The 285374-nt window shown below is 41.8% G+C and overlaps 11 protein-coding genes across 21 annotated transcripts; 6 read left to right on the forward strand and 5 right to left on the reverse strand.

Moving 5' to 3' along the window:
• Positions 1–25465: 25465 nt before the first annotated feature.
• MRPS31 (mitochondrial ribosomal protein S31) lies at positions 25466–45334 on the reverse strand. Its single transcript, XM_066544937.1, has 7 exons — positions 45226–45334; positions 42745–43032; positions 41922–42071; positions 37368–37511; positions 35082–35155; positions 30699–30842; positions 25466–25790 (listed from the first exon to the last, which is right to left on the reverse strand). The coding sequence occupies exons 1-7, from the start codon at positions 45300–45302 to the stop codon at positions 25579–25581; spliced, it is 1089 nt and encodes a 362-aa protein (XP_066401034.1). The 5' UTR covers positions 45303–45334; the 3' UTR covers positions 25466–25578.
• A 3681-nt stretch (positions 45335–49015) lies between these two features.
• Positions 49016–62082, forward strand: SLC25A15 (solute carrier family 25 member 15). 2 transcript variants are annotated; one of them, XM_066544938.1, is made up of 8 exons: positions 49016–49084; positions 49632–49737; positions 51426–51553; positions 54456–54714; positions 57005–57142; positions 57470–57639; positions 58681–58839; positions 59739–62082. In XM_066544938.1, exons 3-8 carry the CDS (start codon positions 51499–51501, stop codon positions 59861–59863), a joined length of 906 nt encoding a protein of 301 aa, XP_066401035.1. In that variant the 5' UTR covers positions 49016–49084; positions 49632–49737; positions 51426–51498; the 3' UTR covers positions 59864–62082. The 2 variants fall into 2 exon arrangements, with proteins under 2 accessions (XP_066401035.1, XP_066401036.1); XM_066544939.1 differs by lacking the exon at positions 49016–49084 and having other exon boundaries at positions 49330–49737.
• Positions 62083–63639: 1557 nt separating this feature from the next.
• On the reverse strand, positions 63640–83721 carry LOC136570694 (phosphatidylinositol 3,4,5-trisphosphate 3-phosphatase TPTE2-like). 3 transcript variants are annotated; one of them, XM_066571155.1, is made up of 19 exons: positions 83630–83721; positions 82926–83005; positions 80789–80866; positions 78610–78657; positions 77738–77896; positions 77213–77332; positions 74334–74433; positions 73466–73529; positions 72873–72937; positions 72253–72313; positions 71915–71996; positions 71744–71832; positions 69171–69232; positions 68145–68225; positions 67080–67185; positions 66331–66428; positions 65858–65953; positions 65317–65387; positions 63640–64053 (listed from the first exon to the last, which is right to left on the reverse strand). In XM_066571155.1, the coding sequence occupies exons 2-19, from the start codon at positions 82973–82975 to the stop codon at positions 63951–63953; spliced, it is 1533 nt and encodes a 510-aa protein (XP_066427252.1). In that variant the 5' UTR covers positions 82976–83005; positions 83630–83721; the 3' UTR covers positions 63640–63950. The 3 variants fall into 3 exon arrangements, with proteins under 3 accessions (XP_066427252.1, XP_066427255.1, XP_066427258.1); XM_066571158.1 differs by lacking the exon at positions 83630–83721 and adding an exon at positions 83457–83549; XM_066571161.1 differs by lacking the exon at positions 83630–83721 and adding an exon at positions 83452–83547.
• An 8827-nt stretch (positions 83722–92548) lies between these two features.
• Positions 92549–100412, forward strand: LOC136570721 (fibrinogen-like protein 1). Its single transcript, XM_066571171.1, has 8 exons — positions 92549–92606; positions 93893–93974; positions 94696–94906; positions 95973–96132; positions 97274–97371; positions 97451–97539; positions 98943–99133; positions 100090–100412. The coding sequence occupies exons 2-8, from the start codon at positions 93903–93905 to the stop codon at positions 100277–100279; spliced, it is 1011 nt and encodes a 336-aa protein (XP_066427268.1). The 5' UTR covers positions 92549–92606; positions 93893–93902; the 3' UTR covers positions 100280–100412.
• Positions 100413–101201: 789 nt separating this feature from the next.
• On the reverse strand, positions 101202–131256 carry THSD1 (thrombospondin type 1 domain containing 1). Its single transcript, XM_066544941.1, has 5 exons — positions 131241–131256; positions 125406–125544; positions 119132–120097; positions 111101–111259; positions 101202–106704 (listed from the first exon to the last, which is right to left on the reverse strand). Exons 2-5 carry the CDS (start codon positions 125461–125463, stop codon positions 105329–105331), a joined length of 2559 nt encoding a protein of 852 aa, XP_066401038.1. The 5' UTR covers positions 125464–125544; positions 131241–131256; the 3' UTR covers positions 101202–105328.
• Positions 131257–140409: 9153 nt separating this feature from the next.
• Positions 140410–160437, reverse strand: VPS36 (vacuolar protein sorting 36 homolog). Its single transcript, XM_066571174.1, has 14 exons — positions 160315–160437; positions 158493–158561; positions 154952–155022; positions 153772–153886; positions 152251–152340; positions 150796–150882; positions 147998–148030; positions 147802–147879; positions 147253–147387; positions 146292–146357; positions 145671–145735; positions 145152–145236; positions 142646–142722; positions 140410–142562 (listed from the first exon to the last, which is right to left on the reverse strand). Exons 1-14 carry the CDS (start codon positions 160408–160410, stop codon positions 142469–142471), a joined length of 1161 nt encoding a protein of 386 aa, XP_066427271.1. The 5' UTR covers positions 160411–160437; the 3' UTR covers positions 140410–142468.
• A 195-nt stretch (positions 160438–160632) lies between these two features.
• CKAP2 (cytoskeleton associated protein 2) lies at positions 160633–170784 on the forward strand. 3 transcript variants are annotated; one of them, XM_066571176.1, is made up of 9 exons: positions 160633–160697; positions 162236–162323; positions 163113–163188; positions 164887–165707; positions 166697–166862; positions 167345–167512; positions 168013–168085; positions 168794–169178; positions 170033–170784. In XM_066571176.1, the coding sequence occupies exons 1-9, from the start codon at positions 160637–160639 to the stop codon at positions 170268–170270; spliced, it is 2076 nt and encodes a 691-aa protein (XP_066427273.1). In that variant the 5' UTR covers positions 160633–160636; the 3' UTR covers positions 170271–170784. The 3 variants fall into 3 exon arrangements, with proteins under 3 accessions (XP_066427273.1, XP_066427274.1, XP_066427275.1); XM_066571177.1 differs by lacking the exons at positions 160633–160697; positions 162236–162323 and adding an exon at positions 162642–162676; XM_066571178.1 differs by lacking the exons at positions 160633–160697; positions 162236–162323 and adding an exon at positions 162643–162676 and having other exon boundaries at positions 163110–163188.
• Positions 170785–172384: 1600 nt separating this feature from the next.
• Positions 172385–185368, forward strand: LOC136553426 (serine/threonine-protein kinase Nek3-like). 3 transcript variants are annotated; one of them, XM_066544942.1, is made up of 16 exons: positions 172385–172461; positions 173683–173899; positions 174697–174790; positions 175030–175127; positions 176165–176248; positions 176866–176933; positions 177052–177138; positions 178136–178190; positions 179789–179989; positions 180332–180401; positions 181015–181061; positions 181947–182046; positions 182454–182600; positions 183638–183772; positions 184428–184554; positions 185133–185368. In XM_066544942.1, exons 2-16 carry the CDS (start codon positions 173783–173785, stop codon positions 185197–185199), a joined length of 1497 nt encoding a protein of 498 aa, XP_066401039.1. In that variant the 5' UTR covers positions 172385–172461; positions 173683–173782; the 3' UTR covers positions 185200–185368. The 3 variants fall into 3 exon arrangements, with proteins under 3 accessions (XP_066401039.1, XP_066401040.1, XP_066401041.1); XM_066544943.1 differs by having other exon boundaries at positions 182478–182600; XM_066544944.1 differs by lacking the exons at positions 184428–184554; positions 185133–185368 and adding an exon at positions 183373–183510 and having other exon boundaries at positions 183638–183750.
• Positions 185369–187334: 1966 nt separating this feature from the next.
• LOC136553428 (serine/threonine-protein kinase Nek5-like) lies at positions 187335–212784 on the forward strand. 2 transcript variants are annotated; one of them, XM_066544945.1, is made up of 23 exons: positions 187335–187386; positions 188516–188656; positions 190392–190488; positions 191865–191962; positions 193894–193977; positions 194085–194155; positions 195323–195409; positions 196511–196565; positions 198586–198786; positions 198873–198954; positions 200414–200550; positions 203804–204003; positions 205276–205342; positions 205680–205799; positions 206070–206153; positions 206252–206356; positions 207247–207327; positions 208148–208216; positions 208975–209098; positions 209294–209419; positions 210746–210883; positions 211537–211651; positions 212033–212784. In XM_066544945.1, exons 2-23 carry the CDS (start codon positions 188540–188542, stop codon positions 212217–212219), a joined length of 2445 nt encoding a protein of 814 aa, XP_066401042.1. In that variant the 5' UTR covers positions 187335–187386; positions 188516–188539; the 3' UTR covers positions 212220–212784. The 2 variants fall into 2 exon arrangements, with proteins under 2 accessions (XP_066401042.1, XP_066401043.1); XM_066544946.1 differs by lacking the exons at positions 187335–187386; positions 191865–191962 and having other exon boundaries at positions 188607–188656.
• A 791-nt stretch (positions 212785–213575) lies between these two features.
• Positions 213576–218634, reverse strand: ALG11 (ALG11 alpha-1,2-mannosyltransferase). The gene is made up of 4 exons (XM_066544947.1): positions 218582–218634; positions 217422–217652; positions 215774–216705; positions 213576–213976 (listed from the first exon to the last, which is right to left on the reverse strand). The coding sequence occupies exons 1-4, from the start codon at positions 218617–218619 to the stop codon at positions 213705–213707; spliced, it is 1473 nt and encodes a 490-aa protein (XP_066401044.1). The 5' UTR covers positions 218620–218634; the 3' UTR covers positions 213576–213704.
• Positions 218635–240281: 21647 nt separating this feature from the next.
• ATP7B (ATPase copper transporting beta) lies at positions 240282–264557 on the forward strand. 3 transcript variants are annotated; one of them, XM_066544949.1, is made up of 20 exons: positions 240282–241488; positions 243028–243255; positions 244357–244520; positions 245346–245507; positions 246946–247022; positions 247383–247557; positions 248096–248329; positions 248518–248609; positions 248729–248856; positions 249936–250090; positions 250277–250411; positions 251289–251483; positions 253016–253198; positions 254734–254932; positions 256109–256255; positions 257315–257457; positions 259303–259506; positions 259617–259734; positions 260493–260595; positions 262515–264557. In XM_066544949.1, the coding sequence occupies exons 1-20, from the start codon at positions 240309–240311 to the stop codon at positions 262777–262779; spliced, it is 4287 nt and encodes a 1428-aa protein (XP_066401046.1). In that variant the 5' UTR covers positions 240282–240308; the 3' UTR covers positions 262780–264557. The 3 variants fall into 3 exon arrangements, with proteins under 3 accessions (XP_066401046.1, XP_066401045.1, XP_066401047.1); XM_066544948.1 differs by having other exon boundaries at positions 240294–241488; positions 243007–243282; positions 244321–244520; positions 259599–259734; XM_066544950.1 differs by lacking the exons at positions 243028–243255; positions 244357–244520; positions 245346–245507; ... (3 more) ...; positions 248518–248609; positions 248729–248856 and adding an exon at positions 255891–255925 and having other exon boundaries at positions 240306–241488; positions 254734–254884; positions 256126–256255.
• The last annotated feature ends 20817 nt before the right edge of the window (positions 264558–285374 follow it).

Here is a 285374-nt window from a genome sequence, read left to right on the forward strand (position 1 = left end):
CAGACATGGCTTCGCAAGTCACAAAATTCACAACCAGCCATGGCATTTGACGTTGAATGTCAATGAACCACCCGAGCTGGGTAACTGTCAAAGCTGAGCCAGAAAACCTGTTACCCTCCCCTCCTCTCTGCATCAAGGCAGAAAGTGTTAATGTTATTTAAATGCAGTTCATTGTTCCTATAAAAATATTTTCTGAAAATGAATAACAATAATGAAGGGGAGAGAATACAAGGCTGGATTTAGGCCATGGTATGGAATTTAGTGTCAGCTCATACATCTAGATACTCACACTGTCTATTATGAAAACGCTTTTTAAGATACGTGGTGACACCTCACTATACAGTTTGTGCAAAATATACATAAGTGCAGAGTAACTGATCACATTTTAAAGCACTGGTTTTGTCATGTTCATTTTATCAAATGGCAAAGGTGATTTTACCTTATTATAGGTTGGCTGCTCATCAGATTTCAGACCTGCTTTGCTTTTAAGTCATTTCTATGTTTTGTCAATCCTTTAAAGGATTCAACCCACAAATTTATATAGTTTAGCCCACGGATTTTAGAAAACACCTTTCTTTTTCAGGCTTTTTTTCTTCCAGTTTAAGAAAAAAAAAAAAAAAAGAAAATAAAAGAAACTAAAGTAGTCCCAGTTCAACCTAATAACTTGCATGCCACGTTTCAGCCTGGAACAGCTTTATGTGGCAGTGTTACACAACTCGGCTGCAGTAGTTGCCCTGCAATAAGGGAGAGCACCCTGCCTTGGAGAAGCAGAGGTTATATAATGGTGAGACGCAGCCAGGGACGCGCAGCGAATGGATGTGTTTAAATGGGAGCCAAAACAAAAGAAGTGCTTGAGAACACAGAAACATTTTCTTTTTCTTTCCTTGGTGTCTGAAAAAAAATAAAAGGGGGGTCTAAGAGCCAGATTGGCGCCCATCCTGCTAAAGGAAGTGGATTTATTACCCAGGCTTTCTTCTAAGGAGTTTTTTTAAATCTTGCAGTCCTTGCTCTTCTATTTTGTCCAAAGTAGGGATGCTATTCCCTGAACTCTATTGGTATATGCAGATGTTGAAAAAGAGAAAGCTTCCCTTTGTCAGATGCCAACTGTGAAAACTGGGAAGAAAGTTACTGTTGAGGGATTTTAGGAAGCCCTGGTGTATTTGTAGTTCAGCTCAGGCCATTCTGCAGGATAGAGGTTGTATTCCCCTTCCTTGGCCCTACATGACATTTCTGTTGCTCCCTTCACCTTCTCGGCAGGGCTCTGCCACCATTGTGCCCCATGTCACTGACGTTCTTGCAGCTCAAAAGTTAGCAGTGCATACAGAGAGTGCAGACAGCAGTTTGCAGTGAGATGTGAGGGACATGCAGGTGGAAAAGATAATACCAGAACCTTCCAAATGCTACATTTGCTCAGCAAGCGGGACCCTGTGACTCACAATGCAACAGGCAGAGCTGAGCTGCAGAGATTTTGGCTATTGCATGCCAACAGGTCTGCTGAAGGTTGGAGGAAGGATGAAGGCCAATGAGACAATGCTGTGCACTTCCTGGGATGAGTAATTGGGGTAGTCTGCTCTGACTTTGGCAGAGCCACCCAGGTGAGTGAGTTCTTCTGTAGGGCCACAGTCCACACACATGTGATCTACCACTTTTCTTTTTAGAATTTATTCTCTCCGTCAAGAACTTGGGGATTGAATCAACAGACTTTAGAGTCAAAGCAACACATGCCATGCCCAATGAAAGTGTCTAACCCTGTCTGCACTGCTCTCCTAGTGCACTCCAGCACTGCTGACCACCCTTAGGCAATGTCATGTGGACAAACCCACCCATTCAGCTGCTGAGGGGAGCTTCCTGCTCCTCAAACAGCTCAGCACAGTGATGGCTCAGTACAAGAAATTTTACTGCATCTACAAATGATAGCATTAGGTTTATCTCATCTCCCACAATGCTGAAATGCTGATGGATGCACCACAATTCATTTTCTACTCCCACCCTCCTCCTACACTCCACCTTTTCATTTCTCTACTCCTACTCCTGCTCCCATTTTCTACTCCTCTACAATACAATATCTCCTATCAACCTTAGCATCAGCTTGTATTTTTTTTCAAATTTAAGGCCTGAAGATTGCCTTTTATCATCACTGAAATAAAGCACAGCCTTCTATTCATATTCTGGGTTTGAAGCAGCCAAAATAAAGGATCTGTGCTGTCTTTTTACTACTGTCTGTATACTTCACGTTCTGAGGTTTTGATCAAATTCAGCAGGAGATTACATGAAGTTGAAAGCACTCGTACTCTATGTACAGCTCTTTTTTTTTACACGTATGTGCGTAGTGAGAGAGTACAAATGTTTCTACAGCATAAAAAGCAACAGTGAAACACCCAGTTTAACTGGGAGAAATCCTATTTTCACCCAGAGCTGGGAGAAATCCTATTTTCTGAGGAAGAATGAGGAAGTTCAGCACCCTCAGTTTCCTCCCCTGAGCCTCAGAGGGGCCATGATTTGCAGTGCATGTTTCTGAGCAGCCTAAGGTACCGGAAGGCTGGCACGGCACCTCAGCCACCTCCCCTCCCAGCCAGAGCAGCTGAGGGCTGCCCCACACAGAAGGGTTTGGACACAGCCTGGCTGAACAAGGCATTCACACTGCCCTGCCAAGGGAGTTCAAAGGGTCTGAGACTTCTTCCAGAGCCACTGGAGAAAGGCAGTCCCTCTTGCACGGCATTTTATGGCAGGAGCTTTACTGCTGTGAGTTATTTCCTGGGGCTGCGCATCTTTCCCCACCGACCGCACAAACCACAGATGGAATTTAAAGATCTGCTGATCCCTCACCACAGCTTGGTGAGCCCACTCCCTTTCCACCTGCCCTTTGCCTCCCACCTCAGACAGCAGCACCCACAGGCAAGTCATGGTCTGTCTGGCCCAGGGAGAGGTGGGTGTCACATTTAGGGTCACTCCGTGGTCAGTGGGGAGAAATGTGTTCTTCCTATGGGTGATTCACCACCCCAGATGGTGGAGCTGATCGGACATTGAGGTGCCAGGCTCTTACTTCACGTGGTTCACACTTTCAGACAGCTGACTTTAGGCCAGCAAATCCCACTCATCCCACTTTATAGTGCATGGAAATACACAATCTTTGACCCCTCTGCCATTGCATCAACAGTGAGAAAAAGGCTGTGCACACAACGGCTCACAGGCTAACAAGGTGCTGCAGAGAGATGGCAAAACAAAGGGAAAATGGCTTGTCCTTCTTTGCAGGGGGGAAAGCTGCCCACTATGAATTCACATGATGTGCAGAGGACCTCATGGGTGAGGCAGCAAGGCAGGGGCCAACTTTGGTCCAGGTCCTCAAAATAAAAAAATTCACACCACAGAGGTGTCAGGGTTCTTGCTGGTGAGGGGTTTGAAGTTATCTTGGTTTAGGTCCATCTCCTTCTACACATGGGGAAAAATCCTGAATGCTCCCATAGAGGCAGCAAGGCTCTTCTGGATTTACATCCATGTGGCTGGAACTGGGGCCACGTGCTGACTGCACTGCTTGCCCACCCTTCTGGACATACTTCAGAGTTGAGAGCCGACAGATCTTCGCACAATGTGGTGCAACTCCAGCCTCCAGAAGGCCTTCAGGCAGCCCACCCCCTCTTTTCAGAGGAGATGGGGAGCTGTGGTTGGTGATGGCAGAGCTGCCCAAACAGCCAACGCCTCACCCTTCATCTCCCCATGGACTGCTGCAGGGAGCAGGAGTGGTTCACACAGCCATGGCCGCATCCTCCTGCTCCTTCTTCTCCTCACCCTCCTTCTTCTCCTCCTCCTCCTCTTCCTCTTCTTCACCAACAGCAACTGACAGTGGCTCTTCAAACCAGACAGCCACAAGACACAGACAATTTCCTCCCCCAGTTTCTCTGTAGCAGCTTTGGTGGCAGAGAGTGGCCAGAGGGCTTGCCAGGCACTGCTGCCAGGAGGAAGGGTAAAAAGGACTTGTCAAGTGGGACAAAGGTGGGGTTGTGCTTCCCAGGCTAGGAGATGGAGCTGCTGGGTGTTGGGCTACCAAAATCTAAAGGCTGCTGATGTTGGACCACCCCGGCTTAAAAGAAGTGCTGCAATAAATATTTACTGTGTGTTTTTGAACAGTTTCCTTTGTTGTTGTTCATACCTCATTTGTTCTCAATATCTGCAAAAATGTAAACAAAAAAGATTTGAGGGCAAAGTTTCATGGAACCATTTCTAAGTGGCAACTTTATAAGGAATCATAATTTAATTTTAAATTCTCTCATGCCAGCGCTTATGCCAGAAGTACTTGCATGCTTTTCCAATCAAAGAAAAGAAATAATAAGACAACTTTACTGGTTGGTGCAATTAATGCAGCTCAAATTCCTTCTAGGCATGATTCTTAATATTTGGACAAAAGCATATTCGCGGAATGAGCTCAAATGAGGCATAAGTTACTGGGAACCAGAGTCTGCTGTCACAGTTTGTAAACAGAAGCTAAACAGAAGAAAATATTTCCCACAAGCTCTTCTCTCAACTCCCAATCCAGGCACAAGACCTCCCATTTAAACATATATCCTCTGGCACCACACACACACACACCCATAAGTGAAAGACTGAAGTGCAGCATGGCCAAGGAATGATCCTTGATTGATACAAAAAATACCAAAGGTAGTGCCTGCATAGCGGTATCTGCTCCCAATGTGTCATGTGCAATCACTGGCTGTGATGTAAAAACAGAAGGCAAGAGTTTATCAGGTTTCAGATTCAGCTGAATCACCCGGCCCACCCCTATGCAAAGGCCAATGTGCCTGGAAGTAAACACAGTTCAAGTGCTCTGTGTGTTTTCCAGGGTGTTGAGTTTCTGTTTTGTCGTAAATATGATCTATTACAATATTCTCCAACGTTCTACTGTCAATGTTTCACCATTTTCAGGTGTGTTTCTCACTCCTTGTTTTCCTCCATATATTGCTGAAGGAAAGACGGACTGGCTCTGCATGATAGCTTTTGTATATTAAATAATTTTATTGTGTTTGAGCAACAAACTAAAAACAGGACGCTTGACAGTTGCGATATAATTCAGTGGTTTCTTTTCAGCCTGTAGGAAGGAAAATTCATGGCATGGTACAATGCAAAGCTTGACAACTATTTCATCTTCTCTTCTTTTGTTTCCCTGGAAAAGTGATAGCTACCTGTTATCAACAAGAAAAATAATTCATAGGCAGAATCAGCATGAAGGCATAATAAAGGCTTACTTTTAAAAGCAAATATTTTTTCCATTGTTGAATTCGGGCTTGAAAAGTGTATTTACTTATGGATAAAACTATATTTGCATACAAAGAGGTGATTATGTATATGCTACACAAATACATATGCATGACAACATTATATGCATTTTATGCTAGATTTATATAGATGCAAACTTGCCTAGACAATGATAGGAAGACAGTATTTTGACACCTATGCATATGTTCCTACACTGCTGGTGATTAGCACACCACAGAAGGCAAATCTTGGGGAGGACACTCAGGGGTTAAGGTCGGTAGTGAGCAAATCCTGTCCATAAGGTAAATACCCACAGCCCATGGATGGCAACCCAGGCAGCTTCACTCTTCCACCTCTCCATAAAACAGGTGTAAAAAATGTCTACCCATTGCAGCCCTGATGGTTAACTGAGTGCTCTGAGATCTGCTGCTGCAAACACAACCCTTGCTTGTTCCTGGCCTGTGAGGGAGGAGAGCACACTGATGAAACCGAAACCAGCATGGTCCCAGCAGCGGCAGGTTCTGCCTAGAGGCAGAGGCACACCACGCCGGCCTGCGCACAGATAACAGCAGCAAGCAGTGGTTTCAATTTTACAGGTACATCTGCCAGGCCCCAAAGAGTGAACCTCAACCACGACCAGAGAAGTTCCTGCCACAAGATCAATAATGGGGAGGCACATGCTGGACAGCAGTTTGGTGGTTTCTCTTTTTATCCCTAGAGCAGATGGGGATCTCCAATAAGATTTAGGAGGGGGACTGAGGCAGAGAAAGGCATGGGGTGCAGAGGAGAAAATGGTGGGGCTATTCAGATCCATCCACCCACACATTACAGAAACACTGCTCCAGCTGCACAGAACTCTGCAGTGGCTCCCTGAGAGCCACCCACTTTCACTCTTCGCTCCCATTGTGGCTATGAACCTTGCTGGCTGATGAAGCATCTTGCAACAAAAAATCCATCCAAAACCTCAAAAAAACAAACAAACAAACAAACAAAAAAAGCATAAGCAAACAAAAAAATGAGTCTAAGACAGAAGCTGGACTCTCTAGCATGATTTTGCTAGGGTGAGGAGCTCTTAATTGAGGCATTCACAGGGAATACACTTTCCAATGGGTACCAGAGCTTACCAGAGCTCCTGGAGAACAGGAAATATAATGAAGGGAAAGAGTGAGAACAGAGGGAAAAGGGAAGAAGGAAAGTGTGGAGGAAGATAAGAAAATCACAAAAATAAGTCACAATGAAGGAAAAAACTATCAAAAAAGAAAAGGAAAAAATAGGATGAAAATGAGCATGGAACAAGGAGAGAAATGTCCATTGTATGAAGAAAGAGGATGTGTATCAGAGCACCACAAATTGAAACTTTTGCAAAACAAAAAGCCCACTTAAAAGACCACTTAAAAGACACTGAAGCGCTGTCATTCCAGAACTCCAAGGGACAATAGACAGCCTCCCTAGGTGTCCAGGGCAGGTCTGCATGAGTGTCCCACAGAGGGCTCTCCCAAGCCACCTTCATGTCCCCACCACGGCGTACATTATGACTTAGTGGGCAAATGGAACCAGAGCTTCTGCCCTTGGTACAGTCAGAAGTAATTTTTCTTTTTCAAAGTCTACACTGCAGTGAAGTTCACTTGGCCGAGTGTGTGCTGGGAAGCTGGCCCTGCCTCTCTTTCTGCCATGCAAGAGCCAGTCAGTATTTCCTGTCCTTTTAATCCTGAGGCATGGCTGCCATCGCCCTACAGCACTCACAAGTCTGGAGTAAGCACCCCCAGGCTACAATTCCCTGTGGTGTTCCAGCAAAGTCAGACAGTGCTGCAAGAAGAGGCAAGATCTGGAGCTGGCAAAGGAGTCCTTGCCCAGAGAGGCTCCATCTTAGGCACAGGGCACAGCTCTTCAATCAGGGGGTCTCAGGGACTGACAGCTCTTGATGAAGTGTTGTATCAGGCAGCCAGCTGCTCCCTCCTTGACCCACCTGAATAAATGCCGAGGCACCCTCAACAATTCTTGCAATCCATCCACCCACGACCCAGCAGAGATGGTCACTGTATGCGGATACACACTTGAAAAAGAACTCAAGAGTCAAAATAAAAATAGACAAGGGATGAAACTGAATTTTTAAGAATTCCTTAACATATATGCATTTGTTAAAAACTTGAGCCTTTCATAGTTCTGTTGTACAATGAATTTTTACATTACAGGAAATGAGTGCAGAAAAGCAGGACTCCTTTTTTACTTCCCAGACCTGTGAGATGTGTTTTCTTTTCAGATGATAAATTCCTATAATTTTTTTTTAAGTGAAACCTTTTCCATTTTTCCTACTTGCACTCCTCATCTTACTCTCTGTAAAATGTCTGTGACGCAGTCACTTCGCAAACAAGCGAGAAGGACACTTTTCTCACAAGCCTCAAAAAGCATTGTCCTCTCTACACATCATGTTTCCTGCAAAATCAGACCTCTATAATGAAAAACAAGAAATGCAATTCTAGATGCTGAAGGTATTTAGGCTTTAACAGAGCCAGGCAGAGCTGCCTTCTCCATTGTTCCTGAGCAAGCCTTTCCAGCCACTCGTGATGTCAGAGGCGCTATTCAGACAAATAACTGCAACCCACATCTCTGTGGATTTTCCTCAGCCTCCATAAATAGACACTTTCTTTGCTGCTCCATCATGTGAATCTAATGAGTGGGGGTTTTTGACATTGGAACTAAATCAGGAGTGCAAACACAGGCACCAGTCTGACTGTGTCTGGACCCTTCCTCCCCAAACCCCTGTTAGCAGAGGGGCACCCAGATCACGAAGCAGATGTCCAGCCTCCTCCAGAGAAACACCCAAAATCCCACCCGGCAGTGTGTAACCCACTGAAAGTCAGTTCCCCAAACCAGCAGGACTCCAAGCCTCAGCCTGCTGGAAAGCACAGAGGAAAGGAAAGGACTTATAGAGCTCCAAAGCTGTGGAGAAGGAAGCTGCAGAGGCAGAAGCCCAAGGCTGGGAGATGACTTGGATTGTCACCAACAGTTTCCAGGTTTTTCATCCTGAAGACTGACCAATGGACAATAACTGTGTCTTACACCTCTTCTGTTATGGTACATCATCTAGAACCTTCCAGGGCATCAACTTCAACCAGTGAGCTGGTGGCTTGAAGACCTGAAGAAGGTGGTTTTCTATCATCTTGTAGAAGTCTCTGTGAAGGGTGGCAAGGACAAGAAAAGGAGAAGACAAGAAAGAGAGAGGGCAATGGCAAAGAAGCTCAAAACAACATCATCATGTACCAAAATGTGGTAGCTGAGTGGGAAAAAAAAATTACAATTGTAAAACTCACAACTGAGTACACTGAATTTCTCTGCAGCTGACTGCTTATCAAGGGTTGTAGTTTGAAGACAGTCATGACCAAATATTTCTGACTCACCAGAACAGCTTAGTTTTATTTGCTTTTCTGACAGGTCTTCAGGAATGTGTCTTTGTCCTCCTGCAGTTTTGCAGCATTACAGATTTGCATTATAACCTTTCATTTCAACAATTCTTGTTTCTTCAGAGACAAGACAGTATTCTGTGGCCCAACATAGCCCAGAAAAAAGCCTCTGCAGAAAGAGTCACCCAGATCATTTTCATCCCCTCTTTGTCCTCGGCTTGATCCAGCTGCAGGTGAGAAAGAAGACTCAGTGGTTGCTGGGGGTGTGAAATCAGCAGCCAGGGTAGCTCAGTGGCCAGATGGGTGGTTTGCAAAACAGGAGCTGGGGATCACCGGCACGCTGGTTACCCAACTCCTCATCCCACACACCACTGTTACACCATGGGTAGTGCTCCTCCTCCACCATCAAGGTTTTCTTACAGTGGTCAGAAAAAAACATCTATTTGAGCAACAACTGTGAAGTCATGCAAACGGGTCTACAAAAACACCTACACCACTAGATCTTTCCTTTGATATTTTAATCCAACTCGTGTGCCAATGTCAGATGAAATCAGTGCATCTCTTCCTCAGTGGGGTTACGGCCTAGCTGACAGATTGCTGCGTGTGCAGCGGCGTCTGAGCCAGCCAAGGAGATCTGCAGCTGAGTGAGGAAGTGGGTAATGCCATGGAGGTAAACACAAGGTCAAGAAAATGGCTAGAGACAGAGTGCAAAGTGCTAAGCAGAGCAGTGACAGGCATCCAGAAGGGATTTTTCACAGGCGTGCTGGCACGCTGTGCTGCACAGCTTGCTCTGCTCCGTAGGTTTCAAGCAAAAGCAGACTGTGACAAATATTTTGAGAGTGCTTCGCGGAAATGGAAGCTGCGAGATGTTGAATCTGCACTGGCAGAGACAAGCAAAAAGTGGCGAGTGAACTTTTTCCTACACAGATTGCACCACGGAATAAGCTCCCTGATTTGCAGAGACTTTTTTACACTTCTTGTCATAGGCAGCCCTGCTGTGAGAAAGTTTCTGGAAACCTCTTCTGCAACCACCATGGTGGCATATCTTGTTTGAATCAGCTGGGGTGAAAAACAGGTCAAAAATTTTGAATATGGTTTCGTATTATGGATCCACATTAGAGAGCTGCTGAATGCTCACGTTGGGCATCTCCTTGCAGCAGACGAGGGGAGCAGCCTGGCAGCTGCCACGCTCAGCACGGCAGCAGAGCCGCATTGTTCCCTTGTGGATGATTCACAAGGGCCTGGTGGGGGAAGCAGGCAATTCGTGACAGGAATTTCTTCTAATGCAGTATGTTTAGCTAGAAACCAAAAGAGCAACCCAGGCCATTGGAAACAATTCAGATGTGAGATTTTCCTTTTGAGAAGACAGCAGCTTTTGCTAGCCGTATCACTGTGGCACAGCAAGAACGTGGGAGAAAAGCCCTGTTTCTCAGTATAGTGCATGTGGCTTACACAAAACCTTTGCTCAGCTAAGCTGGGGGGAAAATGGAGTTAATTAATTTTTATGGCATTAAAATGGGCCTCTGCTGCCTTCTAACAATATCTCCAGGCAAAGGGGAAAGTACCTGCAATCTTCCCAGTCATAAGGTGGAAGAGCATCTTTCAAGTTCTTTTTCTGCTGTCCAAGGCTTCCGGGGAGATGGGCATTTAAGAAGCTGTGTGTGGCTTTATTTAGCAGTGGGTAAGGCTCACCTGCCATGACTCAAGCATTGAAAACTTACAGTTTTAGTCCTTGCTAATCACCTTTAACTCCATTTGTAGCTGAGGAAGAAAAACACGCAGAGAAAATTCATTTATCCCAAGCCTGGCCTGGGAGACATGAGAGCTGAGTAGTCCTCTGTTTTGTTTTCACAGAATCATGGAATGGTATGGATACGTCTGGACATTAGATGTCGTCTAGTTCCAACCCCCCTGCTGTGGGCAAGGAAGGACACCTTCCACCAGACCAGGTTGCTCTAAACCCCATCCAAGCTGGTCTTGAGCACATCCAGGGACAAGGCATTCACAGCTTCTCTGGACAACCTGTTTCAGTGCCTCACCACCTTCACAGTAAAAAATTTCTTCCTAATACCCAATCCAAATCTACCCCCTTTCATTTTAAAGGCATTACCTCTTTTCCTACCATTCCATGCCCCTGTTCAGTGTCCCTTTCCAGCTCTCCTGTAGCCCCTCTCAGGTACTGGAAGGTGTTCTAGAGTCTCCCTGAAGCCTTCTCTTCTCCAGGCTGAACAGCCCCCACTCTCAGCCTGTCTGCTTAGGAGAGATGCTCCTGCTCTAATCACCTTCATGGCCCTCCTCTGGACTCACTCCAACAGATCCCCATCCTACTTGGGCTGAGGACCCCAGAGCTGGATGCAGCACTCCAGGTAGGGTCTCCTGAGAGTGAAGTAGAGGGGCAGAATCACCTCCCTTGACCTATAGTAAAAGACTGAAAATAGTATTTTAATTAATATCATCATTACTATTATTACACAGTACTATCAAACACACAAATTTACATTTAATGTGAGTTTACAGAATCTTTAAGGTCCCTTTCAATGCAAACCAATCTATGATTCTATATTTTAAAGCCATCTTTGTGTTTCACTTTGATAAAAGCTACATAAATTAGTAATCTGTTAGTGTTGTTCAACCTCTGCTACTGAATTTACTTTAAAATGCCATGCCAGTGTTGAAGTCTTAATAGCAACTTAAAAATGAGTATGTTGACCTGAAAATGGGCTGGGAAAGGGAGAGAAGACTGATAAGGACTTTAAAGTCTGCATGGATTATAGTCAGAATTACCAATGGCCTCTAGAACACCAGAATATTCTTGTTTCGAAGAGCTGCAGATGGAGTCAGCTGGTATTGGCCCTGCTGGAGGTAGGTTTCCCCCCTCTCAGATTGTTCCCTTTGCCTGATAACCTGTTATTTTAACAAAGAATTGTTTTCATCAGCCACTCTGCAGGGCTCACCTTACCTAGCAGCAGGGAATGCTGATTTCACATCGGAAGTGGAGGCAGGGCAAAGAGCAATGGTGAGGCAGGGCAAGGGATAGAGAGGGAACCCTGTGGCAGGAACCAGGGATTCCAGGGTGTTGAAGCACCTTGGGAATGTGAGAGGATTTTTGTCTTTTCTTGAAGGTAGGAAGAACTAATTTAAGGCAATGTGTGCAGAAATGGGATGCTGAGAGTCCAGGGAGAAACCAGTAAGAGGCACCAAGGATGACCTTACAGAAAACAGCATGGAAGTCTGTCAAAGGCATGGAAAGGCACACACACTATCAGTGTCTGATTCTCCAAAGATCTGTTGCATTTAGAAGAGAGAAAACCTTTTCACAAGAGTCTTCAGACCAAGGTTTCTAGTACTTACTGAGAAGCAGAGCATGTACAACCTGCACAGCAAGAAAGAGAAATATTACACAGCAGCAGCAGAGACTTTTCAGGAGACAGCTATGTCCAGTGCCACAAATATCACCTTGACTAGGAATGGGACTCTTCACCATTAGAAGTGAGACACTTACTTGGAAAGCAATGCTTGACTGAGGGGCAGCATGAAAGGACTTGAAAAACAGACTGAGTTTGCTGAACACAGCTTCTCGTGCTCAGCTGAGAGTTACAGGATCATTCCAGCAGTGAGCTACTGGTTAGAAAAGCAGAACACAGCCTTGTACATGCAAACTGTGGAAATGGTCACAGGAGCAGAGGAGCAGTGCTAAGGTCACATGCCAGGTTTCTCCCAGGGAAGGGATATGCTGGGACAAAGCTTGTGAAGGTAAGAACAAACCTGAAGCCTCTCAGGCAGCCATCCAGGTAACCTGGGATGAAAGCCAGGGATGAGTATCCTCTGCAACCTAATAAGTGCCAGCTGAGGGTAAAAATGGGGGAATACTTACAAAAACTATGAAAAAAATGAAACAGAGCAGGCTCTGTGATACCCCATGAGCTGCTGGCACATGCAGAACCTTGTACACATTTGTAGGGATGGACTGTAGGCTCCAGAAACATTGAGCTCATTAAGTGCTTGTGGAGGCAGTCCTGAGTGCTCTCAGGGAGTATCAAATCCAAGCAGACCTACTAGGGAGACATCCCAAGGACTTACAATAGGAGGAAGATGAACAGCCTCCATGGCCAGCTAACCCTTTTGCCTTGTTAAAATCTTCTGTCTTGAATCAGCTGCAGCCCATGTTGGCCTGTCAGTCCAAGTATCCTGATACCATGAGAAATCACCACAAAAAATAGGACAGAAATACAGGGGTCCTTTTCTCCTCTCACTACTTCCTTCCTTCTCAAATGTTTGCTTAGCCATTGTTCTGCAGAAGGCATAATGATCAGTCCAGGTCACCATTGCCTCCTTCACCAGCACCACCAGCAAGGAGTGGTTTCAGGTGACTTTTGGCCAGAGCCAGAGGGCTGGCATGTAATGCCTGGAGCCACTGGCTGAGTGGAGGAGCAGGGTGAACCCACCCAGAGCGCTGGCCCACAGCAGAGCAATCCTCCCACACAGGGACTCAGGATGAAGCCAAAGCCACTCTTCATTAAAGCACACCTCCCTAATTCCTGTCACGAAGCAGCAATTGCATCAAGAAGTGCTGCTTTGCTTTGCAGCAACACCCTTTGGGGAGATAGGGTGCACTGAATCTGGGTCACCTCCCCTAGCCTGTGCTGGGATACAGGAACATCCTAAGCAGGTGTTGGCACCTCTTCAGGGTCTCTTTCAGTGGCTGCAAACCCCACACGAGCTGGTGGTGCTCTCAGTGCTGCACACACAGCGTGGGTGCCATTTATTGCAGCACAGGAGCTGGAGAGGATGGTGACTCCAAAAGGGCATTTGGGGGGCAGCTCCTGTGGTGCACAGCTTTCCTTACAATGGGCACCATCCTCACCATCAGCTCTGCCACATGGGGAGAGCTGCACAAAGCTGTCATGCTGCCAGGGTGTTCATGGGCCAGGATAATCTCCCCTCCAAACAGGAAAGAGGCACAAAGTGGGTGTAGGTGGGGAGGATTCCAGAACACGACAAACAGGTATTCACCGCTCAGCAATTACACCACTGCTCTCCCAGGTGCCGCTGTCTCTGGGCACATCTTCTGCCTCCCACCCAGAGCAGGTGGGAGACATTCCCATCTGTGTCCCAGGGGGCATGGCAGCTGGGGGATGGGTCATCTGGGACTTAATTTTCTCTCTTTTGGTGGGTCCTGATGAGGGTAAAACACAGGGATATTATAAAAGTCTTCTCTTGTGCAGGCCAAGGTCACGCCAGTGCAGTGGGCGTAGAAGATGTCCTGTTCTGGCTTTGAAGTGCTCAATTTCTCTTATATCCCACCAACTACACCAGCCTTTCTGGGCTACTGAGGAGACAGATGAAGGATTATATTTTAGGGGCCTTCCTCAGATGCTGTCAGCATCATTTGTCAGCAACATGCTCGGGTACATCCATTACCCTCTGCTCCCAGACAGTGATGGTGACAGTGGGCTTCTGGCATAGCACATCTTGTCACCGCCCTCTGCAGTCCCAGGAGAGCCATCTCCACCCTGCAACCGGGAAACACCCTCTGAGGTGTAATTCCTTCTTTTCTCCCAAAAAAGAGAGCAAATGACCTCTGGAAATTATGCATTTGAGTGCCATGGAGTTATGACCCTTATAAACAGCATGAAGCTGAGGAACAAGTAAAATATTGTGGACTAGAAAAAATAATTATCCTTTGTATTTTTGGAGGAGGCTATTGAAACACTGAATACTGTCCAAGAGACTTCTTAAACTTCAAAATATTTCTGCAATGTATGTAAAAAAGCATTAAGATGGAGCTCCCTGTTCACATTTGGGGTGGAAAGTGTAGCTTCTTGACGTGTCTAGCAACCATAGCCCCAGCAGTTAAGCACAGGAAATGAAGAAGAATACCACAGACATTTTTTCTTGTGAAAAGTTAACTAGTCTGTATTTTACCTGAATAAGGGTGTGACTAATCTGTAGGGTGTAACAACCTACAGTGTTCCTTCTTTCTCTGGGATAAAGGTCTTCAGTCCTCCTGTGAAAATATCATCCAGGATGGAAAAGCCATTTATCAGGACACTGGTTCAAGGGAAAACCTTGCAACATGCTGGGTGGGAGGGGGGATGAGAGGCACAGTGCTGGGCTGGCACTGGGAACTGCAGTACCACTTGTGTGCAATTTCACATCCATCAACACAACGTCGGGAGAGATTCCAGAGCTTTAATCACTCCCATTGATTGTGATTAGCAATGATTTGTTGTGGTGGTTTGCAGTGTATTTCCTTATAATCCAGTTTAAGTATAAATCTGCCTTGCAACTTTCTGGATAATTCAGATAGCCTGTAAGAATTGTTCCTGTGGGAGTAAAAGCCTGGATATCATAACTCCAATTTCCATCATAAGATGCTTTTTAAATAAATCAAAACAATTGTTTGCACTCAGGTCTTTGCACTGAACTGGCATATATATCTTGCCCAGCTGCTGAAGACTGATTCCATTTTTTAGAAAGCCTACTGTGACAATAAAATTGATACATAAACTTTAAAGGAATGAGTGCTGACCAGCTTGTCATACCACAACATTCATAACACCTTCGGGGAGCAGAAGAAACAGTTAAAAGGAAAGTTAGCTGACTCATTTAGTGAGTAGCTGGTGTTACTCGTAGCAGCTTGGAAGTTAACAGATAAAAATGTTATCACAGCCAGCAGCAATATAGCCCTAACGACAGCAGACAGACTGATGTATGATATAAGTCCAATTAACTGTCTTAAACATGGGTGCAACTTGGATTTGGCATTAATATTCCCGTAGTATGCTGGAGACTGATTGACTGCTGTAGTATGCTTTGGAAGACAAGTCTTGCATTTCCGCGTATTCTGCTGGAGAATAATTTTATTTAAAGACATACAGAGACTTTAAAGTGCTGCTCCTTTTGGGTAACTAGGCCAAATTTTTTTATTCAGTCACACCAGCATAACTTCAGTTTACAGTAACTCCATTGACTTCATCAGCACAATTAAGCCCTGCAACAATTTACTTAGTCATGCTGTGGACTCTCCATCACTGGAAACCATTAAGTCACAAATTTTTGGCTTGTTTACTTGGGTTTTTTTCTGAAAGAAAGAAAAAGGGAAAAAATTCTCTAGTTGAAATTAATAAGCCACCCAGCTTGCACTGCATACATATCAGATTAGAGAGTTATGTTGCCTCCCTTTGATTTCGTGATGCATGAATCACGGGTCTTGTTCACCTGGGAGACTCAGGAGCTCCAGGGTGGCATGGCATGGCACAGGCAGCCTTACTGCCCTGCAAGCATCTTGGTGCAACACAGCTATCTCTGTGCTGGACCATTTTGATGGGAAGGGACACACACTCATCCCAGAGACAAATCCTTGTCAGGGACCTTTGAACTGACCTAGCCCTGGATGTCCTAGATTCAAATCTTTATCTGCACTGCTGTGAGAAGGCAGAGCATGCACCCTGACAGTCACAGCTCGTTTGTCACGACCAAAACCCAGCATGCAAGTGTCTTCCTGTAAGTGTCTCAGCAATTAATCACCCACGTCACCTGGATTATCAGGGACCACGAGTTAGTTGTTGATTTGTTGGTTTTGGCTTCTGTGCACTAAAATCATGTGTCACTGTCTGTGGAGGTGAGCAGGTCTAGAAAATGGTTCACAAAAGGGCAATGCCTTTCCATAGCCCAATTAAAAATCAGGGACTGCTGCTAAAAAGGCTGTCTGAGGGGAGCCACAGAAACTACTTAAATTAGTAGCTGCTCTGTCTGACCTAATTATAAGAGTCAAAGAGAGGAGGGGTGGGTTAACAGCTACATTTCATTTTTTTATTGCATTTACTTGACAGTCACCACAGTCATTTACTCCTGGGCAGGGTCATGCTGCCAGGGAAGAGGAGTGTGTTCATCCCACATCACAGTTATACTAGACCACAGCAAAGTAAGGAGATTACATTCTAAATAGGGCAGGTTGTGAGCCCACAGCCTGAGGTGAACACTTGTGGAAGGCCCCAAGCCCCTCAACTTCTTCTTTTTAACCATAGAGAGAGCAAAAGAAGTAGGGCAAACTTGCCACAGGATTGTAATTTCTTCCCATTTTATGCCTGATTCTGCATCCTTTCACAGTAGTAACCACTCCTCCCAGCTTGGGTACATGATGGTGACAACCTCAGGCCACAGACAGGACACAGGTGTGCTCATTCAGTGCCCCTGACCATTCCCACACACTGCAGATGCAAGTCATGGCCATTACCCTGGAGCTGCTGCCACAAGTGACCCTCTCCAGGACCAGCACATCCTGTTTGGTGCCCAGACTCATCCCATCTGTAAGCAAAGGCTGACTTTCCTTCTCCAAAAAGCTCTCATCCCACACCAGACGTCACACAAAAACAGGCAGGGGCTGTATTCCCTCTGCCAGGTTCACTCTTGCCCAGCTGCCTGCCCCCTCTGCCCACCACCCTGGCACATGCTCCTGGTGCTTTTTGCCAAGAAATTGGTTTAATGTTTGGGTTTTTATTTGCCAAGCATTAACACAGGCTCACCTCCATTTTTCTGTGCTGCTCCACCCTTTGTTTTTTTAAATACCAAGCTCAACTCTCGTTTGTGTGAGGCATGTAGGGGTGCTCACAAAAGTGAGAATGGCAAAACCATGAAAAAAAAACCAAAACAAACAAAAAATAAACCCACAAGAATTTAGCTCTTTCTTACCAGTTTAACACCATCTTCTTTCTTACCAGTTTAACGCCATCTTCTTTCCTGAGCAATGGCCGAAGTGACCTTCTCTGCCTGGGAAGAGCTGTGACAAGTAAAAAAAAAAATAAATTAAATGTTATAAATAACACCCAGCAACACCCCTGACACAACCACAGGTGGGACAGATTTTTCTCTGGGTTGCCTTCCCAGTTTCTCCTGTACTGTTACTGTGTGAGTCAGGAACAGCTGTCCCTGCAGGTGTGGGTGCCACACTGCACACTGCCCCCCCAGCGTGCCCATTTCAGGCTTCAGCAGACTCCAGAGGGGTCACTGAGGGGAATCTCCATGCCCCAAGCCTCTCCTTTCTCCCTTTCCACACTCACTTTTCTCCTCCTCCTTTCAGCTGCAAGGCAGTGGAAAGTAAAGACAGCTTCTCTTTCCCATTGTGTCCAGGAGAGGAGGAATGAAGGTTTTTCCTTCCCCATTTCCATCTGGTGAGAGGAGGGAGAAGAACTGACTTACAGGTCTCAGTGCTTTTCCCATGGCTGGGTGAGAGGGAAAACTGCAGCATTCACCCCCAGCTCTGGATGATGGCCAGAGATGATGCTGCTGGGTCTCAAGGCACTGGGTATCCTGGAGAAGAGCAGGGATGTGACCCTCAGCCTCCTGACCAGGTAATAGCTCAGTTTTGGCCTCCTCAGCCATGCCCAAGTCTGCTCCTGTTACCAACACAGTGCTTTGGCAACTGAAGGAGATGTGGGATGGCTCCAGGAGGGATAAAGAATCCACCCTTGCACTGCAGTATGATGGAAATATTTCAGTGGTGGTGATTAAAGAGGTGAAACCTGTCTGCTCCCTACCTTGGATTCTGATAAACACCCATTTGGAGGATGTGTTGCAGAAAAAGAGACAAAGAACAAGTTATTGCTAATGTCCATGGAGACTTGGGAATGAGCCTTGCATGGCCTCATTCAAACTCCAAATAATACTACTGCCAAGACAGAAATCCAAGTTTCTTTTAAAATTTTGGGACATTTGGGGCACAAGGAGCTGCAAGAACTTCAGCCCTGAGCCTGTGGGAGTGCAGCTGGGCACACCATGGCTCAGGGATCAGGGGCTGTGGGCTGAGCATCAGCCAACCAAGCCCACCTCCCGGGCTATCTGATGCCAAACTGAAATGAGCCCCCTCAAAAGCACAGGGCCTGCTCCCTCCCCTCTTATCCATCACTTTTCCATGATGAAAATGATCTGACACAGCCCAGGCCAAGGCTTTGGAAAGCCAGCCATTCCCAGCCCCTTGGTTCACAGAGGCCAAACATCCCAGCTGGCTGTTTAAGCTACAGTTTTGGTCAGTCCTATTATCACCACGTTGCAGAAAAACTGTCTGGGGTGTCGGTTAGGTTGGCACCAAAGCCACAGATTGCAGGGTACACACGTACCCAGGGACTCAGTGCAGCCTGGGAGAAGGCACAGCCCATCCAACATCTCTCCTTGGCAGATGCATGGCCACAGGGTCTCCTCCAGTAGGGATCTGCCTGCAGGGGGCCCCAGCCTGAGGTTCCAAACAAGGGTACTGGCCTTGTCTTCCATGGGAGTTGGTGCTGGAATCATTGCTGGTGCAGTAACATTAACAGCAAAGCTCCTGTGGCAGCCAGCATGCAGGGTCACTCCGTGGCTTCCATCAGGGAGGGATAACCAGCAGCACTGCGCTCTAGGCAAGCAGAAGAGGCACAGCAGGAACCTAGAGGAACAGCCAAGCTTGTTTCACCAAATTTTAAAAAATTATGAGGCAGGGGAAGCAGCCTTAGCTTCATTTTTCACGTTTGCAAACGCCCATGGGATTATGATCCTTTCTTTGTGGAGGGGGAGAACAGAAGCTGGAAAACTTAACAGCGGCTCTTGAAGCACCTGCAGAAGGCCCTTAGCGATGAGCAGGAGATGTTCCAGGTCTGGAGCAGAGGGAAGCGGACAGCTGGCCACTGCAGAGCACTGGGTAGTCCCTCTTCTCCCCACTGTATCCCAGCAGGACCCATGGCAGCCATCAGCCACAGGGGAGCCTTGAGCAGCCTTAGGAAGCCTCCATCCCTCTCTGCCACCCCGTGAGTGCCACAGCTTGCAGTGACACAGGAACCAGTTCGGCTGCAGCCCTGGATTCAGGCAGGCACCTTTCCCGTGCCTGGCAGCTGCTCCTGGTTTTGAAGCAATCGGAAACTCGGATTTACACCCCCGTGACACCGGCACAATCCGTGTCTGGATATCGCCGCTCGGTATCGCTGCCAATCTGTTAGAGCACTGCCACACTCAGGCCTGGATATCTTGTGAATACCCTAAAACAACCTTTCTCAAAAAAAAAAAAAAAAAGCAAGCAACATAAGGTTGCTTTCAAGAGAGAAAGGGGGGGAAAGTAACTTCAAGTAATTTTATTAGAACAATGTTTCCCACGGTATTAAGCTCAATATAATGGCCTTTTGAGCAGATCACACTGATAACAGCATTGGAGAAATGTTGATTTTCAACTTAAAATTAGGCTAAATTTTAAAAATGCCTTCTATTTTATTTTCCACCTTTTCCTATTATTTTCTCACTTTTCTTTTTATAACTTGTGGGATTTGAAATCCAGTTTTATAAAATAATTTTGCACCTGCTGCTACCATATGTAATATATATATAAAGGACTAAGCCCTAGTCTAAGAGTCTGGGAGGCTTTTAGGAGCAGCTGTTGGTGTGTGTCTCCAGTTCCATTCTTCCCACTGGAAGGCACTAAGAAAATATCTCCACACCACACAGGCTTATGGTGAGTTCAGAGTAAAGCCTTGTCAGGTTTAAAATGACAACTTGCTTGAGCAATCCCATTGATTTCAGGGGGTAATCACCAACCTGAGGAACAAGATCACAGCTTTGCTGTGATTTTTTTAAGATTCACTTAAATCTCAGTGGCTGTTCTGTTCGCACCTTTTTCCCGTATCCAGTGTGGCTGCTGTGGTTCTGAGCAACAGGATCCATTTTACTTTTAAAATTATCTCAAAAGATAAGATTATCCCATCTTTGAAAACTGCCCAGCTTTGCAGAGCATCCTGGGCAGCCTAAGAGCCCATGCCTGCCAGGAACAAGCAGCAGGCAGAGTCCAGCCCTTTTGCCTGAACAGGCAAAATTCCTTCCATCAAAAAGGAAAGGCCATCAAAAAAATAAGAATAATTCTCCAGTGAGGCCAAGGGTCAAGTGGAGCCCCACAGGTGCTGCAGCATTAAGGCAGGAAATCACGAGTGTCTCCTCAGGAGGCCTCTGACCCCAGAGAGTCATCTCAGTCACCCCCGGGGTGAGCTGAGAGGACACACCAAGGAAAGAGGGAGTTTGCATCCCCATCCCTACCTGATCTGCACAACACAAATGCTAGGAGTGGCTGCCATCCCACTCAAATTTAGGAGGGCGAATGCTTGCCCACACGGAAGATGAAGCGCTGCTTTCGCCACCCCCTGGTTACGAGGCACTCTGGGACAGGGGCTGAGCGCCGCAGTGGTCTCCCTCCCTGCCTCCCCACTTCCCCAATGAAATCTGAAACGTGGCTATTTCTGCCACCGCTGACAAACACCGTCACCTTTCGCTCCCTCCCTGGCGGGTGACAGGGTGCAGCGCCCGGGACCGCAATGAATCATCCATCGCCCGGCGGCTCCCGCGCCCTCCGGGGACAGCGGGGCCACCCACGCCAGCCCTGGCTCTGGGGCGGGGGACCGCAGCCCCAGCTGCAAGGAGAGGCGGGCGGGCTGCATTGCATTTAGCTTTTATCGGGAAAATGGGAACAAAACACCAGGCACTCAAAGGAGAAGAGCTGGCTGGCTCTCAAACACCCCTATGCTACACCTAGGACGGCTGTGCAGAAGAGGTAGAAGGTCAAGGGGAACTCCCTTCGGCTGGATGCTGTGTACCAGTCTCTGCAGGATCACAGCTCGTTGGACATTGCAAGTCTGCTTTTCCTATGGAAAGAAAGCAAGTAAGCTTTGGATACCCCCCACGCAGCAGTTACACTTCTCCAATATGTGACTTGATCCAACCATCCTCACATCCTTCCTGCCACCCTGGATGGCCCTTCTAGATTTTCTTCAGGCTTGCAGCTCTTCTTTGAGTACAATATAGAGCACTTTATTGCACGAGTGCATCTGCAGCTTGTCCCCAAGGGAATAAGGGCACGCCGATGTGAGCAAAGCGTTGCCAGTTTCAGCCAAGAGCTCTGCTCCCATTTCAGGGTGACACTCACCCTCCTCCCTCGACGCCAGCGCTGGCCGCTTCAATCTTCCACAGGCAACACGTTCCAGAGCACAATCAAACCTATTGTGCAGCTTTAGAACAGTTTTTGCTTTAATCTGTTAGAGGGAACAGCACAAGGATTTTTATATCTAATCCAATAAATCTACACTGACATCTTGTGGAGATCCTGAGACCAAAATGCCACAGCCACTGGGCAGGGTGGGATTTATACCCTCGCCATGTCCTGCTGGACACTAGCACAGAGGCAGCTGGACTTTTCAAAGCAGCTGCAGCTGTGCCTGTAGTGAAAACCAGATCCTGCAGCCTCAGAAGTCATTGTTCTCTGTTCACAAACATAATTTTAAGTGATCCCCACAAGCTCAACTAAACCAAGACGATTTACTCTTAAAACCCTACTAAAAGCAATACTGTGGCCATTCTTACATAACTGCTGCTTCAGGATTCTCAAAGCACAAGCTTCTGATGAAGACTTATTTTCGTGCTGAAATTTTATTAACGCTGTAAGTGCTGAAAAAAAATGGACCTAAGCAGCACTCAAGGACTCCTTTGATGCTCCTTTTCATCTAAAAATACATGCATGGGTAAAGAAAAAACTGCCTGCAGTTTGGGAACCTGTGCAAGATTTTCCCCCATATTCACCCCATTCATTTCATCCCCTCTTGCCAAGTCCAAAGGGTTTAATTAAGCCACTGCCTACTTTCTTCCAGTGCTCAGGTAAGTGTTCAAGGAGTACAAGCCTCCTGTTAGGCACAGGCCTCAGTAATGCCGCAGTGAAATCCTTAGCGGGGTTAACACCAAGAGCTAGAATCCCAGCACAGATAATCTCACAATCCAACCACACAACTGTTCCTCCAGCTTTTTCTTACTACCATCTAACAGCAAATGCTCCATCTCCTCCAAGATGGCTAGAGACCCTCTGGAATTGCTGGGGTAGCACCAGACAGGCGGAAAATGGAGACTACTTGGACATAACAGAAAGCAGGGAAAAAGACTTCTCACAGTGCAGCATGCAGGCTGGGGAAGCCATGACTGTCATTCACAGTCTGACAACAGCCACTCCAGCAATGAACCTCTTAAGCCTTTGCCTACAACTTCCCAGTAACGCAGCCATCTCCACTCAACAAAAATCCTCCTGCTATGCACCCATTGAGTCACCTCAGAGGAAGAACTGTCACCCCAAAATTGCACATGGACAATGTGCCCCACAATTATGGCTCTGGGCCAGTCTGCTCCGTCTTCTTGCTCTTCTCAGGGCAGCGTTAACCCCAGCTCCCCACCAAAGCCAGACAACTTTCCTTTCCAAGGAGGCACAGCATTAGCAGCACATTACAAGACTTCAGCTTCATGCATAAAGATGGAAATGGAAGAGTGCAGAATGTAACAAATGCTATTTTACTGGCACAGATGCTAATGCTGAACACATTAAGTTACCACCTAACCAGTTACAAGAGAGGGGAAAACCAATCACCCCAAGAAAAGCCCAAATGACTCCAGAGTGGGAATCACCAGCTGCAACACTGGCTCCACTCTGAACAGCAGACAGCTTTTATCCTTTGGGATTCAAAAGAAATGGGGCATTTTCATGCTTGAAAGTGACTAATCTGTAAGCAATGCTTGAAAAGGCAGCAAAGCCTATTACCAAGCAGTGTACACCCCAAAAATCCCCACACATAAAAGTCCTGCCACTTGGGCTCTCATAATTTGCCTTGAGCAGTCCCAGAAGCCTCGATACATATGGGGAGCTAGGTCTGATTATTCAAATCCTGTTGCCTAGTATTAACACTCAAATCTATATTTAAGCACCTAAGTAAGAATAACTACAGCTTTCTAAAGACCCTAAGCATCAATAGCTCTTGTTAAGAGCTTACCCAAGTACTGACCTCCTAATGAATCTGTCTAAACGATAACATTCACTTCATTCCCAGTGCGGTGAAATTCAGTACGTTCATGCACTCCTGAACCTCTTCCAGCAAGAGCTGAGCTTGTGAGTGTCCTGTCTTTCACATCAAAACACAGACTACAGGCAAATACACAAGAGGAGCTATTTCTAAAATCCTCCACTGACTTCAAAGTCACTACACCTTGTTTTAGAAAAGGCTTGAAAACAGGAGGACTCAGGCTGTGCGCTACAGTTTGGTAGAAATTTGGGAACAGTGTTTTTTAAGCAAAACATATCTGGGCATTGAACCAAAAATTAAAACTATTATAGTATCATAGTACCAAATGGAGATATTTTGATATAATTCTCACTCTCTCCATTCCAAAGCCAGAAACCTCTAAAAATTTCTGCAAAACTTGAATCTTGCTGTTCTTACAGTCAGAAAGTCAAAAAGTTGCTTTTCCTTTCCAGAACCTGAGCCTTTCCCTTTGCCAGAAGGGCAAACTCACATCCTGGAGATGAGCAGAACACAGCAACAATACTCCAACTCATAGAAAAAGGCCAACTCTTCATTTTTCATTCTCTTTCATGCAATTCTCATTTTAAAAATCAATTTGCATACAAAGCTGGTGTTCTACCTTCAATCTATAACAAATTTTGTATTAATCCTCCTTCCTGCTTGAGTTACAAGGAAATGTGAGAAACAGACAGGAGTGTATTTATAGGGCCAATAGTTGCTAATGTGATTGGGGAGAACAAGGAAGAACACAGTATGCAGGGCTGGAAATGCTCAGCAAATTTAAGCAGCAAGATGATCGCTCAGAATCCTGAATTATGAGTGAATAGTTCTGGATGAAAATTTAGCAAGGGATAACTGAAGTAAAATATTTTGCAATAGTTCAATCCATACACATTTAATTGGAATAAAGGATTATCTAGAAAATATGAAGCTGCTTCAGCAGCATCACAGGACTAGACAGAAAATAGCAGTGGCATCATACAATCTGTAGGCAACAACTCTCCTTGTCAGGAATGCCAAGAACTCTTTCTAGTCCTGCAGATGCAGAAGTTAAGGTCTCAGCTCCAAGCCAAGTCATCAAAAAACTGCTTGCTCTAATGAAACAGCACTTTATGGGTTACCTGACATTCAGACTCTTTTTTTAAACAATACTGATGCAAAGTTAGCCAAAAGCCTCAGAATGGATGTATGGATGGCAGAAGAATAACTTTAGAATCATAGAATGGTTTGGGTTGGAGGGGATCTGAGAAATTATCTAGTTCCAACCCCTCTTCCATGGGCAGGGACATCTTTCACCAGACCAGGCTGCTCCAAATCCCATCCTATCTAGGCCTTGAAGACTTCCAGGGACGGGGCATCCACAGCTTCTCTGGGAAACCTGTGCCAGTGCCTCACGACTCCCAAGACAAAGAATTTCTCCCTTACATCTAATGTCAACCATACCTCTCAGAGTTTAAAGCCATTGTTGGTGGCGCCAGTCCCAACAGCAAACCCTAAGGAACATCACTCCCTTCTTATTTTCTGTAACTCACCAGTGTTATGCTGTGCACGCATTTCAGGAATACAACAGCCTTTCACTGAGCACATGAACCAAAAAGCATACCATTCAAATCACTTTGTCATTACCAAAAACTTCAAAATGAACCAATAATTATAGTGAGTGAAAAGGGGAAGAAAGGATTAATACCATCCAAACACCAGGGTGGCTCATAAATAAGCAAAATGAAAACATTTCAAGCTTTTGAAAATGGGAAAGATGATCCAACCTGTCAAGATACAGTCCAACTGTGAAGGGTGGAGGAAGTGGAATTAGACCTAGGATTTTGTACTGCTGAAAGACTAGTTTCAAATTTAGAAAACAACAGTTCCAATAAACTAAATTTTAAATGCGCATTCTACAAAAGCCATACTTTTCAGCTCCTTCTTTTGCTGCCAGAAGTATCCCCACACACACACACACATACACAGACACACATGTAACAAAGACAACCTTTGAGTTTATTGTTTAAAATACAACTTTCAGGCCACATGATCACTATGCACTGACACATAACGATTCTTCATTTCAAGGGTAACCACTTTCCCAAATCTCAAATCTCTTGAAGAAGTTCCTTCTTTTCCTCAAAATACTTCTGAAACCACTCAATATGTTCAACCTTCTGCTTAACACTGAGGTATGGGTTTTTTGAAAGCCCACAGATGACTAGTTCCATGAAGTGGCGGATAGGTCCTTCCTTGGGAAAGCCTTCGAGGTGTTTGTCCAGAAAGATATGTTCATGAAATTCAGCATCATCCTCCATCCCTAGCAGAAAGAAAAAGCAAGAAAGACAAACTTGTTACTATAATATAATAGCAAGTTTAACAAAGTAAAAATAATATAGTTTGAAAATAATCTTAAATTAGTAAAATTAATGGTTCTGCTCACATTTCTAAGAATATGTAACATTTAAATCAAATTTCTGGCTTGAATTCTTGATGAAAGCCTGATGCTGGGGTGGAAGTAGGAGGAATAATTATAACCATAAATCAATCTTCCTGCTAAAATCCGGTTTGTTCAATACTTGAAAATTTTGATTCATCATTGGTACCACCTTTTAGATTGCAGGCACTTTCTTCATAAATTTTTAAAGAGAACACTGATTGCTTAAAATTCTGGGGAGGATTAAAGAATACAAACTAGTCTTGAACAAATAAGGCAACCTCATAAAGTATCTAATGAACAGCTAACAAACACATGTCCTTGTAAGCCATGCTTTTAACATCCTATTGCTATCAAATGGGCATAGAAATTTGTTTTCTGACATTTTCTGAATATGTGAGTGTATGATGATGTCAAAGTGTTGTGTATCTCACCAGCTGCTTTTAAGTCATAGCCATCACCAAAGATGATGCACTCAAAAGCCTCCACAGGACACAGTACAAGGGATTACTGGAGATAGGGCAAACGTTTGTTCTTCATCCTGTGGATTTTTTTGCTGTTGTTCATGCTATGATGGTAGAGACTCAGAACACAAATTCCTACATATAGAAAAAAGGCTGCTTTTGTTGTTGCTAATTTTAAGGGGCAAAAAACCAAAAGGCAATCTGGGATTTGCAATGAAAGATTTTTCTTCAGTTAGATATACATGACTTTTATTTGATACCAATTGGCTTGCACCCTTAAATAAAAATCTGTTATTAGAGAAAAATATTGCACTACTTCAAGATGACAAAAATGAGAAGCTTATACCACACACATGAGCATGGTGTATATGTTTTTCAAAATTATTTGATAAAATTAAATCAGGGGTATTAAAATTGAGGTAATTAAGCCACGTAAGTTCTAGGCTTCCTTCTTTGGTGGAGCTTCTACAGTTTCAGAAGAAATTATGTATATCCCTGCGATGGAGAAGTCACTAAATAGTCACTTGCATTTCTTTTTTCCTGCTTTAAACTTAAGGTATTGCAATAGCTGAAGGAGTTGAGAAATACCTGTATTTTTCCTAGAAATGTGTGAGTGTATCAATACCACAGTTGCACACCACATTTTTCTCCGTGGGAAAAAAAAAAAAGCACGTTTTCATCTTCAGAAGCTCTCTCCTTGTTCCTTTAGATTGCAAGTTAAAATAACAAAAACCAGATAATGTCAGTTTCAGAAGGTGTATTTCTGCTGTGGTTGGAAAACTATGTCCACACACAGAAGCAGTGATGATCCTTCCACTACCCACCCATGCTGGCTTTCCCCCACCAAGGGGAGGTAGAATCTTACTGTACCTAGATGCTACTGGTTGCTTTTTCAAACAAACAACCTTTCCAGACTTCCTTACTTTCACTGGTCTCAAAAATCTAAGATAACTAAACCAAACAAAATCACTACTTAAAGAATCTGAATAATGCTGACAGTAAAATTTGACCTTCTGAATGCTCTTCTTCTGGGGATAGATACAGGGTATCAGGAAAGATTTTGTCTAATAAATAATTTCACTAATTTTCATCTTTAACCCTAAATAATTTAGAATCTCACAAAAATACAGGTCATAAGTAAATATTACATTATGTATTCTGCTTTCCTGTTTTTCAAAGACTGTACACGGTTTGTGGATGAAGTGTTAAGTCCAAATATTTCAGTTAGACCACCTATTTCAGTCCTCAAAAAAGTCAAGCGTGCATCACAGAAAAGGAGACCACAACTGTCCAAAGCATCAGAGGCTGAAGCCTCTGGTGGGAACAGATTAGATGAGATAATGACTTCCCTCACCCCTAGCAAGCCCTCACTCCTGCTGCCAGCTTGTCCCTCAGCCTCTCTTGCATTGTCCTCAGAAACATAATTTGAAACAACATGCATGACAGAAGTCTAAATTAGAGAATTTTCTTTTTCAACATCAAAACAAGACACCTACTCTCAATCTCCTATTTCCAACCCCCTACATGCTACAAAACAGAAAGTCTGGGGAATTCCTCTAGCTAAAACACTAATCCTTCCAAGACATGACCAACCTTGTCTTAAAGATGTCAATCCAGACACAGATGTCCATCCCTTATAGCGAGCATTACTGACATGCTATAAAGATGACTGAGTATTCAGATATAGTGAAAAAATGTCCCTGTCCATGGCAAAGGGTTTGGACTACATAATCTTAAAGGTCCCTCTCAACACAAAGTATTCCATCCTTTTAGGATTTTTAGAATGACATCAATCATGCTCTTTAGAAGGTCCCTAGAACAGAGATAGTAAAGAAACCCCAATGCAATGATTGTGTAACTCTGCCAACTCCCTTGGCAAGATGATCCAACATTTCTCTGTTGGGAACAGCAGCTCAGCTAACCAGCAACTAGAACAGGACTTGGTGAACTTTTGCCTGCAGAAGCCAGCAGAGGCAACTGAGGAATTAATTTTCTGAGACCTTCCTATCACTTGTGCAGTAACAATTTCTGGCCCACCAAAAGCATTTGCTCCTCATAACAAGGTGCTAAGGCAAATTCTCACTTATAATCTGCTCTGTCCTTTCCAGCTTTTAGAGTCATTATGGTATAAATGCACAGAAATAATAAATGAGGCACAAATAATTGTCTTTGCCAACTTTTTGCCATGGCAATCATGGAGCAGCATTAAAGATACTTAAAAGCAGGAGAGACAAGCAGAAAGAAGGACTGGTGAGAACAATGTTACGCAAGCTATACTAATGGTTTGCTAAACTGGTAAAAATTAATCACAGGATGGAGAGATGGAGAGGGAAAAAAAAGGCAATTTTCTGCCTAACAGTGACTTCAACTGCATTGGACAAGGGCAAGGGCATGCAGGTAAAAGCAAACAACAGGGCAGTAAGGTGTGGGGGGGAAGACTGCTGCTGGCCACTGTAGCAAGCCAGTATGTCCAGCCACATCTCCAGATGTTCAGATAAAAATCATTTAAAAAACCATGACCTCGCCCTGGTGCCACACAGCACAGTACAGTGCCCAGGTGAAGCACTCTAATGAGAACACCAGAGATGCTCTGGAGCCAAGGAAAAGAGTCATAAGAGGTTGTGTCTCTTTTTTGTATTTGGTTTAAAACCTTAAAAGATTTCATAATGCTGAAAGTTGAGTATACGTGCTTCCTCAACAGAAAATTTAATTGCACTTATATTTTTAAAACCACATGTTTTTGGCATAGAAGAATAATCACACATTTCTGGATATAGAACAAGCTGAAGTAATCTCCTCCTATTGAGGGAAATGGCTGTAACAAAACTGCACAATTAATAGCAGAAAGGAGCATCTTTCTTTTGCAGAGAAACTGAAATTACAGCATGTTGATATACTCACAGCAAGGTTCTCGAGCTTTTAACTGTGCTTTGACACACCTGAGGTGGTTAACAGCCTGTGGCTGGCAGTCTGATCGGATGGATCTTACTGACTTGGTATTTCAGCCTGAGAGGTGACAGGTTTTGGAAGGCTCCACTGGAATTTTCCACATGACTAGTCTTTGTGGACAAATCAATCAAGATTCTTGTTTTAACTATATGTAAAGACTCTTTGTCCGCTGGCCACCCCATCCCAGACAGCGCGGTTCCAGCGGCACGGCTGCCACAGGGAAACCACGGCCCGCCAAAGACACACTGTCAGCTGAGGGCCCCAGACAGCAGGGTTCCAGCCACATTACAACAACACAAAAACCATTGGCCACAGTGGTTTTAAGCTTGCAAAAACATGACTAGAGTATACTCGGAATTCTACATGATGGAACAGATCAATCCTGGGAGCAGTGATTAAATTCTGTGAAGAAACTGCCAAATAGGATGAGAATAAACATTAAGAAACAATGAAGCACATTATTCAATTTGCAACTCAGTATAGGACAGATTTTCAAAGACTCCCAGCTTCAGATACTAACCTGTTTTGCTCTCAGTGACTGAATCATTACAAAGCAGTTTTGTTTGATGTCTTTAAAGTCTTTAAAAAAACCCCAAAACCCACAGCCAAGCTCTCCCTGAAGTTATGAAGTCCCCTTTCCTATACTGCACACTTTGTGTAGTTGTTCTTCACTTCCTTAACATTCACTCTCTCTGCTGGCAAAACTTCACACGGAGCTTTCTCTTTTTTTATGGTAATAAAAGAAAATACTGTGCACAAAGATGCCTAATTAACATAGGTGCCCAGGGTGAGTGAATATTGTGACTGTTTATTCTTATGAAACAGACAGAACAAAGGGAGCAAACAACTGTTTAACACTCAGCCTGCCCAGATACAGAACTGGCAGATAGCTGGTTGGGATCTGGTGAGACACTTGGTCCAAGAGCCACACCAAAGAACACAATCAGCATGATAAAACACACACAGCAGCTTTAAGATTCCCCAAGTTCTGCTAGGAGCTTAATTTAGAGAAGATGCAGAGTAAAAGGTATTATGTAAGAGACTTGAACAGCCTTTTGGTGTTAAACACATCGGGGGGGAGGAGGGGGGGAGGGAAGGAGTCGTCCCCTTTTGGCAGCAGCCAGTTCTCAGATCAGCCAAACCACCTGCAAGACTCCTCAGATCAGCCAAACCACCTGTGAGACTTCACCTGAAGAGTGCCAGAATGAGTTCATCTGAAGCATCTTTGATCTGGGACAGTCAGGGAGTTATGTTTGTTTACTATCAAAAGCATGACTCACAGCTGAAACATTATGTTAAAATAGTCAAAGGTCAAACATGCTCTAAATTTCAGAAAAGATAAATTGAGACAAATAATAAAAGCTCATGGTGCACATACCAACTTCATTGTCAATTGGGAACTCCCACAGTATTCCTTCTTTTGTCCACTGGATCATCTCCTCAAAACCATTTCGGGGAGGCTGTGCAGTTACTGCTGCAACCTCCTTTGCAAACTCCAGATCCCAAATTGTTGGTGAAGATACTAAAAAATAAATTTTGTTAAGATCTGTAAGCAACCAAAGACTTCTCACTAGCTAAGACAAAGTCCTTTAACATCAATCTTTACAGAGACCAATAACTTCAGCCATGCAAATTTTTCTACCTTAGATACCAGCATCGCCTTTCTCAAATAAGAATTCTCTGTTGACATGAAAGTTCATTAAGTTCTCAAATGTCTGATGAAAATCTATTCTGAACACCTAGGGGAATATTTATTTTTTTGTCTTTCACATAAAGCAATAATTTAATTTTTCCACAATCATTCTTTAGTTTTGTCTTTCAAAAAATGTGGACACAGCAAATTCTGAACTTGACTGGTGCTCTGTGCTAAAGAACCCTTACTTCTACAGGAGTTTTCAGGTTCTTCACAACTACATTCTCCTTTAGGGAAACAACTCAAATCTACAAGGGATAGCAATTCCTTCCCCAATGCTCCTAAGTGTGCCAGTTTTTGTTTCTCAAGCTGAGAAACCAGGATTTCTTATTCTTTTCACAAAGCTAAACAGTTCCTTTAGGGATATATCTTTTCTGATGCCTTTTTTTTTTTTTTTTTAAATCAAAGTACACTCATATTGCAGCAGTTACTCTCCATAAGGAGTTCCTGTCCCTCCACCCAGGAGAGCTGGTCATGAGCCCAGACTGAACCGCTTCGCTGAACTGAAGGGAACAAGCTGTTACCGCAGGACAGGGAGGGACCTCTGGGAGTGCCCTGGGCTGCTGTCGAGTGAGCTGGCCTAAGCTGCATTCCCCTTTGTTTTCCTGCCTCCCTCTGTTATCAATTCATCCTAAGATCCTTGGAACACAGATCTTCATGCGAATTCGAGTATTACAGTCCACTTGGAGTGGATTATAGCCAATAACCTATTATTTTACTACTTCTGAGTCTAAGTACTTGAGGCCAAGATATAATTTCATCTTCGGCTCAGTGGCTTACAAATCAACTGAACTTAAAAAAAAAATCCCCCCCTCCTTTAAGAGAAAACACAATGAAAGGGCAAACAGTATTTTTACATACAAAAAAGTGTTTTCAGAGGGTTTTTTGTGTTAAATCAGAATATAATTATTCAAATTATTCCTTAAGAGGGAAACTTCCAGAACTATATTACCAGGCTGAGTACTTTGATTTGAGGGCAGGAGACAGGAATAAAATACAGCTACAAGACAACATGAGAAATCATACCAGAATGAAATTGTTGTCCACATCATAAAGAAACTAATAAATCCTCTAACAGAGGAAAGCAGTACCTCATTTTTCAAGCTTGCAGTAGAGGTGATAAAGATTATAATTTCACCTCATGAAGCAGAAAATAATACTGGCATTTTACATTAACAGTTATGAAGAGTATTTTCAGGATGACAATTTCCAGTTAACATTCAAGTTTTCAAAGTCAATATTCAATACTTAAAACAAAACTTGCTTTTCTGTTATGTATAAAAAAAATTTAACCCATTATCTCCTGACATATGAACCAAGACAGTGAAAACAAATGAATCAAGGTATCAAGTATCACACTGGTATTTCCCAAGGTTAATGCCCAAAAAATGTTTGTCATCAGGCTTAGTCAGTAAGCCAAGTAATCAGCTTCCTGGTCTAGAATATACTGTAGAGTTCCTCAAGGCTACCTGGAACCAAACAGGAAACACCAAACAAAAAGCTGAAAGAAGCTTACTAACTAACTTCTACTTACAAATACAATAAAGTCCACTTGCTCTCTGAAACAATTTGTACACATTCCAATTTTATGCTTAAAAAAAAAAGTGCATCTCAGTTTTTACCTGGGGTGACTACGATGAGCCACTGTGTCTGCATTCTGCTCATGAGAAAAAGAAATCTTATATTCTCACTCTTTTACCTGAGCAAATTTGATTCAACTCAAAATCCATTTTTTTCAACACCACTTTTGTTAAGACACTAAAAACAAACACTACATCATTCATTGTGGCTTTTACATGTAAAATGGACCGATTTTAATCATATTGGCAGTCTCAAAACACAGCAAACTGAAACCCATTCTAATAAACAGCTTTCATAGAGGTGGCTGTATTCAGAAAGTTCACAGCTGCTTGAAAATATGCAAATGGCACTATTTGACATTTTACTAAAAAAATTAAGCAATCAAATTAATATCTCCCTGTAGTTTCAAGTGTAAAAAAAAGATAAAAAACTACTCAGCTAGAATCTGGCAAAAAACTTACAGTTCTACTCTTGAAACAGAAACAAATACTCATCATTTTGTAGGATTTTAGACAGGAGTACTATTTCTTCTGCGGCTACTAACTTTATGTAAAGGTCTAAGTCACTACAATGGAATAAAGTCTGTTTTTTAAAAGGGCCTCAGAATAGCTGAGGAAAACCAGCATTTTAAAGATCAATACTAACAATGCAGTCTCACCGTTCACAAAGAAAAGCGAGGGACAAAGTTCTTTACATGACTTGCCCATATTCACACACTCTTGGCCAAACCCAGCCTGTACTAAAGCCAAGTCCTTATGAGTGGAAGCTATCCCTGTTAAGACTGTTCCTGCACATCTGTGTCATGCAGTGAATATGAAGGTGTGTCACACCTGTTTTGAATTTAGTTTTGGTATCTTTTATCTCACATGAGTTTTTGCATGTATAGTGGATAAGGAACTGGTTGGGTGGTCACATCCAGATGGTCCAGGGCTCATGGGGTCAATCCAGGCCATGCATTCAATGGTCAAAAGCTCAACGTCTGGATGGAGATCAGTGATAAAGTGGTGTTGCTCAGGAGTCCACACTGAGACCAGTATTGTTCAGTGTCTTCATCAACACCACACACAGTGGGGTTGAGTGCACCCTCAGCATATTTGCAGGTGATGCCAAGCTGAGTGGTGCAGCTGACACACGTGAAGGACAGGATGCCATCCAGAGGGCAAACTCAAGGAAGTGACCTCATGGAAACCTCATGAGGTTCAACAAGGCCAAGTGCAAGGTGCTGCACCTGGCTTGGGGCAACCTCCAGCATCTCCACAGGCTCATGAACGGACAGAGAGCAGTCCTGCCAAGAAAAATTTAAGGATACTGGTGGATAAAAAATTGGACATGAGCCAGCAATGTGCATTCACAGCCCAGAAAGCTAACTAGAATCATAAAACAAAGCATGGCCAACAGGTTGAGAGAAGAGATTCTTCCCCTCTGCTCTCCTGAGACCCCACCTAGAATGCTGCAACCAGCTCTGGGGTCCTCATCACAGGAGGGACGTGGACCTCTTGGAGCAGGTCCACAGGAAGGCCATGAAGATGATTGGAGGGATGGAACATCGCCCCTAAGAGGAAAGGCTGAGAGAGCTGAGGTTGTTCCTCATGGAGAACAGAAGGCTCTGGGTTGACTTTATTCAATCTTCTCAATACTTAAGGGGAGCTTGAAAGAAAGATGAAAACAAAATTTTTTTGTAGGGCCCATTGCAACAGGACAAGGAGTAGTGGCTTTAAACCAGAAGAGGGAGATTCAGACTAGACAAAAGGAATAAATTGTTTCCAATGAGGTGATGAAACAGGCTATCCAGAAGGGTGGTAGATGCCCCATCTCTGGAAACATTCAAAGTCAGGTTGGGTGGGGCTCTGAGCAATCTGATCTAGTGGAAGAAGTACCTGCTCATTGCAGGGGGGTTGGAACCAGATAACCTCTAAAGATCCCTTCCAACCCAAACTTTCTATGATTCTAAACAGATATGAAGCACTTTACAAGAGGTGAAGCAAGGTGTAATTTGTCAGCTGCCAATGGGATCTTTCCAGCTCCATCTGGAACACTAAACAAAAGAAGGCCACACAGCAATCCAGTGTGTAATCTTGGGTTGCTACTACCCAGCTTATACTTAGTCACCTGCAGGGCATGCCTGTTTCCTTGGGATCACAGCCCCACATTTCCTTGCAACTTGACCAAATAAGCTGGAGCCAACGTACCCATCCTCCAGGCTGGCTTTACACTCACAGAATTAAGACTGACCTTGTGACAAAAAGCCAGTTATACCCTTCACGTTCACTAACACAGTGCCCTGATCAGCACAGAAAACATTTCATTACACTGCATGGAAGCTTCACTTGGTAAAAATCTGAGCTACATCAAAGTAGTCATTTCTTTTTATCAGGCTGAAAGCAGAAAGTGAGCAGGTCATGTCTCCTCATAAAAACAAATCTCTTGATATTCTAAAAATGCAGAATTTAGCCTCACTGCATATTTCATTACTGAATTTCCACTAACCTGTTTTCAGTGCATGCTCTGGTTCTGTAGAAGCCTTAGTGAATATATTAAGCCTCTTTCCTGCTTTGAGACTTCTATAAACAAAAAAAGAAAACCGATATTTAGTATTTCACAACACCTTACAACATTGCCAGATAAAAAATTAAAAAGCACAAAATATTTTCATGAACTAACAGATCTCTGGAGACAAAAAAAAAAAGATAGTGATTCTCACTAAATCTTCAGGCTTTTAATCAGACAGTGTTTATGGCTTTACTATTTGTAACAGAGCTTCTCAAAACATTTCCATGTGAAAGAAGGAGCATAAATCAAGCACTATATTTGCAGTCAATTTTAACTGGAATATTTAGGAATCTGAAAAAAGGTAAACAGCATCAAACCACAGTACTTAAGTGATTTTACAAAGTTGCGACTATCTGAAGACTTGGGTTTTTTCCCTGTAAAAAAAATATTGCACAATTCAGGAACAGAAAAGGCAACAGCTAAATCAAATAATTCCTGCTTTATGACATAAATAGCCCTTTTGGAAGATCACACAGCCACCTTCTCTGCCACAGGGCAAACAGTCAGAGTATAACCATATGATATGTTTTCAATAGAATCACCGTGGTGCTCACTCTTCTGAATATATAAATATTTCACTCTGACCATCTATTTTCAATCACATTTATCATTACCACAAGCTTATATTAAAAAAAAAATTACAAGAGTTCAACATGTAGTCAAATTCTTATAGATGAAAACAAAAAAACCCCAATGTCTTTAGTATCAACTATGTTTTTAATCATATTATCTTCCAGGTTTCCACTGAAATTCTAACAGTTCTTTCATTTTGTTATTACATATCCACTGTTACCCTGGCAAGATTTATCATTTCTGACCTTAAAATTCTACCCTTCTGGATTTACTGGAGATTTCTAATGGCCTCAACTACTTCTGCAAACCTGCTCTTGTCATATTACTTTTTAGTGATGAAACTACCCTGGAGCTATTTCAGCACACAACAATCTAGTTACAGGGCCTTGAAAGAATGTTGATTCAGGATTATATTTTCCAATCTGTGTGTAACTCCCAATGACATTGGCCAAAGATACATTGCATGTGTTGGAAGAAAGTTTTTTTTTAAATTACAAGTTTAAATTACTATAAAGCAACATCACTCGTTTCATTGCAACGTACTAACTTGACTTAAATTTAGGTATTCTTCCTAACCCATTATTTTCCTACTATCAGTTGATAAGCAAATACATGAGATATTCAGGTATGCAGGAGGGAACTCTGGCCTGAAACTGAAGACAGTTTACTCACTACAGGGATTTAAAAAACTATTTTAAGGTGCTGTTTCTGAAGTTATATACCAAGCACAGTTCCACCACACAGAGAATACTGTACATCTACTCACCCATGAACTCACGCTTTTCTTTTCCTTGTTACCCAAATTCTGTCATCAACATGATCTATCTAAAAACAAATTATTCCCTCCATTTTCAGGCCCTAACCCCCAAAAGCAGAGATTAATTTACAAAGTAAATTAGATACAAGAGAAGTTAATCTTACTAAAAAACTGCTATGGAAAGAATACATGGAGAAGGAATGCAATGATGAGCTGCCATGGGAAAATCCAAAGATTACAGGCAAAAAAAGCCCAGCTTACAGGAGTAAACCAAAAATATAAGAGCACTCTTTAATTCACCAGTGGCCACATAATACAGCAGCAAAATAAAGTTAAGGAGTACCCTGAAATCACATGTAAATTATAAAGTTAATTTCATAAACAATTATCACAGATAACAAAGAAATCAATTAGAGAATGAAGTGGTAAATAAATAAATAAATAAATAGACCAACTTTAATATGTCTTTAAAATCCCAACAGAATGGATGAAACTTCTCTAAACACAGAACATGGTCAAGTTTTGTAGAGGAGGAAAACAAGCTTTCAAAACCTCCATTTACCAAGAAGTTAAGAAAATGACAAAATATTGTATTATGCATAGGTGAAAATAATTTAAACTAGTTAAAACAAGAACAATTACATTTCAGCACCAAGTATGTTTAATTATAAAATTTAATATTAAGAAAATGCACATTATTTGATTAGCTGGTTGCCATTAACTATCTTGTTCTCACAATTTATTTCAATGTTAACATACTTATCTTGAAAAATATTTAAGTAATTTCTTTAAGCTCTTCAGTATTGTTACACTAATATGTACAAGTAAATTTAAAGTATTATCCATTAGTAACTGCATGCTCCTTCTATTGGAGGTGAACAGCACAAAAGTACCTTCTGGAGTCCATCTGAGCTGATGACCTTTCAGGCCTTGTTCTTTGACCATCCTCCTCCAACTGCAAGGAAATGCGACCGGTTATCCTTGCACCCCACTGCTCTGGGGACTGCCTTTTAACTGTCATTTCTGAAATAACGTTGCTGAAATGAAAAACATTAAATGTAAAAACTCAACAGATCGACAAAGCAAGGAAGTTTGTCATATGTATTAACTAGAAACTCTATTCTCAATTGGTTTCATAAGCTTCTATGAGACAGAATTTTACATTCCTCACAAAAGACACCCATCTTTAATCCATCAAACATTCAAGGCTGTTGTTTTAAACCATTTGTTTATGTATAAAAGTGCTACTTTAGCCTATTAAATCTACAGTGAACACTTTAAATTATTTCGTTTTCAACTAAAAAAATCATATATCTGTATAATAATATTCACAGAGTGTACTAGGCATGTTTTGTTTAAGCAAATGGGGATACAAAAAATAGGTTTAAATAGGCAGATAAAAATCACCATTTTTTTGGACAGGAACCAATACTGCCCAGGGACAGAGCTGTGCTGCTGCAGACCAAAAGGAAGCTTGCTTTCACACATCAGCTGACATGGGCCAATCATGCCACCCTAATAAGTAGGTCACCTTTCCTGATCCACTGCAATCTGTTGCATTGCATAATCATATTACAGCATTAACAGACCACATCTTCCTTCGTCATTCTGGAGTGAAAATCATACGTGAAGAGCAAATGCTCTGATCTCCTCCAGCAGCATACACAGCTCGCTCTGATCACAAAGGGCAAATCACAGCCTCTTCTGCCCCTGCCCATGAGCTCCCTTCATAGGCAACTCCAGCGGCTGGGAAAGGCCAAGCTCGTAGCTCTTCCTCACAGCCTCCTCTCCACCCAACCACTTCCAGTCATACACAGTCATCCCAAATTGCAGCACTTAAGTTTCAAGACATAAATATGGGCTCAAAAAATAAAAATAGGCCAAGGCAAAAATACTGCATTACCCATTTTATGAAAATCCAAATGAAATTCAAACTATGCTCTTGGCAGCTTAAGTCAAAAGAGATTTTACTGACAAGAAAGAAATACTTCTGGAAAATTGTAAAAGCTAATTGCCACAGAAACACAGCATGATTTCTCTTCAGTCTTAGATGTGGTTTCAAATGGCAGAAAAAGCATAGCTCTTCCAGTACCTACTCTGAAATAAAGGCATCTAAAAACAAGTTTGAAATAATTTCATTTTTGTTTTAAATAAAAAGCAATTTCAGATTAGTTGCATATCTCACATTAGAAATTACTCTGTGAAGTGGCTACTGGCATTAGTGAGCTGGTGTTGGGCCAGAGGCTTGACACACTTACAAGGGTCAAAGGGACATAATTCCTAAGGTCAGCCACACACAGCCCAGCCCAACAGTTTGACTCAGCTGCGACCTAAAAGACTGGTGTTTTCCCGTGCTTCAGGGAAGTCAGGATTGCTCAGAGCTGCTCTCTTTCCTGAATTACTTGCAGTTTTGCCCTGTAGATGTGGAAAGACTACACTATTGAGCTATCAGAACACACAGTCAGTGGTATCATGTTCCATGCTAGGAAATCCCAATGTCACCCCACTATCAGCATATGAACATTTCTGGCAGCAACATTCATCGCTCCATCATGAAAAGTACACTGTACTAACAAAAGTAGAACCACAAAGATTTTTTTAATGCCTTTTGAAACAAAAAATATTGGTTTAAAAAGTCACACTCCAACCCCAGTGTACCAATAGTGGTTAGATATTATGTATTCCCTCATTCCAACACATTAAAAACTGAAGTTCCTACATACACCTGCCTTCCAGAAATGGGAAGTGGTAGGACTTTTGTAATAACCACAGACTCTCTCTCTTTCCTCATTATCAGCCAATAATTATAGTACTTAAAACGGAGACCTGAGGAGCTTTGGATATATTCTAGCCAAAGCTCTGAATTACTACTCTTGCTCATCCAAAACAGGAGCTGAAATCGTAGAGCTGCAGATTTTATTTTGGTGCAGTGCTGTTGTGATTTCCATTTAGTGAAACTTCAGCTCACACTGAGGAAAATAAATTCCTCTATCGTTAATATTTTCCCCTCCTAGTGAATGCCCTGTCCCCGTGCTTTCTACAAGGCTATGACTGCATACAACAGTGACCTCTGGCGGTCTTGCCACAATCCAGGTAAAAAAAAATTTGTACAAAAGATCTGGACAACATTCAAGAAATTTCATATAATAAATCACAATAGCAGTATTCAGTTTTTTGCAGCTCAGCACTATGTAACTCTACTGCTTGTGAAAGTATCTTGCTTTTAAATATTGTAAATAACTGAGAAATATATATTGGCTTTTAAAATATGTAAGTATATTGAATGCAAAACCTTTACAGAAAAAAGGGGAAGTTAAATTGCATGTATTCTCTTACTGTCAAATAAAACTCAACACAAAATAATCATGCATGAACAAAAGTGAATGCTTTCTAATATATTAAAAACATCTTCACACATTGAGTGGGTTGAAGTAGCATGGAGCATAAATCACACCAAATCAGGTCTGAGGCTGCTGGGCTTTGTAAAATCAACATTTTTAAACACTAGTCAGAAACCCAAGAGTACTGTATCTCAAAGAACTAAGAGGTCCATAGTAACTCTAAAAGGTTACTATAACCAAGTTTTTTGTCATGAAAATCAGCACAAATTGCTGGTCTTTCTTGAAAACTCACCCACTGATAAAGAGTTTCTGCTACCTAACTCTTGAATAAGAAAACTAAAACTTTTCAGCAAATGGCGGCAGCAGGAGGAGTGTATTTGCTGGGAGAAACAAGCTAGGTCACAAAGCTGCCTCAGGGAATAGAACTTGCCAACTCACAGAACAACAAGCCAGCCATGACATTCCAAAAAGGCTGGTTCTGGCTGAGGAAAATGCATTTTTCTAATGATAGTGCTTCAAGCACTATCCACAAGCATGTCATAAAACATTGTAATACTACATCATAACCCACCAATCAAAAATATAGAGGCACTATATAGCTGCAGCTTTTAAATTTCTGAAGAATTTAAACTCTCTTTCAAGAGAAAAAAACATTTTTGCTTTGACAACGACTTCCTTAGTCACTGTCTTTCTTCCACTGCAGCCAGAGCTGGGTCAGTGCTTCAGGAAAAGTGCCGTAGGTGAGGAAAGAAAGAGAGCCTGTGGTGCCAGCAGGCAGAGAAACCACACCTAGACAAGAGCATGTGCACCCTAGGGAAGGGAGACCGGCACATTCCAGGCTGGGCACTGCATGTGTTAGCTCACCCCGTATTTCTGTGCTCCTCCAGCATCCTGGATACTCAAGAAGGTTTGAATTACATTTAAGTTGGCCACCCACAGCCCATGGCACTGTTAAAGACATTTGTGTACTCTGCCCTTCTAAAGAACTCAGTGACAGAGAGTGAACAAACTCCCTGGTAATTAACAGTTTAATGAACATATCCTCTATATAAATAGTCCTTATATCTGAAGAACAGATATTTTGCTTAATGAAGTCATTCACTGAGCATTGTACACCCCAGTCTGTGCAATCACCTAACTCAACCTGTTTGCAAGCATCTATCTCTCTCTTCCTTAATTTCCACTCAGGCAGACATCAGCCACAGACACCATTAGCTCTTTTTGCAGAACACTGACAATCATTCCAGCAGATCCTTTACTGATACCTACAAGTAGAAATACATGTAACCTACAGATGATAATAGATGGGTCAAGCTTAGACACTCGGTTGGGGCAAATTCATTTTCATGGAATAAAACTAAGATAAGCAGCTTGCAGTTTGCACTGCAAACAGACATAAAGAAAGGTTTCATGTTCAATTTTGGTAAAGATCCAATTTTCTGTTGTTCAACATTTCACCTGGATTTAATGCCTTATTTTCTGAGCAGGTATTTGAATACTAGCTGAAAAAAAAAAGAAAAAAAATTTGCCTTTAACCATCATCCAAAAGAGCTGTATGCACAAGTGTTTGAGTTTCCAAACAAATGTTTCTCATCTGTTTGAAAGCCACACTGGAAACAGAGTTAAGCCAAGAGATGAGTTTCATGCGTTGACTGGAAAGTTTTGAAAGGAAGGGTGGGGCTATAAACAGAGCTCCTCTAGTTCAGTTCTGCAGAGCTGTCATGAAAATTCACCAGTCCAGACAGAACGTCTGAAACATCTACAAATCCATCCATTGTGTGAGAATTCTGGAAGCTTGTGGCAAAAAAAAACACACCAAACTCACAAAAAGAGCTGTTATTTTGCTATCCTGTCCAAGAAAGCAATGATCCTGGGCATGAAAACAATTCTGTTTCTGCAAAACCGCTTTAGAAGGATGATGGCAAATTTAGAGAGTTTGGTATAATCAGATCAATAATGTTACCAATATTCATTAATCCTAAGGATATACTTGTCCAAAGGTATCTTTCAGGGGCACCTTCCCAACAGAGAAGGCAGTCACCTTCAGGATGACATTGCAAAATAGGAATTTCTGACATAATTGAGAAAAACAATCAATACACAGACCGTATGTTAATAGTTCCCCCCTTCTTCTGTTTATCTGTGGTTTCTTCATGTCTTCTTAGCTGTGCAAGGAGCTCTGATTCTGTCTGTTTCTTGTTGCGTGGAAGGGAAGACGCAACTGCAGAAGCAGCCTTCACCAGTTCTGGATTTAAACTGTAAACAGAGACACAACAGATACAGAAACAAAACAAAACAAAAGCCTTTAATATATTTAAATTGTCATTTCTGTGCTGCCATTTTATATCTTAATAACTCAGAAGCTCGTCAGGTATTTTCCCAAATGGGAGTGGCCACTGGGACAGGCAGGTTTGCCCTATATTGCCCTAATTATCAAATGCTGAAGGACTCTGACAAGCTCCTGCTCCCCAGCCTGGTGAAATGGCAGCCCTGTGCTACTGCACAGCCTGGAGACCACTGGCAGCACAGACCTGTGGGATGATAAATATGATGTAACACACTGTGGACAGGAGCAGCTCCAAAGACTCAACAATCATTATGCCATTCTTAATTTTTTTTCTTTTTCCTCATTTTTGCTGTATTGTATCTGAACAGTATTTCCCTTCTCCCATTAAAATAACTTTCCACAGGCAGGTGCTAGTGCTACCTTTCCACAATCTCACTGTAGAAAAAGGCAGCATAAGGTTGACAGCATACAGCACCTTTTGCTCAGATTCTCCCCTGTGATTTACTCCAGTCTACATCTCTGCACCACACTCCATTACAAGATTCTTTTCTACTGTTGGAAATGGTTTATTTGTCCTAAATAACAAAAAAAGAAAGTTGAAATAAGGATAAAACAGGCTAAGAGAAGTTTCTTATACTTTACCGTTGGGTGTCTTCTGTAATTCCCTGAGGCACAGAACCTTCATTGTCCAGGCCTTCCAGCTTGTTCACAGCTTGCTTCTTGCTCTCACTGGCTTTTAATTGTTGGAGTTTCTTCCTGTAGCTCACCTCCACCTTCATATTACCAATAATGTCTAACAGCTGCTGCTTTGGTGTTTCTGCTCCATCCTCCTGCCTCTTTGCTGCCCCTTCAGGTGTGCTGTCTTTGGAAGCAGCAGATTTATCTTTGTCTTTAGAAAGCACGCTGCTTGTGCTGAAGAGTTCCTGTTTGCTAGATGACACACAAAGTTAGGAAGCAGAAGTTAAAAATAGGGTCCAAGGCTGAATTTTGTAAACTTACCAAAAACCCCAAAACAACAGTTACAACTGTCTAGGCCCAGCTGAGTGTAACCTGAGTACGTTCAATACATGTCAAACATGTACCTTTTGACTTTCGAGAAGGGCTGAGACACCATTTCAAACTCTTGATTACTTCTGATTTCCTCATCACAAACACAAAGTAAACAACTTTACACGCCATTTATTTGTGGAGGAAATAATACAGAGTTTGCATTTACTGGTACCTGATACTTAAATTCATTGGTACTATAGAAAACTCACCAAAACTCTTAATATGGGTCCATAAAGAGATCACTCCCTGAAAAAAAGACTGTACACACACACGTTTCACAAACTTCACATGTTTTCACACTTGTGGCACTACTACAGATCATATTCCCCTACTCTACAACATGGATTCTGCTGCAAGTTAACCCAGAAACAAACAGGAAAGTTATTTGGGTTATAGCTCCTCTGCTTAGTTTAGCACATCACTGCAAGGAAGCTGAAACTGACACAGTGCAGCTGAGGATGTGAAGCCAGGGACAGCAAGGAGCTGCTCAGGAGATTCTGCAATACAGACACAGCTGCATTCTCTAGAAAAACTATCATAAAATTCAAGAGCTGTTCTCTATAACATTCTAAAGTGCAGTGCTTAAACCTTTACATTCACACCTACTAACTTTGTTTAAAAAATCACCCTCAAGTTACAGAAATGAAAAAATTAATATTTATTCTGATTCAAAATAAAAAACTTCAATATATCTTAAAACACCTCCACAAATCTGAAAGAATTGTGGCATACCTCTCCTCACACACATCTCTCTCGGCTAAAAAAGGAAAATCTGCCAGTTTCAGCAGGCACTGCATGACACTTAGGTCATTCTGCACTTCATAAATTGTCAGCATTAAAACCTAAATTTCAATGCTGAGAAGCAACAGGAAAATTTAAGGAAAGCTTCAGAACCTTATTACTGAGAAGATGGTAGGAGCCCTGCTGTTTTACACTGCACTGTTCCCCACAGGTCCTTGACAAACTCCTTTTTTGTTAATTCAGGCTGCATGCTCCTTAAAACTATGTAACCATTCAGAAATCATAGAATGTTAAAGGGTTGGAAGGGACCTTAAAGATCCCCTAGGCCTAACATTCCCTGCCATAGGCAAGGTCACCTCCCACTAGACTGGGTCACTCAAGGCCTTGAACACTGCCAGGGCTGGGGCATCCACAACCTCCCTGGGCAACCTGTTCCAGCATCTCACAACCCTCAAGCACAAGCATTTCTTTGTAATACCAAACCTAAATTTCCCCTCTTTCCATTTGTACCCTTTACTCCTGATGTAATTTGTACTCATATTCCTGAAGAAAAGTCTCTCTCCAGCTTCCCTGTAGGCCTCCTTCAGACACTGGAAGGTTGCTATGAAATCTCCATGCAACCTTCTCTCCTCCAAGCTGAACAGCTACAACCTTCTCAGCCTTACCTTTGCCTACAGCAGCAGCAAAGTACAGCAAGGCTGAAAGCCTCAGGAACTCAAAGCCAGCAGCACACTGCAGTTTGCATCCCTGTAATTCACCTACCATCCAGTTTCCCTTCTGCTGGGGAGCTTGGCCTCAGAAAGCAAACACAGCTACCAAAGAACCCGAGCTGCTTTGTACACGAGGCCACATCACAGCACCGGTGATTGTTCAAAAATATGGAGGAGTTTTGAAATCAAAAAAATAAATGAATGCACAACTGAGCTGTCATTAAAAGCAGCTTAAAATATTTTAGTAAAAAGGAAGAACTCCCAAACACAGCTCTTAGCCCGTACTTTGTGCAGAAACACCACCACCCAGCAGGCAGCGCCGCTCTGCTGATACCGGGCGCAAAGCTACGGTCAGGGCACACATGCGGATCATTCACACCGTTCCAAGATGGGAAGGACGGCAACGACAGCACCACGACAAACACGGCCCACGCCACTCCCCTCCACCCGCCTCCACTCCCCGCTGCCTTCTGCCCACTGGTGCCACGGCCACCCAGCCCCGGCAGGACAGGTGAGCCCCGTCCCTCCGAAGGTCGCGCCCCGAGGCACGGCCCGGCCTCACGGCAATGCCCGGCCGGCGCCGGCCCCGTCCGCCAGGTGAAGGTGCAGGGGAGGCCGGTACCTGCGGGCCCTGCCGTGGGCCGTGCCGAGCAGCCTTGCCGCCAGGCCGCCGCCGCCGGCCCGCACGCCGCCCCACATCCCGCACCGCCACCGCCGCCTGCGGCCCGCGCTCCCCGCCCGCCGGCCGGCCGGCAACAGCCACCGCGCACGGGCGTTCCGCGCAGCAGCGTTCCGGCCCGCCCCGCCCCGCTCCTGGCACAGCCGGCCCGGCCCGGCCGCACGTTCCCTCACGGCCTGGCCCTCGGCGCCGGGAGGTCGGGTCGTAGGCAGCACTGCCAGCAGGCCGGGGGAAGTGACCTTGCTCTGCTCAGCACTGCTGAGGCCACATCTGGAGTGCCGTGCACAGCTCTGGGCTCCTCTATGCCCAGAGAGACATTAAGGCTCACATCTCACATCTTTCTGAAACATGCTTCAAAAATGTCCCCAAGCCTTCACTTCATCTACCTTGTGTGAAAAACGCCACCTGTTTTTAAAATTTTAAAAGTTTAATAGTAATAAAATGGTAGTAAAAATAGCAATATAATTAGAGTAATAAAAATTTTGGACTATTTGGATTAGGACAATATGAGGCAATAGAAACAAAGAGTTACCGACGTCCGGGTACCTCTTTCTGGGCAAAATAAGCCCAAAAAAGGACACCCGTTAACAGAGGATTAACCCTTAAAAGCAATAGCCTGCTGCATATTCATACACCTCATACATGATGCATAAATTCCATTCAAACAAAGGATGGTCAGTGTCAACTTCTTCCTCTTAATCCTAATGGATTCTTCATGGCTGAGCAAGGTGGGAAGAAGTTCGTTTTTTCTGATAAGAGAACAATAAATTATTTTTCTCTGAAAGATTTAAGTGTCCTGTGGCTGCTATCTCACTGCAAGTCCTTTCTTTAAAAAAAGTATCTTACATAGCATAGTTTCTATTTTAACATTATGTTATAACCTAAAATTGTATTTAACACAGTACTAAAAAAATTAATACAGCATAACTTTCTAACATAACACACATAATATTCATTTTAATATTTGCGAAAAGCCAATCATAAAATACGCATTTTTCACACCTGGAAAGGTGAGCACTGTCCCATCTCCTGCAGCTGACTGCAGTACTTCAGTACACACACCAGTGTCACCTGTGGAAGGCCTGACCTGCAGAAGCCATCTCACTTTCCCTCCATGTGGAGCTGTCCTGCCTGACCCACCTCTCCAAACAGTGTGAACAGCATCCACTGCAAGGTGCTGGGGGAGTTCTGATGTTCCTGCAGCTCTGGCTGCTATTCTGGGACAACATTTGCCAACAACTGCCGTTCATGCTCCTGGACAATGAGGCTTTCCATGAGATTTAGGAAATGCCAACTGGCTTACAGGAGCAAATGGTTTGCCTGTGGTTGGCTGGAGATGCTGTAGGGCTCAGGAGATAGCTTTGGACTGCAGAATGGACAGAAACACAGCCTGCAAGGGAACCCTTTGCTCTCCCACATCAGACAAGTTTCCACGGCATCCCCCTGTCAGCTTCCCAGAGGTTACCCATCCCTCCATGCCAAAACACTCTGTTGAAGAGGAGTTGTGCCACTCTGTCACACATCACGTCTCAAAGCCAATCACACATACCCCAAGCCAGACCCCTTGAGTGCCAGAAAGCACTTCCACATTCCTGCAAAGCTCTTATGAGTTAAGGTCTCAGCACACATATCCCATTTCTGCCATACCTAAATCCTTTGAGGGGAAGCTTGAAGTTAAACTCCAAACAAATTGATACCTCATCTTAGGAGAGTGTCTCGGGAGTCATGGCAGTTCTTCCATGGTCTCCCTACACACACCAAGTGTTGTTACTTCAGGGTATGCAATTCCTACATAAATTCTTCCTTAAAACAAAACAAGTGTTGCACAGCAGCTCGGTGCATGGACAAAAAGCAGGGTTTGGCTGAGCAGCCGCGGGTGCAGGCAGCAGAAAAAGCCGCGTGGTGGCGATATGCTCGTGGAAGTGCCGCATTCCAGGGCTATAAAATCTCCCAGGAAACATTACAGGCGCTGTCGCCGTCTCCACGTTTTCTACAGATAAGAGCAGATCAGGCCTGGTGGTGTACCCGAGGAAGGTGGCTATGAGGGGACACCCTGAGATGCTCAAGGCCTGATGTTCCAGCTGGCAAACGGTCATGGCAGGCAGAAGGTGGTTTAATGGCATCTTAAATGCAAGTTTCACTGCATTAGGGGCTTAGATGGCTTTCACCAGCTGGATCTTCCAACAGTGCTGCAGTCCTGCTAAACAAAAAGCCAGCACACAGGTCAAAATTCTTTGCAATGAAACAGTAATCCCTTAGTATTGCAGATTATTTGGGATGCAAAATTAGCGCAAAATCACTAATTACAACAGCAATTTTTTTACATTATAGGAATTACAATTCAATTTCTAAAACCATTTATAACCTAGGCTGTTCTTGCTTAACAATTGCCACACCTGGAGTGCTGCATCCAGGTCTGGGGTCATGAGCACAGGAAGGACATTGACCTGTTGGAACAAGTCCAGAGGAGGAACACCAAGTTGATCAGAGGGCTGGAGCACCTCCCCGACAAGGAAAGGAGGAGAGAATTTGGATTGTTCAGCCTGGAAAAGAGAAGGCTTCAGGGTGACCAAAACGCAGCCTTCCAGCACCTGAAGGGAGCCAACAAGAGAGCTGGAGAGTGGCTTCAAAGTGAGAGTAGGTTTAGATTAGTTTTTAGAAAGAAATTTGTCACTGTGAGGGTGGTGAGGCACTGGAGCAGGTTGCCCAGAGAAACAGTGGATGCCCCATGCCAGGAAGTGTTCAAGGGTGGATTGGATGAAACTGAGCAACTCAGTCTAGTGAAAGGTGTCCCTGCCCATGGCAGGGGGCTCGGAACTAGATGGTCTTTAAGCTCCCTTCCAACCAATATGTTACATAAACATATGGGAAAATAAAATCTGCACCCTGCAATTAATTTAAAGTGATGGAAAAAAAGGATACATTTAAGTTTATAATTTTGTTTATGCTGTTTTTTCCTTGGTTTGAGCTGTGAAAATAGGAGCCATCAGTTTTATTTGGTGGAAAACACCATGGATCTAAGATGAAATATGTAGTTCTGCGTGTCTCAACCCACGCAAACACATGTGCAGCTCAACAGGGATTATCGTGCTTCCCAGAAACACTGCCTGGTCTGGCAGAGCATCTCAAATATGACTGATCACTGGCACACATAATGGCTGCTGTTCATTTACCTTGCCACACACTGTAAAGTGTCCTACTGCTTTCAACCAGATATTGTTCCTGATAAGCCTTATTGCAAGCACTTCAGGTAACTGCAAATCAAAAGGGGGAAAAATCAAAAGGAAAAAAAAGAATGTGCTGTGTAGTTTCAGCTGAGAAAAGCAGTATTAGGCCTCGCCATAGTGGCTGAGGTCATTGTATGCCACCTCAAAGTCCCGAAAAGACAGGATCATGAACGTGACATCTTAGGAGAGTGTCTTGGGACTCAGGGCAGTTCCTCTGTATACACAAACTGTTGCTGTTTCAGGATACACAATTCCTATACAAATCCTTTAAAACAAAACAAAAAAAAACCCAACAACAAAATCGCCAAACTAGAAGAAAAATAAACAGACATACATCTAAAAAAAAACCCAAGAAAATTAAAAAAAAATTGGTTTTAATTCATAAATTCGGTAGCATCCTGCTCAGTAAGCTGAAATACAGCCCAGCCCCAGCTTAAACAGAGCCCAGCCCCGCCGCCCCCCCGCCGCCTGCCCGGCCCTCGCCTTCCCTGGGGCCGCGGCGGGGCCGCGCCGCCTCCATCGCCGCCTCTTTCGGGGCACAGGCGGCGGGGCCGCTCGGGCGGGCGGCGGCTCCGGTGAGCGGGGGCAGCGGGCGGGGGCCGGCGGGGCGGGGGCGGTGGCAGCCGGCCCGGCGGTTCCCGCGCACAGGCCGGGATGCGCGGCGGGCTCGGGAAGCGCGGCCCCCGGGAAGCCGCGGCTGCGGTGCGGCTACCCGGGAGAGGCGCCGGGCCCGGGGCGGGCGGGCTCTGCCAGCGCGGGCCTCCGCCGAACGCAGGCCGGGGCTTCCCGCTCCAAACGGGCGGGTGTTGGCGGAGGGGGAGTGCCCAGCCTTCCTCCCTGAGGAGGGCTGGAGCTCTCCCGTGCGCTCCCGCCGGCAGCACGTGTGACAGCGGCGGCGAGCCCCGCTGCTGCCCTGCCGCTGCTGCCGCCCCGTGCCGGCCTGCTGTGACCTTGGGGAGCGGAGCTACGGCCTGCCCACGCGGCTAATGCAAGGAGCAGCGCTGCCTTCTGCGTGCATCTCAGTCTTTGGAGACTGCATGGGCAGAGAGAAACATCTGGGGCTGAAATAACATCCAGACTCTGCAGGACCTGTCACACTAACCAATGCTTCTGTATTTCCAGGTTTGAGGTTTGGATTTGCTTTGGAAGTCACAGAGCAGTTCTACCGACCTCGTTCTACCGACATTCAACTTTTAATATAGTAGTATTGTTACAAACAGGAAAAAGGGTATGTACTAATATAATACTAATTTAGTTTTGACTAAGACTTAAATCTTCTGAAACTGACACTGGGCTGATATGGATCAGACAACTAAACTTCCTTGTCTCTTAAAAGGTCCATATTTTTATAGGCATATACTTTTTTCCTTCTGCTGCCAAGTTTTCTGTGGGTGATCTGGCATATGCTCCCTTTGAGGACTGGCACAAATCGATAAGCACTCAGCATGATGAAAGCAGTGTACATTTTACTGAACGCAGGAAATTGTTGCTTTCTAGTAATTCCTTTCATTCAAAGTCTGTCTCAATGATTTTTTTCTCCCCTAAATGAGGAGCAAAACTCAGAGTGCAGTGTGATCACTAATGAGACATATAGGATAATGCATAGTTTGGCCTTGGAGCTTCCAGGTTGAAGTAACAAGTGGTGTGCCATGCTGTCAGTAACAAAACAGTTCAAATCTGTTGTGAAATTACTTGTGTTAGTGTCATTTATTGCAAGAGCAATGTTTTATTTTGTTTTAAACTTATTTAGATTTATGTAACAGATTGGATGGGTGAAGGCCCTGAGTGACACTATTTGGCCTACTGGTGAATTTTTCTAATGTTCAAGAATAATAAATCTGTTTAGAGACAGGCTTTCTTAAAGCCTTGGTTGTATCCAAGTGTCTATGTTTCTTGTACGAAGGATGTGGTTTATACAATGTGTCTTTCTATGATTTTTTCAAGGTAGCCTACTGGGAATTATGTTTCCCATTCAAATTATTCCAAAATACATTTTGGGAGGTAACAGGCTTCAAAAGAAGCATTACAGTAGATAGAGAAGTGAAAATTGTTCTGTTTACTGATGTACTGTGCTTGAAGACAGGCTTAAAAGCCAGTGAGGCACTAATTCACATATGTATTTGTGTGGGTTTTAAGACTCATGCAGCTTTTTGACAGCACTGCCAGACAGCAGCACAGTTCTGAAACAGTGGGAGCTCTTTGGCTGAGTTATTTTACCCCAGATAAATAAGCTTGTTTTAACTGCTTGCCCAGTGAAAGTATCTTGATGAAAACTTGAGAACTGAATTCATTTGAATGTTTTATTTCAAAGTGTCATATTTGTATTTCTGCTTTCCAGCTGCCTTCCTCAGAGATGAGGTGTAATTCTTATTTATAATATTCTGTTGTGGGGGGGACTTGCACTAGGAACATGACAGCCAGACACAATTCAAGATGTTCATATTCATTCCCTTTCTACTCCTCTTCTGAAAGCCACCCAGTGTATCATCATGGGTAGAGTTTTCTTAGCTGTTCTTCACCACGAGGAGAGCAGATTCTGTTTTGCTTTATAGGTGAGGAGCTGAGACAAGCATGAAGTATTCCAGCCTTAGACACCTGAGGGAAGACTATGCGTCTATAATCAATATAAAAGTAACCTTCAGCACTGTTCCCTGGATGTACTCTTTAGCTTTCATTTGAGAGATCCAGGGAGATAAGAAGCTGGAAAGCCCAAGTAAGCTGAAGCTAGGCAGTGATACTCCAGGAGATCTGCCCAATGCAGCAAAATCAGTCAAAATACAAGTATGCTAAGTCTTGTTAGTGAGCACAACCATTTTCTGTCTCTAAATGGAAGAGTGGATCTGAGGGCGTTCCTGTAATGCTATTGCCTGTCAAGTTATTGTAAACTGTGTATGTTTTATCTTTCTCTTCCCTCAGGAGACAAGTATCTCCATACCTAACAGGAAACAGGAGACTTTGCTCTGAAATAATTGATAAACAAGTGTGAAACATGAGGATCAACTCTGCTGTTCAGGCTGCTATTGACCTCACAGCAGGTGCTGCAGGTAATGCTTAATTGCACAAAACTTCTGAGAGACAGGTTTAATGCCTTTGACTAATATAAAAACAGTTTGCATTTGCTATAAAAAGCCTCACCCTCTGTGTTTTAAGGGTATAAGGAGAAGCAGTGACCTCAGCCAGTGTTGTAACTGTATCACTATTGCTCCTCCCTGGCAAAACCCCTGCCACACAGTGACGAAGACCTAACACTTTTCTCAGACTAATCATTTTCTATAAGGAGGTTTTAAGTTCTGCTTACATGAGTTTATGAATCAGTCAGAGTATCAGCAGAGTTTTGCAAGGAAGTCAGTGTGTAGTTGATTCAGGTGCTGCTTTTGTCACAGGAACCGTCCCTAAGTGAAAGGGACAAAAGGCTACCTGAAGGGTTTCTGGCTCTGACAACATCCTGGTGTGAATCTCTAAAACCTGTGAAGCTCAGTAGTAGAACTGATGATGAATTCGCATAACTGACTTCCACTTCAGTCTACTCTGTGCTGTAAAATTTTGCTGGACCAGTTGTGTGGAAATGGTTGCACTTTCTCACTGATATTGCCATGTTGGTAATGTCTGTGGCTCAGGGATGCAATTTTGAACTCTGCCAGGGAAAAGGGGTCTTTTTGACACTTCTAACCTAAAGTGGTTATATGGAAAAGGTGGAAGATTTGTCTAATTTACTTTTGTAACTAGTTTAGACAATGTTAGTGATCTTTTTTTCTTTCCCACATAATAAATATTGCAGTCAGTCCTTTCATGGCAATGTTAATGCTGTGAATATGGCAGTATTAATGGTGTTAAGTGCATTCCATGGTAGTTATTGCAGTCATTTGTCAGAGTGGAGGTTAACAGTGCAATGAGAAAGAGGGGGTAACAGCACAGGTCCAGTGTGGCAATCTCTGCACTCTTTAGAAAATGTAATTAAGTAAGCAAACAGCTTGTTCGTCCAGAAAATGCATAACCTGGTTTTACCTTCCTCTCCAGATACAGTCTTAACTAGCTGATAAGTAATGACATACTGAGGCAAGCAAATTCTGGACAAGAATAAATAAGTCATTTGGCTGTCTGTGGTCACAGTCCTTCGCCTAGGATCTAAGCTACCTCTAATACCTTCTTTGATTCAGTAGGACTCTTTTCCCCACCACTGCCACATTATTAGGACCACACTTGTCTGAATGTTCAAACAGATTTGAATTTCTGGGTTTCTGGTTTAATTTTGTAGTTCAGTTGGGTTTTTTGTGACTCTTTACTGCTGGCTGGAAAATTTTCTTTTTTCCTCAATATTTCAGATAATAACTAGGACTCTTGGTCTTTATCTTGAGGCTTACAAAATTCATTGTTGCCATTTACTAGGCTTTTTGAGCCAACTCCATTAACAGTCTTTTTGGAACAGTCATTCTGTCAGCTCCAAATTTTTCAGCTTTACATTTTCAAGAACATTCCTGGTTTCCCTGGACATCTTCCAACAGCCATTATTTTATTACAGGAACCTAGCATTTGTCCTGTAGATTAATATCTACCTGACTTCCTGCAAATAACACTGGCTGAGCCTTCCCAGCTCCATTTTTCATTTGAAGCTTACATGGGTGTTACTGGTCTGAGCCAGCTACTTTTCTCCTTGGTTATCCTTCCAGAGCAGGAAACTCTTCCTGCTTCCTTGCATGATTTGCTCTGAAGCTCTTAATGAATGATCCATCTGGTTGGGAAGGAGGTTTTAAGGCAGCTAGATCCTGAGTTTCTCTCAAAGGCCTCGAGTACCTCTTTGCAGAGAAGCAAGAACAATGTTATACAAATGTGTTTGCAAAGAGTAAAATGGACTGCTAATAACACTAGTTAAACAAATACTTACTCTTCTCCCCACTTAAAAGAAAAACAACTGATCTTAATTGGATGCACAAAATTGTTTCCACTTCAGTTGCTTTCCTATCTGAATTTACAGATAATTTAAGGTATGTGCATGTCAATTGTGCTTTGGTTAAAGATCAGCTTCTGTTTTAGTAAAGTTCTCTCTTGCTAAAAAACAAAACCATGAACCCTATATAAGGTACACCTTTCACGTGTTTCCTGTCAAGTATCTGCTTCTAATAGATTGCTATCACTGTACACTGTTTCTTACTGAAAAAGTGTAACATCAGCTCTTCCTGCAGACTACAGAATTGAGTTAGATCTTGCAGAAGAACACTGCACTCTGAGATAAATGGTTATTGATGACATTGATGGAAATATCACACAAGTTTTCAGGGTATTGACCTTGCAGTTCAGTTTGGAAAAGATAACATGTTGAGAAACTTTGCCCTTTTGCCCTTTTTCAGCTTACACTTGACACTTCCAGTCTCTGGAAAGAAATGTGCTTAACAGCCACCTGGAGTTTTGAAGTAAAGGGTTTGAATCTTTGGTTATCAATTTATTATGTATGATCAGTTTAGCACTCTCAGCAGTGTTCCTCTTGTCCTGGAGGAATCACTTGATTACTAATCTTTCAGAGTTGAGATTTTTTTTTGTTATTATTGGAATGTAAAATCAGAGATGCCTTCTGAACCACTGCATTAATGGGCAAAGGAAAATGTTATTTAACTCATTGACACAAGTGACTTGATTGCAGAACAATACCTCTAATTCAGTACAAGCTTCTGGAAGTGAGCTGATTCATTTAGATGCTTGCTTTTCATGAGATAAAAAATATTTAATAAGAATCGTGATGTTACTGCTCCTTTGTCAGATTTTTTTTCTTAAGGTAACTAAATTCACCAGTGACAATTGACGCCATTGTGCTAAAATCAGTGCACTTGTCGTTTCCTACAGGGAATTAATTAATCTTTGCATTCTGTGTGATTTTCCTAATACTGGTGCTCCAGCATAGGTATTGCAGTTGTGATAACCTTCAGCCATTGTTAACTTCCACTGCTTGCCTAGGTGGGACAGCCTGTGTGGTGACTGGCCAGCCCTTTGACACTGCAAAGGTGAAGATGCAGACGTTCCCCAACATGTACAAAGGACTTGTTGACTGTTTTGTCAAAACCTATAAGCAAGTGGGATTTCGAGGCTTCTACAAGGGAACCTCACCAGCACTTGTAGCCAACATTGCAGAGAACTCCGTTCTGTTCATGTGCTATGGATTTTGCCAACAAATTGTGAGAAGAATTGTTGGAGTAGACAGGAAAACAAAGCTCAGGTTAGTAATAAATATCTGGTTTGTATTTTAAAATAAGTAAGTATGTAAAATTTCATGTAATTGCTATTTACCAATACTGTACTGTCAGGTGCAAGTGAGGTCCCAGGCTCTCCTCTGACAGTGTACAGTGTAGTAAATTTTGGAATATAGGCCTTAGTGTGACAATATAGTGTCTAATATAACAGAGCTGTCTACTAATCAGTCACTGCAGCTGGCTGGTTTAGATGATCACAGCTTAACTGGAGTATTCAAGGCCTGGAACATTTTTACCAATAGGATGGAGCATTTCAACACCTGAAAGTTTGTATTGCTTTAATATCTAGGTTGTTCTGATTTTGCATGGGAGGTAGTGGCTTTTCTTACAAGGAGGCATACTAAGGGAGAAGGGCACTTTTCTAATATTGTCTTGCTTTTAAAAATGTATTTATTTAAGGTTCAAAAGCTTCCTCACCCTACAAACCCCTTACCTTTTCCTACCCATTAAAATGTAGGCGATAGGCCTACCAGCTGTATGTTTCACTTCTTCACTGTCTTTTGTGATCATGCTGAGAGGTAGACCACAGATGTGCAGATGTCCTAGGATCATCTCACATGACTGAAGCACCATGGTCATGCTGGATGTAGGGAAGGTAGCGCAGGAAACTTTGAAACAGTATATTGGTGTACTACTATGTCTTTGGAGTTGGATACAGAATGGGAATGTGCGTATGTAGCAATAGCAAGCACCTTTGGCATCTGACAATCATTTCCGTGGTCAGGTTTTGGTGCTTTTCAGATCCAAGATGGCTCTTTAATGCCTTGTTGATTCAAGGTCAAATAGTGTGACTGCAGAGCTGTTCTAGGACAAAACATTAAAGAATTTAAGTTTACTTGGAAGATTGTCCCTTGGTGTTGTTTCCTTATTCTCTTCATCTGGATCATTGTGGGGGCACCTTATGAGGCACAGAGAATTGTATTGACATGGTCTTCAGCAGGGCCCTGATGAGAACATGTGGTCTGTGCAGGACATCCCCACCCATTGTTACTGTACTGTTACACCTTCAGAAAAGGACAAACTATAAAACATTTTTCAGTTAAAGGAAAACATATCACCAATGTATAAGTCACAACGAAAAGAGATGAAGAGAGAAATGCTAAATTCTGTTTATCTTTTAACATATGCTTAGTTTAACCAACAGATTTCATCATAAAGTCTAAAGTGAGACAACAAATTGGAAAGAGAAGTGCTAAATTCCATTTGCTGCTCTGCAGGCAGTTACTGATATCTTCCACTTTGAAAATTCTCACTACTGCCATATCTGAATGTCACGAGCTTTGATTCATGTCGTAACTTGAGTTTTGTGATGCTTCAAGGTGAAAAATTGTAGCTTTAATCTCTCATACTACAGATGAATCAGACTGCTGGGCACAAGGCAAGCATCACCCTTGGATGGAAAGAATTTCTCTGCTGCAGTGAGATGAGTCTCAGCTGCGCTGACTCCCCAGTTCTGAATGAGGAGCTCCACTTCTATGCTATTATGCAGCTCCTGTCCAAAACACCAGTGTCTGTAGGAGCCTGTTTAAAATGCATCATTAAACAGTGTTGCCCTCAAGTATTAGCCTTTTGAGTCCTGGCAGTTTAGCAGCCCAGAATCTGTGGTATGTGTAAAATCACCACAAAATAAGCCCCAGTTTTGGAACACTGAGTCACTGCAGATGATAGTGCTGTCTTGTTTGGTGATGTGATTTATATTTGTGCTATCTCTCATTCACATGGTTGCATTCATCACAGCACAGCCATACAAAGATTACACTGATCCATTGTGCCTGCTTGCAGTTTTCTAGCATCCTCCACTGAAAGCCTTTATAAATACTGGTAAGGTGAATTTGAAAATACTGACATCTATCTATATGAGGTGATTATTGCTCCTATTCTCTTTGGGGAAGTAATAAGTAACCAAAAGTTTCTCAGTAAAACAAGTCTATGAAAATCTTCATAAATGCTATTAAATCTTCCCTTCCTGGCTTTTACTCTGCTCCAATTACTGAAGTATAGCAAAAAGGTTAGAGGTTGCAATATCTCTTTGGTGTCAAAAGGGTGTCTTTCAGTTGTATAAGAATATGGGATGAGCTAGGTTTTTCTTCCCTCTGGTTCGAGTAACTGCCCTTGCCCTTAAGAATCTTCCCCCAAGACTGCCAGTTTTTCTTGATGGTATTTAGGGTACAGGTGCAGGAAGCTGATTGCTGTTGCTGTGGCTCTACTGCACTGAAGGTCAGTGCCCAAATACCTTCTGCAGTTTCTTTCTTGCAGTGATCTACAGAATGCTGCTGCAGGCTCCTTTGCCTCTGCTTTTGCCACCCTTGTCCTCTGTCCCACAGAGCTGGTGAAGTGCCGGCTACAGGCCATGCATGAAATGCAGTTGTCAGGAAAGATAATCCAGGGACACAAGTAAGTATATACCCAGCTCAATATCCCTGAAATCTTTCCTTGTGTATTATTTCTTCAAATCCTGTACTGGCTCAGTGTCACATTTATAGTGCACTGCTAACCAGAGAAGAGTTGTGGCTGGGAGGGTCACAGCCTGCTGACCTTCTGGGTGATGGTAAAGCTGGATGCCAGTGAAGGGCTCCCAGCAGGATCTTGCTCTAAGTCTTACATGAATTCAATTGTTTGCACAATAGGTCTCACCATTAATTGTTGCTGCAGTTGCCTATTGGTCTGTAACTTCTCATTATCTGGCTAATAAGTATCACTAACTGGGTCAACCTCTCTCAGTACAGTTTGGTCAGTAGTGAAGGGTGTTATCCAAAAGGATGGTCCCCTTGGATTTTATCGTGGCCTGTCAAGCACTTTGCTGCGGGAAGTACCAGGCTATTTTTTCTTCTTTGGAGGGTATGAACTGAGCCGGACATTCTTTGCCTCTGGGAGATCAAAAGATGAATTAGGTATGGTGCCTTTTTACAGGTGGGTTTTAGCATGCTGTCATGGGGGACATAAAGGGGGGCATATCTTCTCTGAAGATATACTAATAATGTTGTGAAATACATGCAAATGAAGGAAATGAGGCATATTGAGGGCTAAATATGCCTCATTTCCTTCATTCCTAAATATGGGAGGCTGCATCTTATATATACACAGTAATAAATTATTGAAGTGACCATTTTCATCCTGCTTCATCCTGCAATGAAGCAGGATGTATCATAAATACAGAAATAACACAGTGAGCTAACACTACAAAACTGCTAAAATATCTGACCCCACACTGTAACACAACTCTGAACTATTTCATTTCAGCTGCCATTCAGAGTGATTTTGAAGGATTTAGCTGCATTCTCTTGAACAGTGTATTCAAGTATATGCTGAACTGCATGCTGGCCATTAGATGTAGTTACAATGATAGTAAGAGAACACTGAGATTGAAAATTAAAAGGGAAAAAAACATGGTGATGCCAGAACAAAGATTGCCTGTCTCCTGTTAAAAGACTGAACCAGTCTTGCTTGGAGTCAGGATTTCAGCTGCATGCATTTTGGACATGTAACAAAATGTTTACAAACATCTGATCAGAAATAGAAAATCAGAGTGCATCATGAAAGAAATGACTGATTACAAAATAATTCTACCAAATTCTCTATATATGATTAGTAACACTATATGATGTTTCTCTAAACCATTTCACAGTTAACCTTGGAAAGTGATTACAAGTGTTAAAAAAAGTGAATTTAGTTAATACAATCAAAATTGAATTCTGAGTTATAGTTTTTTTAACACTGCCAATAATCTAAGAGGCACTCTTTATAATCTTTGAGTTTCTAGTTGACTTGAAATTTACCAGTGTCTTGAAATTGACTTAAAGGTTAATGAGAGAACAACTGCTCTTTTGTCATAAGCAGCTTCCTCTGTTCCCTTTGAATCCTGTAGATGAAGTAATATTATATTTGTGTTAGTGAATATTGTGGTGTATAAAAATGTATTTCTTAACTTTTAGGTCCCATCCCTTTGTTACTAAGTGGAGGTTTTGGAGGCAGCTGTCTGTGGATTGCTGTGTATCCTGTGGACTGTGTCAAATCTAGAATTCAGGTTCTTTCAATGGCTGGAAAACAGGCAGGCTTTATGGGAACATTTGTAACTGTTGTGAGAACTGAAGGTGAGTATCCAAGCAGATCAACTCAATCTATAGGGCTGCAGACTGAAATCTACACCCTCCAATACCCAAAATCATTTAAGAAACCTAGTCCAGTGATAGTGTATTAGAGACATACAATAACTGTTTCTAGCAAATGAATATCTATCTCATGTAGTGTGGAAAGCTTGGATTCTAGAAACTGCGACCTAATTCATCTTCCCTGCCTTTTGGTTCAGGAGATGACACACTTAAACCTAACAGAAGCTTACTATGGCTTAAAAGCAGATAAAGAAATGGGCTCTATTACTTGTGACCAAACCTATACATGAAAACTGAAGGGACTAGGTAAGATTCATGCAGAAGATATCTTCACCTCTAGAAGTTAATATATGGTTGAGGATTGATTTATCAAACAGCCCTATCCAGCCTGGAAACTTGAGGCATCTACCTCAGCATCTCCTCTCTGGAAAAGGCCTGTGTCAGGCACTTTGGAAGAGGGTGAATATACATGAGAGTATATACATGGCAGCAGACATGAATCCTGGCCCCATTGCTAGGTAGGATAATCATCAGAACTGGAGTCTGACCTGGGGCACAGCTCTAACATAGTCTTGCTGGCCCCTTGCCAGCTGTGGTACAGCCACTGTCACGTTATCTCAGCTGGCCAAGACCTTGTCATACCTGAAGTAAGCATCTAGCATAAGCCCTTACATGGCTAAACTCCTGTTACAACATTAGATACTCCCATATCAATATCCAGTACCACTGCAATCAGTAGCTACACCAGTGAGTTCAGCTCTCTGTGTTCATGCTCCTCTAAGCAGAAGCATTGCTTCAGTATCCTTCACAGGTAAGAGCAGAGTGGTTGATGCAGACAGCCACTTCAATAAATGGCTAACTGGCTCTGGTTTCATTTCTAGGCGTGCTTGCCTTGTATTCTGGACTGACACCAACTATGATCCGTGCATTCGTGGCCAACGGGGCGCTGTTCCTTGCCTACGAGTACAGCAGGAAACTTCTGATGAAACAAATAGATTCTTACTGATACCACCTGGCAGATGAAGAACAAGAGATTGCTCAAGGGTCATTTAAATAAATGATGAAAAACACATAGATCACATGATGGTCTGAGCAGAACCAAGTCAGTGACCTAATTTTAGGAACTCAACTCCAGTTTAAGATTTGTAATCTTTTAAAATCAGGTGATTTTATGGAGGTGTGTATATATTGCTTGAATTGCACAAGCAGAACTATCTTCCTCTTACAGATTCTGCACTAGGTACACTGCATGTCATAAATGTCTTTCCTGACCCGTACTGGTGCTAAAAATATTTACATTGACCTGTGGGGTCTAATGTAACATGCAAGAGTAGGTTGTGAGTTGTCTACAGCAAAGCACTGGTTTTAAAACTGTGCTGCAATTGTGACCTTTTGCAGTTGTTGCTGATGTCTGACTCAAAATAACATCAATTCTTGTCTAATCTTGTTGAGTATAGATGACTTGGAAATACTCCTCACCCAGACCTTTCCTTCTCTAGCTACACCCCCGTTCTGCTCTGTCTCCCTGCTGCTCTGTGACTTGCTAAGGTCATGGAAGAGGGTGTCTGACTTACATACTCTATCCCAGTGAATGGGTTTATAAAAGTAGGAAACATTCACCCCTTACCTTATATGGGACTTAGAGCCCAAGATATGCCGACATTTTTGATAAAAGAAGCACAGTAACAACATTAAGGAGGCTATGCTGCATTCCATTGTTTCCTAAATCCTTTCAAGAAGTGCTGGAGTATGCTAAGCACCACTTAACGTAAGGGATACTGCTGAAAATAGCTGCTGCCTCTGAGTATGTAATTCTAACTTTGTGCAGGCTCCCATTTAGATCACCTTGGCATAAATAAGGTCACATGCTGGAAGGACAGGAAGCTGAAGAGGAACACAAAGTCAGAAGTGAGTTGTTAACTGACACCATGGTCTCTGACATAGCAGTCTTACTGGGGCTGCAGTCTTACCACTTGCTGTGCCTCTTCAGCTGAGTGGAAAGAGCTCATATGATTGGATAGCTTGTATCACCTTCAGGCCTGGAGGGCATGGCCAGCTTGGTCATGTTATTTGATTAAACATGCAGTTAGTCAGTACTACCCAAAACGAAGCAGTGACACCTCTTTCCAGATGCCCCTTTTGTTCTTCAAGTAGAATGCTCTTTCTGTAAGCATGTTCTGCTCTGTAAGAAGCAGCTACTGCCTTATTCTGGAATAAGTCAAGCAGGTCTTAGAACAGCACAAACTTGTCCTGAGTTGTACAGAGATGCTGCCTGGGTGCTCTAACTGCAGCCCACCAGCGTGGGGGCAGTGGGGGGCACAGACAGAGCCCTCTAATTCACTGAGATCACCACAGCTACATGGAGATGAGCAGCTTGTCACAGCAGCAACCACATTTGTCAGAGATAGAGCTGGAACAACCTAGTTTTGCATGTTACAGCTTCCCTTTCAGATCCCAGAAAGAGGAACAAGCTTTAGGCATAGATGAAATCACCTCAATACCTGCTGCCTCTTGCAGTGGAGCCAGGGTGCACTTAAACTGGCTCATTCCTTGCATTGTTGCAGCCTCTTTGATGGAAGGTGGTTGCTCCAGTTCCACAAAATCTTGTTCCTCCAGCCTCCAAGTGCAGAAAGAACAATTCATCTCCCTTTCATATACCATGAGAAAAGGCAGTTAAAGCAGGGCATGGCTGAAGATTCTTCAGTGTCTATTGCACCAATACCGCTTGACTGACTGGTACAATAGGGGCAGCACTACTCTGAATTGCCAGTACTTTAAAAGGAATTTATACCAAATGTTTAAATTATTCAGGCAGGAGGATGAGGCTTTAAGAGTTGTTAGACTTCCCCTTCTTTTCAAAGTTGTCTAGCCAAGATAAATAGTATTTTTGTACATGTTTCTAATAGTTATGAAAAGGTGAGGACAGACTCCACCTCAGTGAAATACTTCAATCTTTCTTAGATTTGTCTTTGCTTTCATTTTTTAAAGCTCATGGTTGCAGTTTTTAATACAAAAATTGAAGCTTCAAGAGAAGCAGGGTATTTAAAACAACCTACAGCAAGAAACTGGTGGCATTTTTGAGAGCTTACCTTCTGAAGTTGTTGTAAGCAGTAATTTTTCCATTCAGAGCTGCTTAAGCTGTACACGTGTATCAGTTGTTCAGCTAAAAACTTCATGAAGTTGGTATAAAAATTCACAGAAATAAAGTTTCATTTGATTAACTGAGTACTTGATGATTGTTTATGCTATTTAACAAGCTCATATAGCCGAGAAACAAAAAGGTTGAATTCAGCATCACCTCCTTTCTGGAATGAAAGAAAAAGACTTTATACAATCAATGAACACATAAAGCCCTCAAAACTGAGGGAAGGGGGGCAGCTAGAGTAAGGTGCTGTAAAAAACCTGCTGATTTTACATCCATGGAAAATGAAACCCATACTTCAGCACTTGGCCTGTTGCTTTGTTAGTACCAAAGTCAGTTCTAGTATTAATGTTCACCTCAAATTTCAAGTTACTAGATTACCATGATACAGGCTGTCAGGTTTTCTGTCAGAAGAATGCTGGGAATCCAGCACAGGTCACGTAAATTCCACAAATATAAGGGACAAATATCCACTACCCTGTGAAGGTCAGTGCAGCAGGGAGGCAGGGCCTATTGTTACCCTCTTCTGAGCAGTGGTGCCTGGATCTCCCAAGAGAAACACAGTATATCCCTTGTACAGCTATTTTGTTCCTCATTGCTGCTTTCACATTGGTTTTTACTTAACTGCATGTGCTTCAGCTGAGAAAATCTGACTTGCTGCTACAGCCTCTGCTGCTGCTGTCTGAGCAAACTGGCTTACTCCCTAAGCAGGACGATGGGTCACCTTAGGTGCCCTGCCAACTATATGACAGGGCATCCTAGGACAGTGGACAGATATCCAATTGCCTGAGCTAAGCCAAAATGAACTTGGGCATCAGCCACTTGGAGCTGCAATGAAGGGCAGCCTTTTTTAGCCCCTAGGCACATTCATGTGGACACTGAGGTAAATACATAGCAATAGCAGAAGTTGAGCTCACACATGATATACTTCATAGTATATAACTACCTTCAAGTGAGCACAGGGAGGTATGTGACCTCTCTGCTTATTTCATTAACTGTAAGTTATGTCATTTCCCTTGCACTTTTTGGTTCCCAGGAAGAAAAAGAATAATGAAGCAGCAGACCTAAGAAGCTAACACCTCGACACATTTCACACAAATGAAGGCACAGTCTCCACAGAAGAGCTGCACTGCTGAAAATAGTTGGAAATAGAATAAGCATCCTGGAAAATTGTGCATTACAGGTCTTAGTACAACTCAAGAGGAACCAATGAGCATTTGCACTATTTGCTCAAATGAGCAGGTGCACAGATCAAACCCCTCATATGCAGGTATAAAGGCAGCCACACTAACTGATCCCAGGCAGCTGGAATGCTCAGGAGCTGATGAGTCTTAAGCCTTAGGGCAAGTGGCCAAGTGTACCCCCCACTTTGTGGGGAGGTACAGCAGTAGAAAAGCAGCTGTGCAGTCTCCAACCTCCACAGGCAGCTCCCAGGCCAGTGTTGCTCAAAGCACTACATCACTGGTTACTTATGAAGAGCAGTTCAATACCAAGGCTTCTGCTCAAGAAGCAACAATCCAACAGAGGGAGATTAATATTTCTCCCTCAAAATTCCCATATTCTACTGATTTGTGGAAAACCCCAGTGCTGAGGAAATCATGTCAGGTTTTTCCAGTCTCATGCAGACTGCTGGTCTTCATCCACCATCATGGTAATGCTCATGCTTAAAGACAAGTAATTGTTTTTGATTACTCTAATAAGAATTAGCTGTATGCAGAGATATCTAAGCTCCAGGAATCCAACAGCCCATGATGTGTCAACTGACATTAAGTAACTCTTCAGAGTGTTTTAGCCCCGTGCAACAGAACTTCATGTAGCTTTATTTGAGTTGTACTTAGTGTGTTTCTGTGTAGATACATCCAAGTGACACAGCTTCACTTTATACTGAAACAGCAAGACATTCTCCAGGAAAGAGATGAATTTTACATGTTTTCCTTCTTTCAGATTTCCCTTATGCATCAATAAAGTTCACCTCCACAGCAAATGTCTCACTATAGATTTTCCATGTTTTAGACTTGTGAGGGTTATCCAGCTCATTCCTGGGAAGGTAGAGTCTGAAAGACAAAATTCAGGAGCATGTCTTACAGCCTAAGACATGCTTTTCCTTTCAGCCAGTTGAAAAATCTTCTAGCTCAGCCCTGGAATATTAAATCCAGCCCCAGACCTTGAATTTAAACAGACATCAGCCATGCCTGCACAGTGTTTTGTATCTTAAGTGATCTTGGAAACAAAGGCAACCTGATGGGTTTGTGGATTGGCTCCCCACCACCCTCCCAGAGCCCCACAGTGCAAGACAGAGAAATTATTACTGCATTCAGCTCAAGGCCTCCTGATATGATGCAAGTGCCAGGAATTTAATAACCAACCTTCCTAAAAGCAAGGATTTGATTCAGCACTCAAAAGGTAGCCTGGTGGGGCATCCTCCATAGTTCTGGAGGAAACAAAGCTCTTCAGCAAAACCTTTAAGATGGCAACATTGCAGGGCCATCAGACAGCTGGCACACATTTTTCCTGGCACTGGCTTGGTTTAATTGGTCTGCATTGAGACTGCAAGGTGCATTGCTGGCTGAGCATATTAAGTTAACTGTTACAAAGAGACTCATGGCTACCTCTCCTCAGGCTCTAACAGGACCAGTTAAGTAAAAACTGTCTTCTTTCTATTCCACTCATGGAGAACACAATAATTATATCTCCTATGCCAAGTTCACTGTTCCTCTACCTAAATCTGTCAAGCAAGGCAGACCAAAGATAAGGCTCTCTGGTCTCTGCATTTCTACATCATTCCCAATGCAAGGCAGACAAGCCCAACTTTCACCAGCTGTAGCTTCTCCAGGAGTTCCAGTGTCCACAAGCAAAATCACAGTAATTTCTAACTTTATCAAGAGTATGAGAAGCCATAAGAAGGCCTTTCTTTGTGATCCCAAGCATCAATACCTCTAACTGCAATCTGAATGTCTGCCTGCTAAGCTACTGAGCTCCTGCTTCTCAGGCAGCCATACTATAGAGGATGGCAGATTTGAATAGCTAGCATTACATTTTTAAATTCAAATTCATTAACAATGGTTAGAGAGCACCAAGGAAATAATCCAGGGTATTAAGTTAAGATAAAAAGCTCCCATATGTTTAAAATATTTGTCACAGCACGAGAAACTGCCAGCTCACAAGTGACAGCTGAGGATCAAAGACCAGTACCCACATGAAAGTTAGCTGGCTGATCAGGGCTGTCCTATCTCAGCTTTCAGTACTATGCTTATGATCTTTCAGCTCTATGCAGACACCAGAAGTTAGGATCTGAAGGCATTCACTAATATCCTTACCTGTTATTTTCAATAAAGGAAGTGTTGAACCAGAAAAAGAATGGGCAGCCATCATAGCCTTTTGGAAGAGCCTAAACAGAAACACCTTGTTTAAGGACTGTGTTACACAACAGAACTTTTGTTTGTAGAGCAAGGGTACCCACTTTTCTTCCCTAATTTGGTTTAAAAAGCTACAGTGTCAGAATCAGTACACTTGAAGAGCACCATATCATACACAGATCACTATTTTCTCTGCAATTATTTCAGTACCAAGTCATTCAATACAATGAGGTGTTGTATGGTGCTCCCATGGTTAGGAGCAGCAGGTACCCAACTAAAATGCCTTGGTTGTACTGCTGTTTGAACAGCCAGGTGCCTCCCCTGCTTGCCTGGGCTGATATTGCACCACTTGCTGCATCCCTCACTGCACAGTGACACACAGCAGGAGTCACTGGGAAGTAATAGGTTCTGCCCTGTGCTGCCCAGCCAGGCAGGACCCACTGCAGCTTGCACTGCAGCCTCTACCCATACCCAACTGAAGGTCTTCACATGGTGTACTTACAGAATTGCATTCAAATCTGACTTTCACATCACCACTTAGAACAGGGCAGTCTTCCAAGCCAATGACTACAGTGTCACTTTCAGAATCTAAGAAAAGCTGGATAACAGAATAAAGAATTTGTTTCATGAAAGTTTCTGCAGCAAGACAAAGGACCAATTCATGACAAGACCTAACTACTCATTCATGGTGCACAAATACAACAGCAATGCTAGAATAACAGACAACAGTTTAAGCTGCTCAGGACAGAGAGAACTATTTGCATTTAAAGGATTCCCAGGGAAATCTTTCACTATCTCACCACTACATTTCCTAAGATTTGGCAAAGTTTAGCTTTTTCATCCCCTTAGAATTTATACCATCCATTTAGTTAAGACTACGTAGAAATTGAATATTGGACAAAACTAAGACACTTTTAACCTATAAATCAGCTTTTAGCTTCTGTGACTCAACTTGTGTGTCTTCATAGTACTCACCCTGCAGTTTTTTTGATTGCCACATACACATTGTAGCACAATTCTCTTCCTTGTTATTATCTGCACCTTCATATCAGTTCCATTGCCTTTCCCAACTCCTAGGAACAAAGTGGTGCATTATACCAGAGGCACAAACATTAGCTGGAAACGTAAGTAGTCATGAAAACCAAGTGCAATCCCATTCAAAACTGCATTCTTTCCAGAATGCCTTGCTCAAGACTCTAGAGAACTCAAAGGCTAAAGGTAAGCTAAAGGATTCAGTGGCTGAAAATTACATTTTGAAATTCCCCCCACTAGGGGAACAGGTTAATGTAAAATCTAGTTCCGTTTTAGTTCCATTTACTGAACAATAACAGCAGTTTGAACTCCCCTGGAACAAGGAGTGATGAACTTCTAGCCTTTGATCAAGATTACCAGCACACATGTACTGTAACAGGCATGTATCTAAAGCTCAGAAACATTAGGGGATCCAGTTCCACACCAGGAGTTGGTCTCACTGAAAAAGTGATTCCCCTTCCAAAAAAGGGCAGGTTGTATGTGAGCCATCATTTGGTCAGACATCTAGAAAGCGACACAACACAGAGCAACTGACTACAAAATACTCTTCACTGTGTTCTGTGTCATTTAAATTCTCAAATCCCAATAAGTCTACATTCTGACCATGGGCTTAGCAAGAGAGACAGTTATCAGCTGCCTGTAATAGGAAACCATTACCAGATAGAGGAATGCCCAAATACAAGAGTTCTTACCATGTATAGTGTGGATTTTGATGTTTTTTATTTTGAGTTGTCTCTCTGGTGGGAGTTCCAAGTTATATTTGTTTTTCAGGATCTCATAATACCCAACATACCTACTCTGTAATGCAAAAAACCCAGACACATTATGCAGTTTCTGTACACACCACAGAATAATTCTAGGCAGAAGTAGGATTTAAATAGATTCTTTTACTCCAAGTTTTTAGCTCTTCAAAGTCCAAAGCTAAGAAGAAAGACAATTACTCCCCTTTCCCTGTAGAAACAATCTTCTAGACAAACTCAACATCTACATTTTTAAAGCGTTTAAATTTCGTGTTTTAAGAGGAATTCTGTACTTTTTAGTTCAGCAAGAAGTGAGGATATTTTATATTGTAGCCTTACGAGGCCAAATGTTTAAACATACTAGAAATTTTTGTTTTTTTGAAGGACAGCTATACTTCTATTTTATACCAGCAATTTCAAGTACCCATCACAAGATTCACTTCCTAGCTCTGCATCACGCAGAACAGTAAATCAAGATGTGCAAAAATGTGGTCTGAGGCAGAAACTTGTGTAGTATTTCCCAGTGAATGCAGTCTGCAGAAGATGGATTTCTCCACCCAAGCCAAATCAGCGCCATGGCCCCGTCCCAGGCTCACTCCAGGCTGCTGTGCATCCTTGTTAGCAGTCCAATTGCCTCACAGAGTCACACTCCTGTGAGGGTGCCCAGACATGCTGTGAAATATCTGTGCACATATTCTGGACCTGACCAGACACAGCTGTCCAGGTCACCCTGCTTGGATAGTGGGGTTGGACAGAAAGCTCTCCAGTCTCAAAAATTCTGTTATCCTAGATACTATACTTCAGATCAGAGAAAGGTGTAAGGGGAAGGGGAAAGATGCAGGGCAACCCTGTCAGCTGTTCATATTCCAACTCTGAAAGAAAGAGTACAGAAAGTTCAGGAGTTAAGCAGGTAATAGGAACCTACATCTCTGAAACAAGGCAGGCGAGGTAGGGCAGCATAAGCATTCACAAGGTTAGTATTGGCTTGACTACTTCTCTGAACCTGCATGAGCTTACCTGTGAGGGTGTTTCAACTCCTTGAAACTTGGTACTTGTGCTTCTATCAGTTCTCCTCTCCCCAAAGTAGTCCAAACTTTCCTACACAGAATGATAATTTCAAGGGTTAAGCTATCCATCCCACCACCACTCTCCTTCTTGAGAAGCAGACAGTAAACTAGAACTACACTACTCAAGTCCAGGAATGCAAGGAATGCAAATGGAAATACGCAATCATTATTTTGGTACCTTCTAAAGGAGACTTTTAACTACAAGAAAAAAGTACTAATTAGGCGGTCAGACATATAAATCTGTCATTCATGAAAGAGTGAAGGAGAGCAATACAACTTTCAAGCAATTAATTTAGAACCATTTATATTTTTCAAGTGGTCTGTGGCAGACCAAGCTGAACACTAGCTCATAATCTTCACAAAGCAAACTCAGAGGAAAACAAGTGATTAAATGGATATACAGTCTGCCCAGACTACCTTGAGTGTCCTGGGCCTTCTGCATCCCCAGCCTCCAGCTGACATATCAGACCTGGGATACTAAAGCAGCATCAGCACCTGTCCTGGCTGGGACTTGATCTTTCTCCCTTTTCCTAGAAGAGCTTCCTTTTGTAATGCTGGCTGTCAAGACAAGACAATTCTTGATGCCTCACACTACTTGGAGGGAGACTAGGAAAAAAATTGCTTAAAATCACTTAAAACTAGTGATACTATCTTTGGGAGAGTTTGCTCAGAAGTCATCTACAGCTTAAGTTGTTGCTCAAGACCCTAGACACATTATTCCTCCAAAAAAACCCCTTCAAGTTGGTGACCTGTTAAATGCTATTTTCTCACTCCTTTCAGATCACAAATAGTCTCCATCAGAATTTACACTGTAGCGAGACTTTCATGAACTTTTTTAAAACCAGACTTTTCAGAGAATCCTTTTTCTAGTATAGAATTTTTGCAGAGTATTAGTGCATTTCACCAATTCAGTAAATCCTAAGAGGACATTTTGAATACTAAACAAATTAAAAAAAAAAAAAAACAGCAGTTTTACCTTTGCGCTCTCAAACTGGTCACTGTCTATGAGCCAAGTACAGACCATTGTTCCAGTCCTGCCTGTATTAGACATACAATGCAAGTTAAATTAGAGCAGTTCAAAGGTATTTGGGACTATTTTTGTGAAGTCATCTCCTGTTATCTATTTCAAGAGTTATAAGTGACAAACAAGTAGTCAAGTATTTCTGAGAAGAATGAGTTAAAGACAAGATACCACAGTATGTAGTATTGTTTACGGTATCAACTTGTTCCTTGTCCCCACATTTTCATTACTAGAGACACTTAGGCAGCTGGTCAGTATCTGCATACTCCAGCAGGAAATAGAGTCAAACTCTACTAAATGAGGCTATAAACTGAAACTTTTAAATGTTTATAGTTGTAAGTGAAATGCTGTAAGTGTCAAGAGCTGTTTCTCTGCCCCAACTGTTTTCCCTGCAACCCTATTAAGAAGTCATCAAGTCTGCTAGCATGAAGATGCCTATACAGTTTCAGTTCTTTATTTAAAAATCTCAGAGGTCAAGTCACCCTCCCCACACTTGTTTTTCAAGCTGGTTTTGACCTGCAGGTAATTTCAACATTCAGTTTTGCAAAACCTTTTAAGACAGAGCTCCACCTGGGGGCAACTATTTGATATTAAGTAACCACCTACTTTAAGCCAAGTATTCGCTGCAGTAGTAACCGCTGGTGGCCAAAGGTGTGGCAGATATTTGCAGGGAAACTTGGCTTACTTGCAGATATTTATGCATTTCAACAGCTCCCACACCACTGTTGGTTCAGGTAGCACCTGCAGGTTAGCTCATATGTTTGGTAGCTTTCACTATTCTTGTTTCCATAAAACTTCATTGTACTCTATCACCTAATATCATGTGTATCTTCACTTAAGATCCAGCAGTACCTGGAACATTCTAGAGGGGTAAAGTTATGGAGCAGATCATCTTGAGTCGTATCACACAACAAATACAGCACAACCAGGGATCAGGCCCAGCCAACATGGGTTTATGAAGGGCAGGTCCATTATGAGATGGTGACCCACTTAATGGATGAGGGAAAGGCTGTGGATGTTGTCTACTTGGGCTTTAGTAAAGCCTTTGACACCATTTGCCACAGCATCCTCCCAGAGAAACTGGCTGCTCATGGCTTGGACAGGTGCACTCTTCACTGGGTAAAAACCAGTCTGGAGGCCAGGCCCAGAGAATCGAGGTGGATGCAGTTACATTCAGTTGGCAGCTGGTCACTAGTGGTGATCCCAGGGCACAGGATGGAGACCAGTTCTGTTAAATACCTTTACTAACAATCTGGACAAGGGAACTGAGTGCATCCTCAGTCAGTTTGAAGATACCAAGTTGAGTGGGAATGTTGATCTGCTGGAGGGCAGGGACAGGCTGGATCAATGGACCAAGGCCAACTGTACGAGGTTCAATAAAGTGAAGGGCTGGGACATGCACTTGGGTCACAACAACCCCACAGAGTGCTACAGGCTCAGGGAATATTGGCTGAAAAGCAGCCCACTGGAAAAAGACTTGAGGGGTACTGGTTGACAGCAACTGAACATGAATCAGAGTGTGCCCAGGTGGCCAGGAAGGCCAATGGCATCCTGGGCTGTATCAGCAATATTCTGGCCAGCGGGACCAAGGCAGTGATTGTCCCTCTATGCTTGTCAGTGGAGAGGCTGCACCTTGAATCCTGCATTAAGTTTTGGGTCCCTCACAGCAAGAAAGATATTGAGTGTGTCCAGAGAAGGGGAACAGAGCTGGGGAAAGGTCTGGAGCACAAGTCTTCAAGGAGCAGCTGAGAGAGCTGAGAGTGTTTAGCATAGAGAAAAGGAGGCTCAGAGGAGATCTTTTCATTGTAAAGGTAATAGTGAAGTGGGGTTGGTCTCTTCCACCAAGTAACAAGCAATAGGAGGAGAGGAAATGGCCTCAGGTTGTTCCAGAGAAGATTTAGATTGGATATTAAGAAAAATTTCTTCTCCAACAGGGTCATCAAGCTCAGGTCAAATAGGGTGCCCCGGAAAGTGACCAAATCACCACTCCCAGAGGTATTCCTAGAGATGTGCAGATGTGGCACTGAGAGACACAGTTTAGTGGTGGATCTGGTAGTACTTGATTAACAGTTGGACTTGATCTTAAAGGTGTTTTTCCAGCCTAAACAATGATTAGTTTGAGCCATGTTACAGTGCACAATATTCAGCATGGGTGACTGGCTAACAGAAGCCAAAGCAGCAGCCTAACACTTTTATTAGTAACAATTTCAGTAGCCTCCCCATCCCCAGTCTCTCATGGGGGACTGCTGTCCCAGCTGCAGGAACACCAAAAAGTTATTGAAGAACATTTTAGGAGACATAATAACAGCTTAGAATAAGAACCAGTTTAGACTACCTAAAAATGGGGTTGTTTTATACTAAACAGAGTACTGTAGTTGTGCGAGTCATCACAGTGTCTTCAGTATTTGTCAAATTACATCACAAACCCATCTCATAGTATGGTTTAAGGGCAAACTTTTATCAAAGAAGCTACAATAACAAAGAAGCATGATTTGTAGCATACACAGATTGCACATGAGAAATCCTACCTTTGCCCCCTTTACAGTGAATTGCTATGACATTCTTCTCATCTTGACTCATCCATTCACGGACACTGGCAGTGAATTTCAGCATGTCCCTAAATAAGAGGAAAGTTAGTGGATCAAGGCAAATGCCTACATAGAACTATTACAATATAAGTATTTCTTGACAAGACTCACTGTAGTGCTGGGACATTGTGGTCATCAATGAAGATCCTTTCCACCCTGTAGTGAAAGTACTTGGGGTCATAGCCTTGTTCACCTATGGGGAAAGATCTGAAGTTATGCCAGGAAGGAGAAGGATTGTAACAAAGAAAGTGGTTTGTAACACGCAAGGGTTGGTCTGAGCATGTACTAGTGTCTAAAATACAGCAGTGTTAATAGACAGATTAAAATGAAAAAAAAAAAAAAACAGAGGTAACTTGGCTAAAGCCGTGCATGCTTAGCTTCTGGTTTCATACTTTTCACTTATACATTAAATTTTATCTCAAATATAGTCAGCAGCTAAACATACTTACTGCAGAGATTATAGACTTTATAGTGGCCAGGATGTTTGGTGTCCAAAAATCTTGCAACTTCCTAAGCAATAATGAGTTTAGAGTAGTTAGTGCTCTATTTGTTATTTCCACTGCCACCTCAACCCCCACCCCCCCAGGTGGAATCAACAACTGTATTCGTGAACAGCACTTGGAAAGCAGTTCCAACCTGACAGCTCAGATTTTCATCTGGAATAAAAGTACTGCAGCAGCTATCTTCCTGGCCCTATGTATGTTTCTACAATATCAGGAAGCAGAGCTCTGAAAAGGATATTATGTATATGGACCTTTAAAGCAACTTTATTTAGGAATAGATTTTATCACCATTACTAGCCTGGGACAGAACCACCCTGATTCTTCAAAACATTCCCAAAGAACAGGAGCATCAAAGCACTGGTGTGTCCCCACTGTGAGAGAAAACCACTAGGTTTAGCTGAGACACCACAACAGAAGCAGGGCAGCACAGTGCAGATCATCAGTCATTCCAACCAGCAAAGGCAGCAAAACTAGGACTGACATGATTTAGGCCACATATAAATTAGTGGGAACCTATAAAAGAAACAGGTTTCAGAAGCAGTGAATTTGGTAGGTAAGATTTTTACCTTTATGGGATTCCTGTAGAAAGACTGCTTCCCAGAAGATGGAAATGACATTGCAATAATTCGATCTGTTGAGAAGACAGCAATCACAAGTAACAGCAGGAAGCCCCCCTGCACATAAGAACTACATGACTGAGAAACATCCTTATGAAGTGTCTTATTCTTACCCTAATTATAAGAACAATCTACCACTTCTGGTAGGCTTTCCTCTACATTTAGCATAGCTAGAGCAAGACAAATAATGCTTCCCAAAGCATCAGCCACCATCAAGTGTCAATCTCCATAGAATCAGAAGCAAAAATACTGTACGTAAATAGTTTCCCAACACCGGGTCCCTAGGCCTAGGGAACTAGGATAAATTTCTATCATTACATACAGCAGGTACAACTCTCCCAGAAGACTAATTCTGGAGACTAGTGTCAGTCAGGAATCCATATTTCAAAATCCCACAGAAAAGGAGTAAGCCTGGTTTGACTTCATACTTAAATTTGATGAGTCTAAAACATTGTCTGTAATTCATGACAAGCTCTTATTAACTGTAAAACAGGTCTTCACAGGACATAACATGCTGCGAAGTGACATTTGTTTCCACAAACCAGTAATATAAGTGAGATCCAGATCAAAGCCATCTTTCACATAACGTCTTTTGTTTTCAGAGACCTGACAAAAAAAAAAAAAAAAGAGAGCTAATCTTCCACAAGAATGCCAATGATCACCACCTGTTGCCTTTTACTAGGAAAATTCAACCATGTACACTCTCCTGTTAAGCTTGAGTAGCAGAGCCTCACTTCATTACAGCATTATCCAAGAGCAAATTCCTTGTATTAACTTCTAGGTAGAAGCACTGTATAGAATTTTCACCCTTAAATACCAAAATTTATTCTAGTACTCTGCAGATTCTGTGAATACTGCAGCATGAATCTGTCATTGTTATTTGACTGTTTGAAGACTGAAGGAAAAAAGAATAAAGTTAAGGATTGCTTCTTCCTAAACAATAGGACGTATTTGAAGCTTAAAGCACAACTTCAATGCCCCGAATGAAAATAAGAGGCATTGACAGTGGATAGGGCTTCAGCTAGATTGCTTTGTTTGTAGCCAAAATAAAGCATCAGACACATTAAAACTCTCACCTTCCCCCATGTGAGGGAAAAGAGTCTATGTGCCACACAAGCTAGAAACTGTCAGCTGAGACACACGGGGTGTTGCAATCACTTTGACATGCCAGCCTTCCAGGTCAAGTTGCTGCTTACTTGAACAAAGCCAAGAATGACAAGGCTTTACTGAGACTGGAGGCAAAGCCCCAAAGCCCTGTCAGGGACATGGAACAGATGTGCTGCTTGGGCAACACTAGCAATAGCACACCAATAGGCCATGGTCAGTCTTGCTACTTACCACTGATGCTGCCTGAACAAAGAGTTGAAAACTACTAATAAGTAGTCTAGATATGTTAAGAGGCCAACTTACCATTCTCCTGGTCACCCTTTCAAGTTGCTCCTTTTGTGAAGCCAGACGAAATATTCTTATCAAGATGACAATTCTCAGGATTCGGAGGAAAATAACCATTCTAGAGGACAGATTCAGCATGGAAGAAAATGGACACAAATAAACTTACAGGCAAAGATTAAAGCTGTTTAAAAGCTGTTTCAGACAAAGTTTAAAATGCTGTTTCATATGTTAAACATCTCAGGCTGATTTTGGAACATATACAATATAATGGGTTTATTGTTAAAGGTTTTCTGTGAGTACATGTTCTCAACAGCGAGCAGAACTAGGAAATCCCCACTTGCTCAAACAGACTTCCACAGGCACCTCTGGCTAGAAAGCAATACATTCCATTAACATTACCCATGTTATTATCACCAAGTTCCTTGAAGCTTATTTTCAACTATACATTTAAGTGTACACAGCCACACTAAAGCATATGTAGCCACCTGAAAAATCACTAAAAAAAACCTAGACAGGCTAAGTACATCATGACTTGATTAAGAAATCTGAGAACAAATCAGTATATATCCTGGGTTTAATCATTCAGCAACCTGAACACTTGGTTTGGTTTAAGGAACTTTGAACTATTGTTGAACTTTGAAGCAGGAAAGAAGCTTAGGTGAGCGGTTCTATCAAAACAACTGAACAGGAGCAGCTGCTTTCCCACACTCCTAGGGAGTTTGTCCTGGTTCAGGGCAAACTAACATTCAATTCATTCCTTAAGGAGGTAAATGAGCATACATTTTAGGCAGCACACACACATTCTAGGTTTTGATACATTTGTGTAAAAATGCTGGTGAATACCAACAGTAAGGGAGACAAAACTCCAGTTTTGCTCACAGTCTGCCCCCCACTGATATGGAGCTTAAAGTCAGCAAGGTAAGGTCGTCCTGAATACCTGGAGAAAAGTTTCAGTTTTTCCCTGAGCTTCTTCCAAATTCAGTATCACCCTCCTGTTTTCAAAACAGAATTTCCTTGGAGCTAGCAGCAAATGAGATGAACAAAAACTGGGGTGAAACCTCCATAACCCCTCTCCCCACAACTCTGAGAAGCAACTCTTCAAGATAAAAGGCCCTTAAAGAAGTCAGCCTGTTAAGCATTAGCTCCCAGACTGATATCCAGCTCTTAGCTCCCAGACTGATATCCAGCTCTCATTCCTCTAAGTCCTTTTATAGGTCAGACTTCAAGAAAACAGTTAACTCACCCCTACACACACCCAGCTAGACCAGATTAGAAAGAGAAACCATATTCCTCCCTCAGGGCACGTTATGGTCTGTCACTGAAATTTCACTTGTATATAAGCTCTTATCCACAAAAAATCTGCTCAAATTCTAATTCTTCTGAGATGTATCAGATGCTTTAAGATTATTGTTTACTTCTCGATGAAGGACTCAGGAAAGAAAAGTGATAAACCCTATTAAGGCTACTGGGAATTAATTGGATTTCGTGGATACCACTGCTGTGTTAGATGGGATGACCACCATCTCAAGATTTGGGATTTGGTCAGGTACTGTCCAAAATCTACTGTCAGGTAGCAATATTTTGGTCAGAACACCATTTTAGAGCCTTGAACAAGGGAAGCCTTACAGAAGGCCTCAAAAATTGAATGGGTAAGACGGTAGGCCCCAGCTGAGTGTCTTCTGAGAGCAGCAGTGTGAGGTCCTCTTCATGTGAGCCAAAAACCTATTCTACATTCCCATCAACTTCAGCAAGTCAGAATACAAAGAACTTGCACACACAGCTCTACAGCCAGTGTAGGATCAGGCCTACTGCTAGCATAGCCTGGTAGAGATAAGAGTGCAGATTACCCTGTCACACTGCTCTTTTCCCCTCCTTTATCTGGGTGCTGCTATAAGATGAAAGCTGTTTTAGAAAAATGTGGCCATAGAAATGGAAAGCAATAATTAAAAACTCCAATCACTGTTTAAGACAACCTAGGAGGAAACTAGGTTGCAAAAGCCACTCCTTTGACAGTTTTACTTCTTGATATCCAGGTTTAGCAAGCACTCTAAGAGAAAATTATTATTTACAGATATTTGTCCTACTCTGGATTCTTCAATAACTAAACTTTTTGTTTTCTTCTGGAATAATGTTCCAGAAGAAATGTTCCCCACTTATGCCCATTAGTCAGCTGAATTTGGAGCAGGGGGTGGCTTTTTTTTTTTTAAAGAGCTCAACTTTTCCCTGGCTGATGTAAGAAAGTTTCTCTAAGTCAAATCTAGTGCAGATAAACTCATCTTTAAGTTGCAGTTCTGTCTCCATCAGGAATGGATTCATCTCACAGGTTATCATCCAATCAAGATACAGAAATCAGAAGGAAACAGGACTTGAAGTAGCTTATGCACATAAACAGCAAGTCTCCTCTCCCCAGAGCATGGCTGAAAAATTCAGCATTATATTACCATGAGGCTTTTGGGAAAGCAAAGCAAAGGAAACAAGACAGTTTGGCAACTCTTTCTATTGCAAGATCCTTTAGACAGAGATCTTCCCTTTGTTGTCCCTTCCATTTGCTACAATAATACAACTCTTCTTTCTGCCTTCTTCAGACCCTCCTCTCTATTAGGGCTACTGCACACCTTCCCCCAAAAAGTGCTTGAGTCAGAGCATTTGATGGCCCCCCTTTTAGTTACCTCAACTAGTATGTTCAGATCCCCTCTGCCTCTGAAGCAGGGACAGCCTACAGCATAACCACAGATCAAAGCTGTGTGTCTATCTTTCCTTGGTCTGTACCATGACACACTATCACAGTCCCATCTGTGATCTCAAATGCACAAATCTGGCTTAGAGGTGCCCAAGAAAATTCGTAGAAGAGTATCAAGAAAAGAGCTCACACTTACCAGCTGCCATACAACTCTTACCTTGGTATCTCCTTTGCTGCATCAACATCTAAGAAGCAGTATGTCAAATTAATTAACAGGGTGCCCACCACTATACATGCATCCAAAATATTCAGTTTGGACTGGAAATAGTTCCTGAAGCTGAAACCAAGGAGAGTTTTAGATAGATGCCATTATAGGTAGCAAAGACTGAAATATATCTCCAAGAAGAGAACAATCTATACAGAGTTACTGCTCGAGACAAGCTCTCCTGCGGTTTTTCTTAACACTAAGCACTGAAGTCTCACTAAGAAAGCAATCTTAGCCCTGATTTACACACAGGTTATGGCAAAGCTGTGTAGTTCCCAAGTGCTCACTTATACTGAAAATACTTAAAGGTTGTTTTATAGAAGGGTAGCCACCAACATACACAGACAAGAAAAGACATGGCTATTATCTATGACCAAACAATTAGCCTACAGAACACCAGGTTCATAGTTCAAGCTTAAATTCTGCTTCCTTGCTTGAGGACTTGTCTCATGGACTTAATTTTTGCCTATGTCTTACCCTTCAACAAACACCCTCAGGAGAACATCAATGAGAAAGAAGAGTGCTATTGCCAGGGAAACACCTTCAGGAATCTCTGTACCCTTCTTCCTCTCACTGATAGCCAGATCCAGAATCACAACTATAATGTCCACAATGATAAGTACAACTCCAAATACTCTGCAAAGAGAAAAATACAAGGGAGTTTGAGAGGTAAGAATGAACACTTATCAACTGAACAGCACAAACCCTGATTTCTAAGCTGTTCCAGCAAGAGTGTAATCTCTGACATAGATTGAAGCCTGCTTAATTAGAAGCTGAAGGTTTCCAACTGCATTTTTAAGTGATATGCACAGACACCATAATCTCTGTGGAACCATACATTTATCTCAGACACATCTGTAGTTATTAGTTTATGATTTCACATCAACATAGAAGCAGTGCAAACTTGAATGATTTAAGGCATAAAAGTATAATTTCTGCTTTCACCTTACTCAGCTTCCCTTCCTCTCATGACTTAATACAGTCCCTTAAAAATACCTGTCCTTTAATGGCTTGCCTTGTCCCAGCACCTAGACTACACACAACTGACCAACTGTTTGCTCAAAGGCTGCCAGCAAGAATAAGCCATTACAGAGGTTTTATCCAAGTCAATGGCATTTACAGCTCTGACTTTCAGCTCCTCTTGGAGAATGTAGTTTTAGAATGTGTTTAAGTCTTATTTTTCAATTCTAGTACTTTTCTCAAGTTACCTTCCTGGGGGTGACAAAGGATTCAATACTTTCACACAAAGCAAGCTGGAGTTACTGATGTTTAAGGAGTTCTTAAGTTCTTACTCCAGAAATGAGGACTATTTTTACCTTTCCCACATCAGTTCAAGCTCAAGTTTTTACCTGAATCCAAATGACATCACAAACGGTGCAATTTTTCTTCTAGTTGCACTGCAAGAGAAGAGAACTGACATCAAGACAAGTGACATTTTGCTACAGATATCAGCCACGAGGGCACTGTTATATTATTTTGTTCACATTCCTTTAGTTTTAGTATTCTGCATAGTAGTGGCTTCTCTAAAATGAGATTACTCAGTTGCATTCATGAACTATATAGGTTAAGAGAGTACTTGAAAACAGTGCTTTGATCACCTGTTAGAAAAAGTATTAATCAGCTTCCAGACCCTAGAAATACAGCAGTATGTACTTATTTCTAACATTATTCCATGTCACAATTCCAGTGACACTTGAACTCTGGCTTAGTAAGCCATAAGAAGTGGGTTTATATTGGTCAAGAGGAAGATTGGAAGACAAACATCTCTTAATATATTTCATTCCTTATATTAGCTTATTGTATCAGACCATTTTTTTTTTCCCAGGCCTGAAAAGAGCTGCACTTGTTAACAGCTCCCATGCCTTTGGAATAGAGGAATAGAAATCTCATTTCTACTTTAAAAAAGAAACATCAGTTTGGTTTTCAGATTAAAAATCCAAATAGTCTTTTAAGAAAAAGTGTTTCTGAAGCCAAGTTATTCCAGTTGTGAGAATTATCTTCAGTCCTGGCAAGGTCACAGCTCTTGTTTCCAGTTACAGTAGATTTTGTTGCCTTTTTGGTATGCTTTAAGCCCTTTGGTTTAGAACAAAGCTTTTATGTAACTCTTTCTGGCTCAAAGCCTCTTTAGATTACACCAAGAACTAAGGTAGAAGTTCTTGGTGTAGAACCTGCAAAAATCCATTGCTGACAGTAAAAATCCCAAGATTACTTAACTACTGTAAGCATCAAATCTTTTCTTAGACACTTAGAAGAAAACACCTTTTTTCAAGCATATCACTAACAGCAGGACTTCCATGAGTCCTAACATACTGACAAAAAGTACTGATAGATTTATTTTGCACTGTTACAAGAAGTTTTTGTCAGCTCAGTAATGCACATTGCACCCCAGTGATCCTGTCCAAAATACCTTTTTCCTTTAGAACAACTTCAGCATTGCATTTAATTTGGTGCACTTCAATAACCCAGTTTAAGACAAGGCTAGGTACCTTTGAAGTGCTGAGGCAGCATCTTGCTGGGGTTACTGAATTAACCCACATTTTTCATTATTAGGTTCTTACTCTAAACTAAGGTACAAGGTCTAACCAGCAAACATTTGCATTCTTAAGCTGGAAGTACACACTATTCCTACAGAAGTCAAGTATGTAATACCATGTCTTGTCCTGAAGGCAGCTTAACATATAGAAGGATTTTCCTGCTATTTATGAATGCCAAATATCTAAGGAAACACTGCAATAGTGACACTAATGGTTTCCTGGTCTATGTCTGTCCAGTCAAACTTCCAATTGTAGTGGGGACACCAAGACTTCAACTTCCACAGTCAATGGCCAAGTACTTCTAACTAGGTACACTTGAGACCAAAATATATACACACACCACTCCAATTTGGCCTGCCAACATCTTAAATCAGTTGAAGGAAACATGGCACATTTGATTACATAATTAGCTTAGAGCTTTTGTGAAATACATTTGTAAATTCTGAAATCTAGAAAAACATGTTATCACACAGAATAACTGAAATAACAGGCTTAGGCTTATTGTTCTTGAGCTGCAGGACATACCACTGACTCGACTAAGTTTACTGTAAGAGTAACAGTGAGGTAAACACTGTCAGGAAATAACTGCTTCAAGAACAGAGGTACCTGCTTGCAGGTTCAGACAACTTAGTCTTGATGTGTGCCACAATGTTTATTCTTATGCCCAGGTACTCATTCACCTCATTGTCTCACTAGCACTTGTTCTTCTGTGCTCCCACAAACTCATTCCTTTGGAAAAATGTAATCAATGTGGTTTGGACTACCCATTCTCCATAACATGATGGACTTGTGTTCTTGGGTTGGACTTTTATCTCTAGAGGGATAAAGAGGCTTCCACAATTTATTTGTCTTCACTATGTACTAGAAGAAATGTCAATATTAAGCATTTTACTGGGCTTATCTCTACTTCAACAAGCCACTTGCCTTCTTATTTTGCCTCATCAGATTCCACTTCTGGGGGTAAGCAAAGAAATTGAGTCTATCATTAGCTTACTTGGAACAGCTGTCTGGTCCATTACTCTCATCACGACCGTTATCAATCTTTACTGTGGCCTCTTCAGCTGTTGTAGAGCTGGCAAAGAAATAATACAAGTCACACACTGATAGAGGTGTCAACTCTGTATATTGCTAAGATTTGTTGTTCCAAAAAAAGAATTAACTGTCAAGTGAACAGCAGCCTGAGCCAGAGCACAGGCCCAGCACAGACCTCCCCCATACTGGCACAGCTGAACCCCTTGATTAGTGCTGATCTATTTCCTATTAGCAGCCCCTTTCTCAAAAGTTTTCCCTTTTCCCCTCCAAAAGAGACAGATGAGTTCAGCAGTAGGATAAAGGGCTTTGAAGCAGGGCATCCACGAGTCTGCTAAGGACTCAACAGTTCAGGCTCTAGAGGTGCCAGAAATATGCATATACAAAATGGCTTCAGAGCGTCCAAGTGACATTAATGCTGTTACAGTGACCTTCTTGTACAGAGAATTAATGTTTTCACCAGGAAAAGCCATACCATAGAGATGTTTTTGCACAGAGCAGGATACCAGACCGGAAACTGGAAGACCAGAGCAGCAGCTGAGCTAGTGCTAGAACAGCAGTTTTTTGGGGTAGTGGCTGCTTGCCATAACTTCCTTAAAAGGGTCTCTTCAGAGCAAGTTTTTGTTTTTTTGAAGGCCACATGACAATTTCAGAGAAAAAGTATAGCATCAAAACCCAGGAGCCTTATTTCAGTCTTCTCCACAGAAATACTGTGATGCATAATAGCACAGCCACAGTGTTTGCTGGAGCCCTGCCTCCGGTTTCACAGCTTTGTGGGCAGGAACAGCTACACACACATATTCAATATTGATGTTTCCATTCTGTTCTGAGGCAGCCTAGCATGTTTGAAGCATTAGTGTAATAATTTTGAGGATTCAAATATTCTTCATCCTCTGCAACAGACCCATGCACCAGCACTGCTGCTGCAGTCTGGGCTAACACCTTTTAAGCACAAAGTTTAATGATGCTTCTCCTAGCATCATTCCTAGCTCCTAGTTTCAGGAGCCAGTACTGATGCTTCACCACCTGCACTCAGTATCAGGCTCAGTAGAAGAATTATTCTGATGTACCAATTTTAACACTCAAGCCTCATTTCCTAGCTCCAGTGTTTCCAGTGAAACCTGCCTCATTTTGTTCCTAGAGCTGAAGCAAAGCTTTAGTGATGGATAGGTATTCAGGTTTGATTCCCAGGTATTCTTACAGAATATTCACTTGGGTGTTTACACTTACTGAACAGCAGAAATGCTTCACTTATTAAAGCCTACTACTGCTGCAGCAATTTTGCTGCAGGTCACTTGCTTATACTTGCAGACACATGAAGTGCACCAAATGCTACCTTCTTATCCTCTACTGTGATTAAAATATGCTACAAAAAGAATGAGAAACAAAAGTGTTTTCAGTTAGGAAGACAATCCTTAATACAAAGATAAAACAGAAGCCCAAGTACACTGTTTCCATAGTGCTCCCACACAAAAATTCAGTTCTAGATAATGCTTTCCTCAGAGGGAGTTTGTTTTGCTGATCATTCTACATCTACTTGTTGCCCAAGACAGAACAAGTGTTCAGGCACAAGCTATTACACTTAGGCTTTGACTATGGGGGTGGAAGAGAGCAAAAGGAGGACATAGTAGAAATTGTTTCCTTCACACATACACTCCATACAGAGCACAAGCTTTTCTGACTGCTCATAGCTAAAGGCAACCTCAGATTGGGGTGGCCTTTAGCAACTTTTAAAGCAACACAGAAAGAGCCTTGCTCTACAAGAGACCTTGACGCTCTTATAAATCTCTTGACAGTCTGGATGCTAAAAGAGAACACACTTTAATGCCATGGACTTATTATATCAGGGATGGAGACCTTGTACTCACTAATCACTTACTAACTACTTACAAGAAGTGAATCAAAACAGCGTGTTTCTCCCAAAGATACCTCTCCTCTCAGACAACAGCACTGGTGGCAGAGGGGAGATAAAAAGACTATACTATATAACATTCAGACACTCCATCATTATTCCCTTTGTTGTATTTTAAACACTAAGAACCTAAAGACACACCACATATTCAATCCCAAACCCCCTTGCTGGCACAGTTCATTTCACTCACCCAGATGATTCTCTTGGCTGGGTCCCTTGTTCATACCTCACAGCTGTCATTTTGCTTGCTGTTGTTGTTGTTCTGCTGACCTGAAGAGAAGCGCACCGAGTTGAAGTGAGACAGTACAAGAAACTGTGAATAGCAGCATCCTGTAGTAGCCTCACAGTCCCAACAGCCAGGCTACTGCTTCATTTTCAACTATTTCCCCCTATGGTTGACAATGCTCAATCTTTCAGCTGTAACACTGGTGAGAGTCAAGGCACTCAGCCCTCTGATGAAGGGGTTTTGACTACACCAAACATACCACAGCGATAACAGCATCTGTACCTCACCATGAAGCATTTCGCCCTGCTTCAAGCTCTGAAACACAGAGGAGCCCCAGCCGGCACCTCCGGGGGAGCTGCGGGCGCGGGCTGAGCCGCAGGGAGCCGCTCCGGGCGCTGCCTCCCGGCACACCCCAGCTGCCCGGACGGGAGGCCCGCACTTGCTCCCGCTGCATCCCGCTAGCTCAGAACCCCCGGAGCCCTCCCCCTACCTCACCTCGGCGCGGCCACCGGGCTCAAAGCCGAGCCTGGACACCGCCCCCGGCGCCCCGCGGACTCAGCGGAAAGTTGGGTTAAACTTCCTGAGAGCTGCATCCCGGCCGGCCGGCCGGCCCTCCGTCCCTCCCTCCCTCCCGCCTCCGCGCCGCGCCGCCAGCCTGTCTCACCCACCGAGCTGTGGCGCGGAGTTCGAACACGCCTCACCGCCCCCGGGGTGCGGACAAGGGACTCGGCGGTGCTGTCCGGCTGCCCCTGGGCCGGGCCGGCCCGGTCCGGGCTGGGCTGGGCGGACCCGCCCGCTGCCATGATAACGGCCCCGGCGGCCCGCGCCGCCCCCGCACCGCCCGCACAGGCCGCACAGGCCGCGGGCGGGCAGCGGGGCTCTCCAGATCCCCGGCGGGGCGTTCGTGCGCCATACCCGGCTGGGTCGGAGTGCCCATCTGCTGCAGGGTGGGAAGGTCCTGCCGAGGCATCTGGACAGGCTGGAACGATGGGCTGAGACCCAACAGCATGACGTGCAACACGGCCAAATTCCAGGTCCTGCCCTTGGGTCGCAACCAGCCCAGGCAGCGCTGCAGGCTGGGGGCAGAGGGGCTGGAAAGCTGCCGGGCAGAAAAGGACCTGAGGGTGCTGGATGATAGCAGCTGGACGTGAGCCAGAGTGTGCCCAGGTGGCCAAGAAGGCCAATGCATCCTGGCCTGTACCAGCAATAGGGTGGCCAGCAGGACCAGGGCAGTGAGTTCAGCACTCGTGAGGCCACACGGTAATGCGTCCAGTTCTGGGACCCTAAATTCAGGAACGACACTGAGGTGCTAGAGTGTGTCCAGAGAAGGCAACAGAGGTGGTGATGGGTCTGGAGCACAGGTCCTACAAGGTGCACCTGGGGTTATTTAGCCTGAACAGAAGGAGCTCAGGGGAGACATCGCTCTCAAGACTGCCTGAAAGGAGGGTGAAGCCAGGTGGGGGTCAGCCTCTTCTCCCAAGTGAATAGGGACAGGACAAGAAGATACAGTCTGAAGCTGGGAGGTTTAGGTTGGACATTAGGAAGAAACTCTTCACAGAAGGAGTAATTCGACATTGGAACAGGCTGCCCAGGGAGTTGGCGGATTCACCATCCCTGGAGGTGTTCAAGGAAAGGCTGGACATGGCACCTTGGTGCCATTGTCTAATTGACATGGGGGTGTTCAGACATAGGTTGGGCTTGATGATTGCTGAAGTATTTTCCAAGACTTTCCAAGTATTTTCTAATTGCTTCTGTAGCTCTGTGTGGGGCCACGTTGCCCCCAGCCCACCAGACCCCAGCCAGCCCCACCATCTACTTCTGAGTCCCAGCCTCACAGTTTTTGTGGTTTGATGCCTCTCAATGCCTTTTCCATGGCATGACAGCTTTGAGGGGCTGCACTCGAGGCAGGGCCAGCGCAGGTCGGGCAGGGGCTGCAGGCCAGCCAGTCCCCACAGCCTGGGGCAGTTCTTGCCATCATCCAGGGCAGAGCATCGCAATGACCACTTGGATTTTCACACGGCATCGAGCACTTAGGTTTTCGCAGGATCGGAGCCTCCAGAATGTGATGTGTTACCCTGTGCTCTGCAGAGGCTTCACACCTACTTCGTTACCAACAAGCAAGTGAGGAGCAAGTGAGTCCCTGGGCATCCCGCGGTGCAGCAGTGCTGCTGTCGCTGCTGAGGCCAGGGTTGCTTTGCGCTGGGGAGGCTTTCTGCAGGGCGATGGACACCAGAGGGAGCCCAAAGCGAGCTTTTAGCGGCTGCTCCCAGGGCTGCTGGGGTTTGGCAGGGGAAAATGCGGTAACTGATGGCAGGAGCCTGCCCGGATACTCCCTGCCCAAAAGAAAATCCTTAAGGTGAATGCTGAGAATAGGGAACATTTCTGAGCACTAGACTAAAGAGAAAGTTTTCCCTTCAAACATGTATAAGTACATAAATTTCTAGCACTGTGGTAGCAAGTAACAGAAATATAGAATCATAGAATATCTGTAGTTGGAAGGATCAACAAGGATCATCAAAGTACAGCTGCTGCCTCACTCCTGACACTTCAAGTATCCTGAGAGTGTTGCCCACACATTTCTTGAGCTCTGTCAGGCTTAGTGCTGTGACCACTTCCCTAGGGAGCCTGTCCAGTGCTCAGCCACCCTCTAGGTGAAAAAACTGGATATTTTCCAATATCCAGCCTAGACCTTCTCAGATACCTTCAGATCATTCCCTCAGATCTGGTTACTGGGCATCACAGAGAAGAGATCAGTGCCTGCCCTTCCCCTTCCCCTCATGAGGAAGCTTAGACAGCATTGTGGTCTCCCCTCAGTTTCCTCCAGGCTGAACAGGCCAAGTGACCTCAGCCACCCCTCATGTGGCTTTCCCTCAAGGACCTTCACCATCCTCATTGCCCTTCTTTGGACACTCTCTAACAGCTTAATGTCTTGTTTATTTTGTGGCACCCAGAACTGCCCCCAGCACTCGAGGTGAGGCTGCCCCAGCTCAGAGCAGAGAGGGACAATCCCTTCCCTTTCCTGGCTGGCAATGCTGTGCCTGATGCACCCAGGACAGGGTTGGCCCTCCTGGCTGCCAGGGCACTCCTGACTCAGATTCAGCTTGCCATCGACCAGGACCCCTCCCCTGCATAGACTCTGACAACTTGTCTTCGTTAAACTTCATGAGGTTGGTGCGAAGTATGTTTGGAATATTCTGATAATTATGTATTTGAGAAGCAGCTAAACAAGGATGGAAAATAAGTTTGATGATGAGAAAAAGCATTCAATTAATTTTTTTCTTAGTTATTTTAAAAAAATTACACGTGCAGTGTAGGGAAATAAAACAAAGGGATCTTTTGAGAGAACAAAGAGCATTTCGTTAGAGGAGACTCTTCAGTCAAGGCAGGAAAGATGTAACAAAGTTTGTGAAAATGTAACAAGGAGCAGGTGCACAGTAGTTTGTAGAAAGGACTGTTCCATAAGTGTTTATCTTTGAGAGAAAAGTCTGATGTTGCTATTAGGAACTTGATCATGAATATTACTTGTTAGCAAGCTTATTAATTATTATACTTTTGGCTATCCAGGCTCATACTATTCTCACTCAATGGTGAAAATATTATAGAAGCTATGTACACTTTAGTAAACATCTCTGGTTATACCATGATGGGGGACCGTGTTTCTCTCATGCATTTGCAGTGCAGGTTACTTAGGACAGGCTTGATCCCGTGGAGCTGGTGGGGATCCTGTGAGTTACTCTCAGCAGGAGTTTACACCTGTGGAGCATCTTCATGATGGAAATGGTGAGGGCAGGCCCACATCAGAGAACAGTGTAGAAATACAAAAGTCCAGTTTCCCCTGTCCTAGGCTCTGGAAGCATCAAGGTGTGAAGCCAGTTTAGGTATTGGACTTCTCACCAGACAACCTGTAAAAAACAGCCAAAGGAGAGGCTGGAGGTGGGATGCTTCCAGTTTGGTACCTGGGCTGAATTCCAGGGCTGGCCAGCTAAAGGTGCACTTCAAAAGGAAGAGCAGCTCTTCCCAGTTTTCATCACATGGACAGATGCTGCATTGCCAGTGATACTGAGTTTCATGAGTTTCATGAGTTTCCTGGTGATTGGTCTATTTTCTTAAGACCCTTACTTCTGGACTCAGATGACTAAATTAAAAACACCACATTTTTACTGATAAAATTAAATTTCTATCTCTCAGCTGGTAAAGCATAGGAACAAGATCCAAGGTTCATAAAGCCAAAATAAAAAGGAAGCATTGAAAGTGTTATGTTTTTTAAATTCAAGACTTGTAAATATTTCTATTATATTTTGCTGGTTGAGTCATGATACTGATAATTAATAACCCTTGAGAATCCAGTTCTGATCCTCTGACAATTTTTCATCAGTGTAAAATAGCTGAATTGTCAAAAATGCAAAAAATATTTAAATATTTAGTAAATAATCCAGTTACATGCTGGCTAAAGAGCAGGATTAAGTATGCATTTCTCAGAGGGGTGATGACATACTTTGCATTCCAAAAATAACAGAGAAGGTGGTAAACAGAATCTCTTAACTTGACAGACTTTTAAATTGGAAGATATTGCTCTTCTGTATCTGATTCTTTTAAGACAGACACGAAAAATAATTACATTTTTATTAAGTCTTGAGATAGTAGAAATATGAAGATAAGTGGGTAAAAAATGAATTCTCTGCCAATATTAAAAACAGGTAGACCAGATGACCTGATGGTGATAGCTTTTCATCTTCTCTTTGCTCCCTGAGAAGTGGGAGCAGATTAGACAGAGGATTTAGACTAATAAAATATTAAAGAAGCTTAATAGTAGAAGCAAAAATAATTATATTAATAATAATTGTAAATCAACATGGTGATTAGGGAAAATACCTGTGTTCACTATATTTCTAAAACAAGATTGCATGTTTTACTGCTAAAATATAAATATTTTGTTGCTTCTGTAAGCAACTGACTGGCTAGAAAATAGCTTTGATTAAAAAGGTTCAATCAACCCATTTTACATTGATGTAAGTGCAGCACACTAGTCTTAAAATAACTAAAATATAAACCATACTTAAGCAATTATTTTCCTGAGAGATTCTGCAGGGATTGGGTGTTGTCTTGCATTTTTTAATGTTGTGTTGTTTTGTTTTAAACCATGGCCTGGATAAGATCCTGAGTGATGAAGTTTGCAGCTGACACAGAGGTTGTAACCATGGTCAGAATAGGAACGACTGCCTGGCACTGAGTAAAGTGTGACTTACATCCACTGTCAATCTCAGAACACAAGACCTCAGGATGATCTTTGGTACCTGAAGGACCATCAACATAGGTTAAAAACATTCTAGGTCTGCTGACAGTCCCTCTAACTCCCTGCCACCTGCATGGCCTGTGTGTGCACACATCAAAAAGCTGGCAGGCATTTCTGGACTAACTTCTCAGGTGTTGTGAATCACAGTCATCCTGACTGCACCAGGCAACACCATGCAGGTCAGACTTGGAGAATCAGTGACAGAGGAAGTCAGGTAACCCTGAAAAGTCCTGGAGCAACAGCAGCAGGGATTAGCCAGTGACAGATGATTGTGGCATGTAGACAAAAGGAGTGAGATCCTTGGATCCACAAGCAGGAAAGATTTTGGAAATATTGTCTGGGCTCTTTGTATGGCTCTTAATGTGAGTGACTTAATCACAGTCAGACAGGGCTGGATCTGGAAAAAGGACAAGGTGCCCCAGAAGGGGCGTACACAGACTCACACCATCAACATTTATGACTACAAAGGTATTTGTTCAGGAATTGCCTAACCTTTGAGGCAGTTAAATTGATGTGGCACTTCTCTGTTGTGCTGCAGGGATCCCTCCAGAATCTGCAGTTCTGCTCCTGTCCTGACCACTTATCTCTGCTGCTTGTCCCTGCCTAGGTGGTTCAGGCTCCCAAATCTAGGCAGAGTACTGCAGTTTGTGGAGCCCCCTCAACAGTGAGACCACCTCCACCACACCCTGTCATACACCACCCACAGCTCTTCTCACCTCTATCTACTTGTTCTACATTAAACTGCCTGGAGAGATTAAATGAAATCTCTCCAGGAGCAGAACTTGTTCCTCCTTTTCCTCTCCATGCCACCCAAGTGCCCTGCTCACAAGTGTGATGTGCTTGTGCCATGTTCCTCAGCCCTGCCTAGGAAAAGCTCCAAAGCAGCTCCTCACTCCATGACCCTGCTCAGGATGAGACTTGGAAGATTCAAACTCCGGGCAAAAAAAAAAAAAAAAAGCACAATGCAAGTAATTAAAAAGTGGGAGAACATGCTAAGGTTTGTGGCTGGTTCTTCTGCACTAAATATTTTGCAGCAAAATCAAAGGACATTCCAGTTCAAATGGGAGTGAATTAGGTCAGGGAAGTTGTCTGACCTGAAGTAGGTAGAAGATCATGGAATCCACATACCCCCTCTAGTCTTAATTCCCTTTGGTACAGCTATTCCTGACATGGGATTGCTGTGACCTGTGCTTGCCCTCAGGAACTTACAAAATAATTACATTTGTTGTGTCAACCCATTAGATACAGGCTGCATGCAGACTCATTAGTTAAACTGAATTAGGTATTTGCTCTTTGAATGTTATCAAAATATTCAGATCTAGCATGTTTCGTGGCTTGCCACCATTGCTGCTGCTTTGTACACAGATTTCTGTGGTTACTCCTGGCTTACCAGCCACAGACTTTTCATGCGCAAATGCCGGTTTCGGTTATTTCACAGGTTGAAACTATGGTGGCTGATGTCATCCTGGTCTTTTAATTTCAGCTTACTTTTGATGAAACCCTTTATTGTTAGATTAAAAAACAATAAATATTTGTTTCAGATCTCATATATTAGCTTTGTTTTAAAAAAGCTGGCAGCTCAGATTCCTGCAGAGATGTGCACTAGCTCAAACATCAAGGGTGTGCAGGCCCCTGGTAGGTACCTTCACACCTGCAGTGCCTGCACAGGAGCCTGGTCTGCAGTCTCTCCCAGTGAGCAGGGTGTTCATGGAAGGTGGCATGTGATAGGGAAGTATAAAAATAATGCAAATGCATAGTGCACCTGGATTCATTGCAAGTAATCTGTTTGTCTTTGAGCTGGGTCCAGACTACCCTGTATTTTCCTAGAGCACAGGTAGGCAGTCAGACTCTTGCTGTGAAATCCTCAGGTCTCTCTACCTCCTTTGGAGCCTGGAGCAGTCTGCCTCATTTCTTGCCTTTCCCCTTTAAGAGCAATCAACCAACAAGAAATTGGTCTTGGGAGAGTTTTGAGATGCCACTACTGTCTTCCAGCTGCAGTGATGTTCCTTTAGGCTCTGAAGATGTTAATATCCATCAGGTGTCATGTTCCTGTGTTCATTCCAAGCCATTTTTCCCCCATAACTGTTGGAATATCAAGAGCTACCCTAGAGCCACGCTCTTCAGCACATTTATCCACCAGTTTGCGTGTGCTGGTATTGCATTTAATGTGTGAATAATAGTTTTTTCAGCACCTTCATACTTTTGCTGGAAGGTGGAGGACAGCAAGGTAGGAAGGTTTTTAGTTGATGAGACTGTTATTTTTTGCTGACAAGATCACTGAGTATCTTAAGAAAAGGGAATCTGATCTCCTTCCAAGAAACTAAACAGGAATTTGCATTCCAGAATATTTGTGAAGCATGCGTATTCCAGGAAAAAAACCACAACCCAGTATTTATTGTCACATTGCCTAGGGATTTCAACATCTGTGAGGAAACATTGGTGATCACACAGTGTCCACATTCCTTATGATGACTTGATTATTTTAGCTCCGAGCCAGTGGAGCAGTACCTGAAGACACTCTCCTGCTAGACCCCCCCCTCATGTGAACTCAACCTCATGGCAACCCCTCTCTTGTGCTTCAGATATTCCTAAAGCTTTCTGTAGCCTGGGAAAATAAGTTAATCATGACACAGGTATGCAAGAACCATGTTCCAGCTGAGTAGAATTTTCACATGCAGATGTTGCTGAGGCGAACATTGATAGAGGCCTAGAGGCAGTGAGTGCTCCAGATGTCTTGGCTCTGAGATGTTTTGGCAGCCATTGAACAAGAGCTGGAGATTGAGTCCTGTTCCTGCAAAGCTGCAGTGACAGAGCACACATGTGAGTTTCACTGGCACTGCAGTTTCACTGCTCCCTTCTGCCCTGGGACCAGCAGAACTTAATGCTATGAGGCCTGATGCTCCTTAATCTTATGGCCCTGCACAGAGCTGCAGGCACTGACTGTACACCCACACCACGACTCCAACACTGACACCACAGCCTTGGCCCTGTCTCTGATCCCACCTGGGATCAGGAGATGCTCACAGGCCAATGAGATTTTTGGCCACCTTTTTGACAAGACCATAAATTGTTGCACAGCAGGTTGAGCACTGTCTGGATGGGTCCAGCTGAGAAAGAGTTGCTGCTGCTGGTGAAAGCCCCAGGGGATAATGTGCAGCCTCCCTGTGCTCCAGTGCATGGTACCTGCACACCCTGCTGCCAGCTGCAGTTCCTGGCCAAAGGGGCAGAAAAAAGAGCCAAGTACCCACTAGGGAGAGGAGGAAACATTTCACTCAATTTCATAGCCGTCAAAACCAGTCTTAAACTGGAGCTAGAAAACAAGCGAGAAGAAAAGCACTGCTTACATAATCCTTTGGCAGTGGAATGAATCAGGGTTCTTGTGGGAGAAGAGGAATGCAGTTTTAAAGGAATAAACAGCACATTCCTGTAGCTGGTAGTAGCTGGATAGTCCTGCTTTCTTGAAGAGCAGCACAGACATTTACTATGGGTTTATGTGCCCTGTCTTTTGTGCCCATGGTCTCTCCTCTGAAGAAAGCTCTGTAAAATGGAACATTCCTGCTGTTTTCTTTAAAATAATCTGTAATTCCTTGGCCAAAATACAAAGGGAGGCACCCATCTGTTTGGTTTTGTGGTTTTTTTCTCTTTTTCACAAATGTCCTTGTTTGTATTAACCAGCAAATCTAATCATCCAGCTCACAGGAGAGTTACACAACCCTCCTGAGATTTCAGTCTAACAGCAAGTCTTGCTTAATACTCCCACATTTGCTTCTTGCTTCAGATTTGCAGCTTCTTTGGCATTACGGCTGTGCTCTTATAAAACAGATTAAACAGCGAAAGGAATGCTGAATGGAAAAGCTGTGTTATTTCCACCTTGCAGGACTTACTGAAATGATCTTGGCTGGGTTAAAACATGAGCTGAAACTCCCACAGGGAGCATTATTCTGAGTGATTCACATAAACACTCAAAGTCAGTCTTGGTTGAGCTTCCTAGTCAAGGTAGGTAATAGTACACCAGCAGCAGAGCCCCTCTCCCCTCTCCTTTAGACAACACTGCTGATAGAAGCCTCCTGTTGTTTACTTTCACTGGGAAGCAGCAAGATGAGTACTGGGTAACAACAGAAAACTTGGGGTTTGGATAACTCTTTCACACTAGGAATTGAGAGTGCCTTTTCTGTGAAACTGCCTAGTGCTGTGAAACATTCTTCCTCTGTGCCCTTGATGTAGGTCATCTGCAGAGGAAAATCTCATCAACCCCTTGAAATGCAGCCAGGTTTATGATCACTTTCTTTTGCAGTTGACTTTTAAGGGAGATAATCTTTCCGGGAGGAGGTCTGAAGAAAGGCAAGTGACAGGTACGTGCATTTCATGTGTCTTGGTAAAGGTGTAGATGGAGCTGCTTTCTTTCTCTCTGCTCTGCACTGTCTGGTTTCCAGGAGCTGTCACTCATCCCACCCTTCCTGGTAGCTTTTTGCCATCATCCATGGGCACTATGTGGAGTCTGAATCTGACCTCAGCACCAGTGCTGCAGCCACTGGCACCACTGTGGGGTGGTGTGAACAGCACCAGTGCTCCTGGGCTCACAGGGTTCCCCTGCTGCAATGTTGAACTCTTCTCTCTATGAGCTGAAAAATTGCCACAGACTGGGGCATCACCTGCATGTCATCTTTTATGGGCAATTTCTGTGGAGCTCTTCTTCCCTCAGCTTGCTTTGAGCCCTGCCTGCCCATCTTGGCAGAGGGCTCCTCTGTTGCAGCAGCTTTGGTGGTTTGGAAGCAGCTCTAGCATCAGCTGCTGCTGGGATGCTGATAGAGCCATAGCTGAAACAAAGCACATCACTCAGAGCACAGAGCTGGGGAGCCAAGTTTCTGCAGCACTTCCAGATGTGAAGCAGGGGAGTTGGGTTTAGCCTAGTTTTCAGATTTTTTTTTCTTTCTGATTTTGTTGTTTTTTTTAAAAAGCACGATGCAAGCACACTGAAAACAATTTGTACTGTTCACTCACATTCAGCTGCATGTTCCCAATGGCAGTCCCTTAGCATATTTTCTAGCTAAGATTCTTCAATCAAAACCACATCTGTGTGTTGGAGCAGATTTGCAGTAGACATCTTTTCCCCTGAAATCCAAGGAAAAACTATCTCATGTCCAGTTTGTCACATGTGTGACTTGGCCTCCAAGGTAATCCCATCCTCACAGACCACTCCAAGGATGAGGAGGGGAATGCCTACAGTCACTTAACCAGGAGGCAAATTCCTCTTAATTCCACTTTGAGAAGTTTGAACTGAATAAACTCTGTGGGATTTTGATGAAAAGTCCTCAAGGAGACATGATTGCTGAGCAACTTCCTGTGTGGACACCTGGGAGGAAATACAGAGGTTGCTGGGAAGTCACACAGAGTATTTATTTCTGTGGGGACTCAGGAGCAGACCTGAGCCTTTATCCCTGTCAGCATACTGCACTGGTGCTTTAGCTTCTCCTTAATATGCATCTTACCCTGATTTTGTGTTGCCTGTAGTTTCAAGCAACCTCCTTAATAAATCCTGCAGCATTTCCTGGGGAATTAAACATAAGTGTGAGAGGGGATTAAGTTGCGAGAGGAAGTAAAAAAGCTTCCATTACAGCCTGTCAATGCCTCTTTTCAGGTGATAAGAAATGAGTGTGATGATGCACTGGTTGCTGCTGCTCCTTCTGGTCAGCTTTGGCTCACCTGCACCCAGGTTTTCGGTGTGTATCTTTTAACTGTTTCTGTACTCTCTCAATGGTTCCCCATTCCCAGTCATGCAGAGATGGATGCTCCCCCACAGGAGGGATGGAGAGCTGCAAGAGCAGAGCAAAGAGGCATCTGCCTGCAGCTAAAGGAATGTTGTGCTGATAATACAGGATTTTCATAGCATTAAGGGCTGTACAGCTGTCTGGGAGACTGAACTGACATTAGTAAGAATTCAAAACAACAACAAAAACAACAACAAAAATCTCTTTTAAAAAATGTATTTTTGTAGCCAAAATATCAGCTCTTTTTCAGTTTTACACAAAGCTAATTCTGGAACCTTGCTGGTTTCACCCATCTGCAGTGCAAGAGCCAAGTTTTTCCCTCTCTTATCAACCTGAGCACTTTCATAGTTTGCAAACCTTTCCCTTGAGCTCATCAAGTGGGGTCAAGACAAATTATTTTCATCCAAAGTAAATTTTTTGTGCATCTGATCGTATTATGGCATGTTCCGATCAATGCCAAGGTTGTTACAGAAACCCTTTTTCCACTGGTTTCAATTCAACAGCTTGTGCTGTGCAAGATTTGGACATCTTAGGAAGGGATCACCATGAAATCATGCTGATCCACATAGGCAGTGTGACATCCTAGGGTCAAGAGGAGACAGGTACTCCTTTCTCTGTGTCTCTCCTTACCACTGACTGAATTGTGGGGGGTTTTGTTTTATTTTCTCCATAGGACAAAGATATCTGCCTCCTAGACAACAATAAATTAAGACAAAGGTTAAAACACCTTCAAGACTTGCTTTACTTATATGAATTGCAGCTGAAGGACATACTGGAGAACACTTACCACAGAACGAAAAGTGAACTGTTCTCAGGCAACAGGAGCGTGCAGCATGAGACACTTTTACCCACAACCAGTGGAAATTTGATAGTGTATGACCAAGGTACAGTTTACAGTAGTGTGCCACAATGTTTATTTCTTCCTGCAGTGTCCCATGTGTCATATTTTATGTCTGCTAAAAGTTTAAAAATTTTTAAGTGGATTGTGATTTAAAATACAGATACGTGGGAAGGAGAAGAGCTGACTGGTTGCCCTGACACTAAAAGATACCCCTTGGGGCTAGAGTCACTTATCCCAGCTGTAGGCAGCTATTACCCAGGTACAAAATGGACATCTTCAGCTGGGCTTCTTGCCTGCAGAGAGGAGCAATCACTTCTCATGTTTTCCATCAGATTTGCTTTAGGCATCTGCTTTACGAAGAGATGGGACCTGTTCTTGAAGAGCCCATATTCCCTGAGTGGCTTAGGGGAGCACAGAGTGCCTGGCTCAGCTGCAGCTGTTTGAATGAGCCAAGTCTCCCTGTTCCTCAGCTCCCCCATTAGTTCTGTGGCACAGGAACAGGCATGCATACTTTGTCCTGTGGTGTTACTTTGAGAACATGGTCATAAATGACATCATTTCCTGTAGCCAAGATTTTAGCCTTTGGGCATTACATTGGAAGTGTGAAGCACTGAGATCCTGAAAGGCTCTCTCCTGATACTCCTGGTAGAGTTGGACACAGGAGCTTAGCCTATTATTTTACAAATATTGTTCCCTGATCTTATCAGAAGTACAGCTGAGGGTGCCTTACCTTCCACATGGAAATTAGCTTCCCTGCAAATGATCTTGCTGACAGATAAAGTTTCAGTCCCAGGCTTTCATGATATAGCCCCAGGCTAAGCTGCAGCTGTCCTGCATCTCACCAAAGATTTGGGCATTATTCCCTCAGAAGGCATGGCTGTAAAGGCTTTCAAGCCTTAAAGCCCTTTGTCAGGCTGGCAGTTTGCAAACTGGTGTAGCTCCTACATTGCTGCACCATTTCCTTTGACTTTACAGGGCTTGCAGAGCTATGCACAGGCTGGCCAAGTGTCCTTGTCCCATAGAGCCTCTCAGTGACATCTCCTCCTTGTGGCACACAGCCCTTGGCTTTGCCCCCAGCCCATTTAACAGACAGGTACTGTTGTGCCCAGATTGCTCTGCAGTGTATGGCAGGAAGAGCACCACGAGTGGCTACTACCGCATCAGGCCCAGAGCAGACCGAGAGCCCTTCCTGGCATTCTGTGACATGTCCGATGGCGGGGGCTGGACCGTCATTCAGCGGCGCAGTAACGGCAGGGAGAATTTCAACAGGTGGGTGCATTGTTCTTGCATCAACAGGGCTTGCAGTCTGGCCACCAGCTCCTACCCCTGTCCTGCTACCAGGCAAACCCCCATCCTTGAGAAACAGGATGTGCAAGACTATATATTAGTGATGATAATTTAGGATTAGGACAATCTGGTGGTACCTGTTGGCAGTAGGGGGCCATTTGCAAAATGGATCTGCAACTTGGTGAGAATTTCCATGGGTTCTCTGCATTTGAATGCATATTTTATCATTATTGAAGACTGGCAAAGGCTCCAAATTGGCAGGTGTCTGCTACCAGTGCACAGACTGAGACCTGTTGAACAGATCTGTTCTGATATGAGGAATTATGTTCAGCATGTTGTAACATTTATTATCGTATTCAGATAACTTTTAAAAATGCCAAATCAGATTGTCCTTTTCCTATGCAAAATCCCAGAGAGGTGACTTTCATACTGAAATTTTTAGGAGGAGAGATGCTCTGGTAGCACAGTTCGGAAGAAACGTCCTCATGAATGTTAATTAACTATCACAGCACACACAATTTCAGGTCATATCTAATGCCTTCTAAAGTCTATGCAGTGCATTGCAAAGCTACCTCAAGTGACTCTAAGCCAGCTTACCCAGAGAGTGGTAGCTATCCAGCCATGGTGGTTCCAGTGAAATAAAAACATCCTGAAGAGGACTAGTATGAAGGTCAGGCAGAATGAATACCCATAATAACAACATGGGAGAAGGAATAAACACAGGGTTGCTAAAACTCAAAATGATGACACACACTGAAGTATATGAGAATATCAAAGGTAGTACATAGAGCCAGTGAATTATGACTTGCTGAAGAACAACATCAGGTATTTTGCTGAAGACCAATGTGACAGCTGCTGCTTTCCCTTTCCTTTTAACTGGAAACATCAGTCTGCAAGCACTGCATGTAGCAGTTTGAAGGTTTGATCCCCATGTATGTGTGTGCACAGGCTTAGCAGGGGAAAAGGTGAGCTGTGAGTTGTATTTAGTCCTAGATGAATCGGATACTTTTAGAAAACAGTATCTAGATACAAGTGAAGTTTTAATTGTTACCATTCTCAAGTGTCACAAACTGTCTAATCCCCTCTCATGATGAAATTTATATCTATAAATTTTTCTGTGCAGGAAATGGGATGATTACAAACTGGGATTTGGGAAATTCCAGGGCAAGAATGATGAATACTGGCTGGGCAATGACCACATCTATGACCTGCTTGCTAGAGGTCCAAGTATTTTTTCTCCATAGATTTCTCTCTAATTTGTGTTAGGTATTCATCTAACATGACACAACTTTATGTTTAGGAGAGAACTCATTAAAGATTGACCTGATGGACTGGCATGGGGAAAGACGTTATGCAATCTATGAAAATTTCCAGCTTGCAAATGAGCAGGTAAGAAATGGAGAGAGTAATGATTTGCTTGCTTTGGTCTGTGAGGGTGGGGCAGTGCATACACAGCATCACACCAGTATCAGGGTTGTATCTACAGCTCTGCAAAACTTACCTGCTCTGGTTTCCTGGGCTTCCTAGTTTGTCTGACTGACAAACAGCCCTGGGATCAGGGACATAAATCTGGGACTTTTTCCTGACTACTGAGTGCCCAGGTCAGAGGGTGACAGGATCACATGTTTGTGCCCTCTTGCTAACTGTGCTGCTGAACAGAGGGCAGTTCCCTGGCCACAGGGCACAGGGATTCCCACATATATTTGCCTCTGGCCTCATGATTAAGAGTCTTCTGTGAGTGAGAAGACCCTTAGTGTCTGAACCTCTGCAACTAAGTGGAACCCTGTTCTCCTGCTTTCTAAGAGAGTGTTTCAGACTGTCACATAAAATGCAAGTGCCAGAGCAAATCCTCTCAAGTTTATTTTGAAATAAACAGGGAATTCTAATCAAAGCTTTGAAAGAGCAGTTGTAAGTTCCTATCTTGAAGAGAGGTACCTGTAGCACTATACCTACTGCTACAGACACAGAAAGCCCTGAGACAGACACCCTGTATTTTCATTATGTGCTTTCTAGCTGTAGACAGTGTCCAGCTCCGTACAGGTGCTGTTCTTTGCAGACTTGCCTTCCTGAATACCACATGTAACTAGCCCAAATAACCAAGGATACTGCATGGACCAGTCCTAGTTCCAGCTCCATCGCCGCTCCAGAAATGTTTACATTAAACTCAGTTTGCAATTAGAGGTTTCTTATGAAAAGTTTGAACAGCTGCATTTCAATACCTTACTGCCATTTTTCATAAAGAAATGAGGCCAGTGATGACAGGAGAAAGCCCACAACACAAATGTGACCATCCATTTAATATCTAATATCTCTTCAACCTGTTAGTTGTGCACAATGGAACTATTATTCTAAATATTCCTAGCAGGACCAGATCATAGTAATCAGATGGCTTCTAGTCCTTGGAAGAGCAAAATGCCTAAGCATTTATTCTAGCTGAAGAACTGCTCTGTTTATGAAGGCAATTACTTGACACTTGGCAGTTTTTGCTAAGTTGTTCTTGATCAGCTAGAAAGAGCTTTCCATCTTGCTGTAAAGTGTATTACATGGTTGTTTAATGACAATAAACCTGGAGCCTTTTGTAGCAGCAGCAGTAATTACCAATCCCTTCTAGAAGTTTAAATCCTGCATTGATCTACACTAGGATCATTAAAGCATGGAGACAAAAGTCACCCTTGACTTCAACAGTCATGGCTTTGACAGTGAATTAAATATCCAGAGCTAATTTGGCCTCAAAACTGTGAGGAAAGGCAGAAAGAATGGATATAAAATAAATGTTTCACATATTCTTGCAGGAAAATTACAGGTTATGGTTTGGCACCTATTCTGGTAATGCTGGCGACGCTCTGTCTGGTGGGAGCAATTTTGAAGATCAGTGGTCAGCTTCTCACAGAGGGATGCAGTTCACCACATTTGATAAGGATCACGATCAGTTCCTGGCAGGCAACTGTGCATCAGAGAACAAGGGTGGCTGGTGGTTTAACAGGTATGGAAAACAGCTGATTCCTCTTGGATGTGTAGATTGTGGGTGGCTGCACAGCTGAGAGGACTTGCCTGCCTTATAGCAGCTGGAGGCTGCTGTGTGCACTTGCCACCTCTCACAGCCAAACCTAGACGTTCAGACCTACAGATCCTCAAAGGAAAACAATTTACTACTTTCATTAGAGCAAAGCAGGTAAGTTGAATTCACTTTAAGAAAATGGGTCAGAACAAATGCACAGAGGACAATGACCTGGAAGGAAAAGAGCTCAGTTAAAATTCCTGAAAGTGCTTTGTGTTATACTCCAGTGAAGAAAACAACTGTAGCCATGGTAAGGTGAAGTGTGTACAAAGAACATTTCCCTAGAGCGGACCCTCTGTCTAAGAGCAGAGCTACCCCACAACAGTTATAAGGGTGTGTTTGCTGTTTGGGCATATGCCACACATCAATGGATAGGGACTCATGTTTAACAGCCCTGGAATCTGGGATATAACACTCTCAGATTTTCTCTGCTTTAGTACAGGATGACCCTCTTAGGCCAGATTCTCATCACATACCACTTGAAATTGGTGGAGCTAAAAAATGTATATCAACAGCAGGATTTACCTTGATGAAAAGACATCTGCATTTTTAGGTGTCAATATGGAGCTGCCTACACTTGAGCTAGAGTGTACCAAATGGCACTACACTCCTTTGTTCAGGCCATGCAGTTCTAATGCCCATAGTTCATACACCTGAAGGAGTCAACAGGCAGAATTATCTGACCAGTGTAGGTGTCTGCTTTAGGATGCTTTAGGATGACTCACATATTAATGTGTTCCACTAAAAGCATTAACCATTTAGACCATCCCGCCCTGGTATATCTAGATATCTATTGTGTGAGAACGGTACTTCACTGCAATGATGCAGATCTTCTCATGCTAAACTGAATTCCCTTCTTGTCTTTCCTACATTGCTCCAAGGTGCCATGCTGTAAACCTCAATGGCCAATACTACAAAAGAGGGAGGTACAGTGGACCCCATGATGATGGCTTGGTTTGGTCTACATGGCACGGGATGTGGTACTCACTGAAATACTCAGCCATGAAAATCAGGGCTCCATTCTTTATCGACAGAGAGAGCGGAGATGGTGACAACAGTCAGGCCAGCTGAAACTGCTGCTTTGGAAAGAGAAAAGCACAGGCTGAAAAGAGTGGTGTAAGTTGATAGCCAGTGCTCTGCTGCTGCCAATCGCCAAACCTGCACTTGATAGCTGGAGTTGCACCTGCTTCTGCTACCTGAAGCTAACAGCACGAGTTGTTTGAGCACAGCCAGACAACATTTTAATAAAAAATATATGGATCACAGTCATGGAATAACCAGAGATTTCTTTTTCAGCAGTTTTCAAGACTTTGTTGGAGAATGTTTCTTTAAAGTTCTCTGGACTTCGAAGGATCAAGCATGTCCTTTAATCAATTTATACTTTTCAAGATCTAAACATTTCTCATCTTGATTTTAACCATCAGTGTTTCAGTTATGAGAACATCAGGATAGAAAGAACAAGGGGATGGGGAACTGGACTTCATCTGGTATGCCTTTGTTAGTGCTTTGATCTGTTTCAGGAGAATGTTTTTAAGCAACTTTCCTTGTGGTTCTAATTGCCACACTTCAGTTGCAGAGTGCTTCTGGAGTGTGTGAAACCAAACCTGTGGATTGACATGCTCCAACTGCTAATCTGCACCCAGACGAAGGCTGCTTCAAAGTAAACACCCACAACGTGGACAGTGTGAATCCCATTCCAACAGCTTCTTGCTGCAGATCCACTGCTAGAGAATACCACAAGACATTAAAGCAGACAAAGACAATCCTGCCAGCCAGTTTTAAACCCCAGATTAAAATTATGAAGATTTGACTAAAATTAAGGTGAACACAGATATTCCTAGGAGTTCCTGAAATGCAGTCATTCTCCTGTACATTCTCCAGTAATTTACCAGATGACCTTGCATTAGTGAAGAGGAATCAGAAAGTGGATGAACCACCAGGCACACTGCTTTCATTGTCTCACTGGGTGAAATGAAAGAGCAACACAAATGAGTGAAAGAAATGGAATACTGAAAATTTATTTTCTACAGCTGTTAAATAACAACAATTAAAAATGAACAGCAGAATCAGCTTGATGCAAATAATTTAACTACCATGCTGTAGAATAAACCTGCTTCCTTTTTTTTCTGATTTATGATAATTTTTAAACTGGTATTTCTTTTCCATTTACTTGCTTTTATATCCATACATACTGTAATTTAAATACATATCGACAAAGAGTGAAATAAAACCATCTGAGTAGGACTTAATACTTTTTATCTGGTTTTCAACAATAGGAATGTGAACAGAAATCTGGATCAAAATCTTGGAAAGCTCATAATATGAGAAATGTATTCTTTCAGTGTTGGCTCTGGTGCTTTTTCACCTGTTGTCTTGGGTAGTTGAAAGAGTCTGCAAGGTAAGTTTAATTTTCATGGCTCAAGCTGTCCTGGAGACCATGCAGAGGCATGAGGTGAAGGTTGAGTTTAAAACATGGTTTGGCTCCTCTGCTTCCTAGACATCCCAGTGATTGCAAGCATGAACATCCCAGTGTAATGGGCAGCACTCCAGGGAGCTGTGCTGCTAGAGCCTGTGCCCTTGGCTAGACTGCCCCCCTGCCCTCTTCTCAAGCATGCTCATGTGGGATGAAATTTTCACCAACATGTCTGAAATGAGATTGCCCTTGTGAAGAAAGGGCTGCAAAAAGGCAGCACTTATCCTTTCCCTTCTGATCACTGCTTCTGTATTGTGATACAGTAAAATCTCAGTGCAAGATTGTAACTGCATGTTGGGACGTAAGGAATGACTTTGCACACATTAAAACTGTGTGGCCTCTGAGGAGTGCTGAGGGCAGAAAGGATAATTTTTGTTGTTTTGAAGACACAGAGAAATGTGAGTGAAATAAGTTCATGCCTTCTGGCAGTTGATGCTCAATCCCATCCTTCAGCAGAGAGCTAAGGAAGTAGGGCAAAGACTGTGGAAACTACAGCATTTAGGGGACAGCATTTGTGGTCTGGCAGTTCATTAAGCATCTGGTAACCTATCTGATAATGGATTATCAAGCTGGAGATGAAGTCAGCAGGGCTTAATCAGACAACTAGCACCCAGTCCAGTTCCCCAGTGAGTGAGCAATGAGCGATGCAAAGTCCAGACTATGGAGCCTGTTTCCCTGTGTGTCAGTATGGAGGGGCAGGCATTAGAGCTGGACTGCCTTCATCCAACATCAGTGTCAGGGTGTTTCTCCTGTCTCTGAGAGAGAAAGGGAGGCCAAGGCACGACAAGCTGGGAGGGAAGGGGCTTGCCCTGCTGCCTTTGATGTAAAATGTACGTAAGTACATCTAATGCATAACACAGCCCAACACTGGGACAACTCTACAGAAAGCAGCATCTGATTTAGAGCAACGTTGCCCCTTCTCTGCCCTCCTGTGGCAAAGGAAACCCCCTCTGAGATGCAAGGGTCACAGGGCTTTGCACAGGAGCCTGCAAATCCCACAGCACACCTCAGGAAGCATTTCAGAACCACCTTTAATCTTAATAAACAGGGTAGAATGGCACTAGCTGAGTACTTAGTGGATCTGAGGGCTAGCGCCAAGCTGCGATCCCTCCCGCTGAAGCCTAGGGGAATGCTTGCTGAATGTTGCTGCACTGCACATCTGATCTCCCATTTCTCCAGGGTCTCTCTCCCATGCTGAGAGGCTCAACAAAGCTTAAACAGATACTGTAGCCCTGCAGCTCCAATGATGATGGATCACTGCTTCAGGGAGAAGGTACTTCACACCACAGACCTTACCTTAGTACAGGCAGGGTAAGTAACCTGAGCAGCAATTGTTTCAGAGGCGCGATTTCCAGCTCACTAAAGTCAATTTAAAGGCTCATTACATTTGATTGCCTTTGGATAACTCTTCAAGTGTGAACATGTTTTTAGATGCTTTAAACAGCTTTTCAAGCTGACAGTTCATGGGAATGCATCACTGGTACCAACACCACGCTGGGCCAAGGGCTGAACATCAGCATCTTGGCATGGCTCCCGGGAAAGAGGGAGCTCACATCACCCATCGAGTCAGATCCCTCACTCCAGCAGCAGCTGCAAAGCATTACCCATCAGGAAGGCCATTCAAACAGCCAGATTTGACTCTGGTGGCCAAATGCTGAGGCTTGCTCCTCCTATGTTGTCACAGCAAGTAACACCGTGCGCCTGTCAAGCTACCTGTGCCAGCTTTGGACACTGCAGCAGGGTGCCATCACTTACACACAGTAAAGCTGCTCTTCCTTTAATGTTGCTGTTGGTTTTGGGGGGAACAGGGCTGGGGTGGAAGAAGTGTGGGATTGGGAAATCTCTCTGCTCAGAAAGCCAGTTTTGAGAAAGATAGCAGCCTACTTCATGACAATGGAGCACAGGCTAATTTTGCTTTCACACCCACAAGGCAGGTTAAAGGGCATGCAGGGTTAGGCTCCTTAGGGGAGAGTTGATTTCAGTCTAATAGTCCACTGCCTAAACCTTTCTTCTCTTACACCAACCTCCATGGGAAGCATCTCCTCTTTTCTTGTTTCTACCCACTAGCATTCCCCTGGTCTTGGCAAAGTCCCCAGAGAGACGGTTATCCTAACAAATGGCAAGAAAAGTCTTAGTCATCCAGAAAGGCCTGAGCTCTGCTTCTGCTTTTAACTGGAGTTCCCACCCAAATCTGAATACTTACAGCAAAATCTAATGGCAAATTTGTGATGTCTGGTTTTAAAACACAACAAAAAAGCCCATCATGGTTTTTGTACTTCACTGTTACTGCTCTCTACAATTCTCTGAAAGGAGGTTGTAGCAAGGTGGGAGTTAGTTGGCGCCTTCTCCCAGGTAAAAAATGACAGGATCAGAGGAAATGGCCTCAAGTTGTGCCAGGGGAGATTTAGATTTGATATGAGGGAAAATTTCTTCACTAAAAGAGTGGTCAGGCATGGGAAGAGGTATCCCAGGGAAGCAGTGGAATCACTGTCCTTGGAGGTGTTCAAAAGGTGTGTGGATGTGGCAGTTAAGGGGTATGGTTTAGTGGTGAACATAGTGGTGTTATGTTAATGGTTGGACTTAATTATTTTAGAGGTCTTTCCAATGTAAATGATTCTATAAGATTCCCTGTGAATCACCAGATATTGTCAAGCCATTTTAATTTTTTGTTCCCAGAACAGGTATTAATCAAATAATCTTGTTGTTTTCTGGTTTTGTTCATAATTTATTTTGAGCTTGCCATAGTAGTATTATTGTCAATGTGTTTACATTTAAAAATTTTAATAAAGGAAAGGATGACTATGGAAAGGATTTATAATTCAACAGTTCTCTCACTGCTTTTGACAGGTAACATGCTGGGGTAACATTTCTGTGAGGACTAAAATCTGATCACCTGTTTTCTTTGCCCTCCCTGTAGCATGCCTTTTGTACTAATTTCCTGCAAATATTTGTACATTGTTTTCTTGATATAAACATTGACAGTAAGAAAATATCAAAGTCTTGAATGATGAAAATGTCTCCTCAATTTTAAATTCACTCAAATATTCAGCATCAATTGTTTGCACTTTCATGCAACCAGCTAAAACACCCCCCACCATATGAGTTATTTGAGCAACACCTACAAATCAACAAAGTTCACTGATGACTATCAGAAAAATGATGAAAACTGCCCACAGATTGAGCTTTGTGCTTTCTAGATGGGAAATGCTTTCTAGATGGGAAATGATTCACTAATCAGGGCAGATGGTTGAGGGTGCTGGACAGTGGATACTTCAATATCTCACAGTCTACCAGTACACAGTGGACAAGGTGGGAAATGTCAGCGGCACTCTTCATGTATGATGCACAAAACATGATGCTTTACACAATAAAATCTATTGGCTATTCCTGAGCCACACCCTAACTAACGTGTTCCTTCCCAGGGTACTTTGTGTGTCTTGTACCCACATACATACAAAAAATAATTATATGAAAGCACTTTTCAGTAATTAGAAAGGAATATGTTCCCACAAGCCAGACCTGGGGCATTACTCCCTGCTGCTGTGTGTAGAGGTAACATGACTCCTGCTCTTTCTTTCACCAGAAGCCAAGTGATCCTGCAGATCCTCTCCCACGCACGCCACTCCTGCAGGGCTGCGATGAGTCACTCAGATCACCAGCTTCTCAATGCTCAGAGTGCTTGTTTCATCTTCTTCATTTGAGCCAAAATACCCAGGGAGGTCGATCATCTGCTGCTCCGCCTCCGTTAAGCCAAAAGTGGAATTGTCATAAAAGGCAAACTCAGGGTCCAGGGGGAAGCTCTGGCACTTGTCCCTTCGATACTGGGAAGGGCTGACGCTTTGGCCTCTCTGGGAATTATCTTTGCCATTTGGGCCGGTTTCTTTCCGCCACACACCTTTGGGGTTAGGTGAAGGGCCCCTCTTACTTCGGCTGGGCTCAGGCTTCTCAGCTGCCCTCTCCTGACCAGCAGGCTGGTGATCCGTGATCAGGTCCAGCTTCCTCACCGGGGGACCTGCCCTGTGGTGGGGCTTTGTGCCATGGCCCTGTGGTTCACACCCCAGCACAGTGCCGTGGGGCTGATCCAGCTTTTCAGAAGCTGGATTAGCGTTTCTTGATTTTGGCCGCGTCCTGTCCTCCAGACCATGGTCCCATGTCCTGGTCCTGGAGTTGTAGAGAGGAGTCTGTCGGGGTGTGAGAGTGGACATGCTTCTCTCTCTGAAAGGCCTGGCCTTTTTAGTTTCATGGAAACTGGCTGTTCTTCTGAACTGCGAGTTTCTGTGACAGCCCCTCTCAGGCAAGTCCGCTCTGTTATCCTGGTGCTTGAAATGACCTCTTCTTACCAAGGTTTGGGTAGGGCTTATTGCAGGATTGGCCTGTGAGAATGGAAAATCCAGCCTAGGGTGAGAACCTTCTCCCAGGAACTTGGGCTGACTGGCTGGCTGGTCCAGGAATGGAGATTTGATCCGAAATTTGTTTGCCGCTGCCTCCTCTTGGTTTTCCCCGCTCAGGGGAAGCATGGTGGTGGCACCAAGAACCGTGTCCGTGAGAGGATTCTGAGAGACATGGTACACCTTAGTGGTCTCTGTCAGGCCTTTCTTCTTCATCTCTTTCAGCTGCTGCTGTGCCAGGCGGTAGCTGAAAATTGGAGGGATTATTTTTTGGGCATTTGGCTGAAAGTTTTCACTTCCAGAGGCATCATCTTCTTGGGCAAATTGGAGGCTTCGCCTGTAGGTTAGGGGAATGTTAACAGGAGCATCCCCTCCTTCAGCAAAGCTGTCACGTTGCTTGTTGCCTTGGCAAATGTTCTCCTCATCTGAGTTTTTCCGGAAGCCGGGGGAATGGACGGAGTTTCGTCGGACAGCGGTGCTGCACTTCTGAGCTCTGCAGAGCTTCCTCCAGAGGGTGATAAGAACAGTGGCAAAGATGATGAACAAGCACAGCGAGATACCTGTGATGGTAACTATATTATTTGCTTTCTGATCCTCTCCTGGCTGAACAGAAGGTGGGGTGGGAGGCTGGACAGCTGTAAGAAAGAGCACACACATCTGTCAGAGAGTTGCACTGGCAGCAGCATTTTGGTATTTGAGGATGGATACTTCACTACCAAGGAAAAGAAGTCATTAATACAGTACAGGAAGTTGTCTGCCATTAAAATTTGTTCATTGGAGATGATTTACTACTTGATGACTTCAAACTGGCATGAACATCTACTTACTTTAAACCAAGACTGCCACAGACCTTTTAAATGTAATAGTTATTTTTTCCTGTTCTGCTATTTCCATAAGGTATTACTGAATACCTGGAAAATGGCGGAACTCTGCCTTTCTTTATAGAGTCCATTTAGATTCCCTGTTGAAAAGTGACATAAAAGGGGTAAAAAGAACTCAACCCAGGCAAGTACTTCAGGTATCACTTTAAAATTATTTTTAGGAGAGCTTAAGTGGGTGTGAGAATTGAAATGAATTTGAAGAGAGAGGCAGCATCAGGAAAGGCAATGCAACTTTTCTAAGCAGTCCTCTGAGGATGCTTCTATCACTGTCTGGTGCCACATTTCCAGAGGACAAAACCTTCCCATGCCACAGCAAGCTTTCAACTGAAAGTGCCATTGCTCTTTCTCCAGCATTCTACTACCATTCTGATACCCTTCTCTTGTGGACTGGAGATGGGACTTGCAACAGTGAAGAGTACTCTGCAAACCTTTCTTCACTGAGACAGTAATTAGCCACCAGGACAGGCATCCTAGAGAAGTCATCACATCCAGAATTCACAGACTGTCTGGACAATGCTCTCAGTCATATGGTTTAGCTTTAGTAGTCCTGGGGGAGCAGGGAGTTGGACTCTATGATCCTTATGGGCCACTTCCAATTTGAGATATTCTATGATTCTAACCCGTAATGTGACAATCTCAGAGCTGTCCACAGCCCTGTTTAAACCTCTCACTTGCCCATTCCACCACATTACAGATGGCTGAACCAATGACAAATTGGTAATTCTTTGTTTTGAATGAGGTCTCAAGTATTTCAGGGGCAATCTTGAACAGAATACAGCATGGTAAAAAGTGGATTAATTGGCCCAGTAGCTAATTTTAGTATCTGTTAGCATTGCCCAAATTCTTCTGTTCTGGTCAGACATGAGCTCTCTAAAGCCATGAAGATTTTATTGGAGGACAAGGCTGATTAGTTGCAGTTGACAAGAGCTGGCCAAGAAGGTGTGAGCTCAAACGAAACCAACTGAACAACCCTGCCCTAGTCTCTAGTTTTATCCAGAACCCAAAGCCTTCCTTTAGACTGACAGACAAGCAGCTGTAATACTTGGCAGGTGCACCTGCCTGCACCACAGCGACTGCCCAGGAACAGGAAATGTGACTGCAGAATAACAAGAACTGGACACCATGTACTTCCCATAATTCAGGAGAACACACACTCAACAGCAAGCTGGTAGTGCAGCTGTTAGGTGGGCAGGATGCACAAAGGCACTGATGAACACAGGCCAGAAGGTCTCAGGCTGCTACAGAACAGAAAAAGTGCAGGGTGCTGGGCTGAGAAGGAGATCCACTTCCCTATTTCAGGGCTACCTAACAATCCCAAGTCCTCTAAAAAATCCTACCATTGCATTAACTTTGATCTTTGTGTCACTCTGAGAGCTTGAAATCAACTTAAAGAACAAGAACACTGCCTGCTGAATCTTAAAGGAGGATCTCTAAAATCTGCATTCAGTCCAATGCCCCTATGCCAGAGCCCAGAGCACTGCTGCTCTGGATGCCTGAGAGGGGAGTGAACAAGCTGACCTCAGGGAAGTAAGCAGGGCCAGCATTTGCTCTATTCAGCACCACTGCAGCAGACCAATTAATTCATTCTTCATCCTTCTCTCAGTCGTTTTTGCTTATGGATATTTTCCAAATACTCCATTCTCTATTTGTAATGCATGCTGTGCTGCATTGTTTGGGATACACAGCTAACAGCAAGGAACTGAGAGGTTTCAAAAAGGACTAGGTCCCTGTGGTTCACTTCTCCCTGCACCTCATTGGCCCCTGCACCATGTGCAGGCCTTGCTCATTCAGCCATTTGCTCCATCTGCTGGACTAATGTCTGCAGAGTTATGCTGGAAACAGAACCCGTCTGCTCCTGAAAGCTGCAGACAGCTGGAATGGGAAGGGTGAGGGTGATACTCCCAGCTTGAGATTAGGCAGTGGATGAATACTGTAAAGTCAGAGTGTCAAACCCCTCCTTGAGCAAGCTGAGATTCAATGGGATGTAACCATGTATGTGATTCTGTAAAGGCAGCTGCTCCATGTGGGAGCAGGAGGATTAGAAAGCGTGTGCAAGACAGAAGCGAGGTATTTCCTCCGGATGATCCCACTGCAGTGGGTGCAGGCGCAGGCCTCCTTTGCACCCGTGCTCTCTATGCATTAACCTTCTTATTAACCTAGACACCTCACTGGAACCTGGGGATTGTCCAGACCTGCTGAGTCCAGCCAGACTGCCACACCTGTGTGCACAGTGTATGCACAGGATGGCTGGAGAGCATCACACACCTTTTACAGCTGCACACCTGCATGGGAGGAGTAACCCTTCTGAGAAGCACCAGAGGCATGTCACCTCCATGCAGGCAAAGCAAGGTCCACACACAAATTGTGTTTCCAGCACATGCTCTGCAAGCAGGGAACCCCCTCCAGCAAGCTCCCTGCATCAGGACTGCTCTCTGAGTTCTGAGCTCCAGAGGTGGGAATGAAACTGGCTGGTAAGGAGACAAACCAAATTATATACTTACAGACATACCCCTCCAGAAGAAAGACAGAAGGCATGGGATAGCACAGCTCAACAGCAGCTTTGGAAAAACACTAACAACCCCACTGCATTTTGGCGGTGGCATTGCTGCCCACAGCAGCCTCAGAGAGTCTGGCATAGAGAAGACAACTAGAGCAGGGCTGGTTTAAACTGGGGACCCAAAGCATCTAAATTATTCCTCTCTGCTTTCACTCAGAGCTTTACTAAATAAGCAAACCCACAGGGCCAGCATTTTCAAGTCATTAAAAACATTAGACCTGTTAAAACATTCCCAGTGCTTCATGACTGCTGACAACATGTAATACCTGGTTTGATGGAATATAAGTTTGAATATTTTCCATTCACCCAAACTTTTGTTAAATACAACCCATTTCCTGCAGTGTTCCACAACACATTTCAGTCCTGCCTGTATACTTCTGAGGCCTTCATCCCCAACACATGAAGCTGGTTCAAGCCAATACTTCCACGAAAAACACAGTCCTCCCCTCTTCCTGCTCCAGCTGCAGATTCTCTCCTCCTGCTGTCCTTTCCTTTTCAGTGGCATAAACACCACAGTGGCCACAGGCTAAACAACTCCCCACATCCCCAAGCTGTCCATCTTTTTAGCTGCTTCTATTCCAGTTCTACACACTGCACTTTTGCAAGCAGAAAGAAATGCCTGCAAGCAGCCAAAGCAAGGAGTAAGGCCTGCTGGTCACTTTGTAATAGCTTAAAATATCTGTTAAATTATAGTCTGAGATCCTAGCAGCCTGCACAGTTCCCAGGTATCTTTCCTTCCCCATCCCCACTCCCTGTGGCACCTGTGGGACACAAAGGCACTGGATCTTGTAGATCAGCTTTCTGTTCTCTTGGCATCAGCACACTCCATTTCAGCAGGGCATTTGCAAAAAGCAAAAGTTTTGTACAGATTAAGCACCTGTACCGTGCTGAAAGAGGGCACTTCTCATGCCCCTCAACAGTGGCTGTCAGCACCCAACTATGGTGCTGGCACAGCCTCATCCAGCCTCACTGGAGGCCACATGGCTGCTGTAATCCACCTCATAGAAGGCTCAGGTCTCTTGTATCTGCACCCACTTGCCACCCAGCAGCAGTGGCCAGTTGTTACCGATAGGTAAGGGTTTATAAAAGCTTTATAAAGCCTTACCTATCAGTAACAGCCAGCCTGCCCTGTCACAGGCCAGCATCACTGGCAGGCTGGAGCAGGGGGAGATCTGGCACTACCACCTCAAAAATCTCACAGAACGGCAACCTCGTACCACAGGTCCCAGCTGGAACCAGCAACCTTTTTTAACTGACTTTAGCTTTCTAGTAGGTTTCCACTGGAGTCTTTGGCTTTTACTGAATGTGTTCTGATAGCCCCAAGATCTCTCTTTCAGGACTTCTCCACTGTCTGATCATCCTGGGGATTTTAAACTGCACCCATGGCATTCAGAAATATTATGCCTTGGAGCCCTATCTCCAGTGTCCCACAATCAGACGCGCAGAGGCTCCTGCCCTACTCCATCAACCACAGGAATGTGACAGCTCCCCAAATCAGTATGACTGAAAGAGAGATGGGATGTTTCCATTTTACACTTTGCTTTTGCCAGGGCGGTCACAGCACCAGGGGAAGAGGAGAGCAGAGCTACATACACACACACTCCTCCAGTGAGCATAGGGAAGTCTCCCTCGGCGATCCAGCGCAGCCTGGTTTTGCCGGTGAGGAGCTGAGGCATTCTCGGAAGCGCTCCCGGACTCCGTCCCCACAGGTGACGCTGCATGGGCTCCAGGGCTGCCACCGGCTCCACGTTTCTACAAACACACAAGCTCACAGCAATGAGGAACGTGTGTGCCTCCTTACCTTTAATGACACAGCCATTTGTCCTCTTTTTGAGAACAACAGCGATAAATGACCAAACAATGCAAACAGCAAGACCAAAATAGCAAGTGGCATCCAGGGATGAGCCAAAGCTTCCACTTGCTGTTTTCCTTTTTTCACCCAGTTGTCAGCCTGCAACACAGTGGTCAGTCAACTGGCAGGCAGGTTCTGCCTGGAACAACAGCAAAAGGAAATGAATCCACAGATCTTTGAAGTGGGCTGGTAATTTATATATTCATCCAATTCCTGCCTGACAAACAGTGCATTTACAGCAGGAAAATTTGATTGACTGAAGTACAGTTACTGCTGATTTATATGACTGTGACAGGATGATAAGCCTACAAGGCCTAATGAAATGGCAACATTGGTTCACTCTTTATTTTCTTTCCAGCACATAAGCATGTTATTGAATCATTTATCTGGCAACTTATAGGTCTCTATTGTTTTGTTGCTTATGATTAGGCAATTAACTCATGGATGGAATTTTGCATGTTCATTTATTTAACTGGAGGCAGACGCAGGTTCTAACACTATATTATAATTTTTTAATGTGTAATAAAATCCCTCTTTTTCTTAGACAACATCCTCATCCAGCGATCTCCACATTCAAACTTTACAGCAGTGAGAACCCAGAGAGGTAAAGATGGGACCATTCCTGTCCCTGTGTGACAGCGGTGACACCGAGGCAGGGCCACCACTTTAAATTCCAAATGAATGCACGAGCTCAGGTGCAATCCTAAAAGATAAAACCCCTGGGGATGCTCCTATGGGTCAGCTGACCTTGACGGAAAGAAGAACAATAGACTTCTTAACTTCATTTCACTGCCCACAGATTAAGTAGAAAAACAGCTAAATAATTTTTTTTAAAAAGTAGACCAGGTTAAACTCTGCTCTTTTAGATAATTTATGGTGTTGCTACTGCCAACACAAGCTGTGATTTTTAATTTTATTACTGCTGCTAGCGTGCCCCGAACCCTTAACCAAGTTATGATGTCCAAGCACTAGAGAATGTTGCATGACTGCAAATGGCTTTATGATTTCACGTTTTATTGGTTGCTGTATTGTTCCTAGAGTGTTACTATTTTTAAATGTCTCTAACAAGAATAAATACAGCTGTGTTTCAATAAACATTAAATTGTAACTGCTTTGGGCCCTGTCCTACACAGTTTTGTGACCATGTCAGTGTTAATGTGATCAGCCTAAGAGGAGCAGTGGAGCTGCCCTCCTGGTGCAGGTCCTCACCTGCACTGCAGGATGGGGCCCCAGAGTTTGAGCTTACACTTGTGCTGCCAGCCACAGCTGCAGAATGTATGTGGGTGCACACACACATATTTGTGTGCCTGCAGGCCCCAGGACATCTGCCTGGCCTAATGCAGAGGAGAGATGGGCATGGCGACACACCCTGGTGCTGCTGTGGTTCTAAGCCCACACAACATCAAGTGACCACCCTGGCTGTTTGTCACTGACTCCACCACAATACTGCAACATCCAAGACCCCAGGCTGTATTTCACTTTGTGCTCTTTGTGCACCTCTCTGCTTTCACCCCTCTGTCTCTGGAGATGGTGATGAGCCCAAAGACAGGCTGAGCTTTCAGACTCCTCCTTCAGTTTGCAGCCATGTTGGTTCCCAGTGAAGTGCAAAATGGAGCAAGTGTATGGTGTCAAGGGAAAAGAGAATCAGAGGATGCCAACAAGCAGGTAACTGAGGAAGTTTGTTGGGATAAGAAGTCCCAAAAAGGGACAAACCATGGAAAGTTTGCAAAAACACATCAGTTAGCGAGCCAAGGTATTACTGAGGGCAGGAAGAAAAAATGTTCATAATCAATAGTTAATAAAGGGCTCATTGATACCTTCTCAAAAAGACTTCATAGTATCATATATATCATAGGATCTCCCAACAGTTTTCTTCATATGAGGATCATGAAGGACTCCAGCAGTGTCCCTCACCACTGGTAGAAAGGCTAGCTGAAGGACCTACCTCCTTGTAGACCTACAGACTCTTTGTGTGAGCAGCTTGGTGAGTTCCTGTCATAATTTCCAGTGCATGAGCTAACTTGTTTCCCTCTCTCCACATTTCCTGCTCATCTAAACTTCTGTTAATTAAAGTCAGATGCAGAGCCAAGCTCAGAAAGGTTCTGGTTGCCTCCAGTGCTAACACTGGTGATAGTAGAGGGTGCTCAACAGACTCCACATTGATGCCTGTGGGTTTCAACATACAAGAACATTTAGGATGAGTAATTTCCCAACACTGACGTCAAACCTGACATGCCCATTGCTCCAGGACACTTTTCACTGACTTGGACTTTGGCTAAAGGTAGAGAGTTCCTTAGCAAAAACACTTGGCATCCATAGCTTTGGGGCTAAGAAATGTGCCTCAAACAGCAGGAGAGCAAGAAATGTTCCGGCTCCCATGAAAGATGGGACATTTAAACTCCTGCATCTTGCTCTGCAATCCCCTGCAATTACCAGGATGTAAAAGAAAATGAAGCACAGTTATTCTCCCCCAAGGAAATGAAATTATTAACCTCCATTTAAGACAAACAGATTGAAAATGCCAGGGGAAAAACCAGAAGGTATGCACTGCAAACTAGCTGTAATAAGCATGAGGTTTCTTCAAACACAATTGAGGAATCAATTATCAATGTGAAGACATCTAACTGATGAGTTATTTTGAAATAGCTGACAGTTGGCAGATCTGCCAACATGAAAGATAAATGCAATTAACTGTGTTAATTATTGCTCTGCATAAATTTCTCCCCTCAGATTTCCATGTTCACAAGATTTTGTGCATGCAGCACTGTCCATCAGCACAGTCAGCAAGGGACACTCAGCACCATGCTTCCAGCCTGACACACATGACCAGTCTTAAACACTTCAACCAGCCCAGTGGTGTGGGACAAATTATTAATTACTGACAGGTTCATGTAAGTATCTGTGCTAGCCTAGGGGATTGAAGGATATTTTTGGAAGCTAAGATCAGTTTTTAGGTCCTGAAAACAGCCACTCACCCTTCCATGGAAATGAAGCTTGGGTGCACTGAAATGGTGGCATGTTCCAACAGGCTAATTTGGACAACAAAAGGAAAAGGATCCCTTTAAAGAAAGAAATCCTAGACTATGGCAAAATTAGAGTCTTTTCCCCACAAAGAGGCATTGTTAAGAAATGGGGAGGCACAGCCTAAAAATATTTTTTTTTCCCAGAAGCTGAGTCTGTAAGTGAGTCTGTAAAACTTGATTTATTCCTAATGTGTGGAGATGAAGTATTTACTGACACAGAAAAAGTGGATGGGGTAGAAACCAGCCCTAGCACACCCAATTCCCTGCATATACCTGTTTCTAAATAAACACCCAACCCAGGTACGGATTCAGGCAACAGAGCTAATTGGTTCTCAGAATTTCCTACCAACGAGCAGATCTGACTCACACAGTCTTATTCAGGAAGCGAAAATTTGACAGAAATTGTACATCCCTGCCTGATCTCCAGATGCTCCATTTGCTCCTCTCCTCCCTTACTGACCACTCTTTTCTTCAGAAGGTCTTCCCCTACATTCCTCTTTCCCTTATCAGGCAACAGCTGCATTTCTTATGCCCTGCCAACACCCCAAAAGCAAAAGTCAGATGAACAAAATTCATTTGTGCTGTAGGCAACTGCAAGAGACTTCAGTGTAACTCACACCAAAGTTGAAATTAGTCTCCAGAGTTCAACTAGGAACTGGAAAAGAAAGTTAATTAACACCAGAAATATGAAAAAACACCTTTTTCTATGCTTTAGCATTACTGATTAATATTATCAGTCTTGTCCTGAATGTTTCAAGCAGGATACAGACTAGAATATGGGACAACCTTCTAAGGAGAGCAGAAGTCTCACTGCTGGGAACACTTAAATCCCAGGTGAGAAAAGCACAGGATTAAGTATGCAAAAGCATGAGCCTGCAATGCATCTGCTGCTGGATAAGATGATCTAAGAGAGTTTCCTACCTCAGACATCCCAATAATCCAGTCAAACACTAGGGAAAAAATGAACTGCATGTTCCTCTGTGAAACAGTGAAGAGCCCATCAAGATGAATGAAGTGACTCACATCTCACTGTTAATTTTTTCACTGACTTTCACAGATTCTCCAGTTAGGGTCTACAGAAAACCACACAAGTGCTGTCTCACAATTAATGGATGTATTCCCCACCTTTAATAGATATATTCACAGTCTTGGATAGCATAAGTTTTTTGACACTCATTCTGAAGCTGATTGCCTGGGCTCAAAGAGCTGCTGACCTGGCCCACCCAGGGCCACTGGCAGCTTTCTGCTTCCTACTCCAAGCACAAGTCAGATTCCTGTTCCAAAAAGCTGTACTAAACTTGGCCTGAGTGAGGAGTAAAGAGCAGGACTGACAAAGCACCAGGAATATAACTCATGTCTGATTTATGGAAAAGAGATGTGGCAAAATCATATTTTATCTCATCATCTGTGGTTTGGATGAAGATCATTTTAATGATTTAGGAACTTTGATCATTTACAAAACAATATCTCTGCTTCATAACAATAGAGCATATGCTAAATGAAGTAAGAACTGGCTGAGTGACAGATTGGATATGCAACTGTCAACAGAAAACCATCACTGAGTGAGAATGCATTTGGAGAGATTCCAGAGGGATCAGTATAAGGCTCAGTGCTTCCCTAGTTGACATGAAAATAAATATAAACCATTACTGAGAAAATATGTCCCTCCTGTAATGACACAAGCAGACAGTGCAGTTGTATGGAGCAATATAGGGTACTTGCTAAGTTAGGATAACTAAAGGGAAATAGATCCTAAATCAGCAAAGCAAAAAGGAAGTGTAGGAAGAAGGAATGAAAATTGCAACTGCAGGATGGCAGACTCCATACTGAAACAGCTCAAGAGGAGTTTACAGGGCAAAAGTAAAGTTTTTTATGGAAAATTGCAAATGCAATCAGTGGAATGAAAGCAGAGGTAGGGGTAGGGAGAGTGCTACTGATCAAGCAGCATCAGTGAGAAGGATGTCTGAAGGCAGCACACAAAGCTGGTACCCTGGCTGTCAAATAAACATGAGTGTTTAAAATAACAGAAAGGCAGCGAAACAGAATCAGTAGATTAATCAAATCTTGAAGAAAATGTCTTCCAATTAAAGACTTAATCTTTTCAGTTTGTTAAAAAGAACACTGAGAAAATCTGGTAGAAGTGAGATGACCTGGATGTGCAAATGTCTTTGTGAGGCAAAGACAGTAGATAGGAAACAGCTATCAGAAAGCAGCAGAGGAAAATTCAGTCACCAGAGGATGAAGCTAGATTAACTTTAGTTATGAAACATACAAAGTTTCCCTTTTCAAAAGAATAAATAAATCAGAGCATAGTATTGAGACAAATTACCAGGTAAGTCTATTTTGTGGTGTCTTCAGCAGAAGACTGGATAACTCCCTGGAGGGTAAGTAGCAGTCAGAGGCAAAGACTAGCTGTGGGGCTCAACACCAGGGTAACTGAATGAAAAATGATGGCCCACATTGTACAGGAGCCCAGACTTGTGATTTATCACCTCTCCTGGCCTTAAACTTCAGGAAGACCAAAGCAAAAATTAGGAGACTTGCAGCAGTCGTGTGTTTTGACATAAAGAGCTTATGGGGGTCTGCTGTAAGCAGGGCACCTCACAGTGCCCTGCAGCAGGGGAGGGGACTCAGGGAAGCCCCTTCCAAAGGAGCCAGAAGGCTGATGGCCATCCCAGACAGCGCAGGTTTGCTCTGTCATGGCTTCAGGCTGATGTGCCCCTCCCAGAACACCCTGCTCCTTTCAAACGCTGCCTGCAGGCTTTGAAGTCGCACAGATACAGGCACAAAGTCAGATGTGCAGCAGCCTAATTAATTTCAGGTTGACATTTTATTTACAACTACATGGTGTGGCTTTGCTTTCATTGGCTTTGTAGATGCAATACTCTTCACTTGACAGCTATTGACCTAACTCTGCTCTTCAAGAGGCATAGCCTGATTCTTTCCAATGTGGTTGTAAGGATGGGGCTGCTGAGGAACCCAGGGAAACAGAGCAGACTGGAGGGAACCATTGCTTAATGGAGATCTCATCAATTAAACCAGTTAAATATTGGGCACAGTATCATATCTATACCATATGCTAATGAATTATCTGTTAGGGTAATTATCTAGATCATATCAGTGTAACATACCACCCAGGTACAGATGAAAAACTAGGATTCTGTCTTCCTTTTTCCTTGTGAATTACCTCCATTAAGAAAATAGTATGTTTTCATTTTTAGACAGAAGGAAGAGGGAATTTTATGCCAGAGGAAGAGAGGGAATGCCAACAGAGAATGCAGATAGGAAGTTAAGATGAAGAGAACTATGCACTGGGTTTGGCATGTGCTGAAAATAGAGGTCATTTTTAGTAGAGAGAGTTAATTAAATAGCTAACAGTTTTAGAATTTGTGAAATAGCACAAAATAAGACCACATGATGCTAGGAACGTCATTAATGTAGGCTGTGTCTGAGACTGTGTGCTCTGGAGCATGTCCTACCCTCCTGGTCTTCTCATGATGCCTCTCAGATACCTGTCCATGAACCTCAACAGCCATTTTCTTAGCTAGAGATCCCGCACTTTCTTTTCAGGGCAACCAAGGTGGGAAGGTAAAGAAAATGATGCACATTTTAAACCTTTCAATCCAAACTCTTTGAAGTGTGCAGTTGGAAAAGACTACTTCATTACCTGTAGACACAAGCTGCTTCAAATGAGAACATTTACTTTCCAGGGTGTAGGCAACGCAACCCAACCCAATCCAATCCCAATTCCCTGTGCACATATGGCCCATCCCTCTCTGTGGCTGCCTTCCACAGATGAGTGATGAGAAGGATATCTGGCTCATCTGCTTCCTCTGCCATGCAACTGTGGTTTGTAGACTGTCAAACCATGGACTGCCACTTCTAACACCATGGCTGTAAAACATATAGTTTTGGCTTCTGCCAACCAGCACTCTCTCAGACCATGCCTGATCATGGTCCAAAGGATTATATGGACCACCAGCTGTTCGCACTTGGCAGATTGCACTATTCTAATCTTTCCTATAAGGAAAGGTTTGGCTATATGAACATGGCCCATGATCTGCCAGAAGGCCTCATGGGTCAGAAAATGCACCCTGCTCAGTTCTAAGCAGCAAACACATCTCTAGAAACACTTTAGAAAACTTGCCAGCTGTCCAAGTGACACAGCTGTGCCCTTCACTGTAGCCAAATCCTGACTCATCTCGCCAGAGTTTGTGCATATAACAGGAAGAGCACTAAACTTCTACACCAAACGGGTAGAGAAAGAAAAGAAAGACACCCATGTGAGGATTCAGCCCCTGTATGTTCAACACTCATGAATCACCCTTGCAAGATGCTTCTCAACTAAAAAGCTACACAACTACTTAATGTTGGGCCCCTGGCTTTTACACACTTAAATGCAGGTAAGACTAATCCTACCTTTAGAGTCTCCAGTGGGCCACATCTACCACAGTAACTTCTTACCTCACTGAGAGGGACAAGTTTCATTTCCAGCCTGATGAGATAGATACATCATTCAGAATGCCCTAAGTGGTTCTAGTTGGTACCTAGCATTAACTTAGTGCAGCCTTAAGCTACCACAGTGGCACTTGTTATCAAATGTCCTTGTGTCCTCTACAGTCTATCTTGTTCCCACCTGAGTATGATATTACAACTACTTTGTCTGGTGCAGGAGACCCAAAATCATTATCCATGTTGGCTGGAAAGAGTGCTGATTTTGGCTAAAAGAGAAAAAAAATCAGTACAAACCCATATTCCTTTGGATCAGTATACACTCCTTAACTCTCGCTGGAAAATAACTTCGGTTTGAGAAGATGAGGAGGTCAAAGCAGTATTTGTTCTTCCCCACATCAAACAAAGTGCAGTTAAATTCTGTCCTGTTGTCTCCAGGGTGAAGGATGTTTTCATACAGCCAAGTTGTTCTTTGACTTGGATGCTTGAGAGCCTCTTTATAAACAACAATTTTTCCACTGATAGACGTGCATGGTGGAGAGATTACAAAGACCTGAACCAAAGTTTTGCATGTGTCTTCTGCAGCCACAACTAGTCTGTATCCAAATTTGTGAAGGAGATCTACAGGTCCTATGGAAGCAATGATGGAATGTGTTTCTAACGATTTCAGTAACACAGTGATGTATATTTCCTGACTGACAGGTGGGCAATCAAACTCTACCCACTGGGATCTAGACAGGGGGATTCCTTTGCTAGTTCTAATGCCCAGAGTCTCATCAGAGCATACTCTTCTGAATTCATAAAGGGTGCTGGTGAATATCACATCCAGTGAAATCACAGTCCTGTTCATGGCACATAACTGCTCATTTGTAAAAAGTCCAACCTGAAGGGAGCTCCCAAGCACCTCTGAACTCCTGTTCAAATCAATGTGAAATACAGGCCATTCCACATGGAGGGTGGACATGCTGTTTGTGCTCCACTGGGCAGCGCTGCTGTTGTCACTGGGAGAGACCATTCTGAACAAGAAATCACCAGCACCCTTGAAATGGAAGCACTCAAACACCACCGTCCCCTGGGACTGATTTGCAGGAAGCTGTTTTCTTGCAATTATCTCACTGGTGCTGGCATCCAATAAAAGGATGGACACATGCTCTGCTGTCACATTACCACCACTGTAGTACTGATATTCCACAGACACTGTGTCATTGCTGAAAGCTACATGATCCGGGTGCTCCAACAGGAGATACTCCACTTCGCCGAGAACTGAAAGGAAAAGTTCCACAACAGTATTAAGAAACAGACAAGTAATTGTTCCTATGGAAAAAAATAAATATTTTTTAAATGGATATTAAAAGTGGTTCTCAATCTTTTTCAAGTGAACCAAATGACAAAAAAAGAAAAGGTCTTAGCAATCGCAATTAGAGCTCAACAGCTCTGTTCTGTGCAGGGATGTGATTTGGAGCAGCTCAAAATCCACTGCAGTAACACATTCAGGAAGGTAAAAACCACTATTATAAAGTGAACCACAAACCACCCAAAAGATTAACAGAAACCTTAATTTATCAGAATAGATTCTCAAACTTTTCAACTTCTTTGACTTACAGATTTTTAAACTCCACAGAGGCCAGCTGTTTTTCAGCTTCAGCTGTAATTTAGCAAAAAAAGGACAGTGGTTTCTTATACAGACAGATGAAAAATGTCCCCCAAGTTAAATAGAATAGGAAGTCTGCATGATGCTTTTTGAAGCCTTTTCTCTTGCTCTGTCTTATGAATCTTTCATTTTGCTCATTTGCATCGCAGACACTTGAGTGAAAGAGCTGAAAATAACAGTGATGGTGACTGCAGCACTTTTCTTGTCTCAGATGTGGTGCAACATGTCTAAATGACATCATTTCATTATAAATGGTGCAGTCTTTTCAAATTCACTTCTTGCATGACCATGTTTGTGCAAGTTGCCAAATTATCCTGAGACATGCTGTAACTAGTGATGATATCTAAAGCAATAAATTGGAAGATCACATTTCTGTTCTTAGCTCAGCTACCTTCTCTGCACTGCCTGAACCTTAAGGATTTCAGACACAGAAAGGTTATCTGAAAAAATGGAAACTGCATATATCTATTCCAGATACAGAATGTGCTGTGAGACATCTTTATTAAATTAATTGTCTGGGGAAAGGCTTCTGAGTCTTAGATGGAAGGTGCCATGGAAGTGTAAAACTTCAGTTAAAGCAATCCTTTCATACATAGTATCAACTAACAATACTTTGACTTGTTAAATCTGTTACACATGTCTTAAGATTACCTCAAAGAAAGCTTTGCTGGAAAAACACTGCAACTGCCAAGGCAAGCACTTAGCAGTCAGGAGTAGCAGGACTCATCTCACATAATATTAGACGCCTACTACTCTAAGCTTCAATTTGAGTTAGTCACCTTGGATTCACTTTCTTCTCAGCAGGAAAGATTTTCAGGAAGAAATTAATCTGACTGGGTATAGACATTTACATCTGGGTGGGGTGCAGTGTGCACTAGAAAAAAAGAGCCTATTACTTGCCACCAGCTATAACATGTCCTTTAAATAACCAGCTCCAACCACATACATACATACATAAAGTCTGAGTAAAGGTGGCACACACAGCCTTACACATATAAATCATACATATACTCTTCCATGTATGTACTATAATTCCAGCCTTTCATTTGCATTCCCACAAGACACTGCCTCATTTGGCAGATGGACAGTGCTCATTATCAGAGGGTTCTTTTGTTCTCAGTCTTCTGTTGGTGGTCCTATGTATTATTGACTGCACACCATCCAAAATCCATCCTGATAACACAGAATTATTCATTTCCCCCATGGACTCTTATATTGTGCCCTTATTGTAGTGCATTAGTGCATTAGAAATATTAATGACTTTATCCTTCTAAAATCCCTGAAAAATGAGAGGAGGTCACTATTCTTGTTTAGTGTGTTAGGAACCAAGGCACAGGCATGAAGGTAAAAACTGTCAAGTATCAACTAAGTGTGGTACCCTGTGAAAGCCAGGACCTGATTTTAAGTACAATGGTCCTTCAGACATCCAAAGCAGGATCCCATTCATCACAGCTGTGGTGAGCACATGGCACTGCAGCAAACCTGATCTCAACTTGGACACCCAGAGAGTAAGAGACAGACATGTAAAAAGTGTCTCTTTGAACTGACCAGCAACACATTGTCCTTGCTCTTCATGTTTTGGCTCTGTCACGTGTGCCTGCCCATATTTTACAGTCCTGTTTCTACCATCATCCACTTTCAATATCTCTTGGGTACTAGCCTAACTCCACTATTGTTACCACAGTTCTTCAAACTCCTGCACTCATCTCTTTACCTTATAGCTCTTTTATCTTCTGCTGTTCCTTGGGCCTGCGATTAACTCCAGCACATTCCCACCTTCCTTGCTCATTCCATAAGGGAGCACAGGACAATCAACTCTTGTGTCCAATAATGTTGGGGAATTCTTGCCCTGGGCTGGAGCATGCACAGTGTTGTATGAAGCTGGCAAGAGGAGCCAGGGGGAGTTGGGGCACACTTGACCCTTCAGAGAATCTCATCTCTAAGTCATCTGCAAGGATTTAGATCTGGACCAGATCTAGGTCTTTATAAGGACAGCAGAAAGCATGTCCCAGGCCACTGTAAAAACTCTAACAAAAATGAAGTTCCCACAGACGTGTTAGAGTTTCCCAGTGAAATGGCTGTGAGTTGCTGGGATATTTTTTCTTTGATAGTGGGCAAAATGATGCATTTCTCTACATGGGAATCAGCTAGATTCAATGTAGCTGAAACATTAAAGGAAAAGGAAATCAGACCATGGCAAAAACCCAGCATGAAAAATTTCAATTTTAAGCTTTAAACTTACAACAAAAACATTCAAGCAATAGTAATGAAAAGCACTGATATTTCTACCTACTGCTTTATTGTTCTTACTCTCTTTTACAACTGTCTTGACCTCCTTGCACTGTTTGTCATTTGGAATGGCTGAGACGAGGAGTAACACCACTCTGTATGTAGGGAGGAAGGACAGGAGGGCAGGGGACTGCTGTGGAGCAGTCCACCAACCCTAAGTGCAGATCACTCAGGAAGTGAGGAAAGTGAGCACTGCTGGAGGATGCAGTTCCAGCACTGCAGAGCTCTGGCTAGTGCACCCAAGCTCACAGCATTCTTTCCTCCAGTTTGGTAAATAAGAAATTTGCACTTTTGGACAGCCCACATAGGAGTTTTTCACAATGCTCCAAAAGACACCAGTCAGGAGACAGCTTCCACTGCAAGCTCCTTCAGCTGCCCTCCAGCCTACTACGTGCCCATGACTGCTACATGCCAAAACTTCATCCCAATCGTTTGGACAGCCAGTCAGGGGCATCCTTCAATGCACTTGTATAATTTTCATTGTCATTACAATTGTATCCCATTGAAAGAAGTCTGGCTGTGGTACCAACAACCTGCCAGAAGAGTCTTGGTAAGAATTCACACTTTAAAAGATTAAAAGAAAAGTCCTTGATCCCACTGAAAAGCAAGAAGAATTACTTGAGGGTGCTATTCAGGAAGTTATTTATTTTTAAGTGTTTTTAAGCCAGCTTGCGTTGCGCTGTTGGCTTGTCAGTCTTCGGTAACACAGAGCTAAGTAGAACAAAAACATCAGTAAACTGATAAGAAATGAGAATACAGTTTAGTTGGATGTTAGAGCTTTTTATAGCACTTCAGTAATTTTCCAGAGCATACTGGATCACTTAAAAATAGTCTTGCCTGAAACAGAGAACTATATAAATGAAATAGTTATCTAAAATCGATGTACACAGTAATATTCAAAAATATGTATATGCAGAACTGTTTGGAAGCAATTTTCTGAATTATGGGCTGCCCTTTAACTGAAAATAAGGTGAAAGTTGATGCACCTAAAGTTTGCAGCAGAGATTCAGCTCATTAACTGTACCTCATAATTACTTGCTGTGCCACACTCTATAAAGTTCATGAATAATAACTTTTCCCTCTGAGTCAATCAGTTGTGAATGTCTAGAGGACTGGCTCACCAAGAACCAGTGGATATTGTAATCATTCATCTCACATCTTGGCTCCAGTGAATTTATTACTTACCTTCACTGTGTTACGCACTCAGTGCAGTGTTTCTACCTGGGCTGGTTAGCTGTCTTATTAAAAAAAGGAATTGTACTAAAAGCCATAGACAAGAGTCTTTACTTCTACTAGAACCAAGTTCATCTAAAAGACAGCAATTCTAGGTTCTCTACATCTTTTAGGGATCCTTTGCTCTGCAGCAGAGATGGAGTATGCACAGAGGAATGAGTAACATACCAGTCATTACTTACTATCATTTTTCTCACTTATACAAGGACAGCACACTGCATATGTTTTTGTCCATTTCCCTCTTTCATAAGACATCTTCAGCTGTTTGACACAAGAACTACCTGCTACAGCTCATTCCATAAGTGGGGATTAACCACTTCTTTTCCCATGTTTTCCACACTGTACTTATTTCTGCAGTGCACAGCTTAATCCTTCAGCGTGGTTTGACAATGTACTGCAGCTGTCAAAACAATGCTGACTTTTAAACTAGGAATGAAATTTTCTAAAACATATTAATTGCTTAGGAATTAAGAGTCCCATTTTCAGAATTTCTAATTCACTCTGCAATAAGAAAGTAATTTGCAAACCTGCTTCCTACTTAGTACATTCTTGGAAAGGATAAGACACCATAGATACGATGCCCCTCAGCTAATAGACATCTTGCAGGTTTCTGACTTGAACTTAGGATGCCTAACTTCCCTTCTTGGCAGCTGATGGTGAGAAGGAGGCTTTTTCATTCTACACATCTCAGCTGCAGATGGGTAAGAGCTGCTTTCAATATGTATGGATTTATGCATGGACTAATCAAACAAGACTGACTGTCTCTGACTACCTGTCTAATTTTATGTGACTAAGATTGAATGAGTATGAACCTCATCCTTTGGCTTCTTATACAATCAGAGTAAAGAACACCTCTGTTGTACTCAAAAGGTCTCTGGGTGGCAGATGGGGGGCTCAGATGGGGGCTCGCTCAGCCATAGGAGGTTGGCTGGACTGTAGATGCTTACACATGATCCAACCACCCAGATTCCTTTCCTAGTAATGGAGAGAAACAGGTAGTTCTGTACATATTTCTACCCATCCCACTATGGATACCTAAACCAGACCTATCTTCCATGATGTTCATTAAATATTATGAAATATAAGTCTTACAAGAGAGCAGAGTTCCAGTTACTGCTTCTAGCACAGCCAGTCCCTTGATGCTCATGGAAAATTTGTTAATTTGTCTTGTTCATTTCCCTGAGCAAATTTATATCAGGAAAGAATCCTGACACTGATCTAAAGGGACAGTTTATGCAAGTTGCATTTAACTATTGCATAAGATCTAGACTAAACTCTGTGCCTATCAGTGGTAGCTTCCACAGCATCTCATTTCCACAGATCACCTGGAAACACCACCATTCAAAACCACCTTGTGAATGCACATCACAGCTTTCCCTTGACAGCACTTATACTCACCATAGTCACAGAGCACTACTAACAATAGATTTGAAAAATCTTTCAACATATGTTTCATTCTGACCAGTGAGATCCTGGGTCCTTTTACTCCTCATGTCCTTTTTCAGCTCCAAAGTGCCAGCACGTTTTCCAAGAACACCTAAAAGTTAAAAAATTACAGGTGTGTCAACTTTGCTTCATAAAATATGAGAAGAAAGACATATCATTAATAAGTAAAAAAATATTAATTAACTATTAATTAACATTTCTCTCATTTACTTAACAACTACTAACACTGTATCAATGCATCTGAATAAGGACAGCTACAATTCACTGTACAATAATTTTCTATCCTGAAATACAGCTCCTGAGCCAGAACAACACAGACAGATAACAACAACTTTATCTTTGCACTGCAGGAACTGCTGCTATGGATATCTTATATTATGACCAAGGCTCACAATAGCAAAATAATGAGTATTTTATACAAAATATAACTCTGAGCTCAGGACATACTGATATTGGAGATTTATTGCTGGTGCACAATTCATATTGTCTGTCAGCTACTTTCAAGTATGAAAGCAGCTCAGCAGCAAACTGATTGGTCATCGAACCAACCTTTTGGTCATCGAAATCCCTCTTCTATTCAGGTCTAGTAATACACTTAGTGATCTTACTAGATTTATAAGAGATCTATAACTGCCTTTTATGTCACTCCAACTGATCAGATGAAAAAGGTGCCAACTTCCACTTTTTCCTCCATAATTTTTTAAGTTTACAATCACTAGAGCCTTTGCTAAGCCAATAGAAATAGACTTCTTTTGGCAAGCTTCCCAGTTTTATGTCCATGTGGTTTAAACTAGTCTTTATGAGTCTCATAACAATTAGATAAAAGAGGTTGGAAGCACGATGATAGCAGCAAAACCAAACAGTTTCCTTCAGAAATGTAAGTAGGAGGGATTCTAAAAAGAGAAATTCTACTCAGAGGCCATTTCAAAATATAAGAGTTGCTCTCCTGCATTTCACTGAGCACCTGTAGGTCAGTGTTACTGTGCTCACCTTCACACAAACACAAGATGCAAGAAAGGTCTTGAACAGGTTTACAACCTAATTTATGAGAGAAATTTGGCACTGGAGCAGGGAGAAGTTAGGAATGAGCAGAACTGTGGAGGATAATGGTAAAACATAGGAACCAAATATCATGTATTTCTTTAGGAATCACAAATACGGTATTTCAGCAATTACACTGCTCTGCTTGTTGAACTAAGATGCAGCAGACGTGTTACTTGAAAGCTGTCTGAACTGCTCTCTGTGCCAAGTGGCTGGAGAGAATAATTTCTAAGAAGACTAGCAGCACAGCCTTGCTCAGTAAAAGCCCATTATAATAATAGCTGCACATATCTGAAAGGAATAATCATCATCTGGCCCAGGAACTTGACAGGGCTCCAGAAAACATTAGATAGGGACAGTGATACCGCCACCACCCTCAATTTCACTTGATACGCTGTAAATTACAGGAAGACAAACCTTGTGCCTCAGGAGAGGGGCGGCTGCTGACGGAGGGCGGCGGGGAGCCAGCCAGCCTCCAGGGACAGCCGCTCCCGAGCTCCTCCAGCTGCCGGCGGCAGGCGCAGCATCACAGCAGGAACATCATTCCTTGCCTGTATCCTTATTGATCACTAATCAGTTAGTCGAAACAAGGAATCAAAGTAGTCCAAAGAAGAAAAAGCAGGCTTTGTTTAAAAAAAAAAATAATTGTGATAGATGTCTTGGCCTCTAGAGTTAACTGCTCAAAGAAAACTCGAAGATATGTGGAATTGCTGTAAACTGCCCTGAAATAAAGCGGGGGAAAATTGCTTTGTGGGCCACTACCACGATTGTGCTGGATGACTTTAACTGGTCCTTTCCATTCCTAGCTTTCCTAGCTGCAGATTCTTCAAATGGCTTTTACAAATACTTCTTTCAGAAAGTCACACATTGACAGATGAAATTCAAATAATCCTAATCTCAGTCTAATGAGCGACACACTGCACAGAGGAAATGAAGCTATGGAAAGGAGAATAAATGCTCAGGAAAAAAGAAAATGGCCTGTGTAGGAGAGCACTCTTGAGGTAGCTGCCTTACATCTTAATTTGCACATCAGCCCAACCAAGCAAAAAGCAGCATGGTTCATGAGACAGCGCGCCAGCGGGAGGCACAGGGACCAGACCTGACTTCTGTTCCTATTCCTGCCACTGCCAGACATAATGTCAGCCAACTGCAGCATTAATCTGCTCCCCTCCTTTCCACCCCATCTTTCACACTCTGTATTTATAGTAAAGACTTTTCAAGACAGAGACTCTTTCTAACCAAGCCGGAGATGGAGTCCAGCGCCAGAGCCCCTGGGTGTTTTGGTAACACCAATCATTTGTCACACCAAAACCTCCTTCCCTCTCACCCTTCCTCCTGTGTTATCTTGGCTCTCTTGAGAAAAGATTGTGTGCAGCGCGGGTAACACCCAGGCTAGAACTGCAGTGTTTGAAACTGTACCAAAACTAACTTCCAATTAGTGAGATCAGGTACCTCTGGAAGCCTAGCCCAGGGCTACTTCACCCTCTGCACGCCTCTGCAGCACTGGATTGCAGCAGGAGCCCTCCCACCTCACACACACACAGCTACTTCAGGCTACCAGCTGCAGTACAGCCCTACCTTTGAGCAAAGCTCCAGTTAAAGTGCTCCACGAAGCCTCCCTGAGCTTTTGCACCTTTGCTAGCTCAATTCCAATAGCACCTCTAAAGGCAATGCTGGCCCATTTCTGGTGTAGCAGTGCCCCCCTTACTCCTCTCTTTCTGCACAGGTTTGTTCCTCTCCCCTCCTTCACTTTTCTTCCTTTTGCCTCATCTCAGTTTTGGAAAGGCCTTACACTGACCTCTAAGTTCAGAATTTTCCCCTTGCCTCTCTATCTTCTCTAAGCCAATTTCTTTCTAGATTTCTCCTCATTTTTAGGTCTTCTTCCAAATTCTCCATATATTTGCCCCCTGCTCAAATATTTTTCCTCTTTTCACACTCCTATAAAATTGGGTTTTGAAGCAGACAGTACATTTAAATGGTTTTTGCTCTATTCAGATCTTCTACCTCAAGTTCATTAACTTAATGAGATGAAAAATGATGGAACGGAGAAGGCTATCAGACTTCAAATAATTGGCTTTTTTAATTTATTGCTCTCGTGGACAAGCATGAACTGAGGCTCTATTGTGCAAAATGCAGCAGAAGCACAGCAACATAAAAAGATGCTTTCTTCTTCCAAGAGACAGTGTAATGGTCTGATTGGAAGTGGAAGACTTCCTCTCCAAAGGGAATTTGAAATGACAGATGAGGAGGGCATAAGCCATAAAGCGCTTTGGAAGCAAAGACCAAGAGGCTTGTGTGCAACGCAAATGACACAGGAAAACTTTGAGTCCCTGCTCTGCAGCAGATTTCCTGTGCTATCTTGGTCACATCTCTTACTTTTCCTGTGGCACAGCTCTCCACTGGAGACTGTATCTCACTATCTGGTAGGGGGGCTACAAGAATAAATCCTCATCAGCTGTGTGGTTTGCAGGCACACAGTGTCACTAACCAGGTAAGAGTCAGACGTGAAATTTGAAATTGCACTTGCAATATCTTTTGCAAATAAGTAACAGAATAGGCTATAATACTGCCTATTAGAATCATATGTATTAATCTATTCAAAAAATGTCCCTATTTCCCTACATTGTTAAAACCATAAAATATATTGGGATCATTTTGGTTTTACAAAAAAAAAACACTCCTAAAATAAACCAAATAAATAAAAAAACTCCAAGCCAGCTGGATTTAGGACTCCTGGTATTTTTGCAGCAGTATCCAAGGCTGCAGCACAGACATGACATTTCAGACACCAGCCATCTCTTCTGAGAGCTGTCACCTGCTGATTTGGCAGTAACCACCTTCACCAAGTGCAATAGCACAGCATTCAGTGCCTACTCCCCCTTCATTAGGGAGATGAGAGGCAAATAAGCCTTGTAGTTAAGAAAGGGCCATCAGGAATTAATCAGACACTCCATGACCAAGCATGGAGTTTAATGAGAACACAAATCCATGGCACTCAAAACCTCTGTGCTCTGGAGCCTCAGTCATGCAGAGAAGTGCCACTGATGGATCCCATATTTCGCTTGCCCACAAATACCCTCAGTCCCCCTCCTCTGCAAATCCCCACCAAGAGCTGAGCCCTCCCCTGCCCTAGCTCCCATCCTCCTTCAGTGACAGGGCTGTTCTTGCTCATCTCTCCTCTGAGCACAGCCCTGCTCTCTCCTTGTCCCACCAGCCCCACAGCTGCATGAGAAGATGGACCCAGCCATGGCACAGAAATCCCCCTGGCCTAGGGCACACGGGAGAGCAAGGTGGGAGAAGGGCTTGGGAAAGGAGTGGGTGTGAGGAGTGATTCTCTTGGAACCAACCTGCCTCAGGCAGCAGCAGCACCTACCCAGGCACTCTGATTGACCCAGCAACCAGTCACAGTCTGGATATTTACTAGAATTAAGGAGGAAAAAAAATCCTTTTTAGCTGTTGACTAGTAAACATTTTTCAGTTGTATTTGCAGCCCAAAATCTGCACAGTTCTGGCTATGTATGAGAGGCTGATGGCAAAATAGGCTACAGACAGAAAAGCCCGAAAGTCCCTAAATCCTCCCTACATTTCACAAGCAGCACTAACAGCAAAAAGAAATGTGTATCTGCAACATTTCCTCAAATGGATTTCTTCATATTTAATCTGTACGTTGGAAAGGAGATTAATTATTTTCAACCATCATATGTTTATTGCAATGGGATTAGGCAGCTATTGAAGTGTTACCACCTGCTGGGAATTTCAGAACCTTCCATATAATCACTTCGCTTTCACAGTAAAGATAGAACACCTCAACTATTCATCACATTTTATCAAAATCTAATCACTGCTGACCAGCCAGAGTGGTCAGGGCCAAAAATATGCCACTTCTTGGAAGATATTTAGTTTAGTCAGGAAAGTGTCTGTGTGATGTGTGCCACAGCAGGGGGCTGGAGCTGACATCCTCAAAGGCATCTTTCATTCTTATTTACACATCCAACAATTTTACATTGTTATCAGATAATGACTTTATTAAAATTATGCATCTCAATTCACTAGGCTGAAACTGACAGCACCAGATCCTCCTTGTACAAGGAAAAAAAACAATAATTAGCTGGTAAAGCCTATTTTCATTAATATTTGGGGTCAGATCTCACAAAATCCTGAGATTTCTCAGCTCTTTTTGATATTAACATAGCAATTCAAGAGCAGACTGGCCAGCAACATCTGTCCTTTGAAACCGAAGGGCTTACAATAAACAGTGTACAGGGATGATATTTACTTTGGAAAATGTACAATGAAAACAAGTTTACTAAGCATAAGGAGATTTGGGAAGATGTTCGAGCAATAATAAATAAAGAATGCAAAGAATTATATACATTAGATGAGAGCTCATGGCATAAGGGAAGGAATGCAGTCATCCATTCTTTCCTTTCCCCTTCAGAGTTTCTTAAAAAAAAAAAAAATATATATATATATATACTGTCCACTATTACTGGAATTCCCTTTCGGTGGAGTTTATAATGAAGATCCTCGTATGGAGAACATACATGGCACAGCTGATACAATCAGAAGTTTGTTAGAGAAGCAGGTATGAAATACCGTGAAGTACCAGTATTAAAAAGAGAGTTGCGAAGGTTTCCTACGCTTTACCCTGGGTTTGCCGTGTACTCACACGGCTTCGACCGGTCTAGCGACTGAAATAAAGTAGAAATCACCAAACATATTAAACAACACTAAAATTATTCCTACCTATTACGGACTTGGGCGAGGAACCCGGGCAGCCGCTCCCCGTGCCGATGCTCCCGGCACTCCGAGAGCGCTGCAGCACCGGGGCTCCGGGCGGGACGGCCGCTGCCTCCGGGGAAGAGGCGACCACAGAGGATACGGGGCAGGGCAAACCCGGACCTGCCGGCGCACGGGTGTTTTAAAACACCTCCAGGACGGCGCGTCACGGCGATCACGCCGCGGCACCGCTCGCTCCGACCGACGGCTCTCCCCGCCCGTGCCCGCCGGCTCCGCGCCGACAGCCACCCCTGGCCGGCTCCGAGCCCGGGGCGGCCCGGGCTCCGCACCGCCCCACCCCTCGGCACCCAGCGACCCGCCCACGCCCCGGGACCCCCGGGCTCGGCTCCCGCCCCGCGCTCACCTCCACACCGCGGAAGGAGCGGCCGGCGGGTCGGGGATAGAACGTGGTCCTTCCCGTGGACGAGACGCTGCCGGGGCGGCGGGCGGGCGCTCACTGCCCGCCGGCGGCAGTGGCGGCAGGAGGGTTAAATGGCGGCTGCGGGCGGCTGTCAGCGGGCGCGGGGCGGCGGCGGCGGGCGCCGAGCGAGGGCAGCCCGCGCCCCTGGCGGCGAGGCGCTCCCGGCCCGGCCCGGCCCGGCCCGGCCCAGCCCAGCCCAGCCCAGCCCTGCCCCGCCGCGGCCGCGCCGCCCTCACACGCCTGCCCGCCCGCTGGGCTGGGGCGGCCTTGCGGGAGAGGAGACCCGTGAGGGGCGCGCCCGACCCGTGTGCGCCCCCGGGCTGGGCCGGCCCCGGTGAGGCCGCTGGGACAGCGCTGCAGCTCCCCGCTCCCCGTGCCGTTTGTGTGGCAGCCCTACGAGGAGCGACCGAGGTCACTTGGTCTGTTCAGCCTGGAGGAGACTGAGGAGAGAGCTCATCGCAGTTACAGCTTACTCAGGGTGGGGTGCAGAGGAGCAGACACTGATCTCTTCTCTGTGGTGACCAGTGATGCGACCCCTGGGAATGGCCTGAGGCTGTGGCAGGGGAGGTTTAGGTAGGATGTCAGGAAAAAGTTCTTCATCCAGAGGGTGGTTGGGCACTGGAACAGCTCCGCAGGGAAGTGGTCACAGCACCAACAGAGCTGAGGAGCGTTCGGACAATGCTGTCAGGCACATGGTGTGACTCTTGGGGATGGCCCTGTGTAGGGCCAGGTGCTGGACTCGATCCTCGTGGATCATTGTGGATTTTCCAACTCAGCATAATCCGCGAAAATCACTCCCCTCGCGCTGGGCGTTGGTCAGGGCAACGTGCCCAGGCACGGGCCAGCACGTCGGAGCCAGGCTGGTTGATGACTGGAGAAGAGAGCAGTGGGCACGCAGGAGGCCGCTCTCCAGAGTCAGCGAGTCAGCTTGCAGCATTGGAGGTGGAGCATCCAACAGCAAAGAGCAGCACCAGCTCCTTAATGTGCCTGTCTGCAGCTGAGGGCCACATATATGTGGGTATTTGTCATGTCCAGTGTTCATGGATAATGTTCAAGGACTGTTGTTACATGATGAATCTATCCTTGTGCAGAGACTGCTTTAAGAAAAGCCCTTTCTATCCGTTTTTATACAACAGACTAATTTATCTCAGACTGTTGTTAAATTTATTTGCATGACATGAAGTCTGTGATTTAAATGCAGACCGGTGGATACCTACATACCCACAAAGATAGGAAAGGATTTATGGAGCATTTACATCAGACAGTGTTACATGTAATGAATTCTCCTGCTTTCCCTCATTCATTTATGGTAAGTGTGGGCATGGCATAAAGGCCCAAGAGGAAGGGTCAGTTTTTGGTGTTCAGAATTAAAAACAGACTAAAAGGTCCCTCCTAGTTAACTTGTATCATCTATATGACTGAGGAAATACAATTTCCACACTACATGGGTATCTCTGCACCAAGTGAGTGTTGAGACCAAGCAGCTGCTTAGGGTTATTTCCCACCACTGTGGCGGGACTCTGATCAACCTGCTGCTAAACCTCTTTTCCATATGCTAGCTGGGGTCTGTGGTGGTTAATGCTTCACAGCCACGCTGCCATCTGGAGTACTCACAAAAGCCTTTGGGAGAGCAAGACAAACCCTTGCTGAGCAACTCAGACTGTATTCTGGACAGCAAAAAGGGAACTATTTGTGTATCATAAACATTTTCTGGGCTGTTTTTAAACATTTTATTTTGAACAATCCAAATTCTAAATATTCTCCTTGTTTGTTTTAATAGAAGCATGTACAATTGGGGGGGGGGTTTAACTTGCCTGTCTTTTATTGTAGGTAGGATTTTGTTTGATGTTCTGGAGGATACAGTCATGTGTGTATTTGGTCTAATAAATGAAGGATGCTGCATTTTTTCACCAGACACTTGCAGCTAACATAACCTGTTACATTTCTTGTGGTGAGACTGGGCAACACTTCCTTTGAATGCTGAGAAGCTTCCTGTGTCCATGTCTGGTCCTGGTCTGTGTGACTCTGGCAGCAAGAATTCAGCTTCAGGCAGTGCCACTGTAGAGGGGCTAAGTGAGAGGTGTGCAGTCCTGCCAGGAGCATCTTTCCCACTGATCATGGAAGGTACTACCTGGCACAAGTGAATGCATTGTGGCACTGGGTCTGGTTTGAATGAACCAGGAAATAAATCACACATGGTAATAAAGAAAACAATACTGTAAGTAGGTTCCAGATGATGGAGAAGCTCAGAGAAGAAAAAGAGTGAGGTGGACGAAATGTCTGCTCTGAAATGTCTGCTCAAATCCCAGACTGAAACTCCAGTCTCACCTGCTGCCTGTATTTAACATCTGAAGAATCTTACATTGGTGGACCTACTGCCAGGCTTTTTTCCACTATGAGCACAATCTTTTGAAGATTTAATCTTCAAAAGTAGAAAAAAAATTAAGGAAAAAATCTCTTTCCCCTGTTGTAATGCAGAGGAGAAAGTAAAGAAATCCATGCAAGCAGGAAAGAGCCTGGAACACATGGCAAGATGTTTTACTTGTATCACAGTATTTTGCACTTATTATAGTGCCTTTGATCCAATGGCCTTGCAGTATTTTATGAGTTACGAGTGATCTTTGATCTTTTGTTTCCCTATGCTGATGAAAAAGGCTTTGCCTTATTTTTTTTCTAAACGGATTTGCTGACATTATGCTCAAACTGTAAAGTCAGAAACAAAGCCAAGACAGCAGCTCAGGTCACTGCACTCCCCCTCAGTGCCTTCTTTCAGACCCATATCGCCTTTGTGGCAACACTTCCAAAAGGGGACAGAGTCCAAAAAATGGTGATTAGAAATCACAAGTCGCCCCTATGATTGTATGGTGGAAATTGTAAGGACCCCAGATAACAGGAGGATGAGCACAGGATAAATAGGCAGGCTACTTTATTAAACCCTTTGAAGCACAGTGGATTATGTTTGCACATAATACACCTGCTGTGATGCTGAGCACTAAGATCTGTCTTTGTTAACATGCCATCCAAATTTCATCAGGAACATATTTTTCATTAAAATACTTCAACGGAGCTGGTCTCTCAGGCATCTGGCTAGCGGCGGATAAAATCCTTGCCATTAAAGTTGGTCTCCCAGGAGAGCAAGAAACTAATAACAGAAGGGATGGGAGAGCAAGGGAGCAGACGAGTGCCCATTTAGCCCACAACCAAAACGTTGAGATCTAAATTAAGTTGGACACTGAAGGATACAAAGAGAGAGTACCCTTTAATTGCTGATCTCCAGCACCAGCTGCCGATGTGATAAGCAAGCGGGGAGTGCAGACGATCTCACCTGCTCACAGATCCCAGGTAGCTGCTGGGCTGAGGCAGCCCGTGGGGCTGAAATGTTGAAGACAGCCATGGCAGGAAGGTCTAACAGGAAAAAGCTTTATGGCCTGTAAAAATGGGATTATGTGTTCTCCAGCTGCTGGCAGCTGGGCAGAAATCACTTGCACATGTGGTGATGGGTGGTGCAGCTGCCTCTGCTTAGCCAGGCCAGAGCAGCCACCTTGACTGCAGCCAGGAGAGAAAACAGTCTGCTTGATTTTACCCAAACCAGACTAAGGGTACTTACATGAAGGGCACAATCACCAGATTGGCTGTGTTGGTGGTTTTCAGTGGGCATAAGGTGGTGTGTTTGTTTCTGGCTCTGTCCCCACTGCCAGCACAGTTGGGCTGGGAAGAAAATGGCTTTTTCTTATGTTGGCATAAAAACAAGATCGTGTAGTAGCACATATTGTCCAGAGACCACCAGGTGTGAAAGCAGAATGGCTGGCTACTAAATTCCCTCTCTGCTCTGTGTAGTGGGGGAGAGATGTGATATTGTACATGATTTCTATCTGTGCAAAATATGCTAAAAGCCTTCTCTTGCTGATATTAAATTGACCTCAAACTTCCTAAGGGGAGCACTAATAATAAGCAGGGATGCCAGAGAAATCTGTTTGCCCTCACCCACACTGGTAAAGGAGATTTAATTGTGAAACCCCCAAAGCAGTGCTGGCTGGGATACAAGAGAGTCATCTGTTACAGAGAATCAAGGTAAGGGCCAAAACGGTAATATAAATATTTGGTGGTTTAGGGGGAAAATTCAGAAAGCTGGAAAGAGTGAGAAACTGAAACATGTCCTTTTGGAAATTATATCTCTGCAATGTTCAAGAAAATTTCTTTAAAAAAAGGGAAAAAAGAAAAAAAAGAAAAAAAAAAAAGAGGTTGCACTGTAGTCTTGGTTGGAGAGCTAACAAGAATATGAACAATTTAATGACCAAAGACATGTAAATTAATAAAAATAAGTAGGAAAAAAGTGCTAAAATTGTCAGAAATTCAAAATCAGAAACATAAAGCTGGTAAAGAATGTAAAAGATGAGATCTGCAGTCAGCAATGCTGAGTGACAAAGATTTGTCTAATTTTAATATAAATTTGAAACAAAAGAATTGTTGCTATTCTACCACTATGTGAAAAAATTTGACTAATCAAGTGGAGTGCAAAAGAAACACTGATGTTCAATAAATATTTCTGTTCTGTTTTGGGGTGAAAAACAGACAATAAAGCCATGTTCCAGATTGGTAATAAAATACTTTCTGTACCAATGCAAGCCTGAGAATGTAAAATAAGAGCAGCTCTAGTTAAAGAACTCAAAATCAGCAGCTCTGGATAGACGTTCATCCAACAGTTTTAAATATTATTTTCCCAATCAGTTGGTCTGGAGATGCTGTGGAGGTTTCAGACGACTCGATGAATTAACACGTGTGGGTTTTCATTGATTCGGTTGGTTTATAAAGAGAGAACAGCCCTGATTCCAGAAACAGGGATGGAAAAGCTGATAATAAAAGGGAGAGTAGCATGACCAATACCACTTGACCAACTTGACAGAAGTTGGTGGAAAATGTATTTTAGATAAATGTACAAGTTTGGTGAGTAGAGGAAGTAATGTTATAATGAATAATACTTAACATTTCCATAAAATATTTGGATTGGTATGACCTAATATTTCCATGAAGGATGCTTGTGTAGAATTAGCACATTGTGCTTTAAAAAGATTAGGCATTGACTAATTGATTTCAAAATGTCCTTTTAATGTGTAATTTTCACGGAGGACATATTAATTTAAAGATTTAAATGCAGATTAGGCTTTAGCAATTTAAAAATTTTTCAGAGATCTAAAAGAGGATATAATATCATCACTGCTCAATTTTTCAGATAACACACAGATTGGGAGAATGTTCAGTGATAGTGACTTGTTTTCAGAATTTACCAATCTCTGAGCAAGCTGGGCTTTAGCCAACAATACCTGTTTTAATATAGCTCCCATAAAATGACACATGTAGGAACAAGGACTGTAGAACTTTGTAGGATGTGCAGCTCCCTCCTGGGGAGTCATTGCTTCACAAAGCTCTGGAGATCAGATGGAGTTGTTAGCTAATCTTGAGCTCCCGCTGTCACATCCGTGAGTTCGTGCTGCTGCTGCCCACAGGTTTGGAGCAGAGAACGGTGTCACCCTCCTTTGACAAGTCTGAGCTATGTGCATGGGGAGTGAACTGAGCACCAGCACAGGCTCAAGCATGTGTTTGATAGTGCAGGAATGCCCTCTGTGGGCATGGCTGGCAGTATAAAAACTGGGGCAACAAATTACCTCTGCAATTAACACTTCTACTGTAGCTTTCCTTGGCCCAGTGCTGGTGTTCACAATTTATGGGGGCTATTAGGTAATTGTGGAAGAGCAGAAAAAAGAACAATAAGGTGGGCAAAAAGACCCCAAATGATCAATGTTTAAGAAACTCTTATATTCCAGGAGACCGGGCATGAGAGGAACTCATGCTTCATAAAGCACTTATTGAATATTAGGTCTAGCGGCTAGAAGACAAAGCTAAACACACTCTGATTGTGTACAGCAGAACAATTTTTCCAACAGGTAATAGTCACTGGAATAATCTGCCAAGGGCTGCAAGGGGATTTCCCAGAACATGCAATCTCTTGTTGTTCCTAAAGAGGAATTCTACCTCAAACACAAATTGAATGAGAGAGGTCCCACAGTTTCTGTTACCCGAGGTCAAGGGAGATTATCATTAGTCTCTTCTGGCCTTGTAACTTATAAATAGAGTCCTGGTGGAAAAGAAAGAATTATCCTAATCTTGGACTTTCTCAAAACACTGTGGATAAAACAGTAAGAATGCAGAAAGATCAGAAACAGTCACTTTGCAAACAGTGGTGCCAAACAGTTTGATATTTCCACTGAGAAGACCAATACATTTTGTTATTCCAGTATGTGTTTTAAGCTCTTGCTTCTCCCTGCCAGAGTTCAGCCATACCCAATACACCAATTTCCAGGGCTGCTAACTAGTCAACATTTGATAATCACAACATAGCCTGGGTTTGAAGTCGGTGGGAGTTTTGCCATTCTCATCTCATGGGTGGATCAAACCAGATCTTTGCAATTTAAGGACACACCTCAAATCCTCTGTCCAATGCTAAGTGAAACTCAGGGGAATTATGCCACACACACACACAGCTGCTGAGCCTGGCTGAAAAAGCAGATGTTTCTCATATCCCATGTCCAGTACTGTTTGATTTAGGCATAATTTAGAAAGAATTCTACCTACATGATGTGAGTCACTATACAGCCACAAAAAAACACCATACCAGCAACAGACACAAATGTATTCTACAGAACTGTGCTGGCTTTTTTTGTTCTTTGTAAAAAGAGATTGCTTCAAACAGAATGTATCTTCCTACAATTTTTTTTTTTTTGTTAAAATAGAAACTCCTGTCTGTTAGTTTCTGGGAGTGCTCTGCATGTATGAAGCAAGTGACACGGGAGCAAGTGACACTGATTTGAACTTTGACTTGAAACATACAGTGTAACAGCCTTTATGTTAGATCAGTCCCCACCTTTACAACTTCCTGAGATAATACTGATGATAATACAAGTATGTAAAATACTTGGAATTGTATTTAAATGCAAAAAGTCTAGTCTGAGCCTTGTGCTCAGAGCAAGACTAGATATGTATCAACTATTCCATCAGTACCAGCCCCTTTTACCTGGAACCTGCTGTCCATCTCTGCTGTGAGCATGGCAGGGCAGGGTTTAATGTGCTCTTTCATCACTAGAAAACTTGAAGTCACTGCATTCAGAATCCAGTGGGAAAGCAGGACACCCCAGATCCTGCCTGGTCTTTGGTGTGTAGCAAGGATATGAAGTAGTGCAGTTTCTATCAGGCCTGTCTCTCCATGAGCGTGTGCTAACTAGTAGGCTGTGGGGTTTTCTGAAACTTAAGATGTCTCTGTCACTCCTGGAATTTTTGTTTTGATGTGTGTTTTTGGTTTGGGGCTTGGGTTGTTTTTTTTAATTTTATTTTATTTAATAATATCTTAATTCTAAACCACAAAGAAAAATTACTCTCAAGGCTGCTGGACAGAACAACTACCTGGGAGGTGTCTGGGAGGACAGATATTTGAACTTCTGCTCCAATAAAAGTATTTAAATAGATCTTTAAAATGCAGACAAATGTTGCCAAGAGACGTGTCTAGAATATTCTCTCAGTATGAGTACCTGTAGCTCATTCTTTGGAGAACAAAATGTTAGTTGAAGTCCTCCCAGCAGGTGACTTGGAACTATAGGGTCTTGCATTTCACATGAATGCCTGAAGGGCTGAGAGTTAGGATGAAACGGGGCCTGCTAGAATAGCAGAAGGAACGAAATTGTAAGATTTGTCAGTAGAACTCAACAGAAAATACATTGGTGAGGGAGCTTCTCCTGGAGATAATGATTTCTTATCAAATCCACAAATAATTTTGAGCTGCCTTTTCAGTAAGTATTCTCAAAGACCTGTCCAGTTGTAAATAAGTGTCTCCCAGGCTTCAGGAAGCAGGAACCTTTACTGTTGGCAACAGGCTCCTACTGTCTCCACTGCTGTACTCATGAATTCAGGGACAATACTTGCACTAATTTTAGAAGCACAGTCAGGCTCTTCGGACAAACCATGGAAGTCCTGTTACAAGAACTGAGCTAATCAATATGCACCCATAAATGATTATGAAAGATACATTTCTGAGGACTTTCAAATGCACATCGATACACTTTTCAGAAGAAAAAAGATTTGCATTTCAGAAATATGGTCCAGATTAGATCTATGTTTCCATAGGCTGTATGTAATTTTCCTGAAAACAAAGGCAAAGGAGAAACGGAAAAGATGTACAGATTCCTGAGGAGTGTTTTCCTGTCTGAGGCATAAAAAGGCCCATGTTTTCAAATGAAAAACATCATCATTTAAGACTGCTCCATAAAAAGACAAGTACTATTTGTGTAGGCAGCCCTGACAAAATTGTCATATATCATGATACAAATATCCTAGGAATAATCAAAACAGGAAAGGTTCATATATGTACCTTTTGTATTAAATTAATATGATCTCATGAAAGCAGTGCTTGTGTAGACACCTACAGTTTTTGACTGCTCTGGCTGAGATGGGTAACAGGCTACTCAGCAACACAAGCAAGGCCTTCTAATTACATTTAATTCTGCCCTTTAAATCAAAACTATATTGTACCCTTTTAGTTACAAAGTGAGACAGTAAAAATAGGATGTGCTTCAAAAACCTGCCTGGTGGAACCACAAGATTTTAACGTGTAAAGCATTTTAAAGCATTTTAAAACATTCAGAGGGAAAAAAAAAACTCAACAGAACAATCTGTTTAAGAAAATGTTTTAATTTTTCTTACTTTCTAGTAGCCATTTTCTCATGTGTCTGCTTAAATTCTAAACCAGCAATACAATTTCCCCTCTAGCCTTTTTGTCTGGAAGAAAAACAAAGTCAAAGAAACATCTTGGAAAAGAAAAGCTTGAGAAGGTGCCATTATTCTAAACAGGCTGTATTATTATTGCTTAAGTTAAGATAATGAAACACTCAGAGTTGGAGGAACAGAGGCTGGCAGTTTACACTAGGCATTTCCTCTCAGGTTTTGCTCTTCCTGCACACGACGTGCCCCCTTGTGGGGAGAGGTTCAGGCCCACAAACCACTGGCCTTCCATGACAGGCTTTTATTGGGCAAAAGAGACAGTTGTCACAAAACAGCTTTTTGCTTCCAAATTTCTCACTTTTCTGTCCCTCCTTAGATATGTGGTGCTCAGTGTACTTGGCATGGATCTCTCCTTTGGGTTGTGGGGAGGATGAAGGAAAGCAGCAAGCTGTAAGGCTCCTGAAGAGATGACGCCAGGTAACTAAACTGTAATAATAGTGTGGAACTGGTTCCTTCAGCCATGTCAAAGAGAAAAGTTTTAGCACCCTCGTGGAGCAGAGGAAAGCTGCCTTAAAGAAAGCACTGCATGAAAGTTTGCTTGTGACAAGAGTAAGAGGATGGATCCTCTTACTAATCCCCTGGATATAAAGGACATCCTACAAGCCACAGGCATGATCACTGTAGGAATCTCTGCACTGAACTATTGGCAGGACCTTAACTCATGTCTTAACTCATGCTGTGGTAACACTGAAATAGTTCTGAAAATATCTTCAGACTCATATTAAAAGCCTTTTTGTCCTTTCTTGTAATATTGATCTGGTCATCACAACCACAGTGTAGTTATACCTGTATGATGTCCTTGCCCATACCTTAAATTAACTTTATTAAAAATAGTCACTTCAAAATGCCAAAGATTCAGGTAATGTGGATCATAAACATCCACTTAACTGTTTTTATCATGACAGATCTTCAAGTAGTGTAGCAACTCCACTGGAGTTATGAAAACCGAGGCTATTATATTGCATTCAGTGTGAACACAGGGTGAAGAATACCAAACAATGATACCTTGTGATTATTAAACACAGGGTGATAGTCTTCTTCCTCCCTTCAATATAGAAAGCATATTAATTTTCACATATGAGAAGTAAGCAAATGAACTGTTTCCCCAAAACATGTAATAGGCTGATGAAACAAACAAATGATCTTTTGTTAGAAGTACAAGATAAAACACAAGCACATGAAAGCACAGAGTCTGGTAAAGTAACAGGAGGCTGCTCCACTCTGCTACAGAAAGGACAGAGAAGGGGCACCCAAAGTGCAACATAAATGGACAGGAAGGAAGATGGCAAGGAAAGAGAAGGGAGGAAGTCTGTGCTAACAATGCTTCTATCTGAGATATTAGTGTAAGACACGACAAAATAAACATGGTAATTTCTAGATTCGCCTGACATACAATAATCTCTCTTGCAGCAGGTTCTTTCTGTCTCAAATTCTAGATCCCCAAGATCCTCCCTTAGAAAACTTCTGGGAGAAGGGATTATTCTACATTAGTTTGTTCCTTATACCTCAGTACACACCAGAGTCCTGTTTCTTATCACTGTGGATACATCTGTCTGCTTTGTTGCTCCAGACATAAGCAAACTGGAGTTGGAGTATGCAGTAACCTGGCTTCTGGGTGCTGACCCTCACAGCACTCTGCAGCGATATTCTCTCCGCTTTCACTGGTGTGGAATCTTCTCTTGAAATAAACTACACAGCACATCAAATAAAACTTGAAAAATGAGTGAGTTGTCTTGAGACAATAGACATGCTTCTGACTTTGTGATTTCTATTTCCTTTCAGTTCCACGTAAGACAATTCAGCACTTGAAATACCTGAGAACTGTAAAAGCATTGCAATGTTCATGTCTCTTGCAGTTGACTAAAGAAATAAGAATTTTAAAGTCAGTTCTTGGAAGGATTCTGCTCTCTTGTTCAATTATTACATAACAAATTGTACACAAATGCTATTAGCTTTGTGTCAGAAATAAATTTGGGTAGAATCTCAAGCCTTCCACTGAATCATCTCTGCAAAGATGGCCCATCTTTTCAGCAAGAAGCAGCCTAGAGAAAGCAAAAGAAGATGTCCTGTATTACTTGAGGACAACATGGTAACTGAAGTATTAAACACAACAATTATTACCTACCTTTCTTTGGCTAAGAGAACAGACATCCCCACTAGCTTAGCAAACTCATCAGCTGTGAGAGAACCCTTTTCAGATACCTATCAAAAAAACAAATACACAAATAAACAAACCATGGCATTAGAAGAACAACAAAGTTCTTTCAGCTACTGAATCAGGTCTAGCCTTATGAAGTGATAAATTGGTAGAAAATCCCTTGAGAAGAGAATTAATTTGTTTGCTTTTTTAAAAGTACAACTAATTATGATTATTTCCCGTTAAAAATTAAATAATCTCTTCAGTGTCCTGGGAAAATTGCTAAGTATAAAAAAGCAAGAGAGAAAAGAGTTAAATCTGTAAAAAAATCACATGGGACCCATTCCTTTGGAATTTTTTTTAAAAGATGCCTTGGAATCAAATGAACTGAAAAATCAGAATAGCTCAGACAGCAGAATACAGTCTCCATCAGTGTTTACACAGCAGAACTATCCTAAGTGATTCTGCAAACACTGAAGCCTAGACAAAGAAATAAGAGGCCTGTTGAGGGCAGGTCATCAGTGTAGAAATGTGTCATCTCATCTCAGGTGGTAGAGAAGAATTTGAGTTTTATGGCATTTAAAATACACCCACTGCCTACAGGAAAATCCCCAAACCTTAGTGCTTCACATGACATTATGACATACTAGAGGAGTAACTAAAAGCCAGCATCACATTCAGCTGACATAAAAGACAAGTTCATTTTTGGGACTCAAAAACTTTGGCCCTTTTGTCTCAATCATGATACTTAATAAAATTAAGCCTTCTCACACACGTTGGACATGTGGATGTTCAAAATACCATATAAATACTACATATGAAGTCTAAATTTATTATTGCCTTGAATTTCCCAGATAAACATGTTTATTCCTTAAAAATTAATTATCCTTCTATTTCTTCATTGCTTTAGATTCAAGCAAAGTTGTAAATCCGGATGTAGTTGCCATTTCCTGCTTCCCACATAACTGGGTGGGGAGGGGTCTATTTTGCATCATTCTCAGCAGTAGTCCTTTTACAGAAACTCAGATTAAATCAGACATAACATGAGATTTTTGGAGGCTAAGAGATCAAATCTGAGTAATGGATGTCAGCTATACAATTGGTGATTAATTATCTTTCCTCCCCAAACCACTATGCTCATCAAGGGTGATGCTGGATTCCTTTGATGTCCGTGTCATTTCCTGTCTTCACCAGCCATTCAAAACCACATCCCTCTCCTGCCTGAAACCCTATGGCTTCCTTTCACATCTCAGAACTTAATGCATAATGTGCAGTAACATTAAATTATGGGTGCTTTTGGCCACAAGTCTGATCTTCCCTTTTCCATACAAGTAGTCTTCCTCAGTTGAAGCCTCTCCCTTCCATTCTTCTATGGAGCCAAAGTTTCATGTTATGAAATAACAGAAAAAAGGCACCTTGGTAATAAATCCACCATCTGCTACTTTTTGCAGTTGACTTCCTTTCTTATCAAGAAAGGTTTTTCTTTTCAAAGACATAAGCACTCTTACTGAAGACAAAAAAAAAATAATTAGAAACCAAAAATAATGAGAAAAAAAAGCCCTAAAATGGTCTTAGTATTTTTCTACACATTTAAGAAAATAAACTGAAAATATTAACGTATACTGAAAAGTTTAAGCATTTTAATGTTGTTAATTTAGAATGGAGTCTTTTAAATCATTGTAAACATTTCTCTTATCTATTTCTTTTATCTAAAAGTCTTTCTGTGAGCAAAAGCTTTATGGTGACAACCATGCATTGTGTCAAGTGAGGAGGTGTCTGTGATAGCTCTACTTTTTCTCAACTGCCTCCTCTTTAACTTTGGATACACTGGATCAGCCTTTTCTCAAATGTATGAAAATCAAAAAATTACATTCCACTCAGAAAGACATGGAAAAATGTAACAAATTATGGGGTAACAGGACTGTAAAGTGTCCAGAGGCAGCACAACCACAAAGGTTTATGACACTGAGCAATTCATACTATTATTTTACCTGATGAGGCTGGCTTAATTCTATACACACTACTCTCCCACTGAGTGCTCTTCACAGCAGCAAACTTGGTACACATACTTGGTACTGCTCTATGAAATAAACCCAAACCAAACAACTACCTACATCAACATTTAAGAGCTGTTTCCACTGCCTTCAAGCAGTACAGTGTCTGAAGTCCACTTCTGTTTAATTAGGTGCTCAATAAATGCCATGAATTTCAGTCTACAGTGGAAAAGATTTGGAGGAAGGCTGAAGGTTAATGAAGTTTGAAAAGAGATAGAAAAGTGATTTATTCCTTAAAGAGAAAGTTGTGACTAAGATTATTGCCTGCACAGAACTTTGAAGTTGAGGAGTGCTATTTAAATATTTCTTTTAGAAGATACGGAGCGGAATGCTTTGTATTTGAAACCTCAAGAGGAAATCCCATACCTCAAGTTTTTTACCTAATGTGTTTAAATTTCCCTAGCATGGTCAGAACACTGAAGGAAATGAAGTACACTTACTGTCTCTAAAGCAGCAGCTACCATTTCCTCTTCGTTATGAGACTGGAGTTCAATCACCATCACACCACTATCAAATATCCGAAGCCTAAAATCAAAAAAGAGAGGCAAAGTGCACATTGCTTATGGTAACATTTCTAATGCATCCACATCTATAACCACTTTACAAAAGGGGAAAAAAATCCCCCCAAACCCAAGCAAGCTCTCTAAGATGAACTTAAGCTTAACAGCATATTCAAAATCTGAAGAGACAGAAGAGAGCAGGGCATATGTCTGGTCTTGGTTAAACCCTTTTCCAGTCGGAAAAAATTCTAAGTGAAAAAATAACATCTTCCTAGCTAAAAATTAATGTTTTAATGTAGAGTGGATGTTGGTGCATATGGCAGCATCCTTTGAGCAAATAATGACTTTGTTAAAATACTCACAACAACGACAAAAAAATTCTACTTCAAGTAAAAATTAAATCATCATGGTCTGACCTGTGAGTGCCATGCTTTATAAATAAATCTGTAAAGCTCTTACCTTAGTGGTAATTTCAGTGATTCCAGCATTTTACAGGCATTTACTAAATCTTCTGGTGACAGCAACTATTAAAATAGTAAAACATATTTATTTACAGTTTGCATTTCAGGTGTATAGTATAACATCAAAACAAAGTTTTAGTAGCTGAAGCTAAAAAATACACCAGGCTACACTTATTGTTAATTCTTTTTCCTTTCTGTTGTGCAGTCTATTTTCTTGGCTTCTATGCTCCTTTCTGTTCCCTTACTATGTATTCTATAATAATCTTCCTTGCCTTGTTCACAGAAAGAATTGCTGTATTTTGTTAAAAAAATTCCCAGAACATTCACCATTCTTTAGTAGTTTCTGACCTTTAAGTTTTTTTTCCAGATAAGTATGGATTTCCCCTTTTACAGGGTATCATAAAAAGCAGCATATGTTATTACTACTTGTAAAGGATACATAAGCATTATAAAGAAAAATGAGAAGGAGAAAGATAAAACCCCTCTAATTTTAATAAAGAGCTGATCACATTGTGTTGTAGACAAGTAGAATGAGCCATTGGTAGGGAACATTTTTACCCTTTAATGTCCTTATGACTGAAGTCCTGTTCTAACACTGTGACCCAGAGCAGTGTCTCACCTCCAGCCCTCGAGCACGATTCACCAGGCAGTACACTTCTGTCAGAGACATGATCCCCCCTCGCTCCTGTGTTAACGAGCACAAGACTGGTGAGAGAAACAGCCCAGGAACCTCATCATCTCTACTTGCAGGTGCTGATTAAACAGGTAAAACAGAGGGGCTAAATGATGGGCCCTAATGGAAAAAAAACTAAAGAGGCATGTTGTACCTTTCACTAATCATTTTAAAATGCAAAATAGTGACACTACACCCAAGGACCATGAATTACTTTGATTTTAAGCCAGAGAATAAATCATAGGAACAAGGAATTTCAATATATTAAATCTATCAATCAATTTACTGTTTTTACTTTTCAGAAAAACTCAGTTTTCCATTCTGATCACAGTAGGTAGCATGTACCTTTCACAAAAATACTGTAGTATATATGCTTTTTAGGAAGAACATAGCCTTATAAGTTGCAATATGAAATTTAACTGTTTGGTGAGAAACCTGTAATCTATAATATCTTGAGATAAATTAAAACAGGAGATACTACTATGGGCTGGGAATCTACTTAATAATTCTGTCCTATATTTGCAAAATATATAAATTTTAGGCAGTTTAAAAAGATTCATTACTTTTATTTTCAGTCAGTGTCATTTCACTCTTTCTTTAAAAAAATGAAATATTCTGCAGCAAGGGATGAATACAGAGCTGTTCAAATACAAGAAAGACCACTTGAATAATTTTCTAAATCTCATCAACATTTTGCAAATCAGAAGTTGATGCCATTAGTCCAAAGAAAAATTCATACTGAACCTTTTTATTCAAAAAGGCAATATATATTCCTTCCATTAACATTGAATAGGAGGCTGTGCTGCTAAATCTGCTTTAAAAAGAGGCAGACTACTACAGCCAAAACACATTTACATCAAAATTCAGCAACACATGGAAAATGCTGGTGTAAGATGTGGTGCTTTACCTCTAAGGGTGTCTGCAGGATTCCAACTAGTTGCTTTGCCAGTTGCATGTGGTACTGTGTACCAGATCCATACGTTTCCCTCGTAACTGGATTAGCTATACCCATACTCAGTAGGTAGGACTTGAACCTAATGGTCTGAACAAGCAAACAAACAAATAAATTTAAAAGTACATCAGCTAATGAGTGATTCTGGTTTTTAAAAATCTTTGATTTTATTACCATAACAATGTTTTGGTGAATAAATCCCTCAGTTTACTACAAATAAAGTTAATTACTAGGCAAAGAGAAAGCAAAACTTTGCACTATTTATTTTTGACCAGCACAGGTAAAGAAAGAGAAAAATTTATACAAAAGCAGCTAAATCATTGCTTTTAAGAAGGGTTAAAAGAAAAATTAACACTAAGCAAGTAAACTCTACACCAAGTATAAGGGACTAAACACAACAAAATCAACCAGCAAGGGTTTTTATTAACACTACATTATTAAACAGATAGCTTTTTGCTTTTCATAGGAACATTTTTGTAGAATTTAAAAACTAAATTAATTTACCTCATCCTCAGTGATGTCACCTTGTTTTTCTTTAATCTTGTTGGCTATTGACTTGGATAATTCCACCATTTCCTTAGCCTATCAAGAAACATACACAGATAAGTCAACTTCCAGCACAAGAGAAAAAAGTGTGCTTAAAACTGAGAAAACAAGCCTAAGTCTACTTGGCCAAGTGACACATGCTATTCATCCATACCTTCTCCATTAGTTTGCTAAGGTCCTCAAAAGCCTGAAATGAAAAGGAGACAATGCAGATCAGTATAATTACATCATTCAGTTTTATGGACACAGCTTTTGTTCACCTACCCAAGCTATTCATAAGAGCTGCTGCCCCTTTAGATGGGTATGTTACAAAAGGAGATACCACACCTTATTTGTTCATACAACTGTTTTACAGCATGTCTTATAACTGAAATAAACAACAAAGGAGAGAATCAAACAACCACATACTTTTTCAGTATATGAACAGAATTTCAGTATGATTTATGATGTCCATGTGATAGGAAGGGACAATGAGATGCTGAGTCCAAGAAAAGATTAAACTCTCCAAATTTATTATGCTCTCTGTAAGGTGGGGGAAGGTTTATTCCAACAATTAACCATCACTCAAGGAGATCTGTTGTTTCTGGCCAGCTACAAGACAGCTGTAAAGCTACAGATGGTACTCCTCCTGACAAGACAACTTTAATCAGTGAATGTTACTTAATTAGTAAGAAACACTCATTTCAAATGAGCAAGAAAGAGGATATCTGAGGGACAAAACCTCAGAAACGTGTGGCAACATCTCGTCATTTAAGTACTCCAATAAAATGCTATGGTCTCAAATACAACAACTCTCTAACAACCCACAAAGGGTTTTTAGGCTTAAATAAAACATACTTTAAAAACAGCTGAAGGTTTACTGAAATTCCAAACTTTTAGTAATTATAAACTAGCATTAAAAAAAATCATGTTAAAAAAAAGGGGAGCTAGCAACTCCATTAATGGAACTGTATTATAAAGCAACTCTCTTTTCTCCCACCCTCATCAGCACACATTCATTCAGCCTCCTCACTACTCTCAAATACATGACAACATGTCCAGATGATCAACCTTTTCAAAAAACCTTTTTTTGGTATGAGAAAACTTCCTGAACCTTTTAATCTAAAGTTTGCCTGACAGCAGCCCCAAAGCCCTCCAGCCTCAAGTAAAGTAGGTTCAGTTACACTGTCAAATAGCCAGAGAGACATCTTGCCTACAGCTTCTAGCCACTGCCTCTATGTCATTTCTGCCTTACTCTGACTAATCCCCCACTAGAAAGACACACTTTAGCAGGGTTTTTGCAGGAAGACCCCATTGTTCCCATATACTTTTAGGTGCCTTATGTAGAAGCTTACTGGTCAGAGATTCAACATGCAAAGACCAAAAGGAGATGCCTCTAGAAAGAGACAAGGTTTGCTTTTCACCTCCTGATAGTGCCAGGGTTTCTCTACTGACTGGACAAGTTTAGCCCCCTAACACTTGGTACCTGAGTTAGATATCCAAAATTAGGTAGTCCACAGGGAGAAAAGAAAATATGTCACTATAGAACAATAATTTACCACTAAGAAAACAAAAGCTTCTATTTGGAATACTTCTTCTTACTCCCTAATCTGCCAAACTGAATAATTTACAATAGATTTCCCAATCTCTAGTGTAAATCAAAGTCCTGCTACTCTACTTGTATATGATATCAACAATAAGTTTTCTGACAGGGCTTTTCCCAGCTTGTTTCTAATCTCTATACCTGCATGAAAACAACATTCATCAAAAGAACCCCTGATTTAGCTAAATAAACAGTATGCTGTGTCTAACTCCTCCTCTGCCTGACTCACCCAGGGCAGGCCTGGAAACAAAGGGGAATGTGCACACACCTAACAGGAACTTCCTCAGATAAACAAAAGGCTAAAGAACTGGATTCTTATCAGCACTGAACAGCAGATGCAGGAAGCCTTTTCCTGGAAGCCAGGGCACCATTTTTTAAATTAAGTCATTTATAATATTTAAAGCTGGAGGAAGGCAGGATTTTACAAGTCATGGTTTTCCTCTGCTCACACAACATGTATAAATGGATTTCTTTTACTCTCAGACAAAGCTACTAAAGGAAAAAATATGCAGACAATGCCTTTTGAACTATATACCCACACATGTAACCACAATACCTTTTGAACTACACACAAAACTTCATTCAGTACATTCCTCACAGACAGAAACCAAGAAACTTTAATGCTCCCAGCATCTGAAACAGCACGTGGCCTGCAAAGGCATTCTAATTTTCATAAGTATTAGATAAGGGAATGCCTTTTTCTTGTGGCACACTGAATCCCATAAAGCTTTGCCACAAGAACAAATATGCTGCATGTAGTTTATGAATACTTTTGTATTAATCTCTACTACCAAGACAGAATCAGACTATTTTTGAAGGTATTGCTCTCAGGTATATATGAAGAAATTAAATGCCTCTGCTGTCCATTAGTATTGATATCTGGAATTCAACTATTGTGCTGGTTCTATGGAAAAGCATGATCTCCGTCTACGCCAGCTATTTTGCAAAGTACTTAGAATAGCTTGTCAATGCCTGGACTGCAAATCATTCTACTGTAATTATAAGCCTAAATGTAACATCTAAAAACCTGACTATAAGAGGAAAATCTAGCTTCATCACAGTTATGTGCAGACACTTGGATCAGCATATTCTGCTTAATATATATTAAATTTTTAATTGAAACCAAAATTATTTTAATAAATACACACTGTTGGTTTCAAAGAACAATCTTCTTGAAAGGAATTGTTTAAATGAAGAACCTTTACATATATTGGTAAGCAAGTTAAATGAAATAAATAACTGTACACTCTTAATAAATTCAGATTTCTCAACAAGAACAGTAAATAGTCTCAGCTGTCCCTAAAAGAAAGTGTGAATGAATGTAAATAGCTCAGGCAGGTGGTTGACCTTGAAACTTCAAAAGTACCTACCTCGGAAATGTTTTTGTCAGTCTCTTTTCTTTTTTCTTCTAATTTCCTTTCAATACCTACAATTCCTACAGCCCTTATTCTTCCTGCCTAAAAAAAAAACCCAACAAAAAACAAAAACAAAACAACAACAAAAAACAACAACAAAAACAAAACAAAAAAACAACAACAAGGAAAGAGTCAAAATAGGAAATGCCAAGTTTTCTCATTTGCCTCACTGTGAAAATTAGAGGACCAGAAATATTCCCCCAAACAGCAGATATCATTGATACAATATTTCATGCATTTCTTGACAGTAATTTTCAAAATCATTGTTAAAAAATAAGAAATGTGAACCATGTATGAATTTGCTGTACTAGACAAGTAATGATACTGATAGTATATTTGAAGCTATTAATATGGCTTAATATCCAGACTAAGTATTGCAGCTCATCTCAATTCTAGCCTCTCAAGTCCTTGTGAACATCCATACTAGAGTTGTGGAAATGCCTGAGTGTATTACTTCAAGAAATCCAGTCTGAAGAAACATAGAAACATAGAAACATAATGCTAAGTACAGTCTCATTTACCTTCCTCAGAGGTATTAGAATGTGGGTGATGGTGAAACTTTTACCAGATGCCAAATGGGTTCTAGAAAGGCTGGTACCTAAGTGGCAGCAGTGCCAGGCCTCTCACCTCTGACTGCAAAGCTTAGCATTGGTGTTAAAGAGTTGCTAAGACTTAAGTAGTGGTAAGGCATTTTGATTAGATTCTTCATGCATTACTCCAAATGCAGCTGTCCCTATAGGTACTACATTTACCAGAGGGGACATACATAATTTCATATTGAACAATCTTTAAATCATCCTATTTCACTCATACAATACTATATATTCATATATTCAGCACATTAATATATAGAAACAACATCTACATGTTTATCAGTGTTAATAACTTAGAAGTATGTAGGCAGATAAACCTTATTTAACATATGACATTCTCCCTAACAACTGTCCATTTAGAATACACATTTAAATCAAATATATATTGGTTTCAAAGAGTTATATAAAAGTCACATGTTACATATTTGACTTCCAGCCACAAAAAAATAAACCAGGAATCACAATAAAGACAAAAAATTTTCCAGCTTCATTGGACCTCACATGCTGAATAAAAATATGTGCAAATAAATATTGAATTTTCACAATTATGTGTGTTTGTGTCTAACTAAAACAAACAAACAAAAAGGAGCTCATTATCTAAGCACACTCAAGAAAAAGAGGCTACTGTGTTCTATCAGGTGAAAAATGCAAAGGACAAACTAATTTACGCCAGTGAAAAAACAGGCAAACAAAAGCTGAATTCCTGCACAGGCCCATGATGTTGGTTAGAGTCACATGCTGGATGTGTTATATGGGGGTGGCAAGAAGTGACAGTAAGAGATTACACACAGATCCTGCTCAGAAGCTCTGCACATACCTGTGAATCCTTGTTAACTTGCATGGCCTGACCAGTGGGCATGCTCTCCCATCTCCTTTGTGTGATTTCTTCTGATAATCGTCTGTAGAACTGCAAACATTAAATTAGTGACAACAGACATTAAATTAGTGACAACAGACATTTCATGAACTGTGCAGAGTACCTCTGTGTATTTTTAGCATCTTGGTGATGAAATGAACTTCACAATGTATGGAGACAAAACATGATAACACCTACACAACTCATTATATGGAAATTCTTAATGTCCAGCCTTTGAAAGCATTCATATTAGAAGAGGAGCCATGCAGTCACTAAGTACTTCCATTGTAAAATATTTCTTCAGATATTCGAAATGTCCCAAGCCATGTTAAATGTTGAGGTATACTCAAAGGCATGTTTTTAAAGGAAGGAAAGCTGAGCAATCCAATTGCTATTGATCTGCTAATTCAACAATATAAAAACAACCACAGAGATCAATTACACCAATTTGTTTATTGCTAATACCAGAAGGTGGCATTAGGTAACACTAAGTGTGTCCCACTGACCAATATCCAGAAAAAAAATCTATTCCACCCTTTTCATTGTTCAGGTTCACAGAAAAGCATTCTGAAGTCATAAAGAAAGGCTGGGGTTTAATTGTTGTGCTAGACAATCAGTAAGCAGAGTAAGTTTAATTTTCAGACACAACATTAAAATAAATATGATTATGATTGCGAAAAACACACATTTATACTATGCATAAACCTACAATCATCATAATCTGAAAACTGCTTACAAAGAAATGAAAGTGAGTTTGATCAAGCACATGCATTTTTAAGACATTTCTAACCAATTTGAGTTGCAAATCTTATTTTCTGCAGTGAACGGGTACAGCTTTTTCCACAGCACAAAGTTAAAGTTCTCAGTCTCGTCAAATGAGGATCTTCCATTGTGAAATTTCTTTACAGAGTGCAATTTCTTAGGTTTTTAGGATGAGCTTTCTTTTAAGAATATATTAAATTTTCTTAGAATACTCAAAGCCTTTGGGATTTGTTATAGGTTAAAAAAAAATTATGCAGTGTAAAATGAACAAAAGTTCTGAGGAAAGAAAAGGTGTTTCAACAATAAAATTAGAGAGAAAATTAGTAGTAAGTTGTATGATGCCTATTTAATAGAGGGTTAGGTAAAAAGAAATATCTTTTACTCTGTTAAACATTTAACAGATTTCAGAGATGTCATTTTGGAAAATCCCGTGTTCAATTTAATAGATTAGCAAAGGAAATATAAGATTATACTAAACACCCTAAAATAAGGACTAGCCCAGTAATGCCTCTTGACATTTCTGGAACTCTATGTGCAGTATTTAATGACAGTATAGAACATGGGAGGCTCATAGTGTTTGTCTCCCAAAAGGATGTATTGAAAAAGCTCCACCTCAAAAGTAAACACGGAAAGATCATGGGAAATTATCACTAACACAGCAAGAGGAGAAAAGCATGTCCAAAGACCTGATTGTGCTTGGCATCCATGGTACAAACTTACCTCAATCTGCCCATGTTCCTTGAAAGAAAGCTTGACATAGGAATATTTGCTGCTTTGAAATGGACCAGGCTCTTTGTTTGAAGAAGCAGGATGAAGATGAACTACTATTTTGGCACTATGGAAAAGGAAAGAGAAGATATTTCTGTAATAAGTATAATAAATACATTATTTCTGCATCAAAGTTAACCATTTCATCAAAATCTCTATTAACTATCTCACATAAGAGCTAAAGATCATCAAAGAATGCTTATATTTATGCATCAACATTTAAATACTTTGATGAAGTAGATCTTAAAAACTACAACATAAAAACTATAACAGCCTAAAGTGAAAACATTTTACAAATTTAAAATGTACCTACCATCAATCCTTTAGAAATGAACATAAAAATTTTAAAAATTCAAGCAATAACTAAAAAAAACCTTTTAGTTAAATTACAACTTGATAGTTTTTATCCTAATTTGGCATTAGTTATTGCAGGTCAAAAGCCAAGATATGTTTTTTCCTGTGTCAAAGCTAACTTTGACACAGGAAAACAAAAGGTGTCAATATTATGTGTAACCTATTTGACTTCTATATGTCACTTGTGGACACTGTGTGTGAACTTATCTAAAACCAACATTCAAAGCCAACATGCATGAAAATAACAGTCTAAAATGACACCCACTACCAAAACAAACCTTGGGAGAGCATGATTTTAGGAAAATTAACCGACTGCTATCACAACATGACTGCAAGTCCTCCATTCCCATCTCATTTTACTGATAATCTTTGCACTGGTCTTTACTTACTTCTCCAGCATTAATGAATAAACTGATTTCTTCTGAATATCTCCAGCATATTACCTTGCCAGTCTGACTGTAGGCTGCAAGCAGATGTTAATTGTGGATATATTTCTCCAGCCAAAATTTTTTCTCTCTTTAGAAACTTAAAATCATAGAATTGTTTATGTCAGAAAGGACCTCTAAAATCATCAGTAGTGATTACATGACAGTTAACAAATTACATCAGTCATGACTCTCTTGCACATTTGACCTTCCTCAGTGGTCCTTGTGACTGTCAGGATGGAAACTTAAGATTGCACACGGAACCTATTATGGATTAATCTACAATATTGGGCATCTCACATAACATGCATGTGAAAGGATCCATCTGAAAAAGACAATGAGGATGGCCATACCTCTTTCCTATCCCAGCTGCTTGCTCTTCAATAAACACAATCTGAGACAGAGGTACAGCAATGCAGCACTCCTGCAATAAACACCACAAACACAGGTGAATTAAACCATATCCTGTTTATTCACTCTCTAAACCCAAGTGTTCTCTTTCTCCATTTCACAAACAGTATGGATATCTACAGGTGCTGCCTGAAGCACTCTATGTGAAATATGATAGTAGCAACAGAAACAATGTATTACAGTGAAATATATGTAGAAAAACAACAACAACAAAAAAACCCACAAAAACCCAACAACTGAGTTCTAGTTAATTAAAAAACCCAACAAATTTAAGTGTCAATGTGTCAACTTTAAAAACCTCAAGCTAGATTCATAGAAGGGACTATGAGATTTAACAAATCTTTGGGTCTCAGGTAAAAATTGAAAGACTAAAATTTGCACACTACTGCACCTCATCTCTGCAGGTGTACAATATTCACGTGTTCTTGACATTTTCGTATTGATGTTACTTTGGGAGCTAAAAAAATATCCAAACCAATCATTCTTTTTAAATGCTGAATATCTAAAATCTACACTACTGTCTGAATGCAATAGGAATTTTTCCATCCATCCTACAGTGAAGGAGTGCAGTTGATGCATCTCACCACACATTTATTGGACTGTGCTTTAAACCAAACAAAGAGCAAGAAACAAGGCTGTATCCATCTATTGGAAACTAACCTATCTCAGGCTAAACTCTTTCTACATGCATTTGAGACAGAAATTGCTATGGGAATGATTCAAAACATCTAATAAGGTGCCTGGTCTTGTTTTGGTGAACATCCTTTGAGGAACATCATCTCCCACACAACACCTTGGGGAGTGACAGTCACACAGAATGCAGGAAACACAGGTTGCATTCCCCCTCTGAACTTCTCTCTTCCACCTGCCACTTCTAGCAACAGTTTACAAAAGACACTGTTACAGGGCCCTCTCAATCCCTACTACCAAAACTGTTCCTCTTTGTATGGAGTAATTAAATACCCATTAAATTTGAGAGCAGGGAAGTATACATGCAGGAACTCCAAATATTCAGTAAATCTCTTATTGGGAAACAACCTGGGTTGTACTTCCTTTTCTAAAAACTCTTAATGCAAGCTATCTAGGCTCTTCTATGACTCTAGTTTTTAAAGCCATTGCAAACAGCTAATGTTTGTAAAACAGCCACAAACTTCTGGACACTTTAAAAGATAGGCAAGATGATACTTCTGTTTAAAAAAAGGTTTTAAAAATGACAAAAATAGTTCAACTATACATAGTATGTGCACTGTCAAAGTCACTGATTACTTTAGTTCCAAGATAGAAAGTTATGAACAAATTTTAAGTACAAGAACTTAGAATCACCCTTTCCTGATGAGAGATGCTACAGGAAGGGACACAAAACCAAAAATGTGTTAAATATGCTGTGTGTTTATTTGAATTTTGTTTTCCAATGCCTCATGCTCACATTATGCATGATTTTATAATTTAAAAAAATGTACAAATCTAGCATAGTAACAAACTTTACAGAATTCCTTTTTTTGTTTCTTTAAACACTGTTTAACTGCAGATGGCATGTAAGAACAGCAGCTATAGGACCCAAGTGTCTGTTTCTGTAAGATATGTTAACCTAATGACATGTGCCCCATTAAGTATTATACATTGCTGACACAAAACGAAAGGGACTCTACAAATTTTTTCTAGGTGAGCTAGCTAAGGTTTCTAAGTCTGATGTTAAACCACAGCTGAGCTTAGACAACAGCTTACCAAGACAACAAAAGGGCACCATGCTCCCCATGTTTCAGTACTGAGAGCTTGAAAATTAATCAGCTTTAATTACCCCACTAACAAAGTTAATTACATCTCCCAACCAGAACTGGGTAATTTTTGCCATCTCCGGGCCACATTTCTGCCCCTTGTGTTAATCAAGCCTGAGCTTTTCAGAATCTTTGCTGAGTTAAATTAGTTAAAATCATTTTTCTTCTTCTCCAAGGTTTTCCTCTGCTGATTTAACAAATTTAATGACCTTGGAAGAATACAAGAAATCACATGGCCTAGGAGCAGATGGAAAAATCAGGGAAAAGAGACCAATGTAATCTTTTTGTTGGAAAGGAGAGCATGGATTTCTAAGACTTGATGAAGCCATAATGCCCAATGTTACTGCAAGCATGCAAAAAGTCCAAGTGAGAAGATTAGACAGAGTGGCTGCTGTAGTACATGCTCAGCTCTCAAAAAGCGATGCTGATGAAGAAATATAGGGTGATTAACACAGAGTTTAGCACGTTATCTCATGTGATAATGTGATGGCTGGGCAAAAAAGCCCCATGTTAATTTATACAGAGCAGCTCCTGGTCTGGACAATCAAGCCCCAACATGTGTAACAGTAAACCCAGCATGGGTAACAGCTCTTTAAACATTTTGAAAAAATGTGTATTAAAAACAGGTCTAAAGTTCCTGCAAAGAATCCCTAAAGAAAACATCATACTACTCTGCCAAATTAAGAAGATCCTTGGTGACACTGTCTTCAGAGTGCTCTTAGTAGCTCCCTGCTTTGAAGCAAGGATGTGGTATCTGCTAGGGGTCAGCCTTTGAATGTGAGAGGTGCTTCAGCTGCCCTTGCACAAAAGCAATTCCAGTGGAATACAATTTGCTTTTGAAAAGCTGTCATCTGAACGTGCTCCATCTAAACTTTGACTTCCAGGGTTAAAATTATCAATTATTGTGTCGAAAACAAGCATAACCCAGCCTGGTCTGAGAAAGACTTCTCCTCCAATTGCATCTGTGTAGTGGTGTCCATTGTCACAGTCTATGCTGAGAGCTTTATGTGTTTGTGGTCTCTTTCTCCCACTTCCAGCCTGCACTCCCAGGCTGTGGTTGATGGCACAAAGCATTCAGCAGCTTTACTGCAGTTACCACACTGTAGTTCTGGCAGGGCCATTTAACCGGTGACCAGCTGTCCACAGCAGTGCAGTAAAAGTTCTGGCTGATTGAAAGGATGGCTCAGGGCAGGAACAGGCAGCTGGGAGGGCAACATGTGTGCAAAACAACACCACCACCAAACACATCCTATTATCAAATCATGGTCCAGGACTATATGATGGGAGCACAATATATGATGGGGCTTGGACTTGAAACCAACAAGAAAGAAAAGGCTTTACTAGACAAGGAGCACAGGAGAGAACTTCATATTATGATTTGCCTGATACATTCAATTTCAGTTTTTCAAAATCAATATTTTTTAGTGCATGACACCAGGCTCTTTTCTCCTTTATTTCTGTGCAGTCGAAAAGAAAAATTTATAGGATACATTCCTATCCCTCCTCATGTCTGCATGATTATTTTATTAAAGCAGGACTGGATGAAAGAACACTACATAATCTCCTTTCTGTTGAGAGCTAAAAAGTGGACTATACTTGTAAAACAAAACACACATAAAGGCAGGAATAATCCTCTCTCTGTGTACAGGCTTTTCATTGCATGCTACTTGCTTATTAGGAAATGTACAACTGAATGGTTGGGACTTACATGATTCTTCTGATCCCTCCAGATCAGTCTGTGTGTGCTCAGCAGTAAAACTCCACTATCAAATTTCACCTGGGCAGGAAAAATAAAACAGATCAACAACACATTGAACCAGTAAGTTACATAAATACTGGTATTGGAAACATTACACCTTACCACAACACAGCAATCAGATTTAACAAGCCAGTATTTTGAGAACACTCCCTTTTTTCCAGAAAACAAAATACATGAAGTTTAGGAAACAATGGAGAAAAATAGTATAAAAGGATTTGATGGATAAACACCAACTTCCTTCTTCAAGTGTATAAACTTTCCCCCCGGAAATCCTGAGGGATCCTCCCGCCATATAATCTGCAAGATATACTAAAGTTCCTAAATGTATTTTAAACAGGGCTATTGGCTGTGGAACATTCCCTGTATGCTGACAAAGAAGGTAGAAGCTATGCAAAAAGGCAAAGCAACCCAATAAAAAGATGCTGCACACAGTCTGAAATCTTCCATCCTATCACACAGGAATATTGCTTCTATCTGTGCTGCTGTTGAAAAGCTCTTTACTTATCAGACAGCAAAAACTGTACCTGAAAAATCTGCATTAGCAAATTGCTTCCTACTTGTAAAGTCGGAGGCACGTGTTCACAGCTTTTTGTGAGGGCATGCAATTACCATGGTGTAGAAAAATGGAGAGACCAAGATTCAGTCCCACAGTGAAGTGAAGCAATGAGCAGCACGGCTCAGAAAAGAGGAGAGGGTATGTCAGCACCCAGGATGGCTCACGTGTGAATTGTGCGTCCTGCCCTGTACCACACCAAAGCTCAGGCCTATACAGGAGTGACAGCCTGAGCACAGTGACACTGCCTACACACACCCTGTGGGGGTCCCAACCCTCACCCCATGTCACACACACTGTCCAAGGCCTTTCTCACAGAATGAATTAAGCTGGAAACGTTCTCTGAGATCATCGAGTCCAACCTATGACCCAAAATCCCCGTGTCAACCAGACCATGGCCTTGAGCGCCATGCCCAGTCCTTCCTCAAACAGCTCCAAGGATGGTGACTCCACCACCTCCCAGGGCAGTCCATTCCAATGCCTAATAACCCCTTCAGTCAAGAAATTCTTTAATGGCCAATCTAAACTTTCCCTAGCACAGCCTAAGGTTACTTCCTCTTTTCCTGTCACTTGTTGCCTGGAAGAAAAGCCCGACCCTGACTTGGCTCCACCCTTCTTTCAGGCAGCTGCAGAGAGCAGTAAAGTCCCCCCAGAGCCTGCTCTTCTCCAGGCTAAACAATCCCAGCCCCTTCAGCTGCTCTCCCTACGACTTGTGCTCCAGACCCTTCCCCAGCTCCGCTCCAGCACTTCGATGTCTGTCCGGAGCTAAGGGGCCCGGAACTGAACACAGGATTCGGGGCGCGGCCTCACCAGTGGGGAGCACAGGAGGACAATCCTTGCCCTGGTCCTGCTTCCCACACTATGGCTGATCCAGGCCAGGATGCCATTGGCCTTCTTGGCTACCTGGGCACACTGCTGGCTCACGTTGAGCTACTGTCAACCAGCACAGCCCCTCGAAGCCTGCAACTCCGCCCCAATCTCCCCAAAGAGACAAACCCTGCCAGACCCTGGCACAGAACGTCCTCCCACACCCCCGATCGATACTCCGCCTGCAGTCCAAGCCCTTCACACACTGCATCGCGTCTCTCGCCCAACACGGCCCGCACTCACAGCCCTGCTCGCCCCACTTGCCTAGGGCCCGCTGCCGCGTCCTTTACCCTCCTCCCCGCCCCGGCCGCGCCGCCAGGCCCCGCGCGGAGCGGCTCCAGCTCCCGTCACCTTCTCCTCCCCGTCGCTGAGGCGCACGCCGCGCTGCTGGATCACCAGCGTCTCTCCCAGCTCCAGCAGCCCAGTGGTCCACGAGAACCTGTCCATGGCCGCCCTTCCCTTCCCGCACGGAGCCGCGGCCGCTGGGCGTGCAAGTACCGTGCGCGGCTGACCCGCACCCTCTAGCGGCGGCGCGGGGAGCGGCCGCCATGTCCTGCCCCCGGGGGCGGCGGGCGGGCGGTGCCGCAGCCCGCCATTGGCCAGTTCAAGCGCCGCGGCCGGGCCAACCGGGGTGGCGCCGGGCGATTCAAACGCTCGTTGCGCGGCGGTGGCTATGGCGGCGCGCGCGGCTCCGCAGCTCCCGGCCAGCCGCAGGTCCGAGCCTGCATTCCGCGGTAAGGCCGGGACACCTGGCGGGGACAGGGACACCGGGGCACCGCGGGGCACAGCTGCTCCCCGCCGCGGGCCGCTCGCTCGCTTGCCCGCGCGGGGCTGAGCGTTACCGGCCGCCGTTGTAGGCTCGCGCGTGGCTGTGGCGGGTGCGGGAGAGACGGTGCGAGAGAGGAGCCGGTCGGTCCCCCCGGACAGTGGGAGGGCAGGGCAGGCGCTCCAGGCGACGTCGGAGACCGGGCAGGTCTTGGTGGCAGCGCTCGCTGTTGTGGTCCTACAGCTTGCGGGTGGGCGTATGAGACTTCACCCTCCTTTGGCAGGGCTGGGGCCGGTACGGACCCTATCCCATCCTATCCTATCCCCTGCCCCAGGTAAGCTCCTGGGCTGGAAACCTTCCCTCATGACAAACGGGACGCCCTGGCTTTAAGCGCATCCTCTTGAAAGCAGCAAGCGCGGCGCCGACCTAGCCCTGGCGCTCTTGTGCTTATTTACTTTCTGACCGGTTCGGCTGCTGCAAGTTGAAGCAGGGGAGTCGCCTTGGTGGGGCTTTGCTGTTCGTGCGAGGGCGGTGAGAGCCGTGTTTGAAGCAGAAGGTGCTGGGAAGCTCTGGCATGCACGCCGAGCTTGCTGGCAGGGGCAGCGCTGCTGTACGAGCTGTGCTATCTCCTTCCGAAGCAGGGGATGGACACTGCCTTCTGGAGCTTTGCCCACAGAAGGGCAGGGAGGTGGGGAAGGGTCTGGAGCACCAGCCCTGTGAGGAGCGGCTGAGGGAGCTGGGGGTGTTTAGCTTGGAGAAAAGGAGGCTCAGAGGAAACCGTATCCCTCTCTGCAACTGCCTGAAAGCGGGGTGGAGCCAGCTGGGGACCGGCCTCTTCTCCCCCGTGACCCAGGACAAGAGGACAGTCTCAAGCTGTGCCAGGGGAGATTTAGGTTGGACATTAGGAGGAATTTCTTGACAGAAGGAGTGATGAGGCATGGGAATGAACTGTCCCGGGAGATGGTGGAGTCGCCATCCCTGGAGGGATTGTGACAGCTGTTCTTACGGCCTTTTCAGGATCACTTCATGCTGGTATTAACACTCCCAGTAGTCTAACATTTGCACAGATGTCCAAGTGACAGTGGAAGAGAAGCAAACGATTTTACAGCTGCTCAGTTGGGTTCACGTGTGTGATGCTTTTCATGCTATTCCCACAAATGAAAAGTGCGCTTGCTGAACCAACTATGTGAAATACTGGGCAGGCATACAGAAGATAGCAAGTCTGACTTCATGTTACAAAATTGTGTTTCTTTTAGCTTAATACAGCAAACCAGCCAATTTTGTGCAGCTGGTTGATTCAACCATCCCTTGAATACTCCCTTTCTCAGGAAATGTGAGAATGTGTAAGCCATTGAGATGTGAAAACTAAGGCTTTCTTAATCTGTAGTGTCTATATTTTGTAATATGTTGATGCTTTTCTAACTTAATTTCCTTCTTGACTAAGAAAGTTTAGCTTAATATTTTAGCTGAAAATGTAACAAGTCTGTCTGTCTTAAAATTTGTTAGAACAAAGACGACAGAAAGTCGAGGAGTATCTGTCAAGAAAGAAGACTTTTTCTGGTGTGACCATTCAAGAAAACCAGACATCGATCAGGTAGTGTTTCTGCTATGGCTTATATTCTCTTATGTTCATATTCACTAACGTTCCTTCATTTTCATCTCAGCTCGCTTCTGTAGGTCCTCTGATGCAAAGATACCCCTTGCTAACTAGAATGTTAATCTTCAGTCACATGTAGTTATGTCATATCTCTTATATAACACATTACAAAGCACATGAGGAAGAATTTGGATTTGTAACTTTAAACTGAGATGTTTTTCTTCTGAGTTGTCAATACATTTTTTCATAGTTGCTAGGAGACAATACTGCTCTAGGTGGTTTTGTAACTTTCTGGGTAGTCTGCTGCCAGCTCTGGTGCCTGACTGAAGGTTTTGGAACCTGTCAGTGTGGTAGGAGCTACTTGTCCTTGTTCAGACTTGTGTCAGATGGCCTGGGCTCTCATGATTGCCGTAGCTGAACTTCAGCTTCTTGTGCTACTCCCCCTTTTCTCTCAACTGCAGCGTTTAGAAACTTGACCTTCTGTAGCAGATGCATCAGACCAGACAATCTGGTACTCATTCTTAAACATGAGAAATTACACTTGCAGTGAATTCCAATCTGTTAGTTCTTTATGATGTAAGAAGGATGTTTTCCAGCCTGGGTCCTGATCAGTGGTTGCTTAACCACTTGTTTTTGCTGGAGGAATAGTGGAAGATAATCAGAATTGCTTCAGTATGAGTATATTCTGCAGGCTACCAACTGAAACATGTGAACATTCTCTAAAAATACATCCCTTTGTTGCATGATTTAAGGGGTTTTGTTTGTTTGTTTGTTTGTTTTAAGCAGTAGCAGAACTAGGAGAGCAACTACCAGTAAACTTCAAGAGAAGTTACAGCTCTCAACATCTCCTAAGCCAGAAATGGTAAGTTTTTGACTGATACTTAAATACTGATGGCACTCTGTTTCTATGGCTACAACATTCCACTTAAGTCTATGTTGTATGACTTCCAGAGCATGAGAAGTTTGCAGGTGCAGAGGTGTGGTTTGTTAGAACTTTATTTCGTCACTGCTTATTATATGCTTTCTGGAAAGCTGCCATATTACAGTAGGAAATGGATTATATTGATGTTCAGTTTGTGCCCAATGGGAGAGAGAGTTAAAGAGGATGCCATTATTGCTGAAATAATGCTTACATTTTAACAATATTTCTTAAGAATCTCAGAGGGGGTTTTGATACATTTTGAGTCTTTGGGGAAGTCATTTAAAATCTGAGTAAGGTCTTCTGTCACAGTAAAGAAGTTTATTGTCACTTGAAAGAAAGCCAAACCATTAACAAAACAAACTGTTGAGTGTGTATGTTTTTTCAGTGGTGTGCTGGCAAAACTAAGGTAATCAGAAGTAGATGCCAATACCTAATCAGAGTTTAAGGGAACATGTTCTGCACATCATTTCATGTCACTTTCCTGGAATTAAGATGCAAATGGTTGTGTTACTTAGAAATGGCAAAATAGAGATTCTCCAGATCTATTCTCAGGGAAAGGTGAGGAGAAAATAGACATAAGAGCTGTGTTCATGTTAGGCAGTTTAAAGTTTGGGTTTCAGAAGATCTGAGATGTGGAGTTATTTGAGGAGAAAAGTAAAAAACTTAAAACTTCAAAATTGAATGTTGAGGAGAAAAATTGCAGAAGTGAGAACAAGTGTATTTTTAGAAATTTCCTGAAGGTACATATATCTTTCTGTATAAATGTCTTGTATCATTTAAAGTTGAGTCAAGCTACATAATTTCCTGAAATAACAGTCCTCACACTCAAACTCTAGTCTGTCAAATCTAACTACTAAGCCTCAATGACAGACCAGGAACTGAGTTTTCTTTCAGGTCAGGAGCATCTTTCTTAAAGTCTGCTCATGCAGACTTGTGTGTCATTCACATGGTTTTTTTCTTGCCTTTGGATATTTCACTCTTTCAAAAGCTGCTGCTTGGACAATGCTGAATTAGTTGCTGTAGAGCAACTTTTTTGGAAGAAAAGACTAGATTCCACTTTTCCTAAGGGGTTGTGCTGAGAACATACAGCTGGTAGTTTCAATAAAGCTGTGTAAAACCGATGTAACCATTCTCAAGTTGCAGCATCCTACATCTCCATAGTAAGAAAAGTTCTCTTCTGTTGACATCTCCTAGTGTCCTAATTACTACTTTACTCACTACCTTCTGCTAGTAGGCTATTCACACTAAGTGGAGGAATGGTGCTGCCTTTAAGTGATGAGGTATGCAAACAGAGATACTGCTCTTGATTATATACAGCCTAAAGCAAATTTCTGCTTTATAACTCTTCTAAGGAGGTAATTGGGGCAGTTTAAAGCCAGCAGTTGCTTTAAGAGGTTTTTTTTCTTACTTCCAAGGCAGAATTTAAGCAATTTTTATGTGATTTTTGATGTGAATTCTGCAGTAATAGTTGGCAAATAATCTACTTAATATTTAGATGTTACTTCTGTAGGCACCTTTAAACTGGCATTTATGGTTAAGCACTTTAGTCCTGTGAATCATTGGAAGCCTCTTTGGAAACAAGTAATATGCAGCATGAACATACCTCTAACATTTCCATGAATTTGCTTTTGATTTTAGGAAAATAAAGAGAATGCTGATAAAGAGTCATGGGACCAATCAAGTGTAAACTCAGAAACAAGTGTTACTTTAAACTCTTCTACAGTCCCACTGACAAGTTACATAGCAGGGACAAACTGTAATCTTGAAAATCAAGCTCCACAGAATAAAGTAATTGATATAAAATCTCAGCATGTATCACTTAGCAAAGCCATCTTGGAAATCAAAAGAATTAAAGAGAGGCATTTGACAGCAGAAAAACAAAATGCAAGTATCGGCGTACCAAAGAAACCAGCTCTTGGCAGATATCGTGGCAAAGTTATCCAATCCAAGATAAATTCTTTCTGGAAAGCAGCAAAAGATGAGGGGGAAAAGAGTTCTTTGCCAGACAAGAAGCCTTTTACTTCTACCACCAAACAAGCAGCAAATTCTTTGTCCATGAAAAGCTGTAATGCAGTTCCGAAGACCGTCAAAGTCGCAAACAACACTAAATCTGTAAAATCAAATGGTGTCCTGCCATTTCAGAGCAAACCATCTGATAAAGCTGCTACTAACTCACAGTCGGGTCTGAAGAAACAGCTGACATTTGCTGTGGCACCAAAGAAAGTAACAGTCCCAAAAGTGGTTGGTGGAAGGCGACCACAGCCACTGAAGGCCCCTTCTAGCAATCCTGATCGCAAAGTGCGAGGTGTGAAGAAATGTGCAGATTTTTGCGAAGATGCACGACCAGAAGCTCTAGCCAGATCAACTTTTGTTCCTCCTGGTAAAAAATCAGGACACAATTCTAAAATGGATGAAAAGAGAAAATCTATTCTGCCAAAAGAGTCAGTAGAAGAGAGAAGGTAACTAAATTACTGTTGTGGCTTACTCTTGCAAGTTATTAATGCCTTTTTCCCCAAGAATATCTAGTTTGATCTATTTGTTGCTGTATCGACTCTGAAAAACAGAGAAATAAGTGTTTGAACTTGATGCTCAAGGACAGCAGACTAAAATTTAAGGCTTAAACTGAGAAATCAGGATTTGATTGCAGGACCTTTCCAGGCTTACAACTTTTCCCGCACAGTTAAAAAATATATGTTGCTGGAGCTGGTTTTTTAGTCTAAGTGTCGTGACAGCCTTAAGGATGACAGATGATCCTGTAAATTTATTTCACATGCATGTCACAGATTAAAAAAAGAAAATGACTGAGGCAGGATGTATAGAGGCAGAAGCATCTTTACAGACTCAAGGAGAGAACTTGTCAATGACATTTTTCAGTTTGGTGAATGCAGCATAGGCAACAGGTGGGAATATGATTCACAGTCTAAAAGTTATTTAATATTCCTCATATAGACGTCCTTGTAGTAAGTTACATATACTAAAATTTTATGGTCTAGGGGGTGGGGTTGAAATGAAACATTAAAACTGAATTACACTTCACATCAGTTTCAGATTCTATAAATTGTGTAATAGGGTTGTTTTGGGCTTTTCTCCACACTTTGTCTTATGATATTAGTTTCTAGTTTTCTGTTTTGAAGTACGATGGGATGGGGAGGGTAACACATGAATAATTTAGAACCTTTTTTCACCTTCTTTTGAAAACAAGGGTCCATAACCTAAGTCTCTTGTTGCAGCTGGAAAGGAAGCAATAACGTGCTTTAACCTGGTAGATACGTGTAGTTCTGAAATTTCCGTGCAGATCTAAAAGGCAGCTTTATTCCTCTTGGGATTAAAAGAAGATTCAGACTACCTGGAAAGTATATCTTGGCATGACTTACCCTATTTAGTGTCAGTCAATGTAAAAAAATGATAAAATATCTGTCACTTCAGCTAATAATATTCCTAAATGCAGAGCTCGCCTGGATGAATGGAGGGCATCTAGAGGAAAAGTGATGAGACGACCTCCTATACATGCACTTCTGGCACCCCAGTCCAAAAGTGAAGAACAAGAATTCTCTGCTGTTGATACAGAAAAGGTCAACAAGACTCTGAGTGAATGCCTGCATTTAACAGAACAGGTACCTGGACCCCTACCTAATGAGTTCTGATCATATAGGCCCTGACAACACGAAAATCCTCTGGGCATGTTAGACCCACGTGAGTCAGATACAATACAACAATTAGGAGACTAAGTGTTCCCCAAGTTAAGCAATATCATAGCTTTTGCCAACAGCTGAAGAAATTAACCTCCACTAACTCACTGAGCTACTGAGTAAGTATAGGCAGAGTAGATAGGAGGAATTAACCTAAAACAAGTTTGCATTTGCAGAAACTTGTCTGTACTTCTGAAAAAGTCTGTTTCATGTAGTTCTGAAGATGCTTGAACATCTTATTACCTCTTCTACTTACAATACCATATAAATAGTTCTAATTTTGAAGAATAGGTGAATAACAATTCTGCCAAAGGAAAAACCCTTTGCATTCTAGTTCAAAAGCAGCAAAACTACAGCACCTCAATGTGTCAAATACATTGAAGTCTCTACTTTTGTGTTGACTTTAGGGACATCACAGTGATGAAGCACGTGCCATGTTGGAGGATCTGATACGCAGCATTCCTGGGGTTAAAAAACTTGCAAAATATTGGATCTGCTGTATGCATCTTGAACAGATGGGCCAACTTGGAAAGCTTATTGCTGTCTATGAGGAGGCCATTTTGGCAGGAGCAATGGTAAGCAACTTTTCTTAAAAATTGAGATTAACAATTAAAAGAAAGACATGAAAGTATGGCCTGTAAAATACAACTGCTTCTGATTTTATTAAATACCTTTATAGTAGGAGGAGAGCCTCATGACCTACCTGACCATAAAAATAATGGTTTGCTCTGTAGCCGCTGTAGGTACTAATTTGAAGAAGAAAGGTTTAGGGTCATCAAATTACCTTAGTACCACTAGAAACCCAAAATAGAACTTAATTTTATACCTACTGAGGGACTCAATTTCTGTGCTTTACTATCAGCAAGATTTCAGGGCATCAAATACATCTTATACTGAAAATACAGGATTCACTTGTGTTCTGACTTAACACTGAACAGCATTAAAGAAAGGATTTGTAATATGAAAATCATGTGGCCTGCTTCACTTTCCCTGTAACTATTATACCAATCAAATAAGCTGAGAATGATAATTCATTTTGGAATTATTTTTCTAAAACAGTGCAACTTTCTTTCAGCCCAGAGAGGAATTGCGACGCACACTAGTAGATACAATCAAAAATACTGAAGGTCTTTTTAACTCTGACAATGGTAAGTGTGAGTACTCTGTTCTAGTTATATGTCTGATTTGATAGCCAACAAAAGGTGTTTAAACTATTTGTACTGATATAAAATTTTAATTCATGGAAAATTTTCCATGATCATTTTATACTCAATTGAATCTTGGCTAAACAAATCCTTTTCAACAGTGAGCATGTTAAAATAATTGGAGGTGCTCTTGTATTCAGACTTGTTAATTAAAATTTATAAAAGCTTGTGTCATCTAGCTATTTCAGCTTGATAATCAAAGAGTAAATAAAAATACTCTTGTGAGCTAAAAATCAGTGCCTCTGACTCAAACTCCTTCACTACCAGAAGCCTGGTTGTGTTTATGGCATAGTGTCAATTAAAGGTTGTAAATATTCTAATTTTGGAAGCAAAGTAGCCATAAATATTTCCTTTCAATATAACATAACATGACAAGTATCTGAACTCAGAAACTGGCTGAAATACTTGTTGAGACCTGCTGCACTTGAAGAGGATGACTTCTCAGGATGTGTACTTAGCCTGAGCTTTCAGGTTGCAGATTTGTAAAGGTGGCTAAAATTATCAGCAACTTAAATTGTTGTGGCTCAGACTTCAATGCACACTTACCTGAAATCTTAGAGTTCTACATGAGAATAAAAGTTATCTCTCTAAAAACATTCTCTTTAGTTGTAACTAATTGCAGGTGTACTCTCTTCAATGTTGCATTTTTAGGGGGAACCATGATAGAAGCTCATTTAAGCGAGGTAGTGGAAGTCAGCAAGGAACCAAATCCATCTGTAGAACCAGTTCAGGAAACCCTCCAAGATCTCTGCCCAGATGATGACCAAAAAGAAGAGAGTGATAATAAGAAGGCAGAGACAAGCAGTGATGTTATTAAAAAAGAAGATGATTTAGACTTAAAACCAAGAGAGATCTTGCCAAAAAAGAATAAAAGGCACAAGGCTAAAGAACGGGCAAAAAAGAAAGGAAAATGTGAAAGAGAACAGAAGGAGGATGGCATAAAAAATACAGCCCAAGCAATTAATTCTCCTGAGAAAGAGAATGACACATCTTATTCGAGGAGATGCAACCCTCCTACCACACCGTATTTGGAAAGGTAAGATTACTTCAGGTAACCATGGAAAGTCTGTAGTGTCTGCAGTAACTGTGTCCTGTTAAAACAGGCAGTGCATTTATAAATACTTAGTTAAAAGCTCTCAAGAACCACATTTTTAGGATTGCTTCCTCTTCCTTCAGAAGGAAGTATTTTAAAGTAAGCTTCTCTATTTACCCAAACTGTTTTGCTTTTTTCAATGGTTCACTACAGAGTAACCAGACTTTTGTGACAGATGTAAATTCCAGATTTAGGATTCCCTTCCACTGCCAACATGGCAGTAGCAGTTCTATACTGAGCTGGGTAAAGAGAAAGATGTCTCCATTCCTCCCCTTTTCAAATGCAGATAAGGCTATATGTCATAACACAGAATTAGTGAACAAGATGTAACTGGCCTGTAAAGATAATTTTAATTGTATCTTGAGGCCAAAACCTGGGTAGTAACCTCAATACAAACCAACTGATGCTTTTTTTTTTTTTTTTTGCCATAATTTTTTTTCTAAGACAGTAGACTTAAGGAAGTTGTGCTCAGCTTTAACATCTGATGGAGTTGGAGTCCTGGCAGCTGTCCACTGTCCCTTGCAGCAGGAAGAACAGTTTCCCCTGATGAAATAGGAAAGAATCCTTTGGAAACTCTTTTCAGGAGATTTTCTGGGTTAAAATATTTGCCTAAGAAAAGAGTTTCTCTTCTGGTTTTAACTGAATGAATGAAAAGGGACCTGTTTCCTTTAGCTATGGGAATGGGAAAGAGTTGAAGACGAATCATGACTTGCTGTTTCTGCTGGTTGCTGCAGAGGTAACTTGTATGATGGCATGACTATGTTTATATTTTTGGTTTGCTGTGTTCTTTTCCTAAGTGTGAAGATGCATCCTGAGGCAAATGACTGCAGTTCTAAAGATCTGAAAATCATAACTCCTTTGCGATATTCTCAACGCATTCGGGAGAAGATGTGCAAGCTGCCTGATGCTGTTAAAGATCAAGATCCGTGTGTCTCTTCACTTGAGCAGCTGGGAGACTTGGAATCAAAAGCTGCTGTGTTTATTCACAAACAGAGCAATGCCCTCCAAGAAACAAGTGCTGAAATAGAAGAGTAAAAGTAGTGCTATTGCTGCAGGGGGTTAAAGATTTGATACTTTTTAGGGAGAGTTGAAGGGTACTTGTTTTATGCAGCTTTGAGGAAAGGAGCTGTCTAAAATTTTTATGGACTGCCTGTGTCACTAAATAAACTTTTAAGTTTCTGCCTTTTCAAAATTTTAACAAATCTGTCCTGGGTTAAGTACTAGACTAAGCACTGTTGTCTTTATGTTGACTATGTTTCATTAAATTTTCAATTAAGGACTAGGTAGGTATAATGCTTCATGTTATTAGCTCATGGTAGTATATTGCTAATACCTACTGTTTACTTGTTGTAATTCCTATGAATACCTTAGAAACGTGCAATCTTTTAGTTTAAGAAAACAAAGTAATGTAAGTGTTCCAGTAATACAATGTCTACTCTGACAAGATTTAGCTTCGAAAACTGAAGCCAGCTAATAAGGTGTGCGCTGAATTTAAACTGTTGTATCTAGTTTTAGGGCTGCTTCAATAAAACAGAGTTTAATCTCTTCAGTTACTGAGATTTGTTCATTATTGTTATAAACAAAAAATCGGCCAATTTTTTTGTGAGAAAAAGGTTACAAAAACTAGTCAGAGCATTGTTCCTGCTAAAGCACTACCTGTTTGTTATAATAATTGCAAGTCGTTGTCGTTAATAGTTCTTTTCTGTATCAGTAAAGGCCCTGGCTAGGGCTAAGGTAATGGCTCTTCTCCAAGACAGTGAAGGGAGGGGACATCCCCAGACAGTGAGGAGAAAAGACAAGACTCGGGAGGGGGAGCATGCAAAATAACCTCAGGACCAGCATGCCATGAGAAGCTACTACTCCAAACTTACTGAAAAGACCCCCAAAACAACGAGCCAATATAGAGTTGAGAAATTGGAGTGATGTCTGGACGTGAAGAGTGGAGTGCTGGGCCTGCAGAAATGCTGGGGGCCTTTGTTCTCCCTCACCCTGAGCACGAAAATCCTCTCGGAACGGGACCCAAGAGAGTCAAGTTGTCAAACTCGCGGTTACGTCTAAGGCTCTCACTAGGACTGGACCCCCAGCTCTGTTCCTAGTGGGCAAAACTGTGCATGTCCTCCGAGTAGCTCTGGGAGGGACGACAGAGACTGCCGACCCATCAGGCTTCCCAATCTTGAGCTGATCGCTTTCGTTGAAAGCATTAAAAGGAGAGAAAGTCTCCTGCCCTGATTATTTCAATTATCAAGTAATCCTAGATGAGATCTGATACACTACCTTGCTATGTAACAATTTTTATTTTGGTTTGTATTAATCTGTACTATGCTCTACTTATTAAACTCATCACTTTAGTTGTGTTTGTTTGTACGAATTCGTGGCTGGCGTTGGGTCCAATCTGGCTCGCTATGGACCCCAGCCCACGCAATCTTACACAGGACAAAAGGCAAATGACAAGAAGTGGTCTTCTCTACGTGGGGGCAAAGTCCTACGTTTATTTCCAGGTGGCCCCCTAGGTAGAAAAAGAAGAGCCCAGATCCTGGGAGACTTTTAAAGCTGGAGGAATGGCGAGTAGAGGAAGGGGACCACAGCCCATGGGGATACCAGTGAGCAGGGGCCAAGGAGGAGTAAACCTGGGACAAACCAGCACCACCGGGGCCCTTAGGGGGAGGGAAAGGCCGTGTGCTACAAGCGGGGACTCCCATGAGGATACAAACATGCCATTCTGTGCAATAATACAGAACCTAGTGCAAATCAGCTAAATAACTATTTAGTGCAGAACAACATTTGTTCTTTATTTAAAGGTTAAAGCTATTTAGTCTGTTCTTGAGAGTGAGCTGTCAAAGCAGAACACTGCCGTATTTCCCGTGTCTGCGCCCCTTCAGCGGAGCAGCAGCGCCAGGGGCCCCATGAGGGCCGGGCGGGGGCAGCGCTGCCGCCCGGCCTCGGAGCCAGCACCGCCCTCCTTCCCCAGCCTTGGAGCCAGCACCGCCCTCCTTCCCCAGCCTTGGAGCCAGCACCGCCCTCCTTCCCCAGCCTTGGAGCCAGCACCGCCCTCCTTCCCCAGCCTTGGAGCCAGCACCGCCCTCCTCCTTGCCCGGCCTCGGAGCCAGCACCGCCCTCCTCCTTGCCCAGCCCGCCCCCCCCCCCCCCCAGGCGGGCGCGGGCAGCCCGGGGCGAGCGACGGCGGAGAGCCGGGGCCTTCCCGCAGGTCTCGGCCCGGCCCGCTGAGGTGAGTCCCCAGCGGGCCTTGAGGGGCTTGGGGCGGGCTTGGGCTGCTCCTCTTCAGCATAAAGGAGCCGGAGGAAGCAGAGAGCTCATCAACCCCTTAGAACACCGTGTGTGCACGCAGTGCACAGAGGATGACTTAAAAGCACCAAGGTTTTGAAAAAAGGATAACAACCCCCTGCTGCATGAGACATCCTGCAGGAGATGTGTTTGTGGCTGGAAAGGGGATCATGTGCGAATTTCAGCATCTGTGGGCGCTCTCAGGAAGGCTGGGATTAAGCTCAGTATTGGAGGAGAGGACATAGCCTCACACTGTGCCATGGGACTTGCAGGTTGGATATCGGGAAGATTCTCTTCCCAGAAGAAGGTGATTAGACATTGGCATGGGCTGCTCGGGTATGGGGTAGAGTCACCATCCCTGGAGGTGTTTAACTGGATGTGGCACTCAGTGCCGTGGTCTAGTTGACATGGTGTTGGTTGATGGGCTGGACTTAATGATCTCAGAGGTCTTTTCCAACCTCATTGATTCTGTGATCCCCTGATATAGTCTAAACATAGTGACAGGACAACTGGGAACATTTCAAAAGTGCACAAGGGAAGGTTTACACTAGACTTTAGGAAGCATCTATTTACTGAGAGGGTTGTTGAACATTGGAACAGAATTCTTAGAGAGGTGGTCAATGCCCTAAACCTCTTAGTGTTCAAGAAACATTGTCATGATGCCACTGTCACGCTAGTTCAACTTTTGCTCACCCCTGGAGTGGTCAGGCAGTTGCACTAGATGACCATTGTAGGTTCCTTGCAACTAAAATATTTTATTCTTTATCTGCCAGTTCTTGAAGTCTTTGCACAGTAACTTTTACCAGTTTGATCTTGCTTATGCTGTTTTAGGTGAGAATTGTCACTGGAAGATTTAAGCTTGTTTCTAATAATATGCCTGTGAGTTTTCTTTAGTGTTATGAAACCACCTGCAGGAGTGCAGGTAACAAAAAGGAGATGCAAAGTTGTAAGTCTATAACTGACATTTTTTGAAGAGATTGAGCATTTTAAATTAAAAAATGCAGAAATAGCACTATAATATTTCAAATTTGACTTTCTGGAGGCCTCATCTTCAGTAAAATCAAGGTAACTGTGCAGGGAAGTTGTGTCATGGTAATGCTGGACAGTTAGGTAACCACATTTATCACCCCTTTTTGGTATTTTGTTTGGGTCTTTTTCCATGCAGGTTATATTAAGAGAAAAATTTAAAAAGTGTTAAGGTACTGACAAAGTTTAGAAGATAATCCTGTGAATGAAGAAAAGTGTTGGAACTGAATTTATAAAAAATGGAAGGATACAACGTGTTGAAAGTACTAGGAGAAGGATCCTTTGGCAGAGCTCTCCTAGTTCATCATAGAAGCAGTGACCAAAAGTATGTAATGAAGGAAATAAGGCTTCCAATGGTAAGTGTGACACAAACATGGCTTCACCCACCACTTAAAAAAGATAAAATTTAAAAATCCTAATTCTGGGTGTGTTTTTGAAACACTGAACAGTTTTTCTGAGAGTTTTGTGTATTAGACAGGTATGTGGTATGGTTCCTGTATAACTACATCTTGAGCTGATGTTGTTGGTACTAAGTGAAGTACATTATTAGATACTGGAATTTTTGGAAGTATAGCAGGTATGAAGGTGCTTAGAATGTTCCCTGTTCCCACTGATGCCCTTGGCTGGATTGATTTCACTAAAATGCAAATTTCATCTTCAATATCTAATGAGGAAATTAGTGTCATATTACTGCTGGTAATCAGCTCTTTGGGTTACATTCTCTGCACTCAGCTAAGCTAAAAGTCACAAAATGGGAGGCACTGGCTTTCTGAGGCCAAAGCTCAGCAAGACCTGGGCACTTGGCCTTGTATTGAGTTCATGCAGACTATCAGCTGTTTCGAAGTCAGTGTGTGCTGCTTTGTTATATAGTTCTGCTCTTTTAAAATAGAAGAGGTCATTAATTGAAATAGGAAAAGATTCTCTCCAATTTAAAAAAAACAACAAAATACCACATGCCCAAACAACCCGAAGAAGTCTTCAGCTAGTAATAAACCATAGATTAAAAAGATGGAGCTTTTAAACTTTCTAAATGACTTGAAATAACTGAATATCAATTCTTTAAAATCTTTTTCTTTGGAAAGTGAGGCACTTTATGTGTATACTTGAACATTTGTTAGTGTGAAATTTATAGTAAGTATGTTTATATTTTCAGTCTTCATCTGGTGTAGAGAATTCTAGGAAGGAAGCTGTTCTTTTGGCTAAAATGAAACATCCAAATATTGTTGCCTTTAAAGAATCATTTGAAGGTAAGTATAAAAAATTTAAATTCCTTCATTTGTTTGAAGTTGCATACTCCTCAGGGATTGAGATTACTTTCTTTTTTTTTGTTTATAGTGTGTATTATAAACAAAATACATATTTATTGTAACATAACACATAGCATGCAGTTAGAGCTTTCCAGTAAAAAAGTATTACATGTAGTAAATAATCAATACATATTCTGCTAATGAAAATACTAATTATGCTTAAATTACCAAAAATTTAGCTGATGGACATCTGTATATAGTGATGGAATATTGTGATGATGGAGATCTAATGCAAAAGATTAAACACCAAGGAGGAAATTTGTTCCCTGAAGACACGGTAAGAAAAGACATTGTTTTGAACCAAGGAGGCTGGGAATCCTTTTCCATGTAAACAGTAGGATGCTGCATAAACCAAATTAGAAATATGCTAACATCTTGATGAAACAAAGTCACTTACAGATAGAATTGGGGACTTAATTCTTTTATAGTTTCCAGCAGATCAGGACAAGAATTGGACTGAAATGAATAAAAAAAGAAATTGCTACATGTATCTGAAAATTGTTCACATTGTGTGAGCAAACAGTCAGGTTTGTATGCAATTAAGTAGGAATTTTACACAACGGTTCAGGTAGGATTTAAAGCACAGTAAGAGCACTGCCAACGGGAAGTGAACAAACAACTCTGGTAAGATAAATAAAGCTAACCAGGAGAATAAATGTCTGCTTTTTATGTAATTAAACCATTTAGTTTAAACCATTCAGTATGTGCTAACTGCTTTTACCAGAGAAGCTATAAAATTACTTAGGAGAAGGTTCAAAGGGGCATTGTAGTGAATAGAAGCTACTTCCTGCTACAGTTAGAAGCATCACCTTCATCAAAATGAAAGGACCAGAAACCTCAACTAATTGAACATTTATATTTTCTATGACCTTTAAGAGTTTTCTTTTGTACTTGGAAAGGAGCACATTTTCTTTTAGAAACAGTACATTATTTCCATGTGAGTTTTGGTTTTGTTTGTTATTTGGTGCTTTGGGTTTTTTATCTATTTGCCAATTTACTCTGTAACTTTAGTTAACTTGTTTTAAAATGACCATGAGCTAAAGCTCCAGGTAGTGATTCCCAGCTTCATTATTGCTTTGTATTATTAGAGCTTTTTGGACACAGGTAATAAACATTCCTTCTGCAATGTTAAAATATAATCTGTTTTAAAGAACTCAGTCTTTCATGCTGGTTGGAGGCTGTTATGCTGGGGTTACTTTTTACACCCAAATGTTCTGAATATGCTTTTCCTTTCTTAATTTTTTTAAATCTATTAGTAAAGTATTCATTATATTGAGCATTGAGGTGTTATAACTCTTAGCTACTCTTTTTCAGATCCTTCACTGGTTTGTGCAGATATGCCTGGCTGTGAAGCACATCCATGATAAACGTGTGCTGCATAGGGATATAAAATCCAAGGTGAACAGAGCAAGTTTTGTTGCCATTAATAAACTCTCCTGCATGCAAAAGTTAAACCCTCTCTTTTGTAATTTCCCATGACTGCTAAGTTCTGTGGTTTTTATTTAGGCCTAAGTATATAATATAAATGAAATTGTTGAGTGCATGGGGTGATGTAATACTGTGGATGTAAACATCATCTCAGTATAGCTGTATTCTTCATATCCACACTGCTGATAGCACCAATTGCTTGTGACACTGCATATAACTTAAAAGAATTACAAACTATAAAAAAGTGTATGGATTATGCAGTTTGCAAATATCTTGCCTCACAATTTTTTCTTTTTTGCTCTTCCTTGTCAGAAAGAGGGAAATTCAGAAGAAAGTGGACCCTTGGTTTGAGTATAGCATAGAGATTAAGACAATTCTAAGTTCAGTTCTTCCTCTGCTACTGATGCTGAGGCCTTAGGCCCACAAAACCTTTCTGTTTTGGTAGAAGTATTAGGAGAAGCAAGTGAAAAGAAATACAGAGACAAAATATCAGAAGTGGGTATTGCTGTATTTTCTGTATATCCAAACTTCAGAGATGATTCATAGAAGAATATTTAAGTATGTTAATCTTTGCTCTTGAAATGCAGAATGTCTTCCTCACTCAAAGTGGAAAAGTCAAGTTGGGAGATTTTGGATCTGCACGCCTTCTTGCACAGTATGTGGACATCCCAACTGATCTCAGTGGTGTCAAGCTTTATTTTACCATTGACAAACAGTACAGAGTTCATAAATCATTACTTCTCACCTGGCATTTCCTCTTTGTCGTTTCATAGTCCAATGTCATACGCTTGCACCTATGTGGGAACTCCCTATTATGTACCTCCAGAAATATGGGAAAGTCTGCCATACAACAACAAAAGGTACTGGTGTTTTCAGTGGTCATAAATAATGGATGGGGTTTTTTTCTTGCTATCTCAATCTGGCTATATGTCTTATCCATATTTGTTTCAGAGAAGATACTGAGATGAAGGAAATTTACAAAGAGGTATTTACAATTTTTTTAAGATTATAGTGCATAAATTCCTCTTTTCTTAGGTAGCTGAGAGCACAGTATCTTTAGTCCTAGAAGTCTGAAAGTCAGTGTGCAGACCTCTGTTTATTTGGGAGAGTAAATACATACATACTTGTGTGTATGTTTTAAGTTTGTATATATCCACAGACATAAGTATGTGTTGGTATCTTTTTGCTGATCTTAGTTTTTGGGGATGGTTGTTTGGATGATGGCTGATGGATTTTTAACCTCTTCATGCCAGTCTTGATAATGTAAGGATAATGGCACAGAATGGATTACTTAGAGAGCCCAGTTATTCTGGTCCTTATGCAAGAACTGTGATTGATTTCCCAGGGGAGGTAAGAAACCTTCTACAGTTCGAGTTGTTTCTTCTTGCAAGAAAGGCTTCAGTTGCTTCTTGTGTAAATGGCAGTACTCACTTTTGGTAGAAAATAATGGAGTTCTTTCTCAGTAAGAGAATTCATTTTGGCAGGGCCAGAATTCCAGCTCTCAGAATTAGGATTATGTGGCTGCCATTTGATGTTAAGGGCCATAGAATGCAAAGGCTTTCAAGTGCAGAAGGATAAATATTGATGGAGCAAATTACTTGAAAGACATCCTAGGAATAAAAAGCCAACTACCACTGTATGGCAGTCATCCTCTTTTACATCAGGTTAGGATAAAATAAGGAAGAACATTTCCACAGGAGAGGTTAAACGCAAAATTATATTGTCTTTATGGTTACTTACATTTATTTTTAGCTTATTTAGCTCAGTTATGTACACAGATTAAATCTCATGCTTTTAAACAAGACACTAGATTGCAATTTCTGGCTGAAAATTTTTCATCTCTCTCTATATCTACAGTGATATATGGTCTCTGGGGTGTATTCTGTATGAGCTGTGCACTCTAAAACACCCGGTAAGTACAGCTTTATTGCCATGAGAAAAGTTTTGGAATTCCTTGAAATTTAATTAGCAGTTTGCTGTACAATAGAGTTGACTGAAGTGCTTGCTGCTGCTTCCAAAAGAGGGAAGTATTGCTCCACCCTTCCTATGCCTCCTCCACTACATGCTGCTGTTTCAGCAGTTCTTGGGACCTACTGGACCATTCTGTAGAAGACTCTATTTTCAAATTTGTTAGAAAACAATTGTTTTTTTTTAATTTGGTTAATTTTCCTCAATATTAGCGGGGTGATTTGGACATATTCAATCCAACAGCTGCCAGGCTGGTTCCAGATACCTGCAGTTGCAGGAGCATTGCATTTTACAGGATCAAGATAATCCCATGACATAGTGACAAAGACACTCAAAATGTTTGCTAATAAAAATATATTGTGTGCAAGTACAGCAAAATGTAGTAAGCAGTAGGCATTTTGTATTGCTTGCATCAGTGATACACCTTTGCCTGTTCTTCAAATCAAACAAATCACTGTCCAAGCACCATTCTCCTCTTGGAACAGTGGGGACCTTGTTCAATAATTCAGTCTTTCTGTCATTTCTGGGACACTGTCTTTTACAGTGTTGTTGCTGTGTTTCTTATGTGTTAACATCCTCTGGCTTCTCTATACAGACTCATAGGTAAAATAAGAACCCTTATCAGGATATGTTTGTTTTGCAGCAAAATGAGATCCTAATTGAGGGTCATTTTGTCTTAGTTTTTATAAGCAGCAGTTTCCTTTCATTGAGCTAATACTGTATCTTGAAATCAGAGAACCACAGAATATTCTGAGTTGGAAAGGACCCACAAAGATCATCAAAGCCCCAGCACCTGACCCTGCAGAGGACAGGCCCAAGAACGACACATATGCCTGAGAGCATTGTTCACATCCTGTGTATCAGCAAAAAAACCTGTGTATGCAGTTCTCCACAGCTGCAAGTGCTGGCTGTGCAAGAGTGTGGAAACTTACACTGATGTGACTGAGTGATAAGGGAGCCTGTGCATAGGGTTGTGTTAGCCTAAGTAGATCTGTGGCAAGTCTTTGGCAGTATCAGGGCTATTGAGGCAAAGCTTAGAGCTGGGGTTCCAAGGAGGGGAGTATTCTTCCCTTATTAGCAGTGTTGAAAAGTTGTGTGTCTGGTTTGATGTGGTGGTCATGTATGTTCTTGCATAATCTATGAGAGGTCATACAAAAGATGACACACCATGGGTGCTTGGCACCCTGCAGCCAAGCCAGAGAAGTGTAATCCAAGGAAACTTCCTGCATGGCAGCTAGAAGTTCTCAGACATTAGATTTGCAAGGGCATGTTTGTGCTTTTACAGGTTACTTTTGATGAATTTTTTTTAATCAAAGTCTTCATATTTTTGACCTTACTGTTTCACACTTGCAGTTCGTGTCTGATCTCAAGTATATGAATTGATTAATTTGATTTCTACACAAATAAAATTCAAACAATCATAAATTTATCGGAGTAATTCCTATCTGCTTTTCTGTTGTAGAAGTTATCTTAAATTATGACAGCTACTTTTTGCCTTATACTTAAACGCTGTGCTCTAGTATTAATTTATTTAAAATGCAGTTTCAAGCCAACAGCTGGAAACATCTCATCCTCAAGATATGCAAAGGGTCCTATGATCCACTTCCATCTCAGTATTCCTATGAGCTTCATTACTTAATAAAACAGATGTTCAAGAGAAATCCCCAGAATCGTCCATCAGCCAGTACTATTCTTGCAAGAGGCTGCCTAACCAAACTTGTAAAAAATTGTTTGCCTTCTGAGGTATGGTGTATTCTTTGTCTCTAGATTTCAGCAATACTATCTACATTTTAGATAATAAATCCTTTTCATTTCTAGTTTGTTATTGTATGACTATAAAACGTAGTGTTGTGTACGTCCTACTCTAAAATACATACAGTTGTAGACTTATCAGAAAACCTGAGTTTTTAAAAGTGTCTCTTCTGAAAATTAAAGTTGGATGTTGGCCTGATGCTGATAAAATTAGATATTGTTAGCTGGAACAGTGCACTTGTATAGTGAGTCTATTTTTAACAAATAGTATATGCAATAATTTTAAGAAGTTTAAAATGATACATTACTTGCATCTCTTCATACGCATTTCAGATTGCAAATGAGTTTGAGCAGATAGTAAAGGAAACCAAGAAACCTGAAGGCAATGCAGCAAGACAGAAGGGTAAGTCAGTAATATTTTTTTGATGTAAGGAATGACAAAATGAGTAGGAAGTATAAGATCTTAAATACAGCTATGAAACATTAGCATTATATGTCCAAATCTACTTTTAATTATTTCAAAATCTAATATTATTGAACTTACATGGAAAAATGCTTGAAGGGTGTAAATTATATTCCAACATAAGTGGAGTGCAAAGCTGCAATATATGTATTGTCTTAAGACTTGTGCTAGAAATAAACTTTTCTTTGCTAGAAATAAAAATAAAGTTTTAGAATCAGCAAAGCTTTTAACAGCGGCATTTATTTTAAATACAACAGTTCTTTCTTTCCCAGAATATGGTGAAGCATGTTATGTTCATTATTTAATTTTTAGACAGAGAATGTTGGACTTTTTTCTTCTGTATAAATTTAGCTACACCACAATTAGTGCCCATTTGGAACAGAATAGTAGCAGGACTGTTGAGAATGAGCTGTGCTGTCAGAAGTGTGAAGAAGCTGTCACATAATTGTCATTGCTTGGTTCAGTGGAATTGCTGTCATTCCTCTGGAATACCACCTTACTACAAATGTTTGCTAGAGTTGTTAACTCTTGGATCTGTTTGTTAATCTGTCAGGTAGTGTCATGGCTGGGAGAAGCTCAAACAATAAGACAGAAAATAGAGTAAGTATTGAAATATAAATATAGCATTTGTATTTTAGTAATTTAGAATATTCTGTACTATAGAAAAGTTTCTAATGAAAATTATTCCTATGCTAAACCATAAATCAGCCTATTAGTGTTCAAATTGCAGTTTTCCTGTGTGTTTCCCACCAGGCTTTTTGATTCTTTCCATGTTTAGTTTAGTTCCAAAGTGGATCTTTTTATAACCCTGTCAAAACAAAACCCAACCCAAAAAAACTTCCCTTGTCTTTCCATTTTTTTTTTTATACTGCAAAAGATCCATTTTCTTTGCTTTTGGGACACATTTAGAACTGGCTGCTGTGGAAACAGTCTAGTCTGGACATAGTTCTCACCAGTTTTTAGGGCCCATATGAGATTTCAGGAGAGGAGAATTAAGTCACAGATGGCCAAGATGTCCCCTATAGGTACATTACCATAGCCTGACTCAGCCATATTCAGTATATTTTTAAAAAGTGTGTTGCCCTGGGGCTTATTTTATTTTCTTTTCATAGACTTGTCAATCTGAGAAGTTTAGTATTTGGGTGCATCTTGTTTTCCCTGGGAATGTAAATAATTTATATTGTTTGTGTTCTTAAATGTGAAAAAAACCCAAAGAGAAATTATATTATATCAAATAACTATGTGTGCTTAGCTTCAGAAACTGAAGTTGTCTGTCATGGCACACAGTGTGAAATACAGTGCAATAATAGGTAGAGTGCAATTGCAGTTGGCTTCAAAATGTTATTGGTTTAGTTTTCAAATCTTCCAGTCTTTAGGCAAGGTATTTTATAGCAAAACTGAAATAATTAATGCCACATTAATATGACTGCTTTGTCTTTCTCGACGACAAGGATAATAATTAATGAAGACTTTACTCTTTTAAAGCAAAGGAAAGATGAAAGCAGCAAGCATAGCCCCTTAGAAAGGAAAAATGCTGAGGGTTTGAGTGAAGACACAAGGGAACAAAGGAAATCTTATCAAGAAGGTAAGTTTGGCAGTTTTAAGGCTGATGCACTTCCTTCTGTGTATGGTATCTATGTGTCAGTGATATAGTCATTTAAATAGGTGGCTCAAATTAGTCTCAGGTTACTCAAGACATGAAAACCATGCCACCATCAGTACATCTGCAAGTACATTGATTCATACTGCTCATCTGAGATTAAAAAAAATGAAAATTCTCTTGTCAAAGTAATAAAAAATGGTTGTTTGAAAACATTTAGAATAGAGTAAATGTATGGGGAATGCTTTAAAGTTGAGATTTGCACCCACAGAATCAAACATTGCTGCTAGTTAAGTGATTCTTAGTACTACTTTCCCTGGACAGGGCAGTCTGGACATGGAATCAAGTTAGATGCTGGTTATCATGGGGTTTTTTTTTTGTTACCATTACAGTATCAGCTTCTGCTGTCCTCCCAGGAAGTACTGATCTGTCACACGCCCACAGAAGGCAATGGGAAAAGAAGATATCCAATACTGTGCTGGATGTCCTGGAAAATGCATCCTTGCTTTCTTCCAGTTTTACACCTGAAGAGGCTGAAAGTAAGATTTAATTAAATGTGCTTTTAATTCAAGTAATGTCAGTGGTTGTTTACAGATTTTAAGAGCCAAAACTTTACATGACTCGTTTAAAATTACATTAAAATAATTTAAAAATACTTCATTGATGAACACTCAAAAAGTTCACTGTGCTGAAGAGAATTTCTATGTGTTTTTGTGTGACAGGAAGATTGCAAAGAGTGATGAAACTGACAGATAACAATAACAACCTTAAAATTATAATAATCTCTAAGAAATTATCCTACAATCCTCCTTTTAATACATCATTTGTGGAGGTAGCAGTGAGGAATTAATTTGGTGCAGAATGCAACCACCTGTCTTTCAAGTACAGCATACTATTGGGAGCATAAAACATCTACAGCTCTACTTTTGTTGTGATTTAACATACAGGTTAAGGCCAGTGACAAGAACTATCAATGATGTACCTCAGATGTGAGGCAGAGACTTTTCTTTCTTTTGATTAAAATACTTATCATGAGGTTTCTTCTGAGAAAGGTTTCAATTTTAAAATGCCCCCTCACTGATGCAATTGTTATGATTATTTAATGTGATTCTGGATATGTGTTCTAGGTAAATGTGAATAAATGTTGTGGAAATAAATAATCAAGATATGAGTAGTGAGAAAATTCCCAAGCTGTGGTAGGAATGTTTTATGATAGTTATGCACTGGGCAAGGAGAGTGGACAGAGGAATGCATGTATTTAAGTGTTCTGCTATTAAAAGGCACAGAAGCAGCCTCAGGCTTCATTTTGAGATTTGCAGAGCCACCACATAAGTTTGCTGAGACACTGCCTCCTCACACCCCTCAGCCAGTTCCTGTGGGCTCCCTGGCCACAAGGAGGTTCCATTGTTTCCTCAGTTTTCTGAGAGAACAGTGCTGTGACAGATGGAGGTATCTAGACTCTTTTCTTTCTGTTTCTTCCTGTTTCTCATTTCTCTCTTGAATGTGACCTTGAATGTAATCCACACTGCTAATGCAATTTCCTGTAAATAGCATTTGTGAATTATTTTATACCCAGGTGGTGGTGTTATAAACTACAGTGAAAATAGGCCACGGAAGCAGTGGAACAAGGAACCCCCTCAGACCCTGATGGACATGCTCAGCAATGCAGATGTCAGCTTAGCATTTAAAACATACACAATTTATACACCAGGTAAATCCCTATTTTCTGGGCAAACATTTTTGCAAACAGTTTTATTAATAAAGACTTTTTTTTTTCTTTTTTCCCCATACATAGCTCCTATGTATACAGATCATTCACTTGGGTTCATACCACAACAGACTAGTTTTTGGTTTTTTTAAGTTTACCAAATGAAAAGGGGACTTAAAAAGCCAAGTTTGGAATTCATGAGTGATTGTACATCTCCACTACAGCTCTTCATGATGGACTTCCACTTGCAGCTCAACAGCTGAATGAGGTCGTGACAAAGCACAGACACCTGCTATGTGCTCCCTGCCCTGAGCTGTGTGGTGTGTGTGTTAGGCAGATGCAGGAAATGCACTGTAGCCCCGTCAGGTAAATCCCCCCCTCACTGAGGCACTGGTGCCCTGGTTGGAGGGCAGGATGGGCAGATGGCACAGCTGAAGACAGCTGCAGTCTACAGATGTGCACAGCCACAGTCACAAGTGTTTGTTCTGCACTTCAGTTGCCTTACTAGTTTATCTTCCCACCTGAAATAGATAACAGCTTATCCTGGAATCCGCTACAAACTGGGGATGAATTAGACTGTTTTGTATTTATATTCTTAATAGTTTTACTTTAAAAATTAAAATATTTTGATGACATTTTAATTTTTATATTTTCAAAGCTTCTGAAAACATATTAAGAGGTCCACTTTCTGATGAACGCAAAGTATCTGATGAAGTAGATGGTGAACATGAAGCTGTTGTCATAGATTCTGAGAGACTTGAACCTAGATCTGATGAAGATGACACGTAAGTCCAAGTGATGTCCTTGCATTTATGTTTTCTTTGGTTCCTCAAAGAGATTTTTCCATAACAACATTCCCCTGAAAAAAAATAGTATTTTTCTCAGCATCTAAATTCATCCCTCTCTTACATAATTAAATTGAAATTTATTAGCATTTGATATCTTACAATGTATGAACAAAAATGCTGTGATTTTTTGATGTATGTTTTGGGGGTGGTTCTCAGATTCTCAGAATCTCAATTTGTGTCACTGTTTATTTTTGTGGCACCTAGAGATGACTACCTAAGCCTGTATTGCTGCAGTTCAGCTGCAGGCTGTCAATTATCAACACAATTGCAGTCTCTTAATATATTAATTTGTCTTTGCTTTTGAAACTTACTTTTGTAAATTCCATAGAGAATCATAAAGAACCATTTAGGTTCTTTAATCACAGTAGGGCAGGAAGTAAGTCTCTTGTGCTGATATTTTTAACATAATTTATCCTAATTACAATGTAATTTCTTTTGGGGAAAAAAGCAATTAAAGATTTGTAAAGTTGTGTTTTGGTTTTCAAAATAACATTTTTTTTGAAATCTATTTTTAGGGACTTTGAGGAAGATGAGCCAGACTGGGTGTCAGAGCTGCAAACAGTATTGAAACAGAGTGACTGAAAACCTGAATTTACCTGTGATGAGTGAAGTTAGGTGTGCTGGTGTCCAAGTTGTTATTAATAACTAGTTATTAATTAAATAATTTCCATCAAAAAAATCTGCGTGGGCATGTTTTCTGTATCACAAAACCGAGGCTGGAAAATGCACAATAAACTTTTTTAGAACACTTGCAGATAGCTAAACAAATCCATGTATTAAATATTTTTGGAGTTGGTAATAGTTTTGCAGAAATGTTCAGTCAAATTATAGCATTGTTCAAATTGTCTTCTTGCAATATTTCAAGGAGATGGTGTAGCACTCTGAGAAGGTGTAAAGGTGTAATGAAATGCAGCATTGTGGTGGGGGGCTGATGCTGAGTGGATATCAGGTGCCACCAAAGCCTCTCTGTCACTCCCCTTCTCAACTGAGCAGGGGAGAAAAAATCTAATGAAAGGCTCATGGGTCAGGATAAGCACAGGGAGAGATCACTCACCAGTTACTGTCACAGGCAAAACGGACTTGACTTGAGGAAATGGATTATTACCAACCAAATCAGAGCAGAGTAATGAAACATAAGCCCAAACCTTAGAACACTTTTCTCCTACTTTCCCTTCTTCCTGGACTCAATTTCACTTCACTGGTCAAGGCTGATCCCATCAGCAATGGTGGTCTCTGAGATAAAAGATCAGAGATAACAGATCAGGGCGGGGCATGGATGGGGACGCAGGTGAATGGGTCTGTCTTGGAGCTGGCTGGCATTGGCTCTGTCCAACATGGAAAGCTTCTGGCAGATGCCACCCCTGTAGCTCCTCTCTGCTACCAAAACCCTGCCACACAAACCCAATACATACATATGTATAAATCATCTTTGAAGAGCATGTTATGGAAACATTTAGCTATGATAAATAGTTGAGGCTTTAGTTTGTGCCATTATTAGTCCCCTGAAAATTCTTTGAGACTGAACTTTTGTCTTGATTCAATGAAAGGAGATTTTTTATATGCCACTGCATTTGTGGAAGGAAGCAAATGTATTCATGAATAAGGACAAATTTTCTGACTTTGATTGGAGACATGCTCTTACTGCAGAGAGTGCTATGGGCAATGTCAAGTTTGGGCTCTGTTCTGGTTACTGGGTAATAAATAGACACTTTACAAGAAAAATGTGGCAAGGGAAATGTGAAAAATGCATATTTTATGATTGGCTTTTCGCAAATATTAAAATGAATATTATATGTGTTAGAAAGTTATGCTGTATTAATTTTTTTAGTAGTGTGTTAAATATAGTTTTAGGTTATAACAAAATGTTAAAATAGAAACTATGCTATGTAAGATACTTTTTTTAAAGAAAGGACTTGCAGTGAGATAGCAGCCACAGGACACCTAAATCTTTCAGAGAAAAAGAATTTATTGCTCTCTTATCAGAAGAAACGAACTTCTTCCTACCTTGCTCAGCCATGAAGATGCCGTCAGGATTAAGAGGAAGAAGTTGACGATGACCAGACAGAATCCTGTGTTTGAATGGACTTTCTGCATCATGTATGAGGTGTATGAATATGCAGCAGGCTATTGCTTTTAAGGGTTAATCCTCTGTTAACGTGGGTCCTTTTTTGGGCTTGTTTTGCCCAGACAAAGGTGCCCAGACATCCGTAACTCTTTGTTTCTGTTGTCTCGTATTGTCCTAATTCAAATTGTCCAAATTATTATTACTCTAATTATATTCCTATTTTTATAACCATTTTGTTACTATTAAACTTCTGAAATTTAAAAAAAAAGTGATTTGCGTTCTACACAGGAGAGCACAAATGCTCTTGGCAGAGTTCTCCTGGGAAAGCGGTCCCGGACTATGTCCCTGTAATAAATAATAGGAATAATACCTAAGGAAAGCTTTAGGAAATCTGTAGTTCTGGTGTAGAGCCAGTTCATACCTCACCTCCCCTGTTGCACATAGGCTGGTACCTGGTGACTTTCTACCAAGGATTCAAGACCCTGAGGCAGTCGAGATTTCCTTTCGGGCCACCCCACTCCTACCACTGATCGTGCAAGCCTCAGGTGCCTGTCCGTGGGAGGGAGGGGCGGTTTGTGTCAGGGAAATAAAGCTCCCGCCGCTCCCGAAGGGCTCTGCAAACGCCACTCCTCCGGCGGGGCTCGGAGCGGGGCCGTCTCCTCCCCGCGGCCGGGCGGGCTCCGGAGGCGGCTGAGCGCACGCAGGTACCGCGTTCCCCCGCCGCCCCCGGGCCGCTGCCGGGGCTGGGGCCGGCCGAACCGAGCCGGGCCGAACCGAGCCGGGCCGAACCGAGCCGGGCCGGGCCGGGCCGGGCAGGGCCGAACCGGGTCGGGCCGCAGGGTAGACAGGCCCCGGCGAGGGCTGCCCGCCGGCGCGTCCCGTCGCCATGGGGACGCGGGCGGCCGGAGCGCGGCATCCCCGCGGGCCGCCCTTCAGTGCCACCGCTGTGTGCGGCCCGGCCCGAGCAGCGCTCCGTCCCCGCCGCACTCGGGGCAAGTACTGCTGCCCTCCCCGGAGCCCCCGTGCCCGGGCGCTGCCCTCCGGGACCGCGGGAGGCCGGGCTGTCGCCTGTGGATGCGGGGCTGAGCCCGGGCGGAGCGCGCCCCTGTGCCCCGCCAGCGATGGAGCCTGTTGCAGAGCTTGCCTGGCAGGGAACGTCTGGTATCGGAGCAAGTCTCCCTTGCTAAAGCTCAAGACAACTAATAGGAACGGTTTTGTAGTGTTCGCTCATATTTAGGCGCGCAGCTTTGCCTGTGGAACCACTGAAAGCACCCAGTGGCTTCAGCGTTCCTCACAGAGGTTTCTGCATTACCGCTGATCTCCAGCTTCACTTGGCCGTGGTCTCCTGTAGCTTCTCATCTTGTGAGATCTAACTGTAATAGTGTGATCACACTGTACTAGTGTGATCTAATGGACAACTTTAGATCACACTAGTATAAACTAAATCAATATGGAATAGATTTTTTTTTCCGTTAAAGGTCAATTCTACAGTACTGTTCCATTCACAAAATAATGCCACATTTTACAAAATCATATCATAATCCTACACAGTACTCTGTACTTCCTTCCCGTGCATTAACTTTAGGGTGCACTATGCTTTTCTTTATGAGACACTCATAAACTTGCTGCTTATTAAAAGTTAAGATCTGCAATAATTTGCATACATGATATGATATCCAGGACATGATATTTCTAGGAAGAATCAACAGCAGTAGTGTTATAAAAAGTAATAAAAAGTACAGTCTTAAAAGGTAGTGCCTATTTCAGTAGTACCATCTCAGGTGTTAAAGCACTGACTATGTGCAGTACTAATTTGGGGAATTTTTATTTTAGCTACTGCTCTAAGAAAAATACATCATGGATAAATATGAACTCATTAAACAAATTGGAGAAGGATCTTTTGGCAAAATATTCTTGGCAAAAGGAAAAATGGACGATGAGCCATGTGTTATCAAAGAGATCAATTTAACTAAGGTAAAACAACAAAACCTGAATTATATTCACCAGATTGTGCTACTTGCATTTAGCTGGGTACGAACATAGGGGTTTTTTTATCTCCTTTGTAGTTCCATCTCAATTATATAGAGCTAAGCTTCCCAAAGACTGTATTCTTTCTAATTTATTATTTTGAAAGCACAGATGTAATACTATGAAATGCTTTGCTTTTTACTGTGTTTTTGTTCCTTCTAAAGCTTGTTTCTGCCTACAATGTGTGGCACTGCCTAATTCAAATTCTGTAATAGTTGATTCAACTACAATGAAAATACTGCTACTAAAGTAACAAATCACAATTCTGTGGTAAATTTCTCTAAGCTTTTTAATTTCCTTGTTCCCCACATCCATATTTTCAGACAGGAGTAATTCACAATGGGGTCTTTCCAATTCCCATTTATATTTATGGCAGTTCGATTAATCTTGTCTGATTTTAAGTTTTCATTCTGTTGCTGTCAGCAGTTGGGATGCTTGGCCTTTCAAGGAGAACAAGAGAATTAAGTCTTTTTAGGAAGCTGCTGGTCACATCTGTTTTAGATTTCTGATTTAGAATGAGCTCGGTTGGGCCATGAGGCTTCTGCCTTCCTTCCCACTGAGTGCAGAGGCAGCTTAGGGCCACTTGCTCGGGTACTGGGGCAATACCACGCCTGGATCTGGTTCCATAAAGGCACTTAAAAATCTCTGTGACTTCAATACAAGGGTTTTAACAGTCAATTTCAATGAGTGCCTACATGCTTTTGACAGGTCTATTGCTATTCTGGGCCACCCCGGAGAATTTCTAATATATTAGAGAATTACAGTAGAAGAATGAGTTCTACAAAGAGCTGTATGTCTTCCAGATTCAAACTTGGAAAAGCTGATACATGAGTAATGACAGCTAAATGAAAAGATGAATAGTTTCTCTCTCTGCTCGTGACCAATAACCCCCCTGCATTTCTAATCTTAGATTTTTGATGTACAACTAGAAGAATGGCTGCTAATGAAATATTACTGTGAATCCCACTTGTTCAAAAATCAGAAGCTGGAGACAGAAAATTGCTACTTTGAAGTCAAAAGATTTTTTTTAATATAGTAGAGTGTGTTTTATTCAGTTACTGAATTTTAATCTTTAAGGATTATATTTCAAAAATATTTCTCAAGAATGAGGGTAAGAAACTTTACTATACAGTACAAGAGGATATTTTGAAGAATAGATACTCAGAGAAATGAAATTTTAAGTAGCATTGATGGAAGTGTCATCATAATAAACTAAATAGAAGTTTTCCATTAATGTAACAGGGCAAAGAGTTTGCCTGAAATGTTACAAAAACAAGTAACACCAGTAAAATGAAGGATTTTTTTTTCTTTTTACTTTGATCTTTTGACATCACCTCTGTTTGCATTACAGAGTCATCTACATCCAAACTCTTCAAATTCTTATGGGAATTCTTTAACTTTAGAGTTTAAATTCTTTAACTTAAGTAAGTTTAAAGGTTGACATTTGCCTGTTTGTAAAATGTCAAAATTGCATTTGACTTTGGTAATGTTCCAATACACTTTCAAACATACACTGCAAATTTTTTTTTAATGTTCTATATACATCTTATTTTATGATATTTCTACATTGTCTTGGTACACTGTATTTTTGTATTAGTGGGAATAGTGTGGTAATGATGTAACTATTTTTGAAAAGGGTTAAATATATAACTGCTAGCATTTAGTTTCTTAATTCTTTTAGATGCCTGTGAAAGAAAAAGAAGCCTCTGAGAAAGAAGTCATTCTGCTGGCCAAGATGAAGCATGCAAATATTGTAACTTTCTATGCTTCTTTGCAAGGTTTACTTTTAACATTTCTGTTTTCATTATGGTGGAAGGAGTGGAAGGCAGAAAACCTACCTTGTTAGTGTTGATCACCCTTACCCCTGTCCCTAATGCCTTACTTAAATGTGGGAAAAGGTTCCCAACTCCTAGAAATGGACACAAGGCATCAAATTCAGGCTTTACTTGTGTTTTTTTCACCTGTGTGAGTGGGTACTTGGCATGAATCCTAGATCCTGAGCTGTCTGTACTGTACAAGTTGAACTTTAGTCTTGATTTTTATGGAAGTCCAGAGTTTAATGGGAATTTTCTAGGAATTTCAATAGATGAGAACTTTTGAGTATAGCAAGGAATAGAGTGATCAAGTAGGACAAAAGGCTGATCAAATAGGCAAGGAATAGAATGTTCATTTCATCTGGTCTAACCTCGGGTTCCTCATATTTTGTTTATCCACATCACATACGTATGACATTATATGATTATGTTACATACATCATATATGCATGCACACATATCCACATACTTATATATGCATATACATACACACAGACAAAGCAGGCAAGCACAAAAAGAGGCCATTAAATAGAAATGCAATCTGTTAGTACCTCTGAAATTGTCTTTCAGCATCTGGAATGTAAAAAACAGTATTGGCATTTCATACCTTGATACACCACTGTCTTTCCAGTGATCCAATATCAATCTCATAATGCTGGTCTCATAGCCTTCTTTCTTCAGATGTATTTTGAATTATCACTCAAGGATAAAGAATTCTTCAGAACTAAAAGAGATAGAAGGAATTCTATTCACCATGAAAACTAATTCCCTGTATTTATTTTTCCTCTGACATCTGCCATAAGCAGTGCCTTATGTCATAAAAGCTATAGTTGCAGCTTCTGTTCAAATTGTTCTCTGTGACCAGGACTGTGAATGTTTTAGGGGACCTGTAAATCAGATAGTCTTCTAACCCCAGAAAGGCAAGAATCGGTTGAATTTTTCTATTAATCAGGCCCTGCTCTTTATTTTGCTTTTTGGAATATTGTCTACTTTTAACTTTTTCCCTAAGCCTTACTGCATACTTAGTTATTGAGCAAAAACCCTGAACTTTGAAGAATTCTGCTACATTCCTGTAAGAACATCTATCAGTGGGGTCTCTTGTGGATTTCATCATGTATTTAATATTTTGCTGAGTCTCCATTTAAATATAATTTCACATTTTATTTTTGTGTCAGGTTTCACTGGAAATACCCATTTTTTCTCAGTTAGTCTTTGAAATGGAGGAATAGGTAGAGGTTAACTGCTACCTTTTGAAAGAAGGATCGTAAAAATCAAAATAAGTTGTTGCTGTGTTAATGAATAATACAGGAATAAAGGCAAAATTATGCTTTTCCTTTCAGAAGAGAACAAACTATATATTGTGATGGAATACTGTGATGGTGGAGATTTAATGAAGAGGATAAATATGCAGCATGGAGTGCTGTTTGATGAGGACCAGGTGAAATACATTTTCTTTAGAGGGAAGAACATATTCTGTGAAACATATGGTTTGAATTATTAAGTAATATCTGAACTTTTAAAGAAAACTTTGGTAATTTTAGTTGGAGTATAGGCAGGTTTTTTAGCACTCTTTAAGATCTGAAATTAATTCATTAGCAGTATGAGGATGACTTTTTAAATGCCCCCTTCCTCCTATTGCTCCTTGCATTGTAGATGTACTTTTTCTTTACGTTAGTAATATACCCATTAAGCCATGAAGACCTTCTTTGAAATAGTGCCTACCAGTTATGGGGAGGATGTATTATATACAAATTCTTAATTTGTTGGTGCTATTTGCATCACAGCATATCCTCCTTTGTACTGAAGTCTGTGGTAAATCTCTCATTCATTTCATTTTGGTCAAAACGTCTCTGATGCCATTTAAATTGTTGGGCAATTTAACAGCACAGAGCAACAAGCCCAGATATATGACTGCTTTTGGGCCACGTTCATGTATATTTTATTTTGTAAATAGGTGAGTATGGTAAGTGTTGCAATTGACAGAAGTAGAATTTCCCACTATTCCTTATTGATTCCCTTATTTTTTTACTAACTCTTAGCTTTCTGAAGGAAATTTTCTTTATGTAGGAATTAGTCGACTGAACTCTAGGGTTATTTAATCATAAATAAAATCCACTTTTTCAGGAACAATAAAATTTTGCTTAGAAATCAAGTAGATAGTAGTCAACCTGCTGGTGGAAATATACTCTAAGGCATAAAATTGAGGAAAAAAAAGTATTGTGACTTTTCTTTTTGCTTTAGTAGTAAAAGAGGAACTCCTTTATGGAGAAGTCAGTTGAAAGTGAATTACTGGTTTTAAGATCCTATTGGGAGTCATACTAGAGACAGAGAGAACATGAAAAAAATAAAGAGAGGACAAACTCACAGATCATGAAAGCACAAAGGAGAGAACCAACACACACATCCCTTGACAATGTCACAGAATAATACATATCCAATGCAAGGCAAAAGAAATACAGACAGAAGAATGAGTTACAGAAACTAAAGATACATCTGCTGATCAAAGAAATGGAAGAAAATTTTCCCAATTTAACATAAAAGTGTTAAAATATGTTTATATTTTCAAATGTACTTCTGAGAAAGCCTCATTTGTGGCATCAGCCCTAATCAGGAAATTATCTCTTTAATGTCAAGCATTGCTAAATAGAAGGTTATTACTTAAATCAAAGTCTTTCATGTGCATGAGTTTTCCTAAATAGAGAAGTATATCAGCAGGCTGTAGTTTTGTTTCTGAATTTAGTCCAAAGGCCCTTACTTAAGGAGACGTGTATATTAGAAATTAAATATATGTTTAAAAGCTGTACTGGGCCAAGGATAAAGGATAAACACATGTGCTTACTTATTATACAAGTTTCTTCATAGCTCACTTCTTTCACCACTTTTCAGTCCTTCATCTTTTTTCTTTTTTTTTTTTCCTTATTTTTGGTTCCTGGATCACATTCAGTAGGACTACAAGTACTACAGCTGGGTGGTGTAACTTCCATCACTGACGATTAAGAAGCCACTTCCCAATTCTGTCTTAGTAATTTGCACTCCCTCACTTCTTAAAAAAGGTCTATTATTTTTACTTTCCTTTGGCATGATTCTTCAGTCCTTGTTCAAGTGCATGTCCTGGCACAGTCAGGGAAAACTTGATGGGGATAAGGGAAGTAGGGTAGGTATCTATTTCCATTTAGTTTAGTGACAGCACTAAATGGAAAGGAAAAATCTATGGCATTAACTTGAAAAATACCTTTTTTACTGTTTCATATTGTATATGTTTTATATATTTTAGATTTTGTTGTTGTCTTTATTTTATATATTTCAGTAAGATGCCCCATTAGAGTCACACAGATTCATAGGTATCTATCTCTGTAACTTTCATTGCAGATTCTCAGTTGGTTTGTGCAGATCTCCTTGGGCTTGAAGCATATTCATGACAAGAAGATTTTGCACAGAGATGTAAAAGCACAGGTAGTAAAACTGGTACTAGAGAGGGGCTTATTTTGTCCTGTGAAGCATATGCTTGAGAAGGCCTGCCATCTTTCATTATCACATACTATTTTTGGGTTTATTTGCAGAACGTTTTTCTTAGCAATAATGGAAAGGTAGCAAAGCTTGGGGACTTTGGCATAGCGAGACAGTTGAACAGGTAAGTATGGTTTTTAATCAGTCTGTGCCCTGCACCAAACATCCAAAGGAATGTTTGTGAATGTCCAGAATGCAGCCTGAACGTGCAAATTGTTTGTGGATTGTACTTGTTGAAGGGGTCTGGGTTACAAAGGGTCTGACACTACATTTTCTCCTGTTATCCTAAAACATGCCATCCTGCATGGAACCACAGATCTATTTCTGGAGACACAGTTCCTGCTCATGCAGCTGCTGGCAATAGCTTCTGTTACCTCCTAAAAACAAAAGTGAAGAGCATTTAAAACTAAAGAGAGATTAAAGGAAGAGAGTTTGGACATACGTTGTGTGTCCTTCAAGACAGAGCCTATGTTAATTTTTTAAAAATACCCAGGATGACCACCTGGGCCTGAGAACATAGCATGGCTGGCCTTGCATCTGTATTGTTCTCCCAAAAAGGGAGGCCTTATCTTTAGTGACTTTGGGGACAAGGTTGGTCTATTCTGGAGAGTGACCAGGTGTGGCCAAAACATGCCGGGGGCATGATAACAACAGGAAAATGCTTAGATTTGATCTCTTTTTGTGCTTTTTGATTATCTTTGACAGAACTGAGCTCTCAGCATGTAAACTTCTGATGCCAAAGTGCCTTTCTTTGGAAGTGTTCTGGGCATAGCTGCTGTAAGGATTGCTTCTACACAGTAGAACAGTACCCAGCAGACAGAAAGTAAACCTCAGAATTTGAGTGTTGAAGATATACATTTTAAAAAATATGTAATAGGCTTATACAGCAATATAATTGGACCTTGACAGTACTTTTCCTCCTGTAACCAGTGAATTAAGTTTCTGTGGTGAGTTGACACTGTCTGTCAGGTGTCCACAAAAGCTCTGTCACTCCCCTCCTCAGCTATACAGAAGAGAGAAAATACAAGGAAAGGCTCGTGGGCCAAGATAGGGTCAGGGAATTGCTGTGCTTTCTGTTGAACTCTCCACTATTAAAATAGTGGCTCATTTTACACAGAACTGGGAAATGCTGTACTTTTTTATGGGGTGCTCCACTATTCAGCTATTTGGAGAGCAGAAGTAATGTCCCCCATTTTAACCTGTGGCAGAGAAGTCTTTGTTCAGTATCATAGTTCAGTTGTTTGTCACCTTTTTCAGTGTGCAAGCCTTTCTGTTCATTGTGTTTCATTAGTACTACAGAGTTTGCCCATACCTGTGTAGGGACCCCCTATTACCTTTCTCCTGAGATATGTGAAAATCGACCTTACAACAACAAAACGTAAGTCTCTGTCTTTCCTTCCTACGTGTGTGAGGATGTGAAGGCATGAAAGAACTTCTTAGAATATTTTAAAAAATAATATAAATAGAAATATTTTAAAGAATATTTTAAAAGAATATTTTAGTAATGTGATTTAAATCAGTATTTGTGCAGAGCATGGGAATTTCTCTTGGTCACCCTTTGTGAAGTTTTGTATTATTGTGTACAATGATTAGGTGCATCATTGTGCACAACAACTACCTTATACTATACAACAATGTCAGTAGTATTTTGACTTAAAATTTCCCAAATATAGTAATTATGGCTTTGATGTGATTAATGTACAGGCTTAATATAATTATATGTTTTGGCTTTATAAAATTACTTATACTTTAAACTCTCTTTTAATACTTCTTGTTAGTAGAGGTGGGAAATGAAAACCAGTATTTTCCCTTTGCTTAATCTGCTTCTTCATCAAATACCAAATTTATCTCATTTCCAAGATGTAATAACCAATGCATCTTTACAGTTCCAAGCTCATGAATTTTTTAATACATTCATTTATTATTCATAAAAACACACTAAAATGAAAGCTGCTAGTTTGGCTGCTTTGGAGATTTGCAGTAGCCAGTTGCAGGAAAGACGAATAGGTCTGAGGTTTACCATGAAATATCAGATGAGAAGCACTGCAAAGTCAGGAGGTGAGTGGGCCTAGACCCCCTTCTCCTTGTGGGGAATATGATCAACACCAACTGTTCTGGAGCTCACAGTAGCATCTCAGCTGTCAGTTGCTATTTAGACAAGTTTACTCCTGTACTGTCTCCCCAGCTATCAAATCAGCTTTGTCCTTCATCCTGCTAGAAATATTAAGCAGACTTCCTGTATCATATGCTTTTTCCAATTATAATTAAAAAACCTAATTAGATACCATAGAAACATTGGTGCCACAACTGAAAATAAATTTCTAGTTGTTCTTTTTAGTGCATCTTAAGAAAAAAAAAATTTGCACCAGTCTGTGACAGAATAATGGTAATAAATTTGGGAGCTGAGAAGAGGTACTGATTACATGACTGGAAATATTATAGACTTTTCATTGAAACTTTAATTACTTCTTATTCACAGAGATATTTGGTCTCTTGGCTGTGTGCTTTATGAGCTGTGTGCACTAAAGCATCCTGTAAGTACTGTACAATCAGCTCATTATCATATTATTAGAAAATATAGTGGTGACCTTGCAAAACCTGTAGTAGTAATAGTATTCACAGTCAGCTACAAGAGTTATTTTCATCTTATTTATTGATATTAAAGAATGACTGCTAGTATTTAACTTTTCATATTGTATCTGTTTTGTGTGTAATAAAAGAAAAAGTATTATGTTGTAGTCCTATAACTTACATATATGCATGTGTGTACATACTTTGAACATATATTTGTTCTTTAAAAATTACTAAACTTTTTCAAGACAGATGAACAATGGAAAGAATTAAAGACAAGCTTCAAGGTTAGGCTTAGGTATATAATTTTACTCATTTCTGTTTGAAAATACCAGTCTACACTTGCTAAAGGACCTAAACTCCACATTTCCCCAGAAAGTGGTTTGAGTCCCAAGAAGAATTTTCCTAGAGGAAATATATTTTGTTTGAAAGCACATTTATGTTAGAAAATAACCGAGATAGCATCTTCAGGAAGTTGTGTTGTCCTCAGCCTGGTCTGAGTCTCAGCCTGTGACTATTACATGGAGAAGGGAACACAGCAGAAACTAATCTTGACAAAAGAAAAAGGATCAGATTCCTGAGACCAGCAGATGTTGACTTTTTGCTGAGCTTGGATATAGGAGAAGGTAGAGCAGCACTAACAGAGCAATTGTGCTGAGCTAGGAGCAAGGGGGATACTGCTGAGGAAAACTGCTGATTTCACAAAGTAGCAAAACATGAAATATTATTTTGTATGAACATTAGGTGTTTTATTCTGTATTGCTGCCCACTGTTTCAGTGTGAGGGCAATGACTCAATGCACGTGTAGACAGAAAATGCAAGCAAAGCTAAGGTAAATTCAATTCTACCACCTTCAAAATAGCCACATAAATAAAAGGGTGATTTTAGAAAGAACTTGGGGTTTTTTTTGCCTAAGGCCTGAAAAACTATATTGATGCTGGTCTCTTAAGAGATCTAGTGAACTGAGAGGACTGAATTATCTGGCTGGCATCACTTGTTAAAAGATCAGGATTGTATCTTCATTCTGGGGGAAGCACAGAATGCAGAGGCTGTTGGGTGAAGTGAGGTTTTGAAGGTGAACCCTGTGAAGACAATATGTATGTAGATCTCTGTTGAACAGCTTTTGGCAAAACACATCCTGTTTCATTCTGGAAAGATGGGCTTCTGTGTTACTGTCTGACAGCAGAGGGTGAATAAAACTCTTCCAGGTACAGAAGTCATTAGACCTTTTAGTTGTGCAGCTGAAACCAGGAGAACATAACCAGAAAATACAATCAGAGAGTGGTTATATTAATTTTCTGCAGCAAACTGTGGATAGCAAAGAAGGATTTGTGGAGGGATTCCACAGCACAGGCCTTCTCTCCCCTAATCTGCTCTGTGAGACCCCACCTGGAGTGCTGCAACCAGCTCTGCAGCCCCCAACAAAGGGAGGAGAGGGAATTATTGCAATGAGCCCAGAGAAGGGCTACAAAAATGATCAGAGGGCTGAAGCACCTCTCTCACAAAGGCTGAGAGAGCTGGGGTTGTTCAGGCTGGAGAAGAGATGGCTCCAGGGAGACTTAAAGCAGTTTTCCTGTGCCTAAAGGGGGCCTGAAAGAGATGAAGAAGGACTTTTGACAAGGGTATGTAATGATAGGATAAGGGAGAATGACTTTAAACTGAAATAAGGTAAACATAGATATTAGGAAGAAATTCTTTGCTGTGAGGGTGGTGAGGCACTGGCACAGGATGCCCAGAGAAGCTGTGGATGCCCTACCCCTGACCCAAGGCCAGGCTGGATGGGGCTCTGAGCAACCCAGTCTAGTAGAAGATGTCCCTGCCCATGGCAGGGAGGTTGGAATGAGATGATCTTTGGGCTCCCTTCCAACCCAAACCATTCTATGACTGTGTCAACAAGTACCTATTATCAGGTTGGGGTGTCTAGTCCATCATTCTGAACCAGCAATACTTACTGTCCTATTTTCATTGTTTTCCCTAATTAAGTTTCAAGGCAATAGTTTGCATGAGCTGGTGCTGAAGATTTGCAGAGGACGTTTTCAACCAGTGTCTCCTAACTATTCCTATGACCTGAGGATATTGATTTCCCAGTTGTTTAAAATATCTCCCAGAGATCGACCATCCATCAATTCTATTCTAAAGAAGCCCTTCCTGCAGAAACTTGTTCTCAGGCATCTGCCCCCTGAGGTGAGTGACTGTGCTGCTGCCTGCTGAGAGAAAATAAGTATGGAAGTAGCATAAACAGTTCTATCAGATATTGTTTTTTCTGATAGGTAGCACGGGAAGAACTCAGTCACACTGTGGTACATAGAAAAAGGCCTTCAGCATCTCACTCTAGAGCCAAGCAGATACAAGGTAATGATAATAATATTATGTGTCATTAGTTCTACAGTAGCATTTGTTAGTTATGATACAGCTGTTGGCTGTAACTTTCTCCAGCAATCTTTACTGCACATTTGGATGAAGGGTTTCACCTAAACCTAAAAGTCAATAGAGGAGAGAACTGCAACAGCAGAACCATTCACCCAGACAAAAGCACTGCTGTGCTGTTCAGGGAAAGACAGCTTTAACACCAGCTCATCAGCTATGGTCATCTAGAAGAGCTGCCATAGGAAAGTGCTGAAACATTAATCTTAGTTCTTTAAAAAACAGAATTTCCAGAAGTGAGAGGCTTTGGTCTAGTTTATGTCTGTCACATGAAAAACATCCTTACTGTGTGAAAAAAGCATAAATCTTGCAAAACGTCCTCCACAGTATTTTACAAAACAATATGAAACAATTTTACAAAGTCTTACAAATTTTTCTAAATTGTGAGACAGTGAACTCTATTTTGATTTGGTGCCCATTGATAGACCAGATTATGTATGCAGTTTCTAAGAAAACATGAATGAGACTAAATATATGTCTATGAACTTTTGAATATCTGGCATGTTTCTAGCAGTGTAACTTTGTTCTATCTTCTTCATTCTATCACAATGAGTCCTCAAATTTATCTTTGAAATATCAAAACATAGTTCTGTGAAAATATGCTATGTAATTACTTAACAACACTTTGGACTCCCCTCTTCCCCCCTCCACCACAAAAAATATTCATCAGTAGTATAGGAACCCATGTTATTTTGAAAATGACTTTAAATGAGGTTTATCTGCCCGCACAACCAATGTGATTTGGACAGAAGCCAAACAACTAAACAACTTAGGCACTTAGAAAAAAATATCTGATCATTTAATCATAGTTTTAATACATTTTACCTCCCAAACATGATACTCTAACAGTCAATACTCATGAAAGATTTAAAAATCACTTAGAAACTACTTAACCCAAGAAAGGACACTGCTTTTCATTACTGCATCTAAGATATTTGCAAAATACTGACTGACCAAATTGAAATGGTCTATACTTGTATTCTCCTACATGGGAAACTGATAAGGTAGATTTTTCACTTTTTAGCCTTTCTTTTTAAATTTCACAAGCACTACAACATTGCCTAGTGATTTGTGGAGTATGGAGGGCTGGGTTTAGAAAGGGAATGCCTAAGCAGAGTCACCCAGAGCCTGTGAATTAAACCTCCTGTTTTCTGTTCCTGGAACTAGCATGAAATCAATGCTTCAGTTTTTAAGGTCTCCCTCTTATTCAGTGTGCTCTGCAAAACTATGTGTGGTACGGTGATGATGGTGAAAGGATATAAAGAATGTTTATTAACCCAACCTGTCAATGTTAGGTGTGGGCATCCTACTATGGTTTGTAACCACATGAGCATTAATCACGAATAGAGCACAGAATGCAATTTTTTAATCTCTTATTGTTAAAAAGCATATAAACTTCAGAAAACAAGAGTCCAGGACCCAGTTTCTCTGGAATCTGGAATAGTGATGCCTTTCAAGAAACAAGAATTATTTCAAAGAAATGAATGGAAGCCTCCTTCAAGAGTACAACAGCCTATTATTCAGGTACTGTGTATCCACATTCTCATATATATATAAATTTATACACAGACACACACACAAAATCATCTTCAGAATTATGCATTATTACACACACACACACACACACACACACACACATATATACATATAATCTTCAGAAAGCAAATGCCTGCACTTGAAAAGGTTACTTTAAAAGGCTTAAGACATAGTATGTGTTTAGCTATATATATATATAAATATATATATAAAATAAGTATTTAGCTTAATGCCTATGCTAAGACAGCAGAGACAGTTAAACGTGTCTGAATCCTCAGAAGACATGTTTTCAAAGCCTAAATGGTAAATACTGAATCTAGGCTGCTTTGGTATGGTCCTTTGTAACAAAAGGATTGAGGCATGCTTTGCATTTATGTTTGCACAAAGGCAAATAAGCTCTGTGTTTGCATTTTTTGCTATAGAAGCAAATACACTGATCCTGTTACTTCAGCCCTTCTGACAGCTCATTCATGGGCAAAATCACCAGCACTCACTGCCATTGCCTCAGATACTTGTTACTGACAGCCTTCTCCCAAATGCAAGCCCAGTTTTTCACAATCACTTTGTCTCTCGCTTGTTTTCCACCCCCACCTTTCCTCAGGCAGGGTATCAGCTGTATGCTGTGCCCAGCTCCTTTCTTAGCATCACTGCACACACTTTTGTTTATCTCTAAGAGCATGCAGTAGTACCTTACCCATAAGCACTGCACATTTAGGATCTGGGAGCCCCCAGATGTGCACACTGCAGTTACATGAGCTTAACTGCTGATAGGGAACGTGGAATTCCCAGAACTGCATCCATCATGCAATCACTAACACTAACTAGGCCTAATACTGGTCCTATGTGGAACATAGAACTTGGTTTTCCTCACAGTTACATTTGTGCCAATGCAAATCCAGAGATGGATTAAGTTGGAAAGATAGTTTCCTTTCACTGTGCACTGCTATAATCAAAGGCAGAATTTTATCCTCAGTGTTTTGACCTACCCTGGGAACACATTCCCAGAACGTTTCCACATTCTTTCAACATCCAAATAAACAGTGTGCAGGGTTTCAGGGACACTTGCATAGTGCCAAGCTTTGAAGATGTTGCTTCAAGATTCACAGAATCACAGAATTGTTGAGGTTGAAATGGACTTCTGGTCATCACCTTGTCCACACCCCTGCTCAGGCAGGGTCCTCTAGATCCAGTTGTCCAGGACTATGTCCAGTTGGCTGCTGAATATCTTCAAAGATGGAGGCTCTAAGTCCTATTTGGGCAACCTGTGCCTCACCCCAAGTCACTCTCCCCCACAGTGAAAATGTTTTGTGATGTTCAGAGGGAACCTTCTGTGTTTCAATTTGTGCCCATTGCCTCTGGTTCTGTCACTAGGTACCAGTGGAAAGTCTGGCTCCATTCTCTTTGCACCCTCCCTTCAGGTAGCTATAACCATTGACAAGATCCCACCTTCAGGCTAAACAGTCTGAGCTATTTTAGCCTTCCCTCCTAGGAATAATGCTCCAGGCCTTTCATTGGATTTTTTCAAGCTTGTAACTGTCTCTTTTGTTCTGGAGAGCTCAGAATTAGACAGAGCACTTCATGTGTGACCTCACAAGTGTGGAGTAGTGCAAAAAGATCACCTCCCTTGACCTGCGGGGAGTACTTTTACCAATGCAGGCCAGGATGTCATTCACCTTTTCAGCAAGGGCACATTGTTGGCTAATGGTCAACTTGTTGTCCACCAGCCCCCCCTTCTTCTCTGCCAAGCTGCTTCCCAGCTGGATGGCTCCCAGCATATACTGGTGCAGAGTTTAGGACTTTGCACTTCCACTGCTGAACTCCACAAAGTTTCTGTCATCCCATTTCTCCAGCCCTTTTGTGGCCCTTTTGGCTGGCAGCACAACCCTCGGGTGTATCAGCCACTCCTCCCCGTCTGGGTTATCAGCAAACCTGCTGAGGGTGCACTCTGCCCTCCTCTTCCCCGTGATCTGAATCATCAGTGAAGATGTTGAACTCTAGTTTCTGGCCCTCAGCTGTGCTTCACCCTGTGATCACTACCCTCTGGGCCACTTTTCAAGCAATTTCACTGCCTGCTCATCCCACCCTCAATTCATCAGCTTCCCTATGAGGATTTTATGGCAGACAGTGTCAAAAGCCTGCATGAAGGCAGTTGCCTGATAGGAAATGTCCCCTTGCTCTCCCCTTGTCTTTCAAGCCAGTCATTTAATTGTAGAATGTTAGTGAGTTGGTCAAGCATGCCTGCTTCACTACTCACAGTTCTCAGTCCCCTGGCATTTATTTGGATAGCCTGATTTGTTCTCCCTACTGCTTGGGATTGCCATCTGGAAACCATACTGTAAAACCTACTTCACTGAGGAATGAGATGAACACTTCTTGGGGTTACTTCTTCCTTGGGAACTTTGCTAACAGTTGGAATCTTTCTTCTTATACAGATAAGAATTTATATTCAGCTGTAATATGGACTGTACCACAGGTACATGAGTCTATTTTCAGAGTATCTATGAAGGAAAATGGGGAGGGATAGTTAATGTATTTAACTGTGAAAGCGATACTTAGATGCATTTACATTTATGTAAGAAAGTAAGCAAAACTTAGCATTTTTCTCATGCACTGTATAGTCTCCCACAATGGAAAAGTTTGTGGAAGTCTGACCACAGTTATATCATGCAGTGGCAGCTAGGTGATCATCTTGTCTCCATTGTTCTTATGAGAAATGGAAATGACAGTCTTGTCTCAAAGGAGGAATGCAGGGGTGTTTCATCACAGGAAGGGCTTTGAGAAATGAAAGCCCAACTCCCACATGCGTGTAATCAAAGAGATGAGAAATGAAGCAGCACAGTGCTCCCCTGAAAGCAGCCATCAATGCCTGTACTGTCCAAAGCTACATCCCAGCTTCCCCTTGCTATCACATGTCAAAATGAGGCTCTCCTGGAAATAATTCAGTGGTTTAGGCTCCAGGACAATGAAGTGACTCTAGGGCCAGGACACTACAGAGTACAAAGCCCTATGCTGACTCACTCACAACAATGTGAGCTGCTGCTTAATGACAGGAGCTGATGGAACAGGGGAAAAGGAAAAGACAGTGGTGAGATCACATAAGCCCTGACAAGTTTGGAAGTTTCTGGGTTATATTTGGAAGGATTTGGAAAACTTACACTAACTATACCATAGACAGTCATGTTCAAACTTGTGTTGATACAAATGAGTACAGGTAAAATAACATTCTTTACTATATTTTCAGCCACAAACCTCCAGATTTAATATGTCAGAAAGGCCAGGAAGCATTAGAGTACATGGTCATTATGGTCACTACTATGAGAAGCTTGACAACTTGCAAAGGAGAGCTAATGAACATTCTGACCTTTCTCATGTCAGCCAAAGAGTTGAAGATCACTGTGAACTAAAAGGACGAGTTGCACCTCCACCTCCACCACCTGACTGGTAAACACATCACTCTGTTTATGTCTGTCTTGTGTATTTTGAGCTATCAGCCTTCCTGAGTAACATTGGCATAGCTGATTTAGTGGAATGCTACTTCCTCTGCTTTGTCTTTGATAACTTTTCTTTTTTTTTTTTTACATAAGTTTGTTGCACAACAACACAATTCCTGTTCCTGTTCATGTAGAAATTCCATCTGGATTGGCCTAGTGTTTGACATTTCATTGTCAAAATGTCTCCCAAGTCCCAGCCCAGTCTTTTACTGGGTAAAAAGTAAAACATAAGCTTTCTGTAGGATCTCTGATTATACCAAGGATAAACACTGCCTGTCTTTCACACCAGGATGAGAATAACGCAAAGATCAGAAGCAGTTCTGCACTGAAGGGAACTGAGCAGGCTATGAAAGTGGTTTTTTCCCCATGCAGCACTTATATTTCTGTTTCAGATATAAAGACCCTTTCTCTAGCAGTTTATTTACTTCAAAGCTTTTCTGTTACTAAGCAGAGGTACAACCTTAGGAGATTTCCTGTCCATTCTGTGACTGGCCATTTTAGGTGTGGATGAACATTGAAAATGTTGAGAAGGAAACTTTGAATGCTTCCAAAGCTTTCATTTAAAGTTGACAGAATCATTAATTTTCATTCAACAACAACAGTGTTTAGAATGTTTCAGTTACAGATCTTCAGATTCAGAACATCTTTCCTGACCTGAATTTCTGGTGCCTTATTTAAGGACAGAGTCAATTCAGTTTTGCCTCCCTGTGGCACAAGTGGATTCCCAAGGCAGGAAATGAAATAAATGGGAAACAGGGAGCTTACAAGTGACTGATGGTTATTTTATATCAAAAAGCAAAGGAAAAGTTTACAACTACACAAAGTTTGACTGATAGAATTAGACACGGAGGAGAAAGACAATAAAAGGGTTGCTGAATATACAACCTGCATTCTGACAATTTTCACTCATTTTGAGGACCAGAGAAATCAATTTTGTTTTAATTAATGCTTTCAATACCATTTATCCAATAAAAGGTGGAAGGGCCTTGCTGCACTCTTCTAAAGGCTTAAGTAACTGAAGTAATAGGAAAGGGAATGCCTGGAAAGAATGTTTCCTTATTTCACTGTTGTGCCATATTTATACATATTTTATGCATATTTATATATTCAGGTAGTACAAAGAAAGCTCTGTTTGTCATATGTGGTAGAATTATAGAGAATTATTTGTGCAAAGGTAGCAGAGTTTGTGAAATAAAACATAGTATATGTACATCACTTTCAGGACTGCAGAATTTCTTCAAAGGCGGTTTGAAGCCCAGCAGTACAAGATTAAAGTGGAAAAACAGATGGTAGGTAAATGCTGAACCACTGAAAAAAATCTGTAAAAGAAGAATGGAAATCCAAAGATGAATTGATGTATTTTGAATAGTAAACTGTAACACTGGCAGGTGGAAGGTTTTGCTCTAGCAAATTCCTTGATCTGCTCTGCAATGTTCATCTGAGGTTTTATTTCCTCATACAAAACCGTAACAATGTAACATTCTACTGTGACTTTTTCCTCCAAAAACGTGCACTTGCCTTTACTGCGTTCTTCAGTGGAAGAGGGAGAGTGAATTGAGTGAGCACTGAAGGGGAGGATTCTAAATGAAAACTCATTTGCTCTGGGATTCCTTTGTACATCCATAGGGACTACGACCATCCTCTGCTGACCCATATCATGACCAAATACAACAGCAGAAAACAAAGGAAGAGCATCTCAAAAACCATCAGCAAAACATGTCTAGAAAGAATGAAATGAAAGAACAGGTAAATGAATCTCTTCCTTAATTGCCTAAAACTCTCTTCTTATACCCTTGACAGTAGTGTTCCAGGCATAAGAATTCTTTTTCATCAGATTCTCTTTTCCATCATTGATTCTTTTCCATTCTTTTCCCATCTTTTAATGGAGAAACAATATACTTCTATAGTTTTGCTTTTGGATGACAGAGAAAACAGATACTTCTATCTTATGTGAACATATATAAATTTCTATCTTTAGTTTATTAAAAACATATTTACCCTGCTGTTCTTTAACAGGAGTATTTGAAACAATTGCAGAAAATTCGGGAAGAATACCACAGTGATATAAAAGAATTCAGAGTTAGAGCAGGAGTACTACAGGTAACAAAGCTCAGACATGTAGGTACTCATATTTACTTTTTTATGCTAGAATACTTTATTAGGAAATGAAATAAACTTTTTAAAAAAACATTCCTTAGGAGAACCAGAAAATACAAGATAAAACCTATCTTGTGAGGCAAGGGAAAGCTGAGCACCATTCTGAAAACAAAGATATATCTGGAACAGGAGAAGAGTCACTTCAGGTATCAGTACCATCTCCATCTAAATAGATCTTTCTGAGTGAGTCCCACACTGTCTTTGACTCATTCTCTGGGACAAATCTGCCAATATCAGTAGCATCCTCCTCAGTGATCCTGGACCTGAGTTTTAATAAAATGAATTCACACCACTTGATGAAATTAAGTGGGTTATAGGCAGCCAAATTAGGAGAGAATTTGGATTCCCAGTCATGTAATGGGAAATGCATGATAATGATAAAGAAACATTAGATTTTTGGCCTGCCTGGTGTCACTATATTTCATGGGCTCTCCATATTTTGGAGAAACGGAATAAAAGTAAAATCTATAAATTGTTGTGGTTTCTCTTGAGCCTGAAGGCATGCACTGATTGCTACAGATCACAGAGGAAGCTGTATACTATTATTTACTTTGCTTTTCTCTGACACATTCTTATAGGAGTCATTAGAATATGAAAAGGAGTAATTAAATATTTTTAGGTGTTGCCAGAAAACGAGATGTTGCAAAACAGGGCTATACTTTTTACAGGCACAGTTTTCCACTAAAATCTTGATTTTAATCACTTCTAAAGTTTTCCAGAATGAAACGAGTCTGAGTCATCTTGCATGTGATCATAAAAAATAAAAATCTGTATTATTTATATCTTGACACAGTACTGAATCTTTCTAACGTGGGTTTTTGAAAAATCAGAAGCTTGCAATTTATGCAAGAATTTTTGTTTTTCTTTTTGCCAGAGAAGCCAGAATTAGTAATAAAGAATGGAATATTCTTAAAGATCTTTGTAAAGGAAATTCATGACTATATTTGCTACTTAAAGAAGTCTCTTTCTTTATGTGGTGTACATATATTCAGTTACAAAGAGTTCAATTCAAACTGTATTTTTTCTCTCCTTCCAGGATATGGAGGAAAACTTTAAACAAGTCAGACTCCAGGATAGGCAAGACCAAATAATATTAGAAAAGAGACATAACACAAAAGTATCCATCTTTACTGTTGTATTTTTTTTAAATTTTCTTATTATATCTGTACATTTCAAATTACTGTATTAGTGTGGTAGGTCTGGAAATGAACTTATTTGAGAGTCAATTAAGAGTACTGGTTTTCTGTTTGTTAAAAGTTTATATTAGAAGAAAATAAATGAACTTTTCCAACCATTTGAGGGTTATTCCCCTTAGATATTCCCACCTAGTAACTAATCTCTACCTCCTCCTCCTTATATCAAACTGCATTAGCAGTGCATGGGAACTCATGTTTATTCAAAGTCAAAGTAAAGTCAAGTCAGAATGCTAATTTTAAAATATTTTGTTATAAAATGTGATTCCCTATACTGCTTTTTAAATCATAGAAGGAGATGGGAATTTAATTAGAAATGCATATAAGATACCAGGAATGTTTCTGACCATAAGACCACTGTGAAGTGGACTAAAAGTATTTCTTGAAATGTTGCATGGAAGCAGTACAGTATTCAGTTTTAGTTCTGATTGACAATCAGCTGTAAGAACCAACTCTGTGTATTGCAACAATTTGAATTAAATGTTTATCAAAGGCCCTTAAAATCAAAAGTGAATGCAGTAATTTTAAAATGTCACTAAAGGAAAAGGATTATATTCAAGGAAGTCTATTTTTGTCCAATGTGTTCAACTTTGATCTTCTTAAGCCTAAGGAAAATGTTGTAAAATAGAAGTTATTTTCAATAGAAGAATAATTTTCAAATTTGTAGTTCCATGTAACCTGTGTACTTTTAATTAAATGCTTCTATTGATTAGAACAAATTAATAACATGTGAATTTTCTTTAGGGAGGACTAAAATTTGAAATTAATTTAGATGTGTGTTTTCCTGAGGAAGACAGCATTCAAGAAGCAGAGGTATGTTTTAATTATATTCACAGCAGTTACATTAGAAATCTGGAACCATGACAGCTCCATAATCTAAGACTTGTTTCCATTACCATCATCCTCTGTCTTTGTTATAATGAAACTTCCTATTGAGGATTTGTTGTCATGTTGCATATGCCTGCCCTTCTACAAGAGGATAATTGCTTAGGAGAAAATTGGGTGATACTTGGGGCAGTCTTTCACATGGTAAAATATGAAGGAGTGCAGATATTTAAATTTCATAAAATGGAACTATCTCAAAACTGAGTCTTTCTGCAAATGCTAAATTTAATTTGTAGATTGTTTTAGTACATTTCTGTTTCTTTTCAGAAATGAAGCAGTATTGTATTGTATCACTAACCAAGAACAACTACAGGCAATATGTTTTCATTTAGTAAAATTATATTTGTGGCTTATCAGCATATAATAGCTAGCTATTAAGATTTTTATTTGTATATTAGAATTAAAAAAAATTCCTAAACAGCAACAAAAAAATTATTTTAGTATATATATTTTTAATTTATAAAGCACTGTTTTGTCCTTCTGTTGTTTCACATCTCTGTGGAGCCTCATGCAGCCCTCTGATGCACAAATCACAGTGTAGCTTCTGAGTCCTGCTGCTTCACTTTTTGTTACACAATTTTCCTGTGCATACCTGAGGTTGGCTGGAAAACACAGTAAAATGAGAAAGGATTAGCTATTGTACAATATTTGTTTACTGTTTCCAGAGTAACTTATTGTTTTTTCAGGTATTAGATAAACTCAATGAGACTTTAACTTTTGTGGATGCTGAGAATCTTAAGGAGAAATTGGTGGAAGTTTATGAAAATGATACAGACAGAGCTTTGGAAAAACTGTCTGACTACCCAACAGGTATTTACTGGGGAAATGCAATGCTGAGTATTAATTGTGAAAATTGCATAGGAGTTAGGTAAATTCAGTAACTCAGGCTATAGCAAGTTTATCTCATGAGCTCTTTCTTTATATCACATAATATTATAATCATATGGATGTCTACTTTACAAAAAAAATCCAAAGAACTTTGCCTCTTCTTTTTCTTCCCCTCAGAGTCCATACATGATATGAAAAAACCCAGAAAACATTGGCAACCTGGAGCCCCTCAGACTCTACTGAATTTTTTAGCTGGTGCTGATGTCACATCTGCATGTCCTACTATGACTGGAAATGAACTTGGTGAGAAAGTTTTGGCTTTCAGTGAGCACCTGAAATTCAGACTGAATTCATCCATACCTGAATGTTCACATGATCCAGCAGGCTTTTAATTGCATTTCCCCGCTCACACTGCAATCACGTTGTGCTGCTCATACGTATCAAGAGCACTGTGTTTTATCAATCACTCTGTGGCCTGGCTCAAAATGCCAATCTATTCAATTAATCATCAGCACTTTCTCAGGCCTTGAGCTGATGCCACACAGGAACAGGGCAGTGAGTGCCAGTGCCATCCTGGAGCATGGTGGAGTGTGGTGGTGTTTGCAGGCGTCCCAGGATGAGGGAAGAGATGAGAATCTTGACTCCGTGCTTCAGAAGGCTGATTTATTATTTTATGATATATATTATATTAAAAGAAAATGATATACTAAAAGAATAGAAGAAAGGATTTCATCAGAAGGCTTGCAAAGAATAGAAAGGAATGAATAATAAAATCTTGTGACTGACCGGAGAATCCAAGACAGCTGGACTGTGATTGGCCAATTATTAAAAACTACCACAGGACCAATCAAAGATGCACCTGTTGCATTCCAGAGCAGCAGATAATTATTGTTTTTCTTTTCCTCTGAAGCTTCTCAGCTTCTCAGGAGAAAAATCCTGGCAAAGGGATTTTTTCAGAAAATACCATGGCGACAGTGGAGTTCTGGTTTCCCTCTGCACACAGTGGTGGTGCCACCACTGTCACAAGTGCCACCTCACCCTGCTGTGGCTGTGGAGATGCTCCACTTGAAAAAAATCCCTGGGCCTTTTACAGTACCACTGTGTACATTGCCAGGCAGACAAGTATCCTCAGTGACTGGTTTCTGCAAACAGGACCTCTTCCAGCATTCCAGCACACTCCACACACTGAGATAGACAAAAAATAACCAGAAAAGTTTCCATGGATAGTAAAGACAAAGCAGAATATTATTAATACTCTACCTCATGCTGCCTTAGACCACCAGGCACAAAAGAAACAGGAACTTTTTTTAAGCTCTTTCAAACCAAGAAGCCAACAAGTTTCAGAGCTAGGACTGCTTAGGGAAGATGCACCTGCCTATTCCAGTTTAATAAGAAGTTGCTTAAGCTTTAAAACCTGTGTTAAAACATTTTTAGTGATGAGTAGTCCAGACCACTTTCCCCTATCCATCAGATCAAGTACTTATAAAAAAATCAGGAGTATTCCATAAATATTCCAGAATTACACAAAAGGAAGAAATCAGTGTTGAGACTAGAAAGTCTGAATCTGACAAAAGACAGTGCCGAGCTACACCCATGCTTTAGTGACCTGAGAGCCTTGCTGTTCTTCAGCTCACCGTGTTATTCTGCCTGAAGACATGCCAGAAAACAGGAAGCAGTGGAAACAGACACCACCAGAGACACTCCTGAGCATCTTAGCAAAAGCAGAGCTATCTGATGATTCTTTTATCTGTTTTGAGGAAGACCAAGGTAGGATGTTTTTTCCTGTAAATTCTGCATGTTTTTCTTTAGTGTAATATTTCTTCTACCCCTGGCAGAGTGTCTGTGATGAGAAACAACATTTTGAAGCAGTTGGCAACCTAGAAAAGCAGGGACAGAACCTCTGCTCTGTACCTGAAGAACTGAGAGGCCTCTTCCAGAGCATTGCTCTTTTCAAAAGCAGGGAAAGGGGCAAGCCCTACTCACTGGCTATTACCTTCATATATAATTCTTACCTTTCCTTGGGTAGAGAAAGGAAAGCCACTACTGCCAGCAGGCTGGTAGGTACCACAAACCTGGAGCTAGCACCTGCAACTGCTGAGGTTGAAGAACCCTGTAAAAAGCATTTATTCAAATACATACATGGTGACTTATATGACAGTGATGACTTTACAACAGGGTCCATGCTGAGACAGCTGACACTGCAATTGATTCAAACTCACCTACACTGCAGCCCACTTTCCTAAGGTAACAGACTTTTTAAAAATTACATTTACTTTGCATCAACAGAAGTGTGGCATTTACATTGTTGTAATTTCAACAACAACAAAACGCTTCAAGCATTTATTTATTTGCTATTCCTTTACACATACTTTTATAGTTTTCTACTATACAGCTGAAGGAAAGTTTCTCTTTCTTTACAGAAGGGAGATTAACTCTGTTGCCTCCAGAAGAAAACAAGGAAGACGATTCAGAAACATACTCTGCTGTTGATGTTGATGAAGGTAGACTTGAGCCAAGATCAGATGGTGAAGACACGTAAGTCAAGCACATCAGGAGAAAAATCCAGAACTGGACAGTCTTTTAGGTTGCATTGCCTAAAGTTTTACTGTGTTCTTAAAACTTCATAAATAAAGAAAACTTAGAGAGTCTGCTAATTTAACTTTTAATTCTGGAATTTGTCACAGCCAATGCTGTCATTAAAAATTACTGCAGAAATATTAACATGGCCTTACAGCTCCTTTCTCTTGCCTTTTAAAAATAGGTAAACAATCTGACAGAAACAGTTCACATTGGGTGTGTTACTTGTATATTATTTATAAAGTGTTTAAAAAAACCCCAGGAGGCCTTGAATGGAGAAAGGTTTGCTAAGAAATTATATTTATTTAATTAATATAATTCTCTTGTTTTACTGTGCAGAAATTTTGAAGATTCTGAAGATGAACTCAGACACGAGCTGGAGGAATCTCTGGAAAAATTGTCAACTTCTCCAGCAGAAGAGTATCACATCTTTTCAATAAATAAAGGTGAAACAGATGAAGAGAAGATGAGTTTACCTGACAAACTTGGAAAATCTGATGATGATTTAGAAAGTAATCATGGGTAATTTGGTGTTGAATCACATGAAAAAGAAGGCTGTCATTCTTTTTCTTTAAAGGAAAAACAAAGCAGGGTACTTTTCAGATGTCTGAACATTGAAAAATCTCCATCCAGACTGAAATGCTGTTTCATCTATTATTCCTAACTGGACATTATTCTTAACCTGGACATACCTGACAAGTCTTGCTTGAGCAAATTTCTGATTGTGTACTCTGTTTAACTGTTTTTGTATCATGTAAGAGAGTCTCCTAGTTTGTGTATTTTATTGCCTTAGATAAATCAACTCCTTGTTTTAAGAATCTCTTCCGCCTTTTCATAATCAATGTGTACTGCCAGTACAGCTTTGTAATCTACAGTTTCATTACACAGTACTGACCCTATGTAGTAACAGCAGGTGCTCAGGAGTTTTATATGGTAGCAGTAAAATGGTTTATTAGTGCCATGAGAATTGTGCATTCCCCAGTTCCTAATAAAACTTGTAGGTATGTAGGTCCTTCCAACCGTATTTTTCCACATAAAAAATTTCATACAACCCAAGTGAATCTTAAATAAAGAGAAAACTACAGTCTGTAGTCTGATTCTAGCAGTTTTTTTTCAAAGAATCATTTATTTTGGAAAATATCTTAGAGTCCAACTGTTAACACTGCCAAGTCCACCACTAAACCATGTCCCCATGTACCATATCTTTTAAGTACCTCCAAGGATGGTGAGTCCACCTCTTCCCAGGGCAGTGTGTCCCAATGCTTGACAACCTTTTCTATGCCAAAATTTTTCCTAATATCCAATATAAACCTCCCCTGGTGCAACTTGAGGCCATTTTCTCCTATCACATTACCTGGGAGAAGAGACTGACCCCACCTGCTTCCACCCCCCTTTCAGGCAGGTGTAGAAAGTGATAAGGTCTCCCCTGAGCCTCCTTTTCTCCAGGCTAAACACCCCCAGCTCCCTCAGATGCTCCTCACAGAACTTGTGCTCCAGACCCTCTCCTAGCTCCATTGCCCTTCTCTGAACACGATCCAGCACCTCAACACCCTTCCTGAACTGAGGGCCCCAAAACTAATCACCAGATTTGAGGTGCAGCCTCACCAGTGCCAAATACAGACATACTGTAGATTCTGGGGAAAAAAATTCTGGGTACAAAGACTAGAACGGTAGAAAGTCATGGAACAGGTGAAGACTGAAAATATTCAATAAATAAAAGAGGTTCCTGATAGATAAAAGAATATGATGTAGTTCTGTTACCAAAGCACTATCATGGTTGTGAATCCAGATGGTTTTTAAGTGCACCAAACTCTCATGTAGTTAACATAGAAGCATTTCTTTTCCAGAAAAAGAAAAGTCTCTGTTACATAAAGCAGGCAGCTTGACAGAAAGAAAAACAACCTTTTTATTGAATGGAACCAAGGGAACATAGCTTAGATATATTTACATGTGCCACACAATCAAATATAAAAAGTTAATTTTACTCAAGTTCATTTTGACTTCTATACACTTATTTAAATAACGGCTCCACAGATAACAGGAATGTGCCTTCAAAATGCTGGTCAGAAAACCTGTGCACAGAGCGACGAGCGCTTTCTCTGATCTCCAGTCTTTTCTCAGGAGGCAAAGAAAAGATGTAAGCCATTGTCTCAGCATAGCTGTCCTCATCTTCTGCCAGGAAGCCTGTAACACGTCCTTCATGGCGTACCACGATGTCCAGTTTGGGGCCACCAGAATTGTGAGCCAGGATAACTGTGCCAGCTGCCATACATTCAACTACTCCTGTAAGAGAGACAGAAAATGCTGATATGAGTCTGCACATGTGCTCTGACCTTCTGTAAAAGGCAGAAGTTAACACTGGAAAGTTAAACCAACAGTAAAATTCACTACAGATTGCCATTCCAAATCAGCTGGAAAAATACAGTGAAAATGGTCCCATAAGAAACACAAATTTAAATTTTTCAGTTCTAAAGACCGAAATGACACTTTCTCTTAAACACGTAAAATTGAAATTAGGTATCAGATATAACTGGTTAATTTGTGGGTCTTGTAACATACCTGATTTTACATGTTTGGAAAGATACTGAGAAAAAAGTTGACCGCACATTTCAATCAGAAAATATTCCAAAGTTCAGTATTTTGCAGATGAACAAATCTTAATAGCTTCTGACAACTCAGCAAGACATGAGTAAAAATTGTTATCTGTATTTTTGATGGAAGAAATTTTAATGAAATGGGAATCAGTAAGCTTTCCTCAGCCAAAAACTGTGGGATATGAACAAAGTATAATGTACACAGCAACTTCAATTCTCCTCCATGGTTCCAGAACAGACCTCAAAAATGCTAATTCTTCTCAGTTCTGATTTGATTGTTATCAATTCCTTCAGCTCAAACATTGCCTACTATAAATAGTGCTCCGAAGTTTTGGAATATGTTTTTTTACACATAAAAAAGCCTGTTAGATGAGGGTTAAGTCCTGCTCAAATTCAAAATCAGTGTGATTATATCACTTAAAAAAAAAATTAACTAAACTGTTTTGTAGGAGAAAAAAAAAGAGAAGACATAATTTCCAATACTTTGCGGTTGCTTCTGAGACACTTCAGTGTCAATTTTTTTTATATCAAGCTCCTACAGACCATAAACTACTACTCCTGATACTTAAGCTGTTTTCTACTGAAGTCTGAAGACACTAGCTGCAGTTTAGTCACATTATAGCAGACTATGGCATCTCTCTGCTTGGCTACTAACTTACCTGTTAGTAAGTTAGTAAGTTGCTGTAGATCTGTAACAGATAGGCAAGCTGGCACTCCCTTTCAAGGTCAGGACTAATCTAATCTAAATAAACGGAGCCCCATACCTTAATTCTGGGTCACAGCTCCTCTCTGACATTCTGCTCCATGCTACACCCACCAATTTAAGGGCTTCATACATTTGCCTCAGCAGAGATGCCTTATGCAATGAGATGACCAAAGGTACCTGGTAGCATCTACACAGGGCTTATTTGTACCAGACAGGATCTGTGGGAGACTCACAGATCCTGTCCTGAAACAGCAGCCAGAGCCCCATGACATACCCTGGACATTTCAAGTGGCATTTGAGGCAGGTGAAACACAACCAAAATCTCTAACATGGATGTCTACACATGAACTGTCTCTAAGCTCCCCTGCAGTCAGTGGAGCCATCAGGGCACAATTTAAGGTGTGGAAGAGAAGCACCTGCAGCCTCTTGAAGCTCTGGAAGGTTGGCAAACCTAACCCAAGGACAACAGGGTGACCCATGAACTTGCAGGGCAATACCTGGAGGTCAGCAGGACATCCTGGGCAGCATAGACAGGACTAGCTCTGTGCTCAGGTGCCCAGAGGATGCACAGAATTAACAGCCTATGACTACAGCACTTCAGCTTGCACTACAGTAGCACCTAGTGGTGCATCATCTGCACCACATCTGCACTAGTCCTGCAGGCTTTAAGCACCTACACTGCCTCCAACGGGAACAGGAGCTGGACACCTGCTTGGCATGCAGACCTCTGTGCTTAGACACCTAGGGACAAGCAGCTGAACACTCAGGAAATGTACTGACCTATCCCAAAGTGCTCATTCCACATGGTGTGCAGGCCGATGGTGGCCTCGGCCAGGTGTCTCTTCAGCTCCTCAAAGGGAATGTTAATCCTGAACACCACATCATTACTAACTCCCAGCTCTTCACACAGACGTTTCAGGTTATTGACACGCTCTTCATCCTGCTGGTTCCGACAGCCACCGATTAAGATCAGCTTCAGTGATGGCTGCTGCCCCACTCTCTTCTCTTTCAGCAATTTAGCAAAGGCTCTGATTTGCAGAGGATGATCTTTTTCAGGCCTGAACTGGCTGACAGAAACAATGGAATATTCACTGGTGCTCTTTTCCACTTCCAGTGGAATATCCAGGAAAGCCTGAACATCACATGGTGGATACACGACATTAGTGCAAGCCCCAACTCTCCAGAGGGAAAGGATGTGATTCAGTGTCCAAGAAGAATTCACCATGACCACATCACTGCAGGAACCAACCAACCCGTACATGAAAGCAAAGAAATAGTAGTAGACAAGTTTAAATTTGCTGAAGAGAGGGCTGCTTGTAATGAAGGCAGCATTGTTAAACCTGGTATCCTGGTTCCTCACGACAGAGAGCATATCCGTGCTGATAGTGGGATAATGGACGTAGCATCCAACGCGACAACCTCCCAGGTATTTGAAGAGGGGAATTGTGAAGGCATAACCCATGGAGTCAATATAAATATCAGGAGCACACTTTAGAAGAGCTTCCCAGCCAAGGAACACTGATCCTAAACTTTGTCCCAGCAAAGTGAAGTGAGGATAAAGAGAAGCTTCCACAAGGAAGCGTTTTTCTAGAAATACAAACTTCACAGGATGGATTAATTTAATATTAAATCTTCTGAAAGCGCCTTCTACTATTTCTTCTCCAGTGGCATCTCTATCACCAGTATAAACAACACATGTTACATTTCTGTACCTGTAAGAACAAAGAAAAATAATTTCATATATTCTTCTCTTCCTATTTTTCAGCAAGAAACTAAAACACAATCCACTTAAAAGTACTCAAGAAGAATGTGAGAACAAATGTTTGGCCCAGAAATCATTTTAACTAAATAATACCTTTCCTTATACTTCCACAGGTTTCTTCTGATCTGCAGAAAAACATATGGCTGAGAACTTGGGGAATATTTTAATTTGAGTAAAACATAACAGGAGCTCAGTATTATTCTACAGACCTCAGAACTCCTTGCTCTATATTAGGAGATACCTGTCTAGTGTACAGCATGAGCAAAATACAAATGGTGGCAGATCAATGTATGTGCCCATATTAAATCCACTTTAGGTATTAATTTGTTTTGCCTCCTGCACCAAGAGGCAAGTATAAAGATGATCAGTTATCTACTGAGGAGTTATGACTGTACAAAGTTCCATACCAGTAGTGGAAAACTGAGCAGGAAGAAGACGTTTTCTCAAGGAAAGAAAGGAAAAAAGTGAGTGGTGCCACAGCAGGAATATCAAAATCTAAAAGGATGAAGTAAAATGCAAGCACACGAAACTTAGATGTAAAATAAAATGTAAGACCAGTAGATTAATGACACCTACTTAAATATGTAAAATGCCAACATATGCACAAAGAATAGCAACAGAAGCTGAGAATGAAATATGGTGTGTTTGATAAACACATATGCTTACTTTTTCTGGAGCGTTCTTATGGCACACCACAAGACTCTCTCCCCTCCACCTCCTGCATTGCAGTACGGGTGAAAAAAGGCCACCAGCAGTGGCCGCTTCCCATCTCTTCCTGCAGACCTCAACTGTTTCTTCCTTTGTATCCAGAGCCGTACTCCCCACAGCAGTACCACCAAGCAGATGCACAAAATTCCACTTAGAAATAATGCAGGGAGTAACAATGAGCACAGCAATCTGAAACAAGCCAGAAATTTCAAAATCCATAACTGCTTTAAAGAATTACTGTGTATGGCATTGAGCGAGAAGGGCTTGAAAGTAGAGCTACAGGGAGTTTGACAACTTCTTGAGTTCTTCTAATCACAGAAATCATCACTGTGTATGACTGAAAATTACAGAAATGAAATCACTACTCTGCACTGTTTATCCAAAGATCTCTTTTCCCCCTGCTGCTACCTTGCAATCATTTATTATTGTTTATTGATGCCCTACATGTGTTATTTATCTCCACGTGCACTTTGTAAAAGTTGCATGCCCTTAGCAACCTGGCAATACACAACCAGCAGAACGACTTCCAAGGAGATTTTTAAAGAGTTTTTTCCCACCCAATCTCCTGTTTGGCTTGCTCTACTTTGGTGTCGGGTTACTGGGGCCAGGCATGGCCCATTCCAACCTGCACTTCCCACTCTCCGGAGGCAGGAACGGCGATGCCAGCTGTTCCGAGCAGCTCAGAGCCGTCTCTCTGTGCAGAGAGCTGTTCTCTCTGCTCTCCCAGTCACTGCCAGGATGCTCCCTTCGCTCTGCACCGCCTCCCTGACAGCCCTGCTCACCCTATAATAGCGGGAGCTTTCCTGGCGCAGGAGCCCCACAGTGACAGCGCCTGCTTCCTCCCGCTGTGCCGCTAAGCCTTGCGACAAACAGCGTTTACTCAGCCGCTCCCGTTTACCGAAGGAGCGACCCACGCCTCACGACTGACACCTCAGGAAGCACTTTGATTTTGGGTCGGCAGCGGCGGAAAGGCACATTAACCCATCCGAGCCCGCGGCACAGCGCGGAGCCGGGCAGGGCCTGCCCCGGGGGCGGGAGGAGCGCGGCCGGGCCGGGCCGGGGCCGCCTTCCGCCCGCCCTGCCCGCCGCCAGGACGCGCCGCCCCCGCGCCCCGGTACCTGAGGAGCCCACACAGGCAGAGCCCTCCCGCCACCATCTTGGCAGCGCCGCGTCGCCTTCCTGGCGGAAAGGGAGGTTCCCGGCGGGGCGGGGCGGGGCGGGCAGCGGCTCCCGGCTGGCAGCGTCCCGGAGGGGCGGGAGCGGTGCCGCCGCTGCCTTCTGCTGCTCCCTTCTCCTCCTCCTTCACCTCCTCCTCCGCCTCCTGCTCGCCCTGGCCCCACCCAGCAAACACAGAACCTGCCGCCCGTGGAAGGCGTGGAGTGCAGTGGGTTGTTGGGAGGAGTCCCGTGTTGAGGCGTTTTTCCCAGAGATGCTGGAAGAGAGCGGAGAGCAGCGCATTCCCAGCACTGTTCAGTCAGACATAACGCGTGCTCCTCCTTGCAGTGCATTGCGTCCTCCTCAAGTGCCGTCCTCGGATTCCTTGGGCAGGATGGAAGGGAGGGCGCTGTGAGGAGGCAGAGGCCTCCGGGGACACCGGGGGTTTCTTCTGTGTCCCACACTCCCCCAGGTTTTGCCTGTGTAAATGCTGGTCCTTCTCGCTGGCCAGGAGAGGATGTCCTCGATGAGCCCGATGTCCTGGCTTGCAGCCCTGCTTGTCAATGCATCCCTCATTATGGGGAGGGAGCTGACAGTGACTGTGTGCAGGTTAATGTTGTGAGGCCGAGGGCAGGGTGTCCAACACAGGCTGTGCCTGGCACCGTCTCCAAAAGAATCCCATGAACACCATCATGGGGACAGTTATCACTGAGGTTATCTCTGGCTTACATGCTTTTTGGCCTATGTTGTCTTTATTGGAGAGTATATGCACAGACCAGAGGGTCAGTGGAGCAGTAAGACTGAATGGTGCTGGTTTTTTGAAATACTACTAATGATGTGTTAGTCCACGTCAAGACTTCATGTTCCTAAAATGTCATCCCTGGAACAACATAAGGAACTCACCCTGATCTCCGAGGTCCTGGCAAGTGTTGGGTGAAACTACCAGACTCTCTAGATGAGGAGAGACTTTGACAGAGCAATCCGAAACATTTCTGATCTCCTGTGACATTGCTACATGCTTCTTTTCCCCCCACCACATTCTCCATTTTAAAATAATAAAATGATTTATGTGGGAAGTTTGATCCAGATAATTAATTCTTCAGTCTCTTGAAGAGTTGAGGCTGTCCAAAATTTGAGGGAGTTTCAAACTTTGTTTCTTTAAACAAGACCTTTCCAGAACCTGTGATCCTTCAGCCTCTTTGAGGTCAGCATGATGTAATTCATGTTCTAGTCACCTGTGCATCTTGAGGTCTTGTAGGTGATAGGGATGTTTGTGAAAGTCATCCTGTGTCTTCTGCATGAGAAGAGTGCAGGTTGGAAAATGATAAATCACTAATTTATGTGGCCACTGCTATAACCAGAAGCAGAGAGACAAAGGCTCTGCTCTAATGGGAGTGAGAAAAGTCCAGCTTAAATGATGGTTATTTGGTTCTGACCCGCCTGGATTGAGTTTTCCATTTAGGAGGACTCACCCTGGGGGGTGAAACTGCAAATGTGGAAACTCAGAAATTTATTGGTTGTTTTACTGATGTTTTTATTTAAATATTTTGACTGTCCTAAGTACCACTGACTGTAGGTTTTATGAGGATGTCTCTATGTAAGCAGGTAATTTGGAAGAGGTCTGTGGGAGGTCCAGCAAGCATGGCCTAACATTTAATTTCTGATCCAACAACTCTCATAAGGAGGCTGCAACAGGTATTGGTTTCTCTCTCTTAATCTTTTTCCTCTTCCCTGACAGAGCAGTTCCCTTAAAAGCAGGTGGAATGCTTACAGATTAGATCTCTGCTGGATTTACATCTCTGAACTCAACACACCTTTCTTCAACATTTGAAGATTATTGTCTGAGTTCAGAGGAACAGGCAAGTAATTCTAGGGAACAGGAAGTCCATACTGTTTTAGATGATGAAATTTATGCTTCTCCCCACTGACTTGGAAAGGAGTCCATGGTCACTCCCTTGGGAGGTATGAATCTTACACCAAGTCTTCAAGAAGCTGAAGGACAGCAGGTCACAGCCTGCCTAATTAAGATCACAGTCTTAATTAAGATGAGACTTAAGTAATAATGGTCAAGAGTTCCTGGAAGCAAGAAGACTAATTAATGAAGGAGATACCTACACACCTGGGTTTTGAGTTTCCCTTGCTTGTTTAGGGAGAAATCTGTGTGATGGTGGGAGTGTCAAATAGTTTTCTCAGCTCTAATAATTTATGGTTCATGGAATCACAGAATGTCTGAGGTGGGGAGGAATTGGTGGGATGGATGCAGCCTGAGAGTTGTAGTCAAAGGCTCAATGTCTAGATGCTGCACCTGTACTGGGGTAATCCCAAACATGAGTACAGAGTAGAAGAACTCATTGAGAGAAACCCTGCAGAGAAGGACTTAGGGGTTCTTATGGACAAAAAGCTGCAGAGGAGCTGACAATGTGCAATTGCAGTGCAGAAGGCCAACAGCATCCTGGGCAGCATCAAAACCACTGTGGCCAGCAGGGCGAGGGAGGGAATTCTGCTGCTCTGCTCCACTCTGCAGACCCCACCTGGAGTGCTGCATCCTGCTGTGAGGGTCTTCAACACAGAAAAGACAGGGACCTGTTGGAGCAAGTCCAGTGGAGGGCCATGAAGATGGTCAGAGGTCTGGAACATCTCTGCTATGAAGACAGGCTAAGAATGTTGGGGCTGTTCAGGCTGAAGAAGAGAAAACTCCAGGGAGACCTCATTGCAGCCTTCCAGCACTTAAAGAGGGCTTATAAAAAAAGAGGGAGGTTGGCTTTTTACATGGATAGATGTAAATAGGACAAGGGAAGACAGTTTTAAATTAAAAGAGGAGGGATTCAGATTACATGTTAGGAGGAAATTCTTTACTGTGAGGGTGCAACAGGCTACCCAGAGAAGTTCTGGGTTTCCCATCCCTGGAAGTGTTCAAGGCCGGGTTGGATGGGACCCTGATCAACCTGATCTAGTGGGTAGCATCCTTGACCACAGTAGAGGGGTTGGAGTTAAATGATCTTTAATGCCCTTCTAACCCAACCTTTCTATGATTCTGTGGCCTCTGGAGACCATCTTCTCCAGCCCCCCTGCCCAAAGTGAGTACCTAGAGCAGATTGTTTAGGACTGAGTCCAGATGAATTTTGAATACCTCCAAGGATGGACACTGCACAGCCGCCCTGTGTAACCTGTGCCAGTGCTTGGTCACCCTCACAACGAAGAAATGTTTCCTGATGTTCAGAGGGAACTTTCCATGTTTCAGTTTGTGCCCATTGCCTCTGGCCCTGTCACTGGACCCCAGTGAAAAGAGCCTAGTTCCTCTTTCCACCCTCCCTTCACACACTGAAGGCCTTGTCAAGCTTTGTCAAGGCTTGAACAATCCCAGTTCCCTCAGCCATTCCTCACAGAAAAATTGTCCCACACCCTTAATCATCTTAGATGTTTGGGTTTTTTTGTAGTCCCTCTAGCAGTAATTAAAAACAGATGTATTAATACTTTCAAAGTTCTTCTGTTACCTTTTCATTATTCACAGCGTTTTCAGCTGCTGATGTGAGCAATATGAAACCTGTGTGCTGACAGACTTGCAGACTGCAAAGCTTACCTTTAATGTGTGAACGTCCAGCACAGCCTAATTAATTGAGTCATCGACACTTCACAACTTCCCCACCTTCATCCATATGTAGCAGAGGATTTTGCATGCATGCATTTAGGGTACTGACAAGAACTTTAGCAGGAGCAGTGATGGGCTCTCTGTGGTGCTCCCACTCCAGCAGTGAGAATGCTATTCAAAACCTTGTCTGTAGAAATTGCACAAGGCTGACATGCCAGCAAAAGTAAACTAGACTTGTTATGAAATTAGTTTTGCTTTCACCTTCCCAGAGATGTACCAAGTTTTTAATCTTTTGTTGCCTCTGTAAGCTTTTTTGGTCCTGTTTTAATTGCTTCCCTTATTAAGCTCCTTACTCTAAAGAAAGCCCATGCAAACGGACCTTTTAAAGTGCAGAGTATTTAGAATAAGTAGCAGAATCCACTCACTGTGTGTTCTCCCCATGCCTGCAATGCATTTGAGAAAGTTTTAAAGTATATTTTTGTAACTCTCATTCTTGCTGAGTAGTCTATGTATGAGTAACTTAGTAAGATAAAACCACTGGCAAGTAATAATAGAAAAAAACTGGATTAATGTTGTGCAAGGATATTCATATGACAGTCATGTGGTCTGTTATACTTTCTTGTACAGTTAGTTACTTTCAGAAATATTCACTGTGTAGCACCAAGTCTCTTGTACAGTGCTGCTGTCTGAGCTGTGAAAATGCTTGGGACTGCTCTTAGTAGGCGGAATCTCAGATCATTCATATACAGAGTAAGTTTTTTCACTTTCCTATGTGTCTTGTGATAGGCTGTTGAACATTACAGTACATTTACTCTTCATTGCATAGTAACAGGAGCAGAAATAAAGTTGCACCAGTTCTATGCTAAATATTTGTGAAGCAAAACCCAAGCATTGGCAAGAAATTGTGGCATTGATATACCGAGGGAAAAACACTATGGGGTTGTTTTTAGTGATCTCTTGTAATATTGAAGTTGTTAAAATAACCAATTCTAGTAATTTCATTTTCCTCTGTCATTCTTAATTCTGAGTTACATGTTCTAGGGCATAGGTCTTCATGTGAGCAAAAGCTGCTCTGTTTTTTTTTTTGGCAGAAACAATGTAGAATTAAGCAGCCTGGATCTACAAATGATATTTGCAGGAGAGCCCATAAAGCACATTTATTTGTATCACCAGGCAATTTATACAGGTTGAACCCAGATCTTTTGATTAACAGAAGATTATTTGCACACAAATTGTCCCAGTTGGGTAAGGACCATGAAGGAAAACAAATCAGTTCTTGTAGATTGTGACAGTGTTTTAAACTCCCATGGATTCCAAACATCTGCCATTTTTTAGGGTGGCTGAAGGAAATGTTTTCAAGCAACTTGGAGCACTGGCAGAAATGAGATGGCAAATGATGTACCCCTAATGATAACATCACTGAGCTTGCAAAAGAATATTTGCACTCATCTTAAGTTGCAGCTTTTTCAGGTGGAAGCTTTTGATTCTTGAGGAGGTAGGGACCATTTTTGAGGGTCTGTGATAGCAGACCTAAGCCATTTTTGCTTTTTATTCTCCTTTCTGCAGATAGATAGTAATATATCTGTGGCCATCTGCGCCTAATTTGAACATGAAAGGGATCATGAAAGACCACCTCTTTCACCATCATACCTTAACACCTGCTCAGATCAACTGTGAAAGTCCTCAGGGAGCTGTAAAACTTTACTGGGATTTTTTTTTACTGAGTGAGGTGCTTTCCTTCTCAAACTTTAAAAGTTTGAGAGCATAACCTGTTCACTCCACTGGCTTGTTCGAAGTGCATTTTGCCACATGTGTTTGTGTGTGCCTCTCTGCCTGTTTCAGGAAGCAAGGAAGATTGCTATTCAAATGAAAATCCAAGTTGTTTCACATGGAGCCAGGATGAAGCAGGATTTGCATTCTGTGCTCATGTCTGGCTCCTTGGCACTGATTAGGAAGGAGAAAGGAGCCAGAAACTGCCTGCAGAGCAGGACAGAAGGGAGTTGGAGGAGACTGTTTGGCTAGTCCAGGCATGAGAGTTGTGGATACTGTGCCTCATCACCTCCTCTGACTTATTTCTTTCTATACAAGGATGAAGAAGGCTTGAAAGGTTGGTGATTTTCCCATAAAGTAGATTCAATCAAAGATTCTCTTTCAGGGGGCAAACCAGGGCTGCTTAAAAGTAGTTCCCTGCTGCACTACCTTTTCTTTCAATAAGCAGAGGTACCAGGAGGGAATGGTAAATGAATCAAGCCTGAATTTCCATGGTTAACATCTATGCTTTCCAGGAACTGAGTTAATAAATCTCAGATGGTTGCTCAGCAACTCCCACGGTTGGTACCTTTTTTTTTATGCTGAGCTGTGGAATGCATTGGTTTTGGCTGAATGTGTCCTTGGAAGAAACCTTCTTTGCCTAGAGAACAGACTGACATGACCTCTGGAAATGAGAGTATTGCTGAGAGCTGAATAAACTGAGTTTCAGAGTTAGAAAGCTTTTTTTGTGTTTTCCTTTTCTCACAGCCTCAGGCTCCCAGGAACTCTTTCTTTAGGAGTCAGTTTTCTCCAGTTTCTCCTGTGTCCTCATGCAATAAATGAATGCTGTTTTTACAGGGAGTTTGAGTCGTGATGAGCCATTGTATATGTCACAGGAAACAGCCTGAGACATGTCTGCATTTGAAACCAGGATTTTAACTGTATTTCAATCCAGGTGTTAAATATTTCAGATATTTTATTTATTTATTATTTATTTATATTACAGTATTTTTATACCTGTAAACAGAAAGAGGTTTACTCTGTATTGCCATTTCCCTTAGATGTTCTTCAAAGCAACTGTTTGTATGGAAGAGATTGCATAAAATTAGCAGCAGTTTCCTGTATTGATACTTTAATCCCTGAATGTTTAGTTCTGAACATTTGTATCTGAATTCCTACTGAATTAGTGTAGGCTGCCTGTGACATTGTTCAATAGGGAGCTATCAGGTGTTCCAGCAGAAAAAAACCAAACAAACATAAAATAAAAAAACAATGACAGCAAATATATTTTCATTTTTATTTTTTATTTCTCTTCTTAGTTTCTGTAAGGCTCTACAGTGAATCGGTATGTCGGTATCCAGGCCAGTTCTACTTAACTTTCATGGTTATTTGAAGTATGTTTTTTCCACTAATAGAAACTGTCTCTTGCTAAGAGTTAACTGTAAGTTTATGGGAGATATTAAACCTGGACAGGGCACTGTCGTATAGTTCTTAGCCCTGGATAGGAAATAATTGGCAGGACTTTTGTAGAAATGTAAGTTAGCTAAACAGCAGCTCACATACGTTACAATTTTGAACTCTGACAAATGGAAACAGAAAAGCCTCTACTCCATGTTCTCAGCAGAGGTTCCCCTCCTTGCTTCTTGCCTGCTGTGGCAGAGCAGGTCAGCCAGAGAGCTGGCACATCTTCTTCCCTCTCTTAATTGGGAAGAAAAATGCACGTAAGGGCAGCCCTGTGTTTGGGTAGGCCCTGGCTGCTGCCCCTCATGTCCCTTTAGTCCCACCATCAGTGTGGTGATGCTGAGCTCAGAGACGTGTGAGCAGTGCTGTGGTTTGCGCGCTCATGGAAGGAGAGTCACCTTGTCTTGGCAGCACGTGGCACAGTCCAAAAGTGCAGGAGGTGGAAGGCAGGTGAGAAGGGCTCTCATGCCAGCCTGGCAGAGCTGTACCTGAGCCCTGTGACACAGGGTCACCTGAGAGATTGTGCTCTCTGCAAGAGTGAGACCACAGAGAGGGCTCTAACACCATCTTGCCTTTTTCTACCTAATAATTGCAACCAGTCCACAGAGAGAGCAGGGAAAATAAGTAAAATAACCAAACAAAAAGTGGACACCCTTCTTCCCAGACAGAATTTTGCCTGGACCACCGAGAAAGCAGACAGGACTTTGCTCACGGCACTGTGTTGGAGGAGCCCAGGTGCTGTGGTGAGGAGTGCAGCTTTCAAGCTTACTTAGGGATTTGGGAGTTTCTGGAAACTCCTCTCTGTGTATGTAGGTGGTTCCTGCCAGTCTGAGGTAAACAGAAATCATTGTTAAGAGAAACTGAATTTGGTCTTGCCTTTATGTATCTAGCCTGCCCTAGCAAAGACAGTATGTTTGTATTTTAGATGTGGCATTTGTAATGCGAACACAAGACACTGTTTTGTCTTTTTATTTCTTTAATTCAGAGGCTGAGCGGTTGACTGGCCATAGAACCTGAAATACAAGCTTAAATCAGAGTAACCAGTTTCTGGGTCTGTGTTTTGGTTTTTTTTTTCCTCCTTTCTTTTCTTTTTTGGTATTGTTTACAAATATGATGTGCTTTATGCTGTTTACATAGTCCCAGTTTGCCTGCTACAGGGTGAATGACTGCTTACTTTGGGAAAAAAATAATAATTAAAAAAGTCAATCCTCTTACTTACTTAAATCACAATTCAGAGACTTATCACTTTATAGAATCAAAGTAAGTGTAGGAGATATTTTTTAAATACTACAACAAATACTGAGAAATTTATTTACAAATTTTATGCAGAAGTAGCACTAATTATTTCTTATTTCTAAATGTGGCCAGCAAATATTAGTTTAAAAGTAAACAATTTTACAACTAAAATAGCTCTTTCTGATTTCTCAAATTAGCCTTTTAAAATAGTTACTTTTGTAATATTACCCATTCTCAAGTTGTATTTTAAATATTGCAGATAGAATGGGTAAAACGCAGGTCCCTTTTCTCTGCATGGAATTCTAAAAGGCTTTTGCACAAACTTCTCAAGACAAAACCAGCTTTGAACAAGAGAAAATCGTGGACAAGATCAAAAAATTAAGTTGGAAACACAGAAGTAAAAATCCCGGGTTTGTTGTGGCACTGCCTGACAAGTTCTGCCAGCCTTCTTAAACTGCTTGGTACATAAGCAGTAGTGGAAATCTTGACTCCAATTAATTCATGCAGATTGCAATTGTTCTTTGCACTTAAACCTTGACCCAAAAGGTGTGCCTTTTTGTGTGATAATAAGATCAGCCTTATGGTTTCCAGGTCTTGAAAACAAATTTCTGCGGTATAAACAGATAACAGAAATTATCATAATGAAACCAACACTTCTAAAAGCAGACAAAGTACCAAGTCCACACAATTTGCGATCATACGAAGGGCTGTGGAATGGAAAAGATCAGTACACGTTTTGGGGCCCTGTTACAAGGACTTCTTTGAGTTTTGCTGGTTTCGAGCAAACAAACCTTTTTTAAATATTTGGAGATTGAGTCTACTTCCTGAAAAACTGAAGCCAAAGTCTGAGCATATTTGATTTGAAATTAGGTCATCAACTCTTAAGCAATTTTAATCATAGCAGGTAGGAATTTGTTTCCTTGTATTTCAGATTTCTGTAGTTTCCTTTTTTCCTTATAATGTGGGAAATAATGATCATGCTTCTTCATCTGTTAAAAGAAATATCTCTACCATTTATGCCATACAAACACTTGTGTATCTGGTTGCTACCAGTTTTCTTATGACTGTGGCCAAAGAGTTCTTTCTGATTTTGTGGCTCAAAACTAGGTGCAAATATAAGTAGAAGACAGTTTTGTTGCTTCTTCAATAAAAATGAGGTATGGCCCTTTTTTTGTGTTCAGTAAGAAGTATGTCAGTTAGGAGAAAAAAGGACATAGTTCTGAATATGACTGAGCTTCCACTGAACTTTCAGGTGTGACTGATTGATTCATGGGGGAAATGGGAGGCTTGAGTTGGTTAGTACGACTGAAAAATGATTGTGGAGCAAGCCCAGGGATTTGTTTGAAGAGAAAGTGGATACCTTCACTAACTACTTCCCTTTTCATATAAAGAGGGCCCTAACAGAGGAGAAATAGTTGTTTCACACAAGGGCTGGGTTTTTCCCAGGTTCACTCTCAAGCAATGTTTAAGCAATTTGTTGATACCTGTGAGTTGCCAGCACTGTTGTTTGTGATATTACTATAAATTTTTACTTTACTTCCCCCTTCTTCCTTTTTTTTTTTTTTAAACTGAATGCTCCATTTCCTGCAGTTGAATTGTAGATGTTAAAACCAAATACAATCTAACTCTGCTAAGACTGGGAAAGAGGGGAGGAATTAAAATATTTTAGCTGACTGCATCCTGAAGACAAATTAGGAATAACTCAAAATATTGTCAAATATGAAATAACTTGTGATTTAGCCTCGTATCATTGTTTGTATGCTTCATTGTATTTTGGTGATAATTGTATGATTGAATTTTGTGATGATTGCATGACTGTATTTTGGTGGTTTAAAATGATGTCTGAAGAGGAGAGCAGGAAAATGATTAACATTCAAAGGCAGACTGGATTTCTAGGGTGATGTATTAATACCAATACATCCCTTTTGCACTGACATGAAGTGCACATAACTGAACTGGTTCCTCTTGTCTGTCTGATGGATTGTTGCCTTAAGAGTAAGGCTAACTTTTCTGTTGGGTTAAGAGGAAGGAGATCTGGCACAAAATAACCCCCTTTCAGTCCAGCTGGATCTCAGCTGGAAGAGGGGACTTGGGACAGCTGAGTGACAGCCAATTCAGCTCTAAGGATCAGAAATGCAGAGCCAATGTGGCTTTGCAAGTCCAGGTGTGCTCAGTGAGAAGCATTGTGGTTACAGATGCACAAACAGTGCAATTCTTCCTAAGTCTGGTTGTGCCCAATGAGCTTTTGCAGCCAGATCTGAAGTCTGATGACATTCAATAACTCTCATGGGCAGGTACAAGATAGTGTCATTTATTGAGCAACAGAAATGCAGATTGTTACTGGATTGCTGGTGATAAACACCATCTGAGAAGCATGTGTGAATACACAAAATATGAATAATACAGCTGGTGACAAAGACAATAAATTGCAAGATGGCTCTTTTGGGCTAAAGTATGATCACAAATACAAGATTGCTTTTTAAATTTCCCAAAGGACTCAGTATAGCTGAGTGTTTGAATCCTACTTCTTAGGCATTCACAAAGGTGCAGTCTCCTTTAGCCTCCTGCCCCACTTAAGCTATATCTATATTGTTTTCTTTGAGGGAGGGGAAAAAGGGAAAAATTAGAGTTGTCATTCCATGTTTAAGGAATGTGCAGGTTTTAGTCTGTTAGCATGTGCAGAGGCATGAAAAGTAATATGTATTTTGAGTTAGTGAAGCAAAGGTCAGCTTTTGCTCATTGTTTGGGTCATTCCTGTGGCTTAGTTCCTGTTAGCTGCACTGTCTTAAACAGGGAATGACCACAACACTTCTGTGCTGCTCCACCCTTTGTTTCGTGCCTCTCTTAGAGTGATACATCAAGCTCAATGTTTCTGCTCCTAAGGTGTGCAGCACTTTGTGCCTGGTGAACTACAGCCAACACGTGCTCCTTCTCACTGACCTTTGTTTTTTATTCTTTTTTCCCACACAGATTAAAAAATATAATCCTCTAATCTCCCAGTCCCCATTTTTTTCCTTCAACCCAAGCATCTCATCTTTCAAGGCATTGTTAAGACTATTTAGGATGCTTTCTTTGGTTACAGAAGCAGAGGGATTAGATGCAGGCCAGGGTATCCTGTAAAGCCAAGGATGAATGCACCTGGGAAAAAAATTTATATGAGAACACATTGTTCTTGTATGTTTATCACGTAGGCTGATAATGCAGGTAAAATAAAGGGGAAAATCCATGTTTGATCAGCTTTGAACCTTTAAATCAAAGGGATTTAATTTTCTTGGAATGTTGTGTGTTTTCTGACTTGAAAATGCAAACACCATTGCCAAACACTAGCAGAAAGCTGTGAGGCAGCAGGCATGTTTTCTATTTGCCATCTGAATTTCATACTACCAAGCCAGAATGATTCCTCCTGGTGAAAATCCTAAGCGCTGCCATGTCCAGCCTTAAATCAGAGTGGTGCTGCTATCAGATGAGAAGGGCAATATTGCCTTTCCTATTTCAGCCTAAAGTAAAAGGCTCATCCTCACTCTGCAGCTGACACAATTAGCTTAGACTCTAAAGGGGCAATTAATTGAGATAGAGTGGAGAAAATAATTTGGAAACCAGTAGCAGTCTGTTGGAGTGCAGCAGCAGCAGCCAGTTGCAGAGGTTAATTCCAAGCATCTGCCTCACTTCCCTGGCAGATGTTGCCAGTATTGGACCCCTTCCTAAAGCATCTCCTGAACTGTAAGAGAATTGTGCAGTGATTGAGCTGGGGCAGAACCTCTGAGCTTTCAGTCATGTGTATTAATGTAAATAGGAATCACTTAGTGTTAAAAGATTTTCAGTGGTTTCTGCTTTGTGACTGGTGCCTCTTCTCCAAGAGCTGCTCAAGACTCTGTCAGCTGCACAGGTTTCTTTTGCCCCTGCTCTGCTCCAGCCCACAGCTAAATTAGGTAAAGTGGTTAAAATTTATCCTAAGTCCCTTTAGCCTGAAGTACTATAGCAAGCTTTTTTTTTCCCCCCGGCCAAATCCTTTTTTTTAATGTGGATAAATATCTTGTAAACTGAATGCGCTCAAAGCACAACTTCATGTGTTTCTTCTCTATCTCCAAATCAGTATTCAGGACTCTGCTGAAGGCAAAGGGGCTGTGGGGCACTAAGCATGAATTTCTCTCCATGCTATTAGAAAGAAACAGCTTTTTATCTTAGGGCTGCTCAGAAGTTGGTGGGGGGGGAAATGGTGATTGAAAGGAATTGGACAGAAGATACTTATTCAACATCTTGTTATTCTGTCAGTCTAAGCTGAGCTCTGCTGTTGAACGTTAAATGAAGAAAAAAAAAAAACCCTAAGTTGTTTTTACATTCCTTTTCATCGTGGTGTATTTTTGCATATTAGTAACCTGCAGAAACATGCTCAGTAGGGTTTGGGATATTTTTAATAGCAAAGATACTGTCAGAGATGAGCGGATCAAATATATGCTTTATTGAGGATCAGAAACTGGAGTTCCTGTTCCCTTAGAAAATCAAGAATTTGAAATTGCCATTGTGTGGAATTAGAACACAGAGCTGACTTTCTGAATATCTTTGATTTGGGAAGGGAGGCCTGTTTTGTTTCAGAAGGATAAATATTAGTTTTTAACTTTATATATGTATTTAGTATGTAGACTTAGCTGTGGTATTTAAACATGTTTTACTGAAATTTTTCATATAAGTCAAATTGTATAATTTTCAATTGCTTATTTCAAAACCAGTTAAAATCAGTAATTCCTGAAATTATTTCACCTTTAGCACAATTTTCTTTTTCAGTAAAGCGTTTGAACTGAAATCAGATGTGGCTCTAATTGATTTGATAAATGCAGAACACAGACACTTTGTAGTAATTCTCTTCAGAGGGACCATTTCTTAAAATGTTTTCAAAATAGACCTTTAAAAAAGTTTAGTAGTATCACTTATTTTTTATATTAAGACAATGATGCAGAATAGTGCAGTAGTATTTGGAGTTTCACTTCCCTGGCAGAAGACCTTCTTTTCCCAAGAACTGAGGATCCATAGTTGTGGGGAAGTTATGACAGGGAGACAAGCTAGGATGCTTATGTCCTGCATGGTGGCTTTCTGGACCAGTCTCTGTGTGACAGGGGTGTGAGGGGTGTACCCCTGCCTTTGGAAGTAAGAAGAATCTGAATTTGTCCTGTCATTGGTTTTTGGTAAAGCTAGCTGATGGTAAAGAGGCACATTATAGAAATTATAAATATTATACTAATTCTCTTGTCAGGTGGAGTGTCTGTCCATTCAGGTTTTCATGACACGACTGAGATATGCTAAAGTTTTGACCCTGTGTGCTAACCTATGCATAGGAGTAAAATTGTTACTTTTTCCAGCAAGTCCAAGAGATTCTGATTAAATCTAAAACAATTATTTTACGGCTTGCATGTGCAGTGATGTCACTGCATAGGCAGGGAGGGTGGAAATTGCTAATAAATAAATAATAACATCTGTTATATTTTATAAATCTTATAAATGCATAAATGCATGGCCCTGTTCAGCAGTGCCTTCAGAAGTGGACTGCACTACTGTGGACTTAGGAACAGGAGATCCCCCTTACTGCATTAGCATTGTGCTGTGAATTTGCTCTGGGCAATCCCAGAGTAATATATTCAGGCTTGGCTCAAGGCACTTCCAGTGGTGGTACCTCTTGTGTGCCTGGCTGTCTAAATTAGATGTTCCTGCTGTTGCCCAGAGAATTTAAGGAGAATATAGTTTATTTCTTGCCTTTCTGGCATTAATTGCTCATTTAATTTTGTTTGGTTCATTGGCTTTTAGTAAAGCTTGCTGATGGTGAAGAGGCACATTTTAGAAAGTGTAAATATTGTACTCACTCTTTTGTTTTCCCTCTTGGTACAAAGAATGAATGTTCTTGTGCCCTGAATTAATGAAAGACCTTTGGTCTAGGAGCCTTATCTAATTAGGTAATCGTGGGCATGTTTTCCGTGTTAGAAGGGACTTCATTTTATCCAAGAAACCCCCGATAATTTCATAGAAGGAGGAACTGGAACAGTGTTTTCCCTGTGCAGGAGCTGTGATTGTGCACATGGCCACAAGGATGCCTGTCTGTGTGGGCTGGTTACACGCTGGCTGCTGCTCACAGGTCATGTTTGAGCAGCTTGTGAAAGGCAGCCTTGGCTGAGCCTGCTGCAATGCCGTGTGCAGAGATCAGCAGTGCCGGACGCAGTTGGGAAAGCACGAGGGATGCCGATTGGTGGGAAACATTTGAACTGGCAGGGACAGCAGGTAGCTGAGTGCAGCAAGCAGCCTACATAAGGATCACAGGTTGCATCTGGAATTTCCTGATGAATGCCTAATAAGCACATGGATTAGATGGGCAGAACTCTTCAAGCTGTTGTAAATGTAGCTGAAAGAAGCGTGGCTTGGAGGACAACAAATAACTGCTCTCGTGAAACTTTTTTTTGGCATTGCAATATTTAAAGTCCAGAAAAATAATGGAGAGAAAACTGGACAATAAAATGAAAAGAGAACTGTCCTACTTAGCTACTTTAAACGACAGAAACATATCCTTGGTGTCTATTCGTAAGCAGCAGGCAGCTTGTGATGTGCCTGAACTACTGATTATTGGTGAAAAGTCCAAGACGGCATCTCCGGTAAAAGCAAGCAGTAACTTGCAGAAAGAAGAGAAACTTTTGCAGAGTTACTCCATGGGAATGACAGAAGCCAATACAGATGAAAGGCAGGTCAGTGTGTGTGTGTGTGTGTGTGTGTGTGTGTGTGTGTGTGTGTTTGTTTGTGTGCGTGTTGGGAGGGAAGTGGTGTTTCTGAACTGGTGAATTTAAAACAAAGCATGTTGGACATGGGTTGTATATTAAAGGAGGTTAAACCTTCTTTATCTAAATTGTCTCGATCCCCAGCATTGATGCCAGCCCCATAACAAGCAGTACAAATGCAAAGTCCTCTGGGGATCCTCTGAAAATAATCTTTGAAAGGAGTTGTTAATGATGACTTATGCTGTAGAGCATAATGAGCATTTTTTTAGCTCCACCTCTAATAATACAGAGTGGTGATTCCTAGGAAGGAAACATAATAGTATTTCTCCTTTTGAACTCCTATTGCTCCAGTAGTTTGAAGAAGCTCATACTAATCTGGAGTAACAGAAATTGCAGAAACATTAAAAAGTCCTTATTGTAGGTAAGTAGTTTATTTATATCTAGTACATGGGTGCTAGTGAAGCGCTTGATAAATACATCTTGCAACTTCTAAAAAAAATTCAGCGTTGTATATAACTGTGGTACTTTTGGAGATTAAGTGCTGTGGTGAAGAGACTTAGAAAGATGAATGGTGAAAGAAACATGATGAGGTTTATTCTTTTAAAAGAGTTTTGCTGTTTAAAATGTATGTACACTGGAGTAATGTAGTTTGGATCAGTGAATATTGTGAATATTTAAGGAAAATAAACTCTCAGAACAAAGCTCAGTTGGTTGGAGCATGGTACTAATAATGCCAAGGTGGTAGGTTTGCTTCCTGTATGAGCCATTTGCTGAAGAATTGGACTTGATGATCCTTGTGGGTCCCTTCCAGCTCAGAATGTTCTGTGATTCTGTGTGTTCATGTTCTTTGAAACTGGGTATGCTTACAAGGGTTCAAATAGTGTCAGACTGGAATGAAATAACAGCCAGAAAAGACCAAATGTACCTGAAGGCTTTTTCTGCCTCGAGTTACTTCTTGTATTCTAAATGTTTGCTAGAAAACAGTCATGACATAAATGACTTTGTTCTACCAAAAGATCTCTTCTCTGTATTCAGTTTACTGGGGTGTATATGCTGCTTGTACTGGTGCTGTGAAGAACATCACAAAGAAGTTTGTCTTGTTTTAATTCTAAATTAGAAACATTTCGTTTACATCAAGCTTTCCCCCTTTCCCATAAACCAAACTTGGCTTACACAGCTCCCTTTAATTTAAAAGTGCTGTTATGGTCTCTGAAGTTTGTTGACTACAGTGTAGGTGTCATTTCAGTAAGACTGGCTTCAGCTGCCTAAATCTTTCCCTATCATCTGTACTGTTAGAGAAGCCTGATCCCAGGTGGGAAATAGCAGTCCCTTGGCAGAAGCATTAGTAAATCAAGTTAGTATTTTGTAAACAAAAGCTTTATAAAGGCTGCTTTGTAGTAATAATCTCATTGAATCTTGATATTCAGGTTTAGAAGGTGTTTTTACCCTCATTTAGGACTCAGGAACTGTTTGAAAAATAACAAATTGTGTTGTAAGTAACTACTTACAACACAATTTGTAATTTTTCAAACAGTTCCTGAGTCTTAAATGGATATAGTATAACTGGATATAGTAGTTACTGACATTTGTTAATCTTCATTTGGGAGATGAGGGGAGAAAGAACAATGGTTATGATCTAATACATTTAAACAGTATGCTCTGAAACGAGATGCACTGAAAAATGTTAAGGGGGATGAGGATTGAATTTCTGGCTACTCTGTGTGCCAGAGTGCTGCTGTTACTGGCAAAAAATTGAAGACTCGTGACCTTTGATGTTTTTGTGGCTTCTCTGCCCTCATTTTGTTGTTCACTGTCTGCCTATAATAAACTGGGAAACTTCTGAAGCGTTTAATTATTAGTGTGTGGCTTTTCAGTTGTGTGCTGCTGCTGCCTGAATCCAAAGCCATGAATCAGGCAGTTGTGAAAGAAGGAAGTAGGGAAGGTAAAACACAGATAAGATAATTCTTCAGCAGTTGTGCGCTCAAAGGTAAGAGGGCAATAATTGATTTCAGCCCACAGAGGTACAGGGAAAAGAGCAGCCCAAAACTTCAGGACATAGTGGATGAGAGGTGCAGTGACCTCCAGCATTTGTGGATGAGCAGGCAGGGAGAGGCAGAGGAGGAGGTGCTGAGTGGGCCAGGCCCCATCTCCTCTCCGCTGATTGCCTGGCATCACTTTGAGGAGCCTGGCGCTTGAGTTTTAGGATGTGAAAGTTGCTATCCCTGCAGGCCAGGCAAAGGAGGGCAGGAGAGCAGTGCTAGAGAAGGGGGGAGAGCCTTGCTGGATGAGCTGAGAGGAGCAGTGCTGTGCTGGATCTTGGTGTGGGTGATGCTCAGGGAGCTGTGGAAGTGTGCCTGTCACAACCTCAGCCTCGTGCTGCAGAGGCCAGGAATGTTATACTGGCATTTTGGAGTTGGCTGCACCTCTTGGGAAAGGGAAATGGGTAGAGGGATGGCTTTCCTGGTGACAGGCCACCCCACAAGGTGACCATGAAACACAGCAATGGAGGCAGCATGGGGACTCAGCCAGGGGTGGCTGGTGGTTTCACAGCCAAGGAAGGCACAAACTTTGTTGAGTTCACAGGCATGGTGTTGCATCCATGGGTCACCATGCGTGCATGTGTGGGGGTCTTAGTGCCATGGTTTCCATGTCTTTGGGTTTTTTCTGAGTTCAGTTGTTTTTCTCAGATTTATTATGTATCCCTTCACTGCTTGAACTCTCAGCCTTTGCATTTTTGAATAGGAATATCCAAAAGAAGGAGCCTGTTTTGGGGTACCATGGGTCAGCATGATGCCTATAAGGGCAGCCCTCAATGGGGTGGGTTTGCCCCACCAGCCATACAGACCATGGGCTAGGACTACCTCTCCCAAATGAACCTGCCATGAACTCTGGATGCTGTGATGCCATGAGCTCTGTGCCAAACCAGGGCTCGAGACTTGGTGCTTCCAATCCAGCAGCATCTCCCTGCCCTGCTCCACCTCCATGCTCTCACAAAAAGTTAGTTCATCCCCAGGGCATATTCCTTTTGGATGATCTTCTTCCTGCTGTCTGGAGGGAGTGCGAAAGGAGAGCATGAGCTTCTGCCTCTTCCAGCTGTTCCCAAGCCCTGCTTTGGCCCAGGACAGGCCAAAGATGAGCAGGCAGGGAGCTACAGCTCCTGTCTGGGATATGAAGGGCTGTTCTTCATGCCTTGTTTCTTGCTTTGAAATCCTCATACTGGGACTTGGGCTTCAGGTGCCACACTCCTGCACATTTGCTACTCATCTTGGTTCTGGTTCAGAGCTTCTCCTGTTGATGCAAGTGTTTTCCAGACAGTACTTGTGCTTCCTTTAAAGCTGTCTCCATCTACTACTGATTCTTTGTCAATGGTTTCTCAGATTTCGTCAATTTTTTTGTATTGGTCATATGAGCTTCATAACTTTGTGTCAGGTTTCTTAGCTTTCAGAGTAGAGACTCGCTCTGCTGTGCGCTTTCAGTTCCAACTTTTACATGCAGAACAAAGGAGGGAAAGAATTGGCATCATTTCACGTGTAATTATTTGCATATTCTTCACATGGATACTGTAAAAATATGCATGAGGCTGGTAGAGCAAACAGACTTGGTGTATACCCGCCCTTAAAAGTGAGCCATTCTCTGTTGGTGTGGAGACAAAAGAGTAACTACAGCCAGTTCTTTCACACATTCCCTTCTGGATGTAGTTAGATGCATTTCCATTATTTTGTTCATATTTTTCTCTGGGCAGAAAAAAGCAGAAGGGGCAATGCCTGAGACTCCCAACCACCTTTTTGGGCATTTTTGGTGGTGATTGCTTTTCTGATCCTCTTGCAGGTAGTGTCTCTGAATTACCATACAGCCTCATAGATGCCATTTTATGTGTGGGTGTCAGCTGGTATGAGGAAACCATTTTCTGAGACCCAGCATATGCCTGAGGAAAACTATGGTCACATTTCTGTATGCCTCATCTTTGTGTCCTTACATGAATCTGCTGTTTTCCTCTTGTCTGGTGTAGAAACACCCTTCTTGCAAATACACACATGTATGTATTTCTGCCTATTCTGTTTCTGGGATTTTTTAAAAATCTGCTATAAACAGTACTAAAGGCTTTGTAAATACTTTGTACCTGTGCACATTTCTTGGTTTTGGGGGTAGATTCGTCAATGTTTTGTCACTTGTGTGGGTTTTTTTAAGGGAAAAAAGCTTTTTAGTTTTCTTATATCCACATCCCCTCTCTATTTTTTTCCTTGTCATTTAAAAACTTGCATGCAAGGGTTTTTCTCCTGCAGATCATAAACATCTGGTTTTGACAAGTAGCAAACAAAATATTTTTGCCAATTCTTCTGAATGTTGGGATAGCTTTTTATGCAAAACAAAAAACAGTGTCCAAGTTTTGAAGTTTCTGTGGCTTACAATGCATTGGAATAGTGAAATCAGTCCCTGCTTTTATGTTTTTCAAAAGACTGGATAATGAGAATTACCCTCTAATCTTTTTACACGATTAATTTGAATTACTTTTATGTCACAGTGTACCTTGGAAAACTGAGACAGTGAGCATGGCAGGGGGAGGGAACACAGTGGAGGACATAAGGCCTGTGATGGTTCCAGAGTTTCATCTGCAAGAGGTGACCAGACGGGCAGTGAAGCAGAGTGGAGGATGCTCATCTCCTCCATTCGTGCTCTGTTTCACCAAAGGATGCAGAAGGCAAAATACCTTTGTCCTGCAAGCCAAAGTACATACACAGGGTGAGCTTCTGTGACTGCCACACAGATTGCACCGGGTGTTTTTGATAAGTGAGCAGTGTCCTTGAGGGACTGGGGACAGGGAAGAGGGGATGACAGACAATATTCACCTAACGCTTCTTATCTTCTGTGACCGGCAGAATTTACAATCAATGCGAGTTTGAGTTTAGGCCACGTTTGAAATGTAGGTGGATGGGAGGCTGTTTTCAGAAGGGTTTTTTCCCCTTACACAAGGCCAGGTTATTATTTCTAATTGTGGGAAGTCACGACAATAGGAGGACACAAGAATGGGGGTGTCCTGGTTGTCTTTGTGTGGTGCTTAAACAGGGCACCACCTTTGCAGGGAAGTCTGATTAACTGTTAATGCTTTGTTTTGAAAGGAGGTGCTTGTGGCACATTTCCTTATATGCTGGGGATTTCACTAACTTATGGGAGGGGAAATGCAAGGAGAGCAGTGTCCTGGGTGCTGCCAGGCTGATGGGAGGAGGAGGCAAAAGGGGATGCCAGGTCTAAAATATTCCTGACTCTTCTTCCCCAGCATCCCTGGAGTGCAGCCGTGAGGCCAAGCAGAAGAGGGGGAGCAGGAGAGAGAGTTTGCTGTCAGGATAGTTGAGGGGCTGCACCATAATCTTGAAGAGTTGAACTTGCTCATTCCTCCTCCTGTTCTAACAAATACAATATAGAAAATTCTGAAAGCAAATTTTTTGTCTTAAGTTTTTGCCGGTTATGTGGCCCCAGACCTCATTATTCCCAAGCTGTCTAAGCGTGAAACAAAATCAAGTTAATGAATTTTGAATACTGCATCAAATGAACTGGATGCAGTCTAGTGTGACTAAGCAGCCTAAATGCTTCTCATCCATGCTGTGGTATTGAGAAAGAAGGTTTCTTGTGGGCCATAGGAGCAGGATCTGCAATACTGAGAGTGATCCAGTGGGCCCTTCTCCAGGCTCTCCCTGCAGTAATGCCCAGCATCAGCTGTTTTATTGAATGTCAGAGAGCCCAAGGCTTGGCAGGCAAGAGAATAGTTTTATCCTAGTAGCTTTCATCTAGATCTCTAGTATTTAAAGTTGCCTTAAATCATGGACATGAATTTTCATGTTCTTTCCATGAAATCTGACCATCTAGGACTTGTCCCTGCCCTTTTCAATCTTTCTCATCACATGGCTCCACCAACTGGAGCTCTCAGTACTTGCTCTGTAAGAAGCATTGGCACTTTTTTTTTTTTAATATTTCATTTTCAGTTGAATTGAGTTCATTCAGCTGTAGAGTTCCAGTGTTGCAGAGGCTGTGATCTGACTGAGAGGCCACTTCTGGCTGGCCTATTTCAGTACTGGCCATTCTGAAAATCAGTGTTGGATGAAATCAGTGAGTTACTGTAGGACAATTTATAGTCCTAGGTGCCTCACAAGTAGGTAAACAAAATTAAACCATAGTGAAAATATCTACTTACAGTTCTGTGTCTTTCAAGGTCTTTGTTAGATACAGATTTCAAGTTAAAAGGATTATACATTAAATGCAGAGAGCCCAGGCCTTTGTGTACATGCATTTAGCTCTTCAAATATCATGCAACTGACCCTTCCTGCACCAACTTGTTTCAGGCTTCTGGAAAAGTAATGATTCTGTTTTCTTGGGCTTTTTTGTTTTCTTTGTTTTGGTTTGAACTCCTCCTGGGAAATAGCAGGTTGGCCAAACTGGGCCAGTTTATGACCTTTTTGGAGAGGCAGTCAGCACACTCTCTACTGTGACCCCCTGTGCCAGTGACAGTGTGCTCTGAAGAGCAGCTCAGGCTGTGTGATGGAAGTGTCCTGTGGTTGCAGAGAACTCAAGTTTTAAATTACTTGGTTGGGGTAGGAATATTGAGTCAATTCTGCTTTTATATCCCTAGTCAGTATTTTCTAAATTGCTGCTCAAGAGACTGTCAGAAGCCTGATTCATCATCATGGGCATAACTCACTGGTAATATATTCAAAGTGTAAAATAATGTTGGAAAGGGTTTTGGCCATACAGACTAACTTGAGAGCACTTCTAGTATGTGCTTGAGAGCATATGGAGACTGTTGTTGCTTTTACAGGGCTGAGGATACATGCATTTATTTTTACTTTTCTACTTTCTCCTTAGGCTTTGTCCAACATCGATTCTCCTCTTGGTTGTGAGCTGAAGCCTACAATGAAGCATAATTTTGCTTTTGACAACATAGGCTATGAGGCAAGCTCTGAAACCATGCCCTCTCCACCTTCCCAAGAGCATACTGTGGTAGTCAACATTGTGGGAATGACCTGCCAATCATGTGTGCAGTCGATAGAAGGCCGAATTTCCAAGGTGAAGGGCATTTTGAGAATTAAAGTCTCCCTTGAACAGAACAATGCTGTTATCAAGTATCGGCGGTCGGAAATAAGCCCTGAACAGATTTGCCAGGAAATTCTGGATATGGGCTTTGACGCCAACATAGCAGAAGAGAAGTTGACAACAGCAACTGTAAATTTGCCAAGCTTGAAAGAAGCAGTAGCTAAGCTTCGGGTAGAAGGCATGACATGCCAGTCCTGTGTCACCAACATTGAAGGAAAGATTAGGAAACTGCACGGTGTGGCAAAAATCAAGGTGTCACTTGATAACCAAGAAGCAATTATTGCTTACCATCCTTACATCATTCAGCCTGATGACCTCAAGAGACACATCAGTGACCTGGGGTACGACTGCACCATTAAAAGTAAATCAGCCCCTTTGAAGCTGGGTGCCCTTGATCTCCAGCGCTTGCAGAATGCAAACCCGAGGGAGACACCTGCAAATTTTGGGAGTGATGGGCTGGATCCACTGATCCCCAAGATGGGTAGCACAGCAACAGTGACTGTACAGATAGAGGGCATGCACTGCAAGTCCTGTGTCAGAAACATCGAAGGAAATATATCAGATCTTCCTGGCATAAAAAGTATTAAAGTGTCTTTGGAGCATAAATGTGCTGTGGTACAGTACAGCCCAGATTTAATCACCCTGTCAGCTTTCCAGCAAGCTATCGAATCCCTTCCACCTGGAAACTTTAAAGTGAGCCTCCTTAGTGAGTCAGAAGCAAATAAAACAGCATCTCCCTCAGGTACTTTCACATACAATGTCATCAGACAGCCACCACAAGGCACGACACATGTGGCTGTTATTAAGATTGATGGCATGACCTGCAATTCTTGTGTCCGGTCCATAGAAGGGGCTGTATCACAGAGGCAGGGAGTGAAGAACATAGCAGTTTCTCTAGCTGGCAGTACTGGGACCATACACTATGATCCAACTGTCACTAGTGGAGAAGAGTTAAGAGCTGCCATAGAAGACATGGGATTTGATGCCTCTGTGCTGACAGGTAATAGTGTCTTTTCTTCTGTGGGTAGCGTGCCAGGGTGGGTCATGCAAGGTCTGCATTGAGATTCCTTTCTGGAGAGAAACCCTTAAAGCATCGCATTGGCATTGTCTCTTCTGAATGCCTGGCCTGATCTGACCTCATTTAACAAGGGAGAGAGGTTTCAGCTGTAAGGCACCTTATTTCAGCCCTTAATAACTGCAGCAGTGGGTGTAAGAGCTGAGTTACATTATGAAGCCAAAAAGCCTGAGGTACAAAGCCTTTCAAGTAGCTCATCTCCTTACCCCCTGAAGTAGGCATCCTCCTATGTCTACAGGCTGCTTTAAGTAGATCTATCAAACCAAATGTTTACATTTATGTTCCAGAATACTAAAACTTACAAACTTCATGAAGTTTTAAAACCACTTTTTACCTAGCTAAAACCTTTACTTTTTACTGTCTTTTTACTCACAGTAAATCTTTTTACTGTCTTTAGCCTTTGAACTTTATTTCTTCAGTATTTTTGCCTACCTTACTTCACTAAACTGTGCTTTAAGCAAGGTGAGTGGCAAAATGCAGGTACTCTTTGGGGGCAACAGCTGCTTTTGCATTTCAGTTGCATCAGTGTATGAATTTTGTACATGTGCTCAATGTTTAAAAAATTGTTTTGATGCACAATCTCCTCTCTCGCAAATTTCGAATGTGGCAATTTTCACCTGCCTCAACCAAACATATTTGCTTTGAAATACCTGATGCAGTTTACCTGAAATTAAGTAGTTTGATCACAAAAAACCACATCCTATTCACTTCTCTCATGGGTCCAATCATTCTGAATCTATGGTACTACTACAAATGAGGAGGGCCCTGTATGTGGTGTTTAATTATAATTTGTTTCGTTTATAATTTGTTGGTGGGAGAGTTCCAACTCCATCTGGAAAACGAGGGACCCCCCTGTGTTTAACATGTTTGGAAGCAATTCCTGCTCCTTTATACAAACCTCTACCCAAGGGAGGTAGTTTGTGAACACAGCTGGAGCTGTTGTGTGTCTGTTCAATATCTGGCAAAGAATAAAAATGTTTGCAAGGAGCCTGTTTGTGGTCAGGTCTATGGGGTGCTTCCAAGACTCATTTTGCAGTACTCACAGTGTGAATGCTGTGCCATAAAGAGAAGCCTGTTTGAGATGAAGTGATATGAGTCCTGCATAGATGGCAACAATGACAGAATGGGTATGACTGGACTCCATTCTCTGTGCTGGATAAGGACCCTCTAGATACCAATATATCTTTATCAAGTGGAGGTAGCTGACAGCTCTAGGCATTGAAATTGGAAAGAATGTGGAAAGCTGGTTCTGTAGAGTTAGATGGTCATGGAAGTGGCCCTGGTGAATATGTATTTTTATAAGCATAGTAACAACTTATATTATTTCCATATATAGACTAAGGTTATTGTGTCACCTTCCAAACAACTGTGAGTGTTTGTGTGGTTGATAAATGTGACTTGTTTGTACTTTTGCATCATCCAGTCACACCGTGAATAGCTCAGTGTATTGTGCATTTATTCAAGACACCGCCCCTGGAGAACACAGGTGCCAGCCTGATGCCAGCAAAGCTGCTGTGCAGCCTCGAGCTCCAGAGCCTCCTCACCAAGGCAATTCCTCAGATGCTCTTCCTCACCCTGATGGGTCAAACCAGCTCAGTGGAGGCACAGAAGAAAAGTGTGTTTTACAGATCACAGGCATGACCTGTGCATCGTGTGTGTCTACCATTGAAAGAAATTTGCAGAAAGAAGATGGTAATAAATTAAAGATTCCTATAATGAGTCTAATGATAAGGGATGATGGGATGGAAAATATGTTCTATGAGATTAATAGAAGAGGCTGTCATACAAGATCTGGAAGTTAAATAGACTTAATGCTCTTAGTGCTAATGTAACTATGTCACTGTTTAACTATCCTGTTGCACTGGTGGGCAAACGTGATGAACATACTTGTAGCAGGTTGTAAAGTGATAAAAAATTCAAATAACTCTGAAGACAATAACAAAGAAATGGTTGTCATTTAGTTTTCAGGGCCTTGTTGGTTTACAAAGCAATCCATCTCCTCCAGAGCCATTGAGAGCTCGGGCATGCTCGGGCATATTTACACAAGCAGGTGCAAACAAATGTATGGCTCCACTGCCAGGGTGAGCTTAGGCACAGTGGTGTTTACTGGTCTAGAAGTCTGCAGGCTGGGGCTGCCTTTCCTCTGGCCATGTAGAAGATTAACAGATGAGCCTTAGCAATGTCTGATTTCATTTGTGTCAGCATGCCTTTGGGGAGTTTGGCTTATTGATTACTCGCTCCTCAGTCTCCCAGTGGTGGTCTCACTGCCTTGATTTAGAAATCAAAATAATCATTAGCTCTTCAAACCAATTTTTTTTTTTTGCCTTGTAATCTTTATGTTTTGATTTTCAATTTTAATGTAGATTTTTGTGGGCTTTTTATTTATTAAAAAAATAAGGAGGGGTGAAGGATAGGAAAATATAAAGGTATAGCATTGTGCTGCAGGGCTTGTTTCAAACTACAATAGTCTAGGGCAGATCTTTCTGCAGTGGATGTAAAGGTTGCTTCCAAACATCCTTTTTGTCTCATTAGATCACAGCAAAACTCATCTCCTTTCCTGTGTAAATCTTGCAATTCCTCTCATTGCTAGAGGGAGACTCAGTGTGGCTGGGTCTCTGTAAAAATTTTGCTGTTGTGACTAGAGAAAAACACTAGAAGGAAGCAGAGAGAAATCATTAGGCTTATAATACCTCTAAGTTGTTACAGTCCTCACTGACAGTCCCTTGTAATATTTTATTTTTCTTTCCCTCAAAGGAGCTACATTATCTAATATTTTTGTTATTGCCACTGCAGGAATTGTTTCAGTGTTAGTAGCACTGATGGCAGGTAAAGCAGAGATAAAATACAAGCCAGAACTCATACAGCCTCTTGAAATAGCACAACTGATCCAGAATTTGGGTTTTGAAGCTACCATCATGGAAAATAATGCAGAAACAGAAGGGCAAGTGGAGCTTCTTGTAAGTCGTGTGTATTTGAAATTACATGTTTGTTATGGAAAAGTCGGGTCTAGAAGACTGATTTTCTTGCAAATAGCTTTGCTTGAGCAGTGTGGCTTCAGCAGCACAGTTCTGGCTAGTGACACTTTTTTTTTATATAATTGCTGAAAAGACAAAATCAACTTGTCTTAGAAGGACCTATCCAAAGGCACTGAAATAAAAAGTGACAGTTCTATGTACAGATTAGACTTTTCTTAGAAATCAGAAATGAAACAGAAGTTTTCCTTTAAGGCACTTTACTACAGACTCTGAGTAACTGAGAATTTGTCAATAAATATGCATTGCTAATGTTAAAGGCTTTGCTCAGAGATCTAGGAGCTTTGGGTAAAATCAGTAAAATTAGTAAATTTCTTATTGAAGGATGGATTCCTCAAATACTAATTTTTATTCTCTGACAGATATTTACTGCAAGACAGAGAACATCAGTCTGCTGCTGTGTTAATAGATCACAAAGTGGTAACATGCCTTATTGAAGCCACAGGAAAATTCAAGAGAGATGAAGTTACACATGCAGAATTTGGCTCTGGCAATCTTGATAGAACCAAATTAGTTATACTTTTACAGTTAATAGTATGCCTGAGTGTTACCATGCAAATACATGGCTGTGACTTTGTCTGCTGTCTGCACAATTTTGTAATAAAAGTGGATAGTTATGTTCTCAGCTTTGTATCATTTAAGATCATAAAACCATTAAAACCTTTATGCTGAGGCTTTGTCTCAAGTACACCCACAAATACTGGGTGAATGTGGGGGATTGCTAACTACCTAAAATTGTCTTTTCTTTAGATTACAGGGATGACTTGTGCTTCTTGTGTTCACAATATTGAATCCAAACTCATGAGAACAAATGGCATATTCTCTGCCTCAGTTGCACTTGCAACTAGCAAAGCTCACATCCAGTTCGATCCTGAAATTATTGGACCTCGAGATATTATAAAAGTAATCAAGGTAGGCTTTGAAAATTTTTTATGTATGGACAATTACATGGTGAAACTTAGAAGGAAATAAAGCAGCTGATATTTGAGAGGTTTCACTGATTTTGTGGATGCCATAGTTATTGCCATGTTTTTATGCTCTTGTGGTGAGGCTGCTGTGCTCCACAGGAATGCATAGGCCCCCCAGCTGTTACTCTAAAAACACACACTAAAAACTACAAAATGAACCTTTTTTTATCTTTACCTGGCAAAAGTGTCATATATTCATTTCTTGGAATTCTATGTGTAGAATCACAGTTAATTCAGTGAAGTGTTGCTAATTTAGAAAAAAAGTACTTCTTTCTCTTGACAGTGACAAAGGCTGAAAAAGAAGTTTTGCTACAGCTCATGCCACAAGCATTACATATCTCTGTACACGCTTGCATCTATCCCTACATATTTTTGAATGGAAACAGCTTGTGATACAGCCTGATATTAAATGAAAAAATCCTGGTTTACCAGTAATCACACAGATCATAAAATCTACTGTTATGAAGGTTGAGATGTGGACAAAACCCTTTTCTTTTTTGTCCCACCAGAAGAGAGATCATACTGTATGAGGTGCATGCAGTGAGTAGTCAGGAGTACAGCAAACACTGCTTGCCTTCCATGCTCTAGAGTATTTACTCAGAAAAAAGCTGCTACACCACAGAACTGATGCAGCTGCAGTTATTAACATGTTGACTAGTAGACTGTTCAGGCTGGCAGAGTAGCTCTCTAAAGCATATTTTGTCACAGAAGCATTTCATGATGCAGGTGGGAAGTTTAAGTGTATTGCTCTTGCAAGTGTGCTTGGGTTTTTGTGTGTTTGGGCAGGAGGCATGGTTCTACTGCAGTAACTCACCCAAGTGACTCAAAACTGGATTTTTTCTTGGTTTTGTTTCTGGGCTGCTTTGCTCTGCAGTTTGTTGTCCTACAGGTTTAAACTAACTTTAGACACTTTAATTTTCAACTTCAAGTGTATTTATTAAACTGTAGTGTTAGGGACTTGCTCATAAGGTTGTCAAGCTCCCAGTGGCTTGTGCATTTTAACTTCCTTTGTGGTATGTCCCATATCTCCTGATTATTCCAGTGGGGGTGAAAGGGCATATATTTTTCTTTAGGAGGAGTGGACTAGAATTCCACCTCTCAGTGGCTCCCCATGCCTAAGAACTTGGACACTTACTGCATCTATACACTGTGTTCATGTATAAGCACCAGAAGTCCTTTGCAGTCCAAATTTTGGCTACTGGCTGAAATATCCTCTCATTTCGGCAAAATCTAAAAGTAAATAAATGGATGGAATTTATTAAACATGGAACAGTGTCCTTTTCTGACATTTCTTCTAAAAGTAGTGTAATTTAAATGTGTTTTAAGTAATATGGTTAGCTTCATCAAAACTAACTTATCTTTCCTTCTGTTTCAATAAAAAGGAAATTGGCTTTCATGCTTCTGTGGCTAAAAGAGATCCAAATGCACATAACCTGAGTCATAAAAAGGAAATACAGCAGTAAGTATTTCTTTTCTCTCTCACTAAAGAACATGTCTAGATCATATCTTGTAACTCTATTCCCCCCAGCACTCTTCCCAGTTAATTAGATTATTCTTGTGTAAAGCATATTTAATTTTACCATTCGCCATTTGGTTCAAGTACTTTTATTGCTTTCATTAGTTTTAGTTTTTAACTGCCAGAAGTCTATACAGTTAAACATGTTGCAGACACTGAAGTTGTTCCAAAATACTGGATCTTTGCAAATATCCCAAAGCTGTGTGTTAGCACAGTGCTAATAACCCCAGCCCTGCACTACTAGCACAGCTGGGCCTTAGTGGGGTGTAAAAAACCCATGTATTTACAGCTCTTCTTTTTCAGGTGGAGGAAATCTTTCTTGTACAGCCTAGCATTTGGTATCCCTGTTGTAGTCTTAATGATTTATATGCAAATACCCAATGGTGAAGACCATGGGTCTAAGGTCCTGGAACAGAACCTCATTCCTGGATTATCTATTTTGAATCTTCTCTTTTTTATCCTGTGCACTTTTGTTCAGGTATGTCCATACTGCTTCCTAGGGGCTTGCTTTCTATTAATCTCCCATTTATGTGATCTGATGTGATAAAGACAGAAATGGAAAGATTGAGTGGATTAGGCCTGCCCTCTTGTCTGTACCACCTCAGCAGAACAAAGTGGCACATTTCATATTTATTCAATTCATAGCTCTTCCTCCTGTCAAAGTTGCATCAGATAGTTACAAGTGGAGAAGGTAATATTAAAATAAAGAGATGCCTGATGATCTGCAAACTAATTGGCTAGCTGTAGGTAAATCCTTTCATTTTCTATGACTTGTGTACTTTGCATTGCTAAGGAAAAGGATGATATTCGCTGGTTTTGAGAACCAGGAAGTGTGAATGAGAGGATATCAATGGAATCAGTCTCCTAGTAGACTTGAAGTTGTATCAATATCAAATTTGCTTGGGTCAGCAATGCCTTCCATTATATCCTGCATGGTTTTAATTCTGCCCTGGGCAGTATTATGTACTCTGTGGTTACTGATCTCAATGTGAGTCTGTCCCTGCTCACACCAACAGTTCCTTGGTGGATGGTATTTTTACGTGCAAGCTTACAAGTCCCTGAGGCACAAGACAGCCAATATGGATGTGCTCATCGTGCTGGCCACGACGATTGCTTATGTGTATTCCTGCGTGATCCTGATAGTAGCAATCCTTGAAAAGGCAGAGAAAAGCCCTGTCACTTTCTTCGACACTCCTCCCATGTTGTTTGTGTTCATTGCGCTCGGCAGATGGCTGGAACACATAGCCAAGGTAACTCATCTTCACACAAATGTTGTGTATTTATGATAGGAGCAGGGTAAACTATTCAGAGGAATTTTGAATTCAGCTGTTTCTGGTGTAGTCTGTAACATGAAAGGTTGTTTAGAGCTCATTGTGTTAATTACATATCAGGATTTATATATCTCAGTGTATCTTAAGCATTAATCTCTGTTTTTTAGGGCAAGACCTCAGAAGCTCTTGCTAAGCTTATGTCTCTTCAAGCCACGGAAGCCACTGTGGTGACTCTTGGACCTGGCCACTCTATTGTCAGGTATGTATTTATGATTCAAAATCCCTTCAGCCTGCCTGGGTCACAGACTAGGCTTGATAGAGTTAACCTGAAAGCTGATAGCATAAGTAACCTGCCTGTTCTGCTTGTGTCTTTTGCAGGGAGGAGCAAGTACCTGTTGAACTGGTTCAAAGGGGTGATATTATAAAAGTTGTTCCTGGTGGAAAGTTCCCAGTGGATGGAAAGGTCATTGACGGCAGTTCTATGGCAGATGAGTCTCTCATTACTGGTAACTTCCCTTATCTTACACAAAGAAGTGAAATATTCTGGAACTCTTTATTACAAGAAAAGAGAGCAGACCCAACCCAAACACTGCTGTCTGAATAGCCACAGGATGCTGTGGCTTAATGGATGCTGTGGCTTTGTAAGCTTGAATTAAAATCCTGCATCTGTGCACACCCTAAAAAACGGAAAGTTTTCCACTCAGTCTGGCCCCTTACTAACCTACTGATAGGATAGGTAGAGTCATAACACTGTTGTCCTTATTCCAGTGATCTGGCTGGAGTTTCTCCTGGAATGTATTTGTAGAGATGATACCTTCTCAGAAATAAGTTCTAAAGGATGGTGTGGAAATATTGATGAGATGCTGGAGTTTGTATGACAGGGCTGTCTCAATGAGCAAGGAGGGGGAAAGAAAGCCTTGAAATTTCGTGTTTGTTAGGGGTCATAGGACTTTTTTACATGTTCTGAAATTTTAATTTCATTTTGTAAATATAGTAAGGATTCATTGCCTTGTACAATTCTTATAAATAAAGTAAAAGATACAAAAATTTGCACTGGCATTGGATTACTTGTTCTAGTTTGGAACAGGGACACCTTTAGCTTCAAGGAATCAGTTGTTATCACTACCACTAAAAACAGACAAAATAAAGATGTTCTAGAGCTTGTATTCGTGCAAAGGTAGCAGGAGAACAGGAGCTTTTCCACAGAAAAGCATTCTGGTCTTTGAAAACTCAGGGTCATGGAGATAGAAACAGATTTCTCAAACTCCCATTGCTATACAAGGTGTTACTGGAGAAATTCCTAGAAGTACCTTTTCCAACCAATTTGTTCCTTGCCCTTTTGAGGTATGGTTTACTGAAAAGTTATGATCAAGGAAACAGCATTTCCTTTGAAATTAATCCTATAAAAAGGTTTATAAAAATATAACACTACCTATCCCTGTCTTCACCAGTCAGAGATACCCAGTATGTGATTTCTGGTCATTATTGCTTAGCCTACTGATTTTGCTAACATAGAATGAGCTGTGTGCTAATGGATTATGCTGTTAGGGGTATTGACTCATTTATTCTTACCTTCTCTTTCCAGGGGAACCTATGCCAGTCATGAAAAAGCCTGGGAGCACAGTGATTGCTGGTTCTATAAATGCATATGGCTCACTTCTTGTTAATGCAACTCATGTTGGTAGTGATACCACTCTGGCACAGATTGTAAAATTGGTGGAAGAAGCTCAAATGTCAAAGGTAAAAATAATGGAGAAGAAAACCTTGATCACAGCTTTTGATTGAATAATAAAAAGATTATATGTTTTGATACTAATATACTTCAGCAAACTGTGTTTTTCCAGAACTATTGTGTATTTTCATGAACTCTGCATATTTATGTGTTTCAACCACAAACATGCAAATAACTGGGTTTATTTTTTATAGGCACCTATCCAGCAACTGGCAGATAAATTTAGTGGATACTTTGTTCCATTTATCATCATCATTTCAACTGTGACATTGATAGCATGGATCACAATTGGTTTTGTAAACTTTGATATTATTAAAAAATATTTTCCTGTAAGTAGTTTTATTATTATAACTGGGTTTTTGTGTTGGGATATCTTCCAATGTAATTAAGATGCTTTTTTGATGTAGGGTTTGATGTTATAATCACCCTGAGAGGAGCTCAGTTGGTTAGATAATAACACCAAGGTTGTGGGTTCAATCCTTGTATGGACCTTTATTTTAAGAGTTGGACTTGATGATCCTTGTGAGTCCCTTCCAACCCAGAATATTCTGTAAATACTTCTGTAAAACATGGTCTTTTCTACATAGAGCAGATAATGATGCTATTTAAAATCTCTCTTCAGGTATAAATATATTTTTGCATTTACCCTTTAGTTCTGCATGGGGTTCTTACAAATGGAAATTATTCACAGAATTTCTGGGCTAAACATTATCTATAGCTGTATTGCAAGGAGCTGAGCCATTCCTGTTATGTCTGAAATTTTTGTGGACATTCCTGTTTCTGATGGCAGATAGTGGTTTTGGCTTGAGAAAGAAGCTGAGCTTCTGTTATTTTTAAAATGTATATTTGCTATGCTCAGCAACTGGTGGGGGTGGGGGGGGTGTGTCTGTGTATCTGGAAATAGCATTCTCCTTTGCTAAGCTTTAAAGGAAATTCCCACAAGTTATGTGACATCTGGGAGACTCAGAGCAGGAGCAAACATTTGTATGCTTGAGCAGCAAAAAATCTAGAAAATAAACAATTCATATCATTGACCTTTCTTTAGCATTACAGTAACAATAATAGGTTGATTTCCTGTGCGGAAGTTTTCCGGATAAATGTGTTTTCTGAAATGACTGTGATTGATTGTACACCTATGTTATCTGCTGTCGGCATTCTTACATATCTTTCTTTAATTTTTCCCCCTTCTCTTCCCTCTTCTTGCAGAATCAGAGCAAAAACATTTCAAAAGCTGAAATAATACTGAGGTTTGCATTTCAAACCTCAATCACTGTGCTGAGCATTGCATGCCCTTGCTCTTTAGGCCTGGCTACCCCCACAGCTGTGATGGTGGGCACAGGAGTGGCTGCGCAGAATGGAATTCTCATCAAAGGTGGAAAACCCCTGGAAATGGCACATCAGGTTAATACAGTTCATTCTGTACTTTTGTAGCTTACCCAGATATTGCAATATGAAAAATAATTCCCCAGGAAATTCTGCATGTTCAAAGAAAGAGGGTGGAAAGTTGTTCCTTCTTTTTTTTTTCCCTTTTTTTTTCCTTTAATTCATTGCTGCTCATTGAGATTAAGAAGATAAATTGAACCTTCTTCAAAGTAGTCATAGCAAGGTCTTGAGAGCCAACATACCTTACCATCTCATGACTGTGAGGCTGCTAATCCTCTTCATGGCAATCTTCTTCATGCTAATCCTCTTCTGCAAAAGAGCCAATAATCCACTGAGTTTTTTCTTTCCTCTGAAACCTTTTGTGAAATGCATATTGTTCATGATCAGTAGTTAAAAATTTAAAATGCAAGGAAAAAAAATAATTATTTGAAGATGTTTTAGTGTATAGACAAGAAAGACAGAAGGGAGGCAGAAAAAAAACCTTCGAAGACACAAAAAATATGCAAAGAGGAGGAAGAGGTTGAAGGAGAAAGAGGTTTGACATATCCACAGCTGCTGAAAAGAAAATGAATCAAAACCATGCTGTGATAGGCTATATTAGACATATGCAGAACATTTTAAGGGAGGAGGATGGTAACAGCAAGTTAATCAGACTGATAATTCTTGTTATTACTTGATCAGAAGTTTTTCCAAGGATCACAAGTTTTTCCATGGGGCACAAGTTTTTCCAAGTCTCTGGGAAGATATAAAAAAGACTGCTAATTAATGCTGGAAGTTTTTACCTTTTGGATCCAAGCAAGGCTATGGTCAGGGCTTTGAAAATTAGGTGACCTGTGTGATTCTGCAAGGTTGGTGTGTTGCTGGATATGGAATAAGTGCCTACTTTGCTACGTTTGTGGGGTTTGTGTTTCTTTCTGCTGGGTTTATTTTCAGGATTAGAATTTACTTTGAGTTCCAGTCTATGTGGGGCTGAGTTTTTTGGTTCATTTCTGATTCCTCAAGACCCATTGGCTTGGCTGACAAGTGATGGCTGAATTTGGTGAATAGCATGACATCAATTTTGCTTAGGTTATTGTTTCTTGAACTTCTTGCACCCTTTGCATCTTCTTTATGACCAAACCCCTTCCTGAGTCCTCTTTCCTCAGTATCATTGTTGATTGTTTTGAACTGCATTGAAAAAAGCCGACTTTGCATCACATACCTTGTGGTAAAAGTGATTAAGGTGCCATTACATGACTCCTTCATGTGAATACACGTTCTGTCCTTTGCATATGCATCTCAGTCCTACAATTACACTGTTGTCTGGGATCCTGATATGGGCACAAGATGATCTTGTAGCTTTATGAGGAATTAATAAGAAAGCATAAGGAGGCCTGCTGTACAGATAATTCAAGGTACCTTGAGGAATCCCTGCTTCTGTAGATTTATTCTGTCTTTGTGTGGATATAGTCAACTGTTTATTAAAGTCTTGACTGTATTTATGTGCCATAACCATACCAGCATCCCTGCGCTTGCAGGGCTTAGGCAGTAACTGTGTTTCTTTCTTGCAGATCAAGACTGTGATGTTTGATAAAACAGGGACCATCACCTATGGAGTTCCTAAAGTCATGAGGCTGCTTTTGATGGGAGACACAGCTGTGCTCCCCCTGAAGAAAGTGCTGGCTGTTGTTGGTACAGCAGAGGCCAGCAGCGAGCATCCTTTAGGAATGGCTGTCACTAAATACTGCAAAGAGGTATTTGGCCTTCCTCTTTCATCCAGGGCCTGAAGGCATCACTGAAAATGCAACAATATTGTATAAAATGATCAGGTTCCAGAGGAAAGGGCCTGCCAAAACAGTAACAGACTGGAAAACTGGGAGATTGCATTGTTGTGCATCTTGCTCTGGACATTACCAGACAGTGTATTTATCTAAGCTGTGCTTTTCTGGGAACAATGTGGAGTTCTGAAGGAAGATCTTGCTAAGTTTATCTTGAACTAAAGAGAAAATAAGGAATATATGCAGGAGGAATAATTATACTTAAAATAAAATCATGAAGCAAATGTGTGTGATGACATTTCATATTATCTGACTATAGTCACTTCTATGAGTCACTTGCTCATCTGAATAAATTAGGCAAAAGGCTTTAAAGCTTGAATATTAAACTGTAACATTTGTGAGTTTCACAAATGAATTCATCAATTACTCAAGTCTTTGCAAATTTTACATATCCTCAGAGGTCATATATGTCATGTATTCCTCAGGCTTCAGGGAGAAGTAAAACACAAGTCACAGTGAAAAGAGGAAGCCTATGTAAATAAACAATTAATGTCTGCTAAGAAAAATCATTAATTGATATAGGGAATAGTTTTAAAAATATACCAAATTTGCTAGATCTTTCAGTGATGAAATTTAGAAGTAAAAACATAAATTTAGAAGTAAAAAGATAATATAAGCAACAAAGCAATTGCCTTCCTTGTTTTTTACATTTTTAATTTAAAATTTGTTTTAGTGCCCTGATAGTTCTGTAGTCATCCCATGCAGCAGTTATTACTGGATCATGGCTTATATGAATTGTAATGCTATAGTGTTGGCTGATGTTCTTACCTCCTGCCTTGTCATCCCTGTGTTTTAAGATCACTGAGAGGTACATGTAGTTCCAGCTTTCAGAGACAACCCAGAATAACTTATTTACAAATTAATATTTTCTCAATTTTTTTTGTGACTTGTAGGGTCCTGATAATCCCTGAATCTCATCTTGAAGGTACTCACTGGCTTCTCTCCCTAACTCAACAGAAAAAGCTAGTTTTCCTAACATCCAGACAGATCCCTCTAGGAATTAGATACAGTTTTTCACTGTACTCTTACATATATACAAAGAGGTCTGATCCACCACAGTCTGTGAGGGTAATTAGAAGTTGCTAGAATTTTAAGCTGGGTGGCTTAATGTTGAAATATTTCTTTTTCATTCCTAGTCTTGGCTGAAGGCATGAACCACCAATCTAATTTTTTCATCCTTGAACTGGCAGAAAAAGCTGTTCCTTGTGGTTGCTGTTGCTAGGGCTGAGACCTGGCTGTGATCTGTATGGCTGCCCCTTTCTAGAAGTCTAAGCCACAGCACACCCAGAGCATCCTTTTTTTTGGTTCTGTGCTACTGATACTCCAGGCTAGTTTTCAGTTGGTCAGTCATTGCCAGGGGGAGGAATGAGGCCTCTTTTTGGCAAGTTATCTAATGTTTGTACCCCACATGGGCAGCACAGATTGATGATGGCCTCTGGTTACATCTTCAGGAGCTTGGCACTGAGAGCCTGGGATACTGCACCGACTTCCAGGCAGTCCCAGGCTGTGGTATCAGCTGCAAGGTTGGAGGAGTTGAGGCCATCCTTGGCACAGCTGAGGAAGCTCCCAATAAGCTGGATGCTAACAGGACTGGGAACAGCAGTGCTCCTCTGGGAGATAATGGAGTTATCCCACTCTTGGAATCACAAGGTAAGTGATTATCTGCCCTGTGCTGCCCCTGTGCCAGCTGCAGTGTGGGGGAGAATGAACCAACAGCACCGACCACCTACCAGACTATGTACAAGAGAAAGGTGGATATGGGGCAGAAGAAGGCAAAGAACAGGAGGGACAAAAATGTGCTTTAACGAAAATTGAAGCTCTCTCCACAACTCTTGATCTCTCTCTGCAATTCAGAAACTTAACTGAGAATTAGGTACAGTGATGGGTACTTGAAAATTCCATACAATACATGGACAATAAGGCATACCCAGCAATATTTCTTTTGGACAGAAAAATGGTCCAGCAGACAGCAAAGTTTGCATTATCTTCCCATTTAAAGCAGTTACTTTTAACATATATTATCTTACTGCAACTTTTTACATCCTACCCTTTAGTTCCATATTAATTTGGACCTTTTGTTTCTTGTTCATATACCTCTCAAGGCACTTAATTAAAAAAAAACCCCTCAAACCTATTCAGCAGATGCAAAACAAAATGTGCTATATCTGAAAACTTATTTTAGTGCCTGATAGTTTTGATTAGGCCAATAAAATTCAGGTTTGTTTCAGACTCTCTGGATGCCACTTTGCTATTTTGTAGTGTAGGAGAGAAAGAAAAGGTATTTAAAGCCTTCCTTAAGGAGCTCATCAGTTCTCTTCAGAAGGCTGTGGTGCTCTTGACCTTTTTGAGAAAGCTATTAGAAGAATTAAATAGAATGAGAACTTCAATCATCAGAACTGTGCCATTTGTGAATGGTTCTAATGTAATATTTTCTCACCTGCTTATATTGTTCTTGTGAAGTTGGATTGGATTCATAATGAGGTGCATTGTTTGTTAGAACTACACTACTCTTTTCTTGTCAGAAATAGCTTTTATATTTGAAAGTCATTAGTTGTGGGAACAAAGCAGGATGGCATTAACTAAATGTGTGTACTGTGCTTATTCAGAGAAACAATGCCAGCTGACAAAGGCAAACACGAGCAAGTGCTTCCATTAAGTCCATGACACAGTTTTGTGTGTAAAGAGGCACAGATTGAATCTTGAAAGAGAAAACTTTTATCAGGCTGTCTTCAGGCAGTGCCTCCACCTAACTTGTCTTCCTGAAACATCTCTGCCTGTGTACACTGCTTTTGAGATGCTCATTTTTCTTTTTGTCTTTGCACAAAGGTCCATCAGCTTCTCAGAAATACTCGGTGTTGATAGGAAATCGTGAGTGGATGCGACGCAATGGCTTGAATATTGCAAATGATGTAAATGATGCAATGACAAACCATGAAATGAAAGGACAGACTGCCATACTAGTGGCTATAGATGGTAACTGCTCTTCCTTTGAGTGACTTAACAAGTATGAGTCAATCCTACTGTGGAACAGATGAAAACAATCTGAAGCAGTTGATCACTGGCTTAGTGTCAAGAAACTACTAATCTTTTAGTGCAGAACTGCTTGTGAAGTATCAAGGTGTTCTTAAAAGAAGCTTTTACCACACAACAGTGTTTATAAGGTTTTGTTGTGTAGGTTTTAATTTAAGAATTAATTTCTGTACCCCCTGTTGTGTAGGGTCATTGTTCAAACAAGCAGTGCCAATATGGTGCCATGTCCAGTCCTAATTTATGTCAGTTAAGGATCATGGACCAACCTATCACATCACTGGTTTCAAAACATGCATAAATAAACATGCATGAATAAACATGGTGATTCATTAGATCAGTCAAGTGAGTTTTGCCAGTGGGGTTCTGCTCTTGACCATGCAAAAAGAGATCCCAGACAATACCTTGATATGAGAAATGATTACAATGGTGATAGATTGCCAGCACACCTGTGATCTTGAAATGAGGCTAATGATTCATTTACTGAGCAAATATTCTTGGTGCCCCTAGAGAGCAATTTTAAAAGGCATTTGCTTGTGAAGGAAGTATGGATGCACCTTTGAGCCAATGCACTGGAAGGCAGATGCAAGACTTCTCAATAAAAGTAATTAATTCTAGTAGAGATCCAACCCTGAAAGACATGGGGACATAAAACCAGACGCTATATGTTTCCTCTTGGAGGAGTGGCTTTAACATCTGACCTGGGCACAAATACCAACACTTTCTCTGACCCACTATCATATTTTTCCATACCATAAAACATAGAAGTCAGGCTTGTTTAAAAACTACTCTCCTCCTCATCTTCCTGATCCCTAAATATCTGAAACAGGCAAATGATAAGAAGAAAAGACCATAAGTGAGAGAGCTGCAGACACAAGTGTCAATGTGGCTCAGAATGTGTTATTTCACAGGCTGCCACAGTGGGATGGAGGGGGACCTCTGTCCTCTTGGTGCCACTTTCCCTCCCACAGCTCTCTCTGACGGAGGATGTTTCCATTGGTGCAGGTGCATTGTGTGGAATGATTGCCATAGCAGACACTGTCAAGCAGGAGGCAGCCCTTGCTGTGCACACACTGCAGAGCATGGGAATAGACGTGGTGCTCATAACAGGGGACAACAGGAAAACTGCAAAAGCCATTGCTACTCAGGTATCTGCTTCTCTGTGGTTCAGAAAGCTAAGCAATGAGGTTCTAGAACTCCTATTTGCCCTGGTGAATTTGAAGCAGGAGCTTCAGTTTCCCTGAAACTGCAGTTTCTCTGGATATATTAAATGAAGACAAATTTTTCTTGAACTGGACTGAAAATCAGGTCAAGTCCTATGGCAGAGTAGAGGCCAGTGGCTGTGTTAAGATCCCACTGTAGACATGCAGTCAGTACTTCTCCAGAGTAATGGAGTTTCTTGCAGTAATTGGTTGCTGAACTGAAGCCTCCCGTTTCCCTTCACTGAAAGGCAGACCTGTTTGGTTAGTGATGAAGGAAAGTTCCTTGAAGATGCAGTCCTGGTCACAGTTAGGCAATCCACAGTGTGGATTTGACATTATCTTAACAATAACAATATGAATTATTGCTAAGAAGCATAGCAGTCTAAAGGAGATTGGGTTTATATTTTTCCCAGTGGCAAATATAAATGAAAAGTCAGATTCTCACTCTCCTTTGCTATGTTTCTACCCTCTCGATCTTCCTTTCCCTCTTTCCCTTTGTATTGGTCTACTTCTAATCTTACCACGTGCCACTTTGCTTTCCTCAGGTATCCCACCACACAGCTGACTCAGCCAGCACTGTGGTATGCACGCTCTTCTGTGCTGTGAGGTCTGTTTTGTTTCTCCATGTGATGCTTTAATCCTCCTCCTATTGGCTTTCACACTTTCGCTTTCGTGTTCAGTTATGATAAAGTGCTTTCCCACCTAATTTTCTTTGTCAAGGGGAAAAAGTCTTTTAGAAACAAGCTTGAATTTATGGTTCCAGGAACAGACATGAATGTTTTAAACAAGCTTATTTTGTGTCAACCTACATTGTCATTGAATTTTTGGAACGTTCTCTCCAATAGAAAGAAATGGTAAGCAGTTTTAAAAATGTTATAAAATGTTACTTTTCAAAAGGTTTAAAGAGAGTTCCTATCTTCTGTGGTTAAAAGCTGCTTCTGCCTAGTGAGGCAGCCAAACAAAGGGCATTATCCCAGTACTATTTAATAGAGACATCTGTTTTCCAACTACAACAGTCGAGCCATTGCTAGCAACTCCACATAAGCTACCATGTGGATGGGTAGAAGCATTTAGCCAGCCATTTGCTTTATTTTTATAATCTCCCTGAGACCTGCACATACTTGTTGTCTCTGTGTTTCCCCTGCTGTAATTGATCCTACATGGTTTATGTGTTGCATTATCTCCTTGAAGGCTCTGTAGAGGGATCTGGACAGGCTGGATTGATGGGCTGAGGCCAGTTGTGTGAGGTTCAAAAAGGTGAAGTATCAAGTCCTGTGCTTGAGTCACAACAGCCCCTGCAGTGCTGCAGGCTGGGGGCAGAGGGGCTGAAAAGCTGCTCAGCAGAAAAGGACCTGGGGGTGCTGCTTGACAGCAGCTGAACATGATCCAGCTGTGCCCAGGTGGCCAAGAAGGCCAATGGCATCCTGGCCTGTATCAGCAATAGTGTGGCCAGCAGGACCAAGGGAAGTGCTGGCGTCACCACTCCTGAAGGTATTTCAAAGACAAATCTTTATTGCTGAGACAGTGGAGCTCCAGAAGCCATGCAGGGCTTGATGTGAAGGGTAGAGTATGGTTTGCCAGCATCTCTGCAGTAGGAGGGTGCTGTTACCATTCCTGTTCTTATGCCAAAAGTATGTTGCTCTTCAGTTTTCTGTGTAGCTTGCAAATGTTGACTTCACCAGAATCAGTTTGGTCGATATTCCTGTTTGCCCCTTCACCTAGAACAGCAAAGGGCTCTTCCTTCCAGCATGAAGCATGTCACCAACATGGGGTGTCTTTCTTTGTATGTAGGTTGGGATCAAAAAAGTCTTTGCGGAGGTTCTTCCTTCTCACAAAGTTGCAAAGGTCCAGGAGCTCCAAAATGGAAAGAAGAAGGTTGCAATGGTTGGTGATGGAGTCAACGATTCCCCTGCACTAGCCAAGGCTGATGTTGGAATTGCAATTGGAACGGGCACCGATGTTGCCATTGAAGCTGCAGATGTTGTCCTTATCCGAGTGAGCACTACACTTTTGGCCTGTCTTCTTTTATCACTCACACTCCTCATTTTGGTTTAGTTTTCTGAAGACTGCATGTGGAAAACTTTCAGTGCTCTTCTGTCTTGCAGAATGATTTGCTGGACGTAGTTGCCAGTATTCACTTATCCAAGAGAACAGTTCGAAGAATACGAATAAATCTGATTCTTGCCTTAATTTATAATCTGCTTGGAATACCCATAGCAGCAGGTATGTGACTGCAAGAGCTCAGCTTGTCAAAGGCAGCAGCATAGTTGATCTCTGTGGTGCCTCTTATAGGATTGATTACCTGCTCAAGAAACCAAAAACAGATTCCTAGATTATTTAAAACTTAGTAGAAGGAGGGTGAAATCAATACTTTTTTTTTTCCTTTTGCTTGCCTCTTAGGAATAAATACTTCTAGATGAAATTAAAACTATGCTCTTACTTCATATAGCAGTACTTGGGGATTAGTTCCTGTATATTCAAACCCAGCTCTAATCAGATGTGCCATCCTACTTTTGGGTGCTCCCTCTTTTATTTGCCCTGAATCGCACATATTCTCTCCTACTGCTTGTAGTATTTATGCCTTTGTCAGACAGCTTCTCATGCTCTAAATTCCTACTTAAAACTTACTTCAGGTATTCCTTGTTTTGTTTATGAGTAACTTCTCCCTCCTTTTCCTGTACTAGTGCCATGCCTTTCTGTTGCCTTTGCTGTGTTTCATATGTGCAGAATATCTGGAAGGGGTGAATAGTCTTGCCCTGTGGCTGCAGTCTTGTACCTGTATGGGTGCAAAGGTCATCCCTTGCAATGGAAGGGACATGTTTAGTAATGAGTGAGTAAATGCATATATTGATCTAGTTGTGTTTCTGGAGGTCTCAGCAGTTGTGTTGTAGACCTGCTGATCTGTTCTGTGCTATGCAGGGGTGGAAATGCCTGTGCTGGGATGAGCAGCTCTGGCTCATGTCCATATGTTTTTTTTCTAGGTGTGTTCATGCCTCTTGGCCTCGTGCTTCAGCCTTGGATGGGGTCAGCTGCAATGGCAGCTTCTTCTGTGTCTGTCCTGCTGTCTTCACTGCAGCTGAAATGGCAAGTTGTCTTGTGTTTATCAGCTGGGGAGCTGTGGCAGTACTGAGGCTGAGACTCAAGTGAGACACCCCTTTGGGGTTTCTACATCTAAAAGTACCTGCAAGTCCATTAGCTTGGGATTGCTCTGTCTGATCCTTGGCTCCAAAAGAGACAGGTGCCACAATTATGAACTTACCTGGACTAAGGTATATGCAGTATGCTTTAACTAGCAGCTAAAAGTGTGACTGGATGTCACCTGAGACCATGTGGTGGAGATCTAGTTCAATACCAAGTAAAGTAATGGTCAGGAGGTTTTGCTGTGAATATCAAGTGAACAAGTAGTTTGAAAGATAATTCTCCATAATGTAACAGTAGATTTTTGAAAAAAATATTTGAACCTGTTTGGTTTTTATTTTTGTCTATTTAAGTTAGCCAGAGAGAAAGAGGGAAGCAGTGTATTTATTCTTTTACACCTTGCTGCAGATAAGGCATCTCTCTTTATTCTTTTGGAAGCAAACCAATTTCTGATCTACCACAAGATTTTTCAAGTTCTATTCATTTTAATGCTACGTTTTTTGGGTACCCTTTTTGGCAATTACAGTGGACCTGTTCTTAACAGCATAGAAAGCAAACAGCTTTTAAGAATAAGACTTTTTATGGTGTCTGAAATTGGTCCAAACCTTCACATATTTTTACTGTAGCTGGGGTCTTCTGTACATTATAGTATAGTACATTATAGTATAGTACAGTATAGTATAAACTAATTTTCCAAATATGGGCAATCTGTTCCTACATCATGTTTCTAATCCTGCAAATGCTCAGTGAGACCACAATATAAATACAAATTACATACATACAAGACTGTTTGCAGAGTCAGCTCTACCACTACAGGATTTTCATCCTAAAAGGTTTCAGTGTATAGTTATTCAAAGGATGAGAAATTTCTATAACAGGATTCCTTAATTCTCCCATTTTGTTTGACCTTGTGCCAATTTCATTAAGTGTCACACACCATTTTAGGTAGGTAGATATTGCCTAAATCTGAAGCCTAAAAATATTTGGCTTCAGATTTATGGAAGCTGTCTTACAGTATGCATTTTAGGACAATAATATTTCTTGAAGCTTCAGATGAGGTGAACAGAACTTCAGGTTCCAAAGAACACAATGGTATACATATATGTGAAGAAGACCACGCATACTTGCCATTTCTGGGATTTGACTTAGTATGCATTGCATCAGAAAGTGATTTTTGTATCATTGAGTCCATTTACCTGCAATTGTCTTCTATGAAACTTCTAATAATTCAGCAAACTCATAATTTTTATTAAAGAACCTCATTTTGAGAGTCCCTCTCTTTTATTATTGAAATGTTTTAATGCTGTGTGATGTACTCTTAGCTATTTAACACTGTGCCTGAAGTGCATGGAATCATAGAGACATCTGGGTTGGAAAAGACCTTTAAGATCATTAAGTCCAACCTTTAACCTGGCACCACCAAGACCACCACTAAACCATATCCCTAAATGCAACAGAAGAGTGCTCAATCAGTGGTATGTGGTTTTGAATGTCTGAAAACTCAGACCAGAAACATCTTGAGGAGTGTTCTGCATTTCCCCATCATCCTCCCTTTTCCTTCTGTGCTTGTCTTGGCTTGAGAGAATTGGCAGGCTCAAAATTCAAGTAGTAATAACAATTATTATTCTGTAACTGATTTTTGAGACCCTTACACTCTTGGCACCACACATTTTAAATTAATTGTTGGTGAGCTATTAGATAGGAAATTTAATTTAAACATGTGTAATTAATCTATAAAGTTATTTTTTCTATATAAACACTTTCAATTCATTTAGGTTATCAGAAGTTTCTGATTTGTTCCAGTGCCAGATGCTTCTACACATTGGCCTCTTGTTGTAAATATCTTTTCTCTTTCTCTTTCTCAGTTACAAGAAGCCGGACACAGAAAGTTACGAAGCACAAGCTCAAGGCCGCATGAAGCCACTCACTCCTTCTCAAATCAGTGTTCACATTGGAATGGATGATAGGAGGAGGGACTCTTCCAAACCATCTCTTTGGGACCAGACAAGCCAAGTGTCCCTCTCCTCCCTGGCTTCAGATAGGCTGCCAAGACACAATGGCTTCATCCAGGAGGAAGGGGGCAAGTGGTCATTGCTCATAAACAGAGCGGATGAGGAGCAGTACATCTGAAGCTCTGGACACTTAGTGCAGGGGGGAAATGTTCCTCCTCCCCAGCCAGGGGAGGGACTGACTTATTTCATCAGCAGCTTCAGTGTTGTAAGTGAAGTATTCCTTCAGCTCGTAAGACAATTGCAACTCAGCTCAGCGTTGGGTTGCATGGATTGTGGATTTTTTTCAGGTCACCAGTTATTTCTAGTTATGGAAATAATCTGTGCCACTGTAATGAACTGGCTTGTTTGCACACAGCATTTAGTGAAATAATGTAAAATTGTAATTTGCAGAGTCTGAAAGAGTTTCTCTGTGACTCTTTGCTAGGAACCAAATTTCATACTTTACACTCTGTCAAACTTATTACTTCAAGACCACATAAAGCAAGAGTATTTTCAGAGCTGCCAAATATTAATTTGTGTCTAAATGAAATTATCAATGGCATAAGGGACTCTGTGGTCAGAATTTGAATTTTTACACAGAATCCTAACTAGTCATGTCACTCTGGGAACACTTTGTATTTATGGCATCTCCTGGGACCAAAAATACTTTGTTATTTCACCTGCTTCAACTCTCTGAAAGGTCTTTTTCAAAGAGGTATTGCTTTGAGGTATTGCATCCTTTTGATGCACATTTCTACTGCTCTCTTTGATTTTCTCTTTTGCTCCATATGAGCCCCTTTCCCCTTTTTCTTGCACAAGAGATCTTCAATGAGTTATCATTATGTTTACAGATATTCCTATTTGGGACAAACTCCTTTAAGTCACCAGGAACCTTTCCATTCCAGTTGAAATCCATAAAGGCAGAACAGTTCCTGGTCCCAGTTATCCAAGATACCTTGCTGGACCCCAGGGAGCTCCTCAGAGTTGGGCAGTTGTCTGTCTCTTTCCTCTGACAGAGTGAAGAATTTATGCCAGTGTGGGCAAAGGTGGTATTTACCTTGGCATGACTGAGCAGAACTAGCACTGGTGTGACTCCAGTGTAGCTGAACTGAGGGAGATTATTGCATAACTTAACCCCAGCTTGCTGGTTGCTTAAAATGCAGCTAAAAGTTTATATTATAAAGGTGGAAAATGGCCTTAAAGTGGGCTTCTATTTGCCATCATATGAATAAATGACAGGACCTGAACTAAGAAAATTTGTAATTTAAATTTGTATTTATTTTTTTGCATTGATTTTAGTTCCCCTCTTTACTTCAATGAGAAATCAAAGTACTGGACAACCTTTTTTTTGCTTTAACATCTTTACCAAAGCTTGCAGTAACTTCATCCCTGTGGATGTCAGATTCACCCCTTAACACTTTTTAGAGTCAGGACAGTAGGAATCAACAGTTTTGGTGCCCTGGATGCAGTTCCAGAGCACTGTGTTGTCCAGCTGTGGGACTCTGATGTAAGCAGAGTTTTATAGTCAAAGAAATACTTTGCTAAACAACATGAAATAATTACTTCTTTTCATTGACTGAAATATAGAGCTGTTTCTAACATGGGTTCAAATCCTGCTTCTCCTAATGTAAAAATGAAAAACAAGTCAGAGAGGAAAAGAATTGTTCTTAAAACATTTGATGAGTCTTCCCATTTTCTCAGCACTGTCTTAAATATAATTACAAATCAGTTTTAAAACTCTATATAAGTAGAGATTACTTTCACAGCACACATACTTTTCAAACATGCCATAGGTGCATGTCCACATGGGAAAGGGGGTCTGAAGTTTTACTATTCTCTGTTTTCTTACCAGTCCTTATAGTAAAAATATGCTTTGGTTTTTTAAAAAAAAATAAACAAATGACTGTGTGTCTTTTTTTTTTTTTTTTAATTGAGGGGTTCAGAATAAAAAGGGCATAAAGAGAGATTGTTGGATTGCAGGGTACATATGCACAAGGTTTTGTGACCGCTTTGTGATCTGTTTTAGGCAGGATATTTAGGAGGGAAAAAGAGACAGTGTTGTTTCATGTTGAGACAGGTGAGGTTGCAAACATGTTAAAGGGTGCAAATAGGATTCAAAGTCATCTTGGGGAATTGGACAGAACCAGGAAACTTTGCAAACAGAACAGAGAGGAATTAAAGGCCAACTTAGCTGAAAAAGGTCAGGTAGTTGTCTGGCATTCATTTTGTCACCCATTCTAACCACACAGTGATCCTGCAAAACAAAGAGAAACAGAGAGAGGTATAAAGACTGTATCACCCAGATGACAAAATACCTCATTCTGTTCTGCTCAGGAGAGGCATCAGCTGAAATTGCAGGTCTAGTTTTATATGTCATGCTTGTTAGGAAAAAACAGTTCAGAGAAGGGCCATGAGATTTAACAGAAATCTAGAAAACGTGAGAATGTAATTATATGAGAATGAGAAACAGAAGAAGATTGATGGAGTTTGAGTAATTTTGCTTACAGAATACCATAAGGAAATACAAGTCTCAAGATAGAAAGAGAACAATTTATTCCTTTCATCTTTTCAGTGTCTTTTATGTTCATGGTGAATAGAACAAGAAAATAATAGGCTTATTTAACCAAAGAATATTTAGATTAGTCACTAGGGAGGAACTGTGTAACAGGAAAAATTGTGGAGAAGATTGGAAGAAGTTTCAGATGGGGGCTCTTCAGAGGCACATGGCAATCAGGCGCATATTTGGTGATAATGTGTTAGTCAGAGGTGAATCCTCCCGTGGGGCAGGCAGCCGCCCTACACCAGCTCCTGACCTTCTCCCCAGATGGGCTTTCTCTTATTTCTGTGAAAGTGGTATGAACCAAAAAATTATTGGAGTAGAGGACTGACCACACTATCCTGCTCTCAAGAAGTGCTGAAGAGCCTGACTTATTTCATACTTGAAATGAACTGGAAAAGTTTTGCTCATTATATTTGCATAATGTCTTAGGCTTTAAATGGCTGTGAAACTTGCATAAATCATGGAATCATAGAATGGTGTGGGTTGAAAGGGTCCTTAGAATTTATCTAGTCCAACTCTCCTGCCATGGGCAGGGACACCTTCCACTAGACTGGGTTACTCAGAGCTCCATCCAACCTGTCTTTGAACACTGCCAGGGATGGGGCATCCACAACTTCTCTGGGCAGCCTGTGCCAGTGCCTCACCACCCTCACAGTAAAGAATTTCGTGCTAATATTTAATGTAAACCTACCCTCTGTCAGTTTGAAGCCATTCCCCCTTGTCTAATCACCACATGCCCTTGTCAAAAGTCCCTCTCCAGCTCTCCTGTAGCCCCCTTCAGGCCCTGGAAGGTTCTCTAAGGTCTCCTTGGAGCCCTCTTGTCTCCAGGCTGAGCAGCCCCAACTCTCTCAGCCTGCCTTCATGGCAGAGGCTCTCCAGCCCTCTGATCAGCTTCATGCCCTCCTCTGTAGCTGTTCCAGCAGGTCCATGTCCTTCTTATGCTGGGGGCCCCAGAGATGGATGCAGCACTCCAGGTGGGGTCTCAGAGTGGAGCAGAGTGGCAGAATTCCCTTCCCCCGGCTGGCCACTCTGCATTGAATGCAGCCCAGGATATGGTTGGCTGTCTGGGCTGCAAGCACACATTGCTGGGTCATGTTAAACTTCTTGTCAGCCAACACCCCCAAGGCAAAAATGTCTATGAAAAAGTTAGAACAGTTATACATACTCAAGAAAAATAAATTTAGGTGATAGTCCTAACACTTGTGATCATGTGCTCTTGCTAAACTTGATCTCCTGATGCACATCCAGAAACTTGAGCTCCTGATGCACATCCACTCTCACTGGGGGGGGTGTATGAGGTGGAGCTCAGCATCTGCATGTCTGCATGCGATGTGATTACAAACTGTCCTTGTCCCCTGCCTGCACCCCCAGCAGAGTGAGGTACTGCCCGGCGCTGCTGCCTGTGCTGGCCCTGCAGCAAAAGAGCTGGAGGAAGGTGCCTGAGAGGATGGACTTGTGGACTTCCTGAGCTCAGTGCCCGAGGTGCTCAGCAGTGTGCCACACTTGTCCTCTTTCCTAGGACTGAGTATTTTTATGGATTAGACAGTAAGGAGCAACTTTTCAAATCCCAGTTTTGATCTTAGGTGTCTGCATTATGCATTTTGTACCAGCACGACTCAGTTGCTGCCTATCTGATGGTAAGTGTTGACATACCTGATGATTTACAGGGGACATCCAGTTATTTTGCTCAGGGAAAAATTTGTGAGTCTTTTGTTGTAACTTTTAAATTCTTTTTTAATGAACACAGAAGACATCAAATGAATCAGATCTTTGACTTTCATGTTATTTTTAGTGCAATAGGTCAGGAATACTGTTGCCTGTTAAGTTTTTCAGCTGTTTTTCTTCTCTTGTTATAGTTTGCCACACAATTTTTTGGTGCCCTAAGTTCACAGGAAAGAAATTATTCCATTTAGTTTCCTATTCCTTTCCCCTTTTTTTCAAGCAAATAAGCTGTCTGATTTCTATCCAAGCTGATTACAACCTTTCTCTGACTAAGTACTTGTTCAACAATTATATTTTCTCTAAATGCACTTGTGTGTGAAGAAAAAGAATGAGTAGGCGGTGAAATTATACAATGGTGTGCAGGGATGTGAAATCAGATAACACTGAAATGTCGGATTTAATTTCCTCTACTAAGATGCCAACAGCAAGCCTGTTGATTTGCAGTGGGAAATGGTTTGAGAGTCACAACGAAAGAAGTGGTGAAGCACAAAACATCCTGCTCACATGTGAGTCCCAGACAGACATAGGCACAGGAGGAGACAGATCAACTCCTCTCCTTGTCTCGAGTTAAAAGCACCAAGGCTGTGCAGACAAGTACAGCCCGCCCACAGGCTCTCCTTGCAATGATCTGATTTTCATGACTGATTTACCTTCATGCTTAAAATGATGATTTCTGAAGTCTCCCCTGGTGCTGCCCGCGAAGGCAAAGGGATGTGGCAGGGGAAGGTGTGTGTTGTTTTCCCGCCAGGTGGGAGGTGTGTCCCCAGAGAGGTGTGTGCTGGTCAGCACTGAGCAGTTCTGTGCTCCGGGGGGAGGTTTGGGTCGGGGGGCTCAGCAGCCAGCACCTCACCTCGTGGGGCACCAGGAGATGTCACTGCACGTCCAATACAAGCCTCAGAAACCCCTTAATCTGCAAAGCATCTGAAGATCTGGTTACCAGCAAGGGGAAAAATATTAAGGGATAGTTTAATCCACGTTTAAAATTTTGGTGTGACAATATTATATAGCCCAGGAAGAGATTTTATACTAGTGTGTGTTTGCCTTGAACTCTGAATTGGTACTTTGATGCTTAAGTAAATCCTGAGTTGCCCAGATGTGTCTGCTGAAATTGCTTTCTTTTTCCTCTGGCAAGCTGAGATGCAAGGAGAAAAGCCACGCTGCAGGAAGCCAAAGCAAGGTGCCAGCATCCTCAGGACAAACCTGCACCTTGTGGTGTGAGTTTAAACTCCCCAGGGAGCTGAGGGGGCAAGACTGCTGGGTTGGTGGTGTTCTGTTTTAAGTAGACCTTAGGGGAAGTCACAGCAACCCTTGGCTTTCCTGCAACATCAACCTCTGTGGGCTGAGCCACGTGTGACCCACGAGCAGGATGCAGCAGGTTACACTCCAACAGCGCTCCCCTCCACCACACCCAGCTCACTCCGGCAACTCTGGCAAAATTTTACTCACCAAGGTGAATCAGCCCTTGCTCTGAAGCCTGCCTGTGTGTTCCAGCCATGGAACAGTGCCAGTGTGCAGTGCCAGTCTCTGAGAGACTCTCCAGCATCCTTGCAGAAAGGGGCCTTGCTTCCAAGGGTTAATTTTATTTTAAGATACCTCTGCATTGCAGTTGCAAATCTGTGCGGCTGAGAGCAACCTGCTGAACAGGAAAGGGCTCATTAAATACATACTGTCACTGATTTATAAGAGAGTGCAGAGACAATATAATTACAGTAATTATGTCAGAATCTTGCTGCAGAATTGCCATTTGTGTTGGGAGTTTTATCCTCTTGCTACGGCAGGAAGATTTAAAAACCTCATACATCTGCCAATATATTTGTGCCACAACTAACTTACTCAGAAGCTTTTATTTGATCATTCTCTTTACAGACACGGAGCTTTTTACGTATATTATCATCTTAGGGATGAACAAGAGGTAGGCAAGGCATTTGGGTATTGTGCTGCTGTCTTCATGCCCATGGGGGAGGCAAATTTGGGCTTTAAAGAGGACCTGGCCAACACTACTCTGGCCAAGGCCACATTACAAAGGGAAAATTTAAAATTGCAGCTCATAAGAAGTTGCTGGAAGGGTCTGGTTTGGGTGAAAGATGCTTGTACTCACCTGCCTCTGCTGGTGCAGATACCTACAGGTGGGAGAGGTGGGCTGAGAAAGTCAGTGTGTGTAAGGCGAGGTGTAAGCGCCTCTCTGGACATGCTCCAGCACCTCACTGTCCTTCTTGTCTTGAGGGGCCCAGAACTGGACACAGGATTTGAGGTGCAGCTTCACCAGTGCTGAGTACAGGGACACAATCCCTGTCCTGGTCCTGCTGGCCACACTATGGCTGATCCAGGCCAGGATGCCATTGGCCTTCTTGGCCACCTGGGCACACTCAGGTTCAGCTGCTGTTGACCAGCACCCCCAGGTCCTTTTCCTCTGGGCATCTTTCCAGACACTCTTCCCCAGCCTGTAGCCCTGCAAGGGGTTGTTGTGACCCAAAGGCAGGGTTGAGAGAAACTAGGACATATAGGTTGCTTTTATAGGGAGGGGGAAGCTGGATTTTCAGGCCACCAGGGGACTTTGCTGGAGGATCTCAGAAAGTGGAAAGCCTCAGTCATTCAGAGAGATGCCAAGCTCTGACCAGCACTCACCACAGCCTACAGATGGGAACAGGAGCACCTCAAAATCTGCAAGTCCAAGGTAGGTTTCACACAGCACCTCTGCATTGAAAGAGATCAGGGTTTCCCCAAGGAAACCATTGACCAGTTATTAATGGTTAAACCAACAACTTTACAAGCTTAGTAGAAGGGAGGAAATGGGATTTGGCAGAAAGTTCTTTCTTCTGAACACACTAAGCTGTAGGAAAAGGTCCTCTTGCTTAAACAACAAGCAGATTGGACAAATATAAGCAGAAAAATAGGTATGCTCTCAAGATGTTTTTAAAGTAACAAGGAAAGCAACTTTGCTTGGAAAGTTTGGTTCCAGGATCTTAGGCCAGAGAGGGCAGGGGATGGGGGGGAAAACAAGGCTGATCCCAAAGCAGCCTCACTATTTTCCTTCTTTGAAAAGTGTTGAATTCTGTGGAAAACACACCACTGATTTGTTAACACTGTCATTGCTGTTAATGTTGTTAAATAAATCCCTGTGCAGTTATTGACTGTAAGTCCTATATAAGCCCTAAGATGAAGTTGCTTTACAGCAGTAAAACATCAAGCCACTTCCACAAGGAAAGCTTTAATTGCATTTTACACAGAGCTGAGCTAAGGCACAGGTGAAGTGACCTGAGTGGGGTCTGACCCCAGCAAAACAATCGTGTTTTGCATTTCAGCTCTCTTCATCACTATCTTGCTTTCTCCTTGTTCTCCTGATTGCCTGGCTTGTTTATAAAAAAAACACAAAAGCCACCAATAAAATAAAAATTGAATATCAAAAAACAAACTTCTAGCTTCATAATAACAAGTGAACAAAAACATAACTTGCCAGCAGACAGGTTATTGGTTTCTGATTCAGACATGTATCACTGTTTTTCCAACATCTTCTTCACCATCCCCATTCTCACCAGCTCTTCTGTCATTTTCAGCATCTTGTATGAGTGAGTCAAAAAAGAAATCTGTTGGAAACCCCTGTAACAAGAGACCTGAAGAGTAAGGAAAGGAGCAGATTTAGGGTTCTGCCAAGGTGCAACACGTTTACCCATCTGCACTGATGACAGCACTTCCTCTGCCTGCTCTCCTTCTCCTTGCTTCTTTATCAATCAAGTTACACATTTAGGAGTGGCAGTGGGTGTGATGAGGATCACAACACCAGCATTAAAACTCTCCCTGTTTAATTTACTGTGCTGCACACACACACATTCGGTGAACAGCCACAGTGTTTTTGCAATGCATGCACTGGCAAAAAAAAAATTAAATTAATACATAAGAACCAAAACCACCAGGGACAGAAATGGCTTTTTAAAATTTTCTTTGATCTGGTGAGTTGTTCAGACAGATGCCGAGGCACAAAGCAAGCCACTAGACTCCAAAACTTTTGTCCACCACTCACCCTGCCATTTATTCCCCAGTAGCTCCCTGTGATCAAGCAGTTCTCCTAGCCTTAGTTTATTGCTGCTCTTGCAGGTGGTTGTAGTGCCAAACCCATTAGACCCTCTCATTTATTTATCCTGTGACCAGTCATGACAGCACAACTTACAGCCCTGCACGCCCCCGTGTACTTACATGTCTTTTTCTACCTGGGCTTAAAAAATATTAGGCAATCCCTCTTGCACAGGTTTCTTTCCATTTTGCTTTTCTTTCCATCCTATTTTCCACATTAAAGAAGTTATTTCAGACATTTTTCAAAAACCCCATTTTCATTCACGTCATTAATATTTTTGAGTTCTGGTTTAGACTTTCCCACTGTATGGAAGTCTTTAATCTTAGTATTAAAATACTAGTACAGGATTTAAATGATACTGTTTGCAGAATGAATGGAAAATTCAAGTGTGAGAAGTAACTGCAAAGGGCAGTATCTCTCCGTTTTTTTGAATAAAATGATACAGCTCTTAAACTGCTGGTAAAGCTCTTTCATTGCTTCAGGAATGACCCAGCTGCCATTTCCCTCTGGCTTCATTAGCATTTGGCTGAATCCTAGTTGCTTTTGAAAATAATTAATTGCAGAAAAGCTATCTTTTTTTAGTGTTATTCAGCCGCAACTATATTACCACAAAAGCAATTACCAGGGAGCTGGGAGATGGCTTTCCCACTCAGAAAGACTGGTTTGACTACAGGAAGAGCCAGGAATCAGAATTTCCCATGGCCTCAGAAAGCTGGAGAATGCATTTCAGCTATCCTGTCTTTCTGCCCACATCAGATATGCTGTTCCTACCATCACTGGTCCAGTGGCAAGGATCATGTGGCACCATGTTGGGAGTATGCATTTCCTGTCACCGTACGGGAATGCTCTGCTTGTCCCTGCCTCCAGAAGCTGAGAATTGGAAAGAGGTCACCTTTTCTCCATGTCACTTCATTGTGAAGAAAGTTTTGATGTGAAAAAGCAAAATGCTAAGAGCAGACAGTGGTGGGAGCAATTAGGTTCACAGAGCCACAGAATTGTTGAGGTTGAGAGGGACCTCTGGATGTCATCTGGGCCAACCTCCTGTGCTCAAGCAGGGCTACCTAGACCCAACTACCCAGGACCATTTCCAGACAGCTTTTGAAAACTGGCAGCCTATGTCAGTGCTTGGTGACACCCACAGTGGCAGCTTCCTGATGTTCAGGGGGAAATTTCTGTGTTTCAGTTTGTGCCCATCGCCTCTGGTCCTCACGCTGGGCACCAAAGGAAAGAGCCTGGCTGTGTCCTCTTTGCACCCTCCCTTCAGGTATTTATACACATTGATGAGATCTCTTCTCTTCTCTTCTCTTCTCTTCTCTTCTCTTCTCTTCTCTTCTCTTCTCTTCTCTTCTCTTCTCTTCTCTTCTCTCTTCTCTCTTCTCTCTTCTCTTCTCGTCACAGCTCTCTGAGCATTTTCTCATAGGAGAGGTGCACCACAACCTTCATCTTCATGGCCCTTTGTTGGATCTCTCTTGTACTGGGGAGTCCAGGACTGGACCCAGCACTGCAGGAGTGGCCTCACCAGAGCTGAGCAGAGAGGAAGGATCACCTCCCTCAATTTGTTGGCAGCACCTCTCCTAATGCAGCCCAGGACACCATTCACTTTCTTTGCCTTAAGTGAGACAATAACATTGTTGGGTTATGATCAACCTGGTGTCCACCAGGACCCCCAGGTGCTTTTCTGCCAAGCTGCTTCCCAGATGGATAGCCCTCAGCACGGACTGGGGATTGTTCTTCTCCAAGTGTGGAACTTTGCACTTGTTGAACTTTATGGCCTACCTTCCAGCCCATTTCCCCAGACTTGTGTTCTCCCTGGGTGCCAGCACAACCCTCTGGTGTATCAGCCACCTCTGCCTGTTTGTCATCACCAAACCTGCTGTGGGTGCACTCTGCCCCATCACCCAGGTGAGTGGTGACCTTAGCAGAGTCAGTTCAGTGACACAGACTTGGGGGTCTCAGGTCTTTCCAGCACACTCAGAGGACTCTCTTCTAGCAGAGACACTGCTTCCTGAAATCTTGGTGATCCTGGAGCTTAGCTGTATTAACATTCTCCAGATATTTTGTCAAACTCACTTAATAATAATAATAATAAAAGACAATGCTGATTACAACTTAATTAGAGAGATCCCTTTCTCCAGCTCCTTGTAGGCTGTAGCTGCTGTTTAAAAGCAGCAAGAGGGTTATTTTGTCTCTCACTGCTGTTTTCTTCTGGCTGTTTCTGGAGAATGAGAGGAGAGCCATACCATGGATGATCTCTACCACTGATTGCAGTTGCAGTGCTGGACATTTAGAGGCCATGATTACAGCACAACAGAGTTGCTCAGTGAGTTAAACTGGCTGGGTGCATTTTCATTACCAACATTAATTGATAAACAAGGAGGACAGAATTACTGATGGCATCTAACACAAGAAATACTGGCATCAAACATATAATAAACCAAATTATGAGAATTTACTGGTGTCAGTGTCTGTTTCCTCCGTGTGAACCCATAAATTTAGTTTGGCATTGCTGAGATTGGGAATGCTTTTGCTGAGGCAGTAATAACCCTAAGCTCCTGCAAGACTCTAATAAAAGCTTGTCTAGCCGTGTAGCAGTGAGAAACTGGGACTGCTGCATACCCAGGCTGCCCAGCAAGGCCCTGGGGCAGCCACCAGCAGGCTGCTGCCAAGAATTTCTTGTATTTCTTGTGTTCACTGTCCTTGTGCAGCAGTGCTTCATGCCAGCCCTTGGACTGGTGTGGAAAAGTCAGAGAGAGCCCTTTGGAGCAGGCGCACAGCAGAGCACAACAGAGCATGAGGCTGCATGGATGCTCCCTTCTCCACCTGCTTTGCCCTGGCTTTTTCTTTTTGTGGCTGTACCTTGGAGCTGGTTGTGGTGTTGGTGTCCCTTGCAGAAATCATCCTTTGGCATGGGAGGATTTTTACAGAAATGTGACCTAAAAATCAGGCAGGACCTCTTTGATGGATTTGCAGGTACTAAAATATTTCTAGTCCCTTGGAAATGGCTGGCTGACTGGCACTCAGCACAAAACCCTGCAGAAGACCTTGGCTAAAGGGGAATTCAGGTTGCCTCTGGTTTAAACATTCAAACATGTTTAGGGCCACGTACTCCAAACCCTTGAAGACTTGGAAAGGGCTAGCATTTAAAACTAAATTTCTGGAAATTAGGGAATGCTGACCACTTAAAGAAAGGGAATACTGTTCATAAGAATGCAGCTAGCTTCTTTCGATCCCTCCTGAATTTTGTAGTAGTGGAGACTAGAAGCTTCATCTGTGCCCCTCAGGACTTTACAGACCTTTTTCATTTATGTCTCCTCTCACCTCTTTTTCAGGCTGAGCTGTACAGGACCTGTCCCACATTTTCTGTTCCCTGGCTGCTTGGATTGACCATCTGCCCACCTGTGACTCCCCCTTTGCCCTGGCTGGGGCTTTCCTCACTTCCTGGCCCCACTTTGCATCCTTGCAATGGGTGAATTGAAAGGAGCCAAGTGCTGCCCTCCAGCTCTCTCCTGTGGCTCCTTGGCCCCAGCTCCCTGCAGGGCTCAGCTCAGCCCTTCCAGACTCTTGTGGAAAAATGACATTATTTCTTGAACCACTTAGCACTGATCTCATAGGAACTGTGAACCCACTAAAATTTAATTTTCACAGGTTTTCTTTCATAATGAAATTAAGGCAACTGGGTGCAATTATCATTGTCCTAAGGACAGTATGCCTTCAGGGATCCTAAGGGAGAAAACCAGCCCCATCCTAAGAAACTGTGAGTGAAATTATCCTGCAACCCTGAGCAGCATGTCCCTGCTAGGGGGCATGGCAAATGGGCAGAATCATGAAAAATATTTCTAGCTGCCATCACAAAGTCTTTAACAGGGAAAGCAAAAAGAAATGTCTGTGCAGCCTCAGAATTGCTCTGGACCTGAAATAAAAACAGTCATTTGCCCTTTATTTTCCACACTGGTCATTATATCCAGGTAGCTCAGGGAACCATCTTCATTCCTGCTGGAAAACATGTGAAAAAAATCATCAAGGCACTTTGAAACGACTACAAACACCTACAAGGGTCTAAAAATACACAGCACTGACAATGTGTGCAGCAGCAGTTATTGTCTCTGTGCTTGAGGCTGCAAACTGATAATTTCACATGCCAGCATTAAACTGAGGAGTCCAGCATCTGTACCCAAAATACAAATCATTTTAGCAATGAAACTTTACATGTATTTGTCACCATTATTTGCTTTTCAGTGGAAAACTGGCACATGATGAGGAGAGTTGTGCTTGGCCATAGCTGCCACCCACTTGGGTTTTCCTGGCCATGTCCTCTCTTTCCAGCCAGCCCCTCTGCCTTCTTTATTTTGGTGTATTTTCTCTACTCCTCAAAGTGTCTACCTGTAGGTTATACCATAATCTGCTGCTTGCCTCCAGGTAGGCTGCCATGAACCAGGAAATCCCAAGTGGAGGGGGAAAGGCTTGGGGCTGAGCAGGGCTGGGCTGCTCTGACACAGGATTCAATGTGAGGGTTGAGATCTTGAAATGACAATTAAGATCATATGGAGGACACCCCAGAAGGAGGAGAGTAAATTTCCTGCATGCTCTGTAGGGCCAGTTAGGCGTGGGGACCTGAGACAGAGCACCATAAGCTTCTTCTTGCCAGCCCCAAGCACCCCCAGCCAAGGATGTACAGGAACTCCATGGTCCTCTCCACAGCTGGAGGTGCAGGAGGCAAGTGTCTTTTCTCACTCAGGATCCAGAAAGCCAAGTTCTGGAAAGCAGGGCTGTCTAGAGGACTCTCCAGGAAAGCCATGAACCATGGCTCCAGAGAGTGCTGGAGTCAGCTGTCACCCTAGGACTGACAAAAGAAAACTTCAGGTGTTGAAAAACAGATTCAGTCTTGTGAAAAAGTTGTGTTTTGAATCAGTGGTAGTAAGTGGGCTGTTTAAATGGAAAATAAGGATATGCCATAACTAGTGGTGTAAACACAAGCCTAAGGAGATGGAACATACTCACCTGTGATTTAATGTAAGCTCGCAATTGATAAATATCTGCAACAAGTAAAAAGCATCACATTTTTATCTGTCCCAGAGATGTGTGTGCCAGGAGCCATAAGAGACAGTGGTGTGGATTGGAATCTCCAGTCTTTACCACACTTTTTGAAAGTTACTGTCTGTGAGTGTTCCAAGTGCTGATGGCAGGCTGGTGCCACAGATGGAGTGGAGATCTGCCACAAAATAATTTGTCAGCCTTAATCTCTCAGCCCCTCTTTGTGTTCTGATCCTTAAAACGGCAAGAGGGTCCTCTGCACAGCTCTCCAGGGAACAATGGGATATGTGCACCGATGTGTGGCACCCTGTGAGACCTTGGGATGGAAAATACCATGTGCCATATTGTGGTGGGATAGAATGTAAGAAAAGATAGTGCAGAAGGTAGTCTCACACTGCAGCTGTACTAATCACCAAAGATCAGGAACAGGCCTGCCCTTAACAGGCCACAGCTGTGTCCAAGAAGAAGAGTGCTACGAAAGAGTGGGTTAGCTAGGTGAGGAGAGAGATGGAGTTTGTCTGTGCTGTGAGGAGAGATGGAGTTTGTTGGTTGTACTGTGAAAAAGAAGGAGTCACTGCTGTGAGGAGCTGCCCATGAGAAACCACTGAGAAGGTATGGAACTTTTGAAATAAGATGACAATGCCATATCAGAATGCAGTGCCTGGGGACAGGAGTTAATGGTGAAAGTGACAGTTTTAGGTTAATGGTTGGACTCAGTGATCTCAGAGGTCTCTTCCAACCTATGATTCTATGTAAGTGTACCATACAAGCACCATGTAAGCAGAAAGCACCCCTGCTGTGCTGCTGCTGCTTTCTTTCCAGCAGGCTGGAGCAGGGCTGATGGTTCCCTGTGGGAGGATCCTTGCATGCTTTGTTGCTTATGCCTTCATTAGAAGGAAGATCAGTGCGCATAAATTTCCTCTCCCCATCCTTGGAAAAGGTGGATGCTTCAAGTGATATCTGCCCTGTTAATCAGTTCCACCTCCACCAGCCCTCAGTTGCAGCTGCTCTCAGGGTAGTGCTGCTCCTGAGTGAGCAGTGCAAAAGCTCAGGTCACAGATCAGTTCTTCATCACTTGATTTCACAGTACTAAAGCCTTTCCATCAGGCTGCTGCTTGGCTGGCTTTTTAAATTAGGCATTGCTGTAAATTGTATAGATGCAAATCTGAGTGCCACAGAGGAGAATAAAATACTGTGTATCTTGGTATGGTGTAAAGCCAATGTAGGTCACTTCAAACACATATTTGGTGCATATATGACAGGTATTGAAGCAACTGGGCGATGTATAGCTCTTTCTTCAGTGGATTTGGTGTGTTTGGAATGCAGCTGGAAATTGCAATGGAGTATGCAGGGAGAGCTGGCTTCCTTGCTGTTAAGTCAGCAAAGAGAGCATATTCACAAAAGAGGCACTTGCTGTGCTCCCAGAGAGGCTTCACCTTGGTTCACGCTTTTCCCTCCTGAGGTACAACATCCAAGCCACAAATCTTGAGAAACGGGAAAGAAAATCCATACACAAACGGAAAATTTACTGTCAGGTAGAGCAGCCAAATAACAGCTTTTCAACCCAATTTCCATTTAGGTGCTCTCAGGCTAGCTTAGCAGAGAAAGGTAACATTCACATGAAGACGAAGACTAATAACAGTAATTCTTCTTGAAAAGCTCCCACGCCAGAACACTCAGGAAGCTGTAGTGCAGGATAGCAAAATCCTGGTGCTGCAGCTCATGTTAAAGATGTGGAGGGTGAGCAGTCGTGAGCATGCTGCTCCTGAGAAGGGTGGTGAGGTGCAGGATGCTGATGAAGGTGGTGATGGCAGGGAAGAAGCGTTGTCACACGCTGAGGTTACCTGTTTCCACAGCCTCAAAGGTGAGATTTGGTAAATCCGTGGCTGCATGGCTCCTGCACTTGGTCATTAACACAACACTTCTAATAGAGCAGGAGCAGTGCAGGGAGGTGAGAGTGCTTTGCCTGCACTGTACACGCTGACTGGCTCCTGGCCACTTTTCCTCTCTTGCTTTGTGTCTGTGAACACACACAGGGTGGTGCACACACAGCAATCTCGAAGAAGGGGAGGACAATTTGCACCCCAGGGAAACTGGCTGCTTGCTTGGTGGTTCTGTGTCATGTATTGCAAACCTGAAGAACCAAGATACAACCTCTGCTTACCTGTACAAGTCCAAGGCTGCCATGGTGTTAAGATTCTGGGTGCAAATCTGTACTGTCTTTTTTTTGACAAAAGCCCACGTCACCAAGGGGAGGTGTGCTTGTGCTCAAATTCACCACTTCCTCTGAGAGCTCCCCTTGCCTGCTTCTCATGCCCCTCATGAACTACAATAGCAGAATCCCAGTTTTAATTGTGAATATGGATTTCTATGGGATTTTGGATCCTCTGAGGGACTGTGTAGATTGAGTGAATCACTGGATCAGGAGAAAAACTCTCCCAAAAATTCCCAGACATCAAGAATCTGGAATGCCCTCTCTTTCTGCAGATCATGCTCTTAGTTCAATCAATAAAGTATTTTGGAAAGTAGAAAAGAGGGGAGAAATAGAGAGATTTGCAGCATTATAGAATTGTTTTTAAAATACAGTTTCCTCATGGTTCTTCTCTTCTTTAACCCACATTAGATGTTAATTTCTGAAGGATTCAAGTATGGTTATTTTTCCCTATCTGATATTTTCAGTCACAGTATTCCATTTTTTCCTTTAATTTCCGTGGAAACTCTCTGCACTGACTTTTAACAATTCAGTCAGATTTACTGGAAGAACAGCAGCAGAATTTCTGTATGTGGCTGGATGGGCTCCATACCCCCAATTTCCCATGAGTCCCAGGACTGCCTTACAGGTTTTTGACATTCCTCCTATGCAATGGCTGACACAGAGTCGATAATTACAGCTAAATATACACATAAGCATAGTGAATAAATTTAATTTTCTTCTGTCACTCTTACCATTCTGGTTTGTGACACATCTAGATGTGTCAGTTGACTTAAATGACTTCTTGCCATTTTGCATGTTCTGTCTCTCCCACGAGTTAGCATTCCTGACACAGCCATGGAGCTTTCTGATGACACTGCTGCATTTCAAAATTGTGCAGGTGAGCTCAGCAGCTATTTCTTTCTCCCATTCAAATATTTAAGCTGATTTGTCACTACTGACTCAATCTCTTTATTGCTTTCTGCGGGAGTTGTCATCCCTCTGTAAAATACTTTAGGCTTTGGGATATTCTGTGGTTTTAGAGTAACAAAGCTGCAGTCCATAATTTCCACTTTTGTTGTGGCCCAGAGCAGAAAATACCCTGCTGTGAACTGTTTGAGCAGAACCTTTGAAAGAAAAAAAACTACATTACATTAATGTAAATAAAACCCTAGAGGTAAAGTGATGGTTGTGAAACACCAGTGCTGGGAATTAACTAAGAAAAACAGCTCAGACAAGTGTTTACACCGAGCACTATAGGTACAGTTGCTTTTGAGGCACAGGTGGGCTTGGCAGCTTCTTTAGATCCTTCCACTCCAGGTGACTTCTTCCTTCAGTCATCTTCAGTTCTTCAGACATCTACAATTTTCTTCTGGTCCCTCCAGCCAGCCTGTGCCAGATTAGCAGACTTGCTCTTCCAAGAGAGGTGCATTTTTTCACTCTGAATGTTACATCTTGACAGCCTCCCTGTGCATGTTGCAGAGATGATAAATGTAACTGTGGGTTTATTTTTTTTTTTAGTATGGTAGTTATTTTATTTGTTCCTCTCATTACCGCTCCAGAGAGTTAACAGAGATCTCCTACATGACTGAAATTCATCCTGAGTCCAGAGCTGCTGGACAGAGAGCAGGTGCTCTCTAACTTCCCACCCTGAAAAACCTTTTGCATGTGGTCTCTCCCCAGCAATGCCACCCAAGCAAAGGCCACTCTGAAGCTGCCATGTGGATGCAATCTTTTGGGGGCAGCTACCAGCAGTCCAAAACCATATAGGTTTATGCTTTTTTCTGGCTGAACTTCAGGCTCCTCTGTGCTGCACTGTGTAAGGCCTTAAACTTCTCACCAGCTGTATTGTCACCACAGTGCCAGAGAAGCATTGCTCTGCTCTGCCCTGACAGAAGTGACTAGCAGCTCTCCTAAGAGCATTTCATGTGCTTCAAGCCTTTTGCCAGAGAGAGCACACCTAATTTTAGCTTAAATGGATGATAATTTGACATGTGCATTTGAATAACTGAGATAAATTCTTGGCTTTTTGACATTAAAATTTATTAAGTGACAAGCGCTTTTTGAATACTATTATTTTCTGAAAGGTTCTTTTTCTCTGTAGCACCTGATAATAAAGCTCTAACACGTAAGAGCCCTGAATTTGTAGGAAGTTGCACTGAATGGCCTAATAGGTCATTTTCATCTCTGCCTTACATGGCAATAATTGAATAATAATAATTAAGGTTGCAAAACACTCCTACCCTAGCTGAATTGGCTGGCTTTTTTTATGGACTGGTTATTCATTGAACAATAAATATTCACGGATTTGACAGGAAAGACATAGTGCATAATTTGACTTAAACAAAATTAAGCAGGACAGGCAGCCTTATCATTTAGTAGATCACAAAGGACTGAACTTGAGTGGCAGCTTAAGTGACTGCCTAAGAATACCTGACAGTCAAGAAGTAGCAGACTCTTTAACAGCAATTGTAAAGACTTCTTACATTGTGTCCTTGAGTTTATTCAGCGCTAAAATCCTGTACAGAAGGAGAATGAGGTACTAATGCTACCATTCCAGAGAAAAACTCAATACTTGGTACTTTCCATTGTTGCTTTTGTCCCCCATGTTCCTTCTGGATGTACAGATGGTCAAATGGAGATTTGTCTCTGGAACAGCCTGTACAGCTCAACCTTTGAAAACATCAAACATCTGAGTTTGGTTTCTCAAGAAGAAATAAAAGCTGCAGTTGCTGTGCCAAAGCTTGGCAGAAGGCTCTGGTTCTGTACTCACATCCCATAAAACCACAGTGGCGGGGCAGTGGAACAGGCTGCCCAGAGGGGTGGTAGCTGCCCCAACTCTGGAAATATTCAAGGTCAGGTTGGGCAGGGATCTGCTCATTGCAGAGGGGTTGAACTAGGTGAACTTCACAGGTTCCTTCCAGCCCAAACTACTCTATGATTCTAGGAGATATTGCTAAATATTGACCACATGTTGTGTTACAGAGGCTGAGGATTTTCTGTCAGAGCTGAGCTGGCAATATGAGCTCAGCACCTGAATAATAATCCCAGTCCCTATCTGCATCCTCTCCTGCTTTTACACACACAAATATACACAAACTGAAACATTTGCTTCCCTCTTGCTGAGGGACTTGCTGCCAACTTTCCCTCCAGCTTGCATCTTTTCCCACATATTGCTGATTTCTGTCATCTTTCCCACTTCTTCCCTGCCCTCTTCCCATGGCAGCAAGGCTGCTGCCAAAAGCTCTCTCAGACAGACACCTGATGAGGGAGGCTCACCCCAGAGGGTGAATGTTCCCATCATGCTCCCAGGAGCAGTGGGAAATTAAATGTTCCACCAAACCTGGTGGGACAGCACAAGTTCCCTCATTAAGAATGAAGTGTTAACTGTGACCTTTAATTATTGGGGATCTGACTGCTACCATTTGTCAGTGTCTTATTTAGTTGATATGTGCTGCACTGAGTTAAGTGAGCTGTTCTGAGTTCCAGATAATCTCAGCCATGAAGTTCCCACCTTCTTTGTTTTACCCACCCACAAATGTCCTGTTGACAGGCCAGGAAACCAGAGCTCTACCCCATTCCTTAGGCTGCAGAACATCAAAAGAATGAAAAATGTCCTGAAAGCCTGGGTGCAATGGCTTTAAAGACAATCACACTAAAACCTCTCCTCTAATTTATACCAAGGATGACAGGTGCTATTTTAGAGAACTGGTTGAAATTCATCACTTCTTAAATAAAGTATCCCCTTCAGTATGCATGGCTTTCCACATATTTCTAAGCCTAGCAGAAAAATGAATCCTTTTTCCGTGCGGAGGTATTCTCTCTCAGGACCAAAGGCCTCCAGGAAGATGGACATTTTATAATCCTTAAGGCTACTTCATATTCCTGGAGGGCCTCCTTATCTTCTCCAGGAGAGTTGTTTTATCTGTCCAGAGTTTCTTTTTCTTCCTATAGAATGCTGTCCTCATCCATAAGGGCCCTGTCTTTCTCCCAGAGGAGCTGATCTTTCCAGAAACTCTTATGCTGGGATTTCTCTAAGTCATTTCCCACCATGATTCCAGGGGCTGCTGGTTTGGAGAGCTGTGGACCAGCCTTTTGCCCTGCACTGCTCCCTGCACCCCAGATCAGCAGGTTCCCATCTGAGGGACAGACACCTCTGCCCTTTTCCCTCTGGTGCTGGAGTTACTTTTGTCCCTCTGACCCTTGGCAGTCTCCTGCCCTTCACAGACTCCCCCAAAATATTTACAGCTTCCAATATCACATGAAACTTGAACAATGAAAAGACCAAAAAAAAAAATCTAATTTTCTGTTCACTATTCTACCTCATAATTCTACAGCTAGGGTTCAAGGTGCCTAATTATTTATCCTGTTTCATTAGATTTATTATGACTTTTTGCACAGTGCCTTCAGCTGCACAGAGGGAGTAGGCTGCATTATAAATAAAAACCTGCTCTGTGCAGCAATTTCAGCCTGGTTTCTTTGCAAAAAAAACCCTTGCTCCTGAAAGGATGGCAGAGGAGCAGCAACCCAAGGCAGGGAGAAACATGGAATCATTTCTTCTTCCCTACTGCCCTTTCAGGCTTCAGCTGGAAAATTTCTTGGGAAAACATTTCACTCTGACATTGAGGAAGCAATCCAGAGTCTAAACAGGAGCATCCAGTGACATTTTTAACACTGAACTCTTCTGCATATGGTCTCTTAGAAGACAACAAATAGGAGACCCATGTCCTTTGGGATCTGCAGGTGGAAACTGAGGGAGATATCCCAACACATAGTGGGCACAGGGCACTCAGGTGTATGAGTGAGTCCCACCCTGGAGTCTGCCTCTAATTCCTGTGGTTAAAATTTCCTTTGGATCAGAGAAAATCAGGAAATAATTTTGCTTTTATGAGGCTTCCATCATCTGAACATACACAAAATGATACAAAAACAACTTTGAGAGCCTTTTCTCACACAGTACAGTAAAATTATTGCCATTTGTTCTTTTACTGTGCTCCTGAGGCAGGCTTATAAAGATGTAGGGTAATTATATCAGAGTACATTTTTCAATTAAAATGTCATTATTATCTCACAGAAAATGACTAAATTATATCATTTTGTTCCACAAGTCTGCAAACACTCTTTTGGTTGCTATCGAAATTATTTTCTGCAGACAAATCTAAGAGTGCAGAACTAATGGCTAACGAGCCTGATGTTAGTTTAGATCTGTTCTCTGACTAGAGAGAGGCCTTATGAGAACAGATGTAAAATGAATTGGGAGAAAAAATTATGTCTTTACTTGTTAAGACTCTTATTATCCCTCTCTGTTACCATCTCTTACCATCAAAAGAAATAAACCCCCAAAGAATTGCGTCATGCTGCTGGAAAACGTAGCATTTTGGAAACTCTAGAACAGAGGCATGCAACACTTAGAGAAGTGCAGTCCTAATGGCAGCTGGGGTTCTGATACCCACTGGTGGCTGTGATCCACCCATCACCTACAGTGACAGAATTTCACAAAGTTTGGAACCATTGGTTTGAAGTCCAATGATGCTGGGTGGAGCTGGAAGGGCTCCTGGCAGGCTATGAGCCAAAACAAGGACTGCTCCATATTCATGCTGGTTGCTTCTGAAGCATGATAAAACCCATCTGTGGGTTTCATTACCCTCACTAGCTCCCCTACTTTGGAAAACTGTCTGGAATACACAAACAGCACACACATTAAATGTCAGACACATTCTCAGGTTGCGTCCTTACGGTTCTATGATTAGGTTTGGCAGCCAAGGGAAGTGCTACTGTATCTTTTGTTATTTGAACTAAGTGATGGAGCTAAAGCTGAGCACAGATACAGCCAAGACCAGATGGATTTCAAAAGAAAACCTGTGATCCTCAATCCACCTGAAAGCTTGCTTTAGCAGAGTAGCCTGATTTTTAAATGGGTTGGTTCCACTGAAGTCATTGGGAGGAAGTGGTGGAGGAGTGGATTAGAAAATCTGATCCATCTTTAGAGCAGGTATTTTAACCTGGGCTTATGTTTCTAGTTTGTGAAATTTTGGTCATTTGAACACCTTCTCTGTGAAGGTATGCAACATTTTCATTAGGTACATTTTAAATAAATTTAGGGCAACTCAGGCCCCGATCCTGCAGGATGTGAAATAGGCTCTTTACTGACAGAAGTTGTCTCTATTTTTCTATTGAAATTGTCTTAAATTTAGACATGAGTGTTAAGTTTCTGGTTGGTGAGTCACAGTGACCTCTTTGTGAGACCTTGAGCCAAATTCACCAGATTCTTTGATAACAAAATCAACCATCCAGCCAGGAACTGAGGACAGATATGAAGAATGAGATGTTTCAACAGGACCTGTAGGAGAAACCAAGATTAAAAACCATCATGATTGCTAGGAGACAACCCTTGGAAATCTGTTCCAGCTTTTTCTGTTTCAAGGTATTTTCAAATGTCTCTGTACTCATGCTAGAAGCAGCTTCTACTAAAATACTTTCTCAGGAAAAGAACTGAACTTCAGAAAACAGCATAGGAATAATTTAGATAGACACAATTCTGTTCATTAAGGAAGTCTTGCTCTCTGGGACACCCTCTCAGTCTTCTTCCCAGTTGAGATATGTTCTTCTTTGTAAATGGTAATGGAAAGCTTTTTCTTTCTTCTCTCAGTTTGCTTCACCCCCTCCTCCAGGAGCTGTTTCTTCTTTCCATAACATTTTTGTGTTCCCACTTCAGCTCCCTATTCGACACTGTAGCTGGGAAAGACAGATGGTGGAAAGAATATTGTTTAGTCAAATACTTTCTGAATTTTTAGCAAAACATTGTTTTTCTAGACAAGAGGTTTTGGTGGTGCAAGTGCATCAAACAGTACAATAATCCCCATTTGCAGTGGTGACATGGTGAATGACACCTTTAGGTGTAAATTTTTGACATTTGAGCACCTGCCATAAATTTGTGAAGTTGCAGCAGCATGATGCATTATTTCTCTCTCTTCTGCTTTTCTTCTTTCCTCCTCACTCAGTAAATTCCATTACCAAGAAGGACAAAGATGTTCTTTCAGCTTTTAACTCCTCATCCTTTGCCATTTCAGCACAAATTTCCTGGTAATATATGGAGATGAATTCCACTCCAAAGTGCTTTCAACATCACTGCTACCAGTAACATCCTTCCTGGGAAGGACT

This window comes from Molothrus aeneus, chromosome 2, assembly GCF_037042795.1.
Source record: "Molothrus aeneus isolate 106 chromosome 2, BPBGC_Maene_1.0, whole genome shotgun sequence".
Classification (NCBI taxonomy): domain Eukaryota; kingdom Metazoa; phylum Chordata; class Aves; order Passeriformes; family Icteridae; genus Molothrus; species Molothrus aeneus.

What these genes read in the sequence shown, in the direction of transcription:
- MRPS31 (XM_066544937.1), bottom strand. Translation starts at nt 45,302, where the DNA reads ATGTGGGGCGGCGTGCGGGCCGGCGGCGGCGGCCTGGCGGCAAGGCTG. An exon ending in GCCCACGGCAGGGCCCGCAG is followed by an intron (nt 43,033 to 45,225) that starts GTACCGGCCTCC and finishes TGTGTCATCTAG; the next exon opens with CAAACAGGAACTCTTCAGCA. An exon ending in GGGGGAACTATTAACATACG is followed by an intron (nt 37,512 to 41,921) that starts GTCTGTGTATTG and finishes TTTTCATTTCAG; the next exon opens with CAACGTTATTTCAGAAATGA.
- SLC25A15 (XM_066544938.1), top strand. Translation starts at nt 51,499, where the DNA reads ATGAGGATCAACTCTGCTGTTCAGGCTGCTATTGACCTCACAGCAGGT. An exon ending in GACAGGAAAACAAAGCTCAG is followed by an intron (nt 54,715 to 57,004) that starts GTTAGTAATAAA and finishes TCTTTCTTGCAG; the next exon opens with TGATCTACAGAATGCTGCTG. An exon ending in AAGATAATCCAGGGACACAA is followed by an intron (nt 57,143 to 57,469) that starts GTAAGTATATAC and finishes AACCTCTCTCAG; the next exon opens with TACAGTTTGGTCAGTAGTGA.
- LOC136570694 (XM_066571155.1), bottom strand. Translation starts at nt 82,975, where the DNA reads ATGACAGCTGTGAGGTATGAACAAGGGACCCAGCCAAGAGAATCATCT. An exon ending in AAAGGGTGACCAGGAGAATG is followed by an intron (nt 73,530 to 74,333) that starts GTAAGTTGGCCT and finishes TTTTTTTGTCAG; the next exon opens with GTCTCTGAAAACAAAAGACG. An exon ending in TCCTTTATTGAAAATAACAG is followed by an intron (nt 64,054 to 65,316) that starts GTAAGGATATTA and finishes TTTGTCTTTCAG; the next exon opens with ACTCTACCTTCCCAGGAATG.
- LOC136570721 (XM_066571171.1), top strand. Translation starts at nt 93,903, where the DNA reads ATGAGTGTGATGATGCACTGGTTGCTGCTGCTCCTTCTGGTCAGCTTT. An exon ending in CTATGACCTGCTTGCTAGAG is followed by an intron (nt 97,372 to 97,450) that starts GTCCAAGTATTT and finishes CTTTATGTTTAG; the next exon opens with GAGAGAACTCATTAAAGATT. An exon ending in TCCAGCTTGCAAATGAGCAG is followed by an intron (nt 97,540 to 98,942) that starts GTAAGAAATGGA and finishes ATATTCTTGCAG; the next exon opens with GAAAATTACAGGTTATGGTT.
- THSD1 (XM_066544941.1), bottom strand. Translation starts at nt 125,463, where the DNA reads ATGAAACATATGTTGAAAGATTTTTCAAATCTATTGTTAGTAGTGCTC. An exon ending in ACTGATCCAAAGGAATATGG is followed by an intron (nt 111,260 to 119,131) that starts GTTTGTACTGAT and finishes GTGTGTTTGTAG; the next exon opens with AAACGTGGAGCCGGTGGCAG. An exon ending in CTCACTGGAGGAGTGTGTGT is followed by an intron (nt 106,705 to 111,100) that starts GTATGTAGCTCT and finishes TCTTTCTTACAG; the next exon opens with CTGTCCAGCCTCCCACCCCA.
- VPS36 (XM_066571174.1), bottom strand. Translation starts at nt 160,410, where the DNA reads ATGGACAGGTTCTCGTGGACCACTGGGCTGCTGGAGCTGGGAGAGACG. An exon ending in GCAGCTGGGATAGGAAAGAG is followed by an intron (nt 153,887 to 154,951) that starts GTATGGCCATCC and finishes CCTTTTCCATAG; the next exon opens with TGCCAAAATAGTAGTTCATC. An exon ending in GTGACATCACTGAGGATGAG is followed by an intron (nt 147,388 to 147,801) that starts GTAAATTAATTT and finishes TTGCTTGTTCAG; the next exon opens with ACCATTAGGTTCAAGTCCTA.
- CKAP2 (XM_066571176.1), top strand. Translation starts at nt 160,637, where the DNA reads ATGGCGGCGCGCGCGGCTCCGCAGCTCCCGGCCAGCCGCAGGTCCGAG. An exon ending in GAAAACCAGACATCGATCAG is followed by an intron (nt 162,324 to 163,112) that starts GTAGTGTTTCTG and finishes TGTTTTAAGCAG; the next exon opens with TAGCAGAACTAGGAGAGCAA. An exon ending in ACCACACCGTATTTGGAAAG is followed by an intron (nt 169,179 to 170,032) that starts GTAAGATTACTT and finishes TCTTTTCCTAAG; the next exon opens with TGTGAAGATGCATCCTGAGG.
- LOC136553426 (XM_066544942.1), top strand. Translation starts at nt 173,783, where the DNA reads ATGGAAGGATACAACGTGTTGAAAGTACTAGGAGAAGGATCCTTTGGC. An exon ending in ATTTGTTCCCTGAAGACACG is followed by an intron (nt 175,128 to 176,164) that starts GTAAGAAAAGAC and finishes ACTCTTTTTCAG; the next exon opens with ATCCTTCACTGGTTTGTGCA. An exon ending in CTGCCATACAACAACAAAAG is followed by an intron (nt 177,139 to 178,135) that starts GTACTGGTGTTT and finishes CTATATCTACAG; the next exon opens with TGATATATGGTCTCTGGGGT.
- LOC136553428 (XM_066544945.1), top strand. Translation starts at nt 188,540, where the DNA reads ATGGATAAATATGAACTCATTAAACAAATTGGAGAAGGATCTTTTGGC. An exon ending in CCACCTCCACCACCTGACTG is followed by an intron (nt 204,004 to 205,275) that starts GTAAACACATCA and finishes CATCACTTTCAG; the next exon opens with GACTGCAGAATTTCTTCAAA. An exon ending in TTAGAGCAGGAGTACTACAG is followed by an intron (nt 206,154 to 206,251) that starts GTAACAAAGCTC and finishes AACATTCCTTAG; the next exon opens with GAGAACCAGAAAATACAAGA.
- ALG11 (XM_066544947.1), bottom strand. Translation starts at nt 218,619, where the DNA reads ATGGTGGCGGGAGGGCTCTGCCTGTGTGGGCTCCTCAG. An exon ending in TGCCTGTGTGGGCTCCTCAG is followed by an intron (nt 217,653 to 218,581) that starts GTACCGGGGCGC and finishes GGCTTGTTTCAG; the next exon opens with ATTGCTGTGCTCATTGTTAC. An exon ending in GAATGAGCACTTTGGGATAG is followed by an intron (nt 213,977 to 215,773) that starts GTCAGTACATTT and finishes TCTCTCTTACAG; the next exon opens with GAGTAGTTGAATGTATGGCA.
- ATP7B (XM_066544948.1), top strand. Translation starts at nt 240,309, where the DNA reads ATGAAGCATAATTTTGCTTTTGACAACATAGGCTATGAGGCAAGCTCT. An exon ending in AAGAAGCTCAAATGTCAAAG is followed by an intron (nt 250,091 to 250,276) that starts GTAAAAATAATG and finishes TATTTTTTATAG; the next exon opens with GCACCTATCCAGCAACTGGC. An exon ending in TGGAATACCCATAGCAGCAG is followed by an intron (nt 259,735 to 260,492) that starts GTATGTGACTGC and finishes TTTTTTTTCTAG; the next exon opens with GTGTGTTCATGCCTCTTGGC.